Source organism: Acinonyx jubatus, chromosome D1 (genome assembly GCF_027475565.1).
Source record: "Acinonyx jubatus isolate Ajub_Pintada_27869175 chromosome D1, VMU_Ajub_asm_v1.0, whole genome shotgun sequence".
NCBI lineage: Eukaryota > Metazoa > Chordata > Mammalia > Carnivora > Felidae > Acinonyx > Acinonyx jubatus.
In genome coordinates this window covers 6,967,453-7,210,620 of record NC_069390.1, presented here as the reverse complement: position 1 = coordinate 7,210,620, position 243,168 = coordinate 6,967,453, and the positions used below count along the sequence as shown (strand labels likewise).

The 243,168-nt window shown below is 52.3% G+C and overlaps 10 protein-coding genes and 2 long non-coding RNA genes across 35 annotated transcripts; 10 read left to right on the top strand and 2 right to left on the bottom strand.

Annotated features, from left to right (window-relative positions):
• The first annotated feature begins 8,887 nt into the window (after positions 1-8,887).
• Positions 8,888-24,090, top strand: SPDYC (speedy/RINGO cell cycle regulator family member C). 5 transcript variants are annotated; one of them, XR_008290262.1, is made up of 8 exons: positions 8,888-15,300; positions 16,139-16,324; positions 16,590-16,648; positions 17,114-17,199; positions 17,301-17,472; positions 17,555-17,897; positions 22,352-22,465; positions 23,191-24,090. XR_008290262.1 is itself a non-coding variant. In XM_053202951.1 (7 exons), exons 2-7 carry the CDS (start codon positions 16,183-16,185, stop codon positions 22,390-22,392), a joined length of 843 nt encoding a protein of 280 aa, XP_053058926.1. In that variant the 5' UTR covers positions 8,888-15,300; positions 16,139-16,182; the 3' UTR covers positions 22,393-24,090. The 5 variants fall into 5 exon arrangements, 4 of the variants coding, with proteins under 4 accessions (XP_053058926.1, XP_026901234.1, XP_053058924.1 ...); XM_053202951.1 differs by having other exon boundaries at positions 22,352-24,090; XM_027045433.2 differs by lacking the exons at positions 22,352-22,465; positions 23,191-24,090 and adding an exon at positions 18,090-18,329.
• A 1,064-nt stretch (positions 24,091-25,154) lies between these two features.
• Positions 25,155-52,919, top strand: CAPN1 (calpain 1). 4 transcript variants are annotated; one of them, XM_027045891.2, is made up of 22 exons: positions 25,155-25,300; positions 26,762-27,029; positions 27,191-27,260; positions 27,538-27,656; positions 29,402-29,535; positions 29,626-29,794; positions 30,644-30,727; positions 31,081-31,166; positions 31,517-31,591; positions 31,729-31,889; positions 46,305-46,486; positions 47,217-47,228; positions 48,052-48,263; positions 48,360-48,399; positions 48,967-49,032; positions 49,124-49,181; positions 49,856-49,920; positions 50,332-50,400; positions 50,635-50,713; positions 51,301-51,417; positions 51,737-51,795; positions 52,133-52,919. In XM_027045891.2, the coding sequence occupies exons 2-22, from the start codon at positions 26,763-26,765 to the stop codon at positions 52,157-52,159; spliced, it is 2,151 nt and encodes a 716-aa protein (XP_026901692.1). In that variant the 5' UTR covers positions 25,155-25,300; position 26,762; the 3' UTR covers positions 52,160-52,919. The 4 variants fall into 4 exon arrangements, with proteins under 4 accessions (XP_026901692.1, XP_026901689.1, XP_026901691.1 ...); XM_027045888.2 differs by lacking the exon at positions 25,155-25,300 and adding an exon at positions 25,587-25,938; XM_027045890.2 differs by lacking the exon at positions 25,155-25,300 and adding an exon at positions 25,988-26,139.
• Positions 52,920-53,430: 511 nt separating this feature from the next.
• LOC106971146 (solute carrier family 22 member 20) lies at positions 53,431-77,480 on the top strand. Of its 2 annotated transcripts, XM_027045467.2 has the most exons (10): positions 53,431-55,022; positions 55,098-55,201; positions 56,656-56,810; positions 59,148-59,316; positions 59,825-59,948; positions 61,034-61,149; positions 67,951-68,165; positions 68,352-68,460; positions 68,654-68,857; positions 76,921-77,480. In XM_027045467.2, the coding sequence occupies exons 1-10, from the start codon at positions 54,648-54,650 to the stop codon at positions 77,015-77,017; spliced, it is 1,668 nt and encodes a 555-aa protein (XP_026901268.1). In that variant the 5' UTR covers positions 53,431-54,647; the 3' UTR covers positions 77,018-77,480. The 2 variants fall into 2 exon arrangements, with proteins under 2 accessions (XP_026901268.1, XP_026901270.1); XM_027045469.2 differs by lacking the exon at positions 76,921-77,480 and having other exon boundaries at positions 68,658-68,842.
• Positions 77,481-92,360: 14,880 nt separating this feature from the next.
• Positions 92,361-98,598, top strand: LOC128311738 (uncharacterized). Its single transcript, XM_053202948.1, has 2 exons — positions 92,361-97,393; positions 98,122-98,598. Exon 1 carries the CDS (start codon positions 94,609-94,611, stop codon positions 95,572-95,574), a length of 966 nt encoding a protein of 321 aa, XP_053058923.1. The 5' UTR covers positions 92,361-94,608; the 3' UTR covers positions 95,575-97,393; positions 98,122-98,598.
• A 17,079-nt stretch (positions 98,599-115,677) lies between these two features.
• Positions 115,678-142,875, top strand: POLA2 (DNA polymerase alpha 2, accessory subunit). 3 transcript variants are annotated; one of them, XM_053202947.1, is made up of 19 exons: positions 116,510-116,555; positions 116,963-117,040; positions 119,791-119,915; positions 120,404-120,495; positions 121,076-121,133; positions 125,653-125,759; positions 127,756-127,949; positions 128,813-128,901; positions 130,146-130,301; positions 131,161-131,223; positions 131,986-132,028; positions 135,378-135,502; positions 135,804-135,842; positions 136,573-136,646; positions 139,661-139,769; positions 140,276-140,382; positions 141,191-141,250; positions 141,530-141,656; positions 142,373-142,875. In XM_053202947.1, the coding sequence occupies exons 3-19, from the start codon at positions 119,832-119,834 to the stop codon at positions 142,523-142,525; spliced, it is 1,680 nt and encodes a 559-aa protein (XP_053058922.1). In that variant the 5' UTR covers positions 116,510-116,555; positions 116,963-117,040; positions 119,791-119,831; the 3' UTR covers positions 142,526-142,875. The 3 variants fall into 3 exon arrangements, with proteins under 3 accessions (XP_026901687.1, XP_053058921.1, XP_053058922.1); XM_027045886.2 differs by lacking the exon at positions 116,963-117,040 and having other exon boundaries at positions 115,678-116,555; XM_053202946.1 differs by lacking the exon at positions 116,963-117,040 and having other exon boundaries at positions 115,678-116,555; positions 119,735-119,915.
• A 4,807-nt stretch (positions 142,876-147,682) lies between these two features.
• On the bottom strand, positions 147,683-152,228 carry LOC113595527 (uncharacterized). Its single transcript, XR_003416056.2, has 3 exons — positions 151,893-152,228; positions 148,949-149,104; positions 147,683-148,280 (listed from the first exon to the last, which is right to left on the bottom strand). It is a non-coding gene; the product is annotated as an uncharacterized LOC113595527 (long non-coding RNA).
• Positions 152,229-154,163: 1,935 nt separating this feature from the next.
• On the top strand, positions 154,164-161,200 carry CDC42EP2 (CDC42 effector protein 2). The gene is made up of 2 exons (XM_015068004.3): positions 154,164-154,303; positions 159,657-161,200. Exon 2 carries the CDS (start codon positions 160,026-160,028, stop codon positions 160,668-160,670), a length of 645 nt encoding a protein of 214 aa, XP_014923490.2. The 5' UTR covers positions 154,164-154,303; positions 159,657-160,025; the 3' UTR covers positions 160,671-161,200.
• Positions 161,201-171,390: 10,190 nt separating this feature from the next.
• DPF2 (double PHD fingers 2) lies at positions 171,391-185,405 on the top strand. 5 transcript variants are annotated; one of them, XM_027045058.2, is made up of 12 exons: positions 171,391-171,546; positions 176,197-176,357; positions 176,785-176,892; positions 177,214-177,377; positions 178,431-178,523; positions 178,688-178,766; positions 179,256-179,297; positions 180,327-180,464; positions 180,581-180,709; positions 180,826-180,938; positions 182,003-182,084; positions 184,074-185,405. In XM_027045058.2, exons 1-12 carry the CDS (start codon positions 171,515-171,517, stop codon positions 184,148-184,150), a joined length of 1,218 nt encoding a protein of 405 aa, XP_026900859.1. In that variant the 5' UTR covers positions 171,391-171,514; the 3' UTR covers positions 184,151-185,405. The 5 variants fall into 5 exon arrangements, with proteins under 5 accessions (XP_026900859.1, XP_026900860.1, XP_053058918.1 ...); XM_027045059.2 differs by lacking the exon at positions 179,256-179,297; XM_053202945.1 differs by lacking the exons at positions 182,003-182,084; positions 184,074-185,405 and adding an exon at positions 173,408-173,495 and having other exon boundaries at positions 171,503-171,546; positions 180,826-181,426.
• Positions 185,406-186,326: 921 nt separating this feature from the next.
• On the top strand, positions 186,327-192,288 carry TIGD3 (tigger transposable element derived 3). The gene is made up of 2 exons (XM_027045560.2): positions 186,327-187,898; positions 188,872-192,288. Exon 2 carries the CDS (start codon positions 188,888-188,890, stop codon positions 190,301-190,303), a length of 1,416 nt encoding a protein of 471 aa, XP_026901361.1. The 5' UTR covers positions 186,327-187,898; positions 188,872-188,887; the 3' UTR covers positions 190,304-192,288.
• A 4,941-nt stretch (positions 192,289-197,229) lies between these two features.
• Positions 197,230-205,710, bottom strand: SLC25A45 (solute carrier family 25 member 45). 4 transcript variants are annotated; one of them, XM_053202941.1, is made up of 6 exons: positions 203,729-205,678; positions 202,848-202,891; positions 202,590-202,661; positions 202,107-202,292; positions 199,039-199,300; positions 197,230-198,883 (listed from the first exon to the last, which is right to left on the bottom strand). In XM_053202941.1, exons 1-6 carry the CDS (start codon positions 203,958-203,960, stop codon positions 198,615-198,617), a joined length of 1,065 nt encoding a protein of 354 aa, XP_053058916.1. In that variant the 5' UTR covers positions 203,961-205,678; the 3' UTR covers positions 197,230-198,614. The 4 variants fall into 4 exon arrangements, with proteins under 4 accessions (XP_053058916.1, XP_026901276.1, XP_026901275.1 ...); XM_027045475.2 differs by having other exon boundaries at positions 203,924-204,342; XM_027045474.2 differs by lacking the exon at positions 203,729-205,678 and adding an exon at positions 203,000-203,716.
• On the top strand, positions 198,360-203,766 carry LOC113595474 (uncharacterized). The gene is made up of 3 exons (XR_003415974.2): positions 198,360-199,302; positions 199,800-199,889; positions 202,502-203,766. It is a non-coding gene; the product is annotated as an uncharacterized LOC113595474 (long non-coding RNA).
• FRMD8 (FERM domain containing 8) lies at positions 203,850-240,959 on the top strand. Of its 7 annotated transcripts, none has more exons than XM_053202935.1 (12): positions 203,850-204,003; positions 209,487-209,571; positions 210,999-211,166; positions 215,101-215,202; positions 215,555-215,613; positions 215,745-215,911; positions 217,919-218,143; positions 220,258-220,381; positions 221,324-221,467; positions 225,332-225,536; positions 226,897-227,005; positions 228,736-230,557. In XM_053202935.1, exons 2-12 carry the CDS (start codon positions 209,487-209,489, stop codon positions 228,833-228,835), a joined length of 1,488 nt encoding a protein of 495 aa, XP_053058910.1. In that variant the 5' UTR covers positions 203,850-204,003; the 3' UTR covers positions 228,836-230,557. The 7 variants fall into 7 exon arrangements, 6 of the variants coding, with proteins under 6 accessions (XP_053058910.1, XP_053058912.1, XP_053058913.1 ...); XM_053202939.1 differs by lacking the exon at positions 203,850-204,003 and adding an exon at positions 208,905-209,197; XR_008290260.1 differs by lacking the exons at positions 226,897-227,005; positions 228,736-230,557 and adding an exon at positions 224,924-225,121 and having other exon boundaries at positions 225,332-225,468.
• The last annotated feature ends 2,209 nt before the right edge of the window (positions 240,960-243,168 follow it).

Below are 243,168 nucleotides of genomic sequence, written 5' to 3'. Positions count from 1 at the left end.
TCTCTCTGGATTTTGAATCAGAATTAGAAAGCCCTTTTCTACTCAGAGGTTAAAGAGAAGTGCACCCATATTTTCTTCTGGTGCTTTTGTGGTTTTGTGTTTTACGTTCAGATTCCTGAGCCAATGACTCATGTATAGGGTAAGGAATGGGTCTATTTTTTGTCTTTGTCCAAATGGTTAGTCAGTTGCCCCACACCATTTATTATAAAGGCCATCTTTTCTCTAGTGAGTTGAGATGCCTTTGTGCCTCCTTTCCTATACCAAATTTCCACGGTAGTCTGTTCCATTGGTTTGTCTACCCATCTAGCACTGCTATGCTGTGTTAATTACAGAGGCTTTATAGTAGTATGTTTTAGAGCCTGTTGGTCCTCTGTATAGCGATCTGTCGTGTGATAGCTCTCGATCTACTGTGTTTTAGCAGCTTCTGGGTGTGCCAGGAATCTGGGAACAGTGTAGGGCTGAGGACTCTGGCTAATCTAGCTGTTAGGCAAGTGCACAGTCAACTCAAGGCTCCACGGAGGCTGAAGCCTGCACAGTCACCTTCTAAGCTCACCCATGTGGTTGTGGGTTGGCCTCAGTTCCTCCCTATCTGGAGACCTCAGTTCCTTCCGGCATGAGCCTCTCCATGGGACTGCTCACAGCATGGTTTCCCTCAGAATAACTGATCCAAGAGGGAGAAAGGAAGAGAGGCCCAATGTGGAAACCTCGGTTTTTATAACCTAGTCTCAGAACTGACATATTATCACCTCTGTTGCATTTTATTGGTTCAACCCAGGAACAGTGTAGGAAGGGATTACAAAAGGAAGTGACGTCACTGGGGGACACCTTGGAGGACGGCTCCCAAATCTTTCTTCTTGTTGTTGTTGTTCCCAGTATTTTCCTGACTACTTTTTCAGCGTGAACTTTAGCATCAAGTTGTCTAAGTTGCTGGCTATTTCTATTGGGGTTGCGTTAAAATAATAAATTAACTTGGGGTGCCTGGGTGGCTTAGTCAGTTGAGCGTCTGACTCTTGGTTGTGGCTCAGGTCGAGATCCTGGAGTTGTGGGATCGAGCCCCAAGTTGTACTCTGCGCTGAGTGTGGAGCCTGCTTGGGATTCTCTCTTCCTCTGCCCCTCTCCCCCACTTGCATTTTCTCTCTCTCAAATTAAAAAAAAAAAAAAAACTTAACAATAACTGACATCTTTATAAAGTTGATGGAACCCCCATTCCAAGAACAAAGATGTTTTCCCATTTGTTCACACCTACTGTTGTGTCTTCAGCAATATTTTACTTTTATTTTTATTTTTTTAGCAATATTTTAAAGTTTTCCTCATTTAGGCTTTACAGATTTCTTGTTAAGTTTCTTCCTAGGGAATCAATCTTCTTTGTTGCTGTTGTAAATAAATTTCTCTGCCATTACATCTTCTGATTATTGTTTATTGTATATAAAGACTATTGCTTTCTGTGTGTTAATTTTCTATCCAGTCAGCTTATTAGAAATATTTTATAGTCTGAGTTAGTTTTATCATCGATTTCCTTGGGTTTTATAGGTATACTGTCATTATCTCCAAAAAGGCACACTTTTATGTCCTTCTTTATCATTTTTTATGCTTCTAAATTATTTTTCTTATCTCCCACATATGGCTAATACCTGTAGTAAAATGTTGAGTAGCAGAGAAAGTGGGCATTCCTGTCTTTGTTCCTGAACTTCATGAAATGTTTCTAGTGTTTTCACTTTTAGTTAGATACTGGCATCAGAATTAAGATATATAATATTAGTGGAGTGCCCGGATGGCTCAGTTAGTTAAGCATCTAACTCTTGATTTTGGCTTGGGTCGTTGAGGTTCGTGAGATCGAGCCTCACTCGGACTCCGCACTGACAGCAAGAAGCCTGCTTGGGATTCTCTCCCTCCCTCTCTCTCTGCCCCTACCCTGTTCACACACATGCTCTGTCTCTCTCTGTCTCTCTGTCTCTCTGTCTCTCTCTCTCTCTCAAAATAACTAAATAAATAAATAAGGCATGTAATATTAATATATTTTAAGATTATACAATTGCTGTTATACTTAATAATATGTGACATTATGTACATATCATACATCTATACATGCATATATTAACGTATACACATATATACTATATATATGCATATATAAAATATCTTTCAATTTCTATGTTCTTCAATGTTTTTGTGAAAACAGGGTGTTGAATTTTGTGGAAGGTTTTTTTTCATCATTAAGAATAAAATCATACGGGGCGTCTGGGTGGCTCAGTCAGTTGGGCTTCCGACTCTGGCTCTCACAGTTGGTGAGTTCGAGCCCCGCGTCGGGTTCTGTGCTGCCAGCTCAGAGCCTGGAGCCAGCTTTGGATTCTGTTTCTCCCTTGCTCTCTGTCCCTCCCCCACTCACACTCTCTCTCTCAAAAATAAATAAACATTAACATTTTTTTTTAAAGAATATAATCATACAAATTTTCCCTTAAATCTGTTAATATGCTGTGTAATATTAATGGATCTCTTACCATTGAGCCCATCTTGAATTTCTGGAACAAAGCCCACTTGGTCGTGTGTTGGAGGAGGTCATCCAGAGGACGTGACTGCCAGTCGCCCCTCCAGCTGGACCCAGGCAACTGGGGGCTCCTCACCCTCTCCCCCATCCTCGGAATGTGTGTTCTGTTTGCCTTCCCAGCCCGAGAAGCTGTCCAGGAACACAGCCTGATGATAGTAAGGTCATTTTAAATCGGTTTGTTTTCTTATTGTTGAGTTTTAAGGGTTCTTTGTATATTTTGGACAACAGTCCCCTACCCGATGTGTCTTGTGTAAATACTTTCTCCCTGTCCTTGGCTTGTCTTCTCATTCTCTTGACATTATCTTTTTTTTTTTTTTTTTCTTGACATTATCTTTTGCAGAACAGAAGTTTTTCATTTTAAGGAAGTCCAGCTTATCATTTCTTTCTCTCATGAATCATGCCTTTGGTGTCGTATCTTAAAAGTCATGATCTTACACCTTCAATGTCATGTTCTATGTCAATTATACCTCAAAAGGACTGGGGGCAGGGGAGTCATGGCCAGACTCAAGGTCGGCTAGATTTTCTCCAATGTTATATTCTAGGAGTTTTATAGTTTTATATTTCACATTGAGGCGTATGATCCGTGTTTAGTGAATTCTTGTGAAGGGTGTAATGTCTGTGTCTAGATTCGTTTTTTTGCGTGTACATATCCAGTTGTTCCAGACCGATGTTGAAAAGACTGTATTTTCTCCACTGTATTGCCTTTGTTCCTTTGTCGAAGATCAGCTGTTTATATTTATGTGGCTCTATTTCTGGGCTCTCTATTCTGTTCCATCGATCTATATGTCTACTCTCCCCCCCCGCCCCCCACACCACACTGTCTTGATAACTGTAACTTTTCAGTAAGTCTTGAAATCAGGTAGTGTAGTCCTTCTGCCCTTCGATATTGAGTTGGCTCTTCCGGTCTTCTGCCTCTCCAGGTAAACTTTAGAATCCGTTTGTTGATATCCACAAAATTACTTGCTGGAATTTTTGTTAGGATTGCACTGGATCCATACATCAAGTTGGGAAGAATCGATATCTTGGCAACATTGAGCCTTCCTAGCTATGAATATGGAATATCGTTCCATTTATTTAGTCTTTGATTTCTTTCATCCGAGTTTTACAGTTTTCCTCATATAGATTTTGTATACGTTGTGGTAGATTTATACCTCAGTATTTCATTTTCGGGGGATGCTAATGGAAACGGTTTTGTGTTTTTAACTTCAAATTCGACTTGTCCGTTGCTTGTGTATAGGGAAGAGATGGACTTTTTTTATTTTTAAGATTTTTTTTTTTTAAGTAATCTCTACACCTAACGTGGGGCTCGAACTCACAACCCTGAGATCAACAGTCACATGCTCCAATTGAGCCATCCAGGCACCCCAGAAAGCAATGGACTTTTGTATATTAGCCTTGTATTCTGCAAACTCGCTATAATCACTTATTCGTTCTAGGAATTTATTCTTGATCCTTTCAGATTTTCTACATCTATGATCATATCATCTACAAACAAGAATCAGGTTTATTTCTTCCTTCCCAATCTGTACCCCTCTTATTTCCTTTTCTTGTCTGATTGCATTAGCTAATACTTCCAGTGCAATGTTGAAAAACAGTGATGACAGGGCACATCCTTGCCTTGTTCCTGATGTTATTTGCACAGCTTTGAGTTTCTCACCATTAAGTGTGATGTTATCCGTGGGGTTTTTGTCGATACTCTTTATGAAATTAGGGAAGTTTCTCACTACGCCTAGTTTACTGATGGTTTTTATCACGAATGGGTGTTGGATGTTGTTGAATGCTTTTTCCGTATCTACATGTGATTTTATTTTATTATCTTTTTAATTTTTAATGTTTATTTTATTTTTTGAGGGAGAGGGAGAGAGAGAGAGAGAGACAGAGTGGGAGCAGGGGAGGGGCAGGGAGAGGGAGAGGCAGAATCCGAAGCAGGCTCCAGGCTCCGAGCTGTCAGCACAGAGCCCGACGAGGGGCTCGAACCCATGAACCGTGAGATCATGACCTGAGCTGAAGTCAGACGCTGAACCAACTTAGCCACTCAGGCACCCTCTATTTTATTTTTTATTTTAGAGAGAGAAATAGCAAATGGAGGAGAGGCACAGAGAGAGAGAGAGAGAGAGAGAGGGAGGGAGAGATTCTTAAGCAGTCTCCACCTCAGCACAGAGCCCCACCCAGGGCTCCATCCCACGACCTTGAGCTGAAATCAAGAGTCTGAAGCTCAACCAACTGAGCCACCCATGCACCCCTGGAGCTCTTCACCCTCACAGCCTGCCCTTCCGCCTGGGCAGAACCTCTGCCCCACACTGCTAGGTAGTATTTTCATTATTGGTACTTTTTAGAACTTTGTATTCCGGTTTGTTTTCCCCAAATTACTTTTGGTTTTGTGTTTATGAATAATTTCTCATTTTATTGTGTCGTGCTCAGAGAATACTGTTGGCATTTCTACTTTATCGAACTTACCGATGATTTCTTTGCAACTGGAGCGTGATTAGGGTTTGTTTGTTGTTGTTTTGAATATTTTGTTTCTTTGGATTCATGGTTGTTTCTTCTTGGGGGGGGAGTTTCCTCAGTTGATGTGTTTCATTTTCTGATTTGGGGTTCTTTTAATTAATGAATTAAAAAGTTTATTTATTTTGAGAGAGAGAGAGTGTGTGAATGAGCAGGGGAGGGGCAGAGAGAGAGGGAGATGGGTATGGAGGATCAGAAGCGGGCTCTGCGATGACAGCAGCGAGCCCGATGTGGGTCTTGAACTCATGAACAGTGAGATCATGACTGAGCAGGAGTCCATCGCTTAACCAACTGAGCTACCTAAGTGCCCCTATTTAAGTAGGCTCTGAACCCAATGTGGGGCTTGAACTCGTGACCCTGAGATCAAGAGTCCCGTGCTCTCCCGAGTCGGCCAGGTGCCCCCCACCTTGTTTTGGTTTTTAATAATAGCTCCATACAGATCTGTTAATGATCTTCCTTTTCATTTTTGTGGTATTGAGTGTTTTACAAGATTCCTAGTTCAACAGCACTCTCTCCTGTCAATATAGCAAAGTCCACAGTTGAGTGGATTTTCATTTGTTTGGTGGGGGGAGGGGCTTGTGGCCTCCAACTTTTCCCTTTTTGCATTGTAAGACCCTGAATTTTCCCCTTTTGTTTTTTACCCCCTCCACCACCCAGTTGCTCAAGGACACCCCTTGCTCATTTTCGCCTTTTTTTCCTTCTCCCAGAACCTATTTTATTTTATTTTATTTATTTTTGAGAGAGAGACAGAGACAGAGCGTGAGTGGGGTGGGGCAGAGAAAGAGGGAGACACAGAATCCGAAGCAGGCTCCGGGCTCCGAGCTGTCGGAGCAGAGCCGTAGTGGGGCCTGAACTCCAGTGGGGCCTGAACTCCAGTGGGGCCTGAACTCCCCAACGGAGAGATCATGACCTGAGCTGAAGTGGGAGGCTTACCCGACTGAGCCAGCCAGGCGCCCCCTTTTTTATTTTTTTAAGTAAGTTTTATGCTCAACGTGGCGCTTGAGCTGATGACCCACAGATAGGGTCCGGTTCCATCAACTGAGCCAGTGGGGCGCCCCAGAACCTATGCGTTTTAAAGACTGACACCCCCCCCCCCCCCCCACCAAATCCCATCCACTTTTAAATTCCTTCCCGGTAGTGTAAGCTCTGACCTCCCAGGACATTCTCCCAGCATTTTCAGACTGTGGCAGAACATCTTAGCGGCGGAGTTTCTGGATCAACCTTGGGCCCTGTTGCCAACACCTTGTCCCTGGTTTCTCTGCCCGCGCGCGAGGAGCTTGGTGGCCGGCGGGGTGGGGTCCGTGCTGTGATTGGGCGGGCTTTCTTATTATTTACAGTTATTTTCAAGTTTGGACACTCTCTACTTTCAAGTTATGCTGAGGTTGTGGTTTCAGCAGAGTTTTAATCCCCACTCTTGTTATTCTGATTTGTTTGGGGAGGAAACACTGAGAAATGGGGATCCAGGCAGCTGCTGTGGTCCTCAGCTACCCCGAATTTCCCCCCCTTTTGTTTTGTGACTTTTTAAGACAGAGTTTTGTTCATTAGCTTTCACCCTTTCTTACGTTCCAATATTTGCGTTTGAGGTCATAACTTCCTCTCTGAGAATTATTAGCTGTGTCGCCCAACTTTGATATGTGATATTTTCATTATGATTGCAGTCTAAAACAACACAAACCTATAACCTATTTTCTAACTTTTGTTGTGTGTGTGTGTGTTTTTCCCTTAGCCCGGAAGTGTCATGAAACGTTTCTTAGTGTCCAATTTTTTTTTTTCTATTTATCTGTTTATTGGTGATGTTTAACTTAATGGCACTGTGGCCAAAAACCACAATGATCTGAGTACTTTGAAATTAGTTGAGGTGCATTCTGGTCTAGAATTTAATCAATTAATTTATTGGAAAATGTTCTGCGTATGCTTTTCTGCATTTAGGTGCACCGCTCCCTATTTGTCCACTAGGTCAAATTCATTAACCACTTTCTTAGTATCTCTTATAGCTTTGCTAAATTTTTTGCCTGCACACGCCATCAAATCTACAACTGTGATTTGTCTGTTTTTCCTTGTGGTTCTATCCATTGATATATATATGTTATGTGTATATGTTATATATATAAATTTACATACTTTTATTGCTTTATTGCTATTTGTTTTCCCTTGTGGTTCTATCTACTATGTATATACTTACATACCTTTATGGCTTGTGGACTTTATTTTTAAGAGTAAATAAACTTAAAATTGCTATATATTTTGAAAATCATGATGCAAGCACCCTCTTTCTGTCAAGTAATGCTTTTAACCTGAAATTTATTTTTTTTCTGATACTAACGTAGCTACTCTAGCTTTCTTTTAGCATTTGCTTGATTTTTCCCCTATCCTTGTGCTTCCAAACCCTTTATATCCTTCTGTTTTATGTGTATCTTGTATAAATAGCATGCAGTGCTGATATACTATTTTATAAATAGTAGATTAGTTAACATAGTGTAAATTACGCTGTGATAAGTGCGGTAGGCAGAATAATGCCCTCTCAGAGATGTCCACATCCCAATTCCTGGCAACTGTGACCATTTTCCTTACGTGACAAAAGGTACCTTGCAGGGGCGCCTGGGTGGTTAAGCGTCTGACTTTGGCTTAGGTCATGATCTCACAGTTTGAGTCTGAAGCCCAGAGTCAGGCTCTGTGCTAACAGCGCGCAGAGCCTGCTTGGGGTTCTCTCTCCCTCTCTCTCTGCTTCTCCCCGACTTTCTCTCTCTCTACAAATAAATAAAAATTTTATTACTTCTTAAAATTTTTTTAAATTTTTATTTTTGAGAGAGAGAGAGAGAGAGAGAGAGAGAGAGCGTGTGCAAGCTGGGGAGGGGCAGAGAGAGAGAGAGAGAGAGAGAGAGAGAGGTGGAAGGTCCGAAGCAGGCTCTGTGCTGACAGCAGACAGCTCGATGCAGGGCTTGAACTCACGAACCGCAAGATCATGACCTGAGCCAAAGTCAGATGCTTAACCCACGGAGCCACCCCGGCACCCCATAAATAAAAACTTAGGGGAAAAAAAAGGTACTTTGCAGATGGGATTAAGTCTAGGATCTTGAGCTGGAGAGACTATTCTGGATTAACTATTCTGGATTACATCGGGTGGGCCCGATGTAATCATAAGGGTCCTTAAAAGTGGAAGTGGAGTCAGAGTTAGAGATGTTCTCTCTGCTGCTGTCTTTGAAGGTGGAAGAGGGAGGCTGAGCATCAAGGAACGCCGGCCACCTGCACAAGGCATGGGACCTTCCTGACACCTTGACTTTAGCACAGCGAGACGCACTTTGGACTTCTGACCTCCAGAACTGTAAGGTAATAGATTTGTATTGCTTTAAGCTGCTAAATTTGTGGCAGTTTGTCACAGCCGCAAAGAGAGATCCAATGCAACTCCAAAAATCTTGGTGGCTTTCAAAAACAAAAGTTTATCTCTTGCGTAAATTGCATGCCCTTTGTGAGTTTGACTTTGGATCCATTTCGTGTCTTCTTTATTCCCGACTCCGGGCTGGAGAGGCTGCCCAGTGCAGATGGAAGAGAGCAAGGGCAGAATCATCCTGGGGCTCTTACAGCTTCTGCTCAGATGTGGCACAAACCATCTCTGTTCAAATTCCATTAGTTGAAGCAAGCAACCTGGGTAAATATCAGATGGGGTAGGGAGTAGAATTGTCCCAGAGGAAGGACGCCTGTCTTATTGGGAGGGACTAGCATGTATAAAGGCCCTGGGGCAAGCAGTGGAGGGACAGAGTTGACCGAAGAATTGACAGAAGCTGGTCTCCCTGAAGGGCGCTTGGAGGGGCAGGGCCAGGGATTGGTTGGAGAGAGGAGCAAGGCCAGATGTGCAGGGTGGCAGGGCCTGGTAAGCCATCTATTCATCCAGTGAATACGAACAGAGTGCTTACACAGTAGGCTCTGAGTCAGAGCTGGAAGTTTGGGGACAGATGAGGCCGACAGGGTCCCTGATCTGAAGGCAGTGACCTAGTGAGAAGTAACAAGGAAGTGAGACGATTGCAGACAGTGATCCTATAAGGACCACAGTTAAGGAGTTTGTATTTTGTTAAAAGGACTATTTTCTTTTCAGTTTTTTAAATGTTTATTTTTGAGAGAGACAGACAGACAGAATGTGAGAGGGGGAGGGGCAGAGAGAGAGGGAGACACAGAATCCGAAGCAGGCTCCAGGCTCCGAGCCGTCAGCACAGAGCCCAGTGCGGGGCTCAAACCACAAACCGTGAGATCATGACCTGAGCTGAAGTCAGACGCCTGACTGACTGAGCCACCCCACCCAGCCACCCCAAAAGGACTATTTTTAAAAGATCATTGCAGCTGTAGAGAGGGTCCAAAGCACAGGACGTCAGAGACTGTCCAGTGGACCACTGGGGTAGTCATGCTGGAGCTGATGCCCAGGAAGGCAGTGGAGAGGAGAGGTGGGCATGAATTAGGGAGAGATTTTTGAGCTAGAATCCATAAGATACAGTGATGAAATGGATGTTGGGGGTGAGAAAGAAAGTAGAAGTCCTTCCAAATTCTCACCCGAGAGAACACTGCCCAGCAAGGGGAATGAAGAAGCAGCTTGGGGGGGGGGGGGTCCTTACCCCAAAGTAGACCTACTGTGTGCTTCCCATTTACATAAAGTTAAAAGCAGGCGAGACTAAAAACTAACCTATGAGGATAGACTCCAGAATGGTGATTCGTCCTGGGGGAAACAGAGAGGGAGGGGACACCAGAGACCAAGCAGGGCACATGGGCCGCTGGCTACACAGGCGTGTTCTGAAAATTCATCCAGCTACTCATTTCTGTTCTGTGCACTTTTCTATGCGGCTGCTGTGCTGCAATAAAATATTACATAAATAAATAGAATAAAGAAAGCATAAAAAAGTGAAAAGCAATGACCTCCAGTTTTTTGCTGTTGCTCTGTTAATTGAATTTAATTTTAAAGTTTATTTATTTGTTTTGAGGGAGAGGGAGAGAGAGAGCACGCACAAGCGAGGGAGGGGCGGAGAGAAGGAGAGACAGAATCCCAAGCAGGCTCCGCACCATCAGGGCTGAGCCCAGTGTGGGGCTTGAATTCACAAAGTGTGAAATCACGACGCGAGTGGACAGCAAGAGTCAGATGCTTTGCCAACGGAGCCACCCCAACGCCCCTGTTGCTATGTTAATTTTAAACAACTATTGGTAAGTAGATGGGGAAACGGAGGAAGGGACAGGTTCATGGGGGCAGATGAGGAGAAAACAAGCAGAGATGTCCGAGAGGCAGCCAGGGGTACAAGTGTGGATTTGGAGGAGTGTCAGGGCCGGGAAGAATCTTTGGAGCCTCTGGAAGGATTTACAGCTGGTGGAATAAATAAAGCAATTCAGGGAGCAAATCGGGAAGCAGGTGCCAAGGCAAGGGGCCCAGAACCAGGCCTGGAAGTTTGGCTGTCCTCTGCCTCTTGGATCCACGGTAACCCTCTGGGCATGCGCACTCGGGGCTCATGTCCAGCTCCCCCCTCCTCCTATCCCTGCCCGCCCCTGCCCCCCAGCCCCCAGGCCTGTGTCTCCATCCAAGCCAGCCCCCTACAGGTCTACCCAGGGCAGCTTCAGCCGCCAGCCTCTGGCTCTTTCTTCTCCAGGGGTCTACCCTTGGCTGCCTCTCCTCTTTGGCTTTTTTTTTTTTTTTTTTTTTTTTTGGTCTCTCTCTGGGGCTTCTTGAGGCCCTTGAATGGGAAAATCCCTACCTTTGAAATCCCACAATCTATTTTTAAAAAATCGATAACTGAACATCATCACAATGAAAAATCTCCTCTGTGAAAGATAATGTCCAGAGAGGGGAAAAGATGAGCTATAGTTTGGGAGAGAATATTTCCAAATCATATATCTGACCAAAGCTTGGATCTAGAATATGTAAAGAACTCTCTAAACTCGACAGTAAGAGGGGCGCCTGGGCGGCTCAGTTGGTTAAGCGTCCAGCTCTTGACTTTGGCTCAGGTCACGATCTCATGGGTTCATGAGTTCAAGCCCCGTGTTGGGATCTACGTGACAGCGTGGATCCTGTTTGGGATTCTCTCTCTCCTTCCCTCCCTGCCTCTCCCACACTCGTGCACCCCCCCCATCAATAAATAAACATTAAATAAAAATAAACTCGACAGTAAGAAAACAAATCATCCAATTAACAAACAGGCAACAGACTGGAACAGACACTTCGCCCGAGAAGACGCATGGATGCAAAAGTGTCCCGGGGCTGCCGTGTAACAAAGTACCACAACCCGGGGGGCTTCGAAGATACATCTCATCTCTCACAGTGCTGGAGGCTAGAAGCCCAAAGTCAAGGTGTTGAGGGGCCATGCTGCCTCTCTGGTGGGTGCAGGCCATCTCTGATGTTCTCTGGCCTGCCACCACAACAATCTCTGCCCCTGTTGTGACCTGGGTGTCTGCCCTCTGAGCGTCGGTCTTCACCTGATGTGCTCCTCTGTGTGCCCGTCTGTGTCTCTTCTCTTCTTCTAAGGACACCAGTCATACCGGACTAGGACATACCCTAATCACCTATGACCTCATCTTAACTTGATTACATCTGCAGAGACCCTATTTCCAAATTACATCCCATTCACAGGAAACGGTGGTGGCGGGGAGGGGGGTGACCTCAACACATCTTTTGGGGTCAGCAGTTCAGTCCACGACAGAAAATAAGCGCACGAAAAGATGTTCAATATCATCAGCCATCAGGGAAATGCGAATCACAACCACGCAACTAAGGAAACCGAATAAGAAAGACGCAGAAGTATGTAACACATTATACAAAGAGTTCCAGTGAAGACTGTTTAATTAAAATCTGTCGCCTCGAAACCCAACGATCAAAAGTTTATATGTGGATGACGTCCGAGTACTAAAAAAAATGGTGAAGAAGGTGCATGTTCATTTACAGGTGGAAATAACTAGAAGGGTAGAAGGGGTGCCCAAAACAACAACAACAACAACAACAACAACAACAACAACAACGGACTAAAAAAGAAGATTGGTTATTCCAAAACTGTCTCTGAAAAACGGCCACTCTGAAAAACAGCTTGGCAGTCTCTCATAAAGTTAAACATACATTTAGCACAGGACTCCTCCTAGGTGGTTACCCTACAGACATAAAAACCTGTGTCCGTGTAAAATCCCGTACATAAATCCCTATCGATGTTCATAGCAGCTTCATTTGTAATGGCCCATACTGGAGATCACCCATTCCATACAGTGGAATACTAGATGGTAATAGAAACGTTTGGGAATAAAAAGGAAGGAACCGTTGATACGTGCAACAACCTGGATGGGTCTCAAGCACCTAAAAAAAAAAAAAAAAAAAAAAAAAAAAAATCAAAAAGGGAGCGTTTGTAAACACTGATGAAATCCGAATAATATGTAGAGTTTTGTTGTGCCAACGTCAGTTTCCTGGTTCTAACTGCTCTCTGGTTATGCAAGATGTTACCCTTGGGGGAAGCTGGGTGAAGGGGGCACAAACACGAATGAAAGAGGAGAGATCACAACCAACACAGCAGAAATAAAAACAATAATAAGAGAACATTAGGAGCAATGATGTGCCAATAAAATGGGAAATCTGGAAGAAATGGACAGATGCCTAGAAACGTATAAACTACCAAAACTGAAACAGGAAGAGATAGGAAAATTGAACAGACCCATAACCAGTAAAGAAATTGAACCAGTAATCAAAAGTCTCCCAACAGGGGCACCTGGGTGGCTCAGTCGGTTGAGCGTCAGACTTCGGCTCAGGTCAGGATCTCACACTTTGTGAGTTCGAGCCCCGTGTCGGGCTGTGTGCTGACAGCTCAGAGCCTGGAGCCTGTTTCAGATTCTGTGTCTCCCTCTCTCTGCTCCTTCTCCACTCATGCTCTGTCTCTCTCTGTCTCTCAAAAACGAATGAACGTTAAACAAATTAAAAAAAAAAAGTCTCCCAACAAACAAAAGTCCAGGACCGGATGGCCTTCCAGGGGAAACCTACCAAACATTTAAAGAAGAGTTAACACCCATTCTTTTGAAGCTCTTCCAAAAAATAGAAATGGAAGGAAAACTTCCAAACTCCTTCTCTGAGGCCAGCATTACCTTGATTCCAAAACCAGACAAAGACGCCACTTTCCTTACCTCTTAAGCAACATCTGTGCGAGTCTAAATTCTTTCAACATAAAAAGTGAAAAAAAAAAATTCTCCCCAGTGTGGAGTGTCAGATGCCCAAGGCTGTCACCGAAGGGATGGGCCTGAAGCACACCCGCAAGCTTTTTTCTACCAACCTACTGAGGGGGAGGGGTCAAAACTACAGCTGGCCTGGGGGAGTCATTCATTCATTGATTCATTCATTCATTCTGAACACCTCCTCCATGTCAGGCTCTAGACCAGACAGCCAGGCTCCCTGCCTTATGCTTCAACGTGGGGCCTGAGGCCAAGAGACCCCAAAACATCCAGATACCCAGAAACTCGGAGAGATTGAAAGACAGCAGAGAGATCAAGAGATTAAGCGACTCAGAAACCAACAGTGCCTGGGGGACACAGAGCAGGAGGGGCAGTCCCTAGGAATGAAAATTCACACTGGCAGCCAGGGCCGAAGCCTGAGCCTGGGAGCAAAAGCAGAGACGACTGCTGGGTGTCCAACCAGTGACAAGCAGCTGGGTCACAGGAAGGAGCCTGCATCTGAGGTCCTGGGACCTGAGCTCCAAACCTGGTCCAGTACTCACCACCCATGTGGCCCAGCCACATTCCCTTCATCTTTCATTTAAATGTCAGAGGTCGAGGCCCTGAGCCTCAGTTTACCATCTGAGAAATGGCAACGGGAACCACAAGACCTACTTCCCAGGGGCAGGTGTGTTGGTCCCGTGACTTGAGCCCACTTGGGACTTGGAGCATAAACGATTCAGCTTCTTTCTGGCCTCCGTTTCTATTAAAATATGTATTTTATTTTTTATTCTATTATTTTTAGGTTTATTTGTTTATTTTGAGAGGGGGAGAAGCAGAGGAAGGGCAGAAAGAGAGGGAGAGAGAGAATCCCAAGTAGGCTACGTGCTGTCAGCACAGAGCTTGAGGCGGGCCTTGATCCATCGATGGATAAAGGGATAAGCAAACTGTGGTCTATACACAAAATGGAATATTATTCAGCCGTAAAAAGGAAGGACATCCTGACACATGGTAGGGCGTGGATGAACCTTGCAGACATGCTAAGTGAAGTAAGGGCATCCCAAAAAAAGCCAACCCCTGTGTGATTCCACCTGCATGAGGTCCCTAGAGTAGTTGACTTCACAGACGCAGAAGTAAAATGGTGGTTGCCATGGACCATGGAAGGGAAACAGGGAGTTACTGTTTAACAGGTAAAGGCGTCCAGTTTTGCAAATGGATGGTGGTGATGGTTGCACACTAGGAATGTACTTAAAACTACTGAACTTAAGGGGCGCTGGGGCGGCTCAGTCGGTTGAGCGTCCGACTTCCGCTCAGGTCATGATCTCGCAGTTGGTGAGTTTGAGCCCCGCGTCGGGCTCTGTGCTGACAGCTCGGAGCCTGGAGCCTGCTTCGGATTCTGTGTCTCCCTCTCTCTCTGTTCCTTCCCCGCTTGCACTCTGTCTCTCCCTCTCTCTCAAAAATAAATAAAGATTTAAAAAAAATTTTTTTTAAACTACTGAACTTAAGCATGGCTAAGGAGGCAATTCTCATTATGTATATTTTACCACAATAAAAAAAAAAAATTGGGAGCGTCACCCGTCAAATGTGGAAAGAAATGCAGGTGCTGACTGTCCCATAGGGTTGGAGAGGGAGTAAATGAAGCGGTGAAGACGAAAATCTTAAGGGCAGGTAGGGGCGAGGAGAGGGCTTGACTGTCTTTGGCAAAGGCCTCCTCTCCAGGCTTGGAGCCACAGGCCCGGCTCCCCCAGCCGCTAAAGGATCTTGGGAAGGGGATGTGGACTCTGGGAATTCTCGTGCCAGGACACTCTCTTCTCTAGCTCCGAGGTTTTTGAGATTCCTGGATCTGAAACAAACACACACACAGCCAGCGACCCTGCCCCAGCAAGGCGCAATCAGTGAACGGGGCCCAGGCCTCATTTCCGGGCCCTGCACCTTGGCTCCACCTTTATAAAGAGGTGGGGAGGGGGCCGTGTCGCCATGCAGGCCCTGGGGTCCCGCCGGCCTGCCTTTACCCCTCTTGAAGGTGGTGCAGCTTTGGAGAAGCCCTTACCCGGGGAGCCGCAGCTGGGAGGCGAATGTGGAGACCGAGCTGACTCCAGGCAGAGGTGAGCGGTGATGCCTCGAAGCCCCGCCCCCTTCCCAGGAAGGGGCCTGATTGGCGGAGGGCTGCGAGGGCGGGGCAGCGCCGGGGCTCTATAAATACAGCCGCTCTGCGCCGGGAGTTATGCTGTAGGTAATGCCGTAGCTCAGGTAAGGCCTTTTGGAGGAGGCTGGGCTGCTTGTGGGAGCCTAGGTGGAGGCCCCCAGGTTGGCCACGGGGTGCCGGGCCGCACCTTCTGAACCCCGTAGTTGGCGTCTCTCCCCGTAGCTTGAAACGTTTGAGGTGCCCCCCGCTCAACTTGCTCTAAAGGCACCCCCCCCCACTCCCGGGCCTCAGTTTCCTCTTCACGAAGAAAGGGGTTGGTGGTCCTTCCAGGTATGCCACTTTGGTGTGGGGTGAAGGGGTAGTTGGGAGTTGGGGAGCAATTAAACTCTTCGGCTTTGGGGGGGTCAGACAGGCCCCACAGTTAAGTAGCCGCGAGTCTTGCCCGCTTCGGGTCCTGTGTTTGCAAAAGGGGTATTGGGGTGTACCCATCTTCTGGGGTTTAGCGCTCAGCGGCGCCAGAGGTGCCTCTCGCTCCCATTCTTGCTCTCTGGCCTGGCCTGGGGGGGGTGGGGGGGGGGCTGGGACGCGGTGCGAGAGCTGCAGCAAGTCGGCTGCATTTCTGGCCTCCCCAGCCCACGCGTACCCCAGTTTCTGCCTGCTCCGAGCGCCGCCCCCACCCCCATCTCCACGCCCGACTCTCCATCTTCTGGAGGCCCCCTGTCTGGCCACCCTCGACCCCCTCGACGTGTGGGGGGCAAGGGGGTCGGGGCGGAGTCCCGAGGCTACTTTCTCCACAGGCCATCCTGCCCCACCGCGCCCTACCCGCCCCCACCCCCATGAAATGAGCGACACTCAAGACTTTGCCACTTTCCCCGTGGTTGCCACCCAGGTGAAGCTGGGGGGCTGGAGCCGTCAGGGTGGGGGCAGCGTGTCTCTCTGCCCGCGCCCGCACCAGGAGCTCCAGGCCTTCCTCAGCCTTCTGGGTGAGTTCCCGGGGTGGGAGTGCTGGGGGGGGGGGGTTGCTGGGGGACTTGGGGAGACCCAGTGTGAGCCAGTGTGAGAGGTGGGACCTGCCCAGGGCAGGCATCTGAAATCTCTGTCCCTTCCCTTCCCAGGTGACCCCAGAGAGAAGGGGGGGGGGGGCATGTCAGCAAGTGGGTTGGGTGGAGGCTTGGGCTCTGGGGTGCCACTCTTGGCTTGTGTGGGGGTGTGGTAACCCCAGTCCATCATTTCTCTTCTCTACTCCAGAGCACAGTTTCCTGCAGGAATTCCTTTCCAGAGATCCCTGTTTCCAGATTTCAGATAAGGTGAGGTGACACGGAGTAGAAGCCCAGTCACAAGAGGCTTGAATGCTGCTATTTCACTGAGTCTCCCGGTCTGATGGAGGGAGCACCTCCCTTTTAAATCCTTGTTTTGTGTTGTTTTTTAAATTATTTTTAAGTCTATTTATTTTTGAGAGAGACAGAGACAGCGTGAGCAGGGGAGGGGCAGAGAGAGAGAAGGGGAGAGAGAGAATCCCAAGCAGGCTCCGCACTGTCAGGCCAGAGCCTGACGCGGGGCTTGAACCCAGGAGACCGTGAGATCGTGACCTGAGCTGAAATCAAGAGTCAGATGCTTAACCGGCGGAGCCCCCCGGGCGCCCCTAAATCCTTGTTTTCACCCCACTACTTCCCCTGGGTTCTCTAACCTGCACCACGGCTTCCTTGGGTGCAAAGCCCCTCACGGCCCACTGTCCGGGTGCCTGTCACCTCTGCCCCCCTCTGTGTCTGCAGTATCTCCTGGCCATGGTGCTGGTCTACTTCCGGCGTGCCAACCTGAAGCTCAGCGAGTACACCCACAGCAACTTGTTCTTGGCGCTGTGAGTGCCCAGGGCAGGAGGTGGGGACCCTTGCTAGGAGTTGTGGGAGGGGGCAGGGCAGATGCTTACTTCTGCTTTCCGCCCCCTGCTTCCGAGGCCAGGTTTCTTGCAAATGACATGGAGGAGGATCTGGAGGACCCTAAATGTGTGATTTTTCTGTGGGCCCTGGGAAAAGATTGGCGTCGTCAGGTGGCAGACTTCCTGCACCAGAGGGATAAGCTGTGGGCCCGGATGGGCTTCCGGGCCATGGTGAGCCGCCAGTGCTGTGAGGAGGTGAGGCCCCGCCGCCATCCTGGGGTGGGGGAACAAGGCCGGACCTCCCACCCCCATTGACTACCCGCTCTCCTCATGCCAGGTCATGGCCAAGGAGCCGTCCCATTGGGCCTGGACTCGAGAGCGGCGTCCCCACCACGGTGGAGCTCAGAGGGGCTGCCCAAAGGCCCGGGTGCCCCTGCCTGGAGGCCCCGGCCTCTCGCCTCCTCACTGTTCCCTCTGTGGCTTGCTCCCTGCCCACGGCCTCTGCAGCCACCAGCCCCGCCCCTTGCCTGTCTTATCCAAGTGCCCTTCCCCAAACCCTGAGTGCCATTGCCCTCCCTCCCAAGCTTGTCTCTCAGTGGCCGAAGACCCCTTGGTGGGGGGCTTCCTCATCATCCTGCCCCCCCAACTGCAGCTGGAGCCGGGCACCTACACTCTCCACAGTGAGTTGGGGACAGGAGCTGGGGGTGGGCTTGGGAGCTCGGGAGGCAGATGTGGGGCCCAACAGAATGGGAAGTAGGGGCACAGGGCCTGGGGTCCAGCAGGCCTGGGCGCGCGTCCCAGCTCTGCCACCTCCTAACCGTGGGCGCTTGGTGGGTTTCCTCTCTCAGCCTCTCCCTGACCTTTCTCCCCAGTCCTCCCGAAGCCTCCACCGTGCCCTAGGTGCTGATATTTGCAGGGTGAAGAGCAGCCCGCCTGCTTGTCTGCTGACCCAAGCCCTACTGGCTGTGGGCGCCCCCCCCCCACCCCGGCCTTCTGTCTTATTGGCCACAGGCTGGCAGTGCTGCCCAGGCCCCCCAGTCCCCTCCTCCCAACTGTACCCACTCTGACCCTGGCCCCTCTAATAAACTCGTGTCTACAGGACACCGACTGTGCTTAGGCCCTGGCCTGGCTCCTTGACCCAGGGTAGGGGTAGGGAGGGAATTGGAGGAGGGGGGGGGGTCTGCCAGCTTTAGGTATCAGTGATTGAGACTCACAAGCAGAGGCTCTGTAATAACAGTTTTCCTTTCCATTGATGACCGGTCATCCTGAGCCTCAGTTTCCCCTCTGTAACATCACCTATGCATGATGAACTGTACACACAGCGTAGCTGGGGTTGAATGAGATGAAAATACACGCAGTCCTTACAAGACCCTGGAACCTGTAGGACAAAAGAAAGCTTAAATGGAGAAGTACTCTGTGGTTAGCTCAGACAGGGCTGCAGAGCCTGGTCTGTTTAGGAATGACACTTGGTGACTGCCCTGGGCTGCAATCACATATAAGGTAATTCTTATAATACATCTACCCCCATCCCCAAAAGTCAACTTGTTAATGAGGGAGCAGAGAAGGCTTTCCAGAGAAGGTGGCATTTGAACTGGGCCTTGAACAATGTCAAGTTTGGCCACGAAGGGACAGAGATTGGGAGGTAGGATATTCTTGGATAGTCTAGAGTCGAGACGAGCACTTGGTCTCTGATGTCAGACAGCTTAAATCCAAATCCCAGGTTCCTGTGTGGCCTTGGCATGTTCCTTAGTTTCCATTGCCTCATCCGCAAAATGGGTATTACTCTGGGATGGCTGTTGTGTGAGGTTTGAATTGCATTAATCCCAGAAGGTTTCAAGCTGTCTCGGGAACAGAGCTCAGGGGCGCCTGGGTGGCTCAGTCCGTTAAGCGGCCAGACTCCATCTGGGCTCAGGTCTCGATCCCAGAGTGATTGTGAGTTCAAACCTAAGTTGGGCTTCATGCTGGGCCAGAAGCCTACTCAAAAAAAAAAAAAAAAGGAACAGAGCTCAGATGGAAGCCCCAGGTGTTACTAGTAGAGGGAATGCCTAGGGAAAGCCTGGAGGGGAGGGTGTGTTTGGGGAATGGCTGGAAGTGAAGCTGGAAGAGTCCACATGGTCAAACAGGGGAGTCTGGGCACCATTACCTTGCATGCTCTACGAGTGGCTCCCAAAAAGTGTAGAAGTAAGAAAGCCTGGAGGTTGAGCCCATTAGAAGCCAAGACGAGGGCTACAAAGTATTTTTAATTTGTTTTTCAAATAAGTAATATATTCACCTGTACCTTTTAAATTCTTAACCGAGAGTCACCTCCTACCCCTGGCTCCTCTCCCTGGAAGCTATAAAACTTGTCGTTTGTGTCCTTCCACAGAAAGAATATAAACATCCATAACCAAATGTGGTGTAATAAAAATATGTATATATATTTGGTCTTAGTCCCTGGTTCCCGGTACAGAGTTACTAAAACCCTTACAATGTTCTGAGTCATAGGAGTGACTTCTGTTATTCACGGTGAGCCCCTTTGGGCCACACCTGAATTTGTGTTAATGAGGCAACTCAGGGTGGGGCCCCCACTTATCTTCAGAGTGGGGGCTGGTCATCCGAAAGACCAGTCAAGAGTGGGAAGTGGAGGAGAGGAGAGGACTGGACATTGGAATATTTCTGGGTTGATGAACAGAGACTGTACCCGGGCGGGGGGGTGGGGGCGCCTAGAAAGGCCAAGGAAGCTCTTTCCCCCTCTCCACCATACCTTGCCCTACACACCTCTTCTATCTGGCTGCTTCAGGGTTGTATCCTTTATTTTTTTTAATTTTCTAATGTTTATTTTAGTTTTGAGAGAGACAGACAGACACAGCGTGAGCGGGGGAGTGACAGAGAAAGAGGGAGACAGAATCCGAAGCAGGTTTCCAGGCTCTGAGTTGTCAGCACAGAGTCTGATGCGGGGCTCGAACCCACAAGCTGTGAGATCATGACTTGAGCTGAAGCCGGATGCTTAACTGACTGAGCCACCCAGGCACCCCTAGAGTTGGATCCTTTAAACAACTCGTACACAAAGCACTTTCTTGAGGTCTGTGAGTCTTCTACCAAATCAGCAAAGCTGAGGAGGGGGTGGTGGGCACCCCAGATTTGTAGTAAGCCAGACAGGTGTGTGGGTCACCTGGGCATCCCATTTGTGGCTGGCATCTTGTGGGACTGAACCCTTAACCTACAGGATCTGTACTAACTGGGAATTTATGTCAGAAGTGAACTGAACTGTAAGCACCTAGTTGGCAGTGGGGAGTTGGAGAATTGGTTTGGAAAAGTCACATGTATTTGGTATCTGGGAAGAAACACATTTGATGTGAGAAGCGGTGTCAGAAGAAAGACGCCACACCAAATATATATATATATATGCCCCCCTCCCTTTTAAAAACTCAAAGGGAAGAATTCCATGCATCCTGGTGTGTGCTTATCCACATATTTTGAAGACGGTTCCTTATCCATGTTCCTTTTGACAGCTCTATAGTATTCCTCTTCATGGATGGACCAAAATGTAACTTGTTCCTTATTAATTGACATTTAAGTTGTTTCCAGAGTTCTGCTATTCCCAACAGTACTACAGAGTCACTAAGACTGGGTAAGGATATCATTATTCAAAAGTGAAAAGATATCTGTACTCTGGATTCCTAGAATTGCTCGAAGCCTACATCAAAATAGTCATTACAGTTTTTGCCAGAGGTCCCTCTATAGAGGCTGTACCCATATCGATCCCCACTTCCAGCAATACATGTGAACGCTCTTTTCCAGAATATTCACGGGTCAGTAACCTACCAGATCTTTTTATCTTTGGGAAATGATCTCTTGGTGAAGTTCAAATTTGCATTTATTTTTCTTTTGAGTGAATTCAGAGTCATACCTTTAAGAACTGTTTATCTCCTGGGGCGCCTGGGTGGCTCGGTCGGTTAAGCGGCTGACTTCAGCTCGGGTCATGATCTCACAGTTTGTGAGTTCAAGCCCCGTGTCGGCCTCTGTGCTGATGTCTTGGAGCCTGGATCCTGCTTTGGATTCTGTGTCTCCCTCTCTCTCTGCCCTCACCCACCCCTGCCCTGCTTGTGCTCTGCCTGTCTCTTTCTCAAAAATAAATAAACATTAAAAAAATGTTTTTAATTAAAAAATAAAAATTTAAAAATCTTAAAAAAAAGAGCGATTTGTCTTTTTTTCTGTGAATTACCCTGTTCTTTTCCCATTTCTCCTGTTTTCGGTTTCTGAGTGACATAAAAGGGTTTGCAGGGAAAATAGCCCTTCAAGATGTAAATTGTAAGTAGTTTCTTCAGTTCATTACTGACTTTGCTGTGCAGATTTTTTAATGTAGTAAAATAAGTTTTGGGGGGCTTTTGGGGTTTGTGTCATGGTTGAAAAGACCTTTTCCACACTGACATGACTAAAGAATCTTCTCCCTTAGCTCCTGGCAACATTTTTGTTTTCATTTTTTCCTTTTAAATCTTGGGTTCATCTGGACTTTATCATATACAAAATTCCTTCCTATATTCCTAATGCCTTTTATTAAAAAACTCAACTTTTCTCAACAGATTTGAAATGTTACTTTTATTATGTACTAAATTCCTGTGTGCATTTGGATCTATTTCTAGATTTTTCTGTCTTCCAATGATCTATGCGTGTCAATACCCCTCTTTAATTACATTAAATTATCATGGATTTGTTGTGTTTTAATATCTGGCAGAGTTAGTCTCCCCTGATTTTTCTTTGTTTTTGGAAATCTCCTGGTTATTCTTATTTAATCCCTATGAACTTTATTTTTTTAAGGTTTTTAAATTTATTTTTGAGGTGGGGAGGGGCAGAGAGAGAGGGAGAGAGAGAATCCCGAGCAGGCTCTGTGCCAGCAGTGCAAAGCCCAACACAGGGCTCGAACCCGTGAACTAGGAGATCATGACCTGAGCCGAAATCGAGAGTCTGAGGCTTAACCAGCTGAGCCACCTAGGTGCCCCTCCCTGTGACCTTCAAATCAGCTTTTCTAACCACCTCCCAATCAGAATATTAATTGTGATAAATCTGTAGATGACTTTAAGGACAACTGACATCTTTGTGAAGTATCTTGGTATCCAGAATAAAGCGTCTGTCCCCCGACTTCTGCTTCTTTCAGATGGCACCAGTGGCCAGTGGCTCCCCAATTTGTACTTCTGAGAGCTGTTCCCTCCCCAAGCATCTCTGCTTGGAGGGATTGTTCCCAAAGGTCTTCCACTGTCTCCCCAGCTTGGTGAGTCATTAATCCACTTAAGTGGTCAAGCCACATCAAGGGTTCAGTGTTATCTTTGAACCCTCCCGGTGTTCCAAGAGCCAGATCTAATCAGTAATTAGGTCCTATTGGTGGGTCTGTGTGTGTTTTTAAGACTAATTTTTTAAAAGATTTTTATTTTCTGAGTAATCTCTACACCCAACGTGGGGTTCAAACTTACAACCCCAAGGTCAAGAGTCACATCCTCTACCAACTGAGCCAGCCAGGCACTCCAAGTCCTGGTGGTGTTTTTAACAGCTTATTGAGGTCTAGTTGACATACAATAAACCACGTATACTTAAAATGTACATTTTATTTTGACATGTATACACCCATATTACCATAATCGAGATAGTGAACGTAACCATCACCCCAAAAAGTTTCCTCGAACCCCTTGTCCATCCTTCCCTTGCACCCTTTCCTACCTGCCGGCCCCCACTCTCGCCTCCAGGTAACCACTGATCTGCTTTCTGGCACTCAATTGGCATCCTTTCTCTGGAATTTTCATGTAAGTGGAATTACACAGGATGAACTGCCTGGCTTCTTACATTTGTTGTAATTCTGAGATTCACCTCTTGTTCGTCTTTACTGCTGGGTAGTATCCTGTTGTACATGCATACCACAATTTGCTTATGCATTCACAATGCGTGGATGAACATTTGATTGGTTCTAGTTTGGGCTGCCACAATTACAATTTCTATGAATAGCTTTCAGCTCTCTTGCTCTGAGGAGGCCCCAGTGCAACTTTCGTCGCCAGTCCCAAAATCATCTGGCACTAGCCACCTCCACCACGCCGCTTACATTCGAGCCCCAGGAGATCAAAACTGTATACCTAAAGTGCACTGGCAGGGAGGCCGGTGCCGTGTCTGCCTGGGCCTCCAAGATGGGCCCCTTAGGGTCTGTCCCTCAAGAAGATTGGTAACGACATCACCAAAAGAAACTGGTGATGGCAAGGGCTGGGGATGACAGTGAACAGATAGGACGCCATACGGGCGGTGCCTTCTGCCTCTGCCCTGATCATCAAACCCCTCAAGAAACCACCCAGGGACAGAAGCAGGAAAACATGAAGCACGGTGGGAACATCACTTTGGATAATATTGTCAAGTTACTGGACAGATACCGCACCCACCTTTAACTAGAGCACTTGGAACCCACTAAAGAGATCATGGGGATTGCCCCGTCTGTGGGATGCAGTGTGGATGGCTGTCACCCTCATGACACCATAGATGTCAGCAGTGGTGCAGTGGGATGCCCAGCTACAAAGGAAAAGATCTCAAGGAAAGATCGTTTGATGACCGTCCCTACCAAAGCTATGAATATTCATACACGAGTCTTTGGACATACACTTTTATTTCTCTTGGGTAAAAGCCTAGGAGTGGAATAATGGGTCATATATGGTTTTAACTTTTTTCTTTTTTTTAAGATAGACTATTTTTCAGAGCAGTTTTTGGTTTACAGAAAAACGGCTCCTTAAGTACCGAGAATTGGGCACATACCCCCCTCTTTCTCCCTTACATTGTTTCTCTTGTTGTTAATATCCTACATTTGTGTGGTATAATGTCATGTAACTATCATTGTAGTATCATACAGAAGTTTCAGGCCCTCAAGATGCCCCCAGTTTCATCTGTTATCCCTCCCCACCTCCACCAAACTCTTGGCAACCACTGATCTTTTTTTAACTATCTCTAGTTTTGTCTTTTACAGAATGTTACATAGTTGGAATCCTACACTACATAGCTTTTTTAATGGCTTCCTTTTTTTTTTTTTTTACGAGATTATTTTTTTGGGGAGGGCAGAGAGAGAAGGAGAGAGAGAGAATCCCAAGCAGGCTCTGACCTGTCAGCACAGAGCCCCATGTGGGGCTCAGACTCAGGAACCCATGAGATTAAGAGTCAGATGCTCAGCTGACTAAGCCACCCTGACGCCCTGTTCTTTTACTGAGCAATAGGCATTTCTTTAAAGTTTATTTATTCCTTTTGAGAGAGGGGGAGGGGGAGAGAGAGAGAGAGAGAGAGATGGAAGCAGGTGCATTTGAATGGGGGGAGGGGCAGAGAGAGAGAGAGAGAGAGAGAGATGGGAGCAGGTGCACTTGAATGAGGGAGGGACAGAGAGAGAGAGAGAGAGAGAGAGAGGGAGAGAGGGAGAGAGAGAGAGAGAGAGAGAGAGAGAGAGAGAATATCCTCATCATCTGTGCTGTCAGTGCAGAGCCCCAGGTGGGCCTCCTTCCCCCAAACTGTGAGATCATGACCTGAGCAGAGATCAGGGTTGGAGGAGGCAAGAGAGGAAACGGCCGCGTGCAGATTAAAACAAAACAAAACAACAAAACAAAACACACCAGGGGGCCGGTGGCTGGAACTAGGGAATGAATCGTAGGTTCAGGAGAGAAGTAGACGGATCTGATAACTATTTAGGATACATCATATCAAAGTCTAAATCAGCCCGGATTACACACCTAAATATAAACCCTAAAACTATAGATAAGCCTAGTGTTGCTTGAGCAGAGCGTTAGGGCAGGGCTAGGTGAACCATGGGCGTTTCCATTACACTCCACTTGGGGTGGAAGACTGCTCAGATCTGTACAAAAGAAGGAGGCTGCAAGGGAGTGGGACGGAGGGGGCAAGAGAGGTCAGTGCGAAGCCCGGGGCTGGGGGAACGCCGCTAGTCCTCCTCCCTCCTTCGGTCTTCTGGCTTCCCCAACTTCTCCCGGCGCAGCTCTGCGGGCGGGAGGCGGGATCTCCCGGCCTTGGGTGGGCCTGGCGACCGGCTCGCAGCCTCTGCCGCCCCCTCCTGGGGGAGGCGGCACAAGGGCGCTCCCAGGTGGGTGGGCCGAGGGCCTGGGGGCGAGGGCAGGGACGCCCACCCCTCGCAGGGTCCGGGCTCCGGAGACCCCAGAGCGCGCGACAGAGACGGGTGCCCGCAGCGGCTCACCTCCGTGCCCTTCGCGGCGCAAACGGGAAACCGAGGCCGAGAGGGGCAAGGACTCGCCCAGGGTCGCGCGACGGGGGTGCGGTGGGGGCGGGGAGCCGGGGTGGGGGGGCCCGGCCGCCGACGGCCGAGCGTCCACCCGCAGGCGAGCGCCCTGCCCGGCCCCTCCTTGGAGCGGCTGCTGCCGCCGCCGGGGGTAATCTCGGCTGGGCGCTGGGGGCCGGGGGCCGGGGCGGGGGCGGAGGCGGCCCGGGGAGGCCTGAGGGGCAGGGAATGCCCTCCGGGGGCGCCGCGTGGGGTGGGGCCGCCCGGCCCTGCAACTCGAGCCGCTGCCCCGGGTTAAAAATACCCCCGGCCCTGCCCTCCCCGCACCCCTCCCCCTCCCCCGCAGTGCCCTTCCGTCTGGGCGCCGGCGGCCCCTCCCGGGGGACAACTCCGCCTTTTACTAATTTGTCCTCTCGCGGAGCTGGCCGCCGAGGGAGGGGCGGGGAGACACCGCTAGAGAGATAGTCGCAGAAGGTGGCGGAGAGGTAAGGAAGAGCGGAGAGGAAGCGGGGGTCGGAGCCCGGGAGGGGAAGGAGAAGGAGGAGGAGGGAGGGGGAGAGGAGGGCGGAGGAGCAGCGGGAGGAGGGCGGGGAGGAGCGCTCTTCCTGGTTGGGCCCTGCCCTGAGCCGCCACCCGGGAAGGCAGCCGCGGGGACCGCTGCGATCCCCCAAACACTGCTCCCCCAGGTAAGGAGCTGCATGGCCGGGCCGGGATTCCCCGACCCTTGGCCACTGCGGCCGGCCGAGGGGCTGCCCCTACCCCGGGGCCTTCTGCGTGCCTGGGACAGGGGCGGGGGCTGGGGAAAGCCGCACAGCCCGGGCCACCGGCCCAGCCTGCGCTCATCACTGTCTTCAGGGTCTGAGCTGGGGGAAGGCCAGAGGGGAAGGGGTCCAGCAGCCCTGAGCACCCAGCCTGCCTCAGGGGTCTGGGGACTGGGTCCCTGGCTGCCCGAGGTTCTCAGCCTCCAAGCCAGGGAAAGGGGCCAGCGCCTAGGAGCTTGGCTGTTTGGGGAGGGGGTTACCGTGTTATTATCTCCAGGCTCTGCCCTGCCCCACCTGGCTGGCTGGCCACAGCACTGCAGGCCCAGGACAATGGGAGTCTGGGAAGGGAGAGGTGGTAGCCTTGGGGGGGGGGGGGGTGTAGGGAGGTGGTGGCCAGCACACCTAGGGGCAGAGAAGCCCCTCTGCTGGATGCTGGGAGCATAGAGAGGTGGGGAAACCCCAGGTTTGGAAAGGAAGGGTGGGTGGGGGACCAGAGGCAGGAGCCCTGGGAAGGCCTGGGTTCTGAGCAGGCTGGTCTGTCCTGCAGGATGGCCGAGGAAATCATCACCCCGGTGTACTGCACGGGGGTGTCTGCACAAGTGCAGAAGCAGCGGGCCAAGGAGCTGGGCCTTGGCCGCCATGAAAATGCCATCAAGTACATGGGCCAGGATTATGAGCAGCTGCGGGCTCACTGTCTGCAGAGTGGGGTCCTCTTTCGTGATGAGGCCTTCCCCCCAGTGCCCCAGAGCCTGGGCTACAAGGACCTGGGCCCCAACTCCTCCAAAACCTATGGCATCAAGTGGAAGCGTCCCACGGTGAGAGGGACCACCACCCTGGGTGGGACTCAGTTTACCCCCATCCTGGGTGAGGAGTGGGAACAGGACTCCAGGTCCTTGGTGGGGAGTGGGGTCTGGAGTGGCTGGGTTCCAGTGTCTAGGAGGGCTGGCCCAGAGACAGGACTCTGGGTCTCTTGCAGGAGCTGCTCTCAAACCCCCAGTTCATTGTGGATGGAGCCACACGCACAGACATCTGCCAGGGAGCACTGGGTAGGCCCTGGGCGGGGGGGGGGTGGGTTCTGGGTGTTTTTTCCATAATAGTTCCCCATGCCTGCTCCTTCCGGCTCTGCCCTAACCCCTCCCTCCTGCAAGCTCAGACAGGCTCTGGCTATCAGTGCTGGGCTGGTTTGCCTAGATTCCTGGGTCTCTTCTGTAAGTCGAGGGACCCGGCACCCAGGGAATCCCAGTTTCTCCCCAGCATGGGCCCTCGTGCATCACTGGGAGCAGATTGGCAGAGCAGGTCTGATGTGGGTCCCTCCCATCCCAGGGGACTGTTGGCTCCTGGCTGCCATTGCCTCCCTCACCCTTAATGACACGCTTCTGCATCGAGTGGTTCCACATGGCCAAAGCTTCCAGAATGGCTATGCCGGCATCTTTCATTTCCAGGTGAGGAGCCCCGAATCCACGGGGGACCAGGGCGTGGGGGAAGGAGGGGTAGCAGGCACCGGAGGAGGTGAGGACCGGTGACGCACAGCAGTCTGCAGGTTAGGTGGCTTAAGTCCACACCCTGTGGGGGCCAGTCCTTCCTCTAGAAAGAATTTGACCTCCTGATACTATCTCAGATCTGTCATGTGTGAAACGATTGGGCAGGGCAGGTATTTCAGCTGGCAGTTTCCCTGTGCGGTTTCCCAAGTGCTTGGAGGGATAGAGAGATCTCTGTGTTATATCCTGTGGGACAAATCCTTTTCCTCCACAGGGCCTCAGTTTCCCCATCTGAAAAATAAATAACGTTCCACGGGGAGAAACGGAACAGCACATGTGGCCGTTCCACCCAAGACGTAAACGTCTGCACCCACCCACCCCCACCTCCTCTTGTGACTTTGGCAGTCTCCAGCCTCTGACAGAGCCCTGCAGAAAAGAAAGACAGGATTTAAGTCTGTTTAAACCAGTTATTCCTTTCTTGCACACAGGACCCATTTCTCAAGTGACACTAAGGAATTCTCAGTCAGCTGATGGTGGGAGACACACACCTCCGGGAATCCTGGATTAGACCCTCTGGCCCTGGTGGCCCCAGCCCTGCCCTCAGGACTCCTGGGTGCCCTCCCCTTACACCTAGTCAGGGAGTCCCTTACCCTATTCCGAGCAGACCAGCCTACAGGACCCACGGTGCCATCTACTTAGGTCAAGTGCTGCACCTGCTCCCCGAGCTGGTATGCAGGGGTGTGGCCTCGCTGCCCCTTCCTCCGCCCCCTTCCCTCACTCCTCTAATCGGCTCCTCCTCAACCTCTTGACTGGCCCGTTCAACACTCCCCCTACAACCCTCACTACTGGGGTCCACCTCCTCCCTTTGTCCCATTGTTCTGCCCTCCTTCCCGCCTCCCTAGCCCTTGGCCGCTTCTGCCCCAGGGTCCTGACTCCTCTGGGCTCTGGGAAACCCGTCTCTCTGGCCATCCCTGAAGCAAACTCATGATTGCGGGAACGTCACCCATCTTGTGGTCTAGATGCCACATTTTTGATCTACACTCAATTTACACGTTCACCCCTTCCCCCCATACACACACACACACACACACACACACACACACACACACACACTTCCGGACCTAGCTTGGGGAGAGGAGAGATAGGGGGCTGGTTCCATGGAAGCCAGGTCCCCAGGGCTTTCCAACCTCTCCATACCTGACAAAGCACCTTGGTCTGTTTCAAAAATATCAGTAGTGCTGCCCTAAAAGCTTTACCTTTGTGATCGCGTTTAGTGTTCCCTTGAGGATGGCCCTGCTGTTCCCTTTAAAAAAAAAATTTTTTTTTTTAGTGTTTATTTATTTTTGACAGAGAGAGAGAGAGACAGAGCATGAGCGGGGAGGGGCAAAGAGAGAGGGAGACACAGAATCCAAAGCAGGCTCCAGGCTCCCAGCTGTGAGCACAGAGCCTGACGCAGGGTCGAACTTACAGACCGGGAGATCATGACCAGAGCCCAGGTCGGACGCTCAATGCTCAACTGACGGAGCCACCCAGGCGCCCCCCTGCCGTTCCCTTTTATGGATAGGGAAACTGAGGCTCAGAGAGGATAACTTGTTCAGGATCCTGGATCTAGAGACAGTCACGTCTCTAGTAAATGGCAGAGTTGAGACTTGAGCCGCGGCCTGGGAGATCCCAAAGCAGGTGTTCACTGTGCTCTCCCCCCCCTCCAGCTGTGGCAGTTTGGGGAATGGGTAGATGTGGTCGTGGATGACCTACTGCCCATCAAGGACGGGAAGCTGGTGTTTGTGCACTCCGCCCAAGGCAATGAGTTCTGGAGCGCCCTGCTCGAGAAGGCCTATGCCAAGTGAGTGGGGGCCCGGGGCAGGGCTCCAGGCATCCCTGGGGTCTAGGGTCTCGTTTGATGTCAGAGTGCTGACCTGGGGCTGCCCTGCAGGGTGAATGGCAGCTACGAGGCCCTCTCCGGGGGCAGCACTTCGGAGGGCTTTGAGGACTTCACAGGCGGAGTCACCGAGTGGTATGAGCTGCGCAAGGCACCCAGCGACCTCTACCAGATCATCCTCAAGGCGCTCGAGCGAGGTTCCCTCCTGGGCTGCTCCATCGACGTGAGTGCACCCAGCCCTGCCCCTCGCGCCCTGACCTGTGACCAGTCTCCTCCTGCAGCCTGGCCTCATCCCTTGTCCCGGGCTTGGCTCCAGACCCTGTCCTTCACCCCACACCGTCTCTGGATGCTCCCCCGGCCTTATCCATCCCTCCGGTCCCATCTGCCTCCGTTGTGTCTGGCGTCATCCCTGCCCCCCAAACCTCAGACCTCAGCTTGCCTTCCCGCCCTCCCGCTGCTTGTTCCTGTCATCTAATGCTGTGCCCATCCGCTGTCCAGCTCACCAGCCTCCAACTTCAGCTCTTTCCTAGCCTCCGCTCCCGCCCAACCTCCTTCACCCTCTTTGCTGCTGTTCTGTTCCCACGACTCACCCTTGATCTCAGCCTCCTCCCCCTACATCACTGCATCCTCGACTCTAACCCCGTTCCCACCTTCCACCTTTCCCCAGTCCCGGCTGCCTCTAGCCTGTCCTCACCCCCTCCTCCACCTCACTGCATCCCTCCTCGTGAGGGCCTTGGGGCTCTGGGGGAGCTATGGCGACTGTACGTGTGTGGACACGCGTGTTTGCACGGAGTCCGGTCAGCTCTGGCCAAAGCAGTGTCAGTGGGTGCCCAGGTCCCCTACCGGCAGTAATGTGGACGGAGTGCCCAGGCGGCCCCTCTTCTAGGGGCACCGTGTGAGGGGCTATTAGGCGGAGTCAGGGTCCCTGCCTGCCACTCCCAATAGCTGTCGTATGTGTGTGGGGAACATTCAAGACCCGTGAGTGTTTGGCACTCACCTCCTGACTGGGGATGGGGACGCCAGCCTGGTCCCCGGAACCTGGCCCCTGACCACAGCACGTGTGTCTCTACAGATCTCCAGTGTCCTGGACATGGAGGCCATCACCTTCAAGAAGCTGGTGAAGGGCCACGCCTACTCTGTGACGGGGGCCAAGCAGGTACCACCGCACGTGGGGGCTGTCCCTGCAGGGTGGTTCCTGCCCCCTTGCTTGCCTTTGCCTGTCTGGCCTGTGACCAGGGCTGTGGGAGGGGCTGGCTCTTCCTCTGACCTCCTGGAGCATCTTATTTGTCTCTTGGGGCCACTCGTCCCGAGATGTTTATCTTACCCTGCCCTGATTTTCTGTAGTCTTGTGCGTAGCTGCCTCCCTCCATGGTAAGTTCCTAGAGAAAGGGCTGTACTTTCCCTGGCGTGGTGCTGGGTACCCAGCGGGGCTCCTGAGAGTGAGGTGGCAGGCAGGGGTGTTTAAAGTGCGTGCCAGAAGCAGGTGCTGACGGGAGCTCTGGGGCACAGGTGAACTACCAGGGCCAGATGGTGAGCCTGATCCGGATGCGGAATCCCTGGGGCGAGGTGGAGTGGACGGGAGCCTGGAGCGACGGGTGAGGGGCAGAGGACGCTGGCCGGGGAGGCTGGGGAAGGCTGGTCAGTGCCACTGGCATTTCTGCTGGGGCTCTGCTTGGGATTGAACGGGGGTGGGGGGGGGTGGGGAGGGGTGGCATCTCCATGTTACCGGGTCTGGGGGGCTGTCCCGACAAAGCTCAGGCCCAACCGGCCACCGCACCCAGCCTGTGAGCATCCTCAGAGCTGGCCATGACAAGACAACCCCTGGGATGGGATCTCGGGCTTGACCATGCGGAGGTCTTCTGACCTGGGCTGAGAGCACAGGCCCCAGGAACAGGCCGGCGGGTCAGTTCCCACCAGCCCCGGGCAGCACCCTTCTCCCCACCAGCTCCTCGGAGTGGAACAACGTGGACCCTTACGAGCGGGAGCAGCTCCGGATCAAGATGGAGGATGGAGAGTTCTGGTGAGCGCCCCCCCTCCTTCGTCTGGTCCCTCTCGGGGCCTGGCGCCCCAGCTCCCAAGCTGCACAAGGTCCGCATGTGCCTCCTCCCTGGGTGCCCTGGCTGGGGACCATGGCTCATCCCTGCACCGTGACCCCAGGATGTCCTTCCGAGACTTCTTGCGTGAGTTCTCCCGCCTGGAGATCTGCAACCTGACGCCCGACGCGCTCAAGAGCCGGTCCATCCGCAAATGGAACACCACGCTGTACGAGGGCACCTGGCGGCGGGGGAGCACCGCGGGGGGCTGCCGGAACTACCCAGGTGATCTGACCTCGCGGCCAGCAGGGCGCACAGGGGCAGGGAGCACGGGTGGCAGTCGGGCCCTGCTGCCTCTCGGCTCGAGGGCCTCGCCCACCGCAGGTCCCCTGGCTGGGCCTCAGTTTCCTCGTTTGTAAGATAGCATGAGATAGATTGTGCTGGGCTCTGGGATTTGCTTTGAGACCTACAGTGTTGAATGTACTTGTAAATTCTGAAGAGCCATGCTGGATTCACCATCCTAGGGCCTGAGCCCAGGGAGTTAACAAGTGGAGAAGCCTGTTGCCATCCAGCCACTTTTCTGTCACTCCTCATTCTGGAACCTTCTCTCCTGGCCCACTGTCTTCCTCCCTGGGCCTCCATCACCTTTGCCTGGGCTTCTGAATCTATGTGGGTGACTTGGTCCACGGCCTGGCCTCTCTATTCTTTCCCGTCTTGACCTGCAGTGGCCTTTTTTTCTTCCACCTTAGTTCAGCCACCCCCTGAGACACCGGGGAGCCCAGCCACACCTTCCGGTCTGACCTCTGCCTTCACCCGTTCAGCTCCCTTATCCTGCAGCCCTCAGCGGCGTTTTATTATCTGGTCCGTTAAAGCCACTGTTGTGGTGTCCTTTGTCTCCCGTCTTATCTTCTCATCAGGTTAGCTTCGTTGTTGTAATCTTGTCCCTGCAAACACTGTGGCTCCTGCCTTGTAGCTCCCTCTGCTCCTCCCCCGCCTCCCCCGGCACAACCAGAGTCCTAACTGAGCCCCCTTCATCAGCTTCAGGACCACCGACTGTGGCTGCAGAGAAAATCACACACCCGGGGCTGCACCTGCCCTGTGAATTCACGGCCACAAATCCCAGATGACCACCTTTCGTGGTCCCCAACAAGTCCACTGCTGATGAGTAACGTTCCCATGCCCTCAAACTGGCCTCCGTGGTTCCTCCCATCTGTGGACTCGGCCTTGTACTTCACTGGAAGATAGCTGTCTTCACGCAGGGCACCTCCTGGATTCGGCCCGCCTGTCTCAGCCTGTGCCTGTCATTACTGCCTTCCCGACTGTGACAGTGGCAGAACTGTCCATGCTCATGGGGACCACGCCCAGCCCTGCTCTTGCTCGTGTTCTCCCATGTGTCTGGAAGCCTTTGGCTCCTTTATCCTTCACTTCTTGCTCCTGGGTCATTATGGAGAATCTCCTGGCTTAGAGCAATCCTCTTTTTGACCCCACTTTCCTACCCATTTCTGGGCTCCCCTTCGAGGCAACAATGTCCAGCTTGCCACCCTCCTGCGTTTCCTTTCCCACTCCCACCTCACGTTGTAACCCACGCCCGTCCAGCTTCCGTCCTCACCACGCTACTGTCACTGCTGGTTTGAAGGCCACCGGAGCCTTTGTCTTTGCCAAACCCACCTCCGCTCTGTTCTCATGTCCTGCGTTCTCCACCTTCCCAGCATGGCTCACAGCCCCGTTTTGGTCTTCTTCTCCCTCATGGGGATCCAATTTCAGCTTTTCCTCAACTAGAAGACCACTGTTCCCTGCATCATTTAGTGCGAAATCTGTCCTTTCCTCGCTGTCCTGGAGTGACAGCTGTGTCCTGTAGCTCCCGTGTATTGTGTGGCTCTGTTTCCGGGCTCACCATTCCATCCCTCGGTCTGTCCCTCCGGCTGATAGCACGTTGGTTTCATTGCTACAGATTTATAGCTTTTGGGCAGGGTGAATGCCTTCAAGAGTCTCTTAGCTATTCTCGCCCTTTGTTTCCCTGTGTGAATTTTAGAATCAGCTACCAGGTCGTACAAAGAATCCTTTTTGAGACTTTAATTTGAATTGCACTGAATCTATAGATCGATTTGGGGAGAAAGGACATCTTTCTGGTGTTGAGTCTTCTTATGTAAGAATGTGGTATATCTCTTTCTTTATTTTGGTCTTCAATGTCTCTCAATAACGTTTTATAATTTCTATTTAAAGGTTTTGAGATTTATTACTAGATACTGTATCATTTTGTTGCTATTATATTAATAATATTTAAAAATGTAATGTTTATTTTTTGAGAGAGAGAGAGAGAGAGAGAGAGAGAGAGTGGGGGAGGGGCAGAGAAAGCGGGAGACACAGAATCTGAAGCAGGCTCCAGGCTCCCACCTGTCAGCACAGAGTTTGACACGGGGCTTGAACCCACGAACCGTGAGATCATGAACTGAAGTCAGACACTTAACCAGCTGAGCCACCCAGGCACCCCAGTGTTTATTTATTTTTGAGAGAGAGAGAGAGAGAGAGCACAAGCAGGTGAGGGGCAGAGCGAGAGGGAGACACAGAATCCAAAGCAGGCTCCAGGCTCTGAGCTGTCAGCACAGAGCCCAACGTGGGGCTCGAACCCATGAGCTGTGAGATCATGACCTGAGCTGAAGTTGGATGCTTAACCTTAAGACTGAGTCACCTAGGCGCCCCAGTATCTCTTTTTAAAATTACATCTCCCGTGTAATAGTGGCTGATAAACAGTAACATGCAGTTGACCTTTTAAATGTATTTTGTATCCAGCAAACTTGTTAAACTATAATTAATTTTACTGATTTATCTATAGATCCTTTTTGATTTTCTAATTGCAAATAATGATAAATTTGTTCGTTTCCAATTCTTGTAACTCGCACACTCCACCCATTTTACTGAGCCAGCCAGGCGCCCCCTCCCCCCACCCCACCCCTTAGCCCTTTCATAAAGGGCAACATTTTACTACTGGATGTTTACTACAGATTTTATCCCTAAAGTTTTTTCTGTTCTAGTTTTTTTGTAGATGCCTTTATCATGTTAATGAGGTTTAATGTTATTAAATGCTTTTAGGTGTATTTATTATTGTAATATGCTTCTTATCTCTTAAAACGGTAAATTACGTTAATCACTTTCCTAATATTAAATCAACCTTACATTCCCGAGTGAAAAAACAACAACGCGGTCATGACATAGTTTTTTAAACTGTAGTTTTACATCCAAGTTCACAAATGAGATTTGCCCATAATTTTCCTTTCTCATACTGACCTTGTCTAGTTTTGGTACGGGTACTATATTTGGCTCAGAAGGTGAACTGGGAAGTGATCTTCTTCTATTTTCTGGAAGAGTTGCATAAGATGGGATGATTTGTTGCTTAAATGTTTGGTAGACTTGATCTTTAAAGCTATTAGCCCTGCTCTGTTCTTGGCGTGAAAATTAACATTTTGATACTGATCTTTAATGGTTATAGGATTATTCAGGTCCTTTATTTCTTCTTGAACCTATTTTGACCAAGTTGTGTTTTCTAGGAGTTTATTTATCCTTTGCCTCTGTTTTCAAAATTATTAGCATAAAGGTATTAATATATTCCGATACCTCTTCTGTAATGATGTCCTCTCTAATTTATAGTATTATTTATTTGCACTTCCCTTTTTTTTATATATATATTTTTAACGTTTATTTTTGAGAGAGGCAGAGAGACAGAATGCAAGCAGGGTAGGGGACAGAGAGAGAGGGAGAGACAGAATCTGAAGCAGGCACCAGGCTCTGAGCTGTCAGCACAGAGTCTGATGGGGGGCTTGAACTCACGGACTGCGAGATCATGACCTGAGCCTGAGTCGGTTGCTTAACCGACTGAGCCACCCAGGTGCCCCTGCACTTTCTTTCATCTTTATTAATTCTGTGAGAGGTTTGTTGGTATTATGCTTAAAGAAATGACTTTTGACTGTTGATCTTTGTATAGTATTATTTTCTTTTTTTTATGTTTATTTATTTTGGTGGGGGGTGATTGCGATCAGGGAAGGGGCAGAGAGTGAGGGAGAGAGAGAATCCCAAGCAGGCTCTGCCCTGTCAGCATAGAGCCTGATGCGCGGCTGGAACTCAGGAACCTGTGAGATCAGGACCTGAGCTGAAATCAAGAGTCAAACACTTAATGGGCTGAGCTACCCAGGTGCCCCTATAGTATTATTTTCATATGACTGATCTTTGCTTTTCTATTCATTATTTCATTGCTTTGCTTTCTTTAGATTTATTTTTAGACCTTATTTTATGACTTCTTAAATTAGTGGCTTATTTCACTAATTTCGATTATTTTTTTCTTTGTAAACACCTGAGGTGATTCATTTCCCTTCCAAGTGCATCTTTGAGTCACACAATTTTGATAATGTTTTGAATAACTGGTATAATATGCTATAAAATTCCCACTTTTAATGTATACAATTCAGTGGGTTTTGGTATACTGGTAGTGTTGTGCAATTACCATCACTAATGCCAGAACATTCTCACTACTCCCAAGAGAAACCTTGTATCCATGAGCAGTCACTCCCTATCTCCCAATCTCCCCCTAAACCCCTGGCAAACACTAATCTACATTTTTTTTTATCTCTAGATTCGCCTCTTCTAGACTTTTCTTATAAATGGGATCATACAACATGTGTGGCCTTTTGTGCTTCTTTCTTTATTGTAATGTTTTCAAAATCTGTCCATCTTGTAATGTGTGTCAGGACTTGATTTCAATTTTAGGGCTGAATAATATTCCACGATTTGGAGATACCACATTTTGCTTATTCATTCATCAGTTGACGGACATTTAGATTGTTTCTAGTTTTGGGGTATTATGAGTAGGAATGCTGTGAACATTCATATACCTGTATTTGTGTGAGCAAAATTTCTCTTGGGTCTCTAAGTAGGAGCAAAATTGTTGGGATCCATGGTAACTCCCATGTTTAACTTTCTGAGGAACTACCAACTGTTTTCCAAAGTGACAGCACCATTTTACGTTCCCGCTAGCAATGTGTGAGTTCCAACTTCTCCGCATCCTTGTCAACACTTGCTGTTAGCCATCCTGGTGGGTATGAAATGGTATCTCATTGATGATGTGCATTTCCCTAATGACGAATGATGTTGATAAGAATATCTTTTTATGTAATTATTGGGCACTTACATATATATTTCAGAGTTTCTATTCCAGTAGTTTGCCCATTTTTAGATTGGGTTGTCTTTTTTTTTTTTTTAATTCATTTTGAGAGAGAAAAAGCAAGAAAGAGAGATTACGGGGTAGGGGCAGAGAGACAGGGAGAGAGAGAGGATCCCAAGCAGGCTCTGTGCTGTCAAGGCAGAAGTCTACGTGGGGTTCCATCCCACGAACTTAGAGATCATGACCTGAGCTGAAATGAAGAATTGGACACTTAACCGACTGAGCCACCAGGCACACTGAGTTGTGTTTTTTATACATTCTGGATATGACTTTGAGATTGATGATTTGCATATAATTTCTTCTATTCTGTGGATGTCTTCATTTTCTTGATAATGTCCTTTGAAGCATGGAAATTTTTAATGGTGATGATGCCCAATTTTCAATTTTTTCTTTTGTTGCTCATGGTTTTGGTGTCATATCTGAGAATCTATTGTCAAACCCAAGACCATGAAGATTTATCCTTGTGTTTTCTTCTGAGAGTGTTACAGTGTTAACTCTCATATTTAGATTGTTCATCCATTTCAAGTTAATTTTTGTATAGGCATACCTCAGAGATAAATACTGTGGGTTCATTTCCTGACCACCAAGTAAAGTAATTATCACAATAAAGTGAGTTAAGTGAATATTTTGGTTTCCCAGTGCCTATATTATATGTATGCTATACTGTATTCTATTAAGTGTGCAATAGCATTATAACGTCTTAAAAAAAATTGTATACATCCTTGATTTAAAAATACTTTATTGGTGGGGTGCCGATGCAGAGCTCAAACCCACAAAGCCATGAGATCATGATCTGAGCTGAAACCAAGAGTTGGATGCTTAACTGACTGAGCCACCCAGGCGCCCCTAAATCACAAATGTTCTTAATGGCATCTACAATGGTGAATCCTTTCCAGAAGGTTTTCAATTAATTTTGCCAGGATCCATTGGAGGAATCCTCTTCCTCACAAGATGTATTTGTTTTTTTCTTTTTTCTTTTTAAAATTTTTTTTAATGTTTATTATTGAGAGACAGAGAGACACAGAGCGTGAGCAGGGGAAGGGTAGAGAGAGGGGGAGACATAGAATCTGAAGTAGGCTCCAGGCTCTGAGCTGTCAGCACAGAGCCTGACGCGGGGCTCGAACTCACAAACTGCGAGGTCATGACCTGGGCTGAAGTCGGTCACTTAACCAACTGAGCCACCCAGGCGCCCCAAGATGTATTTCTTAAGTGGTAAGACTTGAAAGTTGCAAGTACTCCTTGATCCAGGGGATGCAGGGCGGGTGCTATGTTAACAAGCATGAAAACAACATTAATCTTGTTCTGTCTCCATTGGAGCTCTTGGGTTACCAGGTGCATTGTCAGTGAGCAGGTCATATTTTGAAAGGAATCTTTTTCTAAGCAGTGGGTCTCAACAGTGGTCTTAAAATGCCCAGTAAACCATGTTGTAAACAGGTGTGCTGTCGTGTAGGCTTTGTTGTTCCCTAAAGAGCACAGGCAGAGTAGATTTGGCAAAATTCTAAATAGCCCTAGGATTTTTGGAATGGTAAATGAGCATCGCCTTCAACCTAAAGTTACCAGCTACACTAGCCCCTGATTAGAGAGAGTCAGCCTGTCCTTTGAAGCTTTGAAACCAGGCATTGGGTTCTCTCTAGTGATGAAAGTTCTGGACGGCATCTTCTTCTGATACAAGGCTGCATCGTCTACATTGAAACTCTGCTGTTTAGGGCAGCTGCCGTCCCTAATTACCTTAGCGAGCTCTTTTGGTAATTTGCTGCAGCTTCTGCACAGGACTTGCTGCTTCCCCCTGCACTTTCATGTTACGGAGTTGGCTTCTTTCCTTAAACTTCACGAACCGGCCTCTGCTACCTTCACACGTTAATTCTGCAGCTTCCTCACCTCACGCGACCTTCATGGAATTGGAGACAATGAAGGCTTTGCACTGGATTAGGCTTTTGCTTTGGGAATGTTGGGGCTGGTGTGATCTTCCATCCAGACCACTAAAACTTTTCCATATCAGCAGTAAAGCTGTCTCACTTTCTTAGCATGTGTGTTCACTGGAGTAACGTTTTCAGTTTCCTCCAAGATTTTTTTCCTTTGCACTCACAGCTTGCAGTTTGATGCGAGAGGCCTAGGCTTCTGCTTATCTTGACTTTTGATAAGCCTCATCATTTCTAGCTTTTGATTTGAAAGTGAAAGACAGCACTCTTTCATTGGAACACTCAGAGACCTTTGTAGGGTTATTAATTGGCCTCGTTCCAAGATTTTTGTATCTCCAGGAATAGCGAGGCTCCGGAAGAAGGAGGAAGATGGGGGAATGGCTGGCTGGTGGGTGGAACAGTCAGAATGCACACAGCAGTTTTCTAAGTTTGCTGTCTGACGTGGGTGTGATTTTTGGTGCCCCCAGACAAGCACAGTAGCGATGTAAAAGATCACTGGTGTGAGATAGGTGCCCAACTTCATTCTTTTGCATGTGGAAATTCATTGTTTCCGTATCATCAGTTGAAAAGACTATTCTTTCCCCATCGAATGGTCTTGGCACCCATGTCAAAAATCAGTTGGCCATTGATGTCTGGGTTTATTTTTGGACTCTCAGTTCTTTTAGTCTGTATGTCTATTTTTATGCAAGTACCACACTGTTGTAATTACTGTAGCTTTGCAGTAAGGTTTGAAATCAGAAAGTGCGAGTCTCCCAACTTTTGGGTTTTTTTCATAATCTTTTGGCTTCCGGGACCCTTATAATTCCATATGAATCTGAGGATATGCTTTCCACCTCTGTGAAAAGGCTGCTGGAATTTTAATAAAGATGGCATTGAATCTGCAGATCACTTCAGGTAATGTTGACATCATAATACTACTAAGTTTTCCGATCCATGAACATGGGATGTCTTTTTATTTTTTCGTGTCTTTAATTTCTTTCAGCAACGTTTTGCAGTTTTCGGTGTTCAGTCTTTCAACTCCTTTATTAAATTTATACCTAGATATTTTATTTTTTTGGATACTATTGTAAAGGAATTGTTTCCGTAATTTACTTTTTCAGTTGTTCATTGCTGGTATATGGAAAAACAACTGATTTTTATGTCTTGGTCTTGTAACCTGCAACTTTGCTGTATTTGTTATTAGTTCTAGTAACTTTTTTGTGGACTCTGTTTTTCTACCTACAGGATCATGTCGTTTGCAGTTAGAGATAGTTTTCTTTTTCCTTTCCAATTTGAATACCTTTTTTCTTTTCCTTGACTAATTCATCTAGCTAGAACTTCCCATACAATGGTTGTGTAGCAACGATGTAAGCAAGCATCTTGTTCCTGATCTTAGGGTGAAAGCTTCAGTCTTTCGCCACTGAATATGATATTAGCTGGTTTTTCCGTAAACACTCTTTGTCATATTGAGGACATTCCCTTTTATTCTTAGTTTTCTGAATGTTTTTATCATGAACATGTGTTGGACTTTGTGAAATGCCTTTCTGCATCAATTAAGATGATCATGGGGTACCTGAGTGGCTTAGTTGGTTAAGCTCTTGATTTAGGCTCAGGTCATGATCTCACAATTCGTGGGTTCAAGCCCTGCTTCGGGTTTGGTGTGGACAGTGAGGAACCTGCTTGGGATTCTCTTAATCCCTCTCTCTGCCTCACCCCTGTGCGTGCTGTCTCTCTCTCTCTCTCTCAAAATAAATAAACTTTAAAATATATTTAAAAAAAAAACATGATCATGTAGGTTTTTCCCCTTTTTCTATTAATGTGGCTTATTACATTGATTGACTTTATGTTGAACTATCCTTCATTCCTGGGATAAATCCTATTTTGTTGCATCTCGTCCTTTTAATATACTGTTGGACTTGATTTGCTAGTATTTTGTTGAGGATTTTTATGTTGATATTTATAAGTGATATCGTCCTGTAATTTTCTCATGATGTCTTTATTTGGTGGGCTTTGGTATCAAGATAGATAGTGTTGGCTTCATAGAATGAGTTAGTTTGTCAAAAAGAAATGATAATGTAAATGAGAAAACGGGTGCCTGGGTGGCTCAGTCGGTTGGGTGGCCGACTTTGGCTCATGCTTTGTGGGTTTGAGCCCCGCATCAGGCTCTGGGCTGACAGCTCGGAGCCTGGGGCCTGCTTCAGATTCTGTGCCTCCCTCTCTCCCTGCCCCTCCCCTGCTCATGCTCTCTCTCTCTCTCTCTCTCGAAAACTAAATAAACATTTAAAAAATGCAAAAATATGAGAAATCACACAGAATGGTAATTAAAACAGTATGTACCTATGTTAGAAAAGAAAGATCTCAAATCAACAACCTGATCGTCTACCTTAAGAATGTAGTAAAGGGTCAAACGAAACCCAAAGCAAACAGAAGAATGGAAATAATAAAGATTAAAGTACACATAAATGAAACAGAAAATGGAGAAACAATGGAGAAAATCAACGAGACCAACAGTCAGTCCTTAGACGAGCTCAGCAAAATTGTAAAATCTTTAACCAAAGTAAACAAGAAAAAAAGAAGACTCAGATTACTAAAATCAGGACTTAAAGAGAGACCATCATTATCAAACTAACAAAAATAAATGGATTATAAGAAAGTACTGTGAACCATTGTGTGCCAACCAATGAGCTAACCTAGGTGAAACGGACAAATTCCTGGAAAGAAACAAGCTACCGAGACCAACTTAAGAAAAAGAAAAAATCTGGATAGACCTGTAACAATTAAGAGTGAATTAATAACCAAACGTCCCAGTTATAACCTGCTAGTTACCGTTTTATTGTTGGTTTCTAACTTGATTTCCTTGTAGTCAGAAAACACGGTCTTATGAGATCACAGCTTTGAAATAAACAGAAGCTGGTGCTACGGCCCAGCGCGTGTTCACATGTTCTCAGAAGACTGGTTCACGCTTTTGTGTGTGTGTCTTATATGCCAAGCACTCCCCTAAATATTTTAAGTATGATAACTTGTTTAACTTTCACACCGACCCTGTGAGGCTGGCACTATTATGATACCTGTTTTACAGGCAAAGAAAGTGAGGCACTGATAAGTGACGGAGCTGGGATTCGAACAGAGGCATCGCAGCCCTACAGTCTGTTCTCTCGAACGATCCGAGTGTCACGCAATTCTGAGTGTTAGGGGGAATGTTTTATAATTGTCCGTCAGATCACACTTAATATTTGGTCGGCTTAGTCTGTCAGTTACTGGAAGAGGGAAGATAAAGTCACACACCATGCTGACGTTTTTGCTAGTTTCTCCCTTTATATCTGTCATTTTGCTTTACAGATTTTGCGTTATGATATTAGCTGCATCAAGCTTAGACTTGTTATAAGTTCCTAGTGAGTCAGACCTGTTTTGTTGTTGTTATTTAATGGCTGCCTTCTCCGGGTGTAATTCTTTAACTTCCTAGTCCCTCTCAGTCGCTGTCACTATAGCTGTTCCAATGTTCTTTCCGCTAGTATTTTTGTGGTATATTTTGTTATACTTTTTGATGTCCAATCTTTCTATAGCTCAGTGTTTTGGTGGTTATCTCTTGTAAACAGCACGCCACTGGCTTTTTGATCATCCGGTTTGAAACATTTTGCCCTTGGATTGGAAAGTTTAGTCCATTGACATTCATGGTGATTGCTGATGACTTTGTATTTATTTCAGCAGACTTCCTGTGCGTTTTCTGTTTGTCCCTCCTGCTATGCCTTATTTTGGATTGAGTTCTCTTGCTTTTCTCTCTACCAGTTTTCCCGTCTCTGGGTTTGGAGGACCGAGGTGTTTGCTCCGTATCATTATTTGATACAGCCCATATTCACCGGCTCACCCATAGAAGAACAGTATTTATTGCTCACCATTTCCACAACTTTTATCTGAGCTCATTTTCCATCTGCCTAAAACATAAGCCTTCGTATTCCTCCTTCTCCTTCCCCTCCACCTCCTTCCCCCTCTTCTCCTTCTATAAACTCTCTCCACTCTTCTGAAAATACCTCTGCAGCGTGCTCATTCTTGACAATTCTCTGAACACAAAATTCTGGATTGCATTCCTTTTAGCCCATTGGAAGTACCGTTACTCTTCACTCTGCTTCTCTGGTTGCTCTGTGAGCCGAGACTCTGTCTCCCACGCCTCTGTGATGCTTTGTCTTTTCTGTTTTAAGATTGTTCATCTTTTTTTTTTTTTTTTTAACATTTATTTATTTTTGAGAGACAGAGTCAGACAGAACGTGTGCAGGGGAGGGGCAGAGAGAGAGGGAGACACAGAATCTGAAACAGGCTCCAGGCTCTGAGCTGTCAGCACAGAGCCTGATGCAGGGCTCGAACCCACGGACCGTGAGATCATGACCTGAGCCGAAGTCGACGCTTAACCGACCAAGCCACCCAGGCGTCCCAAGATTGTTCATCTTTGAGGGGCACCTGAGTGGCTCAGTCGGTTAAGCATCCGACTTCGGCTCAGGTCATGATCTCATGGTTCTTGGGTTCGAGCCCCGCGTCGGGCTCCGTGCTGACAGCTCAGAGCCTGAAGTCTGCTTCGGATTCTGTGTCTCCTTCTCTCTCTGCCCCTCCCCTGCACACGTTCTGTCTGACTCTGTCTCTCAGAAATAAATAAATGTAAAAAAAAAAAAAAAATTTTTTTTTTAAAAAAAGGTTGTTCATCTTTGATATTCCATAATTTCACCAAGATGTATTGAGGTGTGGATTTCTTTTTATTCTGCTTTGGATTCACTGGGCTCCCTGGGCCTGCAGGTTGATGTATTTCAACAATTCTAGAAAATTCTTAGCCATGGTCTTTTAGAATAACAGCTCCTTCTTACACTCTTCATTTTTTTCTTTTAGAATTCTAATCAAACGTAAGCTGGAACTCCTCAATCATCTAGTCTCTTACCATTGGTCAAATTTGCCGTCTCCTAATTTCCTTGCATTGCCTTCTGCTTCTGGGTAGTTCCTTCCGATCCATTCTCAATTCACGAGTTGTCTTTTTTGCTGTGTGAAATCTGGTGGTTAATCCTTCTAACAAGTACTTAGTTTTATTAAAAAAATTAATGTGTAGAAGTTCTAGTGGCTCGTTTCAAATCTGTTTATTCTTGCTCATATTCCCAGGCTTCTCATTTATTTCTTTAAATATAATAAACCCAGTCTTTTATATTCTGGCATCTGATTATTTCAATATTTTAAGTCTCAGAGGGTTGGTGTTTTGGTCCATTGTGGCTGCTGGTTCTCACTTACTCATGCCTTCTTTCCTTGTGAGATTTTTGTCTCCTTTGGCCTAGAAGTTCATCTGTGGGAGTTCTTTGAGTCCTTGGGTGAAGTTAGGTTCTTCCGGTGTTTCCATCAGTCACCTGGGATGACTCTTTGAATCCCAGGACACTTTTAAAAATAAATTATCTCCTGAAGGTTTCCTTGACTTCACAGGCAGAACGAATTGAAACTGGGGGCGCGTGGGTGGCTCAGTCGGTTAAGCGTCCAACTTCAGCTCAGGTCATGATGTTCTGGCTCACGAGTTCGAGCCCCGCGTTGGGCTGTGTGCTGACGACTTGAAACCTGGAGCCTGCTTTGGATTCTGTGTCTCCCTCGCTCTCTGCTCCTCCCCCACTCACGCTCTGTGTCTCTCTCCTTCAAAACTAAATAAACATTTTTGAAAGATTTAAAAAAGGGGCGCCTAGGTGGCTCGGTCGGTTAAGCATCCGACTTCAGCTCAGGTCATGATCCCACAGTTCGTGGGTTCGAGCCCCGCATCGGGCTCTGTGATGATAACTCAGAGCCTGGAAGCCTGCTTTGGATTCTGTGTGTCTCTCTCTGCCCCTCTCCCACTTGTGCTCTGTCTGTCTGTCTCTCTTTCAAAAATAAACATTAAAAAATTTTTTTTAATTAAAGAAAAGAAGGAACAAATTGAAACTGCAAGATCACGTGAAGGCTTGTGGTTATAAATTCTTGGGGAGAATTTTTTTTTTCCTTCCTCCCAGTGGGGTTTATTTTTCTTTCCTACGTATGCTGTTGGCATTCCTCATAGGGGTCCCAGTTTTATTGAAAAGATCTCCTGCTAGATTTTGTCTCCTGTCCCTGTACCCAGGGCTCAGGGTCTCCAGGAGTCTGCAGGAGTCCTTCGGCATTATTTACCTCGCGGGGCTCCTAGTGGCCGTGTTTTAAAAAAGGCTTTATTGAGTTATCACTCACATACGGTCCAGTTCACCAACTTAAAAGTGGAAAATTCAGTGTGGTTTTCATATATTCACAAAGTTGTGCGTCTATCAGCACATCAATTCTAGAGCATTTTTATTACCCCAAAAAGAAACCGTCCACCCTACATCTGTCACTCCTGACCCCTCCTCCTCACTCCCAGGTAACCGCCAGCCTCCTCTCTGTGTCTGTGGATCTGCCCGTTCATAGGCTTATCTGTGTTAGAGCCCATATCGGTACTGTCTTTTTGTTGCCGAATAATATTCCATTGTTTGGTTACACCACGTTTTTAAAAATCCATTTCTCCGCTGATGGATGGTTTGGGTCACTTCTACCATTCGGGTATTACAAATAATGCCACCGTGAACATTTACATCCACGTTTTTGTGTGGATGTACGTTTTCGTACATTGCAGTGTTGAATATCATTGCAGGGTCATAGGATAATTCTGTGTGTAACCATGTAAGGAAGTGCCAGACTGTTTTCCGAAGTGGCGGCCCCGTGTTACATTCCCACCAGCAGTGTGTGAAGTTCTGATTTCTCCACATTCCCGGCTAACACTTGATATCTGTCATTTTGGTTAATGTCAACTTGGGGGGGGAGGGGGAGGGGAATGCTGTGGCTTATTAGTGCCTCTAAAAAGCCGCTTTGCTTACTGTGTCCAGCACCTGGTTGTTTTCGGGGGTCGTGGGCAACTGAGTCACCAGACTGCCAGAGACGCAAGTCTCTGTCACCCTTTGCAGCCGAGTGGCCTCCTATCAGACCCTGCCTTGTCTTTTTCTCTCCTAAGTCATCGTCCACACAGCAGCTCCAGCTACCTTTGCAAATCCGAATCCATTCATGCCTCTCCTGGTGCAAGCCTGTTGGGGCGTGGGGAGGGCCTTTTGCCCTTTGATTCAAACCACCCTCCTCACTGCCCACCCGGCTCCCACCGACCTTTGCCACTGTCCACATTTCCCGTGCTCGCCGGAGCTGGATGCTGCATTAGACACCGGCTGTCTCCCTCGTGTGGGTCCTTGTTTCTCCCTCCTGCTTCCCAGTGTCTTCCCAGGGCTTCTCCTTCAGATCTCACTCAAATGTTACCTCCTCAAAGACGCCTTCCCTGACCGACTCCCAGCTCCAGCTTGCTTACTCTTTGTAATTGTTCTCATAAGTGCCCCGACTTGCTCAGACTTGGCCTCCCCTCCTGGAATGTGAGCTCATGAGGGCAGGGACCGCGTGTGCCCCCCACTGCCCGTCTGTCACACGGCGGACACTTAGTAATAATACCTGTTGGACGAATGAACCAAGGGACACGTGGGGGAGGGGAAGCCTGGAGGCGGGGACCACTCTGCTCTGCGCCCCCCCTGACCCGTCCCGCCAACCCACCTCCTACAGCCACCTTCTGGGTCAATCCCCAGTTCAAGATCCGACTGGAGGAGACGGACGACGCGGACGACGACTACTACGGGGGTCGAGAATCAGGCTGCAGCTTCGTGCTAGCCCTCATGCAGAAGCACCGCCGCCGCGAGCGCCGCTTTGGCCGCGACATGGAGACCATCGGCTTCGCGGTCTACGAGGTGAGCGGGTCACACGATCACGCCGAACCGGCATAGAATGCCGGCCTCCCGGCGCACCGTGGGCGAGCCCCACCAGGGGGCGCCAGAGGACACTGCCGCCACAGTCCTGAGGCAGGTGGCCCTGGCCACTGTCCCCCGGAGGCGCCTGCTGTGGCCGCCCTTGGGCCAAGGGTTCTGGCTTAGCTGACGACTGTGACGTAGCTTCTGGGGGACAGACTTTGGCTCGGCCTCAGAAAGAAGTGGGCAAGTGGGCGGCCCTGGAGGAGTAGTGAGCTCCCTGTCTTAGAAGTATATAAGCAGAGACTGGCCTGGGAGGGCTCTGCTTCACTCACTGTGTTCAACACAGAAACTTCTGCACCTTCCTGGCAGGGAAAGTGAACTGCTACAGTCTCGGCCCAGGCCCGGAGCTCCTGACAGCAAACTGGTGGGGACTCTGATGTCCTTGGCCTGTAGGACATTGCAGTTGGCCGCTCTGGGGGCTGTGCTGGGTCCGTCTCAGAGCCAAGGCCCAGGGTGTTCCAGGGGTGAAGAGGACCTTGCCCGGGGCCCTTTCCTGAGGTCCTGAGGTGCCTCTCTGGCGTGAAGACAGGTCTGGGCGGCCAGTGGCCCCGAGCCCTGCCTCCCTGTCTCCTCAGATCCCGTGATTCTTAAGAACTCAGGGCCTCTGTCCAGCACACGCTGCGCCTGTAGGCCAAGCACACATCTCTAACTTCTTCCGTCTCTCTGGCAGGTTCCTCCGGAGGTAGGTGACATCTGACACCTGGATTTACATACCCCTGAACACACAAGGCCTGTTGGTGCCCAGAGGGGAGCAAGATGGCAGCAAGCCCACACGTAGAGAGTTAAGAAGTCACCTCGTTTTACTGTTCGCGAACTGTCTTCCCACCCCCACCCGAAGGGGGCCGATGTTGCTGTCCCAGGGGGTCAGGACAGGTAGTAAGTGAGAAAGCTGGGTCTGAACCCCGGCCCTCAGAGTCCCGCCCAACACGCACACATGAGGCTCTTTCCGCCTTACTGTTTCCGCTGAGTTAGTGCCGGCGGAGGATGCCTCGGGCATCGGTTAGGAGCAGGGCGGTGGACAGGCTGAATATTCTGCACCCTCGAGCGAGTGGCTTAAGCTTAGGCCTCGGTGTCAGTATCTGTAAAATGGGCACAGGGCGCCGCCTCACGGGGCTGTCGTGAGCTTTGAATGAGGCGCCCCGTGGAGGGTACCCCGCGGTGTCTGACTTGGGGGACGCTCTGGGTAACGATAGCGGGAATGTTATTTCGCCGGAGTCCTAGTGTTCACGTTCACCTCCTAGTGTTCACGTTCACCTCCAGAGTATGTCCTCACCTCCGCCCTGTGCGGTAGGCAGCGTTGTCTCCTCCATCTTGCGGATGGGGAAACTGAGACAAGATGATCTGGCGGGGCCGTGCAGCCCGAGGGCGACCGGGCCGAGACCAGCCTGCCAGCCGCTCGGCTGGGGCCCGGGGCCTGCGGCCCGGGTGTGTGGTGTGCGGGCAGCTCCCCGAGGGCGGGCTGAGCGGCCGGCTGCAGCCCTCACCCCCTCCTCCCCTCCCGCCAGCTGGTGGGCCAGCCGGCCGTGCACCTGAAGCGGGACTTCTTCCTGGCCAACTCGTCGCGGGCGCGCTCGGAGCAGTTCATCAACCTGCGGGAGGTCAGCACCCGCTTCCGCTTGCCGCCCGGGGAGTACGTGGTGGTGCCCTCCACCTTCGAGCCCAACAAGGAGGGCGACTTCGTGCTACGCTTCTTCTCGGAGAAGAAGGCCGGGACCGAGTGAGTAGAAGGCCCCTCCCCGGTGCTCACTCCCCGCCCCCGGGGCCCCCCTGCACCCCCACCCTGACTGGCCCCTCTGTCCTTCCACCTCTGCAGGGAGCTGGACGACCAGATCCAGGCCAATCTCCCTGATGAGGTACGTGCCCTGCCCGCCGCCCCTCCCACCGCCCAGGTGCCTTCCTCCTCTGCCTCACCCCTTCACCCTGGGCGTATCACGGGGACCTGGGTGTCCTGGCTTCTGGGAGCCCCCCCGGCAGAAACCTTAGGGGTAATACCAATCCCTCATCTGCCCAGCACTTTACGGTTTTGCAGAGGGCTTGGTGATAATAGTGACGCGAGGTCCTTGAGCTCTCGCTGGTCTCTGCCGGCTCTGTGCTGAGCCCTTTACCCCGTTGCCTCCACAACAACCCTGTCCGGGTGAGGCCACCATCTCCCCTTTCAGCGAGAAAGTCAAGTTCGGGGAGGTTAAGGAACTTGCCCAAAGCCTCCCCCCGCCATCCCGGAGCTGAACTGCACTCTCCTCAGGCCGCAGAGCCCTGGGCAGGGGGAGAGTGATTCCCACTTTACTGGTGACAAGAGGGAGGCTCAGAGACACGAGGAGGCAGGCGTATGGTGATGAGTGGTCCCGGCCTCGCCCCAGCTGCTGCGCATGCGGGGGCCTGGCCGGAGCGAGCCTCACCTGCTCTCCCCCTTCTCCATCTAGCAAGTGCTCTCAGAAGAGGAGATTGATGAGAACTTCAAGGCCCTCTTCAGGCAGCTGGCAGGGGAGGTAGGCAGGGTGTGCTGGAGCGGAGGGCGGGGAGGGGGGCGCAGGGGCGCAGCGTTTCTCCAGGGTGGGTGCCTCCTCCCTCTTCCCCCAGGACATGGAGATCAGCGTCAAGGAACTGCGGACCATCCTCAACAGGATCATCAGCAAACGTGAGTGTCCCTTGGTCTTCATGGGCAGGGGAAGCCCCCACTGCCTTTCTGAGCCCTGCTCACCCCCATTTTCCTCCCAAACTCCTTGCACCATCTTGCCGGACCCCATTCTCCATGCCCAAGTGCCGTGACCTGGTGTCTTAGAAGCCGAGCTGGTGACAGCACCGTAGGAGCAAGGAACAGGCCTCCCCTTCCTCTGGAAGATACGCCCCAGGGCCAGGCCGAGGGGCTGCCTGCAGATCGGGGCTGGCTTCACTCCCCCGCGTGCGCAGCTCTAGGCAGCCCCGCCCCCCAACCTTCCCTTTGCCCCTGCCTCTGACCTCCATCTATGCTGTTCCCTCAGCCCAGACCCCTCTCCTCTTGTCCCCCTTCGGGGCCTGCGGCCAACCTCACCCCCGCCCTGGCCGCCTTGGCCTCACGTTTCTACTGCGTGTCTCCCACTTTGGTGTAGCACTGATCTCCTTTCATTCTTGGTTCTTCGTGGTGTAGACACTGGCTCGGTTGCTAAAGTACTTGACACTGTGCCGATAAAAGTGACCTGACGCACCCACTCTGCTAGGCTTTGCACACCAGGTGTCAGGAATCGAACTTCCCTGGTCCCCATCCCGCCCAGTGCCCCGGGGGCAGGCCCCGGAAGCCTGCTGCTTGAGGTGTTGGAACCGATTTTCTTGCAGACAAGGACCTGCGGACAAAAGGCTTCAGCCTGGAGTCGTGCCGCAGCATGGTGAACCTCATGGACGTATCTTTTGCTTTCGTTTCGTGAGGCTGCTTTGGTGTGGGGGACATGGTGGGGAAGGACGCCCTGTGACCTTTCCCGGAACAGTGCAGAGAAAGGGACAAAGCTCTGTGGAGTGTAGAGGGACCAGTCCTTTTCCCAGGCCATTTCCCCATGATTGGGGGGGGGGGGGGGGTGGGGATATGGGGGGAGGGGCAACTGAGGCACAGGCTTTGTGTTGAGTGAGAGGTAGAGCAGGGCCTGGGTCCTTGAGTCACCTTAAGGCTGGTGCTGTTGGCACCCCTCCTTGTCCAACCCACCTGGCCCTGTGGGCGCCTGCCCTTCCCCCTCCCCTCGTCTTGCTGTCAGTCTCCCCTTCTCCCCATTGTTCCCTCACCCTGTGCGGGTTTAAGCTTCCTAACGGTAGCCCCCCAGCGGGACGGCAACGGGAAGCTGGGCCTGGTGGAGTTCAACATCCTGTGGAACCGCATCCGGAATTACCTGGTAGGTGGTCCCTCCCTCCTGTGCGGCCTCAGTCCCAGGAGGGGTCTGCTGCGGGCTCCCAGACGGGCTGCGTGGTCTAGGCCCTCCGCCCTGGGTCTGCCGCTCCAGACCCCAGCCCCCGGCCCACCTTTCGGGTCTTTGCCCTCCACCCGCAGCAGCCCCCCACCCTGGGGTGGGCCGGAAGGGTTGGGTGCCTCCCTCGGCCTGGCCCTCACCCTCTGTTCCCCACTCTAGTCCATCTTCCGGAAGTTTGACTTGGACAAGTCGGGCAGCATGAGTGCCTACGAGATGCGGATGGCCATCGAGTCTGCGGGTAAGGCCTGTCCCCAGGCAGACGGCCCAAGGCTGATTGCCTGTCGGCGGCTACCCAGAGTGGCGGCCCGCGGCACCGGCCCTGTCCCCGGGGTGGAGATGGTGATGGTGTGGCGGTAACAGCCATCTCCTGCCTTCTTACTGAACTACTGAGCTAAGTGCTTTATCAGCGCTTCCTTGTGTCCTCACTGTGGCCTAACGGGGATAAGGTCTTTTACTGTCTCCATTGCGCCCGGAGAAAAGCACGATTGGGGACAGTGACTGGCCTGCGGCCACACAGCCAAGGAGAAGTGGAGCTGGGCTCCAGAGCCTCCAGTGAGAGAGGTGCGGGCCTCATCTTCACAGTCCCGTGTCAGGATGAGGCCAGGGCACTCGGCACAAACAAAACTGGACCCCTGGGCCCTCCTTGGCCGCTGATTCCCTGGGGCGGTCTGGGCTCCCGCTCCCTCGGACTGGCACTTGCTTGCCCAGCACCCCCCGCCCCCCGCACCCAGCTCCTGGCCCTACTCAGGTGGGCTCACCCTGCCCAGGCCCCAGCCCCCCTCCCTGGCCCTGCTTCCCTGGCCTTTACGCACTCTCCTGGGCCAGGCTTCAAGCTCAACAAGAAGCTGTATGAACTCATTATCACCCGCTACTCGGAGCCCGACCTGGCCGTGGACTTTGACAACTTCGTGTGCTGCCTGGTGCGGCTGGAGACCATGTTCCGTGAGTGTCTTCGTCTGGCTCCTGCCTCTGGTTCTGTCTCCCATAAGTTGATGGGAATGACAGCTACAGATGGGACCTATGTGCCATGGCGTGTCCCAGAGAGGCGAAGTACCTGGGAACCTGAAGGCCGAGTCGGGAGACTGGGGGGGGGGGGAAGGCAGTAGGGGAGGGGGAGGACAGCAGAGAGAGCTGCTTCCCAGTGTGACAGGTGAGGGCTTGGGGTGCCGTGGGGACGTGGGGGGGAGGGGCAGGCGGCAGGGTGGTCCTGCATGAATGTCCCACTGATTTCTAATGCCAAAACGTCTTCTTTTGAACGTAGGGTTTTTCAAAACTCTGGACACAGATCTCGACGGGGTGGTGACCTTTGACTTGTTTAAGGTGGGAGCTTCCCTTGGCCGTGGCGGGGGAGGGTATTCGGGTGGTGATGCTTTCTACCCACCTGGGGCAGGAACTTGTGGCCTCAGAACCAGACCCAAAGGGCAGGCCTCTGGAAGGAAGGATGGATGGGATGGGATGGGGGTGTCTGGGTCTTGGGAAGGGAGGTGGGGGGCATGCTCCTGGAGGTCTTCGTGGGTGCCTGTGCCCTGGTCTCCCAGGGGTAGAGGAGGTAAGAAAGTGCCCCTCCCCAGAGACGGTGGCCCCTGGGCTAGGAGGCTGGACTGGGCGTTTCTGCTGTCCCTGGCTGACCTCTCTCTCTGCCCTCCTCTGCCGGCAGTGGTTACAGCTGACCATGTTTGCATGAGGCAGGGGCTCCGGTCCCCTTGCCGTGCTCCTCTCCCTCGTCTGCCAAGCCATGCCTTCCCGCCATGCCGCACCGGGCCACACCAGCTGCAAGTGCCTTCCTTGGAGCAGGAGGCGGCCTTGTCCTCCTGTCCCCTCACCTCCCAGCTGCCACGGTTCCTCTGCTCTGCGCAGAGCCGTGTGGCCTTCCCTGCCTTCGCCAGTCATGGGCTCAGATGGACTCCCCCCGCTCCTCCCGTCGCCAAACGAGGAAGGCCACTTTCGCTTGTTCCTGCCTCAGGATGAGGCTGCCAGGGGAGCTGACGGCCCCCCGGCCTCCGAGCATCCTGACGTGTCCTCTCCCCTCGCTGCAGCCAGAGGGCACCCACCCAGCCTACCCAGCGGCCTCACCTGCAGACTTTACACCATAACCACTAACTCTGCACAGTCTGCCGTCTAGATGTGCGGAAGCCCTTCCCAGCCGAGGCCTCTTCCTGGGGCTGGGAATGCCTGTTCTCCCCCGTGCAGAAGCCAGTGCCCCTCACCTCCGTGGCCTGCCCCCCAGCCCTGCCCCACCTGCCGACCAGGAGTCACCTGGACTGAGGGGTGGTCAGGCGCTCCCTCCCTCGCTCCCTCCTTTTTTATATCGGTGATTTTAAAGGGGACTCTTCAGGGACCGGTGTACCAGTAACGGGGGTGCCAGAGGCACCTGGGTGTGGGGTGGGGGTGGGGTCTCGGGTTTCCATGCAGAGAGACCCCAAACAATAAAGGAAAAGGCCCCACATCTGTCTCTGGAGTGTGCTTCTGTCCAAACCTGCTGCCCAGGAAGGCATCAGCAAGCCTTGACCTTCAGGGACAGCCCGGGACCTCACACCACCCCTGCCCGCCCGCTCCCTCCTTCCCCAGTACCCTGGGGGCTCGCACCCCTGCCCGAGTACGGGGTATCTAGGACGTTGGGGGGGATGGGGCCCCAGCTGCAGGGACGGGGCCAGACTGCTGAGGTCCCATGTGACTCTGCTGATCCTCTGTGCCCTCCTCACAGCCCGGTCCCTGCCCTCCCTGTATACTCCAGCCTGTGAGGCTCTGGCTGACACCCAGATTCCCGCTGAGCACAAACCTGACCTCCCAGGAAGCTCCCAGCGTACAAGAGCCTCCTTCACCTAGACACCTGCAGCTTATGTAAGCCGCCCCAGCCCCTCTGGGGTCCTGGCTTTTCTTCCCATAGATAGGGGTGGGTTGCAGTGAGGGTGGAAGAGGAGACAGAGTGGGAAGGGGGGGGGGGGGGACCAGGGGTAAGCCACAAACTAGGATAGCATCTGCAGGGCAGAGGCTGACAGAGCCTGGGTCGGAGGTGGGAGCTGCCCTCAGAGCCCCAGGTGGAGCCCCAAGTGCAGACTTTTGGGACACTGCTTGCCACAGGCTGGCACAGGGCCCGGACCCACTGTCCTGAGCCTGTGTGTTGTCCTTGGGAGTCCTAGACCAGGTCCTGGGCCTTGGCGTCCTGTCTGTAAGAGGAGTGGCCATCACTTCCTGGGAGCCCGGGCTGGTTTGGGAGAGGGCCAGGTGGAGGGCTGGGAGGGCAGGTGCACTGGGCCCCGCCCTCTTAGTTCTCTGTATTGGGTTTTGTCTGATGAGACGGTTGGAATGCTAAGAGTCTGGATGATCTGGCGGCCCTAACCCCTCACGAACCCCCACCCTGGGGCTGAGTGCCTGGGGCGGAGGCAGGGAGATCAGGGCTTCCCCTTGGCTGCCTTGTTTGAGCATTTTCAAACTTTTTTTTCTTTTTTCAATTTTTATTTTTGAGAGAGAGAGAGAGAGAGAGAGAGCATGAGCTGGGGAGGGGCAGAGAGAGGTGGGGACAAAGGATCTGAAGCGGGCTCTGTGCTTCCATGCTCAATCGGATGCGGGGCTCGAACTCACCAACCACGAGATCATGACCTGAGCCGAAGTTGGACACTTAACCAACTGAGCCACGCAGGCACCCCTGCCCTGTATGAGCATTTTTAAAGGACTTCTCCCCCGGCCCCCCACCTCAGGCTCTCCTGTGCAGCCAGCCCCTGACTTCTTGAGGGTTGGGGGACAGGGACTGGATCCCATGTGCCGAGGCTGGAATCGGGTTCTTGAGGATGCCTCACGAAGGCCTCCAGAATAAAGGGGAGCGTGGTGATGGTGCCACATTTACTGCTGGGGTCCTCCTGGCGAAGGCAGGGGACCGGTGGCTGGGCCTGCAGACCTGAGTGGTGGGCAGTGCGCTGTGAGGTGGTGCCCTGGGACCCCTGGTCTTCGAACTGGGAAGTGAGATTAAGAGAAACGAGGACAAAGGGCTGGGGGGCAGGGGGCCTGCAGTCCTGGGGACACTCGAGGCCTCCTGTGAGGTGTAATTGGATCCCTCCGACCTGCCAGACACGGGGCATCTGCGGTCCTGACCCCGGGCCTGTTCCTCCACCTCCCAGGGCCCCGTCCTTTACATAAGGCCCCGGCAGGCTGGGCCGTAGGCCAGGCCCGCGGCCATGGCCTTCACAGACCTGCTGGACCGCCTAGGCGGAGTGGGTCGCTTCCAGCTCGTCTACACGGGCCTGCTGCTGCTGCCCTGCAGCCTGCTGGCCTGTCACAACTTCCTGCAGAACTTCACGGCTGCCGTGCCTCGCCACCATTGCCAAGGCCCCGCCAACCACACTGCGGCCGCCACCAACGACTCGGGGGCCTGGCTCAGGGCCGTCGTACCCCTGGACCGCCTGGGGGACCCCGAGCCATGCCGGCGCTTCAAGGAGCCTCAGTGGGCCCTCCTGAGCCCCAACACGTCTGTCCGCGGGGCGGCCATGGAGGGCTGCAGGGACGGCTGGGTCTATGACCGCAGCGTTTTCCCGTCTACTATCGTGATGGAGGTCAGCGGGGGCCGGGGGCGGGGTAGGGGGCTGCTGCCCGAGGCCGAGGCTGGAGCGTCCCTCTCTCCCCTGCAGTGGGATCTGGTGTGTGAGGCCCGCCCCCTCCGCGACCTCGCTCAGTCCATCTACATGGCCGGCGTGCTGGTGGGCGCCATCGTGTTTGGTGGCCTCGCGGACAGGTGAGCCTTTAGGGAGGAGGGTCCCAGCCACCTGAGCCTCTTTGTTAATTTTTCTTTTTTCTGTATTTTTAAAAAATAGTTCTTAATGTTTATTTATTTTTGAGTGAGAGGCCGGGCACGAGTGGAGGAGGGGCAGAGAGAGACACAGAGTCCGAAGCAGGCTCCAGGCTCCGAGCTGTCAGCACGGAGCCCGACGTGGGGCTTGAACCCACGAACCGTGAGACCTTGACCTGGAGCTGAAGTCGGATGCTTAACCGACTGAGCCACCCAGGCGCCCCTAACGTTCCTTTACTGAGGCTTATTTGTGTATACATAACACATTCACACGGAATGGAATTCAAAATTCCAGAAGGTAGGAGAGAGCATGCAGGGACGTGTCCCTTTCCCACTCCTGCCCCGCCGTCCAGTAACTTCTAGAGGGCAGCCTGGTTTCTGTGCATCCTACCAGCGATAGTTTATGACTTTATGCAGTCCAAGCCAACATTGACACGTGGGCACCTGCTGTGTCCCACCTTCATTATACAAATGCTGGCCCACCCCACGCATGCTTCTGTGACCGGCTTTGTCTTCACTTCGAGGCCTCTGCATATTCCATTAGAGAGAGCCCTCCCCGGGGCGCGTTCGTGGCTCAGTCGGTTAAGCGTCCGACTTCAGCTTGGGTCATGATCTCGCGGTCTGTGGGTTCAAGCCCCGCGTCGGGCTCTGTGCTGACGGCTCGGAGCCTGGAGCCTGCTTCGGGAGTCTGTGTCTTCCTCTCGCTCTGCCCCTCCCCCCCGCCCTCTCTCTCTCCCCCTCCCCCACAAAAAGAATGAATGACTGAATGAGTGAGTGTATCATGGGGTGTGTGGAGAAGAAATGTTGCCGCCCCCTTGATGGCCTGCGGCCCTCCCAGCCCAGCTAGAAAACTCTGGCCCTGGACCCTCACTGAACAAACGGGGCAGTGTCAGAACCAGACTGGGATAACCCTGCTACCCTGAACCCTGACCTTTGACCCCTTTGTGGTGTGACAAGGCCCCAACCCACCCTGGCCTCCCCAACACGACCAGTTTCCGTGAAGAGTTGACCCCGGGGGGTCCTGCTCCCAGTGGCCCGTGAGTTCCGGGGTGAGGCCTCCAGCCAGCCAGAAGTTCGCGCAGGGGACCCTCTCCCCACCTGCTGCGCCTGCCTCTGGACCTTGGCAGAATCCCTGCCTTTCCCTAAGCCTGAAGATTAGGAGGTGGGGGGGGGGGGCAGAGAGAGATACTCCTCGGGTGAAGGGGCCAAAGAGGAAATACATCTCTGCGTCTTCAGTTTTCTTCCACACCATGCTTCTCCCTCCCTGACCAACCTCTGCCTCCAGGGCCTGGGGCCCAGCGGATGTTCTGTTATGAGGGAGGGGCCTGGGGGGCACTTCCTCTTGCCCTCCCTGCTGCCGCCACCTCCGACCCTAACCTCGTGCCCGGCGCCTGGCTCAGGCTGGGCCGCAAGGGCCCCCTGGTCTGGTCCTACCTGCAGCTGGCAGTTTCGGGGGCCGCCACGGCATACTTCGGTTCCTTCGGTGCCTACTGTGTCTTCCGGTTCCTGATGGGCATGACCTTCTCCGGCATCATCCTCAACTCCCTCTCCCTGGGTGAGTCCGGCCGAGGAGGGGCCTGGCGGGGAGGGGGGCTCGTGGAAGGGGGGATGGCCGCCCTCTTAGTGCAGTCTTTCCTGTTGTGTTGTGTTGGGAGTCTCACCCAGTAACCTCCACTCAGAACTCCCAGCCCGGGGTTCTCGGGTGACCTGGGCTCTCAACCATGGCCCTGGCAGCAGTGAGCTGTGGACCCTGGGTTTCGATTTGCCCACCTGTATGCTGAGAGGGTTGAATTATTTCCTGTGTGAATAAGTCAACGATAACCACTTAGTAAGTGCCTACTGTATGCCAGACTCGTTGTGGGCTCAGGGCGGGGACCCAGGAGGGAGGTGAGATACAGTGGCCCCCAAGGCTGCGGGGCTTATGTGGCTCCAAAGGGGCAGGATTCACCCAGGCCGCAAAGGTGATGACGCCACAGCGCCATGGTGGAGACCTTACGCCCTGGAAGCCAAGTGGGAACGTTCTCCGCCCCCCCACCCAGGCCTAAGTAACAGGGTACGTCCTCACTCCAGGCTGGTTTCAGGCAGCTCCCGGTGGCTCTGGCCCGGTGCACTGTCAGGCAGCAGGAAACCCACGGTGGATGCAGGCTAGCCACCTGCGTTTGCTGATGACTTAGTTTGCTCCCGGGACAGGCTCAGGGAGGGTCTGAGGGATCCAGATGGCTGCCAAAGACGGAATGGATCTTTCGTTTCAGGGGTGGGGGAGATCTTGGGGCTGGAGAACCGGGAGGTGCCAGGCCGGCGCACCTGACAGCCCCCCTCCCTGAATCAGGACATCGAAGTTTGCACGAGCTCACTCAGGATCCCAGCAAATCCCAGCCCACTCGTCTCAGCCTTCGGGATGGGGTGTCAAGCCACAGCCCGTGGGATCTGAAGGCAGGAATGGACATGCATGGCCCATCTCATGCTAGAATCGCCTCTATGACACACACACACCCCTACATACACATGCACCCATATACACACACCCCTCCCCACACACATACATGCACCGCTGTGTACCTGAGCTCCTCTAAGCAACGAACAAGGCAGATCTCTGCTCCCGTGGAGCCCGTGCTCTTGTGCAGGAAGAAAGATAGAAACACAAATAAGTAGATTATATAGTATGTTGGAAAGTGATAAGTGCTACAGGAGAAAATTAAAGCCCACAAAGGAAATAAGCTTGGGGTGGGGGGCAGAGGGAGGGGGCAGTGGCCAGGGAAAGTCCTCACTGAGAGGGGTCACTGAGTAAAGCTCGCAGGAGGGAGGGAGGGCATCTGCCGCTATCTGGGGGGAAAGGCATTCCGGGCAAAGACCCCGAGGGGTGTGTGTTTCTAGTGGTTTCCAGAGGAGGGGGTCCTTGTGGCTGGAGCAGAGCACGGGGTGGGGAGGGGGCAGGGGAGTGGTGATGGATGAGGTCAGGGAGTTGGGGGACAGACCCTTAGGCCCTGTGGCCATTTACAAGACTTTGGCTTTGACTCTGAGCAAGACGGGGGCCACTCGAGGATCCCGAGCTGCGGAGAGGATCTGGCTTAGCATTTGCCAGGATCCCCGTGGGGGCCAGTTCCGGGGCTCCCGTGCCGGTCAGCAGGCTGCAGACGGGCTTGGGCCAGGGCGTAGCAGGAGGAAGCAGGAGGGGTTCTGCTAGATTCTGCCCGTGGAAGCAACAGGATTTGCTGATGGCCTGGACACACGATGGACACAGGAGCTGGCTGCTCACGGGGAAGACGTGTCCTCGTTAATCTGTTGTGGTTGCCTTCTACGAGCGTGCATGATTCAACCAGTCCCCCATAGATGGGCTTGTAGGTTGTTCCCAAGTTCTGCTGTTTACAAAACAATCATGTAATTAAGAGCCATTCTATTTCCTTTCCTACCAACCATCTACATCTTTTGCCTGTTTTTTGTTCGTTTGTTTTGCCTTTTCTTCCGTTTCCTATTGATTTGTAGGAACCGGCCCAATGTTAGGGAAATTCACCCTCTATCTGTAATTTGAGTTGCAAATTTTTTGTTCCTTTGCTTGTGTTTGCTGACCTTGTGACCTGGCTCATGGTGTTTGTTTGTGTTTGTTTATATTCAGACGTTCCTGTGTTTATAGAGTCAAGTTTTGTTGACCTTCCCTTTGGTTGCTTCTGGGTTTTGTGACTTTCTTAGAAAAGCTTTTCCTGACTCTAGGATTGAAGAAAAAATACAATCTGCCGTGATTTTTCCTAACATCCTTGTGGTTTTATTGGTTATGTCTGATTCTTTGGTGCTCCCTGTGTCTCAGCAGATCTCGGGAACATTTTCAGGTGTCCACAGAGTGAGACAACCCCGTGGGCTATGAGTCCCACTGATCCTGTCCTGCTTTTCTCTGCAGTCGTGGAGTGGATGCCCACCCGGGGCCGGACCGTGGCGGGGGTCTTGCTGGGGTACTCCTTTACCTTGGGTCAGCTCATCCTGGCCGGAGTGGCATACGTGATCCGCCCCTGGCGGTGGCTACAGTTTGCTGTCTCTGTTCCTTTCCTCATCTTCTTCCTCTATTCTTGGTATGTCCTGACAGAGAGGGGCGTGGGGCGTGGGGCGGATGACAAGTCTGGGGTATGCAGTGACCCACGAAAGAGGGTCGATGCCTGTGGAGGCCATGGGCTCACAGGTACGGCCCGTGGCTTATCGGGAAGCTCCAATAAAATCCCTTACACTAGCGTGGGGCTCCAGAATATTACAGCGGTTTTGCCTCATCAGTTCCTTTGCAACTCACAACCAGTGGGGAACCGAGGCACAGCCCAGGGAGGGCCCGTGCCTCGTTTAAGCTACACACCAGCGTCAGAACCAGATTCAAAACTGGATGTGTGGAAGTTACTAGATGCCCTTCAGGGATTCCCTGTCTGGTGCGCGCTGAAAAAGGCAAGCTGGCATGTCCCAGTCTTCCGGATTCAGCAGGCAGCAGGAGAGGTCACCTTTCAGGGTCCGAAGGAAGGGGAACAAAGGTGTACTTGGGTCTGGAGACTGGGTTCTGCTCAACGCTGCCATTCTTCGTCCTTCTTGCGGTCACAGGTGGCTGCCAGAGTCATCCCGATGGCTTCTGCTCCATGGCAAGTCCCAGCTAGCTGTGGAGAACCTTCGGAAGGTGGCTGTTATGAATGGGAGAATGGAGGAAGGGGAAAGGCTGACCAAAGAGGTGGGCAGCAAGGGTGCAAGGAAGAGTAGGAACCATTTCTAATCTTGCTGGTGGCCGGCCTCAAGATGTACCAAGATTTAGTAGCTTCCCAGGACTCGTCCACCATCCAGGTGGAGAGACGGCAGAATAAGCAGAGTAGGATAAGTTCCAGTCTGGCCAAAACATTTGCCATCGAACGGCTGTGTGATCCGAGATAAATAATTTAACTGCTTTGTTGATCAGGCCATCCATCTATGCAATGGAGGGGCGGGGGGACCCCATTCCCATCGACGCCTGGCTGAAACTTAAATACAATAACAAAATAAAATGAAAACATTAACATAGAAATCATAAAATGAAATTATCGAAGAATCAATAATAAAAGTACCATGTATTACAAATACCCTCATAAGATAATTACCATTTATAAGACAGTCACCAGTTATTATAAATTAAGTACCATTTATCGAGCCCCGTGCTAGGCACCATGCTAAGGTACATAATTTCATTTATTTATTTATCTATTTAATCTGAGAGAGAGAGAGCACACGAGTGGGGGAAAGAGGCAGAGGGAGGGAGAGAGAATCTTCAGCAGGCTTGAGCCACCCTCCTTTGACCGTGACCTGATCAAGAGTCTGACACTCAACCCACTGAACCACCCAGGTGCCCCCATAATCTCATTTAATTGTCACTGTAGCAGATAAGAAAACTGAAGTTTGAATGCCTCACGTCATTTGCCTAAGAACACACGGTGGCGAGTGGCAGAACCATGTGAAACCCCTACCCCTGACCACTGGCCAAGCCAATCTCAGATCCTCTACCAGAAGTGAGGCATGAGGGTCTCTCTTGAACCACAGGTGGCTATTTCAGCCTAAGCAGCAGGCAGCTCAGGAGTCTTGGAACTCGCATGAGAGCCTCTGTTTCATTCTAAAGCTCGGGACACAATCTGTCGAGGGCCATTGGTCTCAGGACAGAGAGGAGACTAGAAACAGCCATCTTGCCAGAGAACTCAACCTTGACCTTCCTCTCCACAGATGAAGGGACTTCTGGCAGGAAAATAGGATCCCAGATCCTTCCCTTCTGCTGATCAACCTTTCCTTGCCCAGGTGGTGAGCTCCTACATCCAGAGTGAAATAGCAAGTGTCTGCCCCTCCAACTCAGTCTTGGACCTCTTCCGAACCCCGGCCATCCGAAAGATCACGTGCTGTCTCATGGTGGTCTGGTAGGTGATGTGCTCAAGCCCAAGTCTTTGACCTGAGGCCGGGACATGCCTTTTATTCCCACTTCCAAAGTCTGTTCTTAAATACTCTTAACGTAACAGGCAGGTGAGCCTTGTGAATTCAATCTTGTTTCATACTCTTTCTCTAGGGTCCTCTGACCCTCTGCTGGGCACTGACATGTGGTCATAGATGAGACATCTGGGCTGACCTAGGGACCCCAAATCTGGGCAGTGGGTCTCACCTTGGTGGAGGGCTACCTGTTGAAATCACCCACACAGCTTTTCCCAAATGCGCCTTGTCCCATCCTGATATGCCCTTGGGGCTCTCCAGGAGATTCTGGGAAGTGTCCCACTCTAGAAAAACACTTGTGGGTCCAGAAGGGGACAGACAGGGAAACAATAATGTCTATGAGGTATGACAAGCGTCCTTATGACAGTTCTCTTGGCTGGGGATGCTGAGTGCTTCATGCAGGAAATGGCATTTAGGGGGATTTCACAAAATGGCTGTGGAGTTTGCCACGTGAGCAGGAAGAAATTCACAGCAGCTGTGTAGATGGGCCTGAAGATGTAAAAAGGATAAAAATACAGGGACGCCTTGGTGGCTCCGTCGGTTAAGCGTCTGACTTTGGCTCAGGTCATGATCTCGCGGTTGACGAGTTCAAGCCCCACATTGGGCTCTGTGCTGCCAGCTCAGAGCCTGGAGCCAGCCTCAGACTCTGTGTCTCCCTTTCTCTCTTCCTCTCCCCTGCTCGTGCTTTCTCTCTCTCTCTCTCTCTCTCTCTCTCAAAAATGAATTAACATTAAAAAAAAGTTTCTTTTAATGGGTAAAAATACAAAAGCGATCCGTTCCCCTTGGCACAGACTGGAAGCTGGCAAATCCTCAGATAATGAGCTGATTTTAAAAATGACCATTGTCATTTCACTTGACAGAATAATAGTAAGTGTGAAGTAGGGAACACAGGCTATGAATGACCTGTTCTCTGGAGCAGACCCAGCCCTTGGGTTTAGTGGGAACCAGCCAGGCAGTGATAGAAGACAGACTCCCTGGGTGACCTTGAACAAGCCAGCCAGCCTCCTGGTGCCGCAATTTTCTACTTAGATACCTACCCCTAAGGTCCTTTTGAGCACTAAACGTTTGGGGGCGCCTGGGTGGTTCAGTCGGCTGAGCGTCTGACTTCAGCTCAGGTCACGATCTCGCGGTTCACGAGTTCGAGCCCCGCATCAGGCTTGCTGCCGTCAGCCTGTCGGCACAGAGCCCGCTTTGGATCCTCCGTCCCCCTCTCTCTGCCCCTTCCCTGCTTGCGCTCTCCCAAAACTAAATAAGTGTTTAAAAAAAAAGAGTGAGAGAGAGAACACAACTTTTGGATACGTAACCCCACACCTGGCTGGGGTTTAAGCGCTCAGGTAGAGTCTATTCTCTGATTTAAGTCTGGAACTGTATCTGCTGTGCATTGGAAATGTGGAATGGTCCACCACTCTGGACCTTGAGAGGGCTTCTGCCCCAACAGTGTTGCCCGTTAGGCAGTTCTGGCTCTGGGCAGCCAGAGAACTCCTCGGAACCCAAGTCAGGGAAGGGACGCCCTACCGCGGTCACCCAGCTGACCCAGGCTTTCTCCTGGCCTGCGAGCTTCCGACTTTCCTGTCTTCTTCCCACTGGGAAGAAACATCATAAATTAAAAATTCCAGCGTGGGCGTGCCTGGGTGGCTCAGTCAGTTAAGCGTCCAGCTCTTGATCTCAGGGTCGTGAGTTCAAGTCCCACGTGGGACTCCACTCTGGGTGTGAGTCTTAAAAAACCAAAAAACAAAGAAACAAAAAGTTTCAGGGTTGAAAGTCCCCTTTTGGATCCCTCTGGGAAGAATAAGCTAAGGCCCATTTCTGTTAAAAGGGAGGAACTTGGACAGCTGGTGACTGGGCCGCCCAGACGGTTTTTCTGTCAGCGGGTGGGGAGGTTCGGGAGGAAGGTTAAGTGCTGGGAACTGATGGACTTTCACAAACTTCTGTTGTAAATGCTTTCTGTTAACTTGCATTTCTCTTTCTTCACTGGCTTTTTTCCTAGATAAAAAGTACGGCGTACTCATTGAGAAAAATATTTTCTTTTCAAACAGCTCAGAAACATACAGGCAGTACAGTGTGTTGGTTAAGAGGCAGGACTCAACTGTACTTCGATTAAAAAAATAAAACAAAAACAAAAGAGGCGGGACTTGGAACCCGATCGCTTGGATTAGAATCTCAACTCTTGCCACTTACTGTCTGTGTGATCTTGGGTGAGTTACTTAGCCTCTCTGTGCCTCAGTTTCCCCATATGTAACATTGATGTCATAAAAGTACCTACCACATAGGTTGCTTGTGAAGATTAGAATTTAAAAAAAAATTTTAAGATGTTTTATTTACTTTCGAGAGAGAGAGAGAGAGAGAGAGCATGAGAGGGGGAGGGGGCAGAGAGAGAGGAGACACAGAATCAGAAGCAGGCTCCAGGCTCCGAGTCGTCAGCACAGAGCCCGACGCGGGGCTTGAACCCACTAAATGTGAGATCGTGACCTGAGCTGAAGTCGGATGCTTAACTGAGCCACCCAGGCACCCGTGCTGCTTACTTTTAATAACTTAATCACGTATGTAAATATTTGTACAGTGTTGTATGAATCCAGCTCATGGCACATAGCAGCTTTGCAATACTTTTTGTAAATTTTTACTTAAATTCTAGTTAGTTCACATACAGCGCAATATTGGTTTCCGAGGTAGAATTTGGTGATTCATTACTTACATACAATACCCAGTGCTCATCATAACAAGTGGCCTCCTTAATGCCCATCACCTATCTAGCCCATCCCCCACCCACCTCCCTCCATCAACCCTCAGTTTGTTCTCTATTGTTAAGAGTCTCTTTTGGTCTCTCTCTCTCTCTCTCTCTTTTAATGTTGATTTCTTTATTTTTGAGAGAGCGTGTGCACAAGCAGGGGAGGGGCAGAGAGAGGGAGACACAGAATCCGAAGCAGGCTCCAGGCTCCGAGCTGTCAGCACACAGCCCAACGCGGGGCTTGAACTCACAAACTGTGAGATCATGACCTGAGCCAAAGTCAGATGCGTAACCGACTGAGCCACCCAGACGCCCCCAGCGTGTACTCTTTTGCAATGAGTTTCTCTTGTTCAAGATCATGTTTGTGAGGCACCTCCAGGTTGCAGGATATAACTTAGTTATTTTCCTTGTGTAACATTCCACTGTATGAATATACTACTTGTGGGGGGCTGAATAACGACCCCCCCCAAAGGCATCTAATCTAACTTTTCAAAGTTTCTGTGAATATAAACTTTTTCCAAAATGTAAAAAAAAAAACCAACATCCGACAAAAACTCTACCCAGAATATAAATATGTATTTATATTTATTTAATCGTATGTTCTCTCTGTATATAGTTAACTGATGAGTAGTATCGTTCCCTGTCCTAATCCCAGGAGACTGTGAGTGTTACCTTACGTGATATGAGATAAGAGAAAGTGTATAAATTGGTTTCTGCCCCCAGTTCCTCCCACAGAACTCCTAAACCCCTCATCATTTCTTAAGTGATAAGATGACTAGGAGGCAAGTAAGAATTCTGTCTTTGTTTTGGGCCCCTCCTCTTCCTGTTGACGTCATAGCCTCATGTGACCCAGTCAAGAGTTTTCTAGGTTCACCATCTTTGATGACACAGGATGTGGTGGTGGCAGGGGCCACGAGGAGAAAAATATCATTTGGGGTTGTTGGACTCTAGACTGGTTTCACATAAGGGAGCAGGGATGAGGCCTTTGTCTTCCCCACCCTTGGAAAGTCATTCTTACCCCAAGATGAAATTAGGGCACATGATAAAGAGCAAACTGTTTTGGTTGGAGGGGGACAGAGATACTGAGCTGCTAGATGGGGGCTCCTGGGCGACTCAGCCGGTTATGCGTCCGACTCTTTATTTCAGTTCAGATCGTGATCTCACAGTGTGTGAGTTCGCGCCCCGCATCGGGCTCCGCACTGACAGCGCGGAGCCTGCTTGGGATTCTCTCTCTCTCTCTGCCCCTCTCCCGCTCTTTCTCTCCAAATAAATAAACTTAAAAACAAAAAATAAAAGCTGCTAGACAGCCAGGCTCCATCCATGACCCCTCCCTGAAATACGACAGCCTTTCCGAAATGCCATGGGGGAGGGGTATGGCCTTGCAGTAGACCCCTGGGCAGAGGAGGGGAGATGAGGAGAGGGGTGGAAAGTGAGAGTCCAGGGCTTTTTCCATGAGAGTCTTTGTCCTCATCTGAGCCCTTCCCTGCTGTCCTTGGGGTCCAGGTTGCCCCACATTCCTGCCAAAACCATGCCAGAAAGGAGGCCAGGGGCTCTGGAGGCCTTACTAGGAAGGGAGCCCCAGTGTCCGCTCAGGAGACGGCAAGGCAGGGAAACACGAAGGATAATTGTGTTGTGTTTGGATAACGTGACAAAGCTGTTTCCACGATGGGGAGAGGAGCGCGGTTTCCTTCCCAGAATGCCTGTCTCCCCACCAGACCGGAAGTCCCGGGAGGGCAGGCCGCGTCCATCTTGTTCATGGCAGTGTGCCCGGACGTGGCGGAACATTTATTTCCATGCTGCGAAGGAAGAAAGGCAGGAACATGTACACCGGAGAGAACGAGGAAGGGGGAAGAAGACAGAGAAATACCAGACAGAGGGGGAGGGAGAGCATGAGGGCTCAGCGTCCGGGAAGCCGAGGCAAGAGGAGCCCACCAAAAGGGAAGGGTCGGCGGAGGACGGGGTGGGGACAGAAGGACATCGAGAAGGGGTCTGAGCAATGCCTCTGATGTCCAGGCAGGTAAGGAGACTGATGAGGCAGAATTGGTCTTTCCAAGGTCAAAGTATCTACGCTAAAGCAAACAGGGACGCCTGGGTGGCCCAGTCGGTTAAGTGTCCGACTTCGGCTCAGGTCATGATCTCATGGTCAGTGAGTTCGAGCCCCGCGTCGGGCTCTGTGCTGACAGCTCAGAGCCCAGAGCCTGCTTTGGATTCTGTCTCCTTCTCTCTCTGTCCCACCCCCGCTCACGCTCTGTTCTGTCTCTCAAAAATGAATAAACGTTAAAAAAATAAATAAACAAATAAATAAATCATAAAGCATAGCAAACAAAGCCTACATCACGCTGCCTTCCCCTCAGTATTAAGAGCCACAGGGTGTTTTATCCTGGGTTTGTTTGCTTTCCAGAGTGTTCAAAATAATATGTTGGCGGCCTTGCCTCTCAGCTCCACCTGGGAGGAGAAATCAGACCCGGATTTCCCGTGGACTCCCTCAGACCTGCCCAACAAGAATTACTGTGTCACCTTTCCAGAAGCGTCTTTGCTTTTTCTCCACCTCCCCTGACGCCTGTGGCCGGGGTGGGTGGGAGGGATGGTAGGCGTTTCTCCGTCGGGGGAAGGGGGCAGATGCCAGGCCCGCTTGAGGAGAGCCGGATTCTGTTTTCCCACCTCCCCTCCCCATACGCTCCTGAGGCCGCATCAGCATGTGGTCCGCCGGAAGCAAAACCAGGCCGACCCACAGGGCTTCATGGGGGTCGTCAACCCCAAGCCCCCTTCCTCTGGACCTTGTTTTGTTTCGCCTTTCGTAAGTGTGGTAAAATACACGTAGCGAAATTCAGCATGTTGGCCCTTTGTGGGTGTGCAGTTCAGCATTGCTGTGTTCCAGAACCCTCCTCACCTTGCAACACTGAAACTCTGTTTTAACCCATTAAACAAGTGCTCGTTCTCTGTCCACCCGGCCCCTGGCAACCGCCATTCTCCTTTCTGTCTCTACTTTTGTCTCCCTGGGGGACCTCGGGGAAGCGGAAACGTACGGTATTTATCTTTTTGTGACTGTTTTTATTTCACCTCAAGCTTCATCCATGTTGGAGCACGTGTCAGAATTTACTCCCTTTTTATTTTTTGTGAGAGAGAGAGTGCGCAAGTGGGGGAGAGAGGCACAGTGGGTGGGGGGGAGAGAGAGAGAGAGAGAGAGAGAGAGAGAGAAAGGGAGAGAATCTGAAGCAGGGTCCATGTTCAGTGTAGAGCCTGATGCGGGGCGCGATCCCACGACCCTGGGGTCATGACCTGAGCCGAAAGCAAGAGTCAGACGCGTCACCGAAGCAGCCACCCAGGGCGTGCCAGAATTTCTGCCTTTTTAAGGCTGAGTAATTGGCCTCATACACCACACGCTGGTGTCTCAACTCATCTGTTGATGGACAGTTGGATTGCTTCTGCCTTTCGGCTGTTGTGAATAACGCGGCTCTGCACATGTATGTACAAATGTCTCTTTGAGACAGTGCCTCAGGGATGTCGTAAATTTCCGCGGAGACCCCCCCCCTCTCCCCCCCCCACCGGGTGTGGGAACTCTACCCCCCTTTGTTGTCAGATTGGCCGTAAACCCCCTTGCCGGAAGCAGCCCATCTTCAGGTGCCGATTTCTCAGTAAACGCTGGGAGACGCGGTGGGGGTCCCGTGGAGTCTTTGCCTTGTTGGAAGGCTCTCGTTTTCTCCCTCCAGCTCTTAGACGTGAAGCTCAGATCAGCCACTGAGGGCTGGAGGTGGAGGGGACAGGGGAGAACACTCACATTCCAGAACCCACGGGCTTGGGGGAGCAGGTGGCTGGGCAGGCAAATGGGGGGAGGGACCAGGGCTCTAAGACTCAAGTCAGAGACTTGGATTTGGTGGCGGGGAATGGGAAGTCGGGTGATATTCCCCCCGAGAGAGGAGTCCTGTGTCTTTCATCCCGTGTGCTGTCCCCCCGGGGCCAGAACAGTGAACCCCGGGCTGGAGCAGGACCATTCTGCTGCCTCTTCCAGGTTCTCCAACTCCCTGGCTTACTACGGGCTGGCCATAGACCTGCAGAAGTTTGGACTCAGCGTATACCTGGTCCAGGTCCTGTTTGGGGTCATAGACATCCCGGCCATGCTGGTAGCCACCACCACCATGATTTACGTGGGCCGCCGGGCCACAGTGGCTTCCTTCCTCCTCCTGGCGGGGCTCATGGTGATCGCGAACATGTTTGTGCCAGAAGGTGAGCCATCCCTCACCTTCCCGGCCTCCCTCCCCCCTTTCCAGGCTCCAAGCCTCACCCTCTGCCTCCTCTCCATGCCCCAGCCCCTCCTGAGCGCCCTGCTCCCACCACTACCCCTCTGCCTCCCTGATCCCGTCTGGGGCTCCGAGCACCCCCAACCCTCTGCTCTGCCTCCCCCCTCTACAGACATGCAGGCCTTGCGCGTGGCCCAGGCGGCACTCGGCAAAGGCTGCCTGGCCAGTTCCTTCATCTGTGTGTACCTGTTCACGGGCGAGCTGTACCCCACAGAGATCAGGTGGGTGCGTGGGGAGAAGCCGAGCAGCACCTGCCCCAACCTGGAAGGCCCGGGAGCTCCAGGTCGACACCTGCTGGGCTTGCTGAAGCAGGACCCCCTCTCCTCTCTGCTCGGCCCCCTGGCACCTAGGCCCTGGCACTCCCAGCCCTCTGGGAGGTCTGGGCCATGGCCACTGACCGTCCACACTTTCTAGGCAGATGGGGATGGGCTTTGCTTCGGTCAGTGCCCGCTTTGGGGGTCTGACTGCACCCCTGGTCACCACGCTTGGGGAGTTCAGCACCATCCTGCCTCCCTTGGGCTTCGGGGCCACCTCGATCCTGGCCGGCCTGGCTGTCTGCTTCCTGGCTGAGACCCGCAACGCGCCCCTGGTGGAGACCATCGAGGCCATGGAGAGGAGGTGAGGAGCCTCTGGGCACGGTGGCCAGACAGGCCCAGGTCCCCCGTGACACAACCCGGGGCAACGAGTGTCCTCCTGCGGCTGCTACGATGTCATGGCGAGTGGGGCCGTACTGGGAGACTCGTGGAGGCCGCGCCTACGCTTGTGTCTGGGATCTCGGCTTAGCGTCCAACAAGGACAGAGCCGGCAACCAGTGTCAAAACAGAGCCCAGAATAAACCGTGGACCAGGCAAAGCAGGCACGTGAGCTGAAGTAAAGCGGGGCGGAGAAGCAGGGATGGCAGTTTGTGGGGAGGGGAGGTATCACATCCTGACTCAAAGACAGGCCCGTGTGGCTGCCGTGGTGGCCTTCAAATTTGGCTCAGAGATTCCTGGCAACAGAAAGGGAGAGCCCGTTAATGACTTTTGTCCTACTGTCAGAGAGACAAAGTGATACCAGTTCTCTGGGGAAAGTGAAACTTTTCTCAACAGTTGGCACCAGATGAAATGTCTCTAATGATCTCCTTAGAGAGGTCACCGAGTAAGGTGACAATGTCTTTGACGATGTTTCTAAAAGTGCCAGGGTGGGGGCACCTGGGTGGCTCAGTCGGTTAAGCCTCCGACTTCGGCTCAGGTCATGATCTCGCGGTCCGTGAGTTTGAGCCCCACATCAGGCTCTGTGCTGACAGCTCAGAGCCTGGAGGCTGCTTCGGATTCTGTGTCTCCGTCTCTCTCTGACCTTCTCCCGCTCCCACTCTGTGTCTCTCATTCTCAAAAATAAATAAACATTAAAAAAAATAATAATAATCCCCCATGAGCATCCTACATCTAACCTGAGCCATGGCCTAGGGCTGGACTCACATAGATCAAGGACAAGGACATATGCTTTGGCAAGTCCTGCAATTCTGCCTCCAAAATGTCTTTAGAACCTGTCCATCTCTGTCACCCCTGTGACCATCCCCCTCCTGGTCTAGATAACTATACAAGCCTCATAGCCTCCCCTGTCCCTTCCACTTTATTTTTTTTTTTTAAGCTTATTTTGAGAGAGACAGAGACAGCATGAGCAAGGTAGAGAGAGAGGGAGAGAGAGAGAGAGAGAGAGAGAGAGAGAGAATCCCAAGCAGGCTCTGTGCTGTCAGTGCAGGGCCCCACAAGGGGCTCAAATCTACGAAACCGTGAGATCATGACCTGAGCCGAAACCAAGAGTCAGACGCTTAACCAACTGAGCCACCCAGGTGCCCCTCCACTTTATTCTTCATACGGCAACTAGTGCAAAAGGCTTGCCATGTAAAGAAACACACCATTCCTCCTTGGAACCCTTCACTGGCACCTTTTTACATTAAAGGTAAAATCTGAAATCTCAGGGTACCTGGGTGGCCCAGTTGGTTGAGGGTCCGACTTTGGCTCAGGTCATGATCTCATGCTTTGTGGGTTCAAGCCACATATCAGGCTGGCTGCTGTTAGCACGGAGCCCGCTTTGGACCCTCTGTCCCCCCCTCTCTCTGCCCCTCTCCCACTGGAGCTCTCTCGCTCTCAAAAATAAATAATAAAAACATTTTTTAAAAATCTGAAATCTTAAAAAAAAAAAAAAATCTGACCTCTTACAAGGCTCCCAGGATCTGGCCCCTGACGCCACCGAGGCTGTTCTCTCTGTCTGGAACGTTCCTCCCCATGCTCTCTACCTGTTTAATTCCCACCCACACTACAGATATAGGTCCAGACGCCCCAGATGCTGGGTAAATATTTGTCGGGAACCCAAGCCAGAGCCTGTTTGCGGGTGTTCTGAGATGTTGCCTGAGGGACCCAAGTACATGAAAATGCAGCCAGAGAAGTGCCCTCCCCTGATGTTACTGCGATGGTTCTGATCCCGGCCATGTTTAAGATCACATTTTGCCTTCCCTGGCTATAGAGAAATCCCACCAATGCCAAATGAAATCCTAGCTGGGGTAACACCGCTTCCTTTGATCCTGCCAGGAACATTTATTCTAAAACTACCGTAGGTTGTTATAGATATGAACCAACAACTAAAAAATAATGGAGGCCATCTACTAAAAATAATTTTAATTTTTATAAAAGTTGATAACAAGGCCATTTTTCCCACAACAATTTGCTGACTGGATCTGACCTAGCTGGTCCTGCCAGGAGTGTGGAAAACTAAGTGACCTCCAAAAAGGCAGGGAGCTCTCTTAAGCTCAACCAATGTTGCTTTGCTAGACGAGGAACTTTTTGTCCAAATCACAGGAGAGAAAGTCATTGAGACATCTCTTCCAAAGACTCGCGTGTGTATTTCCTTAGAACAAGGATGTTCTCGGGGCACCTGGGTGGCTCAGTCAGTTAAGTGTCCGACTCTGGACTTCTTTTTTTTTTTTTTTTTTTTAACATTTATTTATTTTTGAGAGAGAGAGAAAGAGACAAAGCTGAGGTGGGGGACGGACAGAGAGAGAGGGAGACAGAATCTGAAGCAGGCTCCAGTCTCTGAGCTATCAGCACAGAACCCAATGTGGGGCTCGAACCCACGAACGGCGAGATCATGACCTGAGCCGAAGTCGGATGCTTAACCGACTGAGCCAGCCAGGGGCCCCTATACCCTATTTACTTTGCTCAATTTGTTCCAAATTTGACCAGTAGGACCCCTTTGACTTCTGTGTTCCCTTAAAATTCTTTTTTTTTTTTAAATTTTTTTTTTCAACGTTTATTTATTTTTGGGACAGAGAGAGACAGAGCATGAACGGGGGAGGGGCAGAGAGAGAGGGAGACACAGAATCGGAAACAGGCTCCAGGCTCTGAGCCATCAGCCCAGAGCCCGACGCGGGGCTCGAACTCCCGGACCGCGAGATCGTGACCTGGCTGAAGTCGGACGCCTAACCGACTGCGCCACCCAGGTGCCCCCCCTTAAAATTCTTTAAGCACGTCCCTGTTTTCTGGCACAACCAGATATTCTAGGCTCATCAGTTCCCTGTAGCTGTCCTGGGAGCGGCCATTTCTCTGAGCGTCCTGGCTCATTTAATAGAGAATGGTATTTAGAAGGCAAGATCCAGGTGAGAGGGGCTCACCGTTATTGGGGGTTTTCTACTCTCAAGCCCTCTCAGGGAACAGAAGCGGCGAATATATGAATATACATATAGATCACACACCTGTATATCTGTTTTTCTATATCCAGAGATCATACTGAAAATGATGAGCTCACACCGTTACCTCCAACCTCAATCTGACACCCCCCACCGCCAGTTTCTCCCTTCTCATATTTAACTCCCTTCCCACATAATGGCTTGAAGACTGAATTGTTCAGGAGGGGAAGGGAAAAAAGTTTTCCATATATTCTCGATGGCACAGGTTGTTGTTCTCCTAAATAGATAAAGGACAATCCCCTCGGCCTCCCCACTCCTCCAACCTCACATCCCTCTATCCTTCCCTTGAGCGAGTGTAACCATGCCAAAAGGCAGACTAGCTGCACTCAAAGTCTATTTGCATTTCATATGAACTTTTGCACACAAAATTGAAGCCTGTGACTTACTAAGGAGGAAACAGCCAGATCTGGGGCAACAAAGCCTGCTTTCGAGTAGGCACCAAGCAAGGGCACGTCCAGATGGAGCCCTGCCATAAGTGAGCCAAGAAGAGTAGAGGACACAGGGAGATCTGGAGAGTTCTGGAGGTCAAAGATTTGAGCTGGTGTTTAATTTAGGCTTTTTGACATCTGATCTATGTATTAAATTATTATTCACTGAGTTCCTACTATGTGCCAGACACAGTGCTCAGTGTCGGTGTAGAGCGAACAAAAAAGATGTGATCCCTGCCCTCTTGGAGGTTACAGAGTTAAGAGAGGCACATAGAGAACAAATACACAAAAATAAATATGTAATTAAGAGAGAATAATCGAGGGGCGCCTGGGTGGTGGCTCAGTCGGTCAAGTGTCGATTTCGGCCCAGGTCATGATCAGTTTGTGGGTTCAAGCGCCGCGTTGGGCTCTGTGCTGACAGCTCAGAGCCTGGAGCCTGCTTCGGATTCTGTGTCTCCCTCGCTCTCTGCCCCTCCCCCGCTCACGCTCTGTCTCTCTGTCTCAAAAATAACATAAATGTTAAAAAAAAATTTTTTTTTTAAAGAGAGAATAATTGAGTGGTTGGGGATGCCCCTAGACTTGAGAGAGACGGAATGAGCCAGGCTGAGAAGGGAAGGCGTGTGTTCCTGAAAAAGGGAACACCCAGTGAAAGCCCCTTGAAGTCCCAGAGAGCTGGGAGGAGCTGAGTGATGAACCTGAAAGGCCAGCCTGGAGAGGGGCAGGGGCAGCCCTAGAGATGACTGAGAATTTAGGCTTTTAAATCAGTAGAGAAACGACCGCAGGACTTGGAGGAAGGGATTGATGTGATCTGATTTTTAAAAACCCTTTCTGTCTCCTTTGCATTAGTAAATCTCAGCCTAAATGGGGCCTTGGGTTTAGGAATTTAGACCTTTCTACATTATCACCCCCACCCCCACTGCAGAGACCTTTTTGTATATACATTTTTTTCCCTAATCACACCCCCTCCCTCCCAATAACATTTTAATGCCACAGATATACTGTGTATCTATTCACGAACCGTGACCCTTTGGAAGACCACAAGCCATTGTAATATCTCAGATTTTTTGTCCCCTCCTCTGTACCAAGAACCACTTGTTGCCCCCTGGGGGCAATATCTCCCCCTCGAAGATTCATAGACAATGATAGCCTGTTCCGTCAGCCGTAGGACTCCTTGTAGTTAAGATTTTTAGAACCTCTGAGGGGCTTATAATTACATCCACATCCAGTATGTCTCTGCAAGGTTCCCGAGTGTTCTGGTCCATGGGCTTCTTCAGGAACCTGTAAGGAGCTCTTCTTGGCAATTCCCTTCCAACCAAATATGAGACAGAAACGACTCACCTTGTTCTAGTTTGGTAGGAAATAGTGATGCTGGGGAACCAGAGACAAGAGAGAGCCTCTCTCACGAGTCAGTCGAGTGGAGTTTTTGATATTTGAGACAATAAGAATTCAAGAACTCCTCAGCCAATTTCGTTTTCCTCAATTTCTAATCTCATCAACTAATTACGAGTGCTGGTCACAGGCCCTGGGTGTCGAGGATTAAGAGAAGAAAATGGCTTGTCCAAGGTTCAAGTTACCCATCTCCAAGATGGCCGCAAGCTGAGAGGGATTCCCTGTAACATACCTTCTAATGCTGGTTCCCGGAGTAACGATGGAAGGGAACTTCCTCCGCTTCACAGGCTGACGAAAACCCACTTGTAAATAAATTATTTCTATGTAAGTTGCCAGATCCTTCATGAATCACAAGACTAGATAGATAGTGTTTCTTCAGAATGGCCTAAATGCCTGGTGTGGGGTTGGGTCAACCTCTGTGACCCAGTTGGACTTATGCCCCAGATTTTTGAGGCGACATAGCAAGGGAACAGTTGACTCATAACCCTGTTCAAAAAACCCTTTTAAGTAAGACTATCACATTCACAAAGAAGGAAATGCTGATCGAAAATAAACAGAAGAGAGGTATTGAGGTCAGTCATAATGAAAGAAATGCAAATTAAAACAGGGGAGAGGTCATTTTAAAATACCCAATAAGGAAAAAAAAAAAAATGGAAACATAGTAGTAGTCAATTAAGATGTAGGGACAGGAAGGAGGAAAGTCCTGCAACTTTTCTGGAAGTTTCTTTGGCATTGCTGTTCATGAGATGGAAAATTTTTCATATTCTTCTAAGCAGCAATGACATTTCCAGGATTCTGCCCTGAGGAAATAAGCTGAAATGTGGCCATTGTATGTGACTTAAATGTTTATTTACAAGGCTATTCATCACCATGCTTGATGTATCAGGAAAAACATGTCAACTCTCCAGATCTCCAACAATTTAAATAGATTATGACATATTGTGCAATAATTAAAAGTTATGTTGATGAAGAGTTTTTAAGGGCATGGGAATATTTACAATATACGGTTAAATAGTATATTAAAATAATTATGATAGTTTCTTAATTATGTCCGGAAATAGAGACTCGAGGGGTGCCTGGCTGGCTCAGTCGGTAGAGCATGTGACTCTTGATCTCAAGGTCATGAGTTTGAGCCCCACGCTGGGTGTGGAGATGACTTAAATAAATAAACAAAACTAAACAACAAAAAAGAAACAAAACAACAACAAAAAAGAAATAGGGGCTCAAAAGAGAGAAAGAAATAGGTTGAAATGGTGACAGTGGTTGCCTCAAAGTATGAGTGACGTTTAATTTTTTTTCCTAGCTGGTTTACATTTTAAAAATTATCTCCAGGTGTCTGGTTGGCTCAGTCAGAAAAGCATGCGACTCAGTCTTGGGGGACTGAGTTTGAGCCCCAAGTTGAGTGCAGAGACTACTTAAATAAATAAAACTTAAACAAATTTTTTCAACATAAAAATTATCTTCAAATTGTCTATATTGAGCAGGTTTTCTTTGGTAATTAAGGGGGAGAGGCACACAAGGAAAGCATTTATAAGCATTCAGTTAAGTCATTTCCCAGACACAGGGTAGCCCCTCTGGGGGCCTAGAAGCTAGGGAAGGGTCTGACGCTCCTTAAAGCCTGCCATGATCTTGGAAAGACCCAGATGAGAGGCAGCAGGGCCCGGACAAAGTACCAAGGATCCAATCAGTGACCTTCCATGGAGCTTCTCCCACTGGTACTGGGAGCTTAGAGAGGGGAGGGGTGGGGGATGGGCTCTCAGCCTTGCAGCAAGAGGTCTGGCGCTCCACCAAGGCCAAAGCCCAGGCCATTGGTTAGCTGGGACCTCCTGCCGCCCTCTCCTCCATGGTGAACACCAGTTGCATGGCTGACCCCGGCATGTTTTTAACGCTGACTGTATTGTATTTCAGACATTAAAAAAAGAAAGAAGACCATGGACTTCAGGTCACACAGCAGGCTGCCTCTGGTCATCTTTGCTCATAAGATGACTTTTAAAAGTGATATTGAGCAAGCCTAACCATTGTAGCAGTTGGATCTGGAGAATGTGTGCCTCTGGGTTTTTCGGAATTATCTTTGAAAGGGATGGGGAATCTGTCGCCAGAACTGGGGAGAAACTGGCAGGCGGGACATAAGGGCCGTCCGTCAGCCCCCGCAGGCACACAACAGATACAACAGATAAGCTGGATGGACCGAAGGGGCAGAGTCAGGAAAGGCTTCAAGTGCAGAAAAGACACATGGAGGACAGCAAAGCGAGAAGAAAAGTGTTTCTTTGTGATTATCGAAGCAATAATCACACGCAAAAATGGCTTAAACGATTGAACTAAGAGATTAGAAATAAAAGAGTTACAAGGTAAGGATAAAAACACTGATAAAACATTTTTTTTCATATTTCTTTTGAGAGAGAGAGAGAGAGAGAGAGAGAGAGAGAGAGAAAGCATGAGCAGGGAAGGGGCAGAGAGAGAGGGAGACAGAGAATCCAGAGTGGGCTCCAGGCTCCCAGCTGTCAGCCCAGAGCCAGACACGGGGCTCGAACTCACGAGCCGTGAGATCATGACCTGAACCAAAGTCGGACACGTAACCGACGGAGCCACCCAGGCGCCCCAGACACAGATCCTTTCAAAGAAACACGGATAAAAGAGAAAAGGGCAAAACTTCAGCCAGTCAAGCAGAAAGCCTCAAGGGGCAGCTCTCGGACTTGGAGGCTTTCCTGGTGACCTCCCTGCCATCTCCCCTCCCCTCACTCTCCTCCCTGCCTCCAGGGCTGGCTGACTCTCTACCTGGGTTGGGGGAGAAGGGCCTTGGTAGTGCCCACTCCCCCAGGGTCTCTGCCGGAGCGCCTGGTCCGCAGGGAGCCAAGCCCGGCACCTGCAAGTTCGTTGAGCCTCGTGCCCCATTCACCAGTTGGGTGACCTTGGCACGTCCTCACTGGAAAACTCTTTGACCTTGTGCTCTTTCCCTGAGGTGCCCCGTGAGAACTAGAGGGAGGGCTGCTGCGGCCCCCACCTTCCTGGGGACAGCAGCGACGCATACCTTGCACGTAGCACAAACACACCCACGAATGCTGTGCACACACCGTCTGCTTCTCACCCCTTCTTTTCTGCCTCTCCGTCTCATTTTTCCATTTGCCTTTTCATTTCAACAGAGTCCGACAAGGTCTTCGCAAGGAGGATGCAGAAGAGAAGACGGAAGAAATTTCTCTCCGGCAGCTGGGAGCTTCTCCCCTCAAAGAAACCATCTAAGCTGCCAAGAGCCTGGAGCTTGCTGGCCGCACCTTCTTTGGTGTTTCGACACCGCTGGGGCTTTTCCTGACAACGATCGGGGTGAGGTTGGCCAAGGACCGTGGTGGCCCGGCGAGTCCGTGCCAAAGAGCTGCCTACAAACCAGAGCTGTGGCGACTGGAAGAAAACCGACCAGCAGCAGCCAACTGGCATCCCAAACATGCAGAAAGTCAAGAGAAATATGCCCAGGCACCAGAGGAGGAGCTGTTTTCCCTTCCGTCCTTGAATCCACCCCCTTAAGACCTCTGTTCATTCTTATCCCGCCTCAAAACACCATCTTGGCAGCGTTAGGGTGGCTGACACTTCTGCCCCTGGTTGTCCCTGGAACAGCCCCACCCGGCTTGTTCTTGAGAACCCATTCTGCTCCACTCATGGGGCCTTTCCTCTTTCTGGCCGCATATGCAATTAAAGCTCTCTTCCCCTGTGTCTGTGACTTACCTTCTCAACTAACCAATGTAGTACTTGCACGTGGTACGTGCTTTACGTGCTTAATAAGCAGTGGGTGAATAAGCGGTGAAACCAAACTTAGGAGACGGAGAGACCTCTAGCCCTCAGCTGCATTCCTCGCAGCACCACCTTGCAGAAATGGGATGTGGTTTGCTCCTCCACAAGTCTTGCAGAGAGACAAATCCCTGGTGTGGGACGGCATCCCTCTGACCTTGTGCCTGCCTCCCTGACCTTGACCTTCACTGGAATTCAGATTAGATTTACACCAGGGATTCAAGTCCTGGCTCATTTCGTAGTCTTAGGCAAACTTCCTTGTCTAATCCCTTCTTCCTGGAGCGGCCAGGGAATCGACGAGATCAGTGTCCCATCCCCTTAAGCCCAGGGAAAAGCACAATCTGGGGGGAAAAGTAAGAGTATCACAGTGTGGGCAGGAACCACTGCAACCTGCCATTTTGCCAAGGCCATCTTTCAGCAGCTTAGCCCTTGGAAGGGAGCTTGAATGAGAATCCAAAAAGCTGTCCCAAGGTATCAGCCTCGAGGTACCGACTCCTCAGTCCCTCCCATAGAGAGTGAACCTCTCATTCAACGATCCTCCACGTGGGCTTTCCTATTTGAGTTCTTCTCAACCCACAGCCCTCAACAGCTCAGTAAATTTGAAAGGTGGAAGGTTTCTGTGCCTGATCATACTTTAAGATTCACCTTGGGAGTCATCTCCTCCAGGCAGCACTCCCTGACCTCCCCTGCCTGCCTCTGGGCTCCCATGATTCCCTCCTCACATTCTCCCTACTGTGTTGTAATGGATCCATTCCGTACGTATCTTAGTGGCTCCTTGAAGACAGAGTTAGGTCATATTTTTTTTTTCTTTAATTGTTTTAACATTTATTTATTTTTGAGAGACAGTACGAGCAGCGGAGGGGCAGAGAGAGAGAGAGGGAGACACAGAATCTGAAGCAGGGTCCAGGCTCTGAGCTGTCAGCACAGAGCCCAATGCGGGGATCGAACCCACGGATGGTGAGATCATGACCTGGGCTGAAGTCGACACTTAACTGGCCAAGGCCCCCAGGCGGCTCAGTCGGTTAAGCGTCCAAAAATTATTTCAGGCAAGGCCACCTTCCTTTGGGGGAAGGACAGGGGGTCTATCAAGCAGATGACCTCACTAGTGTTGATCAGGAAATTCTAGACTGATTGGTTTAAAATTCCACTCCTGGGAAAGGCTAAAACTGCAATTAGGTTAAGTCTTGGCTTGTTGGTGTAAGGCTTAGCACAAATGACTCTATTTTGGCCTGTTTGGTTTTTTTTTTTAACGATTCTCCCCACCCCCCCATCTTTTTTTTTTTTTTTTTTTTTTTTTTTTAGAGAGAGAGCGAAAGAGAGAGAAAAGCAGGGTTTGAGCTCACCTGATGTGGGACTTGAACTCACCAACCGTGAGATTGTGGCCTGAGCCAAAGTCAGATGCTGAAGAACTGAGCCACCCAAGTGCCCCACGATTCCCCTCTTTTGATTAGACTGTCAGCCTGAGAGATGTGATCAAAATTCTGGGCATGAGCGCCATTTTCAGCTAGCCTTTATTGATCCTCTGGGTGACACAGAGGTCACAGGTCATGACGGTTTTTGCAAGGTTTTTTTGCTGAACCTCTGTGGTATTCACAGGTCATGACTTCAGGTTTACAATTTTTTAGTCTTTGCTCCTTCTCTGATGTTCCAGTCTTAGGGAGATCATTTACTTGATGGTTAGCCATTGCCAACACGCATTTAAACCTCTTGAGAGAATACAGCATGCCAGGCAGATTCCCATGGTCATTATAAACCGGATAATTCCCAGAGTCTGGAGCACACTTCAGAGCCACGGTCCCTAGTACCTACTCCAGTCAAAATCAAATGAGTCAAAGACCCTTTGGAAGGAGTCACCTTTTTAAGCTTAGCAGCTTGCTCAGTGTAATTATGTAATTGTACATAATGGGGTATAGCTGAGTTTATGTAATTGAGTTTCAACTACACCCCTGCAGGTGCAGCAGGTTAGCCACAGCACAGACACCTTGCTCAGCGAAAAGATCATAAAGGGTTATCCTATCATCAAGAACAAACTTTGGCCAGAGAGTCTAAGGATTTTTGTTGGGCAGCTATTTATTTATTTATTTAAAAAAAAATTTTTTTTTTTAACGTTTATTTATTTTTGAGACAGAGAGAGACAAAGCATGAATGGGGGAGGGTCAGAGAGAGAGGGAGACACAGAATCTGAAACAGGCTCCAGGCTCTGAGCTGGCAGCACAGAGCCCGACGCGGGGCTCAAACTCACGGACCGCAAGATCGTGACCTGAGCCCAAGTCGGCCGCTTAACCGACTGAGCCACCCAGGCGCCCCGAGCAGCTATTTTTTTAATGTTTATTTTTGAGAGAGAGCAAGACAGAGAGAGCACGAGCCCAGGATGGCAGAGACCAGGCGCCCCTATATAAGCTCTTTTCAAGACTGTTTTGCTGGAAATTTTTATAAGAAATCTCAGATTAAACTCTTAAAAGCCTGAGGCCAGGAAGCAAAGCCAAGGTTAAAGCAGTTCCTTAAAGCTGTCTCGTCATGTCTGAGTTTTACCTATCTCTCTCAAATATGATATTCCAAAGTTTTGGTAATATAGCCAGTGTCTTTAAATGTGTCCTGTTACAAGGAGAGAACCGAGTCTTATCGAACTTACGCACATAACTATATGGCCATGACAAGAATACCCAAGAGTTTCTGGAGGGATCGGGTAGGGAGAGAAAATTAACGTTTCCTCTTTGTTTACAAAGGTATACCTTACCAAACTGCTATAAGCCATAGTAAGAGAAAAGAGAAAAAAGTTTTCTTAAATCTGGAAAGGCAAAAAGTTAAGGAGCCAGCAACGTTTCAAACAAAAAGTCCTAAAAACTATAATCATCCCTGATGAGTTCATTCTTTCCCATGTTATGAATTCTTGTTCTGCTGGAATCCAATGTTTCCATTAGTTCTGGAAGTTCTTACCCAGTTCAGTTTTATGACCTTAAAGATTAAAAGAAGACAACAACCAAAAACCCTGTATTCTGGAGCACTTTCCGTGAATTTCCTTGAAATGGAAGCAGTTTGCGGGAAGACTTTCTTAAAAGCATCAGAGTGATATAATAATTCTGTAAGTGACAAAGACGTTTAAATATCCATTCTTAAAGATATGATGAGAGTTCATTAAAATGGAATTGGCAAGAAAGTTTGGTTATTTCTGTGACACTCAATATTTTATTTTATTTTATTTTATTTTATTTTATTTTATTTTATTTTATTTAACGTTTATTTATTTTTGAGACAGAGAGAGACAGAGCATGAACGGGGGGAGGGTCAGAGAGAGGGAGGGAGACACAGAATCCAAAACAGGCTCCAGGCTCTGAGCTGTCAGCACAGAGCCCGATGTGGGGCTCGAACTCACGGACCGTGAGATCATGACCTGAGCCGAAGTCAGACGCTTAACCGACTGAGCCACCCAGGCACCCCTCAATATTTTAAATAATAACTGGAGTTATGATGTTAACATTATACCAGGACATACCACTTTAAGAGTTTCACACAATTTCTGGGACACTTACCACATGGACCTGTAAAATACAACTTGGAGAATTAGTATTACATCTTATTTGACAGTGTTTCCCATGTAATTTAACATACCCAATTAGCCTAATTAGTTTCACATCTCCCTTCTTATGAAGAAGGAACAAACCTTTTGAGACGTTCCAAGGACCTCTGAAAAATCCCAAAGTGAGTTCAAGGTCAGACTTCATTTAAGAATTTGGTTTTTGGGGCGCCCGGGTGGCTCAGTCAGTTAAGCATCCGACTTCAGCTCAGGTCATGATCCCGCAGTTCTTGAGTTCGAGTCCTGCGTCGGGCTTTGTGCCGACAGCTCAGAGCCTGGAGCCTGCTTCCGATTCTGTGTCTCCCCCTCTCACTTCCCCTCCCCTGCCGGAGCTCTGTCTCTCTCTGTCTCTCAAAAATGAAAAAAAACATTAGGGGCACCTGGGTGGGTCAGTCCATTGGCGGCCGACTTCCGCTCAAGTCATGGTCTCCCGGTTCTTGAGTTCGAGCCCCGCATCGGGCTCGCTGATGTCAGAGCAGAGCCTGCTTTGGATCCTCTGTCTCCCTCTCTCTCTCTCTGCCCCTGCCCCGGTTGTGCTCTCTCTCTCTTGAAAATAAATAAACAGTTTTTAACAAGTTAACTGTTTAACAGTCCCTCCATAGTGGAAAAGGCAGTTCAGGCAGGATTGGTACAGTCTCTTGTCTTAGGTACCTTTTATATCTTTGATCTTTGATTAGCTTTTTGCCATGAATCTTCCAATGAAGCTATTTTGTAGTTTTGAAAACTTTTGGAGGCCCCTGCATGCCACCTAAAATAGGTACGCCTGTTCTTTTTGTTTAATTTGAAAACCTCTACTTTCAAATGCACTTTTTATTTATTTTATTTATTATTTATTTATTTATATATATATTTTTTTGGAGAGAGAGAGAGAGAGAGCGAAGGAGGGACAGAGGGGGAGGCAGACTCTGAAGCAGGCACCACACCCACACATCCAGCTCGGAGCCCAACACAGGATGCGATCTCACCCCCCGTGAGGCAGTGACCTGAACGGAACTCAAGAGTCGGATGCTTAACCAACTGAGCCACCCAGGCGTCCCTCGGTTGTGTTCTTTAAATGAATAGTCTAACCACACGTTGCTTTTATTTATTTATTTTTGTTTTATTTTTCAGTACTTATTTTGAGAGCGAGCACGCGCGTGAGCGCGCAAGTGGGGGAGGGGCAGAGAGTGAGGGAGAAAGAGAATCCCGAGCAGCCTCTCCACTGTCAGCGCAGAGCCCGACGTGGGGCTTGAACCCACCAACCGTGAGACCGTGACCTGAGTCGAAATCAAGAGTCAGGTGCTTAACCACCTGAGCCACCTCGGGTTGTTTTTAGTAAGGTTTTGTAATGTTGTGTAGCTGTCTGAAGTTTCAGGGACCACAGTTCTTAGATATTAAAATGCCAGAAAAGGGTATGCTCAACTCTATGGAATTCAAAGATCCAATTTTATTATTATTACTTTTTTTTTTTTTTTAACTAAGGCTTAGGGTATCTTGGAGCCAAACTAACACCCAAAAAGGATGCGCCACTGGGTTGGGAATTGTGTGATGTTTTACAGCGTACCTTGTTGCACAGTTTTCTTGACGTTGGTAGGTGATCTAATATCAATCTGACCTGTTCCATGACCAATGTGCCCTAATACAGACTCTTTGGGTTAGGTGGCTGGTGTTCTAACAGCTTTTAAATGCTTTACTTAAAAAAAAAAAATTTTTTTTTAATGTTTATTATTTTTGAGAGAGCGAGAGAGACACAGTGTAGGCAAGGGAGGGGCAGAGAGAGAGGGAGACACAGAATCTGAAACAGGCTCCGGCCTCTGAGCTGTTGGTACAGAGCACAACATGGGGCTGGAACTCCTGAGCCATGAGGTCACGATCTGAGCTGAAGTCACTTGCTTAAAGCACTGAGCCACCCAGGTGCCCCAGCTCTTAATTGCTTTAAATGCCCACCAATTTTTGTGGACTTTTTTGATTTCTGGAGTTCTCATTAGCAACTAGCCGTTATCTCTATGGGACAAGACAAACCAACAGTAACCGAGAGATGTCAAGCGAATGACCCTGGCCAAGCGAATGGCCTGTGGGCACCACCACCAATGCCCTTGAACTTTGGACTGGGGAAAGAATTGAACCAGCAGATCTCAACAGGTAGGGACTGGGGACTGCCACTAAAGGTTCCCACGTGGATCCTCAGAAAGAATTAAGGGCTGGATGTTGTCCGCTCAAAAATCGGGGAAGTGCAGTGGAAGAGGCCAGACGCTTGGCTTGGGCAGAACCACCTGCCAGCTCAGATGGGCTCTGGGCAGAGTTGTCCGCCGGTTCAAGCTGACCTGCCATGTAGCAGAGGCCAGTGAGGCCAGGAGCTGGACGCAAAGGAAGCAGAGCTCAGAACTGAGAGGCACTTGCCCGTGGCTTCAGAAACAGCAAGAAAGACAGAGAACTCAAAAGCTTCAGGGTGCCACAACCTATGTTTCTCATGGTCCCCAAATGCCCTCGAAAATTGGGCTTTGGATCCTATCCCTGCTGCCAAATTTGTTAAAAAACAAAAAACAAAACAAAACAAAAAAAATAAACAAAGTTGAAAGAGTAAATTTGAAGAGCTAAGTGGCTGTATTCCATGATTCATGAAGCGGGCAGCATCCCGCCTAGCGAACAGAAAGGAGCTCTGAGGAGCTGTACCGACTAAAAAGCTTTGTTATAGGCAAAAGGGGGCAGCAGCATGGAATTCACAGACCAAAGAAATGATTATTTCAGTCACTTTCCTTTTGGCGGGGAAGGGCAGAGGTCTATCGAGCGGGTAGTGTTACCAGGAAATCACTAGTGTTATCAGGAGGTACTCCATTGATTGGTTTAAAATTCCACTCGTATGAGAGGCTAAACCTGCAATTAGGTTGGCTCTTAAGTCTTGGTTTCCTGGTTTTCTTTAGCTTTTATTTTTGAAGAAAATTTAAAATAGTGACTCCCAATCCTGGAATCACTTGCAAACTTTTGAAAAATACCAGTGCTAGGAAGGGCCCACTCCCAGGGGTCCTCGTGTCATTATTTGGGGTTGAGAAACATTGATCTGGACATAGTTTTCCTAACCAGCAAGAAAACGCACACAGCTTAACCTAGTTGATAGGGTTATTATGGCAATACTCTCCGAATACCTGGTTAGTGGAGTCGTTGCCATGAGGTTATGTGATTTGTCAGGACAAAGGGTATACGTCTCTCTAAGTGAACAAACCTGATTGTCTCCAACAGACATCCTGACAAGGAAGTTTCCGATGAAAAACGAGGATAATCTTGAGGTTATAGGTCACAGTCTACGGGATAAAACCACGCACCAAAAATACTGGCCGGAAACTAAGGGAAGACAAGTTCTTGATCACGATACGAGCGCAAACTGTTTCAACAGAACTCCCCCTGCCTGCTGTCCCCTAGAATCATTTTCATGGTGACTGGCAAACGGCCTCCAGACTTTTTTTTATCTTTTACTCCCCCAGGCACTAACCAGCCAGGGCACTCGTTTCTAGGAGCCCTTGACAACAATGTTCTGGACATCTCCCGCTGTGGCTCCGGAGAGATGGCTCTCCGAGGTGCCCAGGGTCCGAAGATCAAGGAATGCCTGCACCAGGCAAGACCGGGAAAGGTCAGCTGAGATAAGGGCTGGTGGTATCCCGGCTGCTGAGAACTGTATGTGGAAGAGGAAACTCAGCTCACTGGGCAGATTTGGGGGCTGTGGTGCTCACCCCGGAAAGCAGCCCCCACAGTGCAGCTGCTTACATCTTCGCTGACTCACAGGCAGTGTGGCCTGGTGCCTGGCAGTGGGAGGACAGGAAGATGTCACCAGGCCCACGACCCCCTCTCCGTGACCCAGACGCAACATGAATGGGATCTACATGCTGATCCAGCCTGTGCTGCTGGATGGCAGGAGACACCAAAGGGTAGACTTTTATCTATTTATTTATTTAAGTTTTTTAGTGTTTATTTATTTTTGAGAGGAAGAGACAGACAGAGACAGAGAGACAGAGCATGAGCTGGGGAGGGCAGAGAGAGAGGGAGACCCAGAATCCGAAGCAGGCTCCAGGCTCCGAGCTGTCAGCACAGAGCCGGATGTGGGGCTCGAACCCACAAGCCGTGAGACCGTGACCTGAGCTGAAGTCGGATGCTCAACCGATTGAGCCACCCTTATATTTTTTAATTTTTAAAAAATGTGTATTTATCTTGAGAGAGAGAGAGAGAGAGAGAGAACACACGTGCACACAAGAAGGGGAGGGGCAGAGATACAGGGAGAGAGGGAATCCCAAGCAGGCTCCTTGCTATCATATCAGCACAGAGCCCGATGTGGGGCTCGAACTCACGAACCGTGGGATCACGACTTGGGTCGAAATCAAGAGCCGGGCGCCTAACCGAGCCGCCCAGGAGCCCCTAAAAGGCGAAACTGAAAAAGTCAACTGGACGTCCAGGGCTCAGCACACACGCTGGCAATCCAAGCCCTAAATTCCATAAAGAATTTTACGGAAAGAATTCCGTAAAATTCCAAGCCCTAAAGGGTTCCGTAGCTTTAATAGAGTGCTTGATTATGAAGCTAGGGAGGGGTGAGGAGGTCCAGACTGGCTCTAAGAGGCCCAACCACATAACTAACCTGTCACCCTCTCTTTTTCCCTTCCCATGCCTACCCCTGGACAACCAGGTCACTAGAATTTGCAAGTAGCAAAAAAGAGGGTGGGGGTGGGGGACGCGAACCTGGTGCTTCTTTTGCAGCCACTATGGGCGCTGGTTTGGGCGATCAGTAGTGTTGATATTGATGCTAATGATCAAGAACAAAAGGTGATGACTCCCGAGGTGTCCTGGCGTGGCCCCCAAGGCAGGCGGTGGGAGATGACTTAGGGTGCTACAAGGGACATACAGAAGAAACTGCTGAGCCCCCAGGGGACCAGCCTGGGCAAATGGTGTGGGTAAAGACTGGAAGAGGATGCGATCATCGCAGGCACCAGGCATGGGGGTCGTAGGGCTGTGGAAGGAAGGGACCAGCTTCGAGTCAGGAGGTCAAGGCACGGACGGGGACACCAATCTCTTTCTCCAGCTCTTGTGCACAGGACATCTGGCCCGTTCCACCCAGGCGTCCACGGCCACCCTCAACTTGACCACTAACAAATAAAGAGTCTTAATCCCACGCCTGCCAGCAGCTACCGAATCCAGGAGGAAGCAGCCTCCAGTCGGTTGCGAAAGTCATAAATGCTGTCGTTTCGAGAAGAAGGGAAGCCACAAAGCGACAACCGCGAACGAGAAGTGCAGTTACATGGTGCAAAGTTTGCAAACCATACCAAGCCATGTAGTATTTAAAGTGACAGGAGGCATTCAATATGGGGGTCGCCGAACAATCGTCAATGTCTTTACGTTTGTTAAGGGGGAAATACAATTTGAAAGATTACAGCGGGTACAGGATACGTGATATTTGTTAGCATACCTAGAGGTATTTGAGGAATTATAATCTCTTGAGGTTAAACATGCACATGGAGGTTGCAAGCAAGCTCGTACCTGATATTTGCCCTGATTTTCTGGCCTGGGCAGCGTTACCGGTTTTCGACAGCAATTGCACACCATATTTCAGATTGAAAATACCCTGCCTTTTTTGTAGAGATAGCCAAGATGCTTGGCACCCATGCATTAATATGCCATCTATTAACTGGCATGGGGTGGGGATATATTCATTTTTCCAAGAGTATCTAACATGAGCTGATCCTAAGACAAGTCTATAATCTACAGAAGGATCTGCACACCTTTTATCAGTTAAGGTCAAATTTGTTCCAGGAATAGCAGTACGAATCTCATTTTTATAAGCACAGTGCCTCCACTTTGGGAAGCCTAGCTTGGGGCTCACAAAGACCCATTCCTCAGTAGCATCATCCCTCTCTGGAGGAGACGTGGCACAAACAGGAAAGGCTTTAGAGTGATCTTCAGGAGTAGACATTCTAGGAGAAGAGTCTCCAGGTAGAAGCAAGATTAGAGACCATAGGAGTCTTTTGTTTACCTCTGCATCATTAGGAGAACCTGTCAACAACCCTTTATCAGAAGTTGGAGCACAACCATCAATGGAGGGAGCCTCATCCTCCGTAGAATTGGGGATAAGAAAGCAGACAGCAACAGAACTTGAGACTCCATAAAAGGAGAAGTTCTTTGTATTAACAGCCTGTCCCAATTGAACAGGAGACTGACTTCCTCCCATCCAAAGAGGAATGTTCGTGTAAACTGGGATAACCTCATTTTCCCAAGTTACCGGTTGAAAAGAAGGAGGGTTAGGTAAATAAGCCCAATGCGAAGCAACCTGTTCAACACCATTTACCTGACACGCCAAGATAGCAAGCATAGCAACAAAGAGAGTAGAAGGAGAAACTGAACTCCTTGGTTGAGAACCACACCTTCGGCTTCTTTGGGCAGCTTCTTCAGTTGGCCCCAAGTTGGTGGACTGCTTTCTCGAGTCGTCTGGGTCGGTCCCCGCCGCGGCGCCGGTGTCGTCTCAGCGGCTGCCAGTTGTCCTGAAGGCGAAGCTTTCTCATGTGATGTGTCGGGGGTTCTCTTAGGTGCTCCTCCGGAAGGTGTCTCTTGTTTGAGTCAGCAAGTGGTAAGGCGGAGGAGGCGGTGGGTTGGACAAGTCCGATGAATCTGTCTGGAATCCACAAAGGTAGATCTGAATCCTGTGGAAGAACACAAGCGTATCCTCTCCCACAGGTCAATAAGACATCAGGCCCTTCCCACGTTCCTGTAGGAAGATCCTTCCATTGTACCAATGGTTTAGGAGCCTCAAGATCAGGGTTCCGGTGACGCTGCATGGCAGGCATGCCCGCAGTATCCATATTGAGATTATTATTTTTTTTTTAATTTTTTTCAACTTTTTTTTATTTATTTATTTTTGGGACAGAGAGAGACAGAGCATGAACGGGGGAGGGGCAGAGAGAGAGGGAGACACAGAATCGGAAACAGGCTCCAGGCTCCGAGCCATCAGCCCAGAGCCTGACGCGGGGCTCGAACTTCCGGACCGCGAGATCGTGACCTGGCTGAAGTTGGATGCTTAACCGACTGCGCCACCCAGGCGCCCCCATATTGAGATTATTAATAACAAACATGGCATGGCTTAAAATATGATGAGGGGAACTATATTTGAGCTCTCTTTCTTGCAGGTTGGTAATTTGATGTTTTAAAGTCTGATGTGCTCTCTCTACAATAGCTTGTCCCTGAGGATTATAAGGAATTCCTGTCGTATGTTTAATGTTGAAGGTGTTACACAATTGCTTTTTAAAAGCTTTTGAAGGGTAGGCAGGTATTGGCTGGGTCCTCACCTGTTATGACTCTTCACTGCCACCATGCGGCGAGAGACAAAATCCTCAAAAGGTTCGTCTGCCTTTTGTCTCACACTTCCTAGTGCTGTTGCTTTTCCAGTGGTGACCGGCAAGGACTTCCAAACATTGCACAGGAATTTACTTCTGCAAGGACATCCTTGTCTAAATTGTATCTGACTCCGGGCAGTATCATATTCTCCTTTCCCTAACAACATTTCTATAGTCATAGGAGCATCGTTAGGCTTTCTTTTTATGGAAGCCTGCTTTTTTAGCCAATTCTTCATATTCCGCCTTCCACGGTAGATGATCGCCACCAGACAAGCAGACCTTGGCCACTTGCACCCCAATCATAAGGTGTCATCCATCGGTTAAGCAGTGTGTCCAAAAGAGTCTATGTATAGGGAGCAACAGGACCATAGTCCTGACGTGCAGCCTTTTGTTCCTTGAGTATTTTATATGGCGGAGGTTCCCAAGTGACCTCCTCATCAAATTCTCCTCCATACATGACAGGAAAACAGTGAGCAAAGTCAACATCCCTGCAAGTTCTGCCTGTCTTAACGCAGCTGAAAAAACTGAGGATCCATGGACCTTTTGTGGTGCCAAGGTCATTGGAGGAGGGGGACGAGCTGGCAGACGTCTAAACAATTTATCAGGGTGTAAAGGACCAGGGGGAGCCCGAAAAGGCTTTGCAGGCTCTTTACTGTTTAGCTGAGCTGCACAAACCCCTATAGGGCTTCCCTCATCATGATACTTGGCTGCAGCATCCTCCAAATTCTGTTCCTCCTCGGGTGTAAGCTTATCGTCATCAGGCGGGGCCGAAGCCAGCATCGCCTGAGACTTAGCAGGAGAAAGCCAAGGAGTGCCTTCTCCTAAAGAAAAATTCTCCCGCTGGGGAAGTTTCTCCACCTCTTGTTGGGGTTCTAAAGCTAATATTCTCTAAGCTGATCTCCCGCTCTATTCCATGTCTGCAAATTTACCGTACCTTCCTCAGGAAACCACGGACAACATTCCTGAACAAAATGCAGGAATCTAGCCAACCGGCTGTTGGTGACTTTAATCCCTCTTTTTCCTAGCATGCGCAATGGCACTTCAATAAAGAGTCTTCTCTCTTTAGACTCAATAGGGCCCGTGACTTCTCAACTTCTGTTCTGAACTGTCCACCCTTCGCTTACCTGCTTATCCTCTGCAGGGGGGTCTGCAGCACCCCAGGGGGAGTCCTAGCCTTCCCGAATACTCTCAATTGCTTACTTTCTTAGTTGCTTACCTTTGGGTCCCTTTGGGCGCCACTTGCCGAGGTCCAGCCCCAGCAGGTCCAGGGGTTCCCGAAGGATGAACGGCGTCGGCGAAGATGACAGACGGACACAGACAACAGCAGAGTGTTAGACTGGCCGTTTTACCGTGGCGAGCGTGGCGTTATATTTGTTAGCAAATTCCTTGTAGCGGGCGTTCTCTATGTTTCTCGGCATTACCTGTTTCTAAAAAAGTTCCTTTGTGTCATCACCCCTAAAGGAACAACAGAGTTATTTTCTTAGAACATTCCCTCCTGCCCTTTCAAGGTCATCAAGCTCTCAACACCTCAAGTGGAATGTTTACAAGGACATGACTCCTTAATTGTTCCTTTGTGCCATTGGCGGTACCAGGAACAAAAGTATTCGCTTTGGTCTGGGGTGCTGGGAGGGAGCCAAGAGGGCCCTGGGGACCCACGCCTTATGTGCTCCCAGAGAGACAATGTATACTTAGGAACTAATGAACCATTCTGTACCTTAACCCCCAGGTCCGGTTATCATCTGGAATGCCTCCTGGGGGCCAAGGGGGCCTAGGGGTTGGAGTAACTTGTATCCATAGATACATTCCTTTGTTGCCGGAGTGGGGATTTCGAACCCGTTTGTCCCCCTCCTTGGCTGGGAAATATATGGGGCTGTCCTTCCTTTAGGTAGAGGAGTCTTTATAGGGGGTGGCAAGGGCTGGATGTAGGGCCGCACAATTTCCCTGCGGCATCTTATTTCTTTCCCCAGTGGTTCCTTTCCCGGGGGGGCCCGTCGTGGGCAATTCTCCAACCGGCAAATCCCCAGGTACTTTCACTGGTAGGGGGGCCTCCCCGACCAACGCTAAGGCCAAATTACATGACAGCAGGAATACAAGAAGCTTCACTGTCGCTGGGCCACCATGTGGTCCCGATCCGTTCCCCGCCTGGGCCCTGACATCAGGCTGGTTGGATAGCTTGGCTTCCGGCATGGCGGCTCCTCTGAAAAATCAAAACAGAATTACCTAATGATCCCACAATTCCACTTTGGGGTATGTACCCCCAAAGCACTGAAAGCAGGAAATCCAAGAGATACGTGTACATCTGTGCTTATTGGCAGCATTATCCAGAAGAGCTAAAACGTGGAAGGAAACCACGTGTCCGTTGATTGGTGACTGGATAAACAAAATGTGGTATATACATCCAATGGCATATTATTCAACCTTAAAAGGAAGGAAATTCTGAACGGGCTACAGCATGGGCGAACCACAAGGACGTTATGCTACGTGAAACAAGCCTGACACAATAAAATAAAAAATAAGCCTGTATTACTCCATTTATATGAGGTGCTTAGAGCAGTCAAAATCATAGAGACAAGGGGCGGCTGGCTGGCTCCGTTGGTTAAGCATTCGACTTTGGCTTAGGTCATGATCTCGCGGTTCGTGGGTTCAAGCCCCGGGTTGGGCTCTGTGCTGACAGCTCAGAGCCCGGAGCCTGCTTCGGATTCTGTGTCTCCCCCACCCGCTCTCTGCCTCTCCCCTGCTCGCACTCTCTCTCTGTCTCTGTCTCTCAAAAATAAATAAACACTAAAAAAAATTTTTTTAATTAAAAAAACAATTTTACCACAATTTTTTTGAAATCACAATTTTAAACATTGAAAGAATACTTAGTTCAAGCCCCTCCCTATCCGTACGATTAATGTCGGTATCTGATGGGGCGGCCTTAGCTGCAGGTGAAAGATAGGGGGCAGAGTTTTAGGGGAAGGTGTTCCCCCATGGCGCCCTGGTGACTCTGCACATGTCCCCACAGACCATGCAGGCGGAGGCTTGAACCACAGCTCCTCCAAGTCTGGGCAGGAAGCTGTGGTCGCCCGAGCCACCAGAGGGTGGGAGGACTATGGGAGCCTCAACAAGGTCATCTGTCATTCGCTCACTTACCGACCCTGAGGCACCATGAGACTTTCTTGTCACTTTCATGCTCTGATGTGGCCCAAGGCCTCCAACCTGCCTCCTCAGGAGAGCTGCCGGATACAAAACACTCAGCCAGGGGCTGGCGCGGGCTTCTCGCCTGTCAGGCAGCCCACAACTCACCTTGCAGCCCATTGGCCCCTTTGGTTTCGAGGTCGTCCTTTTTGGTACGTGCGACCGGGACCCCAGGAAACTGGCACCTTTCACTGATTCCCCTTCTCACTGTCTATGTGAGTAATCACCCTTACATCTAACGGGGCTCGTTGTGTCTGTAGCAGCTACATCAGTCAGGCTTGACCTTGGCCTGGCACTGTCTCCCGGGCGAGTTTGACCGTGGCCTACAGTTTCACCTCTCACTTTAACCAAGGCTGTCTCAGAGAATTCGTCACTTTTTGTCATCCCACACACAGCGGAAATGAAACCCCTGAGCCCGGAGGGGTGACGGGTCTGCAGGTCTTTGATAGATATCGACAACTGACTTACACAATTAAGATTCAGGGAACTTAGGGGCACCTGGGTGGCTCAGTCGGTTAAGCGTCTGACTTCAGCTCAGGTCAAGATCTCTCGGCTTGTGAGTTCGAGCCCCGCGTCAGGCTCTGTGCTGACAGCTCGGAGCCTGGAGCCTGCTTCGGATTCTGTGTCTCCCTGTCTCTCTGCTCCTCCCCTGTTCACACTCTCTCTCTTTCTCTCAAAAATGAATAAACATTAAAAGAAAAAAAAAGATTCAGGGAACTTATCGGGAAGGCTTCCATTTAAATGGTCACATGAAAAGTTTATTCCCTGAAGAAATACTCTTATGTAGAAACACCTTATTTCCTGATGGAGAGCAAATAAGATGTGATTGTATCATGGCGCTGGACAAATGCCTGGAAGCTCTTCCCCAAGAATCCACTAGAAGCAGGAGTAAAGACAGTGTATAAAATAGGCCATGAGTGTGTGTTCTGTGAACACCTGCAGCGGAGAGAGACACGATGGGTTTCCCGGAACTTCTCCACGCTGCTGGGGCCATGGGGAAATTCCAAGTCGTCCGAACCATGCTTATACTCTTCCCTGCCATCCTGGCCTCCTGTAACAACCTCCCGAAGACCTTCACAGCCATGACCCCAGAGCATCACTGCTGGCCAGCCAACTGGACCAATGGGTCCCCTGTCCCGGATGGGACAGCTTTGTGTTGACACTGTAGCTTGGAAAATAACAGCTTTGTTCTGACACTGAAGGTCAGGAGATAACAGTCTTGCTTTACTCTTGTACATTACGCTTCCTACTCTTGTAAATCAGGCTTCACCAACTAAAGAAACAAAAGTTCAAAGGGGATGGGGACCGGCTGAGAGTCTTCATCCCGCTGGACAAGGACCAGAAGCCTGAGCGATGCCTGAGGTCCTCCGAGCCCCCCCTGGCAGATCGTAAACCTCAGTGACTCCTCCTTCTTGAGTCCGGACACCGAGCCCTGCCTGGATGGGTGGGTGTACGAGTAGAGTGTTGACTCATTGATCATTTCTGAGGGAAGGCAAAGCCAGAGCCAAGTGCTGAGCCTTCTGGTGATTTTTTTGGTTGGTTTGTTTTACTTTAATCAAGATATAACTTACCTCCATTAAATGCTCAAAATTTAAGTGCGCAGCTGAGAAAGTTTTACACACGTAAACACCAGATCCAGATACAGATGATTTCCGGGACCCCAGCAGTCTCCCTCGCAGCCCTCTACGTCATTACTGGATCCCCGCTATAACCGCCATTCAGACCTCTATCATCATCAGTTGGTTCTGCTTATGTTTGAATTTCACGCCAGTGGAATCGTACGGTATGCGCTCTTCCGTGTGTTGGGATTTTTTTGCACTCATTACAGGTTTTTAGGACTCATCCATGGTGATATATGCTTTGGGAGTTGGTTCTTTCTCAGTGCTGCAAAGCATTCCATTGTACGAATGTACCACAGTGTATATATCCATTCTCTTCCTGAAATACATCTGTGCTGTCTCCAGGTTGGGGCTATTATGAACATCATGGTCATGAACATTCTTGTACAAGTATTTGGGTGGACACAGCCACTCATTTGTGCTGGGTGTATGCCCAGGGGTGGGCGTGTAGGATCACAGAGTGGCCCCAGATTCTGCCAAACAGTTTTCTAAGTGTGTAAGACGTTCAGACGTGTCTGATTGCCTCATCTCCTTTCCCACACCTGGTCCAATTGTAAGGGTTAAATTGTAGTGTAGGGCTAATGTGTAGCTTGAGAGATAACAGCTTTGTGTTGACACTGTAGCTTGAAAAATAACAGCTTTGTTCTGACACTGAGGGTCAGGAGATAACAACAGTCTTGCTTTACTCTTGTACATTACGCTTCCTACTCTTGTAAATCAGGCTTCACCAACTAAGGAAACAAAAGTTCAAAGAAAAGAGCATCAGAGGCAAGGTCAAGGAGATCCACTGGTTGCAACTTAGCGGCAGAAAGTCTAAAATCATCACCTCATTCAGCAACTGTTTCTAACTCATCTGGGAACTGTTGCTCTGTTCTGTTCCTGGGTGATGATAAAACGATGTGATCGGCCATAAAAACTCTGTACCCCGGCTGTTCGAGGCCACACTCTGATCAAGAGTGTTGGTCCCGATCGGTTGGCCTTGCCTCTCATTGCAATAAACTTTGTTGTGACTGTCACTGGTGCCCATAGCATTCTGTTTCAGGAGTCGTGTGGATGCAACATTCGGTGCATTGGCCGGGAAAGTGAAAGGTCTGAAACAGGGCCCTTTCCTCAGACTGCTCCGCCGACCCCTGGGAGGAGGCTTGGGATTGGGAGAGGTAAGGAATTCTTGGAGCGCGCCATTTGAATGACTCAGGAGGGTCTGCTGGACGCGGCTATAGACCCAGAGTCAGGGATCCTACCGGGACGCCGGTGGACCCCATTTGGTTTGGTTTTTGTCCAGAAGGATCCTATTTTCAGGTGGCTGCCACGGCCTACTGGCCTTGAGATCTCGAACTTATGTTTTCTTCGTGTCTTAATTGTCTTCTTCCTGTTGACTGTCTGTGCGTCCTTGTCAGTTCTGCCTATCTTTGTCATGGGTCAAAATCAGAGCACCCCCACCCTCTGAGTCTCATACTAACCCATTTCCAGGACTATAAAAAAGCTGCCTCAGTGTTTGGCCTCCATGTTAAGAAGCCAGTCCTTCGAACTCTCTGCGAGGTGGAATGGACCAGCTTTCAGGTCGAATGGCCTCCACAGGGGACCTTTGACCTTACTTTGGTATATAAGGCTCATGATATTTTGTTTTCTAGGCACGAAGACCAAATCCCATACATTGAAGTGTGGAGAACCCTCATTGAAAACCCTCCAGATTGGTTAAAACTTCTCCTTCTCCTTCGCCCTCACCTCCCTAAAGTACAGGCTTTGCTGCTCAAAGGCCGCCCATTTGGAGCTCAGAATAAGAATCTTGATGGGACTAAGCAGCCACCCCCTCTATCACCTGCACCGGAGGAAGAAAAAGAAACTTACCACTCGCCGCCCTATAGTTCTCGCCCAAAGAATATGGGTCAAGATGCTTCAGATCAGGAGGCAAGCCTGAGTCGGGACACTCCCCTGAGCCCGTCTCACACCTGGTCAGGGACTCCCTTCCAACCCCCTCCCGCTGCCCGACCCCTTCGTCCAAGGCCACCCCTGCAGGGTGATGTCCGACCCTTTATGACTTATGTACCCTTGTCCACTAGCGACCTTTACAATTGGAAGCTTCGAAACCCCTCGTTCTCAGAGAAACCCCAAGCATTAATTTCTCTCCTTGAAACTATATTTGTGACCCATCAGCCAACCTGGGATGACTGCCAGCAGCTGTTGCAAGTTCTCTTCACCACTGAGGAGCGAGATAAGATCCGTCGCGAGGCTCAGAAATTAGTGATGGGACCAAACGGGCAACCCACCGAGGATCCCGCTGTAGTCGAGGAAGTCTTTTCCTGAAAATTGGGACCCAAACACTCCTCACGGTAGGCGATCATTGACCCTATTTCGCCAGACTCTACTGGGAGGTCTCCGAGCGGCCGCCCGCCGGCCCACAAACATGTCTAAGGTAACAGAAGTCATTCAGGGGACCGAGGAAAGCCCCTCGGCCTTCTTAGAAAGGCTCATGGAGGCTTACCGCGCCATTACCCCTGTAGGCCCTGAGGCACCTGAAAACAGAAGGGCATTAAATCTGGCCTTTGTCTCACAGGCAGCCCCAGACATTCGGAAAAAGTTACAAAACTTTGATGGGTTGAAAGGAAAAAATTTATCTGAGTTAGTTGAAATAGCCCAAAACCTTTTTAACAGTAGGGATTCTCAGGAAGAAAGACAGACACAATAATTGACTAGGGTGGTAATGCCCGTCCTGGATGCCCGCGAGGGAAGAGGACCCCAAACGCCCAAAGAATTCTGGTCTGGGCAAAAGAAAAAAGACAGACAAAGGGTTAGAGCGCCACTAGGAAAAAACCAATGTGCATATTGCAAACAAGAGGGACACTGGAAGAAGGATTGCCCCAACTTAGCCCAACGCAAAACTCGGCCACCCCAGGCGTCGATAATGAAAGTTGATTCCGACTGACGGGACCACGGCTCGGTGGCCCCTTCTGAGCCTTTGGTTACTGTTAATATAGGGGGCCAGCCTAAGACTTTCTTGGTGGACATTGGGGCAGCCTTTTCAGTTCTAAAACAAGATCCTGGCCCCACCAGGCGAGGAGCAACCCTGGTGCAAGGAGCGACTGGGTCCCAGACTTGTAAATGGACCACTGAACGACAAGTAGATTTCGGCCGTAAAACTGTCACACATTCTTTCCCAATCATGCCTGAATGCCCCTGCCCTGGATTACTAGGTAGAGACCTACTACATTAACCAACGGCTTCTTTGAAATTCACTAAAGGGGGTATGCATATTAAAGTCGGCCAGGATGGCCCGACAACTGTAATGGTGACTGTGCCACTTGGGGAAGAGGACCTGCTCGCTCCGGTGCCTAATGAAAGTGTCCATGTAGTCGATCCCCTCCTCAAAAGCCTCCAGGCGGGCTTCCCCCAGGTATGAGCTGAGACCAATCCACCCGGGGCTGGCGATTCATCAAGCTCCGATAATAGTGGAACTTAAGGCATCCGCACTTGGGGTAAGACTAATATCCCACGTCCCGGGAGGCTAGGCGGGGAATCGCCATTCACATCAAGTGTTTGCGCGACTCCGGCATTTTGATCCCATGCAAGTCGCCATGGAACATTCCGCTTCTCCCTGTCCGGAAGCCTAACTCATCCGATTTCCGGCCAGTTCAGGACCTAAGAGCAGTAAACGCCAGGGTAATGGACATTCATCCCACTGTACCCAACCCTCATACTCTCCTTAGTTTGCTTCCCCCTTCTCAGGTGTATTATATACAGTTCTGGACTTAAAAGATGCCTTCTTTGCCATCCCGCTGGCCCCACAAAGCCAGCCACTATTTGCATTTGGATGGACTGATCCTGAAGAGGGAAAAGCCGGACAGCTCACCTGGACGCGACTCCCCCAGGGATTTAAAAATTCTCCTACTCTTTTTAATGAGGCCCTGCACCAGGATTTAGAGCCAGTTCGAATCTCCAACCCGCAGGTAACTCTATTGCAGTATGTTGATGAGATCTTGTTGGCGGCCCCCTCTCATTTAGGATGCCTGAAGTGCCACCAAAGGACTCTTGAGTCTTCTGCGAAAACTGGGGTACCGAGTGTCACCCAGAAAAGCGCAGATCTGTCGTGCTGCGGTGACCTATTTAGGTGACAACCTTAAATAAGGTAAGCGCTATCTCGGTGAACAAAGAATTCGGGCTATGCTCGATATTCCTCAGCCTAGAACTTGCAAACAAGTCCGCGAGTTCCTTGAGGCGGCAGGCCACTGCAGACTATGGATACCTGGCTTTGCTGAACAGGCAGCCCCTTTGGATGCCGTTCTCAAGGGGTCTCCGGAGTCCTTCACATGGGGGGAGACTCAAACTAAAGCCTTCCAGGCCTTACGAGATGCTCTCACGACCCCACCGGCCTGGGCCCTGCCAGATCCCACCAAGCCATTCCATTTGTTTGTAGCCGAAAAAGGGGGGGGTGGGGTAGCCAAAGGAGTTCTGACTCAGTGCCTGGGAACTTGGCACCAACCGGTGGCCTATTTATCCAAACGGCTGGACCCAGTTGCTTCCGGGTGGCCCCCACGCGTTCGACAAATTGCCGCCACCGCGCTCCTAGTTAAAGCCGCAGACAAACTAACCTTGGGGCAGGCATTGTCTGTCACGGGGCCCCATGAAGTGGAGGCTTTGCTGCGGGCTCCCCCAGAGCGATGGCTGTCAAATGCTCAGATTACCCAATATCAAGCATTGCTCCTCGACCGGCCCCGAATACGTCTTTGTGCCCCCGCGGCCTTAAACCCAGCCACTTTGCTGCCCAAAGGACAAGGTCCCCCTCTGTACTCTTGCCCAGAAACCTTGGCGATGATCTCGTCCCTCCGCTCCGATCTTACGGACGTTCCCTTACAGGACCCTGATATCAACAGGACCCTGATATCAGCATGTTTTCAGGGGGCAGTGGTTGTGTGTTTCAAGGGCAAAGGCGTGCCCGCGCTGCAGCGATGACAGACCGCGAGGTTCTATGGCAACAGACCCTTCCCCCCCCCCCCCCCCCCGGAACTTCAGCCCAGCGCGCAGAGCTCATCGCGCTAACAAAAGCCCTAAAACTCGAAAGAAACAAGGCAGTTAATATTTATACGGACCGCCGCTATGCTTTTGCCCCCGTCCATGTGCACGGATCCATCTATCAAGAGCGCAGCCTCCTCACGACGGAAGGCAAGGCCGTCAAAAACAAAGCTAAAATTTTAGACCTTCTGGCAACCGTCTGGAAACCTGCAAAACTGGCGATCATTCACTGCCGGGGACATCAAAAAGGCGACTCCCTAGAGGCAGTCGGAAACCGCCTGGCTGATGCCCTAACTAAAAGTGAAAGTGCCTTGCAGCTACCAATCTAGCCCAGTTGCACTCCTAAAGATTTGGAGTGGGTTTCCAGAAAAGGGGGGAAGGAAGATGCCGGGACAAAAGTGGTTTCAGGATCCTGAAGGTAAGATACTCCTACCCGCGGCACTTGGGCGGCGCATGGTGGGTCAGCTCCACCAAGGGACTCATCTGGGGAAAACGAGGATGGCGCTCAGTGCAGAAAAAGTTCAGGGCGCAAGGGCTGGGAGAAGAGATTGAAGAGGTGGTTGAAAGATGTGTAAGTTGCGCCCAAGTGAATCAGGCCGGTTGGGGGAAGCAGATTTTACTGAAATTAAACCAGGGGAATACGGATACAAATCCCTGCTTGTTTTTGTAGACACCTTCTCCGGGTGGGTCGAGCCTTTCGTCACTAAATCAGAAACGGCTCAGGCGACAGTTAAGAAATTATTAAATGAGATAATTCCTGGATTCTGGCTGCCTCTGAGCATAGGATCGGACAATGGCCCGGCCTTCAAGGCGCAGGTATCCCGGGGTCTAGCCCGGGCATTGGGAGTAGATTGGAAATTACATTGTGCATATAGACCCCAGAGCTCGGGTCAGGTGGAAAGGATGAATCGGACCCTAAAAGAGACCTGAACCAAATTGTCCCTTGAGACGGGCGAAAATTGGGTCGATGTCCTGCCTCTTGCCCTTTTGCGAGCGTGTTTTACTCCATTTGTCAAGGGATTTTCCCCTTATGAAATTTTATTTGGCAGACCTCCACCTATCCTGCCGAGGCTAGGAGACAACAACATAATGGAACAGTTGGAACAGGACCAGTTGCTGGCTTCACTCGTGGCCCTGCAACATGTACAGAAGGAAATAACCAGGCCCTTGAGAGAAGCCTTCGCTCATCCTCCTATTCTTCCCCACCCCTTTCAACCAGGAGACTTAGTCTGGGTCAAGAGGCACGAGCCTAAAACCCTGGAGCCACGCCGGAAAGGACCGCACGCCGTGATCCTGACTACACCCGTGGCCGTGAAGATAGACAGTGTCCGAACCTGGATTCATCACTCTCAGGTCAAGAAAAACTGCGTGAAGGTGGGAACACCCCAGACTGATACGGAACCAGATAACGAACACAATGGAAGGTCCGAAGGCACCCAGAGGATCTGTTAAAGCTAAGACTGATGTGGGCGTAATAATAATAATTGTCTGGGTTTGTATAATGGTAAGCGTGGGGGACTGTACGGAATTGCATCCCCTATCTTTTTGGCCATACCAAGGGGAACTCAGGGACACTGTCACAGGGTAGGTGATAGCATCTAATACCTCTTCCCTGTGCCTTGTTTTTTGTTTGATTTATGCGACTTGGTGGGGGACTCATGGGGGACTTTAATTACTAATTATAAACAGCCAACAGGCTTTGCTCCTCTGGTCCCCCAAAACCCCTATATGGTTACGTATGGATGTGGACACAGGGATCAAGAACAAAAATTGGCTGACATACCAGGGTTATACAGTTGCCCTGCAAATAGAAAGGTCGAATGTGAAGGAAAAGGCCAATACCATTGTGCAAAATGGGGTTATGAAACGCTGGCTCCCTGGCTGGCAGGACAGGGCCATGACCCCTTAACCACCCTCCTTAGAACTCCAGATCCCAAATGTAAGACCCAAGGAAAACGCAACCCAACAAAAATATGTTTAAAAACGTTTTCTAGTTCCCGTACCTTTTCCTCTTCCTGGGACACTGGATACGCTTGGGGTCTCAGGATGTCCGCTCCAAGAGTTGACGAAGGCATTTCCGTTACTATACAAAGGGTTAAAAAAAAAAAACTCCACCCAATCCGGTAGAGCCAAACAAGGACATGATTTTACACCCCCCCCCCCCCGCTCTTTCCCACTGTCCCTTCCCAACCTACCCTGCGATCGGATGCCCCCACAAAGTCAGAATTACCAACTACAGGTCATATCCGGAACCCATTCTCCCCTGAGACGCATTGGCTAAATGTAGTAGATTCTATGTATGCTTGGCTAAATTCATCTCACACCGAGATTGTACAAGATTGTTGGCTGTGTTTAAACCCTAACCCCCCATATTATGTGGGAATGGCTACAAACGCGAGCATTAGACAAGACATAGAAAAGCATGTCATAAAATTGCTAAATCCAAGCATGTCATTGTCCCCTTGGGGTTCACAACCAATTTTAACCCTAGGAGACCTCCAAGGGCAGGGTTGGTGCATAGTGTCCCGAGAATATAATTCCACTCCTAGTGGGACTGGGAATTGCGGGACCCACAGCTATTGGAACTGCTGGACTCATTGTGGGGGGTGAAAATTTCAAAACTGTAAGCGAGCAAGTAGACCGAGACCTAGGCTACTTGGAAACTTCAATTTCTCGGCCGGAACACCAACTAGACTCTTTAGCCGAGGTTGTATTACAAAACAGAAGAGGACCTGATTTACTCTTCATGAAGGAAGGGGGCCTCTGCGTGGCCCTCGGGGAAACGTGCTGTTTTCATGCCAACAATTCCAGAATAATCCGAGACACTCTCAGTTTGGTCAGGGATAATCTTAGGACCAGGGAACGTGCCTTGGAGGCCAGTGATAATTGGTATCAGAGTTTATTCTCTTGGTCCCCCTGGCTCACATCACTGCTCACCGTCGTAGCTGGGCCACTGCTATTGTTACTTCTCGGGTTAACTCTAGGCCCACGCATTATCAATTGGTTAGAACAGTAGGTCAAGAGGCGAGTTGGTGAAACAAAAATAATGATTAGGTCCAACTATGTCCCCTTAGTTCCTAACGATGAATCAAGGGATTGATTCACTGACAAGAAAAGGGGGAAATGTAAGGGTTAAGTTGTAGTGTAGGGCTAATTGTAGCTTGAAAAATAACAGCTTTGTTCCTACACTGAAGGTCAAGAGATAACAGCCTTGCTTTACTCTTGTTAATTACGCTTCCTACTCTTGTAAATCAGGCTTCACCAATGAAGGAAACAAAGGCTCAAAGAAAAGAGCATCAGAGGCAAGGTCAAGGAGATCCACTGGTTGCAACTTAGCGGCAGAAAGTCTAAAATCATCACCTCATTCAGCAACTGTTTCTAACTCATCTGGGAACTGTTTCTCTGTTCTGTTCCCAGGTAATGATAAAACGATGTGATCGGCTTTAAAAACTCTGTACCCCGGCTGTTCCGGGCCGCACTATCAAGAGTGTTGGTCCCCATCGGTCGGCCTTGCTGCTCATTGCAATCAACTTTGTTGTGACTGTCACTGGTGCCCATAGCATTCTGTTTCAGGAGTCGTGTGGATGCAACAAAGTGTTGTTTTTTTTTTTTTAATCGGTAGCTTTATGTGGTTGTTTTTCATAACACCTTTTTTGAGATGTAATGCACATACCATAAAATGTAACCTTCTAATGTTCACAATTCTGTGGCGTTTGGTATATTCACAGCCTTGTGCAACCATCCCCGCTGTTAATTGGAGAACATATTCATCACCCCAAAAAGAAGCTCAGTAGCCATCAGCAGTCCTTCTCCTTTCCTCCCTTCCCCCCAACACGTGGCATTCACAGGTCTACTCTCTGCCTCTATGAGTTGCCCATTTCGGATATTTCACGGAAAGGAAATCATGTAATACGGTTTTGCGTCTGGCTTCCTTCACTTCGCGTCATGCTTTCAAGAGTCGCCCACACTGTAGCATTATCCGTGCTTCATTCCTTTTTTACACCCAAATAATACTCCATAGTGTAGATCTACTACCCTGTGTCTCCATTCATCACCTCTCGGGTCATTTGAGTTGTTTCCACTTCGGGGCTATTGTGAGTTGGTTGCTACGAACGTTGGTGTACAAGTATTGGTCTGAATACCTGCTTTCAATTCCTTTGGTTGTACGGCCGCTAGGGCAACTATTGGGGCATAGGGTAACTTTGTGAGGACTCTCCAGGCTGTTTTCCACAGAGATGGCACCGTTTTACATTCCCGCCGGCAAGGTGATGGATGAGCCTTCTGATTTCTCCACGTCCTTGTCAATACCTGTTATTATTATTATTTTTTTGATTATAGTCAACCCAGTGGGTGTAACGTGGCATCTCACTGTGGTTTCGATTTGCATTTCCCAAATGACTAATCTGTTGAACCTCTCTTGCAAGCCTCTGATTAATTGTGATTAATTTTCAGAGTTCTGAAAAAGGTGATTTTTATATCTTCTTGTAAGTACTCACATTGCTTTTCGGTGAGGGGGGAGATTCGTGGAGGTCCCCACTTTGCCATTTCAAAAGGGCCACTGTCCTTGCTGACCTCTTGGTGGATAACACGGGCCACGGTACCGTCATCACCCTGTCTTAGGGTTGTTTCTACAACACAGCCTAACAGCATAATCAGGAAAGGATGAGGGGCTCCTGGGTGGCTCAGTCAGTTAAGTGGCTGACTCTTGGTTTCCACTCAGGTCATGATCTCCCCGGTTTCGTGAGTTCAAGTCCCGTGTTGGGCTCTGCGCTGGCAGCATGGAGCCTGCTTGGGATTCTCTATCTCCCTCTCTCTCTGCCCCTCCCCCACTCTCCCTATGCCTCTATCTCTCTCAAAAATAACCATTAAAAACATTATTTAGGGGCGCCTGGGTGGCTTAGTCGGTTAAGCGTCCAACTTCGGCTCGGGTCGTGATCTCGCAGTCCGTGAGTTCGAGCCCCGCGTCGGGCTCTGTGCTGACAGCTCAGAGCCTGGAGCCTGTTTCGGATTCTGTGTCTCCCTCTCTCTGACCCTCCCCCATTCACGCTCTGTCTCTGTCTGTCTCAAAAATAAATAAAGGGTAAAAAAAGTTTTTTAATTATTTAAAAAATAAAAACAAATAAATAAATAAACTTTAAAAATAAATAAGACAAAATTCAGTCCCTCGGTTTCACTAGCCACAATCCAAGTGCTTAGTAGCCATATGTGCCTACTGTATAGGAGAACACAGATCTAGAATATTTCTGCCATTGCACTCTTCCAGATACATCCTCTCCAGCTGTCTTCAAGCATGCATGGGTTTTGGAGTCCAATGGCTCAAGAAGCCCAGGGCATCCAGTCTCCTTCATTTTCAAGGGGGCACCTTTCCTAATGGGTGCTGATTACTTTTAATGAACAGGGTAATGAATGTTTGAAGAATATGACTTTTCTGGGTCATTTCCTACTCCTTCTAGATGGAAATTTCCAGAGCAGTTCTGCGCAAGAGAAGATAACAAAAGAAAATACCCTCGAAAATATCTTAAATAGTGCCACTGTTGTTATTGGCTCCCGGGTCCCAGGACCATTTCTCTCGTTAGCAAGCCCTTGCTCAAGGGCAACCCGAGGTCTGTTGTCATATAATCCTAGACGGGTCTCCTGGTTCCCCAGCCAGGGCTGTTGCCAGCATAACCACCTGCTTCTCATAGACCAGCAGCAGCTGGTCTCAGAAGGATTTAGTAAGCGTTACAATGATGAAGTTTTTTTTTGGGGGGGGTCGGTTCATGGGGTCCAGAGCTGATGTCCAAGAAAGAATTCTTGAAGACGTCTTTGGTACAAAAAGGTGGTTTTATTCAAGCACGGGGACAGGACCCATGGGCAGGAAGAGCTGACAGGTAACTAATTATATACCCTCAGGTTGGGAGGTGGTCAGGGATAAAGTAAGTCTCTGAGGTATTTTGGAAGCAAGGTTTAGGGGCTAGCTGTTGCTAGGGAAACACCACTTATTACTGGTTAATAAAACCCCAGTCATGAGACTCTTCAGATGTATATCAGGGGCCATAACCTCGGGGGTATGATTGCCTGCACGTATCTTGGGGCAGTGGAGATAAAGGAAGTAAACTTACAGGGTCCTTGAGGTTGGGATAATGTTGAGCTAAGGTTCTCTTTTGCCCCCAGCAAAGTGTCATCCTTGTGGCAGCTGAGCTCCTAGAGGGAGGTCACTCTGCCGGTTTCAAGGACTTGTCAGGGGGCTGCCGGCAGTAAGGGAATTTAGTTTTTCATTTGCCTTAGTTTCCCATATTACCGTGTTAAGCACGTAAACACCTCCCCTTTGTTCTTGGGTAGCCAGGAGTGTCCGAGGAATATCACCCATATTCCGCCTGGGGGTTGGGTGGGGGGCTGCTAGCTTGTGCTTTGCCCCTTAGCTTGCCCCACACTCCCTCATCAATAATGTAGATCCATTCAGATGGGGCTCCTGGATGGCTCCGTCCATTAAGTGTCCGACTTCGGCTCAGGTCAGGTTCTTGCGGTTCGTGAATTCGAGCCCCATGTGGCGCTCTGTGCTGACAGCTCAGAGCCTGGAGCCTGCTTCCGGGTGTGTGTGTGTGTGTGTGTGTGTGTGTGTGTGTGTCTGACCCTCTCCTGCTCACACTCTGCCTCAAAAATAAATAAATAAATAAACATAAAAAATTACAAAATCGTACTATAGATCCATTGAAGAGAAATGCAGCAGCTGAGAGGCCCAAGTCAAGAGAAGGGCGGCCAACAGCATGGTCCTGGCCCAGCGCTGGCTTCAAGCAAAGGGACGCTATGACTTTAGCTGCGAATGACTGAACACAGCCACCCTGAAGGATGTGCAACCTGTCCCCACACTCGGGAGGGTCCCACATTTGGTTTAATGCTCTGCTGCCACATCTGGGAATTCTTTTTTTTTTTTTTTTTAAGTTTATTTATTTATTTTGAGAGAGAAAGAGCACGAGCGAGCCAGGGAGGGGCAGAGAGAGAAGGGGAGAGAGAATCTTCACCAGGCTCTGTACTGTCAGCGCAGAGCCGGACGCAGGGCTCAGACTCACGCACCGCGAGATCATGACCTGAGCTGAAACCAAGAGTTGGACGCTCAACCGACTGAGCCACCCAGGCGCCCCGCCATCTTGAAATTCTTAATCATTTTGGAACAAGGAGCCCTGGGCCCTTCAACTCATGCGGCTGGCCCCATCCGCAGAAAGTCGAGTCTTTTCCGTGGGAGGCGTTAGTCTGTGAGCAAGAGCCAGAACTGGCAAGAGAAGAGATATGGGGAGAGACTGGACGGGGCGCTGAGGGAAGAGCTGGCCCACAGGCTCTGTCTCTCTGTCTCCTTCAAAAATAAACATTGGAAAAAACGTTTTTTTCGTTAAAAAAAAAGAGAACAAAGAGAAGAGATGGGGTACAGGGGGGCTTCCAGCCACAGAGAACACGAGGAACAGGGGCTGACTGCCCATATGGGGCCCACGGCGAAGGCATGATGAGTGGGAATGGGCCCAACCCCCGGCCACAGGAAGGGCACTCTCTGCTCCAGGCACGTGGGCAACATTTCTCTCCTCTGCTGGCCTCAGCTTCGCCAGTTAAGGGGATTTGCTTTTTCTCACCCTCCCAACCCCAGTCAATATGCCTGTGGTGGAATGAACTTTTATGTGTCACCTTCCTACGCCCACTGCTGCAGGTACGACCGTCCTGCTTCTCAGCCTCTTCTACCACATACGCTCTCCACGCCGGCAGATGTGACATCACTAAGATGAGTAAAGACAGGGAGACTTGGTCTGCATGTTAACACATCCTGATCAGGTCCTCCCCGACACAAGAAAGAAAGAAAGAAGGAAGAAAGAAAGAAAGAAAGAAAGAAAGAAAGAAAGAAAGAAAGAAAGAAAGAAAGAAAGAAAGAAAGAAAGAAAGAGGGAGGAAGGAAGGAAGGAAGGAAGGAAGGAAGGAAGGAAGGAAGGAAGGAAGGGAAAAGAAAAAGGCTGATTTGTCTTAGAACTGCTTAACACAAAGTATCTGAAGGACCTACGAATTCCTCCACTTAAGGTACAAGCTGTCAAGGGGGCGCCTGGGTGGCCCAGTCAGTTAAGCGTTCCACTTCGGCTCAGGTCATGGTCTCACAGTTCGTGGGTTCGAGCCCCGCGTCGGGCTGTGTGCCGACAGCTCGGAGCCTGGAGCCTGCTTCGGATTCTGTCTCTCTCTCTCTCTCAAAATAAATAAACGTTAAAAAAGGAAAGATACAAGCTGTCAAGAATCTGTTATTGCCCTTCCAAGACACGGGCAGTGGCAGAGACGCAAACAAAACGAAAGAGAATTGAAGGTGAGAGGGAGAGAGAACTTGCAAAGGTCTCCAAAGTAGCAACTGGAGGAACTTCTTGGAAGGACGGGACTCCAGTGGAAGTGTGCATGGTCTGGGGACCCGCAGAGCCGCCTCAGGGGTTCCCGGGGGTTCAGGCGTTTAAGGGGTAAAAGCTGGCTTGCCGCAGAAATGTGACTCTTCAGAGAAACTCTGATAACATATAACAAAGGTTTCTGTGTTGTAAGTTGGTTTTACCAGAACGTGGACAGTTTATTCTCTTCCCCAGCTTTTGCTTAACTTCATGTAAACCGGTAAAAACTAAGAACTGACAAGACTCCTTTAATGTCCATTTGAACCAAAATTTTTTTTGTTTTAATATTTAAAAAAATTATTTTAATGTTTATTTTTGAGACAGAGAGAGCCAGAGCGTGGGGGGGGGAGGGGCAGAGAGAGAGAGGAGGGGGGGGAGACACAGAATCCGAAGCAGGCTCCGGGCTCCGAGCTGTCGGCACACAGCCCGATGCGGGGCTCGAACCCACGAACCTCGAGATCAGTGACCGTGACCCGAACCGAAGTCCGACGCTTAACCGACTGAGCCAGCCAGGCGGCCCTGAGGCAAAATTTTCAGCAAACTTGCAATGATCATTCTTCATTCAGCGCGCCAAACAGGATAACCATTACTTCTCGGCAAGCCAGGCAACATATTTTTGATGTTTAAAAAGTGACCGAGTGACATCAGAACATAAAGAGAGACTTAAATCTTACACACAGAAGTGGAAATAGCTAAATGTCAGCTTCTATCTGAAAAGGGCTCCAAATTCTACTTTTTTTTTTTTTTTTTTGCCTGATTAGGAGACGAGATATAACTATTGAAATACATTAGACAAGAAAATAAGGTACGGAATCGTGAAAGAACAGATCGTCAGAGTCAGTCTGATAATTACGAAAAATACGATGTCAGAGTAAGCTCATTCTGACTGTGAGGACGAGTTGAAAACTGCTGTCTACCAAAAGAAGGACAAGGTATAAAAACCGTAGCTTTAATTCCACGTAAATGGAGCTGAAAATGCACCATAGCTGCGTGGCCACTCGCTAGCTACATGTGTACATTCAGGGTATTTGCTTTGTTCAGTAATAAAAAATCAGCTAATTCTAAAAAAGGAAACAGAAAAAATTTGCGTCCTTGAGAGCTCCGTCTCCCGGGCCCACCTTGCGCACCGTCTCGTCTTCCTGAAAATTTATTCTTTTCCCAGGATGAGCCAGAAGAATATTTGAATTTCTTTTTTTTGGAAACTTTTTAACTTTTTTTGAAGTTTATGTTTTGAGAGACAGAGTGGGTAGGGGAGGGGCAGAGAGAGAGAGAGAGAGAGAGAGACAGAGAGCATCCCAAGTAGGCTCCGTACCACCAGCACGGAGTTCGACGCGGGGTTCCAACTCACTAACTGTGAGATCATGACCTGAGCAGAAACCACGAGTCAGACGCTGAACCGACTGAGCCACTGGGGCACCCCGAATATTTGAATTTCTTAAACTTGTCAGACTGTCCATCCCGAGAAAGCTAGAGCGTCTGGGCCAACAGCCCTCCTGTTGGGGTGAGCACTTAGGCTCAGTCTAGCCCTGGTTCTAGAAGGACAGTTAACACCACGCCCTAAAGAAGAATGTCCAGCCGGTGAGAGCCACCCACCCTGAAGGCTGGACTGGGAAAGTGAGAACAACTGATGTCCTTTCCATCTTTTCCCGTTCATACACGATACTCCCCAAATACACAAGGACTCTTTTCTTCCGAAATTGCTACAGCAGAGCATGCTTTGTTCAGTTAAAACACGCAGGTGGGCTAAACATAAATCCAGGGCCATCTAGACCACACACCACCCTTGAGTGACCTTGGGAAAGACACTCCCCTCTGGGCAGAGGCAGCTCCCTGAGCAACCAGCTTGGTGAGTGAAGGGTGCTTTTGCACAAGCTGGAAAGAGTCCCAATCCCCACCCCACCCTGGGGTGATACAGCTTCACGGCAAGATGCACAGCTTGGCCAGCAGAACCCAGGCTTAATTTCACCACCTCATTCCCACCCATTTGGCCAGGTGCGCTTGCTCAGTGAACCGTCTGCACAACTGTACTCAGTGGTTCTGCTTAATCACTAAACAGGAAGCTGTTCTACAGTAGGAGGAAAGCAGTTCACCTAGCCTGATTCTGATCATGTGCAATGTACTGATACTTCTTAAAATGTCACAGCAATAATTACTTGTCTTTACAAGGGGGCTTGTTGACTCAAGAGAATCCCAGGAAAATGTCAGGTTATATAAAAGGAAGTAAAGAAATGTAGACAAACTCAGAAAGACATTTGGGCCTTTGCCAAATAACAGAGGGATAGATGATGTGTCTGTACAGTCAGCTGCAGGTGAGTTCAATTTCTGGCTATATGACCTTAGGTAAGTCATTTAGCCTCAGTTACCTCATCTGGAAAGTGAAAACAAAAGTGTGTACCTCACAGGGCTATTCTGAAGATTACAGGAAGTAACATTCATTCAACTAATACTTACTGAAATACTGAACACTTCTCACATTCCATGCACTGAAACACAACTGTGAATACATAGGCAGGGTTCCCACCATTTAGCACGGGGTCAAAAATAATATAAAATTTCCTAGGGCACCTGGGTGGCTCAGTTGGTTGAGCATCTGACTCTTGATTTCAGCTCCAGTCATGATCCCAAGGTCATGGGATTGAGCCCTGCATCGGGCTCTGCCCTAAGCACGGAGCCTGAGATTCTCTCTCTATCTCTCCCTCTGCACCTCTCCCCTGCTCAAGCTCTCTCTGTAAAGTAAATAAAGAAATAAATAAAAATAATATAAAATTTCCATTAGGATAAGAGTTATGCGAGGGTATAATGGAGGGAAATTTACTTGGTCAGGTGGATTGGGGATAGTTTCCAGTTCGTCTGTGATCTGAAAAAAGAATGGAGGCTACCAAGCAATGAGAGGGGGAAAGAGACACCCAACCAATGGGAAGGGAATGTGCAAGAGTCCTGTGGCAGGAGGAAGCTTGGCTTGGTCGTGGAAGCAAGGCCATTGGGGCTGGAGCACAGAAATCAAGGAGAAGAGTAATATCATTGTTGTATCGCTTTGTATGTTGGCTTTTTTTTTTAAGTTTATTTATTTTGAGGGGAGGAGGGGCAGAGAGAGAAGGAGAGAGAGAATCCCAAGCGGGCTCTGTGCTGTCAGCCTGCTCAACTGACGTAGGGCTCAGTCTCACAAACTGTGAGATCATGACCTGAGCCAAAATCAAGAGTCAGTCGCTTAACCAACTGAACCACCCAGGTGCCCCTATAAAACATTATTAATGAGACCATTTACGTTCTTTGGTGGGTCTCTATCCAACACTCCAGGGCCTAGAGGCTTCACCCGCATCAACTCATTTCATTTCACAGCTGCCCTGGAGCCCAACAGCCCTCCTTTGTGGTTTTATACTCATTTGACAAACTAGGAAGCTGCAGTGCAGAGATCAAGCAACCTGCCCAAGGTCACCAAGGGCTCAAAGCCAACCTGAATGGATAGAGTGCAAATCTGCATCCACTCTAGGTTGGGATCTCTACTGGCTGCGGGACCCCAAGCAAATGCCTGCAACTTCCAGCTTCTTGTTTCCTTGGTTCAGGCAACCAAGAATTGGAGTTAGCTCTGCAAAGGTGGGCGGGGGATGAAAGTCCTGTGGCAGACAGACCTGTAGGCTGTAGAAGGAAGAACAAAGGGTGAGTAAAGGTGGGGGGGTGGGGGGGCTTACTGTCTTTGTAACCCATCTCCCTCTCCACCACAGATCAAATCCAGTGCCTCAGACAGGATAGGAACTCGGGAAACAGTAGTTCGTTGGTTCAAGGCTCGGGCCCTGAAAGCCCGAGCTTCACATAGCTACGGAAGAGGAAATCTGGGCAGGACGGTTTGAAAAGCGATCCCGGATCGCGCCACGCTGCTGCCACCTGGTGGCGCCGTGCCTAAGGTGTAGAGCAATGCCTCCGGGCAACGTTCGTGTCCGAAGTAAAGAAAAGAGAACGCGGATGAACGGTATGCTTAAAAATGGTTAAGATGGTAAGTTGTACGTTATATGCCTTTACTGCTGTGATATAAAAAAATAAATAAATGGAAAAAATGAAAGTGTAAAATGAATTAAATTTAAAGAGTGAAATAAGTCCTTTCTCACTCGACTCAGGAGGTAACATTGCTTCTCCTGAGATTAGGTTGTAGCATATCATTATCACGTGACAGTTCCAAGTGTTTCTGTCCTGTCTCTGCGCTTCCCTCAAGCCCTTTAAAATTTCCCTTTGGCATCCTTGGAGCAGGGGTGTGATGATCTATTACTGATCATACATAGGTGTATGATCTAACACACATATATGCTATTAATTATGTTATATTATAAATATTATATATTTATATATACTGCCGCTCTTTGACTCGATTCTCTCAAAGCCTTTATTCAGTTTGCAGTTTCCAAGGATGAAATCTCGACCCTAATGTTCCATCTGATTCCTACTTTGCATCTGCCCTTGCTAAGGTACAAATATATGTGACATGGGAATGCAAGCTGGTGCAGCCACTCTGGAAAAAAATATGGAGGTTCCTCAAAAAAACTAAAAGTAGAACTACCCTATGACCCAGCAATGGCACTACTAGGTATTTATCCACGGGATACCTGTGTGCTGTTTCGAAGGGACACCTGCACCCCCATGTTTATAGCAGCACTATCGACAATGGCCAAAGTATGGAAGGAGGTCAAATGTCCATCGATGGATGAATGGATAAAGATGTGGTATATCTATACAAGGGAGTATTACTCGGCAATCAGAGAGAATGAAATCTTGCCATTTGCAACTACGTGGATGGAACTGGAGGGTATTATGCTAAGTGAAATTAGTCAGTGAGAGAAAGACAAATATCATATGACTCCAAGAGACAAAACAGATGAACATAAGGGAAGGGAAACAAAAATAATATAAAAACAGGGAGGGCGACAAAACAGAAGAGACTCATAAACATGGAGAACAAACAGAGGCACCAGGAGGTGCCCTTCTCTACACCGTAGGCTAGGCGGCCTGGGTTTTCATCCACAGAGTTTTAGCACATGCTAAAGACACGCTGCTTGAGACATTGTTTATATTTTATTCCCACCATGAGGCCCCTTTGAGATGACAAGACACTAGAGAAAACTAATGACAGGTACTTCCACCCCAGCCCTTCAGGATAATAAGGTTTTTTCACAGCTTAACAGGAATTAAATTGATGATACAGGATCTCGTATTAAAGAAAATAATGAGCATTTATACTAGACTGTGTTGCTTATAACACACATAACCCTGTTAAAAAGAAAAGTTTTCTTGAGATAATTCACCCTTTAAAACTGTACAATTCAGGGGCGCCTAGGTGGCTCAGTCGATTCATCGTCTGGCTTCCGCTCAGGTCACGAACTCGTGGTTCGTGAGTTCGAGCCCCGTGTCCAGCTCTGTGCTGACAGCTCAGAGCCTGGAGCCTGCTTCGGATTCTGTGTCTCCCTCTCTCTCCGTTCCTCCCCTACTTGCATTCTGTCTCTCTCGTTCCCTCTCTAAAATGAATAAAGATTTTTTAAAAGTTTTCTAATTGTACAATTCGGTGGTTTTTAACACATCCACAGTGTTACGTATTCACACTGTTGTGCAGCCATCACCACCATCAAATTTTAGAACATTTTCATCACCCTAAAAGGAAAGAAACCCTATACCCGTTTGCAGTCTCTCTGCATTCTTCCCTCCCCCAGCTCCTGGCAACCACTAATCTGTTCTCTGTTTCCACACTTTTGACTCTGCTGCGCGTTTTACGTAAACAGAATCATATACTATGTGGCCTTTTGTTTGTGTCTTCTTCCACTTAACATAATGCTTTCAGGGGTCACCTATGTTGTGGCATGTGGCAGTAACTTTATTCCCTTTTATGACTGAATAATACCCCATTGTATGGTATACCATATTTTATTTATCCATTAACAGTTGATGGGTATTTGGGTTGTTCCTATTTTGGGTATTATAAACAGTGTCACTGTAAACATTCTTGTAAACGTTCTTATATGTTTCAATGCCTCCAATTCTCTTGGATATATACCTAGGAGTGGAATTGCTGAATCCTATGGTAATTCTGTGTTTACCTGTGTGAGGAGCCGCCAGACTATTTTTTTCACAGTGGCTGCACCATTTTGCATTCTCACCAGCGTGTTTGAGGGTTCTAATTTCTTCATGTCCTCAACGGTATTTTCTTATTGCTTATCTCTTTTATTATAGTCTTCCTAGTGGGTGTGAAGAGATAGGATTTGCATCTTCCAAATAACTGATGAGGTTAAGCATGTTTTCATGCGCTTACTGGCTTTTTGTATATTGTCTTTGGGGAAATGTCTATTCAAGTCCTTTGTCACCTCTAAATTGGATTGTCTTTTTTTTTCTAACATTTATTTTTGAGAGACAGAGTGTGAATGGGGAAGGAACAGAGAGAGAGGGAGACACAGAATCGGAAGCAGACTCCAGGCTCTGAGCCGTCAGCACAGAGCCTGATGTGGGGCTTGAACCCACTAACCGTGAAATCACAACCTGAGCTGAAGTCGGATGCTTAACGGACTGAGCCACCCAGGCGCCCCAGGTTGTCTTTTTGTTGTTGAGTTGTAAGAATTCTTTATAATTCCATACACTAGACCCTTATCGCATATATGATTTGCAAATATTTTCTCTTATCCTGTGAATTATCTTTTCACTTTCTTGATAGTGCTCTTTGATGCACATTTTTAATACATGATCTTTTAAAGTGCATTTTTTACAATGTTTATTTATTTTGAGAGAGAGAGAGAGAGAGAAAGTGTGCATTTGCGCACACATGAGTGGGAGAGGGGCAGAGAGAGAGAGGGAGAGAGAGAACCCCAAGCAGGCTCTGAGCCATCAGTGTAGAGCCTGATGTGGGTAAAATCTTGGCCTGAGCCAAAATCAAGAGTTAGACGTTTGACTAACTGAGCTACGCAGGCACCCCAAACATTTGTTTTATTATCAGAAAAGTGGTAAGTGACACACTTCATGACATCCATGAGTTAAAAGAGGAAACTGTTCTCTTGCGGTGTTGGGTACAATTTAGCAGCCATTCCTAATAAACTCTAAGTAAAACAGAACTGGAAGAAAATAACTAAACACTGATAATGTATTCTTAACAAAACCAGTAACAACCATTCAACCACATGAGGCCATGCCGAACCCACTGCCCTCAGAAACAGGAAAAAGGCTAGATGTCCATCGTGATTCAACCGTGATTTCAAGGTTTGGATTGATGCACTGAGACAGGAAAAGTATTGGCACCAATATTTGAAAAGAAGGGGAGGGGCACCTGGGTGGCTCAGTCAGTTGAGAATCTGACTTCCGTTCGGAACCAGTGACTGACTTCCGATCTGGAACCATCTTGCAAAGGATGCAAGACGGCGAAAAGGAAATCCAAATGGCCACTAAGCATTTATAATAGGATGTGGAATGAGATTCTTCCTGTTATCTGAGCACAATATACGACAAATAACCCCACATTCTAGAGAGAGTATTGACATGCTCTTGAAAGTTTTCTATAAAACACCAGAGCCAGTCTTTTGACAATCAGCCCCATCCTCCGCCTCCAGATAATAACAAGCAATTAATAATTCAGGAAAGGACTGAAAGAAGGGAGGAGAGCCGGTGTCATACCTAGTCTATTTTTTAACACCCATAGCAGATGATCTAACTCCTCCTCTTTCATACTACATTATTTTTAGCATTTATTTTTATCACAAAATGAAACTATACCCAACATCAAAGGCCTTACATATTTCAAAATAGATACAAACATTCAATAACTTCCTCCTTTGCTCTTTATTTTTCTTTCTTGGGCTCTACGGAGTCAATATCTTTTCATGTAAGGACAGCACCCTCTTCACACTAACCTAGGCACTACTGTAAAGTTATTTTGTAGATGTAATTACGGTCCCAAGTCATTTGGCCTTAAGAGAGGGAAATTATCTGGGTGGACTTGACTTAATAAGCCCTTTAAAAACAGAGTTTCTCTGACTGGTGAAGAAACCCCTAGAAAGGAATCCAGCTTGGCCAACACCTTGATTTCAGCCTCACAGAGCAGAGAACAGAGACATGCTATGCCCAGACTTCAGATCCGCAGACGCTTGGGCTACTAAATGGATGTTTTAAGCTGCTAAATTTGTGATAAATTATTACACAACAAGAGAAAACGATGACACCCTTTATTGTTGGTACCCAGGTGGGCCTGCCCTTGGTACCCCCCAGCACGAGGCCTTAGGGGAGAGAGAGTAAGGGTTTTCCCTCTCCATCCTGCCCTTGACTGCTCTACACTGCCTGGCTGAGGCCGAGACAGGGGGCTCTGGCTCTGCCTGGCCCTGCCTCAGCTCATTCCTTGGGGTGACCCCTAGAAGCCTTTGGCCTCTTTGGCAGTCTTGAGAATCGCTGTGTTGGTGAAACCATACTTTCCTTAATCAGCCTCTACCTTTGTATGTTGGAACCGTTTCCATTTTTATATTGTAAATAAGGCTACCACAAACATCTTTGTACGTAAAACTTTGTCTGGATCTTGGCTGGTTTTCTTAGGATAAGACATGCGGAGTTAAAAGCAAATGACCATCTTTAGGGCTGATGTATATTACATGAACATTTCTAGAAAGCCCAGAGCCCCATCAGGGGAGTATAATGTGTAAGGTTCTTGACCTAAGCTGAGCCAATAGACTTCCTGGCCCAAAGGCTTAGCTATTTCAGGGGGAAGACCACCTCCTCATTTTACCTCCACACTCTTCCCCTCAGTGACCCACCCTCACCCCTAAGCTTTCAGTCGCCCACTGGGAACTTCTACTCGGAGACCCAAAGGCACCCAAACCCAACGTGCTCAAAAACTTAAGGCACTTGTCACCATTCCCTCCATCCTCCACCAAAATGCCCCAGATTGAGAAAACAGACCTAGCGCTATGGCTGGGACCAAGCTGACAACCACTGACGACAACCAACCAGATTCCCCAAAGAAATCACCCTCTTAAGATAAGCGACAGCACACCGACTGCAGGGTCGAAGACGGGGACAGAGAAGGAAAGACCTGCCCTCCCGCTCCCGCGCGGGGCACAGGTCTGGGAGGCTGGCGGGCGTATACACAACAGCGCCTGCGCACCAAGGCGCGAGACAAAAGGGTGACGAACTTTCGTCACCGAGCTTCGCCCAGCGGGCGGTGCCCGAAATGCAGCAACCGCGGCTGGCACGGGGACGCGATTTCGATCCGGGGAGTCAAGGACACCGCGCGCCGGAGCCCAGCTTTCGCGCCTTACGAGAGGCAAGCGCGCGGCCGCCACAGGGTCAGCCGCCCGCGGGGCCCGGACGCGAGCGCGCGGGCAGGCGCGTTGGCGTTTGTGTGCACGCGCCCTCAGACGCGGGAGCGCGCGCGGCGCCTGGGAAGGTGAAGAAGGAAGCAGAGGGGAAGGGGTGGGGTTGAACCGGGCCTCGCGCATGCGCGCTCCGCGCACACCATTTGGCGGGTTTTCCTTGATTGCTCGGTTTTGCTCCAGTCCTCGAGATGCTCCGCCGTAGCTTTTAGGAAGCAGGACGTTCTCTCCAGAAGAGCGAGTTAACGAGATTTCTGCTTCCTCCCTTCGGGTGTTTGGGGCTTCTCCCAATTAAAATAAGGCGCTCCTCCGTGACTGACGCCTGGGACCTTCTGACCGCCTGAGGGCTCGGGCTGTTTGGCCCCCTTCCGCCTCGGTCTCCCGAAGGGTGAAAGGATCAGGGGAAGCTCGTCCTGCCCCTCGATCTCCACGCCGCGGGTTCCTTAGACTCCGGTCCGAGCTCGGTGGGCCGGACCCCCGGCCGCCCCCTGGGTCACCATGAGCGTGTCGGCCCAGCGCCTGGTGGAGGAGTTGCAGATCTTTGACGTGGATTGCGATGAGGCTCTGGCTGAGAAATGTGAGTCCCTCGCCTCCGCCGCGGACCCCAGCGGAGGTCCGCGCTCGCGCTCCGTGTTCCCGGTCACGTAGAACCCAGAGGGGGGCCGCTTCCAAGCCCCACCTCCCCTAGATCGGACCTCTTGGTCGTTGGGAGGTGAAGAGTGAATCCAGGTGTTGAGATTCGGGATGTGGGGACTTTGAAATGTTTGCAGCGTGCTCTTGGATCCCAACCCAAAAATAAAAATACGAAGCACCACTTTAAATCAACGCAGTTTCGGAAGGGTGCACTTGGGACATGCCAGGTTCAGACTAGGCCCGGTGGCAAGAGCTGGGAAATTATTTAAGCCTCCATAACAGAGCAAGAGATGGGGCGTGGGGGGGGGGGGTTGCAATATGGCTTTTTATTCCTGGCTCCTCCCTTTCCAGCCTCCTCTTTAAATTTCTGCTGATCCGTCGTTTCCCATCAAAGCCGCTGGTGGTCTGTGCTAATATGCCTCCCTTGAGGTGGGTTTCCAGAATTGAATTTGAGCTTTAGTAGGAACTGTGGGGAGCTTGTCAGCTGTTTACAGAGGGAGAAACAGCCTGAGCTGGTCCCTGAACCCCAGTCCCCTCTCCTCGGGTCCAGTGCTCCCTGTTATTGGTCAGGCTCTGGGCCAGGAGCAGTTTTCAATACATAAAACCAGGATGCAAACATGTTAACTTAACGTGAGATACCAGAATAGTCCATGTTCGTATGCCCAGTGCGTTCTTTTCCAAAATTCCTGTTGCTTCCATTTCCCAGAACTACTTTGGTAGAGACGTTGGCACGCTAGGCTTTGAATTCATAATCACTAACCTCAATGGGACTCTAACATTGCCGGTCAGACCGTATTTCCCTGATCTGTTCCCCTCTGCGTGTCCTGGATGACTCTTTGCCACCTTCTCCTCCTTTGACATCTTTCTGTCCCACTCAAAAGCTGATGAACTTGTTTCACCAAGGAAATAGAATTGGAAAACTTCCATAAGTTACCACTGTTCCTTCTTCCCACCTACCTCTCCTTCCGTCCTATTATAATGAACAAATTCTCCATATTCCTAGCAAAATCCAGACCCTCCACTTGAGTCCTAAATCCCATTCCTTCTCACCTTAAGAACATCACCCCAGTAATTCTAAACTCTTTATATTTTCCCTTTTTCTCGCTCTGAGAGCTTTTTCCCCTAATAGCGTAGAAATGTGGTTCTCGCTCCCCCCCCCTTTTTTTTTTTTAATGTTTATTTGTTTTGAGAGAGAGTGTGTGAGCAGGGGAGGGGAAGAGAGCAAGGGAGGTAGAATCCCAAGCAGACTCTGTCTACACTGTCAGCACGGAGCCTGATGCGAGGCTCAAAACTCATGAGCCACAAGATATGACCTCAGCGGAAAACAAGAGTCCGATGCTCTACTGACTGCGCCACTCAGGCTCCCCTTGCTCCTCTTTTAAAACATTCTAGGGGCGCCTGGGTGGCGCAGTCGGTTGGGCGTCCCACTTCAGCCAGGTCACGATCTCGCGGTCCGTGAGTTCGAGCCCCGCGTCGGGCTCTGGGCTGATGGCTCAGAGCCTGGAGCCTGTTTCCGATTCTGTGTCTCCCTCTCTCTCTGCCCCTCCCCCGTTCATGCTCGGTCTCTCTCTGTCCCAAAAAAAACATAAATAAAAACGTTGAAAAAAAAAATTAAAAAAAAAAAAACATTCTATTGACCCCCCCCATTCCAATTCTCTCCTCCCCAATTACGCCAAACCTCCTCGAAAGGGTTGTGTATATTTGCTGTCTTCATTTTTCTCCTCCCTCAGCCCATTTCAGGAAGCTTTTTCATCCCCAGCACTTTGCTGAAACTGTTCCTCTCAAGGTCACCAGTGACCTTCACCTAGCTAAAGTCGGGTGAATTTTCAGTCCTCGTCTCAAATTAGCAGCATTTGACGGTCGTGTCCTCTTTGAAACACGTTTTTCTCTTCGCTTCTCAGACACTACACCTGGTTGTTTTCTTACCTTGGTTGTCACCACTTCTCAGCTCGTCCTGAGCCCCAGACGAGCCTCTTAGTCATCTCAGCTGGTCTCGTGGTTTTTCATGCCACGTGTTGCTCGTGATTCCCAGGTGTGTACATCTTAGCCCAGACCTCTTGCAGAACTGCAGGCTGGTCTATCCTACTGCCAGCTGAATATTTAATTGACATCTCAAACTCCATGTGTCTAAAAACCAAGCTCCTGTATGTCCTCACGGTACTTCCTCTGCTGTCTTCCTCACCCTTCCAGGGGCTCAGGCTGAAAACAGCCTCATCCTTGACTCCTTTTTTGCTTCACATCAGTGAGTCCCACTGGCCTTACGCTCAGGATGCTTCCCATCTAGAGCCCAACCACTTCTTCCCCACCTCCGCTGCCACCACCTTGATCCCAGCCACCATCACCTCTCACCTGCATTTTGCCATAATTCTCTCTCTCTCTGTCTCTCTGTCCCTCTCTCTTTTTTTGAGAGAGAGAGACAGAATGAGTCTTCAGCAGGCTCCACGCTCTTCGCACAGCCACGTGTGGGGCTCGATTTCATGACCGTGAGATGGTGACCTGAGCCTAAATCAAGAGTCAGACGCTTAACCAGCTGAGCCACCCAGGCACCCTGCCATGATTATCTTAATTGGTCCTTCTGAATCTGCCCTTGTCCTCTTTAGTCTATGCTTAACACAGCATCCAGAGTGATCCTGTTCTGTCCAGACTCTCTAGTGATTTTCCAAGTTACTCAGAGTGTTAACCAGGGTAATCACAGTGGCCGGCAATCTGCACCTTCTTGACCCTTCGGCTCCTCTTCTGTCTCCTTCCTCCCTATGTTCCAGCCATAGCGGCCTTGCTGGTCTTGCTTCTACCTCGGGATCTTTGCTTGAAAGCTCTTTCCCTGAATACTGCACGCCTCACTTCCGGTCTTCACTCACTGAAGCCTGCTCTAATCGTTGTGTTGAAAAATACCAACCCCTGATCCCTTCCCCGGCTTTATTTTTCTACACAGCACACGTAACCGTCTAACATCCTACAGATTTTTACTTATTTGTGTTCTGTCTCCAATAGTAAGCTTCGTGGAGACCAGGATTCTTCTGTTTTGTTCACTGCTGTAGTCTCATGCCTGGAACAGTGCCTGGCCCTAGTGGGTGCTGAATAAATATTGATTGAATAAATAGAGGATTATTTTCACTTTTCAAGGGGAAGGCTGCAAGCAATGAACTGAGTTCTTACTCATCCAGTTTTCCTTCCTACAGTGGTAGAGCTGTGCATTCTGTATGGACAGAATGAAGAGAAAATGGCCACTGAGCTTATAGCCTTCTGCACCAGCATAGGTAACGTTCGCCTGACCTCAGAGATCCTGAGCTCTTTTGAGCATGAGGTAAGAACAAAATGTAAGGAAACTAATCCTGAAATTCGCTATTTTTGCTCTTGAGGGAAGGCGTTGGGATGTGTTGAGAAGCACAGGCTGTATAATCAGGTCTGGATTCTGGTCCTGATGTGCACTTGGGCAAACTATAGAACGTGTTTCTGGGCCTCCGTTTCCTCTTCTGTTAGTGGTTCTAATCACCCATGTTTTTTACGGTTATTGTAAGAATTACATGAGAGTGGGTATAAATCATCTACAACTGTATGTCGAGTGGTAGGTCTTCAAACCATTGGTTTTGTTACTAGAATTAAGTTCTTAGAAACAAACAGTCACGGGATAACTGTTCCTTTTTAGTCTATCCTGCATCCTCATAATTCTTACCTTGAGGAATTTTAGATATATGTGATTACGTTTTGAACGCCTACTTCACGGCTGTGAAAAACACTTTCTCTGTTACTTGACTACACAATAATATATATTCATTATCTTTTATTCCTCAGTGTCTGAGCAAAAGATTGCCCAAAGCCTCGCACAGAGCCTCCGGGGATGGTGGGCACGCAGGAGCTAGAGACATTGTTTCCATACAAGAACTGTATCCTTTTCTGCCCAAGGTCTTTGCATCAAGCCACATGCTGTGTTTCATAATTTGTGTAATTTTAAAACAAATAGTAGGGGCACCTGGAGGGCCCAGTCAGTTGAGGATCGGACTTCAGCTCGGGTCATGATCTCGCGGTTTGTTGGTTTGTGGGTTCGAGCCCTGCATCGGATTCTGTGTCTGCCTCTCTCTCTCTTTGCCCCTCCCCGACTTGTGTATATGTGTGCACGTGCTCTCTCTCTCTCAGAAATAATAAATGAATAAACTTAATAAAATACAAATAATAAAAAGTACGTACTGGGGCGCCTGGGCGGCTCAGTTGGTTGAGCATCCGACTCTTACTTGGTTCAGGTTATGATCCCAGGGTTATGGGATCAAGCGCCGCGTCAGGCTCTGCATTGAGCACGGAACCAGTTTGGGATTTTCTCTCTCTCTCTCTCTCCCTCTGCCCCTCTCCTCCACTGGCTGTCTCTCTAAAATTAAAAAAAAATTTTTTTAAGTACCTACTATTTAGATTTCTTATCTAATCAACCATCGCCTTAGATTTTGGTTGTTTTCCTTAAACACTTTTTTTTAGAATTGAAGTGGAGGAAGAAGAAGAGACCCTCTTGAACTCTTACACCACACCCTCTAAGGTGAGTATAGTGTTTGGAAATGCTTTCTACAAGTAGCATTTTTTTTTTTTTTTTGGTCTTTATTCTAGAAACATTAAAACATTCTCGCAACATTTGAAGTTCTAAGGGAGAGGATGAACCACATATACGGTTCCTGCCACGTCTGCCTTTCCCATCACGGGCATGGATGCGCTTACATAACAGCAGTCCTTGTGACCATGAAGATACCCTGCTTTTTTTTTTTTTCTTTTCAGTTAGCATATCATAAAATGTTTACAAATACAGTTTCTCCATAATTACTCTCTGTAAAAGTTACACAGTGTTGTATCAGGCAGAAGTCCTACAATGGAATAATGCAGTTCTGGTGTTGGATCCCAGTGTAAGAGGCAGGATAGGATAAGTGGAATAGTGTTGCCCTCCAAGCCTGAGTCAAAAGACCTAGGTGACCTGGGGTGAGTTGTTTTATCTGAGCTGCGGTTTCCTCAGCTATACGATCGGGGTGCTTTTGTTCATTTACTGAGCAGCTGCTTAGTGCCAGGCACTGTACGAGACCCCGGGTGAACAGTGGTGAATGAAACGAGCATGGCTGGGCTCTGCCCTCAAGAAGCTTAAAATGTGTAGAAATTCATAAGCACGGAGCAAGCCTTACTGTTTCAAAGCAAGTTACCCTGTGAGAAGGAAGGTGAGTAGCTCAGGTGTGCCTGTGGCGAGCAAGGAAGCTAAAAACGTGCCCCGTGGAGGTGCTGACACAAAACAGGCACACACCACATACTATGTGAGCCTCCTGCGACTTCCCTTAGCCTGAAATTGAAGAGATCTGAAATCAGCACTTGACTGTCCCCCTAGAGATGGGCTTGTCCGGGAGCCCACACCTTACTAAAAGGTACCTCCGCTCTTGCGTTCGTTCGGGCCAGGAACCCTGGAGACCTCCCCCAGTCTTCCTTCTCTCTCACACCCCACATCCAACTCCTCCACCAGTCCCGTCGGCCCTCCTTCCAGAATCCGGGTCCTCTCCGAGCCCTGTCCACCAGGACCTGTCACCGCCAGGCCTGCAGCACCGGCGTCTCCTGAGTGAGTGGGATGGCTTCCCGTCCTGGCTTCTTTCACTCTGTCCGCCTCCAAGCAATTCACACAACAGTCGGTGCTCCGTGCCCCTTTCGGATGCAAGTCGGACTAGGTTTTTCCTGCTCTCGGCTCTCCCCTGGCCCTGCCGTCGTCCCTGATAACGTTCAGAAGGTGTGTGAGCGTCTGTCCGGAGTTGGCCCCACTCCCTTGTCTTCCCACCCTCCTCCCCAGTCTGGTGGTCTTGCTCCTCTTGAGACACATCACACGTGTCCATCTCATATGCCCCCTGCCTCAGGGAACAGCTCTGCCTGCGAGAGCAAAGCCCCCTCCTCTTTCCCTCCCCCGTTTTCTTCTCTTGCTCTCTTCTTCTCTGTGGAACCCATTGCCATGAGACCTGTTCTATATTTACTTCTTTGTTTTAGTCTGCCTCCCTCCCTTAGAACGGAAGCTCCCTGCAGAGACGTTGCTTTGTTCGCTGCTGTTTGCCCAGAGCCTGGCACATTGGTAGTTGTTGAAGGACAGCTCTTCTGGCTGAGCACGGTTGCCTCGGCTCCCTACGTAGGATCAGCCAGAATTGCGGGACCCGGCGGGGCTGTCACGTGTCGATCTGACGGACAGCTTCACAGCTCCAGAATTTATCTGATCTGTCTGTATGTCCGGAGCTGATCACGTTCTTGGGGACTGACTCGTGGTAACCCAGCTCTCAGTAGACTGACGCAGAGATCAGATGCAAATTCACTTGACTTAATGTGGAAGTATGTACCCTCCCAGCCACGGAGACATCCTACCGAGGACACCCGTTCCTGCTACAGAGACATCTAGGAGGCTCAGTTATGCATCACACTTGGTGACCAGGGAATCAGAGTTGAGTGAGTCGGACTGAAATGAGCAAACAATATGAAATGTATCTGAAGTTCAGGGGAGACGCCGTGTGGGCTGAACTAGAGGAACGTAAAATACTCAGAACAGGAGCTGGCACACAGAAACTGCTTGATCCTTGTTAGGCCACACATCAGTGGCCTCCTGACAAAACAGTCATGGTGCCGAACGTCGGTCTTTCCCACACGAACGGTGCCACAGTGAGGTTGCCAGGCCCTTGTCGGGTCTCAGAGGCAGGTGTACCTGTGCTATAGGGGGTGAATGTTCCAGTGGCCTTGGTTTATCATCATTATTTGCCTTGTGCAGCTGACAGCCACTCTCTGCCTCCAGGCTCACCGTAAATCCAGTGGTTATAGTCTGGCTTTCCTCATGTCCTGCCCGACAGGGGAGAATGCGTTAGCCCAAGGATTTGAAGTTCCCAGGCCGCCAGCGTTATATTCCTAGCAAGTTAGTAAACTGGCATCCTTGGCCGTAACTTGGGTTTCTGTGTGGCGTGAGCATGTGCTCACCCCGGCTTATGGGAATATGGTACCCTCAGTCACTTGTCCTCGCTGTGAATGAATACTGGCCTGTAGTGTTGATAGACCTCATGAGCTTGGTCAGAGCGCATCCCCAAGAAGCATGACTGGAGTTGGTTTATTGACACAATCAGCTTTCACTGCGAGGGCTGAGGACGAGCACCGTGAGACTGCGTTGTCTCCCAGAGTAACCTCCTCTTGCCGCGTCCTGGGAGACAGACTGTCTTTCTCTTGAAATACTGCCACACCACCTTGGCCCCAGAGTTGGACAGCCCCTGTGTATTACAAGGGTCGTTTAAGAAAATAGTTTGAGAATGTATAGCAAAACCATAAAATCTTATCCATCCTTTGGTCCAGTAACTATCCCTAGTCAGACTCTCCCCTAAGGAAATAATCCAAATTATGGGAGACGCTATCTGTGTAAAGGTGGGCATCTCAGCATTATTTATAATCACCCAAAACTACAAGCATCCCAGACATCCAGCAGTAGAGAAGTAGTTATGTAAATTATTACGTAGCAATTTAATTAGCACAGCTACTAAAAAGGACAAAGTTTTTGATAATGTGGGGAACTGCTCATAATTAATATAGTGCAAAAAAAGCAGTATATGTAATATTCAAATTAAGATTTGTATTTATTTAAAAAAAATTTTTTTTAACGTTTATTTTTGAGACAGAGAGAGACAGAGCATGAACGGGGGAGGGTCAGAGAGAGAGGGAGACACAGAATCGGAAGCAGGCTCCAGGCTCCGAGCCATCAGCCCAGAGCCCAACACGGGGCTCAAACTCATGGACCACGAGATCGTGACCTGAGTTGAAGTCGGACGCTTAACCGACTGAGCCACCCAGGCGCCCCAAGATTTGTATTTAAACTAAGATTGAATATTAGAATTTATATTTTTTTAATTGGAAAAATATTAAAATACCATTAAAAAAGAGTTATTGTAGGGGCATCTGGGTGGCTCAGTTAGTTGAGCATCTGGCTTCAGCTCAGGTCACGACCTCACCGTTTGTGGATTTGAGCCCCGCGTCGGGCTCTCTGCTGTCACTGTAGAGCCTGGAGCCTGCTTCCGATTCTGTGTCTCCCTCTCTCTCTGCCCCTCCCCTGCTCATGCTCTCTGTTTAAAAAATAAAATAAACATCTTTTAAAAATGGTCTCTGGCCGTGGGCAGGAAGCAGAGGGGTGAAAAGAAAATGGTTATTGTATAAGAGTGGTAGCATAAGGGTCTTTTTAAAATCTAATTTCCATTCCAGCTACTTAATGACGGTCTTGAGTCCGTTCTCTTGTGTTCTGTCCCCAGTCATCCCCAGCAGATAGCCGTAGTGGCATAACTTCTGTACACAGCCAGGAGGAGCCCAAGGGCAGGGAATCCACCGCAGGCCAGCTGGCCTCCTGGTCGTGGTCCCAGCAAGGGTTTTGTCTTTGCTCTGCCACAGTCGTCTGTCCTAGACTTTGGGGAGCGATAAATCTCTGAGCTGTGGGTTTCATCCTCCTTCCTGGGCATATCTTTGGATTCTTGGTTGACGAGAAAATACAGAAAACAGAAGTGACCATCAATGAGGTGTTTGCTAAATAGTCTCCAACTATGAGCTCAACCGTGTTATCTGCCTGGAGTTGTTCCTATCTCTAATTTTGAAAACGTGCGGGGGACTTTGCCAAAATGAGTAGTAACGTGGTCGCATCCCTTCTGAGGAAACCGTGGCCGCACAGGTCAAAACCGTACGCGTCACAAAACTCAGCAGCTGTACTAAAGCAAAGAGGTGGGGGAAGAGAGCGACCACGTGAACAATTTGACAGGACAGATTGCCTGCTTGGCAGTCTTTTTCTGGGAAATGTTGGTACTTTTTCATTATTGCCTTCAAAATGGGGACAGGATTCTGATGGATCTTGGTCATAGCCACTACAGATTTCTATGTGGGCTTATGCTTGGAGATGAGGCTTTAAGAACAGAACCAACCCAGTCCTACCTTGTGCCCTACATTTGGGCACCATGCTTCTCTTCCTAAGGGGCTGTATACACTCGGTTAGCAACTTGCATCTACAGTGACTGGGATTCTGTCTTCTGTTTTGTTCCTAGGGTTCTCAGAAGCGAGCTATCACCACCCCAGAAACCCCCCTAACCAAAAGAACTGTGTCTACTCGGAGCCCCCATCAGCTTCTCTCGCCGTCGAGTTTCTCTCCAAGGTATGGATCAGAATGAATCCAGCTGCCAGACAGCAGGCCTGCCCTCCCCTTTCTCTGGTTATCGCGTGGCTGACCCTACAGAGTGACCCTACTAGATGCAGGTGGACATGTACCTCCGCGGTGCCTGGCCGGAGAGCCTCGTTTCTCCCTGCCCTCCCTGCCTTCTCTTCCTGTGTGGAAAATTACCGTGTCTTCCAGTAGTTAAGGAAACTCACTTTCCACCCACTTTTCTGGGGCTCATTTCCTAGATCAGGAACTGATATCTTCTGTGGAAAACAACCTATCTATTCAGAAGTCCTGGAGTCTTAGGAGTCTTGCCAGTCGAGACAAATAGGTTTCCACCTGCCTCTGTTAGTTCATTTGTTGTTGGGTTTCTTCTTCTTCTCTTAAGCTAAAGTATTTAGTTTTTAAAAAGAAAAGCACGTCTCTGCGTTCATAATGTTGTGTAACCCGTTTATTGTTCCTCTCTCAGGTTACAACTAGTTTCTGAGAGGTTGCTTGTCGCTGTGACTCTACACGGACTTAATTGGCATTTTTATCCCCGCTGCCACCTCTGCACATAAATCCACAAAGATCACATGTGATTTTTTTTGAAATCCGTAAATGACATGTCTTCTATTGGAGAATCCCATAGGTGAGGGCCCTGCCGAGTCGGAGAAAGGTTTTGGTGTTGCCACATCAGGATGAGGCTAAGAAGCAGTCACGTTAACCGTTTAGGGAAATACTGACTGCCATCGGCCACCACCTGTGCTTCGGATCACGTCTTCCAGATTCAGCAGAGCTTAAGATTTCCCAGCTCCTTCTCTTGAGAAAGGAGGTGATCGCAATCATTCCAGATGAGCAGTCCTTGGACTCTGATGGACAGTTAACGCCAGTTTGGTCCACTCCTGCTCTCAGGTTTCGGACGTGAGCTTTCTAGACTTCCAAGGGCATCTTTGAAACTTGCTGTATAGACATGGTTCTCATGAGCTGAACCAGCACTATCATGGCGGTTATAATCTCTAAATAAGCAGTCGCTCAAAATGTCATGGCGTTAAAGGGCCGGTGGTCATGGCTGTCCCACAGAGTTGCTCTGGGAGGAGCTTGGAAAAGTCGGCAATGCACCGCCTAGGCATTTTTTAATGCACGCTAATAAAGCTGACGTCAGAGACTGGTTTGGTAATTTATGAAAGTAACCTCTAAATTATTCAAGTAGAGGCGGCCCTGGAGAGCGAGGTGATTAATTGAGCTCATTTTCTGTAGCCTGTCTGTCCGAAGAGGGACTCATAGCCCCAGTTGCAACGTCACCCACATAAAACTGGCCCCTGCAGAGTCTCGGCACATTAAATGAAGACCGTTTGAAATAGACCTCTCTGTGAGCTGTGTGCACGACCAGAGGATTAGAGGGCCTCACTGTCATCCAAGCTGTTCAGCAGTATTTGTGTGTTTTTGTTTACCAGTCAGTGAGAGGAAATATGAGAACTTGTCAGTTGAGCCTTGAAGAATGGGAATATTTGTTCACCAACTGACTGAATTCATTACATCTCCACCTCTGTAGACACTGGGGAAAGTTGATTAATTCCTTTTCACTGTGTTTTATTGGGGTGTCTACCTTAAACTACATCGTGAGGTATTAGATGTGCACAGCAACTTTGGGCTTATCCACAGCCAGGCTCTAATGGTATTCTAATAAGTGCTAAAAAAAAAATCGTAAGAAACCAAGGAAAGTGATACTTGAAACTTGCTTCTTAATCAGTTCAGCGTTTGGTTTGGTTTGGTCCCGCTTTGTTTCATTTGAAGCCAGGAGAAAACCCTTTAAAATCTGGCTCTGTCTCTAAACTTACCCTCATTCCTAGAATTCCTTAAAGGTCCGGGTATGTCCGACCCCATTAAGCTGATTAGATTTAGAAAATGTGAGGCCAGCTTGACGTTTGTCCAATGCCCAAGGTGACCTCATTGTATTCCCCTCTCTTTAGATGCAAGTACAGTAATACTTACCTGTTTTGCTTCCGATCAGTGCTGCTCCCTCTCAGAAGTACAACGCGAGAAGTAACCGTGGAGAAGTGGTTACCTCCTTTGGCTCAGCACAGGGAGGGTCTTGGTCTGGAAGAGGAGGGGCTGGCAATATCAGCCTGAAGGTCTTGGGGTGTCCAGAGGCACTAACCGGGAGCTACAAATCAATGTTTCAGAAGCTTCCAGATATTCGAGAAGGTGATTGTTTTTCCCTTTGAAATTCTGGAGCGGTGTCTGGGTGGCTCAGTCGTTGAGCGCCCAGCTTTGGCTCGGGTCATGATCTCATGGTTCGTGGGTTCAAGCCCCGCATCAGGCTCTGTGGTGACACCTGAGAGCCTGGAGCCTGGATTCTGTCTCCCTCTCTCTCTGCCCCTCCCCCACTCACACTCTCCCTCCCTGTCTCTGTCTCTCTCTCTGTCTCTAAAATAAATAAAACATTAAAAAATTTTTGTTAAGAAAGAAGTTCCAGAAGCTATAAAACCACCTGGAAAGGTATAAAGTAACAAAACTTTAGCAAGGCTGGTAGAATGAGTCCCAAGGTTGCCTTTGAATACAGAAGCCGGTGGGTGTCCTCCAGATGCCCCTGTTAGTGGGGGGACATGAGTGGAGGGGATGCTCTCAGTTGTTCTCCCAAGTCACTTTGCCTCCCTAAAGAAAAGTGCTGAAGAAAAAGCACGCAACCATTTCCCAGTGACAACCACGTGAACTATGTCAAAAAAGCCCAAGTGAGGTCAAAGACACTCACGGCTTCTTCCTTGTAAAGAATGGAAGACGCTCCAGGTTGGGCTTGACTTCCCCTAAACCTCACTGATGACCAAAATAAAAGGAAGACTGGGTTGTGGGGATCCGTGCTGACTCTCAGGGATTCTGCCACACGATATGTGGCCAAATGGAAGGCCACCTCAGCAACCCGATTTCGAGAGATTCGTTAGGCTTTAGAAAGACGTCCTGGACGCCCTCCTGCTTCTGGCTGACTTTAATATCTTACAGCGTGCGGTATTTTCTCCCCTTGGCAAGTGGAACGTCCTAAACGCGATACTTTTTCCCCTCTGGGATTTCAGTTCTGACCTGCAAGATAGAAGAACTCGGCAGCGAACTTAAGGAACATTACCAGATTGAGGCTTTTACTTCCGTTCTGGTCCCAGCTCAAGTAAGAATGGTTCTACCAGTTCTTCCCAGTTACTGTTGTACTTTTTAACTGATGGGGAACAGGCGTCCTTCTTGCGTCCTTTTTTACGTCTTGTCTACATTCTAGTTAGAACATCCGTCTTGGTCGAATTTGATAAAATGGATCCTTCTGAAGAAAGATCTACAAGAACTGTCGGGTTTTGTGGCCAGAGACGGTCATTTTCTGTGCACTTGGTTAGGGTCTTGTGCTCAAGCAAAGACTGAGGCCTTTTCCTTTTAGTGGTAAGGCAGGTGCCCCATGGAGATTTCCTACAAATAGAAGCATTCAGTTATCAGGATATGAGGACAACGGCAAGGATAGGGAGTCTAGAAGTGGTGACTCCAGTCTCCCCTAATCTGGTCTCTGTCCTTAGGGACCAACTGTTGCCAGTAGTATCTTGAATGGTGATATCATCTGGCATATGGATCAGTGCTTTCTCTCTAAAACATTTTTTAATCTAAGGGGAAATGTGTTCTAGAACATTCCTTATGGTACTTCTGTCATTGTTTGCATTCGGAGAAGATTGACCAGTTGGGGAAGATATGCAAAACCATGTCATAGAAGGAAGTTTGGGAAAAGATTAGACTTCCTCAGTCGGCCCCCAGGAGTGGGAACAGGATAGAGGAAGCCCCGGGGAGAGAAATTTCAGCTCAATTCAGAGAAGAACTTCCTGTTAAGAGACAATATGGTATGTGGTTAAGGATATGGCTCTGGAGCCAAACTTCAAACCAGACTTTACCCACTCTTTGACCTTGATTAAATTATGTAACCTGTTGGGCTGATTTTTCTCATTTGTAAAGTGAGTACAATAACAGTATCCACAGTTTCACAATTGTGAAAATTAGACAGGTTAATACACGTAAGCCTGTAGAACAGTGCCCGATGTTCATGAGCTCGGTAGACCTGAGCTACTGTTAATAGTCGAAACTGTCCAGAGATGCAGTGGGCTGCCTTGGGGTGCAAGTTTCCCTTTACTTGAGATGCTCAAGCTTAGGTGGCCACTTAGAGGGGCTCAAGCATGGGGGTGGGGGGGGGTGGTGCAGACAGACCAAATACCATCTGAGTGTTCGTTCTTCTGCTGTGAGAGGCAGTGGTGATTCTCGTCAATATGATGCCCCGCCAAAAAATATGTGCCGTTTGGGATTTGCTTTGTGATTTATTCTGTTGACCTCAGGTTTTGAGCTCCTGTCCCAAAGACTGTCATTCTTTTGTTACACCTTCGGTAGGAGCCTGTCACTCTGCTGGGCCAGATTGGCTGTGATACCAACGGGAAGCTGAACAGCAAATCCGTGATTCTTGAGGGAGACCGGGAACATTCCTCAGGGGCTCAAATTCCAGTGGATTTATCTGAGCTCAAAGAATACTCTCTGTTTCCTGGACAGGTGAGATGGGACGCGCGAGGGCTGTTCACCCCGTAGTACGTGTAGCGGGCTGCAGCTCTGGGGATGAGCATTCTGTCACCGGCTGCCTGTCACTTTCAACCTGTGGCAGTGGGGGGTGTAGCTAGAGCCCAGGCTCATGGGGATTCCAGCTTTCCCCCAGTGCTCTGACCTCGGCTCTGGGATCTGTTGCCGGGGTCCAGCTCCACCCCACAAGATGTGTCATTCTGGCCACATTCCTTATCCTCTTGAAGCCAGAGTGTCTTCATCTCTAAAATAGGAATAATAATTCTTACCTCATAGGATCATTACAAAAAATTAGGTCATCCGTATAGAGCATAATTATTACTAATACAACCTCTTTGTTTTCTTTCTTTTTTTTTTTTTAAGTTTTTTACTTATTTTGAGAGGGAGGGAGAGAGAGAGAGAGCAAGAGTGAGTGAGCACAAGCAGGGAAGGGGTGTGGGGAGGTGGCGGGGCAAGAGAGAATCCCAAGCAGACTCCACATTGTTACAAACCGTGAGATCACGAACTGTGAGATCATGACCTGAGCCGAAACCCAAGAGTCAGACACTTAACCGACTAAGCCACCCAGGCTCCCCAGCCCCTTTAATTTGTTTTCTAAAAAAATACCCCACGTTTACAGCTACAAAATGAGATAGCTGGACTTAGTACCTAATTTTTTTTTTTTTAAGTAAACTACCCCCAACGTGGGACTCAAACTCACAACCCCAGGGTCAAGAGTCGCATGGTCTACCCACTGAGCCAGTCAAGTGCCCCGATACTTAATAATTTTTAACTGTATCAAAATAGTTTATTGCTGACTTGTCATTTATCTCCCGTTCTGCTTCTTGTCCTTCAGGTTGTCATTCTGGAAGGAATCAACACCACGGGTGGAAAACTTATTGCCACCAAACTCTACGAGGTACCCCGGCAGTTGCCCACCCCCCCCCCCGCTTTGCTGCAGGCACAGTACATGCAGTTCTGACTGTCCTGGAAACTCATCCCTTTTGAGAGCCTATCTGTTTGCTTCCCAATTCTCTGTAAAATGGGAAGCTGCCTCTAGGCCAGGGGTCAGCAAACCATTTCTGTAAAGGGCCCGAGAGTAATTATTTCAGGCTAATTTACAAGACATACGGTCTCTGTCATGATGACTCAGTTGTGCCGTTGTGGCATAAAAGTGCCATGGACCCCCCATAAGCCAATGAGTGTGGCTCTGTGCCAGTAAAACTTGATTTATAAACACAGGAAGTAGCCAGATTGCACCCATAGGCCCTAGTTTACCTATCCCTGCTCTAGGTGATAATCCTCCACTGATTTTCACATAGTGCAAGCAAAAGTCTCAGATTCCCTGCTGTCCGGTCCTGGCCTAGGGAACTGGTACTTTAAGCACCTGTCTTGAGTTATATTATGAGATTAGCCGTGACCTCCCATTACATGGATTTCTTGGTCACTCTGAGCCATATAGAAGAATGGCAGGTATCATCAGATCTGTGAGCTTTTAGCTCCAAGGAGCAAGACTGAGGCTGCTTTCTTATGCATCTCAGCCCTCCCCCACCACCCTCCCTCCCACCTGCAAATGCTATCTGCCCGCCCCCCTCCCATGCCGGTCAGGGGCCACCCCTTTTTTTAACCAAAGATGGTGCTTGGGGTAAGGCCTCAATTTAGCTTTTCTCCTGTCTTTAAGGGTGTGCCGCTTCCATTTTATCAGCCCCCCAAAGAGGATGAAGGTAAGTCTGGGTCCAAACGTTGTTTTGCTAACAGTGAATATGGTGGACGAGGTTCCTCAGGCCCTGAGAAAACTGCAGAAGCTGCCTGGGCGCACCCTGGCGGAGGCTAGGGGTGACAGCAGATTGGTGGCTTCACAGGCGCTTTGTGGAAGGCCGGGGTCCGAGCCCAGTGAGTGTTGCCACCTGGGTTCTGGCTACAAGAGGCATGCCATTTGTATCTGGAAGTTACTTTATGAGAGGGAAAATAGGAATAGTTTATATAAAAGAATTTCTTTGAATGCACTGTGTTATCCTGGATGGGATCTGGGAAGAGAAAAGGGACATTAGTGGAAAAGCTAGTAATACCCAAATAAACCCAGAAGCTAAGAGTAATGAGACAGCGTTAATTGCTACGTTTTGACAAATGCACCATAGTCAGGATGCTGGGGGCATTAGGACATTACGGGACGCTGGGGGAAAGGTATATATACAGGAGCTTGGTGCTGTCTTTACAACTTTCCTATGTTTCTAAAGTTATTCCAAAATAGCAAGTTTATTTAAAAACTAGGCGAATTTAAGAAACAAAACATAGAGGAAGGGAAGGAAAAATATAAACAGAGGGAGGCAAACCACAAGAGACTCTTAAATACAGAGAACAAACTGAGGGTTGCTGCAGGGGTGCTGGGTGGGGGCATGGGCATTAAGGAGGGCACTTGGGGTGGGCACTGGGGTGCTATGTGTAAGTGATAAATCACTAAATTCTCCTGAAATAATTATTACACTGTATGTTAACTAACTTGGATTTAAATAAGATTTAAAAATTGAAAAAAGTAGACAAATTTCTAAGGAAGCCCAGAGTCATTTGATAACTAATCTAGAGGGGAAGGGACAAAAAGAAGTGTTAACAGACTGCCTCAAAATAATTCAAAGCATTTTTGAAAGCAAAGCAGAAGACTATTGAGGACTCACAATGAGATGGCTGACGCCAGGGTATTGTCAACCCCCTGTGCACATTGATAGTGATGAGGTCATTCTTGGAGATGACCTAGAATCAGGAATGCAGTTTAGGAGTTTGTGACATTGCCCATTGTATCAGAAGATGGGTGTTTCTGGCAACACGAGTAGTTTGGTGATATTAGGTCCACTTCAGGGGGTGAAACGAAATTGACATGAGATGCCCGGAGCCTCGCTGTATGCCAGGGAAGCCTCTGGAAGCAGTTGAATAGGTTATTAACAAACATTTTTGACCAAGGTGTTGAGCCGGGCACGCGTGGAGACAGAGTAAGACATGGGCCTCGTCCAGCTGGCACTTGGTATTTACTCCAGGGTTTACATCTCCTGTAGGCTCCTCAGAACCAAATTTAACTTTGTCCTCTGCCCTATCGTTGCATGAAACTTACTCTTCTCCCTGAACTGTCCATCTCATTTCATGGGGTTCCTGCTCTGGTAGACCAGTAACGGCCCCCCCCCCCCCCCCCCCTGCCCCGGTCCCTGCAACGTGTGAATATGTTACTCTATATGGCAGAAGGGACGTTGCAGGTATGCTTAATTTAAGAATCCCGAGTGGGGGGTTAGCCTGGACTGCACAGGTGGGCCCAGTGCAATCACAAGGGTCTTTGTGGGGGGGGGGGGGGATGGGCAAAATGATCTGAGTCAGAGATAGAAATGGTAGGCTACCGGCTTCGAAGGTAGAGGAAGGTTCACGAACCGAGGCATGCCAGGCAGCTTCTAGGAGCTGGAAACGTCAAGGAAACAGTTTCTCACCTGGAGCCTCCAGAAGGAACACAGCCCTGCCAACACTGATTTTAGGACTTCTGACCTCCAGACCCGCGATAATAAACCTGTGTTGTCTTTAAGCCACTAAGTTTGGGATCATTGTCCCAACAGCCATAGGAAGCTAAAACACGTTGAGAAGGCAGGGATCTTCAGGTTTTGTCAGTGAGAGCCACAGAAACTGGTTCAGACTTAAAAAGAGAATTTGTCAGGGGAAATCCAGCTAGCCCACAGGTAAGAGAGGCAGCTAGGAGCGCAGACTTAGAAGCAGGGAAGGGCCTCACAACTTGAGGCATCCGGCTAGCAGGTATTCCCCAACTATGTCGCCCGGTTACCTCTGGCTGGAATAGGTCAGCTCCACCCTTTTTTCTGTTCTTGGATAGTTCACCTCAAGATTCCAGAACCAGGGAGAAGAGCGTGGATGGCTTAAACTGGTCAGACGTCTGTCTCCGGGCCAGGGGACGACAGTACACTTAATTTGCAGCCCCCAGACTGCTTTGCGGAGGAGAGGGCTGGCTCTCCCAAAGGAAAGCCGATGCTGTGGGGAAAAGGGCAGTGTGCGACAGGTGGCCAAACGCCATACCTCTGTGCCGCTCACGCGGGAATCCCATTCCGAGCCTCACACCCAGCCCATCTGGACTCCTCCGCGGACCGCGTTCGGCAGCCACATGGGACCACCAGATGTTCCCTCACGCCAAACACACTCAAACCACACGCTCTCCAGGAGACTGCCTTGCCGTGGCTCCCGGAAAATCCTACTTACAAGCATAAGCAAAGCGAAATCAGCCAGTCACCAAAAGATAAATATTGGGTGGTTCCACTTACATGAGATACTTAGAACGGCCAAAATCATAGACAGGAGAATGGGGGCGGGGGAGGAGGAGTTAGTGTTTAATGGGAACAGAGTTTCAGTTTGACAAGATGAACAGAGTTCTGGGAATGAATGGCAGCGATGGTTGCCCGGCATTCTGGATTCTTTGAATGGCACTGACACGTACACTTAAAAATGGTTAATATGGTAAGTTTTATGCTGTGTTTTTTTTTGTTTGTTTGTTTGTTTTATTTATTTTTGAAAGAGAGAGAGAGAGAGACAGAGCATGAGCAGGGGAGGAGCCGAGAGAGAGGGAGACACAGAATCTGAAGCAGGCTCCAGGCTCCTAGCTGTCAGCACAGAGCCCGATGCGGGGCTCGAACTCACGAACCGTGAGATCATGACCTGAGCTGAAGTCGGACGCTTAACCGACTGAGCCACCCAGATGCCCCTATGTTGTGCTTTTTTTACCCCAATAAAAAAGGGAGGCAGCGCATTAGCAGACCTCACCTTGATCACGTCTCTCCCGATTGCTTCCTCCCATCGCTCACGTGTGCTGCTAGCAAACCGCCTGTCATGCTCTGGCTATTCGCGTACTTCCCCGTCTCTGGCAGCTGATGGAATATTCTTTGAGGCTGGGAATGAGGTCTTATTCTTGGATTCCCAGAATTGTACACCTACGGAGACTCAATTAATTGAATCCTGGGGCGGTTTTTACCCTTATCGTCCTTTCTGCCACCGTTCCGTTTTCTTCTAATCAACACCTCATGATCCTTTGTGTCTTAGATTTTGAGCAAAACATGGTCCTGGTGGCCTGCGGGCCATACACGACCTCCGACAGCATCACGTATGACCCCCTGCTCGATCTAATTGCCATCATCAACCGCGACCGGCCAGATGTCTGCATCCTGGTAGGAAACCCTCCTGGGACAGCTTCGCCTCTTCGGTCAGGCGGGGGGCGGGGGGGTACCAATGGGAAAACTGGGGAAGAGACTTTGGGAAAAGGCCCAGTGTTGGTAGGAGGCAGCCCCCCTCCATCCAGGGTCACAGCCGGGCACCCCCACCCCATCTGCTACCTGTCCCGGGCTCCACGCGCAGCCCGGAGGGACAGATAGATCCCGGGCAGAGAACCACTAGGAGGGTATGTGAAGGTGCTCACAGACACTGTGTGGTTCTGACACCTTTGTTTCTCTCCCCTTGGGCCTGTTGCAGTTGGGACCTTTCCTGGATGCTAAGCATGAGCAGGTTGAGGTAAGTGACGGGGGCTGGGATGGGCAAGTGCCGGATTCTTGCGTTCAGTTGAGCCCTCGCTGTTACTTCCAGATTTCGGAGTTTACGCTGCATCTGTAACAAACCTAAATTAATCCCTGTGGCTAAACAGAAAAACATTGTAGCGGGGCATTTTTATAAAGATACGGAATTTGAAGGCTTCACTTCCCCAGCACACAAGGCCATTTGGAAGCTGGGGGAGGGAAATACAAAGCTGTGAGTCCTGGTGTCCCCTTGGGACACTGCATGCGGAGGCGCAGGGCACTAGCTCGGATGCAGGTGTCCGTGGGTCGCGGAGCCGCACGTGCAAAAGCGCCCCACCAGGCTGCTGCCCTCAGCTCCTTGCCCCACACCATGCTGTCCCTTGGTGCATAAAACACAAGTGGCCCTTCCCAGGGCATCTCTCGGCCGAGAGTTGGTGCCTCCTGCCCTTCTCTCTGGATATTGTACCTTCCACAGAAAGGATTTCGAGACGCTCTTCCTTTTAGTCTTTCTCTCAGCTTACATTCCAGGGGATTTGGAATTCCTCCCCCATCTCCTCTCCTGCCCCCTGGTAGACTCCACTCCTTGAGGACAGAGACGCGTCTCTTTCGTCTTTGTATCCCCTCCAGCTCCTCGCTCAACAGCTGGCCCCTGAGGTCACTAACGTGTTAGGCAGGTGAATAAAGGCCAACGCCTACCCTCTAGATCGGTGTCCCTTCTTCTCTTGCAGAACTGTCTGCTGACAAGTCCATTTGAAGATGTCTTCAAGCAGTGTCTACGGACAATTATTGAAGGGACACGAAGGTCAGAATTCAGAATGTTGGACAGAACCTTAAGCTGCCTAGTTTCTCCAGGGCTTCCCAGTAGGAAGCTGAAACTGATGGAAAGCAATGGTAGCCCCTACCCCCTTCATCCTTTTGAACTACAGAGATCGGATCCAACTCTTGACCCTCAAGTGCACCGACGCCAGGTTAAGAGGCATCTCTGTCAAACACAAAGATAAACACACTTGACAGGAAAACGCTTCATAGACTTTCGCTCTTCCCTTGCTTGTTCTTTTACTTCCTTCCTTGTTCTCGCTCGCCTTTGTATAAGCTCGTTCCATGGGAATCTTCCCAGCTGATTCTGAGAAGTGTTTGATGAGTTACCCAACAAAATCCCCAGGGGCCCCAAACATCTTGCTGCGCGAGTGATTGTTTTGGGGTGAGCCCAAGTCCTTCCCCGGCGTCAGAGCTTCCCTGGGTTTCGAGGGGCACTGCTGACGGCCAGGAAACTGTGGTAGAAACTCCCAAGAGGGTGGGACCTTGGATCCTCGCCGTAGACCAAGGGGAAGGGACGGTGAGAGGTCACAGTGGCGATGAAAGAGTTGAGCGGTTCTAATTTGAGAGAAAGGGCACTGTTGCAGGAAGAGTCTAAAGCTGCATGTGGGAAGTTAATCAGGAAGCTGACCTCCTCACTTCCTGTCCCTGCCCTTCCAGTGCCAGGGTTTGAAAGGAATTGGGGTAGGTGATGGATCTTCTTCTCCAGGGATTTGCTCGCCTGTAGCTGAGCTCATAAAACATACACATTCCTGAGGCTAAGCTTTTAAAAACGAGTCTGTAACAAAGGTGGTTCTCAAAACAAGATGTATAATCTTCCGCCCATCCGCCGTGAGAACTGATCCCAGAGTCGATTAGTCGTAATGCTACCTTCTTGTATGGGCAGCACGGCCAGCGTGGTAGGCCTCGGGGATGGGGGAAGACACCCTCTAACTTACCTGCCACTGGGGGAGTTGAGTCGTGCCAGTGACAGCCTGCATGCGACCGGGTCTCCCCTTCCCCCCCTCCCTTCCACAAAGGAAGACCATACAGTGCCTGCCCTCTTGCCTCCCACGTTGTTGTGACCCTGGCCGGGTTCATCAGAGCTGGAGAGCGCCCAGTGCTCCTCCTCTGAGATCACCCCCCTGCCACCTCCCGGCATCCGGGAGCAGGGCCGGTGTCCCCTTATTTCGGGTCCCCTGGGGATGGGCAGGGACCTGCATAGCAGTGCCCAGTGGGCTGGGTGCTGTCCCTGTGACATCGGGTTCTGTTTTTGGTTCCTCGCCCCGTGTGGTGGTGACAGCAGTGGGACAAACAAAGAACCAATGGGGCATTGTCACTGTGGGGTGAACACCCAGCGCCGCCAGGCACTTTCATCTGTGGCCAGTGTGCGCCTCAGGGCAGGGAGAGCCGCCCCCCCTTCCCCTAACTGTATATAAGTGGTCAGCGTCTCCTCGTTAGGGGAATTTATTTTTATTCCTGAGAGTTCAGAAACGCGGAGCACAAAGCTGATTTATCAGTAAAAGCCAGAACTATTGAGGAAGCACCCCCTCCACAGAGAGCTGAGCCGCAGAGGGAGCGGCCGCGGGGACCCTCCCACCGTGATGCCTGAGGGCTGTGCAATGCTCAGCATAGTTGGAATTTTCTTTCGGATCCCTCCCCCTACAGCCACTTCATAACCATGAGCGGGAGGGCTGTTTTCTCCTTAACCGTTGCTCTTCCAGAACCTTCGCTGAAACAGAGGGGCCAGCTGCACAGCCGCCTTTCGTGTCCACCACAGACTGAGCCCGTGGGGTCCAGAGCACGGCGAGTCCCATTCGGGTCCCCCCGCCGGGCCTTGGGAAATGATAGTGCGCTTTTCCATGTCAGAGGGACCATAGCATGCAAAGTATCTGTGGTCTCAAGATCCTTATTCTCTGTTGCAAAAGTCTCAGTTCACACTCTGAGCAGGTATGACAAACAAGTGGCAGATGTGACCACAATCACCAGTGCCTTTATCCCTGTACCTGTATCTGGGAAGGCCACACATTTTAAGCAAGAGAGGGAGCTGGCAGGGAGAGCTGTTGGTGAGTCTTGAACATGCCCCCAAAGTGACACTTCGCGCCTGTGTGGTTTGTAATAGGCCCCACTGCCAAGCACCGCTGAGGGAACCAGGGAAACAGGATTTTTTTTTCCCCCTTTCCTCTTTTGTGTGGCTGAGGAGGATAAACAGTTGGGTCCCAGAGTTCCGGGTTTTTCTTCGATTACATGTTGTCCCCTAGAGATTCCCCCCTTCTGCCTCCGTCAGGGGGAATCATTGCTTTTGCTGTTGCTGTTAAATATTCCTGTTATTTGGCAACACGGGCTGCTGAGAAAAACTTGGGGCCTCGCTTCCGCACGCGAGAGGCACGGGGCTGGCTCGGGGAGAGGCCACCTGCGTTCTTCCCCATCCCTCTGAAGGTGTTTCTGTCTCCGTCGTAATTCAGACCAAGCGTTCTGTCGGGAGGGTCCAGTTTGATCCCTGAACGGGAAGGCCGTGTGTGCAGGCGGTCGGCAGGCCTGGCCTCTCCCCGGGAAAGAGCCCCGGTCAGGGAGACTGATGCCCGGGAGCTGCATCTGTTTGCGTAGCATGAAGACGCAGAACTTTGGGTTCAGCTCTGACTCTTTGGTCTAAACCTTGTCTTTCTGGATTTTCTATATCCCAACTTCTCCCCCTTTTCTACCAAACGGTCCCATCCCTTCCCCAGTAGAACATCAGAAGAAAGCGGAACACCCGGAAGGAAGCATGTCCTTGGTGACCTGAGCCTCGTTGAGGTAGAAGGGTAGAGATGAGAACAGTCGTCTTTTGCTCACAGTGTCCCATGGGAAACAGCCCCTCTCCTTCTAGAATTCAGTTCTGAAGTTCCTCCCTGGATGTAGGCTCTCGTATTAAGCTGCGACATCTTCAGTCTGTGGCCCAGCTGTTCTAACTCAACTGCGCTCATTTTTCTCCCGCTTCTGATGCTTTTTTTTTTTTTTTCTGGTGCTTTTTTGACAAAGTAGCTCTGGCTCCCACCTCGTCTTTGTCCCATCGCTGAGGGATGTGCACCACGAGTCCGTGTACCCACAGCCACCCTTCAGCTACTCCGATCCACCTCGAGAAGACATCAAGGTACCAGCATCCTTTCCCTGAGAAGCAGGCGGCCCGAATCCAATGTGCTGCGGGGGACCCAGCTCTTCCCCCTAAGCGGAGGGAGGGGGGGTGCCTTTTGGGGGCAAGGATAGGGCCTGAATTGTAAGCTTCTCTCTTTTTTTTTTTTTTTTTAACATTTATTTATTTTTGAGACAGAGACAGAGCATGGACGGGGGAGGGTCAGAGAGAGGGAGACACAGAATCGGAAGCAGGCTCCAGGCTCTGAGCGGTCAGCACAGAGCCCGACACGGGGCCCGAACTCATGGACCGCGAGATCGTGACCTGAGCCGAAGTCGGCCGCTTAACCGACGGAGCTACCCAGGCGCCCCTTAGGCTTCTCTTTTTAACAAGCAAATATGATTTACTCTCTGTTGGTTTGCTCCCCCTTTCGGTGGTCTCCCCAGCCCTGGGAGACGCCCCCACTTTCATGGGGAAGAAGTTTCTAGCTTTGGCGTACAAATGCTCGTCTCGCCCCTTCAATCTAGCGAGTGCAGTTCGTGTCTGAGCCCTGCAGCCTCTCCGTGAACGGAGTGGTCTTCGGCCTGACGTCCACGGATCTGCTGTTCCACATGGGAGCCGAGGAGATCAGTAGGTGAGAAGCAGTTCTGGGCCAGCAGGCAGGGCACTGGTTTTCTAGACCAGAGAATCGAGGGGCTGCTTGGCAGCCTTGCCTGGGAAGTCCCTAGAGCAGCACTTTGTGCCACACCCTTTGGCCATTAGAGTTTCTCTGTCCCCAAGACAGCAACTGGATACGTTTGTTTCTGCTACGTTCGTCTGCAGTGTCAGAGACCCCGAAGAACCACGTCTTTGTGCTTCCTTTATAATCCTAGAAGTTCACCTACTTTCCTTCCCCTCCCACCTTCGTGACCTAGGCAGGAGTGGGCGCCCCTGCTCCGGGAGAATGAACGGACAGCCTCCCTTACCAGAGCAGGTGTCATTCTGCAGAATCAGACCCCGCCACACCTGCTGAGCGTAGGTCCGGCAGTTCAGTTCCCCCGTCACCGGAAGGAGTGTGAAGCAGTTGGCGTGTTGGGCGAGATGGGTGTGCGCTTGCTGGCTGTGGTTGAGGGTCACCCCGACTGCACGCCCCCACCCGCTGGTGGGCCCCTGGCCCATTCTTGCACGCTGCAGTTCTAGCCAATGGCCCACTATGGTCTCGTCACCAGGGATGCCTGCCTTTTCCCTTCGCAGCCCGGTGGCCGGCTCCCCTCCTCAGGTGGGAACAGACCGAGCTCTTTGGGGGTGGGTCTTTGAACTTCCCCAGAGGTACCCTCCCATCACCGCACACGGGCCGTGTAGCTTCCCCCTAGTTTATGAAGGCCTCGAGCTCTCCCCAGAGAGAAACAGAAGCTGAAAAACAGGGCTCTGCATTCCGTTTCTTGCTTCTCTTCCTTCCCCAGTTCTTCCGGAACTTCAGACAGACTCAGCCGAATCCTCAAGCACATCCTGACCCAGAGGAGGTGAGCTGGCTCTCTGGAATAACTGACCGAGAAGAGTGTGCTCCGGGGTCCGGGATTTGATTGGGATCAAATCAAATGACGGTGACGGATTTGACTGGGAGCGCCTTCCTTGGGCCACTCCCAGGGAACTCTGCCCTGCCATGACAAGCCCGCATTCTGTCCCCCAAACACAGAGGAGCAGGAAGGACAATCTGAAAGCATGGATGCAGAGAGGGAAGCCATGCGGGAAGGGTGGGGCCCGGATCAGCCACTGCTGACTGTTTCTCTCCATCTCTGTAGCTACTACCCGCTCTACCCTCCCCAGGAAGACATGGCCATTGACTATGAGAATTTCTACACCTACGCCCAGCTGCCTGTCACCCCAGACGTCTTCATTATCCCATCAGAGCTGAAATACTTCGTGAAGGTGGGTTTGGACTCTGCTTTTTCCCAGAAATGCCAGAACCGGTCTTTGACTTCCCCTTCTAGACCACTGGTCCTCGCTCTTCGTGCTGGGGATGGTGGCCTCGTTTGTTTGGGAGAGGTGGTAAACTAATCTGTTAGTAAAACGTGTAAGGAAAAAGGCATCCCCCTGCTCGCCTGCGCCCCAGAGCATGGTGCTCCGTCGGCCCAGCCTGGGAGTCCCAGGGGCGGGCAGGAAGCCCCTCAAACAGTGGCTGTCAGCTGGGGCCATGTCAGGGTGACCTGGAGAGGTTTCACACTTGCACTTGCCTGCCCCCGCCCCTGAATGCGGATGTGACCTCCAGGGGGATTTCAGCCCTTTGGCTCTTTATCATCTATGCCACCCGAGGCCTGTCCCCCCCCTCCCCCCCCCGCCCTGCTCCAGGGTGGGTCCCTCACAGGGGATCCTCCCGACCAGTACCCCTCTGGCCAACCCAGAGCCATTTCGTCCTCAGGAGGTAGACATTTGTCCCCAAGTCTGGGAGCCGATTGTTACCCTGCCGGTTCACCTCCTTCATTCTGTTTCAGAAGCTCCTAAGGAATTCAGGGTTTTCCAATAATAAGTTAACAGACCAGACTTGAGATGGGTTCGGCCTTCCTTTCCATTTTATAAACCCCTCGCTGGGGTCTGACGGTTAGATGATTCCAACTTTCTCACGTTGGCCCCTCTCCTTTCCCCAGGACGTCCTCGGCTGTGTCTGTGTGAACCCCGGGCGCCTCACCAAAGGGCAGGTGGGGGGCACCTTCGGCCGACTCCTCCTCAGGAGGCAGCGGGCTGAGGACGGGGAGGGGAGGCGGAGTCCGTGTGCGGCCGCCCAGGTGGTCAGGATCTGAGGCCCCGGTGCTCCATCATCCCCCGTCATGCGGCCTCGAGGACACGTGAGCCCAGGAGCGGCCGTCCCACAAGAGCCCAGGCGTGGAAAGGTAGAGGAAGCAGGCAGCGAGCTGGAGAAGAGGCTGCGGGGTCCAGGCCTGGCGGGCAAGGCCTCGTGCAGCTGGACCCTGACTCTGAGTTGAACTTCTTGGGAGGAAAGCTGCTGTTTCTTCAAGTACGCGCAGAGTCTAGAGAGAACCGGCCGTGGACGCGGCGTGCTCCGAAAACGCAAGAAGGCTTTTTGATTTTTCTACTTGATATCAGACACGGAAACAACTTTTGGAGAAGTAAAAGTAAATTCTGAGAAGAACTTCTGAGTTTAAATCTTCTTCCGCTCTCTCTTTTTCCCGGTAGGACGAAGAACATTGCCTCCCTGACCTGTGCCCAGAGAAGGCAGAGCATCTGTCACACTGGGTTTCTGTCCAGCCCCAACCCTGATCCCCGCCCCCGCCCCAGGCCCCTGAGGCCTCTGTGCTGAGGAGGTGTGCTGGGCTGGGGCCCTGGGCCCGGGCTACAGAGCAAGCAGCTGGCTGCGTGCCCGGCCCTCCCCGCGCAGCCCTCACATGCACGCCGTGGTCCCAGCCTGACCTCTCCATCTGGAGGGGGCGGCCGCACGGAGCCGTGCCAAAGCTGGATTCCCTGGTGCCGACGCTGCCAAGTCGCACAGCGTGGCCCGGTGCTCGCCCATAACCCCGAGCGCTTGGACAGCAGGGCCCTCCGGGGTCCCCCGACGTCCCGTGTGTCCTGGCATCTGGGGAAAGGCGGTCACTGGTCAAATGCGGGGTGGGTTTCTGCCCAAAGCTGGCAGGCTGCCCTGCCTCGTATGCCAAAGCCAAGACCGGAAACCCCAGCTCCTGGGCCGAGGGAAAGTGCAGGAGGGAGCAGCGGGTGTCAGTGCCTATGCCCTGAGTCAGAGATAAATAGGTGATTGAGCGGTGTCCAACCTTTGCCTCCCACCTGGGACAGTGAGGTGGAATCAACGGCAGGTCTGACCAGGCTTGGGTGAAACTGGTCTCCCTTTGAAAACAAGCAGCTGCGGTTTTGCTTCATTCACTTTATAAGCGCCTCGTCTGAAGACAAGAACCAGGGACAAGCCCCAGCTTGGGGAGCTGATTCTCCCTCAAGATCCCCTGCACGTGAAGCACCCAGCTGCGGGGTAGGGGACCTCATGTCTTTGTCTCCGGATGTGGCATTTGGGGAGTCCCAGGCCCCTCTTCCACAACCTTGAACCCCAGTTCAGGAATAGCATTTGTACGTCTACCAATCCCAGGGTCAGCTAAAAGCCTGCCCCTCCCCGCCTTGGAAAACCCTTGCCTGGGAAGATTCACCACCAGGCCCTTGGCCATGATAAACAAGCCTCTGAGCCCTTATCTCGTGAACCCATGTGTGGCTCTCAGGGAGCCACGGCTCTTGGCAAGTATCCTGGTGTTGCTGCTGAAGAAGCCTCTCGGGGAATTGTAGTGTCTTTGTCCTCACTTGGCAAGGTATAAAGCCCCTTTTCCCCTTATTACAGACTCAGCCATCTGAGTCCAGAGGCCCTGTGAAATGGGGCAGTTGGCAGAGGGGGAGGAAAGACCCGTGGGGGGGGGGGGGTGCGGGGGGAGGCGTGTGCAGGGCAGACGGAGGCAAGGGGGTGCAGCCTCCCGGGTGAGAAAGCAGGCGCTCAGCATGAATGGGAGTGCGAGTCCGTTGCCTGGATACGAGTCGTGTGACTATTGGAAGTGATCGGGGAGGGCCAGGGCAGGCATCTAAAACTCGAACAGAGAGCAGGATGCGAACCCCAGATTGCAGACAGGTCTGGCGGGCATGTGCCTCTCTGCCACCAGACGGTCCCTTTGGCTCTTGTCAGGAAGTCGGTGCCCAGCTGAGCCAGCTGGCTGCTCCTAGGCCCCTTTTGAGCTGGGTCGCTAATTTCTGGAATCTTCCTCCCTCTTGCTCCCGCCTGCGCTGGGGCACGCGACCTCTGGAGTAAGGCTCTGGGTCTGGAGTGAGGCTCTGGGAGGGCCATCAGTGAGGAGGGAGGGTGGAGGAAGCCGAGGAGCCGCGGCCTGGCCAGAGCGCCAGGGATCCACCTGCTTCAGAACCCCCTTTTGCTCAATGGCACCTCCTCTGGTCCTGGGCGTGCCCGTGTCCTCGGGACACAAGCCTTAGGGTGGAGCAGATGGTCCTGAGGAAACAAAGTCTCTGTACTCTTACCCAGTTCCACACCTCCATGTCCCAGCTGTTGTGCCCCCTCAGGGCCACCCGGGCTACCAACCACCTCTTCTGGTGCCGGTAGAGCCTGAGGCTGCCCTCGCTTAACCCCTGCATGGCCACCTTTTAGAATCCAGGCTCTGTCTCTAGGAAGGTCAGGGGTGAGCTGCTGAGGGGAACCCAAGTGGATCCCCAGAACAAAACTGGGGGCTTGGGGCGGTGGGGGCACCCGGAGGGGGGCTGGGGCAGGGCCATGACTCTGCTCCTTGGGGCCCGTATCCTGCCTTTCTGCAGCTACTTTGGGCCTGGTGTTTCCTTTCCCTTGACCTAGGGTCACCCAGCCTGGCTCAGCCTGTCTTGCAGCTTCCCCTGGTGCTGGGAGTAGCCTTTTGGGCTGATATTTCATTTCTGTTTGGGACACATTTCCTTTCCCCTGACCCTGAGGCTCCTGGCTGAGCCCCCCACCCCACCCCCAGAACCAATCTTGGTTGGCCACACGGGGCTCTTCCTCCGGACTTGAGCCTTTGAACTCACCATGAAGGGCCTTGACTGATGGCGGGGCAGGGTGGGGGTTAACATTTTAAAATTTATTGAGATCTGGCAACATCACCTTTACCATTTTAACGGGCACCATGCTGTGCTTTTTAGTACACTCGCAATGTTGTTTGAACATCATTACTATGTGATTCCAGAGGATTCTCATCACCTCTGAAAGAAACCCCATCCCCACTAGCAGTCACTACCCCTCCCCCTCCCTGCCCCCATCCCCTAGAAAACACAACTCTACTTTCCGCCTCCACAGACTTGTCTGTTCTGGGTGCATCATAGAAATGGAATCATACGACACGTGGTCCTCTGTGGCCGGCTTCGCTGAGTGTCCCTTTTTCAGGGGTCACCATACTGTAGCAGGTGTCAGTACTTAATTTCTTTTCCTTTTTTGAGTGATCTCCCATCGTACAGATAGACGGCATCTTCTTCATTCACTCAACCGGGTGATGGACCCTGGGGCCGTTTCTAGTTTTGGGGCTGTTGGGAGTGACGCTCCCTGGAGCACCTGGGTGGCTTAGGTGGCTAAGCATCCAACCCGATTTGGGCTCAGGTCGTATCTCACGGTTCGTCAGTTCGAGCCCCGCGTCAGGCTCTGTGCTGACAGCGCAGACCCTGCTTAAGATTCGCTCTTCTCCCTCTCTCTCTGCCCTTCCCCCGTGCATGCTCTTTCTCTCTCAAAATAAACTTCAAAAAAAAAAAAAAAAGAATGATGCTCCCGTGTTTGTGTGAACCTAGGGTTGGTGGAGAAGGGGCTTTGGGTTTATGGCGGAAGGAATGCAAAGAGGAAAGCGAGGAGGAAGGAGAAAGGAAAAGAGGGACAGAAGGAAGTGGTGGGCCTGGAATGGAGCTTTGGAGCCAGACCGCGAAGTCAGGAATGCCTCGCAGAGGAGTTTGGACTTGACTTTGACTCCGTGCACCCCAGGGAACTGGTAAAGGCTTCGGAGTGGAGCAGATGGACAGTATGGAGCCTGTGCCTTAGGCCTCGCAGTGCCGCAAAGGGCAGAGTGAAGCTGGGAGAGGCTGGAGGCCAGAGGCACCTAAGAGCTCTCGGAAGACAGAGCCTCCCAGTACCTACTCTCGATTCCTATGGAAACAGTACCCCAGTTTCCCTGTGGGGAACCACTCCCCCCTCCTCACTCCTCCCTGGCCTAAGCCAAGCAGCACATCGCATCTCCCTGGCCTCGGTGAACAGCCAGGGATGGGCAGGACCTAAGACAGGGCAAACACAATGACTCCCCAGGACTTCCGTGGAAGGGGTAGAAAAGAGGCAGCCGCAAGGGTGGGGCTGCTGCAGCCATCTTGCCGCCATGAGGGAAACCCATTGTGAATATGGACTAAACCAGAGGACACAGAGCCAAGAGATAGAGGTCAGTGCCAGGCCACGTTGTCTGAGCTCTGATGAGGCTCGCCCCCCCAAAATCTAAGCCACAAACACCACCCCCCTCTTTTTTTGCTTAAACTAGTTGGAATCGAATTTTCTGTCATCTGCAACCAAAACAATGAAGGCCTGATCCAGGACCGCAGGATCGGGATGACTGCCAGGGCACAGACGGAGAAGACACAGCTCAGGTAGGGAGACAAGGGAGTTAACGTTGCTGAGGACGTACTGTGTGCACTTTGACACGGAGATCGCGTCGAACTCCCGACAAACCCTGCTGGCAGGTGCTAAGAGGTTGGAGGTCACCAGCCTGAGTAAGTGACGGAGCTGGGATTTCAACTCCAAACCCCTCATCTCTCCAACCCTGCCACGCTGACCAACGCGGCACGCAACAAGGACAGACTGAAAAGGAGTCACAGGTAGCCGCCCAGGGACCTGGGAGCATGCGAGGAAGAAGTTGAGGAGAGGTGCTTAGGGACGTGCCTGGGACTACCGGGGGCAGGTTGGGACTGAGGGGGGCACCCAAATGGCTACCGAGCTGGGCTGTCCGGTGACAGGAGTAGCACTCTGGTAAGGAGTGGGGACCGGACAGGTTGATCTGGGAGTCGCCTACATAAAGCTCACTGCACTGAAAAGCTGCCGAACTGAGAGGTACTGGGAGGCACTGGGGGTCTGCCTGAGGGGTGGGGGGTGGTAGCTGGAGGTAGCTGACATTCCTGGCCTCCCAGTCTGCGGGTCACTGAGCTGGCTGTCACTGAGGTGGGACTCAGCTGCAGTCGGACATTTGGACCCCTCTGTCATCCTGGGTTCTCTACCCTTTGAGCGGCCAGGCCTATCTGCTCCCTCTGGGTCTTCCCTAGAAATGCCAGGCCCCCAGGGGCCAGCCCGCCCTTCGACGACCCACCTGGGCCCACGGCCAGTTCCAGATTCCCCCACCCAGACCCACCCTCCTCCTCAAGCCCCGGGCTCCCTGCCCCCGCCCCCTGCCCGCCTGACAGCTGAGAGGCCAGCAGCTGCCTGGGCCAAGGGGCCCCTCTGAGGTCTCTGGGACAGCTGCTGCCCCGTGACCCTGCTGACCCCTCATCCCCGCACACTGCTCCCTGAGGGCCCAGCTGAGCCTGGCCTCCTCTGCCGGCTCCATCACTCCCAGATCTTCCCAGACTCTGAAGCATCTGCTCAGAAGGAACCCGGGGCCTCCAGGGCCGAGTCAGCCGCCCCCCGGAGGGGTGGGAAAGGGGAGATGCCGGGCTGGCTGAGGCGGCCCCTCAGGGCAGCCGCTCTCCCAGGAGGCAGGCGGCAGCACCCTCCCGGCTCCTCTGCTCCAGGAGCAGGAGGAGAACGGGGCCAGGGTCTGGAAGGCGCGGCCGTTCCTGATTCCCGCAGGCCCTTCCCGAAGCCCACGTTCCCCTTGAGGACTCCGTCCCCGCCAAGTGCTCTGCCCCTTCGAACATCTAGTAAGAACATCTAGCAACCGTGGTTTACCTCTGCGGATGGGAGTAGAAGGGCTAGGAATCAGGGGCAGGAGGGCTCGGAGAATCAATCGTCCCGTCCACGCTCCTCTCCCGTTGGAAATCTTGTGCGGCGTGCGGGCAATCCTTGAAAAGAAAATATACACAGCATGATCTGGTCCCTCCAGCTCCTCGGTTCTCTGTGTCCCGTCCCGTCCCCGTCGATAATCCTCCCCCCCCCCCCCCCCCCCGCCGTGAATCCGTCAGGATGCCTGCTTCCCGAGGGCTGGGCACCTGACCGGTCCCTGCGGAGCGCCTCTCGGGCGGTAGGCCCACCAGAGATGCCTGCGGAAGCAATGCTCTGTCGCCACACATCCTCCCTCCGGCCTTTCCCACACGGGCGCCTGGAGAGAAGCAGAAGCAAGCCTCTGCCTCGGCCGCTGCCATGCAGACCTGGAGCCCGAGCCCATCAGTGCGCCCGCTTGCTCCTGTTCGCAGACGCTGGCTGCTCTGTGTCAGGATCGGGTTGGGACTCGGAGGGGACCCCAGACAGCGCCTGCCCCACCCAGAGCTCCCCTCCGGTGCAGAAACCCCAAGCAAGCAAACACCAGGCACAGGGGGAGGCGAACGCTGTGGAGGAAAGTAAAGCAGGCCGGGCAGAGGGGGCGCCAGGGAGGGGAGGGGCCACAGAGAGGTTCTTGGCTCCAGGCCCTTGCTTCCCAAACCCTGTCTCCTATACGGCCCCTTCTTGCTGTCCCCAGCACCCTGCCATTCTTCCACGGATTCGTTCCTCTGTTCCTCCCTCAGGTACCTACTATGTTGCAGGCACTCTGGGGAGACGCTGGAGGCTACTGTCCAGTGGGGGGTGCGGGTGAATCAGTTGACGGTGGTGCGGACGCGACAGTTGCCCAGGGTTTCTCCGAGGGTGCCACATGGGGACTTGACATCAACCGGGGGTTCGGAAGGCTTCCCTGAGGGAGAGATGCCCCAGCTGAGATGCCCCCCAGGCCTGCGAGGGGCCAGGTGAGGCGAAGGGGCGGGGAGCGGGTGGTAGGGGCCCCACCCAGGGACTGTGGACCCGGAAGCCTGTCAGCGGGGGCATGTGGCACCTCAATCACGATGCCAGGTGGAGAATGGGCAGGTGGCACATCATCTTCTCCCCCAGGACCCTCCATCTTCCTCGGTGGCCACACCTTCCTCCCTTCCCTGCCCCACCCTCCCCACTCTGAGTCATCGCCCTGGACTGGGCTCGACCCCCCCCCCCCTTGTCTCTCCATGGGTGCCGTGGCCGGTGTGTCACCAAATTCCAATCTTTCTACTTTATTATCTCCAACTCTGGCTTTTACGCCACAGCTCAGAGTCAAGTTCTGTCTTTTTCCCGAATGGACTCTCCGCAGAGTCGCCCCTGCCCCCCAGTCCGGCCCCCTTCCAGAACCCACCCCCCCCAACACACACACACACACTCCAAAGTGACCCTCCTAAGCAAGACCGTGCAGCCAGTCCACAGGAAAAGGAACGAGGAATGGCCCTAAAGCCTCCGAACAGGCGGCCAAACTCCCTTATCGTAAGAGACACAAACTAAAACCACACCCAGGCTCCTTTGGCTTTGTTTCATTTTTCCCTCTCAGGCTGCAAGAAATCAGAGAGGTCGAGGACCAGATGCTGGTGAGGCTGAGGAGAAAGGGGCCTGGCACCCGGCCCATGCCCTGGGAGGACAAACAGACAGAGCTGACCAGGTGACACCTGCACGCGTCCTTTCACCCCTACGCGCGTAGGAATGATTGCGCAGCTTGTGCGCACGCGTGCGTGATTCGGCCTTTGCACGAGGTGATCCGCCGCAGCGCAGACTGTCCTGGGAAAGGGCTGGAAACACCCCACGCGGGCTCCAGCTGAGAGCTGCGGAGGAAAACTGTGACACCCCGGCACGCTGTGTGGCAGCAAACATGTGAAGGTGACGACACCTTCCGTGTCCTGCTATGGAGTGCGCTCATAAATAGAAGGTTTGCTAAAGAAAAGCCAGGCGCAGAACAGTGGGAGTAGCAGAGGCTCCATCAGGTGCGGTTTCCCGCATGCCCTGCAGAGTCACCTCCACTGCCATTGACAGTGGAGCCTGTCCTCTCCCCCTCCCCCGCCCCCATCGCCACCAGGACCTGCAGTACGTTGGGGACCTACTTGTCTATATGTTGCCATTTGTGTAAAAAAGATGGGAGGGGCTTTGCTTGCATGGGCAAAGCGTATCTCTAGAAGTGTTCACAAGAAGCTGATAACGCTCGTTGTCTTCTGGGAGAACGGGTGCCTAAGGAACAGGGGTAAGAGGGGCACTTTTGCCTTGGGAGTGGCCTGAGTCATACTGGAGACTCTGGAAAATGGAGCAGTGGTCACCAGTGTAAGAGGGATGGGTGCTGGGCAAGGAAAACAGTGCTCACCCGTGACCCTCTTAAGACTGTCCCCCTCTCCTATGCCATGGTCTGCTGGGTATCTCTTGTTTCCTGATCACACCATGCGTCTACGTGTAGTCCTCCTGGCCTTGGCCTTTGTCTCTGCCGGCTCCACCTGCAACGTCCCTCCTATTCTCTGCCTGGTGAACTCCTATTCACCCATTAATACCCTGCTCAAATATCCCCTCCTCCTTGCAGTTTTTGCAACACTCCCATCTGCTTCCTCCCCTCTAGCGTATCGAATCCTTCTCACTCCTGTTCTTATTAGTTCTTCTTTCACTCCGCAGTCACTGACTGAGCCTCATCCCTGCTGGCCTGGGACAGTTAGAAGTGAGTCAGAGCCAGCCTCTACCCTCAAGGCCCTCCTTTATGGCACAGAATGTGCTATTTTAGAATTGGTTATTTGTTTCATTTGGGGTTATCTGTTCCCTGAGGGCTGGGGACCAGCCTTGGCCATTCTGTGTCCAGCACAGCCCTAGGCAAGAGGTAGATACAAACAGGAGTTTTCAAAATGAACACTGACAAGATGTCTTGGAGAGGTGGGAAGTGTTGAAGAAGAAGACCCCGGCTGACTCAGTGTTCCCCAGGCCAAAGGACAGCATGCGGCTTGGATGCTCCCAGAGGCCTCTGGGGGAAATGCCTGGGCTGGTCCCTGCTAGGACAGAGCTGTCACCACTCTGGAAACCCCCATGGCTCTGGGCATGGGTCCAAAGTCCAGACCCAAAGGAAAGTCCCCCCGCAATGCCCTGACACCCAACTCCCCAGGAGGGGTTCGAGACGGAGACAGAAGCTGGGGGCAGTTCCGAGGGGACTCTCATCTGGAATCCCAGCCTCTGGTGGGTCAGAGTTCTCTACAGGAGGATGAAGGGCGAGGAGGGCAGGGCTGGAGCTGGCAGGAGCCCAGGGGAGGAAGGAAATAAGAAACAATCAAGGAAAAATCCATTCCAGGCCTGGGGTTGGCTGAGGCCATGGGGCCCTGCAGGCTGAGCTTGGGCTGGAGTGGGGGAGGCTTCCTAGGAGTGGACTGAGCTCCTGCTCAGCTCCCTGCTGCCCTGTGGTCCTGGGGGGGTAGGGGTGCTGAGGCCCCTTCCAGATACTTTGTCTCCTCTCACTGGCCCCCCCCAAGTTCCCCCCGCCCCCAGATTATCACTGCCCTTTCCTTGTGACTCTCTGCCCCCAGACCTGCCCCCAAACTCCTGGTCACATTTTCCCCCTGCCTCCCAGGGCCTAGCTCTCCAGGTAAGTGGGGCCTTGGAGAGCTGGCTCCAGCCTGGTTTGGGGGGGGGCTTCCCCACCGGCCCCTCCATCCTCCCCAGCTAACCTTGGAGAAGGCGGCTTCCAATTCTCTCCCTCTGGGCCCACGGGGGCTGGGGCTGATGTGGATGGTTTCCAGGAAGAAGGGGCTGGGAGGGGAAGGAAGGGCTGAGTCAGTCACTGTGTGGTGATTACAAGGCCCCAGTGGGGGAAGCAGCCACCGGGTGGGAGAAACGGACTAGACCCATCTCAGGGCCAGGGGGAGCTCCCAGTGGAGGAGAAGGAAGTTGAATAGCCCATTCTAGGCACTGCTCCATCATAGCCAAGGAAAGCTATCTAAGGAAGGCCTCTAACCCCTCCCAAACGTTCTTCAGGCTCCTGCCCCCTCAGCCACCAGCGTGTCCAGGAGGAGCCCTTCCAATGAGAACAGTCCAGGCCTTGGCTGAGGCTTTATTCCCTGGACACAGGGTGCAGGCGGGACAGGAGGCGGGGCACTGGCCTGGATGTCTGTTGAGTCAGAAATGCAGGACACCCTGGCCATCCCCTGGCCCAGGATCCCAGCCTCCCCGCCCACACTCAGGCCCTTACACACAGCCTGAGAAGTTGCGTAAAATAGCCAATTTTAGCAAACGAAATCCTGTTTCATAAATGCGCATTAATTGCAGGGCTCCCACAGCAGCTGGGTGTATACGCGAAGATCCTGTCTATTCAGCAAAACCTCCAGGAGAGGCGCCGTCAGCTGGCTCCTTAGGGATTCCGTCAGCCCCAGGCAAGTGACATAACTTCATCTGTGAATGGAGAGCACGAACCGCTCACTCGAGTGCCTCCAGAGCACAGAACCCACCACCAGGCACAAATCACACCTTGGATGTAATGTAGGCTTTGTGTGGGCCCTGAGCGAGCTCTGGCTGATGGCAGGAGTATGGGGAGCGAGCACGTACATGGAAACCTGTCACATCCAGGTGGACTTAAAACAGTCCCCAGGACACAGATGGTGGCTCCTATGGCTAAGGGCCCTGGTTAGGAGTCGTGGGCTGGCAGCCATGCTGGACAGATTACTAACTAGTCGCTGAGGGAGGGGAGCAGGGGCTAGGGCCAGGCTGAAGGGGCCAAATCCGCTGCTCTACCCATCCTCCAGTGCTCCCCAATAAACCCCTCCAAAAAAAAAAAAAAAAAAAAAACTCTTCAAAGAGTTTTGGAACTGGTTCCCAGTTTCATGTGGTCTTGGGTGAGTGTCTTTGCCTGTCCAAACTTCCATCCCTGCAACTTTCTGTTTTGTCACCCGCTCTGAATGGAGTTCTCGACCCTTCCCAATCTCCTTCCCCCAAAGGAGGACTCTCAGCAGACAGAGGGTAGGGGGCTGTGCCTCAGCCGCATTCTTGCAGGCCCAGGGGTAGTGCTTAAGGCTTGGCACAGTGCTGTGTCTTCTCCCAGGGTTGTGTTTGGGGGGGGGGGGGTGGGCAGGGCAGTGGGGACGATGGCTGGGTGAGAAGCCTGAGGCAGGAGGAAGGCCTAAAGCCCCAAGTCTTTTGCTTTCTGCTTTCTGGAGGAGCAGATTACTATCAGGGCCCTGAACTTCAGTCTTCCGTCTTTCCTGGGGTGCTGCATCCCCAGCGACAAAAGCCATACCTGGTCCCTGCTAGATGCTCAAGTGTCTGTTGAATCACTGAATGGAGCAAGGGCAGTTTCCTTCCTCTATCTCCAGGGCCCTGTGCAGGGCCTGCCCTTCAATAAATGCTTCTAGTACTGAATGAATGAATGAATGAATGAATGAATGAGTGAATGAATGAAACAAACGAAGACGGAACGAGTCTAAGTATGGATTCCACCCGCTAACCCAGAAGCCACCTAGACTGATGACGAACGGGCGTACCCAGGCCACTCTGCCAACACACCCTCAGTGCTCTCTTTTCTAGGGAGAGGTAAACTCCTGAAAGCTCTCGCAAGTTTGTAGTATTTTAACTCGGGAGCCTCCAAGGCCTCATTCATTCCCTCAGTGGTCACTGAATACACTTGCGCGGGCGCCTCCCCCGACCCAGCCCTTCAGGGAGCGAACGGGTCCAAGGACGCTCGGTGAATTCTGACGAACTATAATTCGGCCTTCCGGCTGCCGCGCCCTCGGCCCTTCTAACACCGAGTTTGGCTCCGACAGGCACAGCCAGAGTCTACGGAGTCCAGCCCGGGCACCCGACACCGCCTGGCCCGCAGCCGTCCGAGCCTGCACTGCACCCCACGTCCGCGCGGCTGCTGGACCCGGGCGCCGCGCCACCAAAGGGGGAGCACAGGCGGGGCTCGGAGTGGGGCGGGGCTGTGGGCGGGCCTGGTTGGGGCGGCCCCAGCATTGGCTCCGCGGGCCAGGGGCGGGGCCTCAGGGGCCACGGATCGCACTGAGTTCACAGCCGGGAACTCGTCCCATAGCCTCGCGGTCCAGCTCCAGAGCTTTCGCAGCCCGCGGGTCCGCCGCCTGAGCTCCTTAAGGTGAGTTCCGGCCGGGACTCTGCCGCCCTTCCGCGACGCCCAGGGGGCCCCCCAGCGGACCACCCCTGTGGCGCCCCGTTCTGGGTCGCACCCGGGTCCCTGTGTCACCTCCGCGCAGGTCCTTTCCCGGGAACCTCGGGTTCCACCGTGTTTCCCGCCCGCGCCTGGGTCCAGGCGGCCACGCCCGCGCCCCCTCCGCCTGCGAGGCGCCGCGCATCCAGATCCCGAACTCGCTGTCCCGCCCTTCACCCTGAGCCCTCGTCCCCATCTCACACTCGGGACGTGGGAGCGCCCTCCCGCCGCCCAGCGTCCCCGCCCGGGCTAGGGGTCGTATTTTTAGTCGATGGTGAGGTGTCCTCCTATCTTTAGCCGCGGCCGCGAGTGTCCTGAAACGGATCCGGGCTGGGCGCTCGGACAGAGGGCGGGGAGGGGTCTACGCTGAACCCGAGCTGGGGCTGAGGAACAGGACCCACGGGAGCCAGGGGTGGGGGCTTGCACGCCCGAGGTCTGGCCCTGCGCCTAGCGGACACTCGGACATCGCCCAGGCCGGAAAGCACGGGGCAGGCTCCTCCCAGAGCTTGGAGACCCTGGCAAGGTCCCCGATCGCCCCTTTCCCCCTCTACTGTCGTGTTGTGAGACCAGAACACCCCAAGAGAAGAAGATCCCTCAGACAATCCGCATCTGGTACGCGAACGTGCAGCTCCTTGGGGGGCCCTTGCCTGGAGCCCGAAGCGCGCTGGAGACCCTGGTGCGCGCCCGGACTCCTCTGGGAAGCGAGGCGACAGAGCGAGCGAGCGAGCGCGCCACCTAGCGGCCGTGGAGCCGAGCGCCACTCTGCACAGGGACCCGGGGCGACCAGACCTCCCGTGGCCCGCAAAGGGGACTCTGCGTAGGCTGCCTCCAGAGCAGAAGGCGGACGCTTGGAGGATGGGGGCTCTTGTTCGGAGCACTGTCCCTGGAAAACCTACAGTTATTTGTTGAATGAATGACAGGGCTGACAGCGACCCGCTAACCCTGTCTGTTGTACCTCTGGTCTCACTTGCACTGTGGCAATAGGGTCTTCCAGTAGCCCTCTGGTGACGACTTGGTCAGCCCATTTTATAGATGGGAAAGGTGAAGGCCAGAAAGGAGAGGCGTCTTGCCCAAAGTCACAGAGTGAGGGCTGCTCTTTGGACCTTGGTAGGCAGGGGGCTAGTACTCCTCAGGGCAGGAGGGGCTGTGCCTAGAGGAAGTCTTTGCTCCGGAGGAGGCCCAGGGCTCCTGGCCAGAGCAAGCCCACAGGGCTGGGCTGGCTCCCCTCTGCCCCGCCCACTGCTGAGGGAAGCCACCGCTTCCAGCCCCTCATACCCTGTCCTGGCGAAGAGCTCATTCTCATCTCTCTGGATCCACGCAAGTTTGGGGAGATGGAGACGACCGGTAGGACTTACAAGGAGGAGGCCTGGGGACCCAGTGGCCCCAGCCCAGCTGGGAACCTGTTTCTCTCCTTCCCTGCAAGCAGTTTTCAGAGGTTGGGTGGCCTACTGCGTCAGAGCCACAGGACCTGGCTGGGTACTAGTGCCCCCTCTTTTTCTTCCCAGCTGGGTGACCTCAGCAACGTTAAGGTCTCTGAGGTTCAGCCTCTGCCTCTGCAAAAGGCAGCCGTGACGCCCACTGTGCTGTGCCTGGGAGCGTAAAAGTGGGGACTCTGCAAGGGCAGCTGGAGCCTGGGGTCTCACGCTTGCCAAATCCGAATACTTGGGGCTTGATGATTGCAGTTCCCAGCTCTCCCCTGGGTGGCTGATGCCGGCCCAACCCTTCCCCCTCAGCCTCGGTTCTCTCCACATCTGGAATTGGGCGGGTACGGCTGGCTCCGAGTGAGACAGCTGTCAGGGACGCCCGATCTGTTGTGGAAATACTCAGGCTGTCTTGGCGCCCTACGTGATGAGCGGAGGGGGGCCGGGGGAGGGGGGAGGGGGGACGACAAACCCCACCAGTCGGCCCCACTCTTCATGGCTGGAAAGGAAGGAAAGGCTGTCTCAGGGCCGCTCGCCGATCAAGGAGACCGGTAGGATGTGTGTTGGGGCGCCCCCAGGTTTGGCGTGGTGGGCACAGGTGAATGTCTGGTAGATGAGTGAGGGACGGGATTCCACGACCTTGAGGCGCCCACTGCCTCCCCCACCCTCCCCCCCAGCTCCTTCCAAGCTTAGCTGGAATTTCGCCACTGGAGACTCATTCCTTTGTTTCCTGTTAAGCTGCAGGTGCTCAGGGAGGGGCAAGATGTCCGGTCTCTGTGGCTCAGTGTGACTGACCTAGGGTGTCCGGTCCTGGGGTGGGGTTTCCTGAATGAGGGCCCGGGCTGGGAGTTGGGACTCTGCCTGTCCTGCATGCTCCTTCCTCCTTCCGGCTCCCTCCTGCCGGCCCCCTCATTCCCTCCTCGCCCTGCCCAGCACGGAGAATGGGGCCGGCCAGGCCTCCCAGCTGTGGCCCCGCCCCTCCCTGGCTCAGCCCCTGCCCGCCTGGGCGGTGGGAGAGGGGGGCGCTCATCTGGTTACCCTCTGGATGACCTTGGACAAATTTCTTTCTTTGCCTTCCGTGCTCTGCTTCTACATGTGGGCTCTCCTGTGGCCACGTAGGAGGCCAACCCTCCAACAGCTGTGGGAATGCCGTTGAGTGCTTGTAATGCTTCCTTTTTCTGTTAAACTGGCATGACACCCCCTCCGGGTTGCATTGTTTTTTCCACGTTAAAAATAGCTTATTTTTTCTGATTACATGGATAATATGTGCACCTAAATAATACATGGGTTTATCATTAAGAATTTGAGGGGCGCCTGGGTGGCTCAGTCGGTCGAGCGTCCAATTTTTTATTTTAGCTCAGGTCCTGATCCCAGGGTCGTGGGATCAAGCCCCGTGGCGGGCTCCATGCTGAGCTGGAGCCTGCTGCTCTCTCTCTCCCTCTGCCCCTCTACCCCTCTCGTAGTCTCTCTCTCTCTCTCTCTCTCAATCTCTAGAATAAAAATATTACTTATTTTTTTAATTAAAAAAAATCTTTTAAGTTTATTTTATTTTGAGAGAGAGGCAGCAGGGGAGGGGCAGAGAGAGAGAGGGAGAGAGAACATCCCAAGCAGGCTCTGCGCTGTGAGCACAGAGCCTGATGCAGGGCTCGAATTCAGGACACCATGAGATTGTGACCTGAGCTGAAACCAAGAGTTGGACGCTTAACTGACCGAGCCAGCCAGACACCCCTAAAATAAAAAAATATTTTTAAAAACTGAAAAAGAAAGAATTTGAGCTTATAAAAAAGTACGGAAAAGAAAGGCAAAGTCATCTGAAATTCTGCCACCTTGAGAGCACCACCACCATGTTGGCAATCATCCTTTTCATATTTGCATATATCATTTTATAGTAACAGTAGCAAATATTACAGATAATTTTGACTGAGGACACCCTTCCTCCCACATCACTGACCTCACACCCCATCCCTGCCCCCCATCCCAATCTACATAACCCATATGACAACCTGGTGCTGGCCTTCCAGATTCTTCCCTCTTTCTCTCTTTTTAATGCTTTTTTTTTTTAATTTTTTTTTTTTAATGTTTATTTTTGAGACAGAGACAGACAGAGCATGAACAGGGGAGGGTCAGAGAGAGAGAAGAAGGAACAGAATCTGAAACAGGCTCCAGGCTCTGAGCTGTCAGCACAGAGCCCGACGAGGGGCTCGAACTCACGGAGTGTGAGATCATGACCTGTGCCGAAGTCGGCTGCTTAACCGACTGAGCCACCCAGGCGCCCCAATGCTTATTTATTTTTGAGACAGAGAGAGACAGAGCACGAGCAGGGGAGGGGCAGAGAGAGAGGGAGACAGAATCTGAAGCAGGCCCCAGGCTCTGAGCTGTCAGCACAGAGCCTGACAAGGGGCTTGAACCCACAAACCGTGAGATCATGAGCTGAACCAAAGTTGGATGCTTAACTGACTGAGCCACCCAGGCACGCCTCTTCTCTCTTTTTATCTAGGATATAATCCAATGCCGACCTGTATATGTAGGTACACACACATGCATATATATACAAGGAAGGGGTAGAGGGAGGGGAGTTGATCACTGTTGTCAGAAATGGAATCTTCTAGGGGCTCCTGGGTGGCTTAGTTGGTTAAGCCTCCAACTTCAGCTCAGGTCATGATCTCACAGTTTGTGAGTTTGAGCCCTGCATCACGCTCTGTGCTGACAGCTCAGAGCCAGGAGCCTGCTTCAGATTCTGTGTCTCCCTCTCTCTCTCCCCCGCCCCTGCTCAAGCTCTGTCTCTCTGTCTCTCAGAAAAAAAGAAAGAAAGAAAGAAAAAGAAATGGAATCTTCCCTACTACACTTTTGCATTTTGCTTCCCTCCCTCGGCAATGCATTGTGCAAATCCCTCCAAAATGTTTCTGGTTCAAATTTTATTTATTTTGAGAGAGATTGTGAGCAGGGGAGAGGCAGAGAGAGAGAGGGAGGGAGAGAATCCTCAACTCGGGGTTGATCTTATGAACCATGAGATCACGACCTGAGCTGAAATCAAGAGTCAGGCGCTTAACCAACCGAGCCACCCAGGTGCCCCTCTGGTTCAAATTTTGAAATGGGGTGATAGCTTGCTCTGATTAAATGAGATGCGTTTGCAAAGAACTTAGCAAAATGCCGGGCACAGAGCAGAGCCCCCCAAAGTATTTGCACCCTCCACTCCATCTTCCCCTTAGGTGCTGGGCAGGGGGGAGGGACAGTAACTATGTTGGACTCAGTCCCAGAGGTAGGAACTGCTAACCTGGAGGAGAAAAGAGAAACTCCAAGGTGCCCTCACTTCTAGGTGGGACGAGACTGGGCCGAACAGGAGGTGTCCGTCATTCAGCTCTGCGGGCTGAACACCTCCTGTGTGTCCAGGTCTGGCACAGACAGGGTGGGTGAGACAGGGGTTACAAGATCTCTCTCCTTGGTCAAGTACGGGATTGAGACAAGTCTCAGACCCCCTCCCCCCACCACACACACACACACACACACACACACAACTTGACTTTTATGTCTTGGGGCACAGCTGATGTGTGATAGGGGGTGATGAGCAGAGCCAGGGACCCCAGGCAAGGGACCAGAGCCAGGTCCCTTGTATATGACTTTGGGCCCATCACTCACGTTGCCGGGCCTCAGTTTCCCCACTCGTAAAGGGAGGGGCTCGGTGCTGGTGATCCAGGCTCTAAGGTGCAGTGAGTCTATAAGTGACCACAAACTTCTCGCAGGGTTTCTGCAGGAGAGTGGCCCCACTTGGGCTCCCGGGGCTGACGCAGGGGGCCCAGAAATGAGACGGATGCCTCTGACTTTTGTCCTTCTGTCCCTGACTCATACCTCTGGTATTTCAGCTCTTCAGCCCCAGACCTGACCGGGGAGCCTGCGAGAACAAGACCGGAGAGCCCGTTGCTGCCCACCAGAGCGCCACCTTTCTGCTGCTAATTTTCCAGAGCATTTTCAACTCTTCTGGGAGAGAGTGATCTTTGTTATCTCAGCCCTCTGACTTCACTGATCATTAATCGTCCTTTTTCTCATTCCTCCGGCCAACTTCAGTCACGCCCCACACCCTTGTCTGGGCCCTTGGGCAAGGTTTGGGTGTCTGAAAACCCCCCTCTGGGTGTGTCCGGCTGAGGTGGTGAGAAGAGGCAGCTGGAGGCCGTGGTCCCCGAGGGTGCGCCGTCCCCAGCCCCTGCAGCCCGGCCCCGGGCGCAGAGATCGCGATGTCCACCAAGGTGCCCATCTATCTAAAGCGTGGGAGCCGCAAGGGCAAGAAGGAGAAGCTGCGGGACCTGCTGTCCTCGGACATGATCAGCCCGCCGCTGGGGGACTTCCGACACACCATTCATATCGGCAGCGGCGGTGGCAGCGACATGTTCGGTGACATCTCCTTCCTGCAGGGCAAGTTCCACCTCCTGCCAGGGACGGCGGTCGAGGGACCCGAGGAGGACGGCACCTTGGACCTCCCGTTCCAGTTCACCCGCACCGCCACGCTGTGTGGGCGGGAGCTCCCCGACGGGCCGTCCCCTCTGCTCAAGAACGCCATCTCCCTCCCTGTCATCGGGGGGCCCCAGGCCCTCACCCTGCCCGCAACTCAGGCCCCACCCAAACCCCCTCGCCTGCACCTGGAGACCCCACAGCCTTCCCCACAGCCTTCCCCACAGGAGGCAGGGAGTGTGGACATCTGGAGAATTCCAGAGGCTGGCTCTGCCCACAATGGGCTGACGCCCGAGTCGGGGGCCGAGGAGCCCTTCCTGTCCCATGCCAGCTCCTTGCTCTCCCTGCATGTGGACCTGGGGCCTTCCATCTTGGATGACGTCCTCCAGATCATGGACCAGGACCTGGGCCACGTGCAGATCCCCACATAGGACCACAGCTGGCCAGGCCGGGTGCTCAGGGTGGAGTGAATGCTGGAGGCAGGGGGTGGATGGAGCCCTGGCCTAGACGTCGGGATCCCTAGGCCCCCCTGTGTGGTCACTGACCAGTGATTTCTTTTCTTTGAGCCTTTGTTTCCCTCGCTCCCACCCTCTCCTCATGGGCAGAGCGTGCCTCATTGCCTTCCCCTAAAGCTCACCGAGGACACATGCAGAAGTCAGCCCAAAGTGCCCTGAGTATCTCGGGCCACCTGGACCCCTCCCCCCCAACTGCTCCTCCTTCCCTGAGACCTCTTGGATGAAGGCTCCGCCGAAATGGAGTCCCCTTTCCACCTCCCTTCTGCCTCAGCCCCATGGGATGCCCTGACTGGGGGCTGGGGAAGAGGCAAGGCACAGCCAGCCAGAACTTTGGCTTCGCTGTCCTGGACTAGGAACGTGGCATTGGTGACCGAACGTCCCTCTGCCCCACCCTCGCTCACATGACCAGGAGATTCTGGTCGCAATAAAACTTGCTGCTGCTGACAGTTGTGCTCCCGGCACCCTCGACCCGGGTTTCCTCCTGGAGACAGACCAGCCTCTGTGACCGGGGCTGACCCTGAGGGAGACCCCATTCCCAGAAGGCTGTGTGCAGGGCGGGCCCTACCCTTGGGAAGCCTCTACCCGATCCCAAGCCCATAGTGAGAAAGAGGCAGGAATACACCAATGCCACCTAGGGAGACTGCAATATTGCTTCAGGTGCTTAACAAGAGGGGGCTGAGCACTGGCGTCGTCTGGGCGCTGTGCCCAGGCTGCTGGAGTCTACCGGGGGGAGACCCAAGAGTGAAAGAGTAACCCCAAGGCCTAGTGCAAGGGACCAGCAGCTTCTCCAGCTTCCGAAGACTAAGGGGGCACACGGGCGGGACCGGCCAGGCCTGGGGCTGGGAGGGACCCAACAGTGCCTGTCAGCGGGCTCATCGCCACCTACAGGGCACCCAGGTGTGCTCCAGGTGCTGGGGATATCACACAGCCGTGATCCCCACTCCTGTAGCTTATATTCTAGTGGGAAAAGGATATTGAATTCGTAAGCAAGTAGGGTGAGTTCCAACTGTGCTGAACACTATGAAGAAAACACGATCGCGAATGCTTGGGGCCGACATGCAACTGGTGTCAGGGCCCATTAGGATAGATGTGATTCTGAGCCAGACCTGAGGGCTGAGATATGCTCACGCATAAGCAAAGGCACTGGGGCACCAGAGTGAATGACAGAGGAGCCGCCATGTGGTGAAAAGAGCAGAGATCTAAGAGTATGACCTAGACTATGTGAGACTGTTTCCACATCTCTAAGAGGTAGTCAGTGGGACCTACCGTGCAGGGTTGTGGGGGAAACTAGGGATAACACTTAGGAATTGCCACAGGGAGGGTATTCAAAAATGGCTACGGACATAAAGGAACTTGGAGCTTGGGAACGAGAGGACTGAAGCACGAAAAGCAGGTTGGAGTCAGCTGGGAACAGCTTTGCCTGCTAGGCTGAGCAGAGGCAGTGGGGAGCTGCAGACAGATTTTAGGCAGGAGAGACACATGGTCAGATCCGGGTTCTAGAAGGGTCACCACCCAGGCCAATGAAAGACGGACCAAAGGTCAAAACGGAGGAAGCCAGTGCAGGGTGAGGAGGACTGGACGAGGCAGGGACCCCTGGTGGGGAGAGTGTTAAGATGGGGCTTGGTGTCTGATTGGTACAGACCACATGGGCAGCTGGAGGCAAATTCAAGCCTCAGTTTCCCCTTCTTCCATTCTCCGCTGGTTCTTCATCCTTCTGACCCTGTGGATCCCAGACTCCCACCTCACCCCCAGCCTCTCGCCTCCAGGTCCTGTGTCAGATTTCATCGTGGAGGCTGAATTTGACCAGGAGACATTTTGCTTGGGCTGGGGGGGGGGGGGGGGGGGTGGAGGGGGAGGGGGGAATCTATACAACATGAGATGTACCATTTTAACCATTTGTAAGTGCATAATTCAGTGGTGTTAAGAGCATTCACGTTATTCTGCAACCATCACCACCATTCCTTTCAGAACTTTTCTCATCTTCCCAAAGTGAAACTCCATACCCACTCAACGCTAACGCCCCATTCTCCCTTCCCCCAGCCCCCGGCAACCGCCGTCTACTTCCTGTCTCTATGAATCTGACTGCTCTAGGGACCTGAAATCAGTGGAGTCACACAGTATTTGTCCTCTTGTGATCGTCTTATTTCACTTGGCATGACCTCTTTGAGTTCATCCACGCTATGGCAGGTGTTGACAGTTCCTTCTTTTTTTTTTTTTCAACGTTTATTTATTTGTGGGACAGAGAGAGACAGAGCATGAACGGGGGAGGGGCAGAGAGAGAGGGAGACACAGAATCGGAAACAGGCTCCAGGCTCTGAGCCATCAGCCCAGAGCCTGACGCGGGGCTCGAACCCACGGACCGCGAGATCATGACCCGGCCGAAGTCGGACGCTTAACCGACTGCGCCACCCAGGCGCCCCGACAGTTCCTTCTTTTAAAGGCTGAATACCATTCCATTGTCCCTCTGGACCACATTTTGTCTATCCATTCATCCATCAGTGGACACATGCGTTGTTTCTACCTTTGGGCTATTGTGAATCATGCTGCTATGAACACGGATGTACAGATACCTGTTTGAGTCCTTGCTTTCAATTCTTTTGGATCCATACACAGAAGCGGAAATTGCTAGATCATACCCTCATTCTATGTTGAATTTCTTGAGGAACCACCATATTCTTTTCCATGGCAGGTGCACCATTTTACATCCCTGCTCAACTTTTTCCTTTTAGTCTGAACATTCTGCCGTCATTTAGAGATTAGGGGTTTCACTATCGGTTGTGGGGCTTTAGCCTGGGCCTGTGACGCCCCAAAGCCTATACTCCACTGCAACCTTCTTGCCCCAACAGAAGTTCTGTATCAGAACTGGTCAAGTGTGAAGACCAAAGGTGGGGAGCTGAAGGGCCAGCAGCTTCTTGCCTGTAGGCTCCCTCTCAGTGCTTGAACGGCTTGTCCCTTCCCTTGGAAGACAAGAAAAAAGGAAACCTTCCTTACAGCTTTACCCAGTTGGAAGGCTGCACCTCGCCCTGGACCAGAGTCAAGGCCAGAGTAGCCATGGGACGGAGACATGCCTGCCCTAGGTTCCCTGGAACTGTCCCCCACCCACCCTGCATCAGGCACCAACCCAAGAGACCTAGGAAACCACTCGGAGCTGCTGGAGAAAGGGACTTAGGCAGGGGGCCTGAAGCATCAGACTAACTGAACTAGAAACACCTGCTTGCACCAAGGTAGCCAGGGATGGAAACATGGATCTTTCCTCTTCAGCTTGTAAGTGCTGTTCAGGCACCATGCCCTGCAAATACCACCCACAAAAAGGAATTTCCCCCAAATAGAGAAGTCATTGGACAGCCAAAAAAAAAAAAAAAAGACAAATGTCCGTACAGTCTGCTGTTTTAGATGCCCAACATTCATGCATGACTTGCTATAATATAATATAAACCTCCCTAGTAGAATGGATCTATTCCTATTTCTGTCAAAAATAGATTCACTCTTTTTCCAAAGGGAGATAACTCAATATCTTGTCAATGATCACATCCACTTGCAAGGCCGGGAATTCTAGATGTTCATTCCTCCTGCAATTTTTTTTACCAGCCCCATCTCAATACTTTGCAAACTCTGAACTGTGCTATAAAGTTAGTTATCACCAATACACCCTATATTCAAGAGCGGAAAGCAGGAGAGAAGAATGGGAGAATTAAAATATATAAAAATAGACTTGATGCAGTGAGAAAAGAAACATACGTAGAAGCTACGGACTCCTTCAAAAAATTTTTTAAGGACTTTTAAAAAAAGTAATCTCTACCCCCAACGTGGGGATCGAACCTACAACTCTGAAATTGAGAGTCACACATGCTCTATCAACTGGGCCAGCCAGGCTCCCCTTTTACCATTTTGCCTCATTTCCTTTATCTCTTTGCCTACAAAAACTTTTTTTTCTGACCTTTTGAAAATAAGTTGCGGACGTTACGATAGTTCATCCCAAGTGCTCTAGCATTCATTTCCAGGAAGTCTTTTTTTTTTTTTTAAGTTTATTCATTTATTTTGAGATAGAGGGAGAGGGAGAGAGGGGGCAGGGGCAGAGAGGGGGAAAGAGAGAAAGAGAACCCCAAGTAAGCTCCATGCCTCCATCATGGAGACCAACGCAGGGCCCGAACCCACAAACCATGAGACCACGACCCGAGCCAAAACCAAGAGTCAGGTGCCCAACCGACTGAGCCACCCAGGCGCCTCCATGAAGTCTTTATTTAGCTCAGTTTTGGTTTTATTTGACTTCTTCAATCTGTGGATTCACATCTTTCATTATTGTTGGGAAATCATCGATCATTTTCTCTTTAAATACTGCCTCGGCCCCCTTTCTCCCTACCCTCTGACGCCCCAACTAAATGTATATTAGATCTCTCTATGTATCTATGTTTCTGCTCTAATTCTCTATTTTCTGTTCTTTTGTCTTTCTGTGCAATGTTAGGGACAATTTCTGCCTACCTATCTTCTAGTTTCTATGTTCTCTCTTCAGCTGTGAGTAATTTGTTTAAAGGATTCATTGTGTTTTTAATTTTGGTTATTTTATTGTTCCGTTGGAGAAGTTCTATGTTGTTGTTTTAAAATTCTGTTGTGGCATTTCTTAATAAGCACTTGTCCCCTGAAGATGTTCTTATGCTCGTTTTTAACTCCTTTAAATGCAGTAGCAATGTTATTTTACGGTCAGCATCAGATAATTCCAACATGTTAAATCTTTGTGTGAGTCAGTTTGTGTTTTATATTTTTTGTACCGGTTCTTGTGAAAGAAGAAAGGCTTGTGAAAGGCTTCTTTTTTCTTTGTGTGCCTGCTTATCTTTGTCATATTTGAAAAAAATATTTTTAGACATAATTTGAGGACTGGGATGACGGTAAATTCCTTCCTAAAGTCTATGATTCGGTACCAAATATGTTTGCTTCAGCTAGGTGTCCTGAGGCATTATGAGGATGGGTCCACTTTTTTTTTTTTCTTTCTATAATGTATTTGCTTTTTATAATTTACATCCAGATTAGTTGGCACATGGTGCAACAATGATTTCAGGAGTAGATTCCTTAGTGCCCCTGACCCATTTAGCCCATCCCCCCTCCCACAACCCCTCCAGCAACCCTCTGTTCTCCATATTTTAGAACCTCTTATGTTTTGTCCCCCTCCCTGTTTTTACATTATTTTTGCTTCCCGTCCCTTATGTTCATCGGTTTTGTTATCTTAAAGTCCTCATATGAGGGAAGTCATATGATACTTGTCTTTCTCTGACTGACTAATTTCGCTTAGACAGAGTGGGTCTACTTTAATCCAAGTTCAAGGCTTGAGCTTCCCTGAATCGCCCAGATAATATGATCCTATGATCCTGGACTACAGGTTCATACACAGTTGGATCCCTTCTCAAAGTGTGGACATGTCCATGGTGGAATGTCCATCTTCCCACCTTGGGCAGACTCTGAGTTTTGAGTTTTAACCCTCCCCACCATAGACCCCCAAACAACAGCTCAGTTTCACAGTTGAATCTTCCAGATCAGTAAATGTCCCCAGGACAAAAATTGCTTTGAATTCTGAGCTTACCTCTTTGGGTTTTAGCTTCCTAAATATTGGTCCAATTATTCTCACTATATCATTAGCTTTTCAATGCTTTTAAGACTTTTTTCCCCATTTCCTCTGTTTTGTTTTGTTTTAGTTTGCTCAGTTGGGAATATTGGAATTAAATACCTAACCAGGAGCCTGTTTCCCATTAACTACCTATATGTAATATTAGGAAGATCCCTTGGGTTTCATTTATATTTCTCCCTGTTCCCATTGGGTAATAATCCTACTTCACCTTGACAATTAGAATCAACACCCCAGACAATAGTAGTACTTCCTTTCTCTCTCTCTCTTTTTTTTAATGTTTATCTTTATTTTTGAGAGAGAGAGTGCAAGCTGGGGAGGGGCAGAGAGAGAGGAGGCAGAGAATCTGAAGCAGGCTCTGTGCTGAAAGCAGCAAGCCCGATGTGGGGCTCGAACTCATGAACCCACCGTGAGATCATTACCTGAGCCAAAGTTGGCTGCCCAATTGACTGAGCCACCCGGGCACCCCTCTTTTAACTTTCTTGCCCAGTGGCATGCAGAGCAAAATATGGCCCATTGGCCATCTTAGCTCCTAATGTGGAGAAATCGTTGTTGTGCTCCCTGATGGAAGCATTCCTCTCTTGGATCTGGCAGAACCCAGAGGTGCAGAAATAGGAAATATTTTGCAAGAGTCACTAGTTGAGATTGGGAGAGACTGCACCCCACTTCCATTCCTTGGTTCCTGTCTGTAAGAGAAACACTGTACATGCTGGTCAATGGTTCAGTGAACCTATTGTTCAGTGACAAAGCATTTCTTAAAGTTTATTTATTTTGAGAGAGAGAGAGAGAGAGAGAGAGAGAGAGAGAACAGGAGCATGAGCCAGGGAGGGGCACAGAGAGAGAGGGAGAGAGAGAATTCCAAGCAGGTTCCTTGCTATCAGCTCAGAGCCTGACTTGGGGCTTGAACTGACGAACCGTGAGATCATGACATGAACCGAAATCAAGAGTTGGACGCTTCACCAGCTGAGACACCCAGGCGCCCCTGGTGATGAAGCATTTCTTAAAAGAATCCTAAAAGAACTGAAAGGCATTCACGCTGGGCTCATATGCTACCTTTCCAATTAAATAGAACTAGCCTATGTATTATTACTAATATTTTTAATTTAAAATTTCTTATTGAAACATACATGCAGGGGCACCTGGGTGGCTCAGTTGGTTAGGCAACCGACTTCGGCTCAGGTCATGATCTCAGTTTGTGAGTTCGAGCCCCGCGTCGGGCTTTGCGCTGACAGCTCAGAGCCTGGAGCCTGCTTCAGATTCTGTGTCTTCCCCTCTCCCTACCCCTCCCCTGCTCACGCTCTGTGTCTCTGTCTCTCTCCATAATAAATAAATGTTGGAGGAGGAGGAGGAGGAGGCGGAGGAGGAGGAGGAGGAGAGATATACATGCAGATGGAGTGCCTGGGTGGCTCTCTGGTTAAGCGTCTGACTTTAGCTCAGGTCATGATCTGATGCTCTGTGGGTTCGAGCTCTGCGTCTGGCTCTGTGCTGACAGCTCAGAGCCTGGAGCCTGTTTCAGATTCTGTGTCTCCCCCTCTCTGCCCCTCCCCTGCTCTTACTCTGTCTCTCTCTCTCAAAAATAAATAAAAATTTAAAAATTTTTTGTTTGAAATATACATGCAGAGAAGTGCCCCAATTTTGTGTAGTTCAATAAATTTTTATAAAGTGAACAAACCTTTTTAGTTTTACAGATTTGTGATTTGATATGCTTTCTTTCTCATCTTAACCTCTAAAATTTTATTTTGTATCAATGATTTTGCATTCATTTTCTTAAAGAAGGTTTTAAAAATTGAGTATGTGTTAGCTACAAAACCTCACAACACCTGGATAAACCATTGAGTACTGCATTATCCTTTATTGGTTTCCCTAAACCTGTTTGTATCTTTGTAAAAACTTATTAAACTCTACTCAACTTCCCCATGTAAAATAGTAATAATAATAAAATTATTAATAAATAACTAAATTATTAACAAACCTACGTACCCACTACCCAGACGAAGAAAAAGAATATTACTATAGGGGGCACCTGGCTCAGTTGGTTAAGCCTCTGACTTCAGCTCAGGTCATGATCTCGTGGTTCATGAGTTCGAGTCCCACATAGGGCTTACTGCTGCCAGCACAGAGCCCACTTTGGATCCTCTGTCTCCAATCTCTCTGCCCTTCCCCTGCTTGCGCGCTCTCTCTCAAAAATAAATAAACATGGGGTGCCTGGGTGGCTCAGTGAGTTAAGTGTCTGACTCCGGCTCAGGTCATGATCTCACAGTTAGTGAGTTCAAGCCCCACATCAGGCTCTCTGCTGTCAGTGCAGAGTCCACTTCAGATCCTTTGTCCCCCTCTCCCTGTCTGCCCCCCCCACTCTAATGTGCTCTCTCTCAAAAAAATAAACATTAAAAAAAAGAACATTACTAGGACCTCAGTAGCTACCTCTTGCCCCCTCTTGTCATTATCCTCCAAAGATAACTAGTCTCCTGGGTTTTGACTCCATGGATTAGTGTGCCTATTTGTGTACCTTTATATAAATGGAATCATACAATATGTCCTTTTTTGAAACTGGCTTCTTTTATTCAGTGTTAAGTTTTTGAGATTCATTCACATTGTTGTATAGCGATAACTTATTCTTTCCATTTTGCTCAATCTATTGTACTGTTGTGGGCATTGGTTTTTTTCCAGTTTGAGACTATTACAATGAACGCAGTGGTAAGCATTCTTGTGCATGCTTTTTGATGTATGTATCCACGAGTGGAGTTGCCGGACCATAGGATTTGTGTATGTTCAGCTTTAGTGCTAGCATACTATCTTAGTCAGCTTGGGCTGCTATAACCAAATATCACAGACCGGGGGGCTTAAGCAACAGACATTTATTTCTCCCATTCTGGAGGCTGGGAACTCCAAGATCAAGGTGCCAGCGGATTTGGGTTCTGATGAGAGCGCACTTCCTGACTTGTAGATATCTGTCATCTTGTCGTGACTTCACATGGCCTTTCCTCAAGGAGAGAGGTATCTGTCTTCTTCCTCTTATAAGGGTACTAATCCCATCAAGAGGGTCCCACCCTTATGACCTCATCTAAACCTAATCGCTTCCCAAACGCCTCGCCTCCAAATACCCTCCATCATACTGGGGGTTAGGGCTTCAACATATGCCTGGGAGGAGCACAAACATTCAGGCCACAACACATACTGTACTTTTTTTTTAAATGCTTATTTTGAGAGAGAGGGAGAGATAGAGTGTATGTGCGCAAGTGTGAAAGCAGGGGAGGATCAGAGAGAGAGGGAGAAAGAGAGAATCCCAAGCAGGCTCCGTGCTGTCAGTGAAGAGCCCCACACGGGGCTGGATCCCACGAATTGGGAGATTATGACCTGAGCCGAAATCAAGAAACGGATGCTTAACTGGCTGAGCCACCCGGCGCCCCATGCGCCTTTGACTCCTGCTTTGGAGTCACCTTGGATACTCTTTGTCCCCACAATCATTTGGTTCCTAGGGAAAAGAGTGCATCAGTATTGTCTCTGGGGTTTGCTTCCAAGCTGCTGGCACCTATTCTATAAATGTGGTGCAGGGTAGGCAGGGACAGATATCCCACAACTCTTTTCTGCCAAAAATGGTCTTAAGGCACAGTGATGGTAAGATGTCTTCTGATTCTAAAATCCTGAGATGGAAGAGAAGCCTGGGAATACGCACATCCTGGGATTAATGGGATAAGGTGTGTGTCAAAGACCAAAGACCATGCCCTGAGGACTGTGACAGTTAAAAGTAGAACAGAGGACAGTCAGCCAAAGAGCCTGAAGGACCAGTGTGATCAAAGCACAGCCGAAGGGTGTGCATCTCAGAGACCCTGAGAAGAGCTTGGAAAAGGAGGCAAAGGTGAGTAGTGTCATGAGGTTGACAGGCCAATGAGGATGGAGACGAGATCTCTAAATGTGTTGAAATGAAGGTCCTGGTGTCTTTGTTAGGACCTGTTTCAATGAACTAGGGGGAACAGAATCCCCATTAAACTGGGCAGAAAGGGACTTGGAAGTAAGTCAACAGAGATAGGGTGTATAAACAGAAACTTAGCTTTGAAAGGGTAGAAAGAAATGGGGTGATAATCCAAGGCAGACATGGGCTGAAGGAAGGGCTCTGCTTTTTTTTTTTAATGTTCATTTATTTATTTTGAGAGAGAGAGGGAGAGAGCATGAGCAGGGAAGGGGAAGAGAGAGAGAGGGAGAGAGAATCCCAAGCAGGCTCAACACTGTCAATGCAGAGCCTGACGCAGGGCTCGAACTCACCAACCATGAGATCATGACCTGAGCGGAAATCAAGAGTAGGACACTTAACTCACTCTGCCACCCAGGCGCCAGAAGAGCTCTGATTTTTTAAGAGGATATTAAGCCATGTTTGTACATGAATTTGCATGAGTCAACAGTGAAGGAGAAATGAATGGTACAAAAGATTCGCAGACAGCTGCAGGAAAGAAGTTCTTCAGAGCCTGGGTGGAGGGACAGAAGTAGGAAGGACGGGAGAAGTGGCTATCACTTCAGTTGGTGGCTGGGTCCGGTGACAGGAAAGGGAGGTAACTTTTGCCAAGAGTCCCATATTCAGGACAAAGAACTGCCCAGTTCTGGACGTTAATTTTCCTCTCCCTAAATGGGCGCTTGATTGGGGGAGGGGGGGGAGGGGAAGACAAGTGACCGTGCACCACTCTTGCCTTTGGCTAGCCACCAACATCCCCCTCCCCGAGCCCGTGAGTGAGGGCAAAGGGTTAACCACAAGGTTAAAGGTCGGCGAGGTAGCAGAACGTATATGCTCCATCTAGCCCATCTCTGGGCCTGCCAGTTTTCACCAACCTGCATTGCATCATTTCATCCATCCTCTCATTTCTGCACCAGGCCAGATCCTCTCTCGCTGGTCCCGCCCTCCCAGGGGAAGACACCGGGCTCGAGCTGGAGCCCCTGGAGCGCGCGCCCGCCTCCATCGCGCCTGCGCACAGGGCTCCCTCGGCTCCCTGGGCCGGGTGGACCGTCTCCCAGCGTGTTCCCCGCGCCTTGCTCTCGGGCGCGCGCGCCTGCACGGCGCCTGCGCAGAGGAACGAGGAACCCGGTTCCCTGGTGCGGTCCCGGCGCCTGCGCACTGAGGGCTCCGGGCCTCCCGGCCTGAGGGAGAGGAGCAGGGAAGATGGCGGCTGTGGTGGAAAATGTAGTGAAGCTGTGAGTTGTCGTTTCTTTCTCTCCTAGGCCGGGGGGCGGGGGGGGGGGGGTCTTGTAAGGGACCTGGGAGTAGGGGGCGGTGCGGGAGGGGACGAGGCGGAGGGAAGGACGTGCCCGAGAAGGCGTTGTTGCGACTCCTGGTAGGGAGGGCAACAGGAGACTCCCGAGAAGACGTTGCGCTTCTTTGGAAACTTGTGGAGGCCCCGAGGGGGGCCCACGGGAGCCCCTTACAGGCAGCCTCCCTGCGGGGCTGTGCGGTCTGAGCTTTCCTTAAGGCTCACGGTGTCCTGAGCATGGCGCCCTTGTGGCGTACGAGAGACCAGTCTGGGTGCGCTCTAGAGACCAGACGCCTCGGTCCGGAGGGGCCGGGTCAAGGGTAGACCCGGGACCGACCCGTGTCCCCGCGAAGCCCGGCCGCCGACCCCTCCCCATCGGCTGCCCGCAGCCGGTCCTGGAGCAACAGGCTCAGCAGTCTTGGCGCAGTTAAGCCCCGCGGAGCTGTTTTAACAGCCCCGTGACGTTCAGGGTTGGGGGGGGGGGTGGTCTTGAGGATGTGCTACCCCAGACCAAAAACATTCTTGGGAAGAATTTGTGGAGGAGCCGATGCAGAAGAGCGAGAACTTCAGGGGAGAGGGCCTTTGCGCCGGCCAGTCCAGCCACCAAAAAACGGGAACTGGACGGAAGCAGTCCAGGACGCCTCTGCAGCCCAGAGGGGCACCTAGGTGGGCAGGCTGCGCGCTGTGCAGTCCCCTTGTGCCAGGTGTCGAGCAAAGTTAGTTAATGGTTGTTGGGCAATGGAGAGGGGTCTGTTGGCTGTGAGTTCAAGATGCTTTGGGACTTGATTTCACCCAGCCTCCTCCCTGAAGATGGAAATGGGTTCATGCCGGGTGGGCAAATAGAGCAAGCTCTTTTTAATGGGTAAATTGGGCTTGGTGCAGCAGTAGGAAAATTGGAAGGTGTCTAGTTGTCTAGATGTCCAGGCAGGGCTTTTGGATTTTGCCTGGATGACAAGGTAAAGGTTTGGCAACTGTTCTGAGGGACTCGCAGCTTCTCATCTGCCTTTGTGGTGGGCTGAGCCCCCACTCTTCCCAAGAGCCTTTTTAAAGAGTATGTTGCTTCCCCCTTTTCTGCCTGTAGCCTTTTTCTTTGAGAATGCATTCCCACTTCCATTAAGCTAAGTGCCTTCTCTTGTGGGTTGTTTTTTTTTTTTTTTTTTTTACTTGCTTTCAGCTCCATCCTGCCTCCTCTTTCAGCTACCCCTCCTCCTAACACTATTATCTTTCTCTCTGATCTGCCCACTCCAGTTTCCCCCAGCTCTTTCTTCAGGCTGACATTTCCCTCAATTTAGAAATGTCGCTGTTGATCTACCATTTGTATAGTTATCCTTCCTGACTCAGATGTTCTTTCTTTGTTTCCCTGCCTTTCTCTTTGTTGATTCACCCCCCCCCCCACCACCACCACCACCAATCCCATTGTAAGGGGAGGTTTTACAATGGTTTCACACTTCCCAGAAAAGAATCAGAGCCCCTACCTTAGAAATCTTACTGTACTGGGGGAGTGTCAGACTTCCCTAGGTTTGGAGAGTTAATCGGTAATAAGACTTTGTGTTGGGAGACTTTCTTCAGGGAAATAGAGTTGCCAACCCTTTCATGTGGTGCTAAAAGGGAGGACTTGCCTGTTGACACAGAGCATGACTTATTCGTCTTCAAGGAACTACAGAGATTGTGAGGGTCACCAGCCACTGGTTCCTGAGTACTAGTAACTTTCTCCTCTGTTGTAGCTGCCGAAGGCTGTGAGCCACAATTAATACATTTTCCTACAGAACTTGCCCTTTAAGAGGGGGCTTGTATTCTTCCTATAGCATCGTCACCGTGGAGAGAGATATCTTTCTGGAGCTTCTCTTGATCATGGTGTGCCTGCTCTTTGAACAGCTGAGATGATACATCCAGGTCAGGACTACTAGCTCATCTTTTCTGACTTGCATCTTGTTCTGGAAGAAGAATCTTCCTATTTATAAATTCTCTCTTATTCTCTCTTAATCTCTCCTCATCAGATCCTCTCTTCTCCCAGCTTAGGTGTTTCATGGCCAGTTCTCTACTCAGGAGACCGTTTGTACCGCCTTCTGAAATCCCACTTAAGTCACAAGGGCTTTGATAGAACATCTCTCACTCTTTCACCCCAAACCAATTCTAGCCTCCTTGCTCTGACTTTGCAGCCCAAAGTCCATCTCATCCTTCCTTCCATTTGACTTCCAGTGTCAGTATCAATTCCCATCAGCAGAAACAAAGGAGCTGCAGCATTCAGCCGTGTTTATCCAATTTTCCTCTGTGTGGTAAGGACATGGCTGCCTCCTAAAGGCCAGCTACTGTGAGCCTGTTCCTTTCTCTTTACTCTCCAACACAAGATTCATGCTTCCCTCAAATTACAGTCATTACAGCTCATTGAAATAAGCCAGGCTGTCTTGTGTTGTCACCGTCTTGTGTATGGTGTGTGTCTTTTTCAGTTGCTTGGGAACATACTAAGTAGGCTGTGCCTAAGTAGTCTCTTACGGCTGCTGTGAGAGCCCCCCCCCCCCCCCCCCCCCCCCACTGATTCCAAAGCATGGTTTGTTGGTGTAGCTTGAGTTGTGGACATGAGCAACAAAGACATACTCTGTCCAGCTTCTCATGCTAGGGGTCTCCTTCACAGACTATGTTTGAGCTTATCTAGTCCAACCTCCCCAGTCTGTAGCAGAGGGACTGGAGCTCCACGTGGGTTGATTAAATGTCGACATTTGTCTGGTGACTTGTAGCCATGCAGGGTCTTACTCCCAGGTCAAGTCAGGATGTCCCAGACGCCTTTGAGGGTATTGGGGATACTATGGCAAAGAAACCACCCCTGCCTTCAGTTTATTTTTAAGATTGATTGAATATGTAGATACGAATCATTATAGTTAAAGTTCCGTTCATAAAGTGCTTGTTAAACTGTGAAGGGTGAGAACAAGATTGTTTCTCTATACATGCTTCTTAGAAGCAAGTAGCTCCTGGCACTGTGTGATTTTCCTGCTTTTTAAAGCACTTAAAAGGGGCGCCTGGGTGGCTCAGTCGGTTGAGCGTCCGACTTCGGCTCAGGTCACGATCTCGCGGTCTGCGAGTTCGAGCCCCGCGTCAGGCTCTGGGCTGATGGCTCAGAGCCTGGAGCCTGCTTCCGATTCTGTGTTTCCCTCTCTCTCTGCCCCTCCCCCGTTCATGCTGTGTCTCTCTCCGTCTCAAAAATAAATAAATGTTAAAAAAAAATTTTTAAAGCACTTAAAGGTTTACCTCTTTTTTTTTTTTTTAACGCTTATTTTGAGAGAGAGAGCGCACACGTGCACACACGAGCAGGGGAGGAGCAGAGAGAGAGAAAATCCCAAGCAGGGTCCACACTGTCAGCGCAGAGCCCAGTGTGGTGCTCAAACCCACGAACCTCAAGATCATGATCTGAGGTGAAACCAGTAGTCCAAGGCTTAACCGACTGAGCCACCCAGGCACCCCAAGGTTTACCTTTGATTTTGATTTCAAACTGAGTCTTTGGAGTGAAAGAAGATACAGATTTCAAGCTGAGTCTTTGAGTAAATAATTTGATGGTGGGAATGGGAAAGGACCTAGGATGGGCCTCTGAGCAAACAGGTTTTATATCACTCTAATAGTACACTAAAAAAGTAGGCTTCAAGGTAGTTCAGGTATTTTCAGATGTTTTCCACTGACTGTAAAATTAGTATATAGAATTAATTAGTTGTCTAAATACAGGTCCCCCGCCTCACCCTGGCTATCCAAAAGTAGAGTGTTCCTATGAAACTCTTCATACGCTGAAATGGCATAAAGCAACGAAGCAATTACCACTTCTTGAAAGCGAAAATCCTCTCTGAATCTCTTTTGGTTAGTGAAAACAGGTACTAATGTAGGTCTTTTGTAAAAGTGAAGTGCCATAAAGGAAACTGTCAGTGGGAGAAACCTGTGCATGGTTCAAAATTCAAAAGGTATAAAATGGCATAGAAGAGAAATTGCCCCCAGTCTTTCTCTCTGGAGGCCTACGGTTTCTTTTCCACCTCTTGTTACGTAAATGGTAGCATCTCCTAACACTTCTCACCACTGTACCTCGCTTATGTTTTTCTACTCACCTTGGAGATTGTTTGATATCAGCACATGAAGAGTTTCCTTCTTTTTTTCAAGTGGCTAAATACAATTTCATTGTATAGATATGCCGTAGTTTGTTAAATATATTTTAGTAAGTCCCCCAGACCTTGTTGAACTCCTTTGCTCGTTCATAAAAAGAAGCTAACCTCTGCTTCTCAGTCATGAGGGTTAAGAGAAGCAGCATCTTGGCTAGCACAAGGCTGGACTCAAGAGAGGCACAGAATGAACATTCGTTTCTTTCTCTCTTTGTGGGTGAGACTTAGGTCTGATTAGACACGTGAGAGATCATGTGTTCCTGATGGTAATTTATTTATAAAGTGCCTTTCCTCATAATGGCTTCGTGAAGGGACTTGGTGTCCCATGAGGCAGAAATGGAGGCAGTTAGGACCAAGCCACGATCTCCCAGTCCCTGGAACCTTCTAAAGAAGCCGATGGCAAGGGAGGGATAGCTCAGCACCCTGTGCTCCACTCTACCCTGATCTTGGTCTTTCCGCAGCCTCGGGGAGCAGTACTACAAAGATGCCATGGAGCAGTGCCACAATTACAATGCCCGCCTCTGTGCTGAGCGCAGTGTACGCCTTCCTTTCCTGGACTCACAGACTGGAGTAGCCCAGAGCAACTGTTATATCTGGATGGAAAAGCGCCACCGGGGTCCAGGTGAGGGTTCACGCTCAGAAGCACGGGAAGGAAGGAGCTTCCTCAGCTTCAGTGATGAGCCAGCTGAAAGGGTTTTCCTTACTCCTTTCCGCCCAAGGATGAATATGGTCTTGTCTTGATTAGAAGCCCAGGGGGATGAAGCAGACAGGTTCATACCCGCATCTTTGTTTTCTGCAGGGCTGCCCTGCTGAGGCTGTCTTTGGGCTCTTGGAAGCCATATGTTAGCCAAAGCCCCTGAGCCTACATCCATTTGTCTTTTGCACAGACTGTCCCTCCTCCTGCCCCTGGACCCTCACTGTCCATATTCCTCCCTTGCTCTAGAACTCAAGGCTGGGATGGGGTGGGGAGGGCTACTCATCTAGAAAGTGTTTGATATTATTGCCTAGGACTGGGTTAGAGCTTGACTTTTCTCTCTTTGTTTCCACAGGATTGGCCTCTGGGCAGCTGTACTCCTACCCTGCCCGGCGCTGGAGGAAAAAGCGGCGAGCCCATCCTCCTGAGGATCCAAGACTTTCTTTCCCATCTATTAAACCAGGTAAAGCACACTCCTCCCCGAGTAGGGGTGTGGCCTGCTGCATGGTTAAGAGGCCTGTTAATTACCTATTATATACCAGGGCCAATGCTAGATCCTGAAGATACTAAAATGAATGAGAAGCCATTCTTTCCTTTAAAGAATTCAGTCTAATAGAAGCGACAGGTAAACAGATAAGTTATGGTGCCATGTAAACTGGAGTGTCTTGGGCAAGCAGAGACCAAGTGACAGTGACTGGTCTATGGCTGGCCTCGCACTCTGTAGACCCAGAGCGGTCTGCTTTCAGCCCTTGTGAGCCTCGCCTCATCCTGACCTTGCCTGCAGACACAGACCAAACCCTGAAGAAAGAGGGGCTGATCTCTCAAGACGGCAGTAGTTTAGAGGCTCTGTTGCGCACCGACCCCTTGGAGAAGCGAGGCGCCCCAGATCCCCGAGTGGATGATGACAGCCTGGGCGAGTTTCCTGTAACCAACAGTCGAGCACGGAAGGTACAAGATTAACACTGTGGCTAAGGGAGCTTTGATGGAAACCAGCCTCCTCTTCATCAGAGGCCACCCAGTAAGCAGAATGGAAGCAGAGGCTGTGGGCCAGGAGGCAGGCCCCTGGGTTCTCCTGCTTCATTCCCTAATTAGCACTGGGTACTGACTGGCTTTGCTTTTAGCATCCAGTTTTTCCTGTTTCTTTCCTTCTAAGGACAGACTCTCCTTCGTTCATCTTTTGTCACAGATGTTTTTTGGTGCCCGGGGTTACATGGGTGAAGCAGACCTGGTCCCTGCCAACAGGGAAGATAAAACTATACATAGAAATAATAAGAGCTAAAAATATGGCAGGTACTGTGCTAAGTGCTTTCCCATTACTTTCTCTAGTCTTTACAACTTTATGAAGTAGGTACTGTGGCCTCCATTTCACATGCAGGGAAGTTGAAACAGAGTAGTTGAAAAGGAAACTTCCTATGAGGCCACACAAGTAAGCAACAAAGTTCTAATTTAAATCTAAAAATTGGGGGCGCCTAGCTAGCCTGGTCCAAACAGTGTGCAACTCTTGATCTCGGGTTGTGAATTTGAGCCCCACATTGGGTATAGGGATTACTAAAAACAAATAATACAATACAATACAATACAATACAATACAATACAATAATTAATTAATTAATTAAACTAAAAAAAAAAATCTAGCAAGCGGGATGTCAGAGGGAAGGGAACCGTTGTTGGTGTGCCCCTAGGGCAGCAGATCAGAGGCAGGAGAGGACATGGCTACTTGGGGTACCAGGGAAGACTTTCTGAAAACGTGGCATTTGATTCGGTCCCTTGTTGATGGTGGGGAAGGCACTCCAGGAGAACAACTCGAAAGGGAAGGAAAGCCCACAGCATCGAACAGAGAAGGACTGGGGCGGTAGGGTGTTAAGGGCCGCAGTAAGGAACGAGGCCGGAGCAGAGGGGCCAGCTGACCGAGGAGGTTGTGGGTGGCCTGGCCAGTCCTGTCGTGGGGGAGCTTTTGAGTGTACTTCGTATCTGCCCATCCTAATCCTCCTGTCCACTCAGCGGATCCTAGAACCAGATGACTTCCTGGATGACCTGGATGACGAGGACTATGAAGAAGACACTCCCAAGCGGCGGGGCAAGGGGAAATCCAAGGTGAGGAGCCAAGGTGCTGCCGGCAGGGGAGCCCGTGGAGTCCCTCTGCGTTATTGTTTGTCATTGCCATTTTTCCTCTTGTGAAGTCCGCAGCCACTTCCTGGAGAGCTTAACTCCTCAGGCCTAGACAGCGTGGTAAGACATCTTTTTGTTCTTTTTGGCAGGGTAAAGGTGTGGGCAGTGCCCGGAAGAAGCTGGACGCTTCCATGCTGGAGGATCGGGACAAGCCCTATGCCTGTGACAGTGAGTGCCTCATGAGTGGGTGGGTAGTCCCTGCCTTGGACCCAGCCCCTGCTCAGGATGCGAGAGAAGGGAGGGTATTGTTCTTGGTCAGAGTGGTAAAACAAGCCTCGACACTGTGCTGCCTGCCGACTGGAGGCCCCGGTCTCTGCTCCACAATGGGTGGGACCTGCATGCTCTGGGAGAGATCTCTGCTGTCCCTGGGGGTGGGGGACTGGGGGTGGGGGCCCACTCAGCAGGCAGAATTGGCCTCTCAATAGACCGCGTCCAGGTCTGCTGGCCCTAGTCAAGCCAGGGCCCCCCGAGTCCAGCACTGGGTTTTTCAATGTCTGCTCTCCCCCTTTTCTCTGACTCGCCCCACTTCTGTTCCTCCACCCTGGGAGCGCCGTCGCCGCTGGTCTCTCTCTCGTTCGCTCCGCTCTCCTGCTGCTGCCGCTCCTGTCTCAAGTGTATCAAGGCCTTCTTCTCATGACTCTTCTTTCTGTCTTTCAGATAGTTTCAAACAAAAGCATACCTCGAAAGCGCCCCAGAGAGGTAGCTCTCTCAACTTTTCAGACTTTTGGTTTTCCTATCCCTTTTCCCTCCTCCCTTGTTTCTCCCACCTTTCTCATCTCCTGTGATGCTAGTGTAAAAATTTCTGGAATGGCATGGGGTAGGAGCAGGGGGCTTTCTGTTGTGCTCCGCTCCTCACAGTCCTGGAAGCTGCCTCTACCGCTGCTTGTCTCCCACAGACTGGCTCCAGGGCTGCTCGGCCCTGCTGCATGGGGTGCTTCAAAGCATTCTAAGGAACCCGCTACGAACAGATCCCTCTGCTTCCCCTTGCCCAGAACAGACACTCGGTGGTCAGCTAACGTTTCTCACCGTCTCACCACCTCCTCCCGTCCTCTCCCCATTCCTTCCTGCCAGCCCCCTTGCTCTTTTTGGTGTCACTGCTTAAGAGTACAAGATGCCTTGTGGGGATCTGCTTTCTTTGCTGGTTGGCAGGGGGTGGGCAGGGCACTGATGTGAGAGTGTCTTTGAATTGCCTTGGGGGCCAGATACCCCAGTGGACTCAGTTGGTAGGCGATCCCCAAGTGATCCACTCCCCACTCCTTTATCCTCATTGGGCAGAGACGAGCTCTGTGGGATTCACGGGTAGCTTGAGCTTCCCACGTGGACTGAGAGGTAAAAAAAAGTTTGGCGTCTCTTCCTTACCTTTATTCCCTCTTGCCATATTGCAAGAGTATAGAAATTCCCTTCCCTTCCTGACCCGGAGCTCCCCAGACTGTTGCCAGGGCAAGTGGTAATGGGGCCAGGGTTCAGCCTCCCAGACAGCCAGTGTGGAAGAGCAGAGGTGGCCACGGGCTGGGGGTTAACGGGGGAAGGGCTACGGAAGCTGGAGAGCCCCGGGGCCTGATGCTCCTAGCCGAGGGGAGGCGGCCATCACTGAAGGCCTGTCTCAGACGGAGCTGACGGGGGCAGGGTGGTTGCCTCTGCCTCAGGTGGAGCCCCACAACTTGGAAGGGCGGGGATGTGGCACTCTCGGATCCTAACACCTTTCTCTGCAATCTTCTCCCCACTCAGTCTGTGGAAAACGTTACAAGAACCGACCAGGCCTCAGTTACCACTACGCCCACTCCCACTTGGCTGAGGAGGAGGGTGAGGACAAGGAAGACTCACAGCCACCCACCCCAGTTTCCCAGAGGTCGGAGGAGCAGAAATGTAAGCTGAGCGTCGGAGGTGGGGCAAGCGGGAGTCGGCCTATGAAGAGCCCTCCTTGCAGGGATACGGGGTGCTCAGAGGCCCCAGTGGGTGTCGTCAGAGTTCTTTCTCTGTAGCCAAGAAGGGTCCCGACGGGTTGGCCCTGCCCAACAACTACTGCGACTTCTGCCTGGGGGATTCCAAGATCAACAAGAAGACAGGGCAGCCCGAGGAGCTGGTGTCCTGCTCCGACTGTGGCCGCTCAGGTACCTCCAGCCCAGGGCCGCGGGCAGCCCCCCCGGGGAGCCCCGGGCAACCCGCCCACTGCGCCACCGCACCCCCCCACAGCTGCCTGTGTCACCTGCTCCCCCACCCTCCACAGGGCACCCGTCTTGCCTGCAGTTCACCCCGGTGATGATGGCGGCCGTGAAGACCTACCGCTGGCAGTGCATCGAGTGCAAGTGCTGCAACATCTGCGGCACCTCCGAGAACGATGTGCGTGTCCCCACCCCGCACGCCTGGCTCCGGCCGCCCGCGGCCCTTGGGCGGGAGCTCCCTGTGAGAGGGAAGCAAGACCCTCCCCAGCACCCCAGTGAGAACTTCGGGTCCCTTGCTCGGCAGGTGCTCCTTGAGCGCCAGCTTTGTGTCAGCTGCCGTTCTAGGCACTGAGGACACAAGACCCACCCCTTCATGGGATCTGTCCCCTCCCGGGAACAAGCGGTGCGCAAGGAGATGAGTGACACTTCGGCGACAGGCCGTGAAGAGAGTGGAAGCGGTGGTGTGGCAGAGTCCCTGGGTAATGCGTGTAGGTGGTCAGAGCCGGCCTTGCCGAGGAGGTGACGTTGGTGTTGAGATTTGGCTGATGCAGAGGAGCCGGTCCAAGAAGGTTTGCGGGTACAGCGTGGCCCGGGGAGGGGCACCACGTGCAGAGGACTTAAGGCAGACGAGCCAAGTGTACTGAGGCAGCGTGGCCAGCTGGGGCCTTCAGGTCTGAGGGTTTACTCGGACTGATGTGCCCTGTCTTTAACATTTTTAGAGGATAACTTTAGTCTGTGAAGAATAGAACACAGGGGACGAGAGTGGAGGCCAGGAGCTGAGTTAGGAAGCTGGGAGGATTCAGGTGGAATGACAGTGACTCACTCAGTCTGAGTGGAGGATAGCCATTTCCTTCCCTTTCCTCCCCTTTCCTCCTCCTTGTTTGTTTATTTTGAGAGAGACTGAGACCGCGCGAGTGTGGGAGGGACAGAGAGAGAAAATCCCAAGCAGGCTCCGCACTGTCAGCACGGAACCTGACTCGGGGCTCAAACTCACGAAACCATGAGGCCATGACCTGAGCCCAAACCGAGTCTGATGCCTACTTGACTGAGCCATGCAGGTGCCCCAGGACAGCCATTTTCTATCCAGAAATTCCCGAGTCTGTTCTTACCTGCCACCTCCCCCACCCCTCTTGGAAGTAGCAGCGGTGTCTACAGAAGCTCCCATCCCTACCCGCCCCCAGTGGCCGGACAGGCCCCCTAGTCACTCACCTGCCCCTTCCTCTTCCATCTTGCCTTCTCTAGGACCAGCTGCTCTTCTGCGACGACTGTGATCGTGGCTACCATATGTACTGTCTCACCCCATCCATGTCTGAGCCTCCTGAAGGTAGGTTGCTTGGAACAGTTCTCGTTAGTAACTTGGAAGACCACTCGTGCAATAAGTGAGTTCTCGTCTCGGTGATCTGTTCTTCTCAGTCAGGGAATAGATACTTTGCCTTCACTCAGAATGCTTTCCTAGCATTTCAACTTCAAGGGTTTAATGCGTGCACATTATCACTGGATACATTTAGAAACGCAGAAAATCCCCAGCCCAAGAGAAAACAAATGCTGAGCAGAAAACAGTTACCAGAAGGAGTGGTTTGTTTTCCTCCAGCTGGTCCAGGAAACTCCGTTTGTAGTTTGTCTGATGTGAGGCTTTGGTGTCAGCTCTTTGAACTTGACAGGTTTGAGTGTCCACGGCATCTCTCTTCCCTTGCCCAGTCTAGAAAACTGTTAAAACCTGGAGCCTGAATGGGTCACTCTGCCCCTCCAGTAGTTTGCTTAATGATGTTCTGAGTCTGTGGAAGCTCTTCAGCCGAACCCGTGGTGGCACCAAAAAGTGGCAGCGTCTCTGAAGTCCCCCTCCAGCCAGATCTGTGTGCCCAGACTCCTCCTTTATAGAAATTCGGGAGCTGGCTCGGGAGGATGTGAGTGTCTGGTTTTCACTGTGCACAGAGGATGTGGGCCAGCATTACAGACAAGAGCGAGCGACCCACTGTGTGGTTAAGCTGACTTGTAACAGAGGTCGGACTGCTGTCACCCCCCTAGGGAAGGAGACACTAGCGAAGTGTGAGAGTCCTTTGGCAGCTGCAGGGGAGCACACAGCTGGTGTCCTCGGTCATGCCCACTTTATGTATCTACTTTGGGGAAAAGTCGTGTTTTGTGGTTTATTTTTTTAACCGTAAAGTATTAATTTACGGACGAAATTCGACGTGAACTGTACAAGGGCCTTCCTAGTGAAGTACTGTCAGATGCTGAGGTAGTGAAGAGCTGCAGGCAGCTGAGGGAGAACTCTCTAGAAGCCGTGAGGTGGTCTAGGCTCTAAGTCGGGTGTCAGCAAACTGCAGCCCGTAAGCCAGATCCAGCCGCAGCTAGTGTATACAGCTCACAAGCTAAGAATGGTTTTTACATTTTTAAAGGAGATTTTAAAAAAAGAAGAACGTGGGACCAAGACTATATGTGGCTCACAAAGCCTAAAATATTTAACGCTCTGGCTGGCTGTTTACAGAGAAGCCTGCCAGCCCCTGTGGTATTGACCTTTCAGTTAGAAAGGACCTTCTCCCATTTTGAGAGTCCTAGATTGCGGAAGAGTTTATAAAAGGTGTGGATTCTCTCCCGTGTACACATCCACATATGTACAATTACATTTATGATTTTGAGGCATTAAGGGCTCATTTTCTTTCTAAAAACCAAAACAAGAATGCAACCGTAATAAATATTAATAAGCAAAGTATGAAGCAGTTATTTTTCTGACAAGGGACATTTTTTCCAGTTTTTCTGTGAAATAGATAATAGCACGTTGGGTCATCACAGTTTGCCCCTTTTCCTCTCTTCGGTCCTCAGACTCTCCTCAAACGCCAGTGACGGTGGCAAGCCCGTCTCCTCTTTCTGTGGATTTCACAGAAAGCTGGCTTACTGTGGAATCAAACCTGGTTTCTCTAGAGCCTCTGTTCGTGATCTCCGCTCTGACCTTTGGGGCCATGAGAACCAAGTCTGGTTCTTCTGTAATCACAAGTCTAAAGCTGAGATGCTTGAAAAAATTCTGTCCTCCCAGGCCCTCCTAGAGATTCTGATTTAATAGGGCCAAGAGGGCCTAGGAGTCTACATTTGGAAATAGTCCTCCAGGTGATTCTTTCTTTCAGCCCCGAGAATTATTTCTCATGATACTTGAAGCCCTAGAGGTTTCTTTTAGCTCAGGGTAACTGAGTTCGCTGCGGCAGAACATCTCTCATCCTACCTGTAGCTGGTCCTGCTGCTGGAAGGAGAGGTGGGGAGTGGAGGGGCAACACGCCAGGGCCGTGTGGGCCCCGTCCTGACCCTTTCTGTTTCTCTGCAGGAAGTTGGAGCTGCCACTTGTGTCTGGACCTGTTGAAGGAGAAAGCTTCCATCTACCAGAACCAGAACTCCTCTTGATGTGCCCCCATCCCCGCTCCCCTCCCCCACCCCCGTGCATCTAGGGCTGTTTCTCTCCTCCTCTCTTGTTTTTCATGCCCACCTCTACCCTCCTCCTCTTTCACGAGTCCAGAGAACCTCGGGTGGTCGTGCCAATCTGCCTTTGGCAGCAGCAAGCTGGGGTGGCAGCTCTGGCCGCCCCTGGCCCTAGGCCCTCAGGGAGAACGGAGCAGCACACTGCCCCGAGGCATGCCTGCGGCCCGGCTTCTCACTGCTCTCCGTGACGTGCATTCACTCTGCCTGCCTTGGGCCCCGGCCCTGGTGATCACAGGGTTCAAACAGTGTCCTCTGAGAAAGAGTAGGAGAGCAGCTCGCTTTTCTCTCTGCTCTGCCTCCACTCTGGTCCCCAGGGTGTTCCCGTCCCCTGGAGGTGAGCAGACCAGGGTCTCTTTGCCAAGAGCGGCTGGGAGTGAGCAGCTGAGCGAGCTGGGGCAGCGCTTGCACGGAGCTTTCCGGGCCTGTTGTGCCGCTTAGCCTCGCTGCCTCCTTCCCCTAGAATGGCTCTCTGCAGCCCTCTCTTCCTGCTACCCAGGATCCTTTGCCTGAGCCAGGATGCTCTTGGTCACCCTCCTTGTTCTGTCCTGTCCCACTCACTCCACCCCACCCCAGGGGGAGTAGCAGCTTCACCTGATTCTTCCTTGTGCTCACCTGGCTCGCTCGCAGGCGGTCTCTAACGACCGAAGCATTCCCCGCCCTTGGAATTTCCTGTCTTCTGCCTCCTCTCCTTATTCCCTTTGGTTTTGTGGGGAGAGGGGAAGAATCAGGGGGCCAGGCCAGCAGCTTGGGGGCCACAGGGAGACGTTGGATAATGTGCCTGTTTTTTAACTCGATGAAAAAGCCTACCTCCGAAATCCCCTTTTTGTTTTTCCTGGACCTGGACATTCAGCTCCTGCCCTTAACTGAATTGGGAGCCTCTGCCTCCTGCTCTGTGTATCCTGGCTCCTGGGTCACAGGGAAGCCACACAGACATCCCTTTCTTCCCTTGCACGCTCGCTAGCGGCTGGTAAGGTCTTCACACCCTGATTCCTCAGTTTTTTGCCTGGTGACACTGACATGAAGTAGTGGGGGGGACAGTCCATGCCAGGACACCCTGGAGTGGCCTTCCCCTTGGCTGTGGGCAGGCCCTAATTCACTGTCGCTTTGGAGTTGAGGTGTCTTTTCTTTCTTTAGTTCCTGTATTCTAAACATTAGTACAAATAAACGTTTTTACACAGAACTCCCTGCTGGATGGTTTATCTCCTGACTCCCTTTCCCGGTTAAGAAGGTCATTTCATCCTAAAACTTCTTCCCTAGGACAGTGGTTTTTATTTAATCTCAAAGTTTTTGCTGAACCCCCGTATGTAAAGCATATATAAAAAATTGAGTACTCTGTTAGTTTTTTTTTTTTATATAAATTTTTTTTTTTTAACATTTATTTATTTTTGAGACAGAGAGAGAGCATGAACAGGGGAGGGTCAGAGAAAGCGGGAGACACAGAATCTGAAACAGGCTCCAGGCTCTGAGTTGTCAGCACGGAGCCCGACGCGGGGCTCGAACCCACGGACCGCGAGATCATGACCTGAGCCGAAGTCGGACGCCTAACCGACTGAGCCACCCAGGCACCCCAAGTACTCTGTTAGTTCTAACTCCTTAACGTGTATTTGTGTTACAACTATTCCTTGTTGTAAAGGACAGAGTTGTTCCAGTTAATAAAAAACTTGGGTTAGAGTCGGGTTCAGCATCCTGTTTCTGTATTTTGGTTGGTTTGAAGGAAATTCTGCGAGACTTGTATATGCACATGGTGACAGGTTTCTAAGAGTTGATCTTGGGGTTTCAGATACTTTACACAGGTTCAGGAGCTTGAGTCTAAATATAAAAGAATCACAGAAGAAAATATTACGATGGGACATGTGAAAGCTTTGTGCATGGATAATGCACATGAGCAGAGAGACCCCTCACTCAGCCTTGCTTGCCTGGCATTCGTTCCTGTAGGTACAGTGTGCATGAGCTCGGCCCCCATTGCCACCTTCCTCGGGACTTGTCTACATGCACAAAAATGAGTTTCCTTCTTTGCAGCCAGCTTTTTTTTTTTTTTTTTTGATAGCTTCCATAACGGATCTTCTATATTACTTGAGCGTGTGTTTTGAAGTTAAGCTTTTTTTTTTTTTTTTTTTTTTTTAGTTAGAGAAAGAGCGTGTCCAAGTGGGGGAAGGACAGAGAGAATCCAACGCAGGCTCTGTACTGTCAGCATGGAGCCTGATGCGGGGCCTGAACTCATGAACTGTGACATGACCCGAGCAGAAGTCTGACACCTAACTGAGCCACCCGGGTGCCCTGAAGTTCCTAAACTTAAGATTTGAATCAATCAGTTATGAACCCACTGAGGTATCCTTAGCATTTTTTGGAACAGTCTGAAAGCCACTGTTAACCTACTAGAAGCCAGTGGCCTAGACCATTGCATTCAATAATAGGCAGGGTGCTCTAGGCTGGGAATCTTGGTAGCAACAAAGCACATCCCCTGTCCTCAGGCTTTTACACGGAAGTAGGCCAGAAGCAGAGGGAGTAAAGCAATGATCGTTGGTAGCTGAGTAGTCTCTAAGAGAAAAGGAAGTGAAAAGAAGAAGAAATGTAAAAAAAAAAAAAAAAAATGCTGTAGCAGGCATAAGAAATTTGGGAAGGGTTTGCAAGGGATGAGATTTAGGATGGGACATAGAGGGATGGAAGAAGAATCAGCCCGTAGAATTGGGCTGGGGAGGGAAGCCTGTGAGAAAGGCAGAGAGATGGGGACTCTCTGTGGCCCCCATCCCATCTGTGGCCCCAGGCTTCCCATCAGAGCTGGCAGTGGGGGAGGGAAACGAGGCTGGAAGGCCGGCTGAGGTTGAGGGTGGGAAGCACTCTACTGCAGGTCGAAGTGTCTACATCCAGTTGCTAACAATAGGCAGGACTGAAGGTTACCGAGGAAGGGACTGGTATTAGATCTTGAGTCAAGAAACTTGAATCTTGCCAACAGGTACCAAAACCAAGAAAAATTAGTCCTTTTTCGCCCTAAATCAGAACTGGCCCCAGGCAAGTAGTTACCGCTAGCTGGACAGATCGACGTGAGACCAGCGCTGTCCATGGTAACAGCTTTTGTGTGGCTTAAAGCTTTCATCCATTTTTCTCACAACCAATCCGTGAGGGGTGTCAGCCCTATTTGGTAGATGAGAAAAGCTGAGACTGCCTAGGTCAAGGTCAGGAGGGCCTTGAGACGCCAAGCCTTCTCTCCCGTGCCCACGCTGCCCAGAGGCTCGTCAGGCCCCAGAGGCTGGCGGCGCCTCCGGGACTCCCGCGGGGTCTTGGCTCCGCCTCATAGCCCCTCGCGCTGGAAGCCCCGCCCCCAGGAGGGCCCCGCCACTTCCCCGACGTCCAATGAGACTTAGCTGGGGGAGGGACTGAACGTCATTGAGGGCCAATCTGATTGGGCCTGGGCGGAGCTGCGGCGGGTGGGAGCTGAGCGCCTGCACCGCGGTCTTCCCAGCCGGGGGAGAGCCCGGCGCGGGCGGCGCGCACGGGGCCCTGCTGTGCGCGCGCCCGCCGCCCGCCGCCCGCCACCCGCGCAGCCCCTCGGCCCACTCCGCCCTTCGGGTCGTGGCGCCCGTCCCTCCCTTGCTCTCCCGTCGGCGCCCGGACAGGGGCTCGGGAGCCGAGCCTAGCCGGGGCAGGGGCGGGAGCCGCGGGACGAGCGCCTGAGGTGGGTGCGGAGCGGGAGACAGGGAGGCAGGGAGGCCGGGCGGGCGGGCGCCTGGGTACGCCCCGCCGAAGGACCCCGCGTCGAGGTGGAGAGAGGTCGGCCAGGTGGCGGAGCCCGGCTCCTGGCCTGCCTCGGTCCCAGGCGCTCGGGTCCGCGCCCTAGTCCCCCTCCCAGGCCACCACCCTCCCCTCTGGGGACACCTCGTCCCTCTGGCTGCCTGCGGCCTCCTCACCCCTCTTGCTGTTTGTCGCCTGTGCACCTGCCTTCTGGGCCTTGCGCTCGCACTGCCTCTCCAGGCCCGCCCCGCCCCCCGTCCCCCCTCCCCTCCGTCCCCCCCCCCCCCACCCCTGCAGTCTTACCTCCTCAGGACCCAGCACCAAATTAGCCTGGTTCCTTCTGCTCCCATCCGTCCCTCTTTGTCGTCTGTACACTTGTCACCTCAACTCTTCATCCACTCTGCCCCCTCCTTCTCCCCGAACCCCCCCTTCCCAACATCCAGCCCAGGCCATCATCCCTCTCCCCCTCCCAGGGACTCCTCCCCCCAGCCCTGATTGTCCCCTACACCTGCCCCACTCAGCCCCAGCCCCATGTCCTCCCCCATCCATGCTCCTTTGTTGTCTCTGCAGCTGTCCCCTTGGCTCTATCCATCCTTCTCCCCGAAACTCTAGCCCAGACTCCTCCGTCTAACCAGTGAGCCACCCCCTCCCCGGTTCTGTTCTGCCATCCCTCCTGATCTGTGCCCAGCCCACGGTTCCCTCAGCCTAGCCACCCCCTTCCTTCCAGCCCAGCCCTCTGAACACCTACCCAGTGTACCCCCTCACCCTCTCCCAGCTGGCCCAGTCTTCCCCGGGGCCTCCCCTACACCAGCCGATTTCCCTGTCCTCATCCATCCTCTTTTCCTTGCCTGTGCTCCTCTCCCATCCTCCTGGCCTCAGCCGGCTGTACCCCCGCTCACTGTTTCCTCCCCCGACAGGTGCCGTGGAGAAGCCATGGAGCTGAGCAGCAAGAAGAAGCTGCACGCCCTGTCCCTGGCCGAGAAGATCCAGGTGCTGGAGCTGCTGGATGAGTCCAAGATGTCCCAGTCGGAGGTGGCCCGGCGCTTCCAGGTCTCCCAGCCCCAGATCTCACGCATCTGCAAGAATAAGGAGAAGCTGCTGGCGGACTGGTGCAGCGGCACGGCCAACCGGGAGCGCAAGCGCAAGCGGGAGTCCAAGTACAGCGGGATTGACGAGGCCCTGCTCTGCTGGTACCACATCGCCCGGGCCAAGGCCTGGGACGTGACGGGGCCCATGCTGCTCCACAAAGCCAAGGAGCTGGCCGACATCATGGGCCAGGATTTTGTCCCCAGCATTGGCTGGCTGGTCCGCTGGAAACGCCGGAACAATGTGGGCTTCGGGGCCCGGCACGTCCTGGCGCCTCCGTTCCCCCCCGAGCCACCTCCCCCGGGCCCCACGTCCCAGGCCCAGCCTCCTCTTTCTCTCAAAGACTTCTCCCCCGAGGACGTTTTCGGCTGCGCCGAAGTGCCTCTGCTGTACCGGGCAGTGCCCGGCAGAGGGGGCGCGCGCGACCGGGTGCAGGTGCTGCTGTGCGCCAACAGCAGAGGCACCGAGAAGCGGCGCGTGTGGGTCAGCGGGCTCCGGGCCGCGCCAACGTGCCTCTTCGGGGTCAGCGGTGCGGCTCTGCCGGCCTCCTACCACCCCGACCTGGGCGTCCCCTGGTCAGAGTGGCTGGCCCAGTTTGACAGGGACATGGCGCGGCAAGGCCGACAGGTGACCCTGCTGCTGGCCGCCCGGGTGGCGGAGGGGTTGGCCGGCCGGCCCGGGCTCCGCCACGTGCGGCTCCTGCCTCTGGCCGCCGACGGCAGCACGCCTTCGCTGCCCGGCTCCGTGGTCCGGGCCTTCAGGACCCACTACCGGCACCGCCTGCTGGGCAAGCTGGCTGCCGTCCGGAGCAAGAGGGCCGGCGCCTCGCTGGCCGAGGCCGCGGCGGGCATCACCGTGCTGGACGCGCTGCACATGGCGGCGGCCGCCTGGGCCAAGGTGCCCCCCCAGCTCATCGGGAGCAGCTTCGTCCAGGAAGGGCTGGCTCCCTGCAAGATGTCCCCGTCCCCAGACCAAGCCTCCGAGATGCCGCCGGTCCCCGGCGGGCTGAGCCTCGAGGAGTTTTCCCGCTTTGTGGACCTGGAGGGTGAGGAGCCCGCGTCTGGGGGGTGCAAGGAGGAGACGGGCACTGAGGACGAGGCGGGGGCCGGAGAGGACGGCCTCGGGCCCCTGCCCACCAAAGCCGACGCCCTCCGGGCACTGGGCACGCTGAGGAGGTGGCTGGAGTGCAACGGCACCTCCCCTGAGCTCTTTGAAAAATTCTACGCCTGCGAGGAGGAGGTGGAGCGTCTCTGCGGCTCGTGAGGGGCCCCCCTTGCTGCTGGCCGGGCCCCCCCCCCCCGTTTCCCATGGAAACGCCCTCGCTAGGAAGGCGGGCTGGAGGCTGGGCTCTTTCCCGCGGAAATGGAGCTTCGGGAAAGGTGTGGAAGGGAGACAAGCGGGGAGACCGAGTCGAAGCCCCGAGAGAAGGTCGCCCCAGCCTCCAGAAGAGGGTTCTGAAGATGGGGCGCGCCGGGCGGGGTGTGAGGCTAGCGTGTCGTTTCTCAACCTCCAGGGAGGCCGGGACCTGGGAAGGAAGAATTGAGGCTTTACGGACAGGCCGATCCCTTGAACTCTGTGTCGGAAACAGTTCTGCTTCTGGAAATAAAGTTTTTTAATCAGAAGAGAGGTCGGGGTGTTGTTTTCATGGAAAAGGGGCGAACACTTTCAACTCAGATTTTTTAAATTGACTGCTGAGGCTGGCCGCGACGCCACCGTCTGCGCTTGGCCGCTGTGGCTGCACGTGACCAGCAGCACCCCCGTCTTCCAGAACTCCAGCGGGAAGGACTCCCCGGGAACGGGGACCCCTTACCTGCCGACAGACAGATCCCGAGTATCGTCCCCGGACATTCTGCTGCTCTGATGACTTCGCTCTCAGATCGTGGCATTAGGAACGGGGGGGCAGGGGTGGCTAGGGACAGTCTAGGGAAACCACACGGAGCCAGAACTTGGCATCGCCATCCATTCCTTTGATCATTTCACAGCATCTCTTCAGCAAGCTTCCTGTGTGGTGAGCTTGCAAAAATGGCCTCCCTGCCGGGCAGGGCCTCACAGACAGTGACAGTGCGGTGTGACTAAAGGCCGTCCCACGGGCTTGTGCAAAGTGCTGTGGCCCCCAGGAGCCTGGGGAGACTCCTGGAGGAGGGGAGCGGGGAGGACAATCCCGGCCAAGGGGAGGCAAGCATGGAGGCCTGCCGGGAAGGAGGGGGCCCCAGGTGGTGAGCAGAGGCAGGTGGTCCCTCTAGAGCGCAGGGGGAGGCGTGGGGAGCAGGAGGGGTCTTCAGCCCACCACACAAGCTGGTGGGGCACCCCAAGGGGTCTCAGGGTGAGGACAGGTCATTCGTGGGATCCGTGGGGCGCCCAGGTGGCTCAGTCGGTTAAGCGTCCGACTTCGGCTCAGGTCAAGATCTCGCAGTTCGGGAGTTCGAGCCCCACGTCGGGCTCTGTGCTGACCGCTCAGAGCCTGGAGCCTGCTTCGGCTTCCGTGTCTCCCTCTCTCTCTGCCCCTTCCCCACTTGTGCTCTGTCTCTCTGAAAAATGAATAAATATTTGTTAAAAATTTAGAATAACTGAGACGTGGAGACGTGGGTCCAGGTGAGAGGTGGGCAGCCTGAGCCAGATCGGGGAGTAGGATCTGAATAGGATGGGTTGACCTGGAAAAGACATGGGCTGTGGACACAGACGGACCCTGGCCGGTGAGGCGTCCAGCTCAGGCCCAAATCCTGCGGCCGAAAAGGCAATCGACCGTCACAAGCCAGCGTCACAACCCACTTTTCTGGGGGGTGGTGCGGTCCAGGACACGGCGCCCAGGGCAGCCACGCTCACGCCCCCCTGCACGCCTGGCCCAGGCTCCCCCTCACTGGGGGCATGGCTGCGGCACTTTGTCGACTTTGATGAAGTACCTTTCTTTTTTTTTTAATTTTTTTTTTTTTAATGCTTATTTACTTTTGAAGGAGAGAGAGACAGAGTATGAGCAGGAGAGGGGTAGAAGAGAGGGAGACACAGAATCCGAAGCAGGCTCCAGGCTCTGAGCTGTCAGCACGGAGTCCGGCTCAGGGCTTGAACCCATGGACGGCGAGATCACGACCTGAGCCGAAGTCAGACGCTCAACCGACTGAGCCACCCAGGCGCCCCACAATCCTCAGTGTATTAAGGAGAGCTCCCGGGACGCTAACTTCTGTTGTATACTTCTTCTAACTTCTTGAAGCTCTTTCTTCTCCAGGCATCCCCGTCACCTTACTGGCCTCATTTTCTTTCTCGTATATATATTATATATATATATATATATACACACACACACACACAAATATATTGTTTTATAAATAAAAACAAACAAAACAACAACAATTATATATATATATATATATATATATATATATATATAGTTGTTGTTTTGTTTTTATTTTTCATCTCTGGAAAGCCCGAAGATCTCGTTTAGGAGAGCGCCTCTTCAGAAAAATTTGTAGTTACTCCTGCCAGACACCAGAGGGCGCGCCTACCATGATAAGTTAATTTCTCCATGGAAGCTGTCCCTGGGGCGCCTGGGTGGCTCAGTTGATTAAGCTTCTGACTTCAGCTCAGGTTATGATCTTGCCGCCTGTGAGTCCAAGCCCTGCGTCAGGCTCTGTGCTGACAGCCCGGAGCCTGGAGCCTGCTTTGGATTCTGTGTCTCCCTGTCTCTCTGCCCCTCCTCTGCTGATACTGTTTCTCAAAAATAAACATTAAGAAAAATTTTTTAAAAAAGAAAAAAAAAAAAGGAAGGAAAGAAAGGTGTCCCAGACCTGAAGCAATATGAATAGGCATGTGGCTTCTGGTTCACAGAGGAGACGATCTTATTCTTAATTTTTGTCCACCACGAGGGAGAGGTAGGTTTCTTTGTAAATTCCCTTTACTGGTGGATGGAGATTTTCTGGTCTACCTTTGCACTAAAGGTGTATCCCTCTCCAGAATCTTGGCTTAATTCATGAGTCTGGGGTTCAGTTCCCCCTGACAGTTCCATGCAGTTATTTAACCTAAATGCTGAGAAGCATTAGTGCGAGCCCCTTAGCAGCTCCAATTCCAACACGCTGGTTTACGCTTACTTCCTTGTTTTGAAGGGGCGCTTGGGAAGTTCCCTTACTTCTTGAAAGGTTAGGGTTTTAAGATCCTGTTTGTTCTAATGGATCTGGAGTCTAGTTGCTTTATAGTAGGAGGGATCTAGGTAAAGTCTAGAGCATCAGTCTGCCAGAGGGGGAGTTGGGAAGATCAGTTTTCTTTCTTTCTTCATTCATTCATTCATTCATTCATTTGTTCAAAACCATCGATTGAGCACCTCTGTGTGCCAGCTAGGGTTGTGATGATGTACAAAAGCAGACAAGGTCTTCGCTTCATGGAGCTCATAGCTTAGAGCAGACACATTATAATAAAAGAATCACACAAACAAGTGTGATTACAGACGAAGTGGGGATTGCATGAAAGCTAGTGCTTCTCAAACTGTGGGCCACACCAGCAGCATCAGTAGGAACTTAGTAAAGCACAAGTTCTTGGACTCTTCCCAAACTTACTGAATCAGAAACGCCAGCATGGGACCCAGTAATCTGTATTTCAACAAGCAACCCCCCCCCCAGGTGATTCTAAACTACTGCCATAAGCCAAAGGAACTTGACCTAGAAAGAGGGGCTGACCAAATTTCCCTAAGGAAGTGGTGATGACAACAGAAAGATGAGTGAGAGGCACATAGGCAGTGAGAACAGCATGTGCAAATGTCCTGCGGTCAGAGGGAATCTGGTTGTTTAAGGAACCAAGAGAAGGTGAATGTCTGAGGGCCTTGAAGTTTGTAGAAGCTTGCCCTGATTCCTCAGAGTGATGGAAGGCCATCCAGGAGGATGAGAGGAGTAGGGTGTCTTGATCAGAACTGCATTTGAAAAAGCAGAGTTACCTGTTCAGATTCAGGACAGGACCAAGGCTGTGGCATGAGGATGGCAAAAGAGGGAGTGAGTCCTGGAAAACTTCAGAAGCAGGGTTGGCAGGAGCTGGGGACTCCTTTGATATGGGAGGAGGGGAAAAGGAGAGCTTCCTGGAGACATCTGGCCCGAGGACATACCTGTACCGCAGAGCACTGCAGCAGGAGGGGACCGGGGGGAGCCATGACGTGCCTTTGAGATCCTCAAGGATAGGTGACCAGAGACAGAGGGCAGTGTGGGCCTGGAGCTCTGGACAGCGGTTAAGCCAGAAACAAGTCACATTCACGAAGTGAATCCCCAGGAGTCTGGAAGAAGTGATTTAAGCCAGAATCGTCCTTAGGTTTGTCATTTCCCCCTATACCCGCACATGTAGTCTTCGTGTCACTATCCACATAAGTTAGCCTCCTGTGGTCACTGCTATGAAAATAAACGTGACATTTGACAGTATGAAACCAGTAAGATGCTGTATACGCTCGCCCAAGTTACAAGCTCCTGCTGTGCGAGCCTCAGACACCATCCCCGTTGTCAACTCAAAGCAAGTGCATTGGCTATTTTCTTTCCTAGTTCTTAAGGATTCCTTTCCCCTCAGTGAGTCCTCAAACGTAATGATGACCCCCGACGATATGTTAATTCCTTGTGGAATTTAACGTGACTATTACGAGACGCTGCTGATGTAAAAACACTTGGCTTTTAGAAATATCCTTGGGGGATCCCTAGGCGGCTCAGTCGGTTGAGCATCTGACTCTTGATTTCGGCTCAGGTCATGATCTCACGGTTTGTGAGTTCGAGCCCTGCCTTGGGCTGTGCACAGACAGCACAGAGCCTGCTTGGGATTCTCTCTCCTTCTGTGTCTGCCCCTCTCCTGATCGTGTGCGTGCATGCGTTCTCTCTCTCACCAAATAAACTTAAAAAAATTGTCTTGGGGCGCCTGGGGGCTCAGTCGGTTAAGTGTCCGACTTCAGGTCAGGTCATGCTCTCGCGGTTCGTGGGTTCGAGCCTCGTGGAGCCTGCTTCGGATTCTGTGTCTCCCTCTATTTCTGCCCCTCCCCCACTTGTGCTCCGTGTGTGTGTGTGTGTGTCTATCTCAAAAATAAATAAACGTTAGAAAAAAATCTTTTTTTTTAATTATCCTTGGCCACTTCCTGCCTGTTCTTTGTCTTTCCACCCTCCTTTCCAACACTGTTGTGTCCTTTCCCTGGGCCTCGGAAAGAGGAATGAGTTGTTTTCTCACTAATCGTGTTCACACTTAACCCTAACCTCCCTCCAGCTCTGTTCTGTGTCCAGCTAGCAGCCCTTGCCATGTGCAGCAACAGGAGCTCGGGCCGGGACTACACGGCCCCGTGGGAGGCCTGCACTCTCTCTGGTTGTAAGGGAGGAGAGGAGAAGAGCTCCAGCCTCCAGAGACACCTCGGGAAAGAACCAGAGAGGGAAAACGGAAGCCTATGCCTAGACGGTGCAAAGGCAGGCTTAAGGGTGTAACTGCTACCCCAAAAGAGGATTTAATTAAAACCCAGTCAAGAACGGAGTTTTAAAGTTTATTCTCTTGCTGACAGGTAATGTGAGAAATGGCAAACTACAGAGGGCCACCCTGACCTCCTGCTCCCTTCTGGCCCATTTATAAGCGCCGCCTTCTCTCTCACATGTACCGACTGCCCCCCCCACCCCTGCCCCCAACCACTGCTGTACCATCACCGTCCTACCTGGCCCCAAATCTGGCACCAACGTGGTGCTGGACAGCCGCTGGGGCCTCACTAACCGACCAGATGTCAGAGGCAATTGAGGCACAGAGAGGGCGGTGACTGGCTGAGCCAGACCGTGTCTTTCCATATCAGGGACACAGGCTTCCTGACCCTGGCCAGGAGGGGAGGCCACTGGAGCCAGGAGTTCAAGTCCCTTCTACTGGACCCGTAAGTCCCTTAGCTCGAGAGGACAGCACACACGTTTCTGCCTGTAGGAGCACCTGAACACCATTAAACCTTAATGTGTATAAAAGGGACCAGAATGCTTTGCACCACACGGATTCCTAGGTCCTAATCTCAGAGATTCCGATTCCATCCACCCCCGGTGGGGCCCGGGATCCTGCATTTCGAACCTGATGCCACTGCTCCAGAGACCACACTGGAATCAGCCCGACCTGGAAACCCGCAGACCCCTACCTACTGTGTCAGCAAGGGTGAGGCCAGACTATTGCAACAAAGACGTGTCAGAGCACAGCAGCCCAGGTGGTCGTGGGCACCCGGGTTCTGGGCCGACGGGGTGCCTCCTGCGTCCTCCGCAGGGCCTTCTGGGGGCCCCACTTCCGGCCAACAGTGAGGAATCTTCTTAAAGGTAAGAGATGGGCAATTTGCAAGGCGCCTGGGTGGCTCAGTCGGTTAAGCGTGTGACTTTGGCCCAGGTCACGATCTCACGGGCCGTGAGGTCAAGCCCCGCGTCAGGCTCTGTGCTGACAGCTCGGAGCCTGGAGCCTGCTTGGGATTCTGTGTCTCCCTCTCTGTCTCTCTGCCCCTTCCCCGCTCGTGCTCTGTCTCTATCAAAAATAAACATTAAAAAAAAAAAAATTAAACAAAAAGAGAGATGGGCAATTTGCAGGCATTACACATTTCTCTGGCAAAAGCCCAGGGACAGGGCCCCCCTGAGTTGTGAGGGAGGTTAGGAAATGGAGCCCGGCTCCGTGGGCACATGCCTTGCGGCCACACCGTGACACTGAAAGAAGACGGGCGCCGTTTGGGTGCCGCTGCAGTTTGCAGGCCACCGTCCAGTGAAGGAGAGCTCTGAGGAGCACACGTGGGGCTGATGCCATCAGGCCAGCCCCGAGTGGCTTTGAACTTGGTGGGAGGCTGTCGCAGGCCCCAGGTAGAACAGGGGGGCAGAGTAACTGGGCTCTGGAGTTGGAGGCTTGGATGTGTCTGGGCAGGCGGTGCGGCGGTGCGACATGCTGGCCATGTGACCTTGGACACGTTACACACACTCTCTGAGCTAAGGCTGTGATAAGAGCTAGAACACTGTAAACTGTGATAATATTGTGATGGTTTGGGGTGGGGGTTAAAGTTTATTTATTTTGAGAGAAAGCGGGCACACAAGCAGGGGAGGAGCAGAGAGAGAGGGAGAGCGAGAGGATCCCAAGCAGGCTTCTCCCTGTCAACGTGGACCCCGACGAGGGGCTTGATCCCATGAACAGTGAGATCATTAGCAGAGCTGAAATCAAAAGTCAGACGCTTAACCGACAGAGCCACCCCAGGCATCCAATGATGTTTTGTTTTAAGATTTTATTTTGTTTTTTAAAAGCAATCTCTGCACCCAACGGGGGGCTCAACCTCACAACTCCAAGATGGAGAGCCACGTGCTCCACTGACAGAGCCAGCCAGGTGCCCCTATTTTAATGGTTTTCATTGGGAGCCCCCAGTAAATGGTAAGAATTCCAGGCACTCAGGTCACCAGAAGGTGGGCCCAGGCTGACCTCAGACCAGATAGGGACATTAATGGGTACAAACTCTCCTCGGCTTCATTGCCAATCAAGGAACCCCTCTTTGGCCAGTTTGTAACCCCCACTTAGCAACTGAGATGGGTAAGAAAAACAAACACCGTCCGTGAGAGTGGCCAGGCCAGCACTCCTGGGGGAGGTGGCCCTCGACTTCCGGCACCAGTCCCCTGGAGATGACCCCCAAGAGGGGCCAGGCAGGCAAAAACTCCTGGTAGAAAGGTGGGGGTGCAGCACCAAGGAAGTGGGTGTGGTGGTTGGAGTTGGGGGACCGATCAGAAGTCTGGCCCCTGACTTCAAGGAGCTCCCTGTGTAATGGGGTTAGGCTGAGAAGCAAATCAACAACCACGACAAAGCACAGGGGAGGGAGGGCCGTGATCCAAGCCTGTGGGGGATGTGGACGAGATCAGGGGATGAGGTGGGGGTGGGGACTAGGAGGTGGGGGGTTGGGAATGGTATGAAAACCCCCCAGCCAGTCAAGAGGCAAGGGGGAGGCAAGGAAAGACTCCAAGAGACAGTGCTCAGCCTGGGCCCGGAGCGGGCTTAGCCACCCCTCGGGAACTGTTTGCTCCTGGCCACGAGGGAATAAGCCTTCCAGGCCAAGGCCAATAACAGCACAGCTTTTTCTCCAAGTGCGGGGCTGGGCTGTGGAAGCCCCCAGGGAGAAGAAAGCTAGTGGACAGGGAGGGCCCAGGAGGGGGGGGGGGCTCTCCCCCAGACCGGAAAGGAAGCCACTGAAGGACCCTGGACCAGCAGGGGACAGAAGGCTGCTCTCCAAGGGGGTCACGCGGGGAGCAGTTTGAAGGAGGTGAGGAGGGCCCGTGAGGACGAGTTGCTGGAATCCAGGGGGTGGCTGGTTAGCGCCCAGGGGCGCAGCCTCTAAGAGCTCTTTAAGGGGTGAAGCCCCAGGCTGGGGGCCAGAAGGTCACCAGCACCACGGGCCGGGAGTGGACTTCACAGACTCAAGGCGAGCGCTGCTGGGGGGCTGAAGTCAGCCTGTGTTCCGGAGCCCAGGGCCCGGGCCCACTGCTGCTCACCCTTGGGAAGGACTGGGCCTCTCGAATCGGATCGCAAGCCGGTGCTTTCACCTCGGCCTCCAAGCTGGGCAGGTGGGCGGTGGTCTCGCTGGGGAGCGGCCGGCATTACCTGCCTGGACTCAGCCCCACGAGCGGAGGAGGTATTCGTAGCTGAGGAAGGTGACGGCGTTGACAGGAAAGGCGCGGGCGCTGTTGATCGTCAGCCCCCGGAAGAAGACCCCCAGGCCTTCCTGCCGGGCGCTGCTTACCATGCAGTCCAGCACCCCCCGATACGCCCTGCGCTTCAGCCCAGCCATCTGCAGCCGGGACTTGATCACATCCAAGGGCGTGGCTACGGCCCAGGAGGCGATGCCTGCAAAGCCCCCTGCCACCAGCACCGTGGCTGGGCCTGGGGTAGAGGAATCCCAGACGGGTGTCAGACCCCAAGGAGCAAGGCACCCTCCCCCCCCATCCCCAGCGTCCCTCCCCATCCTCCGGGCAAGGGCCAGCTCCCCTCCCCCGCTCCCCCGTCCTTCCCCCCCCTCCTCACGCCAGTTCACTTACTGGGGTCCTGGCCGTCCCGCGTCGACTGGCGGCAGAGCCACTCATACGTGACAAAATAGATCCCCAGTGTGGGGGTGTCCCTCAGCGTCAGGGCCCAGGCTCCCCGGAACAGCCCCCGGGGCCCCTCCTCCTGGAAGATGGAGACCGCACAGTGCACAGGCCCCCGGTACCGGGGCGGGGGGCTGCCCGGAGGCCGCGCCCTTGGCTCCGTCTGGTTTTGTAGCCGGACTTTGATGAGGTCAAAAGGGGCCAAGCAGTAGACCTGTACGTAAGGAAGCAGGAAGACCCTGGGTGGGGCTCTGGGAGAGAACGACAGGCAGAGAACAATGGGCTGATCCTAACAAGAGGAAGGTAGGGAGCAGAGGGCCGCATCTTCCCCCGCCCGGGTCCCCGCTCGCAGCCTCTGCACACAGGGCTCGGCATGGGCCAGATGGCTTCCTTAGCATCAGACCCCTGACAGCGAGCAGCACTGTCCCTCTCCCTGGACAACAGCATTGAACTTGCCTGGTGCTTGGTGCTCAGAGACAAACCTGGATTGTTTCCCTAAGACTGAGGATAGGTTTCTAGCCTCCCCAAAGCCAGGGTGAGACCCACCTGCAGTGATTGGGTCTGAAGAAAAGATTTAGTCTGTGCCAGTGAGACAGCAAAGGGCTGATCGCCGCCCTCCCCACCCCCCCCCCCCCCCCCGCAGGGTGAAGGAGGTCACCTCAGTCCTGTTGGAGACTCCACTTCATAGGTTCTCCCTCCCCTACCTCCTGCAGGACACCTCTCAGAGGCCCCTGACGTGGTCAAGTGCTGGGCCAGCCTTTCCTGCCTCCTGAAAACCACCAACCACTTGTGTCCCAAGGAAGGTGGGTGATGGTGGGATCTGCGGGTCCTGGGATCTTATCACCCGGCTGAGGCAGAAGGGACGAACATTTGGGGTAGTATTAGGACTGAGGGTGGTTCCGGGTGGATGTGGAGGGAAGGTGGGGGCAGGGGCCAATGTGCGAATCAACACGGATGCACGAGGTCAAGGTCAGCTGTTAGAGTTCAGATGAGAATTGAGGTGAGGCTGAGGTTAGCACGTCATGAGGGGCTTCTGTGGTTATTGTTTCTTTCGTGGAAGGTACATGAGCTCAGGTCCTCAGCCCTGGAGGTGGCTGATGGCAGAGGCAGCTGGAAGTCGGCTCTGGCGGCGATGGTCAGAGGGCGACAGGCCAACTTTGCTTACTTCTTCCCCTGTAGGAAGGGCAGCGGGCTGGGGTCCCTCCCCCTGAGGCGTGACCCTGATACCATCCTTCAGAGTCTGTGGGCGGAGCCAAACTCAGGACTCCTCCAGGCGATGTGCCCCTGAGTCCAGGGCTCCTGAGGGTGAGGAAATGGCCGAGCCCAAGGTAGGGTGGCCAGCAGGGGCAGGTTAGGGTCCTCACTCCCCAACCTGTGCCCACGGGGTCACTGGGGACGGCAGACACTGCCACAGTGTTTGACAGGGTCAGCCTTTGCTGAGCCCAAGGCAACTTTTGTGCACATCAGAGGTTGTCATTCCCTGCCCTGTGCTAACCAGAGTCACTTCCTGCCTCTTCTTGCCCTTCTCCACACTGAAACACAATTTCTACTCCAAGATCCTGTTAAACCGAATCCATGGGCTTGATGGGAAACTGAGTTCCAGTCGGTCCTTGGACCAGGTCCCCATCAGTGACCCTATAACACCCCGTTCTGCTATCTATTCTGCTTTTTTTTTTTTAATTTTTAACATTTATTTATTATTGAGAGACAGAGCATGAGCAGGGGAGGAGCAGAGAGAGAGGGAGACAGAATCCAAAGCAGGCTCCAGGCTCTGAGCTGTCAGCACAGAGCTGGACGCGGGGCTCGAACTCACAAACTGCAAGATCATGACCTGAGCTGAAGTCGGACGCTTAACCGACTGAGCCACCCAGGCGCCCCTGTTTTGCTTTCTAAAGAGCAGGAGGGAAGGGTGACTTAGGAGCTGGGCCTTTCTGGGCCAGCTACTAGCCTGGGGTCTCAGTTCTCTTCCTTGTTTTTGTGGGGTGCAAGTCTCAGGGCTTGGGAGATATGCAGGCATGTGTCCTGCACAAGAAGGGGCAGGAGAAAGGCCAGGACCTTTGGGGGTCTCATGAATCATTAATTCACTTGAGCGAGCCTCCTGGTTCTGTCCTTTGTCCTCGCTCTCTGCCCCATGAAGTATGTTAGGAGCGTCAGGGCAATGTCAAATAGGGGGTGACGGAAGGCGCCCGGCTGGGGTGTGGAGGGGAGCCAGGCAAGAGTCCCTCCGCCTCTGTGCTCACGCCCCGCAATCAGCTGGGATTCCCCCTGGTGCCTGGAAGCCGCGTCTTCCTCCACCCCATCAATCAAAAGCTGGATACTTAAGTGCTGAGAACAAAGACCAAAACCGAATGATGAGAGCTATTTAATGATTAATGCCCTGGGCCTCTCGCAGCGAGCTCTGTGGACTGGGGCCCCGCGAGGCTCACAGATCCCGGCCCACCACATGCTGCAGGCAAAGGGGCTGAGCAGGGCATGAGCTGGGGCAGTGCCAGGACCACGCCAGGACTGGAAGGGCTGGGCTCGGAGCTCTGGGAGCGCTGTCAGTCCTCCAGGGCAAGAGGTCACCCGGGGGAGAAGTCTTCCCAGAGCCCGGAGGCGGGCAGAGCCCTCCGAGCGGGCAAGCCCCGTCAGCCTCAGAGTGGGGCATCGACTGTTCTCCATGCGGCCCCCTCAGCACCGTCTCCCCAGACCCCACCCCCAGCTCTCTCTGCCTTCTGCCCCGCTCCCCCCCCCCCCAGTGTTCTCCATGACCCTCCCCTCCAAGCCTGCAGCCCAGACGGCCACAGCCAGCTCTGCCAGGCCAGGTCATCGGGCAGAAGCCAGGAGCTGGCCATTCCCCCACGGCTCCTCATGTACCCGTTGGGGAGACCCAGGGTCTGCAGAGAGGGCTGGGAGGGGAAGCAGCAAACGGACCTTCGCTGTGCCCATATGCACGCGTGTGTGGATGTGTGTGCATGCATACACCTGTGCGCGTGTGCATGACCGTACCTGTGTGGACACACCCCACACCTCCCTCTCACCTGCACAAACCCTCCGGTGCAGCCAGCTGTGAAGACGTGTATGTAGCTGGGTGGCTGGGCCCGCCGTTCCTGGTGAGAGGTTGCCGTGAGCGCCAGCAGGGTGTTGCTGTAGACCCCGAACAGGACGGAGTTGACCATGGCTATGCTCGCAATGGGGAAGCTCATTCCCTTGAAAAAGCCCAGGAGCTGTAGAAAGATGTGGCAAATGCTAAAGTGGCTGGGGGACCAGGGAGGCCTCCTCTTCTCCCCTCCCACCTCTCGCAGGGTCTCCTCTGGCTAGAAACCACTCCTGAAACCTGCCGAAGGGAGGTCGAGGCAGCCCCAGGTCCATCCTCGGGGCACCAAGCTACCACCCAGCCCCGGGTAGCCCCAGACTTAGGTCATCTCTCTTCCAGGGACAGAGCCCTGCCAGGGGGCAAGAAAGCTGGTGCTGGCCACCCGGAGGCCTCCTATGCCAAAGCCCCCAAGAAGCAAGACACCCACCGACTCATGGCGGTAAGTCTTCACCATACAATCGATGATGCCCCGGTATGTGGTCTGGGTCTGTAGCCGCACCTGGATGAGGAGGACAGAGCAGGCAGCCCAGCAGGGATGGGCAGAGACGGCTCTAGCCCAGCTCCTCCGTCTGCCCAGCAGGATGCCAGCAGGGCAGGACTCATAGGACAGACCCCCCTCTCAAGGCATCCTGACTGTTGGTTCAGGTCGTAGCCTTTATTCCTTGAGTGCGTCCCCTCGACTCACCTTTACAGTGTCAAAAGGGTGTCCCAGGACCAAACCCAGAGCTCCTGTGGGATAAGAAGATGGTATGAGTGAGGCCCCCTGCGCCATGCTGAGGAAGCAGGTGCCTAGAGGGAAGGGGAATTCAGGGGGGAGAAAATGGGGCAGAGCCCTACCTGCCAGACTCCAAAGAAACTCCAGCTGTCCCCTTTGCAACCTCCTCCACACCAGGTACTGGGTGAGGCAGGCATGGGGACGTGGGGACATGGGGACAATCAGAGAGAGCCCTGGCCCCACCTGGAGGACACAGGCCGAAGGGAGGAGCCAACCACAGACACCACGTCCTCATAGCGTCTAACACTGCCTGTCTTGCCTATTTAACCGTGGAGCGGTGGGATGGGTTCTCCGGTGCTTCCGCCTCGCTGCCGGCCTGACTCCTTCCCTCTTGCCTTCCACTCACTACTGCCGTGGAGTATGTGGCCTCGATCCAGACGGGGCCCTGCTCTCCCCGCCTCCACCCCCTCAGCCAGCAGTACGGAGCTGGGAGCCCTTAGGACAGTCGTGCTGACACCAGGGGAGGAGGGTCCCGGCCCCCAGGCCATCTCCCCTGTGTAGCAGGTGCAGGTTCCGGAGGCAGAACCTTCTCAGGAGGCAGGTTCGAAACGTCCCTCTCTTTTCTTCTGAGAGAAGTGTCACCCAGAAGCTGGGCTGGGTCCCCAGCACAGCAGGCCTCAGCGACAGGGCCTGCAGCCCACGGCTGGGTAGTGCAGAGGCCCAAAGGGGAATGCAGGACAGCTGCTGGGGTCAAAGGTGAACTTCCTTTCTGAGCCCCCCAGGGTGGGCCTAGGGAAGCGGGGTTCCTGGTGCAGGTCTGCAGGCGCAGGTGAGTCTGGGGGAGTGCTCGCCTTGGCCCTGGAGGCGAGGGCAGCTCGGCTTCCTCTCCGCTCCCCTCGGGCAACTGCCAGGAGGCTCCGGGATAGCTGGCTCTGGGTGGTGCTTCTGGGCCACCAGGACTTTGGTCTCAGCTCCTCCCAAATCACCAGGAAGTGACCCACCCCTGGGGTGGAGGGGATGTGACAGAAGGGAGAAAAGTGTCTCACCAGAGATCCAGCCGGCCACAAACTCCTCCACGGGCATTGTCCGGCAGGGGTGGAAACTGGTGGCTCCAGCAGAGACACTGGTGAGTGCAGGTTCCTGGTCTCCCTCCCCCTGATCTGCCTGATAACCTGCCACTAATGTTTAACTCTGCCCGTAGGGTGAGCAGTGGCCCGGTGCCCAGACCTCGGCACCAGGAGAAGGGAGGGAGCCAACTCGGGTGGCCTCGACGGCAGAGGAGGGCGCACCGTGTGAAATCTCAGGGCAGGGGTGATGGCCCAGGTGGCCTGACCCCCTGCCGGCCAACGACGGCCTCGCAGCCTCCCACGGTGACCAGGCAGGGCAGCCGGGCCCCAGCCTCCAGGGCTGCCTCCGGCTTTAACGAGCCTATTGAGGGCAAGGCCCTGCTTACCCGGCCCAGCGGGCCCCAACCCCCTCTATCCCCACAGCACCTCACGCCAGGCTGTCGCCCACTCGGGACAGGCAGCCAGGCCTGCAGAGATGGGGCATGGCCACCAGGGGGCAGACAGACGGCGTGGGAGGAGAGGAGTGATTCTTGGGCCTGAAGCCCTGCCTTCTCCCAGGGTTGTCTATGGCTCCCCAGCTCCCTCGTGTGAGTCAGAAACAGCTTCCCTCGCTTGGCCTTCTCTTCTCCATCCCTCCTTTCTAGGGGGAAAGCTGGGGATTTCAAGCGTGTAAAGGCTGGTGTGTGTCTCAGTTCAAGGGTTATGACTGCCCATTTCTCTTTGGACAATAACCCAAACTGACAAGGCAGGGACCTGAATCCCTCTCTCTCGCTCTCGGCTTCCTTCGACCAAGCTTCTCTGTTGCCAATACATTCAACATGCTACAGCGTGCACCATTATTCCACTCGCCCATCGGCTCTTTACGAGCTGAGTGCGGTTAAATACACTCCTCCGTGTTGTTTTGAAAATGGTATTTCACATCATTTAAAAATTGTGTTGCATCTTTTGAGAAATTAGATGACCGTTCATGCCTTGTGTTTCTCACACCTGTCTGGTACTTTTTTTTTTTTCAACATATGAAATTTATTGTGCTGTCTGGTACTTTTATCTTTTCTGCTTCCGCCCTCTCTTTCTGCCTTAGTGGGGGCCGATGTACATGAGCAGAGGCAGCATGGGCTGTGGTGTCGTCCGGTCTCAGCTCTGCCCCCACCAGCCAAGTGATCTGTGGCAAGGCGCGTGCTTCCCGAGGCGCTTTTCTCCCACGTCCTTTGGGAGTCTCCAGAGGTCACTAGAGGGGGTTTCTGGGGCGGTGGTGTTCACGTTCAGGATCACGACCTCATCCAGGGCTGTGTTTCTGAATTTCTCCATTACACTTGAATGATTCCCTTGCAGTGGGGCACGGGAGCACAGCGGCAGTCCCGCAGCCTTGGGGGCAGAGGCAGGGCATCAGGGCAGACCCATGGGTGCAGGCAGAAAGCGCTGAGCTTGCTGAACACGATGAACCTCCGACATTAACAGAGCGCACAGGGGTTCTGATGTAACGTGTTGTTTCCATCGACAGCCACAGAATATTCTGTCAGATTCTATTCTTAGGTATGCTGGGTAGTGGGGCGGGGGCGGGGTCTTCTTTCGAGGGCACAGAGATCCAGTGCTCGGGTGCCATGGCCCACAGAAATCTGTGAAGGCACCAAATGTGGGTCCCAACTTTTGGAGTCCTCCTTGACCCCTCCCTTTCCCTCATACCTCAATAACACTCCATAAGGAAACTGTGTTGGGTTGGTATTGCCTTCAAAACACATCCCACACCCCACCCCTCCACACCTCCTCCACTGCTACTACCCAGGCCCGAAGCCACCATCACCTCCGCTTGGATCCCTGCCTGGCCTCCCTGCCTCCACCCCTGCCCCCTTCCAGGCTGTTCTCCACCTCGCAGCCAGAGCTACGCAGGTGAAATTTAAGTCAGGCCATGTCTGTCCTCTGCTCCACACCCTGCACGGGTCCCATCCTGCTCAGAGTCAAAACCAAAGTCCTACCTAGGCTCTAGAAGCCTTCACAGTACAGCCCCATGTTCTTTTGACCTCTGTCCCAGCCACTCTGGCCTCCTTCTCTTCTTCAGAAGGGTTCCTGGCTCCAGGCCTTGGGCATCGGCTGTCCCTTCTCCCTGTCGGCCTGGTCTAGCCTGGACTCAAACGTCATCTGCCTGGCATTCCTGGTGCCCCTTTCCTGGATCTACCTTTCTTTTCTTTCATCGCACTCATCACTGTCTGATGCACTGTGTCATTAACTTGTTGTCTGGGCTGGGATCTCGGGCTGTTTTGTTTACTGATGTTATCCCGAAGGCTTAGAACAGCGCGTAGCACAGAGTAGGCACTCAATCAATTTTTGTTGCAAGTGTGAATGAGCAGACAAGGGAGGGAGCAGCATTAGTGGCCAGCCTTGCAGCCACCCCTGGGTCTCCAGTTCTCTAGCCCCATCTCCAAATGGCCCCGAAGGATGTAAAGTCCCAACAATACTCCTACCTGCCCCTCCAGATCTCGTGGCAACTCTTACTTCCCCAGCAGATGCCCAAGAATCAGTCCCGCTCACCCTTCCGCTTTCCCATTGTGGCCAAAGCAGCATCCACCCCCCACTACTTTCTCGCGGGCAGACAGGTTCTACGAAGCGGGGTTCACGTCTGACCTCCTGGGGGTCCCTGGGCTGCCCCAGTGACCTTCCTGAGCGCTGGCTTCTCACCAAGGGCTGGACTACAGTCCTCATCCTGCTGCTTACCCTCTCCCAAGGGATGGTGGGCAATCCCTTCTGTGGGCCTTAGGGTCCTTCACTTCTTGCAGAGGTAGGAAACCAGCCCAGTTGATTGCTGAGTCTAAGACCTCTTGGCTCTAAAGGCCTGAGGGCTGCTGTCCTCACATCAGAATGGGCCCTGCTCTCTTCTCTCATCCCAGCCCACCACCCCCGTTCAAGGGAGACCCACTACCACTCTCGGGAGCCTTGCCAGGCTAGCCTTTTGCCTGGCAGAGCAGAGCTCTGACCTCGTCCTCCTCTAGCTCACAACCTCCAAAACATCCTCACTGCCTGCCAAACCCACCACACACCCCTCTCCCTGGTGTTCACACCCCTTCCCAGGTGCCACCCCATCTTCCCAGCCTCACCTGCTGTGCTCTGATTGCCCAGGACTTCCCCGGTGTCCTAACCTTGCTCCCACAGTTCCCACTACTGGGAATGCCTTCAGGAATCTCTTCTGGTGCCCCTCCTCACGGGATGTGGGTTCCGGCCTCCTTACCACCACATACTGCCAGACATCAGCTTTGTTATTTAAACGTCCTGATCCTATTTTTTCACCAACAAATGGAGATATACTATCCACCTCCTAGTGTGGTATAAGGATTAAAGGACTTTGGAAAGAGAGGTGCCTGAGTGGCTCAGTGGGTTAAGCGTCCGACTTCTGCTTAGGTCATGATCTCATGGTTCATGAGTTGGAGCCCCTGTGCTGTCAGCTCAGAGCCTGGAGCCCGCTTTGGGTTCTGTATCTCCCTCTCTCTCTGCCCCTCCCCTGCTCACACTCTGTCTCTGTCTCTCTGTCTCAAATAAATAAACATTGAAAAAAATTATAAGAAAAGAAACTGGCACATTGTATACGCTCCACAAACAGCAGCTGCTTACTCTTACTTGTACTCACATGGGCCATGAGGGTGACATGAGGAGACAGGGGAGGGCCTGGCACCCAGCAGGGCTCAGGAATTGAAGACCCTTCTCTTCCTGCTTGTAGCACCTTAGAGCTCTTAAGGCAATTCCGTCATCTTATGTAGTTTTAAACCTGCATTTCTTCTGGGCTTCTCTCTTCCCCCTCTCTACCTCCACTCCCTAATTCAACCAGAACAGAAGCTTCCTGAGGGCAGGGCAGTGTCTCACCCTGGCCCCCATCCCCTGCCCTAGCCCAGACCCCACACCCAGTACGCACTCAAGCACACTGAACTGTGTCCCACTTTGCTCCCACTGGCTTAGGGAGGCCACCAAACCATCGTGTCCTGGTCTGAGGGTCCCAGAGCTTAGAACCTGGAGGCAGATGCCCATTCTGACCGCACTCTTCTCTCCAGCTCACACCTGAGCTCCCTTGAGTCCTCAGTTCACGCGAGGAAGACATGTTGTAACGGGCTCAATTGCGCAGCAGTGTGGCAATTAGGAGATGGGGCAGCCTCCCAATGCAGGGGGCGGGGAGGAATCAGAGCATGGTGAGCCCGCGCCTCCCTTGCACCCCCACCATCCCTGATCACCCAGCCCATTGTGGTGAGAACAATTTCTGGTTCCTCTGGCTTAGGAAGGTGCCCCATGGACCTGTTTTTCCCCCTGAGAGCTACACCTCAGGCATACACATGCTGGCATTGCCAGGACATGTTGGTGACGTGACCCTGGGATAATGGTTTCACACCTGTCTCTTCAGGGGCCCAATGCCTCTTTCTGGCGTGGGAACGGCTCAAGGTCTCCAGGCTGTGTGTCTAAGATAGAGAGGGTTCATGTGACTGCACCTTGGAAAATCAAGTGTGTCTGGCCTGGGTTTCTAGCATATAACCTGAGAGTCCTAGGAGGCCACTGAGTTCAATCTCTTCATTTTACAGATCGGAAACTGGGGCCCGGGGGAGAAGGGGCTTGTGCAGGCCGAGTCCGTAGAAGGGCCCAGTCTTCTGACCACAGCAAAGAGCCCCTAACCCCTCATGGCCCAGGGGGAGCTGCTGCAGTACAGGCTGCTGCCTGAGTCACCTTTACGCAACACCCAGAACAGTGCGGGTCCCTGACACGTCCCAGGACGCATCTCCATATTTGCAAGTGAGGGCACCGGCCCCAAACCACGCGCAAGTGATTACCCATAGCTCGGTCACCATTCCTGATTTCCTTGAACCTTCGCCACACCTTGTTACAGGCCAGCGGGCAGGCCCGTGGAGGGGGTGGGGGGGGGGGCGCTGCCCTCGGTCACCGTGTTGGTGGCGGGGATGTTTCGCGGCGCGGCCACCTGGCGACCAGAGGCGTAACCAAACACGCGAGGCCCAGGTTTCCGCGGGCCCGTGAGAGGCGAGAGCGCGCCAGCGCCAGGCAGGGCGCGTGCGCCGCAGTCCCGGGCCCCCATTGGTTCCTGCGGGTTGGGAGGCGGGGCCGTGCGCGTCGCGCTTCCTCCGCCCCAGCTTCCGCGTCCTCGCCCCGGTAGCCGGACCCCGAGCGGGTGCCAGAGTCTTATCCGGTTTCAGAGCTGGAGTCGGACCGGAGGGGTCGGAGTTAGACCAGGACCCTGGGCTGAAGCGGCGGGCACTGACTCCCTGCGAGGTGAGAGCGCGGCGACGCCCTGCGCGGGTCCTCACCGCGGATGGGAAGGCGCCGTGCCCTGCCTGGGGCATCCCGGCGAGTCGACCCCGCACCTGACCACCCGCCTCGAGCTTGAGTTGGCTGAAGACCCGCTGGTCTGCACACCGGTGCCCCCAGCCAACGCTGTTCACTTTCGCAGATCAGTCCGGGACTCCAGCCTTCCTCAGTGAGAGTTTGAGGGGCTCCCCAATCCCCTCATCCCTAGACACTCCCTCCCCCCAGCGGCCGTTCTTTCTCTTTCCTTGTGTAGATGGACGGGACAGAAGGCAATGTTGGGCAACCGGGCCCCGCTGAGCGGTCCCATCGAAGCAGCGTGTCCTCCGTGGGAGCCCGAGGTGGGTCCCTGTCCCCCTTACCTAATCTCCATACCCAGTTTGTGTCTCAGCCCTGGGAAAGTGGCCCTGGCTTGTCATCTCTTTCATTAAAGAGAATCTTATATAGTAATTAACAAATAAGGTCTGTGGCCGTGTGAAAAGTGACAGAAGACAGAGGACGTGGGCTCTGTCACTAGGCTGTTGGCCAAGTTGGGTACTGTTCTTGAACTTCCCTTTCTTCATTTGTAAAATGAGCATATCTTACATAGCTGTGGAATTGAAATGAAACCTCATGAATGAAAGTGCCACCTTGACTTTCTTTGATTTCTTTCTCACAAACAGCAGGGTGAAAGCAGACATCATTATCTTCATCTTATAAGGAAGGAAATTGGGCCCTAGAGAGGTTAAGTCAGTGGGTACTGGAGCCTGCATTGACTCTGTTTTCCCTACCTGAAAAGTGAGTCTGAATCACAGCCTCCTGGAGATTATTTTATGGTCTGTCAAGAAAGTAGCTGTTAGAGGCAGAACAGACTGGAGATCCAAAACGCACGTTCATGTGTGTTGATGATAAACTATGCCTTTGCCTTTCATAGGCTTTACCCCATTGGATTCACAGCTTGTCTTTGAGAGACGGGGATTAGCCCTGCTTTAATGAAGCAAGTCACATTCACACTTGCTGGAATCAGCCCACCAGCCAGGACCCCGGCTGGACTGGAACCCAGGTATTTGGGCCTCCGAGCTCAGTGGTCCTTCACTGTACCTGCAGTTCCAAGGATGGGGATTTGAATCTGGCTGCTCTTCTGAGGGTCTCCCTTCAGCACCAGGCTCCAAATAAGAATCCTACAAAGCTGACACAAGTGAACACTCAACTTTTTAGGTTATATTTCTCCTGGCCTAGTTAGACTGTCCTGGAAGGCCATGGTATTGAGTCCTGAGGCTTGGAGAATCCTATGGAAGCTGAACCCTGGAACTTGCTTTACCCTGGGGTGGCCTTAGGAATCCCCTGTTCTATCTTAGCTGGGGCCAGAGAGAGACAGCTACTTGCCTGGGGATAATAGCCAGTTGTCAACTCTCCTGCCTCGAAGCCTGATACACTAACTCCTATAATCTCAGGACGGGTTTGGCCTGTCTCTGCCTCAGTTCTCACCTGTGGAATGTTCTCCATCAAGGAAGAAGCCTAGGGAGCTAGGGTGGGGAGTTAGGGCTGGGCCAGAGTTGCTGTGTTTCTGGGTGGTTTGAGGGTCTCAGATAAGCCTTAACACCACTCGTCACAGGGTCTTTTGAAGATGCTGGGGCTCTGCCTCTAGAGTATGGAGGCATTCTAAGGGATTGGGGCAGCAGAGGAGGGGGGCTCTTGCCCCAGTGGAGGGGGATAGAGGGTTCCTGGTCAGCATGCCTCTGCCTACGTAGCAGGCCCAGCTGACCCTGCCCAGTTTCTGTTGTTGCAGCAGCTGACGTGCTGGTGTACCTGGCGGATGACACAGTGGTGCCCCTGGCCGTGGAGAACCTGCCCTCACTTAATGCCCACGAGCTGCACCGGGCTGTCCGTGAGGTCCTACAGCTCCCAGACATCGCCCTGGATGTCTTTGCACTCTGGCTTGTCTCCCCTCTGCTGGGTAAGGCTTGGCAGTCAGAAGCCCAGGCCGGAGGGTTGGAAGGGCAATGACCAGTAGGGAGGGGACAGCTTCCGGAACCTCTGGCCACAGACATCAGGAGAAAGTGGGACTTCTGTATGTCCTGGAGCTGTCCACCGCTTCTAGGACACCTGGATCCTCTGCCCCCACTCTCTCTCTGCTGGTGGCAGAGGAGGGGTCGAGCCTGCCCCTCAGCCTCGCTGGTGCTGGACCTGGGGCATGAAGAGGATCAGGACTGGGGGACAGGGATGGAAGGGATCTGCATTCACTGAGCATGTGGTCCATGCCACGACCTGAGCTGGCATTTCTTGAGCAGAATCTCTCCTCACCCTAATGGCCCAGCCCTGTCTTACAGATGAAGAAGGTGAGGTTTGGAGTGGTGGGTTCAGTGACTGGTAGGACCCAGATCAGAATGGAAGCCTGGACAGGGCCTCCTCAGCCAGCCTCTGAACTGCAACCTCCTCGTTGGGGGCAGGGAGGAATGTGGGCCAAGGAAGCAGCCACCCCCGAGGGTGGGGTGGACAGGACGAGTGGGAACTTGACTTTTCTGCACGGGGCGTCCAGCCCTGCTTGGTTTCTGGTCCATGACCACCTGTGTCCTGTCCTTTCAGGCTGAGATCCCAAGGCGGGGAGGCGGTAGCTCTCCACATCCTCAGGCTTGGGGGCGGGGGCGGGGGTATCCCTGAGGCCTCTGAATAGGGTCCCTGGCCTGCTGGCTCGCACAGGAAGAAGGCCAAAGGAGAGGGTGCCCCAACAGGTGCCAGGGCCAGGCGTGTCTGCTGAGCTTAAATATTCTCCTTTCTTGTAGAGGAACAGGGGCAAGAAGGGGGTGATGTGTCCCCCAGGGCCCCTAGTGGTTACCTCTTTGTCAGGCCAGTGGGATTTGTGCCTCTGCCCCAGAGGGGGAATCTCTAGTGACCAGTGGGAGACGGAGTGCCCATCCTGTGTATCTCCATCCTGTCCATGTCCTGTGTCCAACCCCCACCCTGCCCTGTTGGAGCTTCCTGTCCAGCTGCTACTCTCGCCCACCCTCTTCCTGCTGGCAGGTCTCCTCCACCCATTCCCCATCCAGCTCAGCCTACCTCTTTTCCACCCTCCGGGTGTGGGTCGAAACTGCGAGCCCCTTGGTTTGTATCTTTGGGAAGCTGGTGGTGTCTGTTTCAAGGGTTTCGGCTGGCCCCTGCCCCGCCTCAGGCTCTCTCTGTCCCTGCAGCTGGGCAGCTCCTCCTACTTCCTCCGCCCCCACTCCCTCCTCTTCACATTCCTGTCTCCCCCCCCCCCTTCCCTCGCAAGAACATGAATGGGCTGCCTGTGTGGCCGGCCCGGGTCACCCTGGGGCACCACCCTGTCCAGGAGGAGGGTGGCTAGAGGCCCCAGCATGAAGTCAGTGCCCACTTGGTTCCCTGGCTGGGTTCGGGAAGGCTGAAAGGCCATTTCTTCTTTGACTCAGGCCCCTCGGAACCCTTGGCTGCCCCCCAACCCCAGAGTGGGTTAAGCTATGACAAATGCCCCAGGGCTGTAAGGGGGGAGGGGTGCTGTGGGCTGGAGCTACCCCTCAAGCTGGATGTTTGGGGAATGTTTGTCCTTCTCAGTGCCCTTGTCACTCTGCATGGAACAGGCTCCAGGGACCATCAGTCTCATCCGAGTGAAAGCCTCCAGACAGGAAGGTCCTGTCTGAAAGTGTGTGGGACCGCAGGGTCAGTGTAGTCCTGCTCTGATCATGGGAGTCCCCTTAGCTGCTGGAGCTCGAGATCAGGGCTGGGCTGTAGACAGAAGGAAGGGCACCATTGCCCCCGGTCCACTCTCCCTCTCAGTGTGTCCGGAGGTCCCAGCTAGTCAGTTACCTTGGTCACCTCACAGGTAGGTCCAGAGCCGCCTCCCAGCACCCCTGTGGCGGCCAGTGATCTAAATGCCCGGGACACAGTGGGAAGCAGGACCAAAGGTGTCCCTGCCCTGGGGGAACTCGCAGTCTGAAGTGTGGTGCAGGAGCTGTGGTCCTGGTTGCCACTAACTCTTGGTGGCCTTGGGCAGGCACTGTCTTTCTTTGGACTTCAGTTTCCCACCTGTTCAGTGGATGGTCTCCGTACCCTCTGGCTCTGGCATCCTCTGAGCATCCCGGTGCAAAACATGTGGAAGCTGAGTGGCCGGGTGGGTAGGGTTGAAGACGGAGCCTTTCTTGGAGGGGAGAGGGTGCTGCTACTGGGTGTGGCAGAGGCGGCGGCAGATGGGTGTGGGCAAGGATCTAGGTTGGAAATGAGGGACAAGGAGCCACTGGGAAATCTGAATATCTGAGAAACATTGGAGGAGAAAGGGGTGTGAGGAAGCTGAATGCAGGGGTGGATGGGAGACGCTGCAAGCAGGAGGGAGACCAGTTTGGGGGGGTTTGGCTACTGTTTTGTGTTAAGATCAGGGACCAGATGGGGGCACCTGGGTGGCTCAGTTGGTTAAGCAACTGACTTTGGCTCAGGTCGTGATCTCACAGTTCGTGAGTTTAAGTCCCACTCCGGGTGAGCTCGAGCCCCACTTCGGGAGAATACAAGCCCCGCTTTGGGTGAACCCAGCTTCTCTCTCTCTCCCCTCTCTGCCCCTTGCTTACTTGCGCCCTCTCTCTCCCCAAAAAAAAAAAAAAAAAAAAAAACGGGGATCAGATGAAAGCCCAAAGAACAGAGATAAAGACCCTTGGCTTCATGCTGGCAGGATAAGGTGCCCAGCCCCCTGGTGGGGGATGAGGGAGGAGATAGGGGTCAGAAGCAGGGTCAGAAGGCAGGAGTAGCTAGTCGATGGCATGGATATTGCCACTTCCCCACTCCCCTACCTCCAGCAGCCATCCTCATTCATCTGATGTCCTGGAAGTGGCCTCTGACTTCTCAAAGGCTGTGGTCACTGATGCGTAAGGTGAAAGTGCTTTCCTATTCCTGGCCCGGGGTGTCGAGCCCTGGGGCCAGCTGGCTGCCCAGAGTCAAGGGGCCACGAGAGATGCACTTGGCCATTCTGTCCACCCATGTGAGGGCCTGCGGTGGGCCAGCGGTAAAGCAGTGAATGGGATAGAGCCACTCTTGGCCCGTGTGACCCGAGGACTCAGCAGCTAGTGGAGCATAGGCAGGGAGGTGACATCAGGTAGTGGTAAACGCCGTAAAGGCAACCACATGAGGGTGTGGTTGGCAGGGAGGAAGTTGATGAGGGGAGCTGCCTCAGTGAAGGGTCTGGGGAAGGACACGCTTGAACTGAGACCCAAGCCAGCCAGTCATGTGGGGGGCGGTGTGGGGGGATGCCTGAGGCTGGAGGAACAGCGCGTACAAAGGCCCTGAGGCACCGACATGCTGGGGAGATTCAAGCTATTGAAGAAGGCCGGTATGGCAGGAGCAGAGCGGGAGAAGGAGTGAGGAGGAAATGAGGTGGGCAAGCTGGATGGCATGGAATAAAGGTCAGCCAGAGTTCCTGGGGAGGATGCTGGAGGTGAGGCCTGGAGAGGAGGAAGCCCAGGCTCTGCCAGGGGCAAGAGAAGACAGCCTCTTGGGTCTGTGGGTCCCAGTTATCAGCTTTGGGCTCTGCTTCCTAATGGCAGTGCTGGGTTCTTCTGTACCACCATCTCTGGCTCTTTCTGTCGGCCACCGCCTCTCGTGCTGGAGGGAACAGTCAGAGGCTGGTGCTGCCTAGAGCCTGACCCTCTCTCACCTGTTGTGTGACTTTGGACAAGTGATTTAACCTCTCTGTGCCTCATTTCTCTGCCTGAGTGAAACGCGAGCATAGCGTTCTTACAGAGCAGATGCACGTAAACCACTCGAAATGGTTCGGGGTGCTTGTACCTGCTCAGTTAATACCGGCCACGACGGCCATCGTCGTCGCCTTCGTTCGCGGGTGGCAGTCGTACTGGTTAGAGGCCACACTCACGGCCGCTTCCCCTCTCGTCCCGCAGAGGTGCAGCTGAAGCCCAAGCACCAGCCCTACAAGCTGGGCCGCCAGTGGCCGGAACTACTGCTGCGTTTTACCGACGCCCCCGATGACGATGTGGCCATGGGTCAGTGCTGCCGCCCGCTGGCCCGCATCTCTCCCAGGCACCCTCGGCCACTCCTTCCAGGGGAAGATCCTTGGTGTGGAGGGGTGGGGGGCAGACTGTGCCAGGGGCCAGGGAGGGCAGCCCCTTGGGCCTTTGGGCCTCACTAACCAGCTTTTGCAGGATCCTTGAGGGGAACCCAGGAGGGGGGTGGCCCCGGGGGTCAGCATGCGCATTGAGACAAGCCAGCCTCCCAGTCTCTGGACAGCCCTCCGGCTTTGTCAGTCGTGGTGGGTGAAGGGGGCACTAGGCCTGTCAGGGGAGAGGGCCGGGCTGAGCTGGGGAGCCGGGCGGTGACCCCAGCCTCTCTCCCCAGATGAGCCTTCCCTGCAGTTCCGAAGGAACGTGTTTTTCCCAAAGCGGCGGGAGCTCCAGGTGAGGCGGTGAGCGCCAGGCGGTGCCCCCGTCCCTGGGGCCCTGTGTCCGGCCTCCCCTTGTCCGCAGACCCCTGGACACTGGTGTGCCACCCCAGCTGAGCAGCCCCTCCGTCCCGCACCGGCCCACAGATCCACGACGAGGAGGTCCTGCGGCTGCTCTATGAGGAGGCCAAAGGCAACGTGCTGGCCGCACGGTACCCATGTGACGTGGAGGACTGCGAGGCCCTGGGCGCCCTGGTGTGCCGCGTGCAGCTCGGGCCCTACCAGCCTGGCCAGCCCACTGCCTGTGCCGTGAGGTGAGGGCTAGTGGGACCTGAGGCGGGGGCACGGGGTGGGGAGGGTTGTCCTGGAGCCCTGCTTGCAGGTGACCCGACAAGATCTGGAGTCGGGAGGTGTAGGCCCCCTGGGGCTGGCCCCGACGCTGTGTGACCTTGAGCAACTCACCCCACCTCTCTGAGCCTCCTTTTCCTCGTCTGCTCTGGGCTGAAGAGCCTGAGAAGTGGGAGCTTTGGGTGAAGTGACACCTGTGAGAGGAGCCCCCAGGTGTGCATGAGGGTGGAGCCTCCATCTGAGGTCAGGAGGGAGGTGAGCTGGTTCTTCCGGGGACTGACCCCCATCACCAATGACCGTCCAGCTTAGTTCCGCACTCCAGGGACGAGGTCCCGTTCCCCGGGCACTCCAGCCTGCGGGCTCTGGGCTTCCCACCCCCTCCCAAGAAGCAGTGCTCTCTGCTGTGACAGTGAGTGTGCCCCAGAAGCACACCAGGCCGGACTCTGACTTCCATGGACAATGGTCCTGAGGTTTAGAGGTAATTCCAGTGGAGATGAACTTTCAGCACAGCCTGCTCCTAGACCCCAGACTCCTCCCACCCCAGCACTGTAGTGGGCGGCGTGTTGGGGGAGAGGATGTGCAGAGACAGGGCCCTGTGCCAGGTGACTAAGAGCTGGGGCCTCACAGCGACCACCTGGCTCAGTCGAGCCGGAGGGCTCCCCACGGAGCTGGCTGGGGCTGGTGGCCGTAGGGATCCTGCCCCTCGGGAGTGTTTCCTCCTTTACGCAACCCAAAGTGTTTGTACTTGAGGGACTTTGTCAGCTCTGGATGGATCCAGAGGTGCAGAGGCTCAGGTTAGATCCCCAGACGCCTGTCCTCGTTCTCCTGGCCCGGCCCCGTGTCCTCTGGGCCAGCTCACACTCAGGCAGGCCAGTTGTGTATTGGGAGAGGCCTCTTCCCTGACCCACAAGAGTCCTCAGACTCACTCTGACGTCCCCTTCCCTTGGCTGAGCCTCAGGTCCGACCAAAGGAGACACGGTGGCCAGAGCGCTGATGGGCCTGCCCTGAGCCTGCCCAGGCCCCACGGACGGGTGTGGGGAAGGCGGGATTTCCAGATGACAGGCGAGAGTTGTCGCTGGAAGATGGGATACGGGAGCACAAGCAACGAAAGTGCCCACGGCAGCCAGCCCCGAGAAGGGCGATGGCCCCCTGGACACCCCTTCTCACACTGCCCCGCTGTTGGCCACCAGGCCGGCGCAAGCTCCTTCCTCACCTCAGCCTTCCCGCTGGCGGGGGGTGTTTGGTCGTCCAGAAGCCCCAGGAGAGACCCCTCCCTTCTGTGGTGAAAATGGCAACCTCAGCAGTACTTTTTAGGTGCCAGGCACCTGCTGGTGCCCTTCCATGCAACCAGCGGTTGGTGTCCTCGTTTTATCCCTGGGGAAGCTGGGCCTCTGAGAAGGTCCTCGCTGCCCGAGGACACACCTCCGGCTGCCCCCAGCTGGGAGCAGCTGGCACGCAGCCCGCACGGTCAGAGCGCTGCCTGACGCGGGAACAGTGCAGTTAGGCCGAGGTTCTTTACGGTTGCGAGCTTTTCTTCTTGGACCTGTGTTGACGGATTGTGGGTTGATGTGTTTTTTTTTTTTATGTCCCTCTTTGGCAGAAAATCCGTGGAGAGGTATATGTAGGTCACTGGCTGTCCTGGTTTTTGGTTGTAAAAGTTCCACTAACTCGGAAATCCAAACCTTCGTGACTCAGTGACACAGACGCTGCGCTGAAACCCTCCGGCCACAGGCTGGCTGTGCAGCGGGCCTGGTCTCGGCTCCCCCTTTGGTGTCCCAGCCTGTCCTCCAGGCCTGTCACCAGCCAGGCTTGCCGCGGGGCTCGCGGCAGTGGGCTCTCTGGCGGTCCTCGTCCGGGGCCTCGCCTGCCCCTGCCCGTGAGCGCGCCGCACCCTGAGGACCTCGGCACCTCTGGCCAGGCCCCCGCCCCGGAGCCCCGCCTCCCACCGAGCCCCCCACTTCCTTCCTCCACAGGGAGAAGCTGGACTCCTTCCTCCCCGCCCACCTCTGCAAGCGGGGCCACGGGCTCTTTGCTGCACTCCGGGGCCGCGGGGCCAAGGCGGGGCCGGGGGAGCAGGGCCTGCTGAACGCCTACTGCAAGGTGAAGGAAGCGGCCGGCGGTGACAGCGGGCGCGGGGCCTCCCTCAGCACCCACTACCGTGCCTACCTCCTCAAGAGCCACGAGCTGCCCTTTTACGGGTGAGCGACCCCCTGGCTGTCATCGTCACGGGCAGCCACGGCCACGGGGCCTCCGCTGTCCCCTCCCCTGACAGCCCAACAGTCTGCACGGCCTGCCAGGGTGCCCACCTCTGCCCCCGCCGAGCTCTGTCCTCACGTGGGGCGTGTCTCGGGCCCCACGGGGACCGAGCCGGACCCCTGTCCTCCCCTTGCACCTGTCCCAGGCCGGGCGGCGACCCTCCTTCCACCCGCCATGGTCACCTGGCCGCTGGGCCCGCGGACCTTGCGCGTGGCCAGTTCTCTCACGCCACCAACAGTGGTCGGTGGCTCTCGGGTACCTGCTGCGTGCCAGCGATCGAGGCGCCGGCGATACCTCGGTGAGCAGAGAGACGCGGGCCCTGCCTGGTGAGGCCGCCTTTCCGGTGGGAAGTCAGACAGCAGCAGAAGTAGAGACCTCAGGTGGCACGAGCGGCAGCCGGGTGACCGGCGAGGACAGTGTGGCCGTGCCCCGAAGGGGAGATACGGCTCAGGCCGGGTGGTAATAACGCAGGAGGTGAGATGCGGTCAGATGCCGGGTGTTTGAGGGTACGGTCGACAGGATTTGCTAGACAGACGGACAGTGGGACAGATGAAGGCGAGGAGGCAGAACTCCAGGTGTCTGGCGTGAGCACACGAACGATGGTGTCATCAGCTGAGATGGGACCGTGCCACGGAGTGGGTTGGGAAAGGTTTGGGGGTTTGGATTTGGACGTGTTGATTCTGAGATGCTCACTAGATACCCAGCTGGCGATTCCGGGCGGGCAGTTAGGTTTCTGAGTCTAGAGTCGGGTAGTCATTGGTGAGCATCAGCATCTGGGCAGTTTGAAACCTGGAGCCTGAAGACATGGCCAAGGAGGTGCGAGTGGACAGGCGCAAGGAGGCCCCGGGACGGCGAGGCGGGCGGGTGGGTCTCTACGAGCCAGGCAGAGGGAAGTGTCAGGGAAGAGGAAGTGACCAAGCGTTGCACGCTACCGCTTCCGGGTCAAATTCAACGTGCCTGGGTGGCTGATGGTTGACCTTGGTTTCAGCATCGTGGGGTGGCAGCGGGTGGAGGAGAGTGAGAAGAGACAGGAGACAGTGGGTGTGGCTGGCCCCTTAGGGGTCGGTGCTGTGCAGTGGAGTCCAGAGATGCAGCCTTTATGGGTGGATGCGGGGGCAGAGGCTTTTAATTTTTACGGTGAGTGAATGTGTGTGTACAGATCAGGCTGATCCGACAGAGGGTGAGAACCTGAGATGAGGGTAGCCAAGTGGCTGCTTCTGGTTGCTTCCGTGTCCTCAGTGAGGTAGGAGTCCCAGCCATCCGCTGAACCTGTAGAAGTCTTCCAGGAGCAGGGACAGGAGCAAGGCTGATCTCAGGACCCGGAGGAGCACGTGCTTGTCTCCAGGCCAGTCCCGGAGCGAGGGTGCAGGCTGTCACAGAGAGTGGGACTCAGCAAGGGCTCTGGCTTCGCCTGGTGCGAGGGGGCGGCAGGCCAGGCAGACGTAGGAGAGGGAAGGACGTGGCGGGGCAGGGGGAGAGGGTGGCGGCTCAGTGAGTTGGTGTGCCAAGGCCACTATACCTTTTCCCCTTCCCCGTGTCAAGCCCTGAAGCCTCCCTGAGTGGCCCCTGTCCCCTCATGGCCCCGAGCAGGTGCAGCTTGACCCCACTGCTGCTGAAGGGTCTTGGCCTGACAGACCGTGGGCAGCGGAGTTCTCCCAACCTGATACGGCCTGGCAGCTGCCAGCAGCCTCAGCCCCGTCCCCTCCTGGCGGTTCCCCGGACGTAGCCTCCGCTGTCCCACCCCAGGGTCACACTCTTCTCTCCGTCTGAGGTGCCTGCCCTTCTCTGTGACGCTCCTCTCCTCCCCCTGCCTGTTCAAGCCCTCCTGTCCTGCATGGCCAGTGCAGATGCCACCACCCCCAGGAAGCCTCCCTCCCACCCCCTCTCTGTTTCTCCCTCCCCAGGGGCAGGTTTCCATTTAACTGTCGGTCACCAAAATGGCTTAAACTTCTCATATGCCCAGGGCAGGGCCTGGCCAGAGCATTGAGGAGGGTGACCCCGGACGGTCTGTTCCTGGTGCGGGAGGTGACCGGCTAATGGCAGTTCCCCTTCCCAGGTGTGCCTTCTTCCATGGTGAGGTTGACAAGCCGGCCCAAGGCTTTTTGCACCGGGGCGGGCGAAAGCCGGTGGTGGTGGCCATCAGTCTGGAGGGCGTGCATGTCATCGACAGCAGGGAGAAGGTACCTCCAGCTTCTCCAGGGTGGGACCTGGGTTGGGGGAGCAGGGAGCCTCACTGGAGAGGGCACGGGGTGCTCACACGGGCCTTTCTGCTTCTCGCGGGCTGGTGGTTGGCCCGGAGGCAGACTGGATGGCCTGTGTGGCTTCCCTCCCCCTTGGACGGTCCCTGGGGCTTCCAGTGTCATCCTGGGAGCTTCCTTGGGGTCTGCTCTAGGTCAGCTTTTCTGTCATCACGCTAGGCAGGAGGGCAGCTAGGGAAAGCGGAGGCTGGGGCTGGGATTAAAGCCTCTGGGTGGAGGGGGTCTGGCCTGGCCTGGCCACTCTGCCGGACCAATGGCTGGAGACTAGCTATTGGTTTTCCAGAAAAGCCTCATGACTAGAAGCCCTCTCTGGCTGCCAGAGTCGGGCTTCTTCCCCTGTATTTGGCATAGGCTGTCGGTTGGTTCCCTGCGTAGATGGTGGTGTCAGCATCCTGCCCTGTGGGGCAGTTTCTCTGCACTTGGGCCAGAGTCTCTCCTAAGCCAGCAGAAAAGTTTTGGGTGACTTACCCCCAGAGAGGGACCCCAGCCCCTCCTGGGCACCTGTGCCCAAGTATGCTGGGCCCAGAGCCCAGCTCAGCCTGCTGAGAGGCTACCCAGCTGATCTCATGGAAAAGCCCCCTACCCCCCACCCCTTCTCCCATGTGACTGCCCCAACTGTCAGGGGCTTGACCGGCTGGTCAGTAGTGCCATGGGTCAGGGGCTCTCAGCCTCCCCAGACCACAACCCCCTTTGAGGGTTTGATGAAAGTGGGGACTCCTCCGAGAAACTCATACAGGAATTTAGACTCAGCCTTGGGGATAAATAGCCTGGCCAGGCGTCCCCTCCTGGTGTCACATGAGCAGGCTGGAGTGGGGGAATGGACTCGGCTCCGAGAATCCAAGCTCTGTGTCTCCCGCTGGCCAGCACGTCCTGCTGGGCCTGCGTTTCCAGGAGCTGTCGTGGGACCACACCTCTCCCGAGGAGGAGGAGTCTGTCCTGTGGCTAGAGTTCGATGGGGACAACGAGGGCACCCCGGTCAACAGGCTGCTCAAGATCTACTCCAAGCAGGTAGTGGGCATTGCCTGCACCGGGGGCGAGGTCAGGGTGGGGTAGCCTGGGCTCAAGGGGTCCCAGGCTACTGGAGGCTCCGGGCTGGCTGACAAGGAGGCGAGAGGGCTGCCGAGCGCCTGAGGACCAGGGGAGCTGACGTCAGCTGGGCCAGAGCCACTCTTGGGAGTCAGAGGCCCGGTTTGCAGATGCCACGCTGGGCTTGTGGCTGTGTGACCAGCCGGCACTGGCTCCAGTCCTCGAAGCCCCCTGGGAGTTGGGTGCTCTCAGAGGGGAAGTGGGCGTGGCGGGGCGAAGGCCCCTCGGCACCTTTGTTTCACTCTGTGCACAAGGCCTCATCCCTGCACCTCCCTGCTTCGAGCCCAGTGGCCTCTGCCTTGCCACACCCAGTACACAGATGGCTGTCCTCCGTCCCCGGCTCAGCTTGACCGTGAGCTCTTGGCCACTCCTGTCCCCTGCAGTGGCTCCTCTGACCCCCTGGCCTATAGCATCACAAAGTATTCCCTCTCACGGCTTTGCATGCACGACTGTCCCCACTTCTGCTGATGATTCTGTCATTTTGACATCACTAGGCTAGACCCGTTTTCAAAGTAAATGTGTTATTGTATCATCTGTAGAGAAAAGTTACCAAATCCTAAGTGTATGGCTCCACGGGTTTTCTGAAAATAAACCCACGTAACACCTTTCAGATTGAGAAAAAGAACCAGGACCCCAGGAGACCCCTTGAGCCTCCTCCCAGCAAGGGCCCCCCCATCCTGACTTGTCACCCTCGAGTCTTTCTGCCTGTTTTTGAACCTTCTGGCACAGGCTCCCTCAGTTTGTTCTCTTCTGTCTGGTTTCTTCTGCTCAGTGGTGTGTTTGTGAGCTCTGTCCCCCCTGCAGGCGGCAGTGGCTTGATCTTTTGGAGAGGCTCTCCGATGTCTCATCGTCCACGTTCACCGGCCTTGACTTTCCCACTCCATTGCTGATGGACACTTGGATTTCCCGTTTGGGGCTGTTGCCAGCAACGCTGTCGTGATCACTGTCGTGCGTGTGCTTTGTACGCATACGTGGGCGTCCCCCTGGGAGTGGGATGGCTGGGCCCCCAGGTCAGCACACACTCACTTGAGGAGACACTGCCAAGCCGTCCACAGCCGTCACGCAGATGTGTGCCTGCCACTCCCTGTCCCTCCATTTCAAGTTAATTTTTTACATGAAGTGTGATGTATAGATCAACATTCTCTCTCTCTTTCTCTCTTTTTTTTTTTCTTTTTGTTCCAGCATTATCTGTTCAAGAGACTACCCTGTCTTCATTGAATTGCCCTGTGTCTCTGTTGAAATTCAGTTGGCCAAGTGTGTGTGGGTCTATTTCTGGATTGTCTGTTCTGTGCCCTTGATCTATGTGTTTGTCTTTCACTAATAATCCCACCGTACTGATGACTGAAACTTAATAGTAAACTTGAAATCAGGTAGTATGATTTCTAGGACTTTGTTCTTTTCCAAAATTGTTTTTGACTATCCCAGTTCCTTTGCATTTCCATATAAATTTCAGGAAAAGCTTGTTGATTGTTACCCTACCCTCCCCCCCCCAAAAAGTCTTCTGAGATTAAGATTCCATTGAATCTGTAGATTAATTTTGGAGAGAATTAACATCCTAAATCTTCCAGGCCAATAATTTCTATGTCTCCCTTTATTTGGCTTTGATTTCTTTCACTAATATTTTATAGTTGTCAGCATAGAGATATTGTATATCTTTTATTATATTTATCCTTAAGGTTGTCTTTTTTTTTCTTTCCTTCTCTTTCTCTCTCTCTTTCTTTCTTTCCTTGGTGCTACCCTAGATGGTACTTTTTTATTTATTTTTATTTATTTGTTTTTTTGGAACATAAAAAAATTTCTTCTTCTCTCACATAACATTATAGGTAGGCAGTCCAGATCTGTTATTGTGAACTCAGAGTCCTTTAACTTTCTTTCTTCACCACGCATATTCTCTTCTCTTAAACTTACCTCATGGTCCAGGATGGCTGCTTTAACTCCAACCATCACATCTACATGCTCCACAACAGGAAGAAGAAAAAAGGAGAGGCAAACATCCCCTCTTTAAATATCAATTTTCGGTTCATTGTAGTATGTAGAAGTACAGTTGATTTGGGGGCACCTGGGTACCTAGGTTGAGCATCTGTCTGACCCTTGGTTTCAGTTTAGGTCATGATCCCAGGGTTGTGGAATCGAGCCCCTCATCGGGCTCTGTGCTGAGCTTAGAGCCTGCTTAAGAACCTCTCTCCCTCTGCCCCTTTCCTGTGCTCACTCTTTCTCTAAAAGAAAAAAAGAAAAAAGAAATACAATTGATTGTGTTATCTACACATTCATACATCCTGCAACTTTGTTAAATTCACTCGCTGGTTTTAATAGTTTTGTTGCAGACTCTTTGGGGTTTTCTCTGTAGACAGTCATGTCCTGTGTATTCTGACCCTCCGGTGTGTGTGCCTCTGTTTGTCTTGACTGATTCCACTCCTGGACTTCCAGTACAGTGTTGAGTAGGTGTGAGCAGACATCCTGACTTGCTCCTGACCTTGGGTGGGAGTTTGTTTGGTCTTGCTCGAAATACGTATGGTGTTAGCTGCAGGTTTTTCACAGACACCCCCATCTGGTCGAGGAAGGCTAATAGTCCCTTCCGTTACTGGTCTGCCAGGCTTTATCCTGAATGGATATTAATTTGGTCAGATGTGGGGTCGTTTTAATGGCAGGCTCCCTGGACCTCTGAAGCATCACGCTGTGATTGAGGTTTTGTTCCAGGGAACTTTGAGGTCTTCCCTGTTGTGCTTACAGCCCCGTATCCTCTGTCCCCACTGGCTGTCCTCCCACTCACCAGCCAATCTTTGCATGGGAAAAGGAGGCAGGCATGCAGAATGGATGCCAGCTTTTCCTTCTGGGCCCAGGCAGCGTTTCCTGCCCTGCCCCCCTCCCAGGGAGGGTTGTGTTGCTCCGGAGAGGCCTCTGGCTGCACCGTGCGGGCACAGGTGCCAGGCCGCTGTTCTGTCAGCGGGGGGCCATCCCCTTGGCCCCTGACCCCCAACCCCTCGTGGGTACTCTTCTTGGGAGCACGAGGCAGGCATTCGGTCCTCCTCGGTCCCTGCTGTGTCCCATTGTCTATAGTAGACCTGGCACGGGGTAGGCACTCGGTGAGGATGTTGTCTAACCGAGGGACTCCACCTGCTGACGGCTGGCTGTCCGTGGACCCACCAGACCCCTGGTGTCCCCATCACATGGTGTCTGGACTGTGCTCACTGACACCTGGTCTCTTCACCTTTTATGTCAATATGCGTTATGTTTAAAATTGGTTGAGAAGGTGTCGCCTTTGAAGAACGTGCTCAGAGGGCGTCCCCCACCCTCAGCCCTGTGACCTGACCACCACCGCCTTCCTCATGGGCCTGCAGGTTCTTCTCTCAGACAACTCCCTCCATTCCTTCCACCCAGGACGCCCCGCCTGAGCCCTCTTCCTGCCTTCCTTATCGTCTCCGCGCAGCTGAGTTTCTTTCCCATCTGGCCTGACTGCTGCCACCCATGGCACTCGGTCTTCCTGCCTAGAATGCTCTTTCTCGCCCAGCCTACCTCCCAGACCTGAGACAGGGACCCCTACTTATCCTCCAGGACTGACCTCCGAAGTCACCCCAGGTGGATGCCTCCCCTGTCCCTCTGCCCACAGAGCACCTGACCCCCCCTTCCTTTATTATGTAAATGGCATTTGTTTCCGCCTCGGCCTCCCCCAGCAGAAGGCAGGGGCCCGTCCATCTTATCCATCTCGCCCTGCAGAGTATAGGAAGGCCGTGTCCTGGGCCATGGCTCACCGCCCAGGCCTCAGGGTGGCCCCTTTCTCCCCCCCAGGCCGAGCTGATGAGCGGCCTCATCGAGTACTGCATCGAGCTGAACCAGACTTCAGAGCTCGCCACCCCCCAGGAGACTGTGTCCGGCCCGCCCTCGGCCGCCAGCTCCCTGCCATCTCCTGCTCAGCGCCCGCAGCTGCAGAGGCAGGGCAGCGTGGTGTGCAGCCGCCTCCAGCATCTCTCCACCATCGACTACGTGGAGGAAGGTGAGCCTGCGCACACGTACACGCACGACGTGCACACGCACACACATGACACGCGCGTGCACATGCACACATGCGCGCCACAGGGAGCCCCGGGGACAGCGAGGTAGGGTCCAGTTGCCAGGAGTAGAGAAGGGAGAAGGAGTGAAGCTGGGTGAGGGTCGCATCTTGTGAGCTCTGTGATTGGGAATGGGGGCCTCTGGGGCCCTGGCGGGAGAGTCCTTTTCTGGCCCTGTCACTGTTGCGTCCACAGATGTTCCCTGCAGCAGTGTCCAGATGTGACAAACTAGAAATGACCGACGTCGGTTAGTCCGGTGTGGGGACAGAAACAAGGGGGCCACAGCCAGCAGAATCAGGGCAGCTGGTAAAAAAGAGGGCTGAGTGCAGGGTGATGTCCCAGTCCGGGCCCTGGAGCAGACAGAGGACGTTTGTAAGGAAACTGGGGAAGTCCCGAAGTATGTAGTTCAGTTCATCATATCGTACTGGGGTTTATGTTTTAGTTTTGGCAAATGTGAGACGGCGACGGAGGATGCCAGCCTCAGGAGAAGCCAGATGAGGGCAAATGGGAACTCTTTGTATGATTATCTTTGCAACTTCTGGATAAATCTGGTTTTATTCCAAAATAAGAAGATTTTAAACGCAATAACAAAGACCTACGTTTAAATGGCAAGATGTCGGGGCGCCTGGGTGGCTCAGTCAGTTGGGCATCCAACTTCAGCTCAGGTCACGATCTTACGACTTGTGGGTTTGAGCCCCACATCAGGCTCTGTGCTGACAGCTCAGAGCCTGGAGCCTGCTTCGGTTTGTGTCTCCCTCTCTCTCTCTCTGCCCCTCCCCTGCTCACATTCTGCCTCTCTCTCTCTCTCTCTCAAAAATTAAACATTAAAAAAATTTTAATAAATGGCAAGATGTTCACAAAATAAGACCAAGTAATAAAAATCAGGTAATAGGACAGTCCCACGTAAGACTGCATCCGTGTGCAGGAGGAGGGGGATGTGCCAGCCCTGGTGGTGAACTGTTGTAACTTTCGCTTTTTCTTTGTGCATCTTTGCAGTATTTACATATTTTATGACAGGCACATCATTTTTTAAAAACTTTTTTGAAGCTTATTTATTTTTGAGAGACAGAGCAAGCGCAAGAGGGGCAGAGAGAAAGGGAGAGAGAGAATCCCAAGCAGGCTCTGTACTGTCAGTGCAGAGCCCAATGCGGGGCTTGAACTCACAAACTGTGAGATGGTGACCTGAGCCAAAACCACGAGTCGGACGCTTGATTGACTGAGCCACCCAGGCACCCCTACATTTTTTACGAGAAGCACGTCATTTTTTTTAAATTTGTATTTATTTTTTTTGAGAGAGAGAAACAGAGAACGCGTGGGGGAGGGGCAAAGAGAGAGGGAGAGGCAGAATCCGAAGCAGGCTCCAGGCTCCGAGCTGTCGGCACAGAACCCGACGCGGGGCTCGAACTCACAAATGGTGAGATCATGATCTGAGCCGACGTTGGACACTTAACTGATGAGCCACCTGGGTGCCCCAGGCACGTCATCTTTTATAATCAGAAACAGCAAAATAATTTTTCAATAACGTAACTGTTTCCCCCATTGTAGTCTTCCTTGGAATGGCCAGCAGGCACTGTCACCCAGCTCCCTGGTGTGGGACATGACCGTTATCTCCAGTTGTGAGCCACTACAAACAATGTAGCCGTGGCTAAATCCTTGCTTAGAATCCAAACCGATTCCTTGGGACAAATTCCTAGAGATGGCGTTGCGGTATCAGACCGCGTGCCCGCTTGCGCCCCTCCCAGTAGACAACGCGCACGGGCCTCCACCCCCTCTCTGTCACACTGAAAGAGACCTTTTTGGGTTGGTATTTGAATATCAGTGAAGTTGGACCATTTTTAATGTGCTTGGATTATTGTTCATTTCTGGTGTCTATTTTTCTTTCGTTGCTTGATTTTTTTTAGTTAGCATCGTATGTTAATGTGGTATGTTTGTTAATAATTAACGAGCCAATACTGATACAGTATTATTAAAACCTTTTTTTTTTTTTAATGTTTATTTATTTTTGACAGAGAGAGAGAGACAGAACATGAACAGGGGAGGGTCAGAGAGAGAGGGAGACACAGAATCTGAAACAGGCTCCAGGCTCCGAGCTGTCAGCACAGAGCCCGACGTGGGGCTCGAACTCACAAACCGCGAGATCATGACCTGAGCTGAAGTCGGACGCTCAACCGACTGAGCCACCCAGGCGCCCCTAAAGTCCTTCATCCTAACCTAATGTCCCTTTTCAAGGTGGCAGGATCCCATCCAAGACACTATACTACACTTAGCTTCGTGTCTCTGTAGGCACCTCTGGGCTGTGGTAGCTTCTCAGATTTCCCTTGTTTTTGATGACCTTGACAGTTTTGAGGACGACTCTGTGGGGATATTGTAGGATGCCGTGTTATTGGAATTTGCCTGATGTTTTTCTCGTGATTAGGCAGGAGCTGTGGGCTGGGGAGGGAGATCACAGAGGTAAAAAGTGCCATTTTTATCACATCACATCAAAGGTACGTTATCAACATGACTTGTGACAGTTGGTGTTGACCTTGGTCACCTGGCCTGAAATTCTAACTTGTAAGAATTCTTTCTGTCTTCTCGAGGTTTACCTCGAACCAGTTGTCTGTGTTGTAGGTGTTTTGTTTCTTTGGTCTGTTCTTTTGTTTATTTTTGAGAGAGAGAGAGAGCAAGAGCGCAAGCAGGGGAGTGGCAGAGAGGGGGACAGAGGATCCGAAGCAGGGTCCACACTGACAGCAGAGAGCCCGATGCGGGGCTCGAACTCACGAACCGTGAGATCAACCCGAGCTGAGGTCAGACGTTAACCGACTGAGCCACCCAGGGGCCCCTCTTTGGTCTGTTCTTGAACTGGGTTTAACAAAAGCTCCTCAGACAGCACAGCTGGCCCAGCATCAAATGAAAACCCGAAACGGCCTCCGATTTGCAAGGCTGGCCGCACTCCCCGCCCTCCCCGCCCTCCCCATCGTGGGCAGAAGAGTTGGGGTCCGGGACTGAAGCTCAGATAGTTGGTGGATGCGGTGAGGGGGACTGGGTCTGCACCAGCTCTGGAAGGAGCCAGGCCCTGGAGCCGGAATCCAGGCTCCCGGGGGGGCGCGGACCAGCCCACCCCGGGAAGCCCTCCCTCAGCGCGGTCCTCTTGTTCCTTGATAGGTCAGCAGATCAAGCGGGTGAAACCGAAGCGCACCACGTCCTTCTTCAGCCGGCAGCTGTCCGTGGGCCAGGGGAGCTACACCGTGGTGCAGCCCGCTGACAGCCTGGAGCAGGGCTGAGGGCAGCGGTGCCAGGCGGGGGGTGGCACCCGGAGGCCCCCTGGGGCCTGGCCGAGGGCCCTTCTCCCCGAGGGGCAGGAGCAGGCTGCGGCTCTGGCGTCGGGCAAGAGGGCCACCTCGAGCGGGAGGAAGTGGCTTCTGTGCCTGGGATGGGACGCGGGCTGCGCGGAGCTGGCCGGGGGCTCCTGCAGGGTCTTTTTTGGACTTCCCTGGGACTCGGCCCCACTGCGGTCTCAGGAGCATCTGAGGAGGCTCTGGCCACCTCCCCCCCAGCCAGGGACTTGTCTTCGTGCCCCTCTCAAGATGGACAGTGTCCCCTGCTCTGAAGTCCTCAGTGACGGCTCTGATGGCAGGTGGCCGATGAATAGGGTTCGGGACCTGTAGATCCAGTGTGTGTCTTTGGTCTCTTCCCTGGACTTTGGTGACCACATCCCTGCATTCCTTCTGCCGCACCCCCCACCCCCACCCCACAACCTGCTGCCAGTCTGGGCATGGCTCTTTGGGCAGGAAGGGGCCCTCGTGCATTGAACCACAGGAGGAACAGAGAAGGCGAGGCCCCTCACCCATACCCTCCTTTGCCGGATGAAACTAGAGGGAGCCAGGCAGGGCCTGGCTCAGGGGGCATTCTGTGCCCCTCACTCAGGCCCCTTGTGCCAGGACACCCTCTGACCGGAAGGAAAATGCCTTTTTGCCAGCCTTTGGTGACAACGCTGTGCCGGGAGGTGGCCGTCCTGTGGACCAAAACGCCGCCAGACCCACACTTCACACTTGGACAGGCTCCCAGCCACCCTGGGCTTCAGGTTTTGGTTGTGCTCCTTTTTCATCTGCTTTAGTTCTGCGAAGCCTGTGGCCTCTGGGGGCAGGTTGGGGGAATGCTCCCGCCAACCTCAGAGCTACTGGCTTTCCTTCAAGACGGCGCCATGGTGTCCATCCGCGTGACCCTTTGGGGTGGCCTGTGTGCAAGGATGTCCCGTGTGAGCTGGTCTCATCTTTGCGGGGACATTGTAGGGAGGCTGGATGTGGCACTGGGTGTGGCTTTTCCCCTGCCTCACGTTCCTGTCTTCTCCCAGAGGAGCCAGGCTAGCAGAGGGCCTTCCCAGCCCCTCGGCTCCTCCGTGGTGGCTCCATGGCTCTCACGGCGCTTGCTGGGACTTTCCGCGGGGAAGAGGCAGGCCCAGCGGATCACTGGGCTGGGCCTTGTTCTCCCCTCCCCTGGAGAGCCTGGACAGAGGAAACGCGAATCCGCCCACTCACTTCCTCTTCCTTTTGGTGACTTTTGCACACTCCAGATGTTCTGAGGGGGGCTTGCCTCCGGCAGTAGGGACTTGTCTTGCTTGTTATAATAAAAAGGTATCCGAGCCTTCTGGAATGTCCCAGCCAGAGAACATCTTATCTCCCCTCCTGGAATCACTGGACCTGGGTGGCTGCCCGGCCTGCCCGGCATGCAGCCATCTGGTTATCTCTTCCCACTCGCTGTTTTGACCCAGGTGAATGTTTATCTGCTGGTCTGGCTGCAAGGGGCGGGTGTGGACCCATTACTTGTTTTTACTGTTCGGCCTCTCTGCTGTTCTCTGAGCATCCCTTGTGACGTGACCTTTTCTGCCTGGCCTTTGGGACAAAGCAGTATTTCACCAAGTGCCCTTTGAATATTCTCATTCTTTTGTATCATGTGACTCATTAATAATAAATGAATTTCCAGCAAACTCTGGGTGGTTCACATTATGAAATACCAGGAGTGTGTTAAGTACAGCCTGCGAGTTGATTATAGGCTGCATGTTTGCTTTTTATTGAATACGTGTCAAGGTATGCAGCTCTCTGGGCTGCAGAGTGGAATTCGATGGAGAACCCAGAGTGAGGTTTTCCAGTGTCGGTGGCTGGGCAGGGACTCCCAGGGTAAGAAGGTCCAGGAGGGGTTTGGTGGTTCATGGTGGGAACCAAGGGGGTAGGTCTGCAGGGAGGCAGGGGAACGAAGCACCGATGGTGGGCAGGCCTTTGTCCCCTGTCCCTCATGGCCTAAGCCATACTGCCATGGCCTGTCAGACCCCTGCCCTCCCGTTCCTCTTCACACCTCGGGGTTGGGGCTGAGGGCACAGTCTGGACACCAGTGCCTAGCCGAGAGGCCAGAGAACCCAGGAGGTTTTGGGGGTGATTTTTGTGCCCACCCCGAGGATGCCTCGTGCCCCAGGCCTCGCCAGGAAGTGGTTTGTTTGCCATAGATCCTGTCCTGGGCGCCCACAGGCTTTGGCCCTGGAGGGTGAGCACCGTGTGGGGTTTGGAGTTCACACTTGAGCGGGTTGGGAGCCAGAAGGAGCAAGTCACACGTCTCTGTGGCTGTGAGGTCCTGGGACTAGGGCCCCTCCCCTATCCTGCCTTCCTCCGTGAGGTCCGCCATCTGGCAAGGGCAGCATGATGCACGATTGTGGGCGCTTCCTGGAGCCTCCACTCCTTGCCCTTTAAGAAGGCCATGATAATAGTACCCGTCTCATAGGGTTGTTGGGGTGCTTGAGGGTCTGGCGATGACTAGGCACTTGATGGGTGTTAGCTATTTTCGTCTCTACAAGTCACATGTCTGGACACCGGCAGGGAGAACAGGATCCACCCGAGAGGCCAGGGCCTGCCGACAGCGCGGACACCCCCACTCTTGTGGGTGAGGGGGTACCAACGGCCTGGAGCCTGGCCCACCTGGAGCCCCTTCCTCTTTCCCGGGCCCGTCAGCCCTCGCCACCTGTATTCGTTTCCTGCGGCCGCTGTAACAAATGGGCATAACCTTAGTGGCTGAAAACCACACACATTCATCACCTCACAGCTCTGTAGCCCGAAGTCCGAAATGAGTCTCACTGGACTAAGGTCAAGGTATCGACAGGGCCTCATTGCTTCTGGGGCTTCTAGGGGAGAAGCTGTTTTCCTTTCCTTTTGCGGCTTCTAGAGGCAGCCTGCTCTCCTTGCCTGGTGGCCCCTTCCTCCATGCGGGGTCCTCACATCTCTCTCTTCTCCCCTCACAAGGTCTAGGGGCCCGTGTGATCACACCGAGCCACTGTGGACAATCCGGGTTCATCTCCCTGTCAACAGCCGCTGACTAGCACCCTGCACCCCTCTTTGCCACATAACCTAACACTCGCAGGCTCTGGGGACCGGGACACAGACATCTTGGAGGGACCTTATTCTGCCTACCGCGCCGCCCCTCCCGCCACAGCCCTGCACCACTTCGCGCTCCGGGCCCGCCACGTTTGCCTCCCCTGCCGTCTCTGACCAGGCCTCGTCCCACACCCTGCACCGGTGGCCTGGCGAGCAGCAGCGGCTGCCTGTCCGTGGGCAGGCTCAAGCTGACTGGGGGACCCCCTTCCAGAACCACTGCCAGTTCTCCAGCTGGTTCACGGGCCTAAGTTCAGAATGTGCCCCCCCCCCCCCGCCCCCCGGAGCCACATACCGCTTCAGCCATCAGCGGGCTGGCCCTCACAGAAGGGCCTTTGTGCTCCCTCTGTAGCCACCGCGCACGACAGCAGGAGAAGACGCTGTCCACCCTACACTATGTGTCCCCCTCCACCCCCGGGCCGGCTGACCCTTACAAACCGCCCCCTGTGACCTATACGGGACCCGGCGGGAGGAGAGGGAGAGGCTGGCTGCCGGGGAGGCCTTTCCATTCTCTGAGGGCTCGGCTCCGAGCCTGTGATCCCAAGTCCAGGCACCCTTGAGATGACCAAAGAGGGGCCCGGGGAGGGAGCCCAGCTGAGAACCAGATCCCCTTGGGGAGCGCGGCTCTGCATGGCAAGGCGGCTGCCAGAAGTTCCCCTGGAAGTCGGCTTCCTGGTCTGGGAGGCGCTCTGCCCCCTTTTTTTCCACTCAGGCATCTGCCCACACTGTGTAGTGCTCTCCCTCTGTGTCCCCCATGGGTCTTGGGTTACGCACCCCCCTGAGGTGGCACCAGCCCAAGTCCCTGCTCCGAGCAGGGCGCCAGCAACACCTGACTGGATGGTGAGGATGGCAACATGAACAGCAGGGCCTCCGCCGCATCCTTCCACCCTCCCACCCCCCACCTCTCCCCCCCATCCCAGATCTTCTGCACACAGACCAGGGCCTGCCCAGAGCCTGCCATCTGGAATGAATGAATGAAGGCCAAGCATCAGGGCCCTCCCTCCTAAGGCTCTGAGAGGGCCTATCAGCGTGTTCAGGGGTTTTGTAAAATATGCAGAAGTAGGATTTAAAGATTATTTTTCTGAAGGGACCTTCAGAAACTAAAACTAAAATCTAAACTTCATAAGCTATAGTCCACACAAATCCTAGATTGGTCTCTGCCCACCCAGAGATATTGGCCCCACTTGCTTTTAAACTTTTTTTGTTTGGGGGGCACCTGAGTGGCTCAGTCAGTTAAGCGTCTGACTTCGGCTCACGTCGTGATCTCGTGGTTCATGAGTTTGAGCCCCGTTTTGGGCTGTGTGCTGACAGCTCAGAGCCTGGAGCCTGCTTCGGATTCCGTGTCTCCCTCTGTCTCTCTGCCCCCACCCTGCTCATGCTCTGTCTCTCTCACAAAAGTAAATAAACTTTAAAAAAAATTGTTTAAATAAATAAATAAAGGTTTTGTTTTTATTTTGAAAGAGAGAGCGTGCACGCAAGTGGGAGCGGGGCAGAGAAAGAAGGAGAGAGAATCCCAAACAGGCTCTGTCAGCGCAGAGCCTGACGTGGGTCTCAAACTCGTGAACTGTGAGATTAGAACCTGAGCTGAAATCAAGAGCCGGATGCTTAACCCACAGCCACCCAGGTGCCCCTCCACTTGTTTTTAGAGCATACCCCACCATCTCCCCACTCGGGGGCTTGGCTCGGCACTCTTAAACCCCCTCCCCACCTTGGCTTCTCAACAACCCCCCCCCCCCCCCAGCCCACATTCCCTTCACCCAAGCTTCTCACCCTGGACAGGTGACTTCCCCCGGGATCAGATCTTTCTCCCTGGGGAGGCCAAGACCTCATTCGTTGTCTGACTCCTCCTCCCTGCTGTGCAGCCTTAGGCAAATTATATCACCTTTCTGGGCCTCCATTTCCTCATCTCTAAAATGGGGACGGTAGCAATACCTACTCCTCCCCTTCGTGGGGGAGGTATGATGCCTGTCTAATGGTTTCTTCCCACGCCCAAGGGCAGAGCACTGTGTTTTGCACACCACTGCAAATGAGAGGCAGGCACCTGTTTGCAGAGGCAGGAGAGGTGGTGGCAGAGTCAGGATCCCCCACCATTGTGAGGCCGGAAGTCCTCTCCGTGAACCCCAGTTTCTTCCTCCGTGAAGTGAGGACGATCACCCCTCCTTTATGAGGTTGTGGGTGACGTTGGGTAACAGATGTGAAACCACCTGGAACCCGCGTGGCTGTATCTTTATGTGATTTTGTCAGGCTCGTCCATTCACTCATCCCTGAAGACGGACCGTGTTCCAGAAGTCATTTTCATGCATCTCTCTTCCGCCTGCCTTAGGTTCCTGGGGCTGTCATAACAAAGTACCCCAAGCTGGTGGGCTTCAAACAATAGAAATTTATGGTCTCACAGTTCTGGAAGGCAGAAGTCCGAAACCAGGAGATCAGCAGGGCCATGCTCCCTCTGAAAGCCGCAGAGGAATGCTTCCTTCCCCTTCCTAGCTTCCGGTGCTTTTCTGGCAATCCTTGGCTTGTGCCGCATAAACCCAATCCCTGCCTTCATCACATGGCTCCTCCCTGCGTGTGTCTGTCTTCCTGTCGCCGTCTTCTTAAAAGGCCACCGGTCATATTGGGTTGGGGGCACACCTTCTGCCACTTCATCTTAACTCAGTACATCTGCAACAACCCTATTTCCAACTGAGGTCACATTCTGAGGTCCCAAGAGTTAGGACTTGAACACATCTTTTTGCAGGGGACCCAATTCAACCTGTAACACCACCCTAATAGATTACTATCTTGGTCTCCTTTGGTGGGGCTTTTTAGTGCATCAAAGTTTGTTATTTTAAAGTTTATTGGGGCACCTGGGTGGCTCAGTCAGTTGGGCGTCCAACTTTGGCCCGGGTCATGATCCCCGTGCTTTGTGGGTTCGAGCCCCTCCTCGGGCTCTGTGCTGACAGGCTCGGAGCCTAGAGTCTGCTTTGGATCCTGTGTCTCCCTCTCTCTCTGCCCCTCCCCCACTCTGTCTCTCTGTCTCCCAAAATAAATAAACGTTTAAAAAAATGATAAAGTTTATTTATTTGAGAGAAAAAGAGAGAGCACGAGCACACAGTAGTGGGGGTGGGGTGGGGGGGGTGTGGCAGGGAGAGAAGGGGAGAGAGAATCCCAAGCAGGCTCCAAGCTGTCAGCGCAGAGCCCGATGTGGGGCTCATGCTCACGAACTGTGAGATCATGACTTGAGCCGAAATCAGGAGTTGGACACTTAACCAACTGAGCCACCCAGGTGCCCAAAAGTTTGTTTTTAAAATACCAGCAATAGAGCCTGCTTGGGATTCTCTCCTCTCTCTCTCTCTCTCTCTCTCTCTCTCTCTGCCCCTATCCATGCTTTCGTGCTCTCTCTCAAAATAAACAACTAAACATTTTTAAAAAATAATAAAATAAGGGATGCCTGGGTAGCTCAGTCGGTTAAGCGTCTGACTTCAGCTCAGGTCATGATCTCGCGGTTCATGGGTTCAAGCCCCGCATCGGGCTCTGTGCTGACAGCTCGGAGCCTGGAGCCTCAGATTCTGTGTCTCCCTCTCTCTCTGCCTCTCCCCTGCTTGTGTTCTGTCTCTCTCTCAAAAGTAAATAAAACCATTAAACATTTTTTTAAAAGTAATAATAAAATACCAGCTGCCCTTGGGTTGCCCTGGTGGCTTATGTCTACTAGCCTAGCACACAGAGCCTGGCTCAGCCAGCACCCGGCTCCAGAGGTCCCCAGACCAGAAGAGGCCCATGGCGGTCAGTGCAGGGATACCGGGCCATCAGGGCCCCCAGACCCCCTAACTCTTCAGAACTCGAACAGCAGAGGTCCCTGGAACAGTCTACACAGGCAATCCCTTCTGAGGCCGGGGCAGTCCCGGGTCATTCTCCACCACTTACAGCATCCGGGACCCTTGGGCAGGCCTTCCTTCCCAATCTCGGCCTCTCAGCTGGTCGGGCACGGGCGGCTCCTGCCTCAACCGCAGCGCCTCAGATCCGGCCACAGGGGGAGGGCTTCGCGCTTCGTGCTGCTGCAGCCAGCGGTGGGCCAGCGTGGGGAGACACCCACAGGAGGCCAGAAGCCACACTGGATTCAGAATACGGCAAAGCAACCGTGCAAGGTTGCATGCTCAGTCTGAGAAGTCAAGGCCTCAAGGCACACAGATAGCGCTGGCAAGGGGAGGTCTGCAGTGACCGTGACAGGGAGCACTTCTAGATGCCCCTGCAAAAGGAGTTGAGAGAATTAGTGACTGAGTTGCCCAAAGGGTGTCAGCTCGGAGTCCGGTCGGCTTTGCAGGGGACACTGGGGATGGGAACACAGATGACCAGGAATATAAGCCACTTTGCACCTGACTGATGAGCTGGCCACACCCAGACAGGGGGAGACAAAGGAAACAGACAACAGATAGGGAGGGGGGTCTCGGTGATCAGAGAAGCCTTCCTAGAGGAGAGGGCCTGAGAGATTCCATAAAATAGAGAAAAAATGGAGCACAGTGAGAGGGTACAGGCACAGAGCAGGGGGAGCCGCGCAGAGCCTGGCTGTGACCTTGAGCCTGAAAGACACTGCCAGCCCTAAGCCAAGGGAAGTGGGAAACTTCATGGCAGATTCTCACTGCTCCTCCTTCTCCCAGGCAAGGAGGACATTTTAGAGCTGCCTGACACTTTCTCCCTGCCCAGATCAGGTCCACACTTCAGACAATGCAGGCGGATTACCCCAATGTCACCCAGAACAGGATGGCAGGGTTGGGCCTGGGTCAGGACTTAAGTTTTAAGCAGCAAGTTGCATGCTCCAAGGTTGGCTGCCTTTTTTTTGCCCCCATCAGGTTGACACTGAGGCAGTGGGAAGGGCGGGGTACGCAGAGTTGGGGAGAGTCTGCCTGCAGGTCCAGATATAGCCAGAAGGGGGCAGCTGAGCCCGCCCTTTGCTCCTCCAGCTCCTCCAGCGGGGCTGCAGAGGCAGTGAGCCTGCATTTCCTGCCCAGATCCCTGGAACCTGGAACCCCGGGGCAGAATCTCCCCCAGCAGGGGAGGAGGAGAGGGGTCCGGTCTGGTGCTGCATTCGTTCCCCCCCCCCCCCCCGCAACCCTTTTCAGGGCAGTGGCCCTGGCTCCTGACCACCACCACCGTCCCACAGTCCATGATAGGGGGTCCTGGAGCTCCAAGGGCACTGATTGGTGAGGAGACCCACATTTTCCAAAGATCAGGATCCGCATCCTGCAAACAGATCCTGCTTTGGAATTTTTTTGTTTGTTTTTCTGTAGAGTGACAACCGAGTCAAAATATTTAACACCAGGGCTACGTGGGGAAATCCAGGGGGTGGGGTGGGCACACCCTGGGCCAGTCATCTCCATCCTGCTCTGCCCAGTGCCCACAAGAGCTGACTGTTCCCGGCCCCTGCCCGACAGGCCCCCACCCCCTGCCCAGCTGTCTCTCAGCACCTGCCTCCCCCACCCATACTGAGCCCGCCAACTATTTTTAAACTACTTGTCATAAATACAGTTTGCAAGAGGATAATAATAGTCCCAGCTCTTTCTCAGGGTTCCTGTGTCCCCTGCCTATTCGACCTTGGCATTTGGTTGAAGGGGTTGTAGTAATCACTGATATTCTAGGCCAGTGAGAGCACAGGCCTCCCTCACAGTGTCAAGGTCAGCAGCCTCCAGGGGCCAGGGGTACCACTCAGAGGGTTTCTCCAGTGCCTGCACAAGTCCTGGTGCCAGGCACGTTTTGCTCCCAGATGCCACTGGGGGATTGGGGGGGAGGGGGCATGGGGTCAGATCAGAAAAGGCTCCTTTAGAGGTTCACGGACTGTTTAAATGACCAGTGCTCTGGTGGAGTCACTCTAGGGACAAGACGAGGCTCAGGCCTGAGGACAGGGACCCTAGCAGCAGGGACCCTAGTGGAAGTGGGAGGCTCGGCAGTGGGGGCTGCAGGCAGCCTGGAGAAGGTAGAGGGCTTCTTGGGGGCTATGCAAACCTAGGGGTGTGGGGTAGTAGGATGTCGGCACCCCCAGCTCCCTGCCCAGAGACACTGTCACCAGGATTCCTGGTGGGTGGGGCTTGGGGAGAGGCTGGCAAGGTGGGTACAGGCCAAAGGGTGGGGCCTAGGCAAGCTGGGACTTGCTCAGTCAGCAACAGGGGGACTGAGGAGGTCTGGGGGCCACTGGTGGGGCACAGCAGTGGTCAAATGAGACAAGGCTTGTGCGTCAGGGTCCCTAGTTCCACAGGACTTCCCTCTGCTGGGGACTGAGAAGTGACGACACAGGTGCTCAGCATGGGGGGTAAGGAGGCAGGCGGGTCTGGTGAGCGCTTAAGGGGCAGCGGCTTTAGGACATAGGGAGGTGACCACGAGCCAGTGACACAGTTGGCAGAAGGGAAGGCCGGGCTCCGGGCAGAAGGTCAGCTTGGGCAAGACTCAGGGAAGGCAGGGGGTGGTCAGTAGGGCCGGGGCACCGACGGCCTGACGCCCAGGGGTATCAGGTGCATGTGTCAGTGGGTCCAGGAGATCCAGATGCAAAGCACTGACACTATCCAAGTTGTTGCCTGGAGGCCTGGCCAAAGCGTGAAGCCTGGCCTTAGGAGGGGAGAGCCTCAGGAAAGAGCATCAGGACTGAGAGCCCACAGGCTCCGTGCACCAACAAGAGATAAGAATCAAATGTGGAAGGAGCCCTCTCCTAATCTCTCCTGCTCCCCCTCCTCTGGCCGCCTGCCCTTTGGTCCAGGCAGGGTAAAAAAAAAATGTAGGATGAAATGTAGGTTAGGTCCGTCTCCTCCCCTGCCTTACAAACCAGCCTATGGGGAGTCTGTACCCCAACACTCTCTCCCTCAAATGCCTTCTGCCAGCTCCAGCAGAGACAGGCTTCCCTAGTTCCCTTAGCTGGTCCCAGGCATTCAGGGTGAGCTGCTGGGCCCCAGTCCACACGGAGCAGCCCCTGGTCCTTCCTCCTGGTCTCTTGACCTGGGAGTCCAAGTTGGACAGGCTCCCAAATCCGGGACTGCCATTGAATTTGTGGGGCTGCTGCTGACCTGGGCACTCATTTCCTTCCTTCAGTCTGCCAGTATCGCAAATATTTGTCAAGAGCCTCACAGTGGACAGAATGACCTTTACGGAACACAGGCTGCTTTTGTTAACACATTTCACTGAGGTCCACTGCGTGCCAGGGACTGCGGGGTTGGGGCGATCCAGCGGAGGGCGGAACAGAAACCCCTGCCCCAGGAGCCCAAGTCCCAGGGGTGCACAGGACCCACTGAGAAGATGACCTCTGGGCAGAGGCCTCAAGCAGCTGAGGGACGGCTGGGCCAGATGGCCACCAGGTGGAGAGCCTTCTGGGCAGGACAATCCGGGTCAGAATTATGAAGTGGGAACGAGGAAAGACTAGCTGGGAGAAGTTAAGAGCGTGCCCAGGGCTACACTGTGAGATGGGGCCCAGCTTCCTGCCGGGGCAGGAGAGGCCAGTGGGGGCTGAGTGGGGGTGGGGCAGGATGTTGTTCCAGCACCGGCTGCTGTGAGGCAAGGCGAGGCAAGGCCGGGCAGGAAGGGCTCCCAGCCACCACTGGGTGACTGTGCAGTTTCCTTTGCCAGGCTCTGAGACAAGGGGCCTTATGGCTCAGAGGGAAAAGGCCCCAGTCAAGGGTTTCCTGTAAGTAGAGAGCCAAGGTGACCCGGGAGGTCACATCTCCGCAACTGGACCTGTGGGGAATGGAGTCAGGGTTCCGGCACATTCTCTAGTTGCCCTGCCCTTGGTGTGAACCTGAAGTAACACCCCTTTCTCGCCCTTCTCCTCTCCCTTTCCCAGGAGCTCCTGCAGGAAATCTCCTGGGTCCTTTCCTGGGCTGGTGTGTGTTTGGCAACAGAGCTGAGCCGGCTTCAGAATAAGAGGGGAAGGCAGCCATGACCGGAGAAAGGACTTGGAACCCAGGCCCTGACCCTGAGAAATCGAGATGTTGCCCAAGGGGCCCTCTCCCGTCCTCCTTCCCCCTCCAACCCTGAGCTCCTCAGTGGGCGGCCCAGGAAGGAGAAAGCTTCAGCCGCCTGCCTGCTCCGGTGGGGTGGACCCATCACCAACCAGCCCCACCCAGGGATCCAAGTTTCTCTGTTTACGACTGTTTTCCTGGAACAGCTTGTTTTGATCCAGAGAAATCTGCTGACACACTGCCTGCTCTTCTCCCTCTGGGCGGAGGTATTTTTAGCCTTATTTGTTGAAAAAAAAAGGCAGAACCCAAGCCCCACATTTGTCCACCTCACTGTGAGACTACCTCCACCCCCCGCCCCCCCCCCCAGCTCCATCCCCCACACAGGACAGAGATGTCCCTGTATGGCTTTCTACTGTTAAAAAACAAAATTCAACTGAGCAAGTTTAACGACCTAACTGGCTGTATTCAACGATTCAACGAGTTAGGCAGCATCCCATCTAATCCATAGAAAGGAACTCGAGGGAGCTGTGCAAAATAGAAGGGTTTTACAGGCTGAGATACCGTGTGACAAGGGGGTATTAGCGAAAGGAAATGGATTGTTTCGAGCAAGATCACCTTCCTTTAGGGGGGAGAGCAAGGCAAGGCAGACTACCTCACTAGGGCTGATCTGGACATTCGTGATTGGTTTGAAGCTGTGGTTAAGTTAGGCATTAAATCTTGATGGGGCTTAGCACACATGACTCCATTTTAGCTGGGTCGTTTATTTTTAACACTGTCTTCCTCTCCACCCTCCTCAAGGACATTCCTTTCCCAAACAAAACCGGCTGTGTGGAACCGGAGGCCCGGAGAGCTTCTACACGAGGATCCTCTGAAACTGCCATTTCGTCCTTGAAAATAAAGCGGGTGGACAGAGCAGCTCCAGACACGAGGGCACAAAGAACGGCCTTATGTCCTTTTGCCATGGCGAATCCTAAGCCTCGTGGAACCCGAATGCTTTGTGTTGCTAATCCCACCTACTCCTACCTTTCTGAAAAATAAAATCTAAAGACCTTTGTTTCTGGGATTTGGGAATCCGTGTGAATGAGGGCGATTCTTAGACCAGAGGTGGAGAAAAGCAAGCTAAGATTTCAGGCTGGGCCCAGGAAGCAACGACACAGCGGTGACTACCACCTCTCAGGCACCTTGTAGATAAATAAAGGGCTGACCCCACGGCCTGGTACTGTGACGCGGCAGGAAAGGAATCTGCTTGGTATTATTCACACTGTACAGCTTTCTAAAACATTCTGACTGGCAATTTTCTCTTCCCACACTGTTCTCTCAGGCCGAGTCTCTCCAATCGACCCCTGGAAATATTGCCAGGACAAGACTGCGGGGGCAGATCTCGACGAAAAGTGAGAGGCCAGAATCCTTCCCGGACAGAGGAGCTCGGCTAAGCAGCCGTTGGGGAACAAGCCCGGGCTTGCCACAAACTCAGTCATCAATGCTGACGGTCACATGAGAGTCGTTGAGTTTTGCAAGAACCACAAGGAGGGGCCCATCTGCACATGCCATCTCACTGAGGCTGGGGAAGAAATCTTCCCCAGTTTCCTCCCAGTTGCCAAAGGAGCCTGTCGTCAGGGAATGTTTTGTTTGGGGCGCGGGTGGTTACCCTGGGAGGAGGCTTTCCGGCAGAGAGTTGGTCTAGGGAGCCGTCCTCGCTTGTGGTTAACCTGACCACACAGTCTTCCTTCCACTCTATATACTTCAGGGGGCAAGGTCTGAACGGAGGGTACAGGGGGTCTCGAGCTGTGATTCTCCCTCACCCTGGCAACGAGACACCACCCGTCCCTTGCAAAAGCCTGACCCAGCGCTCAGGCCTGGGTCCGCCTGGCCTTGGCAGAGGGGATCGTAAATGCAGCGGGGTCTTTTGCCTCTGCTCTAGAAGACCCACGTCGGAGGCCTGCTCTATGTGGGCAGCCAGCAGGCAGTGACCCCAAGCCATCAAACAGGCTCCCTGGGCCCCATCACAGGCTGTAAACTACCCTGGATAAATGCAGTTTTTTCCCCAAAGTCTCCCTTCTTCCCCCGCCTCCCAATCCAGAAGTAAAACGGGTTGAATTACATGTATCCTTTTGGTCTTACAGCCACGCAGTTGTATACTGTTTTCTGCACTGACAAGATTTTGATTTCATCATTTGGCAATTACTAATTTCCCCTTAATGCGTTATGAAAAATCATTCAGTGGCCTATCCCAGGCGTGGTTTTCTTACGGAACACCTCAAACCGTCAGGCCCCTGGGGACAAAATAACAAAGCCGTAACACATTCCCTACAAGTCACCACGCAGGAACATCACGGGGCATTAACGTTTTAATCAACTTGCCCCCCAACCATTCCTAACACAACGACCCCACGGCGGGGGTTTCTCAACCAGAGAAGCTACAGGCGCAGCTCCGCGTGCGCTTCTGCGAGGGACGGCTGGTCGCCAACATGCGGGCAGCCCCCGCACCCCTTAGAAATGTCCCGAGTTCGGCCGCCCGGGGCCTCCGGCCGCCCCACCCCCACCCGCGCGCCTCGGCGCTGACGTCACCGGCGCTCACGCGGCCGAGCCGCCGCCCGAGGAGTCACGCGGCGGCGCTCCGCCGCCACCGCCCGAGGTGATGCGCCCTCTGCAGAGATCCCTCCGCCGCCGCCGCCTGGAATTTTCCAGGCGCTCTGCCGGCCCTTCTTTCGGGCTTATGCGGGGCGGGGCGACCTAAGAAGACCCGGCGTTTGCTTTGGCCGCCTCGGGAATGCGGTCCCAGCCCGCCAACCCCCCACCCCCCCCCCCCACAGACACTGCCCGGTCTTTCAGGGAAGGGTGTTCCTACTCCCTCGTCCTCCGAAAAGAAAAAGGGGACTCTCCCCCGCGGAATCCTCTTCCCAAATATGACCTTGAAATCCATCTTCCGTGTCACGAGGCACTGCTAAAGGGGAGGCGGGGACAACTGAGGAATCCAGGTGGTGGACGCCCCGGGAGACCGAGACCCGCCCCGAGTCGTCTCCCTGGGCAAGGTCAGGGAGGGACTTTTTTCCCCTCGCGTGGCGGTGGAGGAATCGTCCCGTTGAGCCGTGCCCCGAGTGATGCGGCCCGGGGCTATAAAAGCAAAAGTTGTGGCTTGTCCATCAGGAGTTAGCGACAGGGAGGGCCGCGGGCTTGGCTGTAGTTGTGGGGGAGGAAGTGGCCAGCTCAGGGCCTCAGGGGGCAGATGGGGGAGATGACAGGCTTAGATGAGACTCGAGGGGGTTGGGGTG

Excerpts from the sequence above, each read along its gene's own strand:
- SPDYC (XM_053202949.1), top strand. The coding sequence starts at position 16,183 with ATGAGCGACACTCAAGACTTTGCCACTTTCCCCGTGGTTGCCACCCAG. Across the intron at positions 16,325-16,589 it reads GGCCTTCCTCAGCCTTCTGG|AGCACAGTTTCCTGCAGGAA; the intron begins GTGAGTTCCCGG and ends TCTCTACTCCAG. Across the intron at positions 17,200-17,300 it reads AGCAACTTGTTCTTGGCGCT|GTTTCTTGCAAATGACATGG; the intron begins GTGAGTGCCCAG and ends TTCCGAGGCCAG.
- CAPN1 (XM_027045891.2), top strand. The coding sequence starts at position 26,763 with ATGGCCGAGGAAATCATCACCCCGGTGTACTGCACGGGGGTGTCTGCA. Across the intron at positions 27,657-29,401 it reads CCGGCATCTTTCATTTCCAG|CTGTGGCAGTTTGGGGAATG; the intron begins GTGAGGAGCCCC and ends CCCCCCCTCCAG. Across the intron at positions 49,921-50,331 it reads GCATGGTGAACCTCATGGAC|CGGGACGGCAACGGGAAGCT; the intron begins GTATCTTTTGCT and ends GTAGCCCCCCAG.
- LOC106971146 (XM_027045467.2), top strand. The coding sequence starts at position 54,648 with ATGGCCTTCACAGACCTGCTGGACCGCCTAGGCGGAGTGGGTCGCTTC. Across the intron at positions 55,023-55,097 it reads CGTCTACTATCGTGATGGAG|TGGGATCTGGTGTGTGAGGC; the intron begins GTCAGCGGGGGC and ends TCTCCCCTGCAG. Across the intron at positions 56,811-59,147 it reads CCTCAACTCCCTCTCCCTGG|TCGTGGAGTGGATGCCCACC; the intron begins GTGAGTCCGGCC and ends TTTTCTCTGCAG.
- LOC128311738 (XM_053202948.1), top strand. The coding sequence starts at position 94,609 with ATGTTTTCTTCGTGTCTTAATTGTCTTCTTCCTGTTGACTGTCTGTGC.
- POLA2 (XM_027045886.2), top strand. The coding sequence starts at position 116,477 with ATGAGCGTGTCGGCCCAGCGCCTGGTGGAGGAGTTGCAGATCTTTGAC. Across the intron at positions 120,496-121,075 it reads ATTGTTTCCATACAAGAACT|AATTGAAGTGGAGGAAGAAG; the intron begins GTATCCTTTTCT and ends ACTTTTTTTTAG. Across the intron at positions 125,760-127,755 it reads CCGTCGAGTTTCTCTCCAAG|TGCTGCTCCCTCTCAGAAGT; the intron begins GTATGGATCAGA and ends GCTTCCGATCAG.
- CDC42EP2 (XM_015068004.3), top strand. The coding sequence starts at position 160,026 with ATGTCCACCAAGGTGCCCATCTATCTAAAGCGTGGGAGCCGCAAGGGC.
- DPF2 (XM_053202943.1), top strand. The coding sequence starts at position 171,515 with ATGGCGGCTGTGGTGGAAAATGTAGTGAAGCT. Across the intron at positions 177,378-178,430 it reads CCAACAGTCGAGCACGGAAG|CGGATCCTAGAACCAGATGA; the intron begins GTACAAGATTAA and ends CTGTCCACTCAG. Across the intron at positions 178,524-178,687 it reads GGGGCAAGGGGAAATCCAAG|GGTAAAGGTGTGGGCAGTGC; the intron begins GTGAGGAGCCAA and ends TCTTTTTGGCAG.
- TIGD3 (XM_027045560.2), top strand. The coding sequence starts at position 188,888 with ATGGAGCTGAGCAGCAAGAAGAAGCTGCACGCCCTGTCCCTGGCCGAG.
- SLC25A45 (XM_053202941.1), bottom strand. The coding sequence starts at position 203,960 with ATGCCCGTGGAGGAGTTTGTGGCCGGCTGGATCTCTGGTGAGACACTT. Across the intron at positions 202,892-203,728 it reads CCCTCGCCTCCAGGGCCAAG|GAGCTCTGGGTTTGGTCCTG; the intron begins GCGAGCACTCCC and ends CTTATCCCACAG. Across the intron at positions 199,301-202,106 it reads GCACCGGAGGGTTTGTGCAG|GTCTACTGCTTGGCCCCTTT; the intron begins GTGAGAGGGAGG and ends CCTTACGTACAG.
- FRMD8 (XM_053202935.1), top strand. The coding sequence starts at position 209,487 with ATGGACGGGACAGAAGGCAATGTTGGGCAACCGGGCCCCGCTGAGCGG. Across the intron at positions 220,382-221,323 it reads TCATCGACAGCAGGGAGAAG|CACGTCCTGCTGGGCCTGCG; the intron begins GTACCTCCAGCT and ends CCCGCTGGCCAG. Across the intron at positions 221,468-225,331 it reads TCAAGATCTACTCCAAGCAG|GCCGAGCTGATGAGCGGCCT; the intron begins GTAGTGGGCATT and ends TCTCCCCCCCAG.